Source organism: Heteronotia binoei, chromosome 21, assembly GCF_032191835.1.
Source record: "Heteronotia binoei isolate CCM8104 ecotype False Entrance Well chromosome 21, APGP_CSIRO_Hbin_v1, whole genome shotgun sequence".
NCBI classification, from domain to species: Eukaryota; Metazoa; Chordata; class Lepidosauria; order Squamata; family Gekkonidae; genus Heteronotia; species Heteronotia binoei.
The window spans coordinates 13,549,130-13,806,459 of record NC_083243.1 but is presented as its reverse complement, the minus strand read 5'-3'; the positions used below and the strand labels follow the sequence as shown (position 1 = coordinate 13,806,459).

General features: G+C 48.0%; 1 protein-coding gene and 1 non-coding gene across 2 annotated transcripts; both read left to right on the top strand.

The window, feature by feature from the left end:
• The first annotated feature begins 14,065 nt into the window (after nucleotides 1–14,065).
• PELI2 (pellino E3 ubiquitin protein ligase family member 2) lies at nucleotides 14,066–172,613 on the top strand. Its single transcript, XM_060263161.1, has 6 exons — nucleotides 14,066–14,559; nucleotides 84,021–84,150; nucleotides 155,824–155,925; nucleotides 162,302–162,499; nucleotides 166,195–166,383; nucleotides 169,291–172,613. Exons 1-6 carry the CDS (start codon nucleotides 14,483–14,485, stop codon nucleotides 169,855–169,857), a joined length of 1,263 nt encoding a protein of 420 aa, XP_060119144.1. The 5' UTR covers nucleotides 14,066–14,482; the 3' UTR covers nucleotides 169,858–172,613.
• Nucleotides 83,283–83,354, top strand: TRNAV-GAC (transfer RNA valine (anticodon GAC)). The gene has a single exon. It is a non-coding gene; the product is annotated as a tRNA-Val (tRNA).
• Nucleotides 172,614–257,330: the final 84,717 nt, after the last annotated feature.

The following is a 257,330-nucleotide window of genomic DNA, read 5'->3' as shown; positions in this document are numbered from 1 at the left end:
GATTATGCATCACTCCTGTGGGATGCAAGGTTGCCAGGTCCAATTCAAGAAATATCTGGGGACTTTGGGGGTGGAGCCAGGAGACTTTGGGGGGTGGAACTAGGGGACTTTGGGGGTGGAGCCAGGAGACATTGGAGTGGAGCCAGGAGCTAGGTTGTGACAAGCAGAATTGAACTCTGAAGGGAGTTCTGGCCATCACATTTAAAGGGATTCCATGCCTTTTAACTGCCTTCCCTCCATTGGAGAGAATGGGTAGAGGCACCTGCTTTTGGGCTCATGGTATCGGACCCCCTGGTAATAATAATAATAATAAATTTATTTTTGTATCCCGCCCTCCCCTGCCAAAGGCAGGCTCAGGGCGGCTCACAGGACATGGTACAATCCTTTCGAAACTTGGAGGGTGTTTTGAGGAGAGGAACCAGATGCTGTGCTGAAAATGTGGTGCTGGTCTGCAATTACTGATAGTCCCATTGAGGAAATCATGGTAAGCGTTGCAGGAAGCCTGGGCCTCTTAGATCTGCTGCTTTGAAGCCACCCCCTGTCCATAGCTGTGTATGCAAGCTGCTCTTGTGCAAGACACGTTGGTTTGCAGCCGTTCCTGCTATTTGGGGGAACACATTTCTGCTATTTGGTTATGCAACCTCAGAATCTTTGCTTAAGGACACTTCGTTTTTCTCCAAAAACTGAGCGTCAAACAACAACAAAAACTCATGCTGGAAGAAACGTCGTTTGTCTTGACGCTAGGTGCTGCTGGATTTCTGTTTTGTGGCTGGGAAGAGGCAAGCTAGAGCAGGGGATCATGCAGAGGGGCAGCAATCAGTCTCCTTTGTAAGGATGCCAGTCCGTAGTTGGGACCTGAGGAGCCCCAGAATTCCAGCTCATCTCTAGAACACAGAAATCAGTTCCCCTGGAGAAAATGAATGCTTTGGAGTGTGGACCCTGCAATACTGTGCCCCGCTGAGGCTCCACCCCCAAATCACCTGGAGTCTCCCAAACTGGAGCAGGCGACCCTTCCACCCACGCCATGCTGGTGGTCAGGGGGGACAGACTGGGTAACCCTACTCCTTTGTCAATCAGTCACAGAGACCAGGGCTCTCTTTTGAGCAGGAATGCACAGGAACACAGTTCCAGCTGGATTTGTGTCGGGGTGTGTGGCCTAATATGCAAATGAGTTCCTGATGGGCTTTTTCTAGATAAAAGCCCTGTGTGGAACTATGGTGATATCAGGGGCTGTGGCCTAATATACAAATGAGTTTCTGGTGGGCTTTTTCTAGATAAAAGCCCTGTGTGAAACTATGGTGATATCAGGGGCTGTGGCCTAATATGCAAATGAGTTTCTGGTGGGCTTTTTCTAGATAAAAGCCCTGTGTGGAACTATGGTGATATCAGGGGCTGTGGCCTAATATACAAATGAGTTTCTGGTGGGCTTTTTCTAGATAAAAGCCCTGTGTGAAACTATGGTGATATCAGGGGCTGTGGCCTAATATGCAAATGAGTTCCTGATGGGCTTTTTCTAGATAAAAGCCCTGTGTGAAACTATGGTGATATCAGGGGCTGTGGCCTAATATGTAAATGAGTTCCTGCTGGCTCTTTTCTACAAAAAAAATCCCTGTGTGAAACAATGGTGACGTCAGGGTGTTTGGCCTAAAATGCAAATGAGTACCTGCTGGGTTTTTTCTGTAAAAAAGCCCTGTGTGAAACAATAGTGACATCAGGGGGTGTGGCCTAATATGCAAATGAGAACCTGCTGGGCTTTTTCTACAAAAAAAATCCCTGTGTGAAACAATGATGACGTCCGGGTGTTTGTTCTAATATGCAAATGAGGACCTGCTGGGCATTTTCTACAAAAAAAGCCCTGTGTGAAACAATGGTGATGACAGGGGTGTGTGGCCTCATATGCAAATGAGTCCCTGCTGGGCATATTCTACAAAAAAGCCCTGTGTGAAACAATGGTGATGTCAGGGGTGTGTGGCCTAATATGCAAATTAGTTCCTGCTGGACTTTTCTTTTTTTAAAAAGGCCTGCAGGAGACTAATGTTTTAAAAATATTTATTTACTTCCTTTACACCCTTGCTGTTCTCACTTCTTGTAGCACATTAATCTGGAAATTACTACCCTGATATAAACTTACCGATCGGAGCTCTGCTTTGTTTGACCACTATTCGATTTACTATTGATCATGGGTGTTTTTTTGTAGCAGGAACTCCTTTGCATATTAGGCCACACACCTCTGAGGTAGCCAATCCTCCTGGAGCTTCCAGTAGGCCCTGTACGAAGAGCCCTGTAAGCTCCAAGATGATTGGCTACATCAGGGGTGTGTGGCCTAATATGCCAAGGAGTTCCTGCTACAAAAAAAGCCCTGCTATTGATCATTATAATTTCATAACGAAAAATCATCTACCGAGAAGGAAAATCCGGCTCCTCTGTTCTTTCAAGACCATCCCTTCCTTGCCTTTTTTTTTTAACTTTTAGAAGACAAGCACACGCTGAATGCCATTCTTTCCTTCTCTTCTCTTCTCTTCTCTTCTCTTCTCTTCTCTTCTCTTCTCTTCTCTTCTCTTCTCTTCTCTTCTCTTCTCTTCTCTTCTCTTCTCTTCTCTTCTCTTCTCTTCTCTTCTCTTCTCTTCTCTTCTCTTCTCTTCTCTTCTCCTCTCCTCTCCTCTCCTCTCCTCTCCTCTCCTCTCCTCTCCTCTCCTCTCCTCTCCTCTCCTCTTCTCTTCTCTCTCCCCTTCCCTTGCCTTTCTCGGGTCAGAAACAGAGAAAATACGATTTCCAGATGAAGAAGCTATTACTGCTGCTCACCCTCTTTGCTGGCCCGGCTCACTTCTCGAGAGAGTTCCGCATAAGTCACTGTCAACACGGCAGACAAACATTTTTCAGAAACAAAAAACGTATTAACCCCTCTGCTCAGCGTCTCTGCCCCTGAGGTTATTTCAAAGCAGAGTCTCACGAAGAATCCCAGGAACACAAGCAGATACTGTTAACTCTTCTTCATTTTTTTTTTGCCCGTTCTGATCCACAAAGAGAGAGTTGCAGATGTTTGGTATTGAAGGACCTGACTGATGCTTTGCAACGTGCGTTTCTACAACTGGTTCTAGGGTGAAGTTGCTTAGAAAGAATCCCAAGTCTGACCTCACCAACTTCTGATCTCCCCGTTCAGAACTTAATAGGGTATGTGCACTCTCCCTCATATGTCTGTGTGTCCACATGTCTGGTGATATGATTTACACCCACACAGGTCATTTCGTAGGAAAAAGCAGTGCTGGAGTTCATTAGCACAGCTGATTTGCATTGGGGAGGGACAGTGGCTCAGTGGTAGAGCATCTGCTTGGTAAGCAGAAGGTCCCAGGTTCAATCCCCGGCATCTCCAGCTAAAAAGGGTCCACAGGCAAGTAGGCATGAAAAACCTCAGCTTGAGACCCTGGAGAGCAGGAGGGGACAGTGGCTCAGTGGTAGAGCATCTGCTTGGGAAGCAGAAGGTCCCAGGTTCAATCCCCGGCATCTCCAGCTAAAAAGGGTCCAGGCAAATAGGCATGAAAAACCTCAGCTTGAGACCCTGGAGAGCAGGGGAGGGACGGTGGCTCAGTGGCAGAGCATCTGCTTGGTAAGCAGAAGGTCCCAGGTTCAATCCCTGACATCTCTAACTAAAAAAGGTCCAGGCAAGTAGGCGTGAAAAACCTCCGCTTGAGACCCTGGAGAGCAGGGGAGGGACGGTGGCTCAGTAGCAGAGCATCTGCTTGGTAAGCAGAAGGTCCCAGGTTCAATCCCAACATCTCCAACTAAAAAGGGTCCAGACAAGTAGGCGTGAAAAACCTCAGCTTGAGACCCTGAAGAGCCACTGCCAGTCTGAGTAGACAATATTGACTTCGATGGACTGAGGGTCTGATTCAGTATAAGGCAGCTTCATATGTTCAAGCCACGCACCTCTGACATCACCGGTCAAGGTAGTCCCCCGTGCAAGCATCAGTTGTTTCTGACTCTGGGGTGATTGTTGCTTTCACAGTGCTTTCACGGCCAGACTTTTAACGGGGTGGTTTGCCATTGCCTTCCCCAGTCATCTATGCTTTCCCACCAGCAAGCTGGGGACTCATTTGACTGACCTCGGAAGGATGGAAGGCTGAGTCAACCTCGAGCCGGCTACCTGAACCCAGTGTCTGCCAGCAGTGCCAGATTAAACCAGGCCCATAGCCAGAAAATTTTGGGTGGAGGGGCCCAGGTGAAAAAAAAAATTGGTAGTGGGGGGGGGGGGGCGCAGAGCTTGGCTGCTTCTTCTCGGTTCTGCTTTCCACCTCCGCTTGCCCCCAGGCGAGGATCACTTTCCCCTACTACTCAAGGGAAAGCCCATGCCTGCCTGAGCAGCCTGCAGCAGGCCAGAGTCCGACCATGGGGTGGGGGGAAACGGGGGGGGGGAAATGCTAACAGGGAAGAAGCCCCCCCCAAACCTTGTCTCACTTAGTATGCGCATTTGCAGCGCTCCTACAAAACCAGTTACATTGAAGGATCACAAGTGACTAATTTTCAGTCTGCTACGGCAGGCAGCTAAAATCCTTGTACTGAAAAATGATGCTTTCCCCCCCATGAATCGCTTGGCAGTCCCCGGAACAGTCGGCCGCTTAGAGAAGTGGGATGGACCATTGATGGGCGGGGTTTAGGCTCCTAGCGACCCTCTCGGTCTCCCCCTCTGCTCAGGCAGTAACATTTGTTACCGCTCTCAGCCCTCTAAGAAGCAGGGTTGCCAATCCCCAGGGGAGGGCAGGGGATCCCCCGGTTTAGAGACCCTACCCCCCGCTTCAGGGTCGTCAGAAAGCGGGGGGAGGGGAGGGAAATGTCTGCTGGGAACTCTATTATTGCCTATGGAGATTTATTCCCATAGAAAATCATGGAGAATTGATCCGCGGGTATCTGGGGCTCTGGGGGAGCTGTTTTTTGGGGTAGAGGCACCAAATTTTCAGTATAGCATCTAGTGCCTCTCCCCCAAAATACCCCCCCCCCAAGTTTCAAAAAGATTGGACCAGGGGGTCCAATTCTATGAGCCCCAAAAGGTGCCCCTATCCTTCATTATTTCCTATGGAAGGAAGGCATTGAAAAGGTGTGCCGTCCCTTTAAATGTGATGGCCAGAACTCCCTTTGGAGTTCAATTGTGCTTGTCACAGCCTTGATCTTGGCTCCACCCCTAATGTCTCCTGGCTCCACCCCAAAGTCTCCTGGCTCCTCCCCCAAAGTCCCCAGATATTTCTTGAATTGGACTTGGCAACCCTACTAAGAAAGTCAGGTTGGAACGTGGTATTATAACAGGGAGGAGCAAGATATCGCGGTGTGTTTCTGCCTTCGGCAAAGTCGTTGTCGTTTTAACTAAGCCGCCAGTGCTGAATGACAGCCACAGAGGACAGTTTGGGAAAGGGCCTGTGGAAGCACGGAGCCCCAGTTCACGTGGGCCCCAAGATGTCTGTGGTGTTTGCAGCCCCCAGGTGTTGTCACTCTCTCTCTCACTCTCCCCCTTGCTCTCTCTCGCTGTCCGACTTTCTCTCGCTTCCCCCCTCAAGCGCTGTTGCTCTCTCTCCCTTTCTTGCTTACTCTCTCACTGTTCCCCCCACCTTTTAACTCGGCTTCACCACCTCCGCTCAGCAGACCCTGCTTGGAAAGAAAGTGCGTTGGGTTCCTAGAGGGCGGCTCCAATGGAGGGGCCCTATAAAGGGAAGGGGGGTTTAAACAGAGGGGCCGTGCCCCCCCTGCCCCTAATGTAGGTATGGGATTAAACCCTGTAGAGGCCCCTAGCCAGTCAGAATCTCAGGGGAGGGGGCCCTGCAAATTATGGTAATGATGATGATATTGGATTTATATCCTGCCCTCCACTCCAAATCTCAGAGTCTCAGAGCGGCTTACAATCTCCTTTATCTTCCTCCCCCACAACAGGCACCCTGTGAGGTAGGTGGGGCTGAGAGAGCTCTCCCGGAAGCTCCTCTTTCAAGGACAACTCTGCCAGAGCTATGGCTGACCCAAGGCCATTCCAGCTGCTGCAAGTGGAGGAGTGGGGACTCAAACCAGGTTCTCCCAGATAAGAGTCTGCGCACTTCACCACTACACCAAACTGGCTCTCAAAGTCAGAGATTATCTCAGAGTCAGAGCACCCACCATGCTGCCATGGCCCCTGCTGCAGCTTGCAGGCACCTTCTCAAAAGCCCCTTTGACAAAGCTGTGGGGAAGAGGCAGAGAGAGGCAAACTTGGCGATGACGCCAGCAGCAGCCGCACCAGGCAAGTCAGGCAAAGAGCGGCTCAATAGATGGCTGTGCGTGGAGGCTGGGAGGGCTGCAAGCAGGGGGGAAACAGGGCAGGAAAGCCAGCCCGGGGCCCCTAAAGGCATGGGGGCCCATAGGCCAGTGCTTACTTGGCCTAGTTGTTAATCCAGGCCTGTCCAGCGGGATCGAACTCAGGTTGTGAGCAGAGCTTGGACTGCAGTATTGCAGCTTACCTCTCTGTGCCACAGGTCTGTAACCTCATCGGAAGGTCTCCTAAATTATATCAGCTCAGCATTTACCTTAAAATGCTACTCGGATTATAATTTTCATAATTATGACAACATGATGAAGATTTCCATCTGTCTGCTTTGTATGTTTTGGTTATTTCCCTTTTTTTGTGGGGACAAATATTTGAAAGTTCGTCAGACCTTAGAGTTCTGCAAAATTTTCACGGGTGGGGATAGGCTTGCCAATCCCCAGGTCCCAGCAGGGGTTCTTCCGCTTTCCCAGGCTCCTTCCCGCCCTCAGCCAGCTGGCCCGCGGGGAGAAGCCCCGCCCCAGAGGACCATGTGCCTTTCCACATCCGAAGGCTTCAGACTCCAATTGAAAACCTTCCTCTTGGGATGGTGCGTCTGTGTTACTTTGAAGAAGCTGGCAGCAACTTGTGAGTAGAGAGGCCAATCCCTCACTTCAGAGTTGCCAGAAACGGGGGGAGGGGAGGGAAATGTCTGCTGAGCACTTCATTATTCTCATAGGGTATAATGGGGAATTGATCTGGAGGTTTCAGGGACTCTAGGGGAGCTGTTGTTTGAGGTAGAGGCACCAAATTTTCAGTATGGTATCTAGTGCCTCTCCCCAAAATACCCCCCCCCAAGTTTCAAAATGCTTGGACCTGGGGGTCCAATTCTATGAGCCCCAAAAGAAGGTGCCCCATCCTTCATTATTTCCTATGGAAGGAAGACATTTTAAAATGTGTGCTGTCCCTTTAAATGTGATGGCCAGAACTCCCTTGGAGTTCAATTCTGCTTGTCACACCCTTGTTCCTGGCTCCGCCCCCAATATCTCCTGGCTCCACCCCCAAGGTCTCCTGGCTCCACCCCCAAAGTCCCCAGATATTTCTTGAATTGGACTTGGCAACCCTACGGTGGGGGGAGGTGCTGAACTATGGAGCCCAGACGCAAGTATTGGTGGGTGTGTGTGTGTGTGGGGGGGAGTTAAGAAAGAAACAGCAGAATAAAATTTAGAGGTTCCGGAGCTCCTCTCCTGTGAGCTCCTGCCCAAAATGAGGCCTGTTCCTATTAGATTTGGAAGAAAAGATGCTCAGAAGACCAAACAGTCTTCTATTAGATTTGGAAGAAAAGATGCTCAGAAGACCAAACAGTGACGTTTGTGCAACAATAAACCTTCTCAAGCATCACAGGGCTCCTTTCTCTTTTCTTTCACTCGTTTCTACTCCACTTTAATCCCACATGAGGACCGAGTGGCTCACAACCTTCTCCCCTCTTCCTTCCTTGAAAGCTCATAACTGACCCAAGAGCACCCAGCAAGCTTCCACACCAGGGCATGCATTCGAACCTGACACTCCCAGATCCTAGTCTGCCTCTCCAGCATGCTGGCTTTGAAGATTTACGCTTCCATTGGGATGTTCAGACCAGCGGATACCCGGCAAGCGAGCCGTGGATTGGCTGGTGTCGCCGAAGGTCTTCTAGCTTTGCTCTGCCTGGAATGATTTCCAGCCATTCATTTCCTTGGTGTTGATACGCCCCTGTCATTTTCTTGTGATAAGGGTGAAATGGTGGGGGTTGCGGGGGGGGCACAGCTAATCTCCAACCACCAAGGGTTTTCCTATCTGCTTTAGGGGAGAAAGAAAGAAGGATGAGATTTTATTAAAAACCGAGAGCTGAATTATTGCAGATTTATCTTTTTTATTAGGCCGAGGCAGCCGCTCCAAAGACCCAGCCGTAAGTCTCTGTCAGAGTAAACAAACACATTTTTGGTAAAACGTGTGAGGACTAAAGCGAAACCCGTCAGCCATCCTTCATCTGGCTTGCCCATATTTTCTGCCTTTTGCTCCCAAATGCAACTGGTGTCGGGTCTGTGTTCTAGTCTTTTGCCCCTTCTCAATCAAACTCACCTTCTGTTCCGATCAGTGCGCCAATAAATTTTGGAGAAACCCAAACCTCTAGGGCAGGGCTGGCCAAATTGTGGCTTGGAAGCCACATGTGTCATAAGAACATAAGAGAAGCCATATTGGATCAGGCCAATGGCCCATCCAGTCCAACACTCTGTGTCACACAGTGGCCAAATACACACACACACACACACTGTGGTTAATAGCCACTGATGGACCTCTGCTCCATATTTTTATCTAACCCCCTCTTGCAGTGAATTCCACATGTTAATCACCCTTTGGGTGAAGAATTACTTCCTTCTATCCGTTTTAACCTGACTGCTCAGCAATTTCATTGAATGCTCACGAGTTCTTGTCTTGTGAGAAAGGGAGAAAAGGACTTCTTTCTCTACTTTCTCCATCCCATGCATTATCTTGTCAACCCCTATCATGTCACCCCGCAGTCGACGTTTCTCCAAGCTAAAGAGCCCCAAGCGTTTTAACCTTTCTTCATAGGGAAAGTGTTCCAAACCTTTAATCATTCTAGTTGCCCTTCTCTGCACTTTTTCCGGTGCTATAATATCCTTTTTGAAGTGCGGTGACCAGAATTGTACACAGTATTCCAAATGAGACTGCACCATCGATTTATACAGGGGCATTATGATACTGGCTGATTTGTTTTCAATTCCCTTCTTAATAATTCCCAGCATGGCATTGGCCTTTTTTATTGCAACCGCACACTGTCTTGACATTTTCAGTGAGTTATCTACCACAACCCCAAGATCTTTCTCTTGGTCAGTCTCTGCCAGTTCACATCCCATCAACTTGTATTTGTAGCTGGGATTCTTGGCTCCAGTGCATTACTTTGCACTCTTTCAAATGTGTCTCTTTCAAATGTGTGGCTCTTGAAGCCCCCACTGCCCCATCGGTCAGCTTGGAAAAGGAATTTGTCTCTTTAAATCACTTATCCAAGCCAAGCCAGCTGGTGGCTTGGAGAATGCATTTAAAGTTGTTTTCTTTCCACCTCTCCCTCCCATCTATTTTCCTGCCTTCCTTCCTTCCCTCAAACATCTGACGCTCATGTCTTGAGGCTCTCAATCATCTAATCTCTATTCTGTGTGGCTCTTACGTTAAGCAAGTTTGGCCACCCCTGCTTTAGGGCTTCAACTTGTCCTACAGCATCTTCAGACACTTGGGACAGGGTACCAAAAGGCACATGGTATTGGGAACGTGCATTAACTGGCATCGCAAAATTGCACTGTTGTAGAACCGTGGTAACATGTGCAGTAAACAAACTCTCAGTGAGTATCTTGCAAAAAGATAAAAAAAAAAAATTTAGTTGAGGTAGGTGTGCTTCACATCCATGTTGCAACCAAAGGGAAACAGAGATGCCTAATCTTAATGGATACTGTTCCCTAGAGAGCCAGTTTGGTATAATGATAAAGAGCGGAGAACCGGGTTTGATTCCCCACTCCGCCACACGCAGCTTGGATCAGTCCCAGTTCTGCCACAGCTGTTCTCTCAAGAGCAGTTGGCTCAGAGCTTTCTCCACCCCACCTACCTCACAGGGTGTCAGTTGTGGGGAGAGGAAGGGAAAGGAGATTGTAAGCCACTCTGAGACTCTGAGCAAAGGGCAAGCTACAAATCCAATCTCTCCTCCTCCTCCTCCTATCACAAATACCCTCAAGACACATGAGAAGATTTATTGTAGCAGGAATGTCACCACATAATCTTCTGGGCATCTTTCCTTCAGGCTGCCTGTTTGTGGTTGTGCTGACTACCCTAGGTCAGCATTCCAAAGGTGCCTGCAAGCTCAAATAGACTGGGGACCAATGTCCTAGGCCCCTGAGCAACTGACTGTTATCTGTCTCCTTCTGCATCACAGCTTGCTTTGCAAGGCTTGCTCAGTTGCGCAGGAGCTATAGAGCAAAGCCTCTATTTTCTCCATTGCCTGAGGGAGAGGAAGGGAGGGGGGGGTGAGAGCTTGCTTTGCCAAGCTCTCTCAATTACACAGCAGAGCTACTGAGCCAAGCCTCTCTTCCTTCTATTGGCTGAGGCTCCTCCCCCTTCTGGGCCCCTGGGGAAAGAAGGAAAGAGCCACAGCTTCCTTTGCCCAGTTCCCTGGATCCCATGGGAGAAATACAAAGGAAGCACCTTTAAGACTGAGTGCTAATGTTTTAATCTTGTTTTAAGTTTTTTTTCTACCTAATCTTAAATAGGTACACATATGGCCCAGCCCAACATGGCCTGGCCTGACAAAGTCTCATTTATGTCAGATTTGGTCCGCACAACAAAAGAGTTTGACACCCCTGACCCCGCAGTTTACATTTGTCACCATGTTGCAGTGTTAGGGTTAAGAACATAAGAACATAAGAGAAGCCATGTTAGATCAGGCCAGTGGCCCATCCAGTGCAACATTCTGTGTCACACAGCGGCCAAATATATATATACATACACACACACACACACACACACACACTGTGGCTAATAGCCACTGATGGACCTCTACTTCATATTTTTATCTAACCCCCTCTTGAAGGTGGCTATGCTTGTGGCCGCCACCACCTCCTGTGGCAGTGAATTCCACATGTTCATCACCCTTTGGGTGAAAAAGTACTTCCTTTTATTGCTTGCCAGGTCTGTGTTGGAAAATATTGGGGCAACAGTGGGAGGGCTTCTAGTGTCCTGGCCCCACTGATGGACCTCCTGATGGCACCTGGTTTTTTTGGCCACTGTGCGACCCAGAGTGTTGGACTAGATGGGCCATTGGCCTGACCCAACATGGCTTCTCTTATGTTCTTACATCTGGAGCAGTGATGCTCTGTATTCTTGGTGCTTGGAGGGGGCCAACAGTGGGAGGGCTTCTAGTGTCCTGGCCCCACTGGTGGACCTCCTGATGGCACCTGGGTTTTTTGGCCACTGTGTCCCAGAGTGTTGGACTGGATGGGCCATTGGCCTGATCCAACATGGCTTCTCTTATGTTCTTACATCTGGGGCAGTGATGCTCTGCATTCTTGGTGCTTGGAGGGGGGCAACAGTGGGAGGGCTTCTAGTGTCCTGGCCCCACTGATAGACCTCCTTATGGCACCTGGGTTTTTTGGCCGCTGTGTGACCCAGAGTGCTGGACTGAATGGGCCATTGCCTTGATCCAACATAGCTTCTCTTATGTTCTTATGACTGGGGCAGTGATGCTCTGTATTTTTGGTGCTTGGGAGGGGCAACAGTGGGAGGGCTTCTGGAGTTCTGGCCCTGCTGATGGACCTCCTGATAACTCCTGGTTTTTGGCCACTGTGTGACAGAGCATTGGACTGGATGGGCCATTGGCTTGATCCAACAGGGCTTCTCTTATGTTGTTATGTGTGATACAGTGTGTTGGACTGGACGGGCCATTGGCCTGATCCAACAGGGCTTCTCTTATGTTCTTATGTGTGACACAGAGTGTTGGACTGGATGGGCCATTGGCTTGATCCAAAATGGCTTCTCTTATGTTCTTATGTGACACAGAGTGTTGGACTGGATGGGCCATTGGCCTGATCCAACATGGCTTCTCTTATATTCTTATGTGTGACACAGAGTGTTGGACTGGATGGGCCACTGGCCTGATCCAACATGGCTTCTCTTATATTCTTATGTGTGACACAGAGTGTTGGACTGGATGGGCCACTGGCCTGATCCAACATGGCTTCTCTTATGTTCTTATGTGTGACACAGAGAGTTGGACTGGATGGGCCATTGGCCTGATCCAGCAGGGCTTCTCTTATGTTCTTATGTGTGACACAGTGTTGGACTGGATGGGCCATTGGCCTGATCCAACATGGCTTCTCTTATATTCTTATGTGTGACACAGAGTGTTGGACTGGATGGGCCACTGGCCTGATCCAACATGGCTTCTCTTATGTTCTTATGTGACACAGAGTGTTGGACTGGATGGGCCATTGGCCTGATCCAACATGGCTTCTCTTATATTCTTATGTGTGACACAGAGTGTTGGACTGGATGGGCCACTGGCCTGATCCAACATGGCTTCTCTTATATTCTTATGTGTGACACAGAGTGTTGGACTGGATGGGCCATTGGCCTGATCCAAAATGGCTTCTCTTATGTTCTTATGTGACACAGAGTGTTGGACTGGATGGGCCATTGGCCTGATCCAACATGGCTTCTCTTATATTCTTATGTGTGACACAGAGTGTTGGACTGGATGGGCCACTGGCCTGATCCAACATGGCTTCTCTTATATTCTTATGTGTGACACAGAGTGTTGGACTGGATGGGCCACTGGCCTGATCCAACATGGCTTCTCTTATGTTCTTATGTGTGACACAGAGAGTTGGACTGGATGGGCCATTGGCCTGATCCAGCAGGGCTTCTCTTATGTTCTTATGTGTGACACAGTGTTGGACTGGATGGCCATTGGCCTGATCCAACATGGCTTCTCTCTTATATTCTTATGTGTGACACAGAGTGTTGCTGGATGGGCCATTGGCCTGATCCAGCAGGGCTTCTCTTATGTTCTTATGTGACACAGAGTGTTGGACTGGATGGGCCATTGGCCTGATCCAACATGGCTTCTCTTATATTCTTATGTGTGACACAGAGTGTTGGACTGGATGGGCCACTGGCCTGATCCAACATGGCTTCTCTTATATTCTTATGTGTGACACAGAGTGTTGGACTGGATGGGCCATTGGCCTGATCCAAAATGGCTTCTCTTATGTTCTTATGTGACACAGAGTGTTGGACTGGATGGGCCATTGGCCTGATCCAACATGGCTTCTCTTATATTCTTATGTGTGACACAGAGTGTTGGACTGGATGGGCCACTGGCCTGATCCAACATGGCTTCTCTTATATTCTTATGTGTGACACAGAGTGTTGGACTGGATGGGCCACTGGCCTGATCCAACATGGCTTCTCTTATGTTCTTATGTGTGACACAGAGAGTTGGACTGGATGGGCCATTGGCCTGATCCAGCAGGGCTTCTCTTATGTTCTTATGTGTGACACAGTGTTGGACTGGATGGGCCATTGGCCTGATCCAACATGGCTTCTCTTATATTCTTATGTGTGACACAGAGTGTTGGACTGGATGGGCCATTGGCCTGATCCAGCAGGGCTTCTCTTATGTTCTTATGTGACACAGAGTGTTGGACTGGATGGGCCATTGGCCTGATCCAACATGGCTTCTCTTATATTCTTATGTGTGACACAGAGTGTTGGACTGGATGGGCCATTGGCCTGACCCAACATGGCTTCTCTTATGTTCTTATGTGTGACACAGAGTGTTGGACTGGATGGGCCATTGGCCTGATCCAACATGGCTTCTCTTATGTTCTTAAGTGACACAGAGTGTTGGACTGGATGGGCCACTGGCCTGATCCAACATGGCTTCTCTTATGTTCCTCCACTGTGTGCAACAACCCTAGTCTTATTTCCAACACGCCAGTAGGCAGGCCACGCAAATTTATGCGGAAGTGTTTGAAATATTTTAATCCTTAAAAAAAAAAAACAACCCACGACTCTTCATGACAGGCGGCAGCGGCCTCCATTCCCTAAAAGGGCGCCGAGCCCTTTAAGGGCCGTCCCTTCCTCGTCTCCCCTCTTACTCCGATGTTTACATAACAGCCTGGGCCGTACCATCGCTCCGTTCCCCCGCAGGGAGGGTGGCGGTTGCGAGGACGCCGGGGAAGGGACGGCGAGGGAGGGGTGCACGTGGGCGGAGCTTCCCCGCCTCCCCTATTATCCCCATCCCTCCTCGCGTCGGAGGCGCTCTATTGGTTCCTTCCTTCCTCCGGCGGTTGCCGTCGACGGAGCGCTCGCGCGGCGGCGGTTGCGGGAGAAGCAGCAGCAGCAGCAGCAGCGGCAGGAGGGAGAAAGAAGACTCCGCGCCGGCGGGCGCAGGAAGCCGAAAAGGCGCATTTCCTCGTTGCGGAAACAACAAGAAAGAAGGATATCGGCCCGCCCGCTCGGTGACGAGCGACGCGGCGACGTGCGGCGCGCGGACTTATTTTTTTTAAATTTTTTCTCTTTTGTTGACCGTTTGTCGACCCCCCCCCCCCACCCCGGGCTCGTTTCCTCCCCCCCCCCCCAGTCGTCTCCTTATGGGATTATAGCGGCGTTGGCGGCGGCGGCCCCATGTTTTCGCCCAGCCAGGAGGAGCACTGCGCGCCCAACAAGGAGCCCGTCAAATACGGCGAGCTGGTGGTGCTGGGGTGAGTGAGCTGCTGTAGGTCGTGGGGACCCCGGAGGCGGAGAAGACTTTTGCTGCAGGGTGGCGTTGCCAATCCCCCGCTGGGGGCGGGGGATCCCCCGCTTTGGAGCCCCCCTCCCCGCTTCAGAGTCATCAGAAAGCGACGGGAGGGAGGAAATATCTGCTGCGCACCTCGTTATTCCCTATGGAGAACGATTCCCGTAGGGTAGAATGGGAAAGTTGATCCACGGGTTTGAACGTATGAAGCTGCCTTCTACTGAATCAGACCCTTTGGTCCATCAAAGTCAGTATTGTCTTCTCAGTATTGCCTTCTCAGGGGAGGGACGGTGGCTCAGTGGTAGAGCATCTGCTTGGGAAGCAGAAGGTCCCAGGTTCAATCCCTGGCATCTCCAAAAAAGGGTCCAGGCAAATAGGTGTGAAAAACCTCCGCTTGGGACCCTGGAGAGCCGCTGCCGGTCTGAGTAGACAATACTGACTTTGATGGACCCAGGAGGGTCTGATTCAGTATAAGGCAGCTTCATATGTTCATATGTTAAGACTGGCAGCGGCTCTCCAGGGTCTCAAGCTGAGGTTTTTCACACCTATTTGCCTGGACCCTTTTAGTTGGAGATGCCAGGGATTGAACCTGAGACCTTCTCTGCTTCCCAAGCAGATGCTCTACCACTGAGCCACCGTCCCTCCCCTGCTTTCCAGGGTCTCAAGCTGAGGTTTTTCATGCTTACTAGCCTGGACCCTTTTTTGTTGGAAATGCCAGGGATTGAACCTGGGACCTTCTGCTTCCCAAGCAGATGCTCTACCACTGAGCCACCGTCCCTCCCCTGCTCTCCAGGGTCTCAAGCTGAGGTTTTTCATGCTTACTAGCCTGGACCCTTTTTTGTTGGAAATGCCAGGGATTGAACCTGGGACCTTCTGCTTCCCAAGCAGATGCTCTACCACTGAGCCACTGTCCCTCCCCTGCTCTCCAGGGTCTCAAGCTCAGGTTTTTCACGCCTACTTGCCTGGACCTTTTTTAGTGGAGATGCCGGGGATTGAACCTGGAACCTTCTGCTTCCCAAGCAGATGCTCTACCACTGAGCCACCGTCCCTCCCTAATCTGGGTCTCTGGAGGGGCGAGGGGCTGTTTTTTGAGTTAGGGGCACCAAATTTTCAGCACAGCGTCTGATGGCTCTCCTCAAAATGCTCTCCGAGTTTCAAAAATGTTGGTTCAGGGGGTGCAATTCTATAAGCCGCAAAAGAAGGTGCCCCTCTCCTTCGTCATTTCCAATGGAGGGAAGGCGTTTAAAAGGTGTGCGGTCCCTTTAAACGTGATGGCCTGCGCTCCCTTCGGTGTTCGATTATGCGATTATGCTCGTCACAACTTTGCTTCTGGCGCCATCCCCAAAGTCACCCGGCTCCACCCCCCAAATTCTCCAGATATTTCTTGAATTGGACTTGGCAACCCTATAACCGGAGGGAGGGGCTGGTAGAGAAAGGTTTTGTTGGAGGTGGGGGTTGCTGCTAGGGTTGCCAATCCCCAGGTGGGGGCAGGGGATCCCCCGGTTTGGAGGCCCCTCCTCCCGCTTCAGGGTCATCAGAAAGCAAGGGGGGGGATGTCTGCTGAGCACTCCATTATTCCCTATGGAGAGTGATTCCCTTAGGGTATAATGGAGAATTGATCCGCGGGTATCTGGAGCTCTGGGGAGAACTGTTTTTTGAGGTAGAGGCGCCAAATTTTCAGCATAGTATCTGATGACTTACCTCAAAATGCTTTCCGAGTTTCAAAAGGATTGGACCAGGGGTTCCAATTCTATGAGCCCCCAATGAAGGTGCCCCTATCCTTCATTATTTCCAATGGAGGGAAGGCATTTACAAGGTGTGCAGTCCCTTTAAATGTGATGGCCAGAACTCCCTACAGAGTTCAATTGTGCTTGTCACAACCTTGCTCCTGGCACCACCCCCAAAGTCTCCTAGCTCCACCCCCAAAGGCCCCAGGTATTTCTTGAATTGGACTTGGCAACCCTAGTTGTTGCTTTTTTATTTTTTTTTAATTTTTACTTGATTAATAGAGATTCTGCTTGGAAAGCGGGGGTGGGGTCGAAGGAGGGTTCCCCCCCTTTGCAAAAAAGGGGGACCCCGAATTCAGGGTCCTGGATCAGAAGGGGAATGGGGAGAGATCCCTAAATTAGGGCCCTGCAGGGGAGACAGGGAATTCCTGGGGTAAGTGAGTGAATGGAGGGAGGGGGGCTGCTTTTTCCAGGAGGGGCCTCAACGTGTAGGTCTGTGGGGGGGGGGGAGAAGGTGGTGTTGAGGGCGCCTGAGGGGGGGGAGAACCTCTCCAGGACGGAGGCATCAATGGAGGGGGGGCTCTGGAACATTAAGATTTTGTTGGGGGGGTTGTTGCTTTTTAAGTTTGGCTTCATTAGAAGGGGTCCTGCTTGGAAAGCGGGGAGAAGGGGTCGATGGGGAGGGGTTTCCCCTTTGCAAAGGGGGGATTCCCCTTTTGCAAGAAAGGGGGTCTCTGAATTCGGGGTCATGCAGCAGGAGAATGGCGGGGTGTCCCTAAATTAGGGCCCTCCTGCAGGAGAGGCGGGGAATCCCCGGGCGCTCCCCTCCCCTTTGCAAAATATCCTTCTGGAATTAGCCCCCTTACTAAGAAAAAAAGAGGGGATTCCCCCGCATTCCAAAGTCCCCCCCAAATAAATGTAGAGATATTTGCTTTGCAATTGAAACAAAAGAAATGCACGCCTCCCCCTCCCGCAGTGGTATCTGGAAGCTGGCAACGTTTGTCTCTCCCGGAGGTGCTTTCCTGAGTCACACTGCTCACTTCTTTTGCACGCTCCGGGTTGGAGGGGGGGGGGTGTTTTGGCGACTTGGGGTGATGTTGCAAAAAAAGGAGAGAGCCCCCTTTGAGGGGGTGGGGTGGGCGATCATTCGCAAAGGGGGGACCTTTCTGGGCGACAGGGCACGGGATGGTTTTGCAAGGGAATCTCTGTCTGGAGTGATAATTTGAGAAGGGGGACACCTTTTGGGGGAGAGGGGATGACCGGTGGTAGAGGAGGGTTTCTTTGGGGGCTGAGAATATTAGAAGAGGACCCCGTTTTGGTGGGTGAGGAGGGAGATGGAAACTAAGCGAAGGGGGGGTGGAACTCTTTTTGGGGGTGGGGAGGTGTCTGATGATTTGGAAAAAGAGATTTCTTCTTGGAGTTGTAATTTGAGAAGAAGACCCCCCCCCTTTTGCAGGGGGGGTGCTACTTTGCAAAGGGAGACTAACTTGAGGGCCAATAATTTGAGAAGGGGGACCTCATTTTATGGGGGGAGGGATGGGGGGTTGATTACCGAAGGGGTTGAACTTCTTTTGGTGACAGACCCTGATGAGCTGGGAAGAGGGACCCAGTTCTGGAGGGATAATTTGTGAGGGGACCCCATTTTGGGGGTGGGGGCTGGTAATTAGTGAAGGGGACAGGGTGCGATGGTTTGCAAAGGGGGGGTGGACCTAGTTTGGGAGGGAGCGGGAGTGGTTTGGGAAGAACCCTTTCTGGCACAGGGGAGGAGATCTTAGGGGTATGGTTCAAGAAGGGGGGGAGGCCCTTGGGAATAGGAAGGGTAAACTGGGGCAAGCGAGGAAGGGATCGGCGGGGCACGGGGGGGGGGGGCAGGAGTAACCAGGGCTTGGGAAGCAGAGAGAGATCAGGGACTGAGGCTAGCGGTGGGGAGGAAATTAAACAGAATTGAATGTTTTTGGCCTGGTGCATGAAGGCAGTGGCATGGGGTTTTTCTGGGGGGGGGGGAGGAGAAGGATTGCCCCCCTGGCGGGTGCCTTTTGAGAACTCTGGACTAGGAAAGAGATGGGGGGGGGGTGCGTGGTGGCCCTGGGTGGGGGGGGGGGTGACTTGGGCAAAGCCCCTGAAGAGGGTGGGGAGAAATGGGATGCCTTGCTTGTTGTTTCCCAGGAGGAATGGTGGGGGTGGTTGAGAGCGAAGAATTTCTTGTTTGGGGGGGGGGCGGGGGGAGGTGATGGAGAGAATCGAGGGTTGTTGGGCAAGCGGAGTGGAGTTGGCCAGAAGGGCTTTGTATGGGAAGGAGATGGCTTTAGAAGACAGGAAAGCAAGGCGGGTGGGCTTGGCTGAGAAAGGCATCTGGCAGGCAGGCGGGCGGGGGTGGGGGGGGGTGGGGGGGGAGGAGAACCTGGAGGGTCAGCCCGAGAGGAGGAGAGGTCTCTGAGGTGTTGGCAGGGGAGGGCTCTGCAAGAGAGGCGGAGAGGCTTCGATGGGAGGGATGCATGGGCCCAGCAGAGTTTGGGTCCCCCCCCCACTGCACAATCAGTGGATTGTGCTGTTGGGGAAGGAGCGCATTTGTGTTGGGAGAGGTCGGTGGGAGGGAAGGGCAGACGAGCAGCTGCCGGCTGGTGTGCCTTGACTTGCCAGTGCACAAACCTAGATTGATTTGCTCCCTTGGAACCTTGGTTCACGCTTAGTTGGGAAGAGGAGTCCCCATTCACAAGCCCCGAGTACTTTTCTGCTCTTCGCTTCCCCCCAGTCTTCTCTTTGTGGTTGACCCTTTGGGGGGAAATTAGAGGAAAGAGGAATGTGTGGGGTGGGGGAAGTGCAAGGAACTTTTAAAACCCGGGACACCCAGGGGAAGTAGTGGTGTTGTAGGATCAGGGACTGGCTGTGTGGCCCTGCAGTTGTCTGGGTGTCTTGCTTTTCCCAGATGTCGGGCACAGCTTGGAGGACACGTGCTTGGGCTAATCCCTGCACTCTAGCTGAGCCAGTTTCCTTGGAGCCTGGTGTTTGCCTGCAGCCTAATACATATCTCGGGGCTGGATTTCCTCCTCCTATCTTGGCTGATGTTGCAGGATTACCAGGGGAAATAGTTATGTGTGTTATACGGGGTCACTCCAGAGAGCGGAGGGATGTGCGCCGAGCTCTGAGCCGCTCACGTCTGGCTGGGGTGAGCCATCCGGTGGAGTCCTTCAAAAACAGGCGTGGCTTCCCGTTGAGCTAGCTCAGGGGAGGCCAAACTGCGGCTCGGGAGCCACATGTGGCTCTTTCACGCGTGTTGTGTGGCTTTTGAAGCCTCCGCCACTCCATCAGCCAGCTTGGAGAAGGCATTTGTGGCTTTAAATCACTTCGCCAAGCCAGCTGGCAACTTGGGAGAATGCATTTAAAGTTAAAGCTGCTTTATTTCCACCTCTCCCTCCCTCCCTCCCACCATCTATTTGCCTTCCTTCCTGCTCTCAAACATCTGACATTCATGTCTTGTGGCTCTCAGACATCTGATGCTTATTCTATGTGGCTCTTATGTGAAGCGAGTTTGGCCACATCCTGAGCCAGCTCTTCTATAATCACGGCCACAGAGTCTCCCAGTTCCACAGCGTACCAGCAGCAAAGATGCACCCAAACTCTTCTTCTAACTTCCATCACATTCAAAGGCATGTGGGAGGAGATGACCCTTCTCTGCGCACATCTCAGTCTGCAGATGGCTACAGCCTGCCTTTGTGGTGCTCTTCTATTTAAAGACTTTGTGCGGTTCCCTTCCCAATTTCCCTGGCAGCAAATTATTCCCTGTGAGAGATTCCCCATTCCCCCAGATGTCAAGGGGTGGGGGTGGGGTGACTGCTGGGTGGGGGTGGGAGATGTGCAGGCGGGAAGACCCGCTCAGTTCAGTGCCTGTTCCTCGCAGAGTGGTTAGCTCTGTAATCGGCTTGGTGTTGCGCGCCCGCCCTGCTGTTCTCGCTTGAAGCCTCTCTGCGGAGTGCCAGAGAAGCCGATGATGAACGTAAGGCATTTAAGCTCTTGTTCACCAAGCCCCAGCAAGACCCACAAACTTGTTTAATCTTGATAGTCGAACGTGCTCAAAACGTACAGCCGAAAGTGCTTGATCAGATAAACGGAGCGTGGAAAACTAGCTGCGGAGCAGCGTCGGCTTCGTTGGAAACCCATCTCCCTCGCGGGCCGCTCTCTATGTTCCAGTAGGCATTAGCTGTTTGGGGACATATCAGTAAGGACAGAAGATCAGTGCCTTTGAAACAAAGCCACCAGAAGAAAACTGCTCTTAATTTAGCTTTCCGTTCTTGGGAAACCTTTGTAGCCCGCGGTGTGGATGACGCAGTGTTTGGCAGCGAGACAGATCTGTCAAAATCTGGTTACTTGAGAATGGATTATTTTAGCAGTCGCTGTGAGAATGTAACATGACTTCAGACGCTTGAAAGGCTCGAGTTTTGGCAAAGCTGTTTATCTCAGCACTTTCAGGTGGGGAAAAAAAAATCCATGTTGAGTTGCTAACAGCAGAGAGTGGTTTGGAGTGGTGGCATGCTGGAAACCGGGGGACCTCAGCTGCGCTGCTCAGGCTGTATGATTGGTTGACCCCCTCCCCATTTAACGTTTAATTTCATTAGGTGAGAGGAATTCATTTTGGGCTGCGGCTGCTAGCTTTACTTGGAACGGGAATCTCATTCCTTTTTGTACTGTTGTGTTGGTTTTTAATAGCAGCAGTGAAATGCTCTGACTGCTCCTAATGCTTGCTGAGTTTTTAAATATTTGTTTTGGGAAGTCCTTATTGATTGCCTTGCGCAAGTCCAAATGCCCTTTCTTTTCTTTCTTTCTTTTTTTTCCTCTTCAGAGGCTCAGCTCCTTGTGATTTCCCCCTCCCTTTCCTCCCGGTAGCCTGCAGTATCTTTGGGATTTTGCTTTGTTCTGCATCTGCTTATGACCTTTGACTTTGCCCAAGTGAATAAAGCGTGTTTCATGGAAGCACATGAGACTTTTCATACTGCGTCTTTATAATGGTTTATTTTAAGACAGTTTAGAGCAAGGGTGTCGAACACATTTGTTAGGAGGGCTGAATCTGACATAAATGAGCCCTTGTCGGGCCCGGCCAATGTGTGTACCTATTTCAGATTAGGTAGCAGAAATATAAACCTTATAAAGGACTCAGGCAAACACACAAAGATTTTTTTTTGAAAATCCTAAAAAATAAAACATGCTTAAAACATGAGCACTCATGGGTCTTAAGGGTACGTTCCTTGTATCTCTCCAATGGGATGCAGGGAATTGGGCTAAGGAAGCTCTGTCTCTTTCCTTCCTTCCTCGGGACCAGAAGGGAGAGGAGCCTCAGCCAACAGAAGGAACAGAGGCTTGGCTCAATCACTCTGCTGTGCGATTGAGAGAGCCTGGCAAAGCCAGTCCTCCCTCCCCCCCTTCCTTGCCAAGGGAGGAGCCTCAGCCAATAGAGAAAATAGAGGTTTTGCTCTGTATTTCCTGTGCAGTTGAGCAAGCCTGGCAAAGCAAGTTGTGATGCAGAAGGAAGCAAGCGAGAGGGAGAAGGAAGCAGATGACAGCCAGTTAACATAATCTATTTTTTCCTCCAGAACTGGATCATTATTAGGAAATCATCACGCAGCAGCTTGAGCATCTGTTTTGCATTCTTAAAAAAAATCAATGGAATAAGTCATCTTAGTGTAATATTATGCTATTACCAGTGTATGGAAATGAAGATCTCCAGGTAACAAGGTTTTGAATGAGATAATCACATCCTTGGAGGATTAGAAACAAGTTGAATGGTTTGAAGTTTGGAAGTGTTAATGTATCATAACAGTGCATCTTCTCGTCACAATTGCTGAATTATGGGCCTAGTAAAATGACCCGTTTAGTCATTTTTGATTAGCTAATTTCCCTTCTGTTGAGAGCTTTTGCAGGATTGCCTCACAAGGCTTAAACAGCAGATATTTGGTGTGCATCAATAACAAAACTGTAGAACTGAGCAGTTGAATACTGATGCTGAAGGAAATTGTTCTAGATGTAATATATGGGTGAATTTCGCTTTTCTTTTGTTAGCTTATTCAGAGTGTTTTGATGTGTCCATTTGTGGGCACATGTGCATTCAACTCTATATGCATTCAAGTCTGAGGGAAAAACTATTTGTGCTGAAGATAATATCATTTACAAAAGAGATTAATCTTAATGCATCCATGATTGTCTTTGGGGAAGGACGGTGGCTCAGTGGTAGAGCATCTGCTTGGTAAGCAGAAGGTCCCAGGTTCAATCCCTGGCATCTTCAACTAAAAAGGGGCCAAGCAAGTAGGCATGAAAAACCTCCGCTTGAGACCCTGGAGAGCAGGGGAGGGACAGTGGCTCAGTGGTAGAGCATCTGCTTGGTAAGCAGAAGGTCCCAGGTTCAATCCCCGGCATCTCCAACTAAAAAGGGTCCAGGCAAGTAGGTGTGAAAAACCTCAGCTTGAGACCCTGGAGAGCTGCTGCCAGTCTGAGTCGACAATACTGACTTTGATGGACCGAGGGTCTGATTCAGTAGAAGGCGGCTTCATATGTCCATAGATTCTGTGTTGGGTCTTCTCATGACCAGTGTCTAAAAGCACTGTGATTCTGTTACTGCTGCAAATGTGTCTTAATTATCTTTCACCAGTAGTCCAAGTTATATTCTTCGTGCCACTTCATGTTTGGGGAAGGTTTTCTTTTGTACATTTATGTGGCTGCCATTGCAGTGAACAAAATGCAGGTTTCTACAAAGCGAGAAAGGCAGGTCAAAGTGACTAACTCAGAAAGATGGTCTTTGTGATCAGAGGGCTCTTTTTGTAGCAGGAACTCCTTTGCATATTAGGCCACACACTCCTGATGTAGCCAATCCTCCAAGAGCTTAGAGGGCTCTTAGTACAGGGCCTACTGTAAGCTCCCGGAGGATTGGCTACATCAGGGTGGTGTGGCCTAATATGCAAAGGAGGTCCTGCTAGAATTCCTTACAGGGCTCTCAGTACAGGGCCTACTGGAAGCTCCAGGAGGATTGGCTACATCAGGGTGGTGTGGCCTAATATGCAAAGGAGGTCCTGCTAGAATTCCTTACAGGGCTCTCAGTACAGGGCCTACTGGAAGCTCCAGGAGGATTGGCTACTTCAGGGGGTGTGGCCTAATATGCAAAGGAGGTCCTGCTAGAATTCCTTACAGGGCTCTCAGTACAGGGCCTACTGGAAGCTCCAGGAGGATTGGCTACATCAGGGTGGTGTGGCCTAATATGCAAAGGAGGTCCTGCTAGAATTCCTTACAGGGCTCTCAGTACAGGGCCTACTGGAAGCTCCAGGAGGATTGGCTACTTCAGGGGGTGTGGCCTAATATGCAAAGGAGGTCCTGCTAGAATTCCTTACAGGGCTCTCAGTACAGGGCCTACTGGAAGCTCCAGGAGGATTGGCTGCATCAGGGGTGTGTGGCCTAATATGCAAAGGAGGTCCTGCTAGAATTCCTTACAGGGCTCTCAGTACAGGGCCTACTGGAAGCTCCAGGAGGATTGGCTGCATCAGGGGTGTGTGGCCTAATATGCAAAGGAGGTCCTGCTAGAATTCCTTACAGGGCTCTCAGTACAGGGCCTACTGGAAGCTCCAGGAGGATTGGCTACATCAGGGTGGCGTGGCCTAATATGCAGAGGAGCTCCTGCTACAAAAAATGGCCTGTGAAGGGCAGCTGTAAGCCAAATTGCCCTCAGTGAGAGGTTGGGGAATTTAAAAGGTGGGCAACTATGGCTCACTTAAGCAGGATCAAACCTTTGTATACAGGAGGTGGTCTTCCAAGAATTTTCTTTTAAATAATGAGATTTTGAGATTACTAAAAGATATTTATTAAGAAATCACACATTCAAACAAAGTAAATGATTCCTACAACACTCACACAGTTCCTAAGAAAAATAGAGATTAAATTGATAGGGGGTAACGCAAGGGTAAAACATTGACAAGGTGATACTACCTGTTCCAGATTTGCTTAGGGTCCAGTTACAACTTGAAGATGTAGACATGCCCTGCCATGTCTGAGGGCCGCCTTATTTAGAGTATGGGGGGGGGGGGGGACAATCTGGTGACATTTGCTCAGCTTGAAGAGAGAGAGAGAGAGAGAGAGAGAGAGATGAAGCTTTCTCTCATGTTTTGTCATCTTTGGAGGGGATGAGGTCCTCCCAGAAAAGGGGTTGGCTTGTGGTGGGCAGTGATGGCCTTTTCTGGGTACCTGATTGGGTGCTCACCTCAAGCCAATGAGCAGAGCTGAATGGATCTCCAGGTAACCATAGTGTTTGCACAGTAATTACTAGAAGAATGGGTAGTTGATGGGTTTAAGCTGGCTCGGTTTGACACCCAAGAAGGAAATCAGTGTAGTAGACAAAGACCTTGAGCACCTTGGTAGGCATTAGCATAGAAGTAAATAGAAAAGCTGAGTGGAAGTAGTTGGCCTGAGGGATGGGCCATCAATCAGTAGCTGAGGATTAAGTCATGAGTACCAATACTTACTGGCAGGCCCCATTGTCCTTAGGCCTTCTGTTTGGGCGAGGGAGAGGGCCATGCTGAGTGGGTGCCTTAAGGTGGTGACCAGAACAAGCTCTCTACTGGGTCTGCTTCATTTTGAATGAAATATTTTCTTGGCCTGTTTCTGATCAGAATCCCTTTTGTTTCCAGGAATACGAGCCCCACTTTCTCTCTAGCTATTGGGGCGTTTCGTATGAACAAGCAGTGCCTCTCGGCCAGATAGCGCCAGCAGCCTTTCTTCTTTGTGGCGCTTGAGGCGGCGTACAAACATAGATAAAACGCCGCAAATAAAATGCGTTTAAAATCATAAAACCAAAATTTAAAACCAGTATTAAGGGCTCCTATTAAATTTAATGAAACACTGTCCTAAATCGTCCAACTTCCTTTTTAGCCAGAGGTTGCCTGAGCGAGGTTGGAAAAGGACCTGGAAAACATCTTCAGAGCTCCTGATAAATGAACAATCAGTATTGTATAAAACATGCCATTCCAACCCCTGACAGACAAGCAGGCCTTGCAGCATCTCCTGAAGATGTCCATGGATGGGACAGCTTCAAGAGGGGATTGGATAAGCATATGGAGCAGAGGTCCATCAGTGGCTATTAGCCACAGCATATTGATGGAGCTCTCTGTCTGGGATAGTGATGCTCTGTATTCTTGGTGCTTGGGGGTGGGGCTGAGAGGGCTTCTAGTGTCACGGCTCCATTGCTGGACCTCCTGATGGCACTTGGATTTTTTGGCCACTGTGTGACACGGAGTGTTGGACAGGATGGGACATTGGCCTGATCCAATGTGGCTTCTCTTATGCTCTTATGTGTGACACAAGAGTGTTGGACTGGATGGGCCACTGGCCTGACCCAACATGGCTCCTCTTATGTTCTTAAGTGTGACACAGAGTGTTGGACTGGATGGGCCACTGGCCTGACCCAACATGGCTTCTCTTATGTTCTTATGTGTGACACAGAATGTTGGACTGGATGGGACATTGGCCTGATCCAACGTGGCTTCTCTTATGTTCTTATGACTCCCTCATCTCTTCAAAGGGCCCATTCTACAGAGTGGGAGCCATGTTGGCAAAGGCCTGGACTCAGGTCAATGCCAGATGGGCCACCTTAAGTGGCGAGGTAGCCAACAAATTGCTGCATGATGACTGTGGTTGGTGCTCAGGGACACATGGAAGGAGACCATCCTTCTTTTATGTGGATCCCAGGCCATGAAAGGCTTTAAAGGTCACAACCAGCACCTCAAATTGAACCCAGAAACAGCCTGGCAGTCAATGAAGCTGTTACAGAATGGGCAATGTATGTTCCTGGCAGCTAGCCTCTGACATCAGCTGGGCTGCCTCATTGTGGGACCAGTTGCATCCCTGTTTTCAAATGCAGTCCTATGCAGAGCATGTTGTAGTAATCCAACCGTGAGGTTACAGAATTGTGGCCAGTGTAGCCATATTAGCTGAGTCCAAGTAATGAGGAAGTTGGCGAATCAAATGCAGCTAATAGAAAGGCACCTAGCCATCATGGGGAGGGACGGTGGCTCAGTGGTAGAGCATCTGCTTGGTAAGCAGAAGGTCCCAGGTTCAGTCCCTGGCATCTCCAAATAAGGTCCCATGCAAATAGGTGTGAAAAACCTCGGCTTGAGACCCTGGAGAGCCGCTGCCAGTTTGAGTAGACAATACTGACTTTGATGGACCAAGGCTCTGATTCAGTATAAGGCAGCTTCATATGTTCATATGCCAGCCTGCTTTTCAAACAGCAAGGTATAGTTGCTGAACACCCCCAAGCTTTTAACCTGCTCTGAAAAAGCCAGCCTTACTCCGTCTAGGACATGTGGATTGGGTCCCTCTGCAGTTAGCAGCCTTCCCAGCTAGCAATACTTTTGTCTTGTCTGGATTCAGCTTCAGTTTATTCTGCCTTACTCACTCAACTGCAGCATCAAAGCAGTTTGGTGTAGTGGCTAAGTGTGCGGACTCTTATCTGGGAGAATTGGGTTTGATTCCCCACTCCTACACTTGCAGCTGCTGGAATGGCCTTCGGTCAGCCATAGCTCTCACAGGAGTTGTCCTTGAAAAGGGCAGCTTCTGTGAGAGTTCTCCCAGCCCTACCCACCTCACAGGGTGTCTGTTGTGGGGGAAGAAGATAAATAAGATTGTAAGTCGCTCTGAGACTTTGATGCAGAGAGAAGGGCAGGGTATAAATCTACAGTTGTCTTCTCTGGTTCAGAACCACAGTAGATGTGTCTAGAGACTTACATAATGAAATATAGAGCTGGGTGTCATCTGCAGTTGGTGACACCCAACCCCAGAGCTCTGGGCAGCCTCATTCAGCAACCGCATATAAATATTAAAGAGCACGGATGAGAGAATTAAAGCCCTATGGTACTCTACAACACAAATTCCACCCAGCTGAGTCTGCACCTCTGTTGAAGACTCTCCTGAGTGTAGTCAGACAGAAACGAGCAAAACCACCAAAGGGCGATGCCCTTGATACCAACTCCATATTCAAATTGGTGGATGAGAATGGAGTGGTCAGGGGTATCAGAGGCCACTAAGAAGTGCAACAGGATCAACGGGGGAGATTGTCCCCTGGCCAGCTTTAAACAAAGACTGTCGGCCAGTGCAATTAAACATGTCTTGGTGCCATATCATGGCCGGAAACCAGATTGAAATGGGTCAAGGGCAGCTGTGCCATTCAGGAAGCCGCCCGGGCACCACACGCTCTGTCCTCCCCTAGGAAAGGTAGATTGGGGACTGGCCTGTAATTGGCTACTCATCTCTAGCTGATGAATGTTGTTGGAGGTATCCTTTGAAAGCCTAGGGAGAGCCCCCCTCAGTCAGGGAGGAGTTGATGGTTTCCGGTAACTGCACCAGTGTTTCCCCCCCCAGCAGGATTTTAATAGCCACGACCGACATGGATGCATAGCTCGTCACACTCCCAGGACCCTGTCAGCCTCTATAGGCAAGATCAGTCTGAAACTGTCCCATAGTAAAAGGACAAGCAGGCGCTTCTGGCCTCCCAGGTACTGGATCTTTCTAGACTCAACTTAGCCTTCACTAGTCAATACCTCGCCCATAGAGTGAGTAAGTAAATTTTTATAAAGGTAAAGGTGGTCCCCTGTGCAAGCACCAGTTGTTTCCGACTCTGGGTGACGTTGCTTGCACAACGTTTTCACGGCAGACTTTTTACGGGGTGGTTTGCCATTGCCTTCCCCGGTCATCTACACTTTCCCCCCAGCCAGCTGGGGACTCATTTTACCAACCTCGGAAGGACGGAAGGCTGAGTCAACCTGAGCCGGCTACCTGAAACCAGCTTCCGCCGGGATCGAACTCAGGTCGTGAGCAGAGGGCTCCGACTGCAGTACTGCAGCTTTACCACTCTGCGCCACGGGGCTCTTATTTTTACAGTAGACAGTATTTCCTGATACGGCTTTGGGTGATGTTTTATTTAAAGCTAAAATATTGACAGTGGCCTGCTGCCCTGAAATAATTTCCCTCCTTTGGGGGCTACTTAAATATTTAGGTGACAGCTTCTTGGTAGAGAAGAAGGGCTTGCGCTTGCAGCGTTTGCGGGCCCTTCTGAGTTGCTTTGTCTTCCAAGCATCTGTTGTTTCTGAAGATGCAGCATGCTAAATGGGCACTGCAGAAGCTTATCCTTTGGCGTGACTCGGTTCCTCAGGCATAATACTTTGATGCGGAGCCCATAACCTTCAAAGGGATTTAAAATCCGGCAGTCAGATTCTACGGCCCTGCTAAAAGGGCAACTGTTATGGCTGCGCTTTCGGCAGTTCAGTCTAATTATTATCACATGCTCAGCCAGCAGCAGCATACCAGCGGAAGTAGCGGCTACACTTAGGGCTGTAGCCTGCCCCCTAGAGGCCATCACAGTGTCAGTTGTCTGGGGGGGGTTCATGCGCACGGATGCTTCAAAGCATGGCTTCTCTCAGGCAAAGTCCTGTTATGGGCTCAAGGGTGGGGGGAGGGGAGAGGAAATCTAGCTGTGTTCTGCTCATGAAGAGAAGAAAAAGATGATATTGGATTTATAACCCGCCCTCCACTCCGAAGAGCCTCAGAGCGGCTCACAATCTCCTCTCCCTTCCTCCCCCAAAACAGACCCCTGTGAGGCAGGTGGGGCTGAGAGGGCTCTCTCAGCAGCTGCCCTTTCAAGGACGAGAGTCTCAGAGCGGCCTACAATCTCCTTTCCCTTCCTCCCCCACAACAGACACCCTGTGAGGTAGGTGGGGCTGAGAGGGCTCTCACAGCAGCTGCCCTTTCAAGGACAGAGTCTCAGAGCGGCCTACAATCTCCTTTCCCTTCCTCCCCCACAACAGACACCCTGTGAGGTGGGTGGGGCTGGAGAGGGCTCTCACAGCAGCTGCCCTTCCAAGGACAGAGTCTCAGAGCGGCCTACAATCTCCTTTACCTTCCTCCCCCACAACAGACACCCTGTGAGGTGGGTGGGGCTGGAGAGGGCTCTCACAGCAGCTGCCCTTTTCAAGGACAACCTCTGCCACAGCTCTGGCTGACCCAAGGCAATTCCAGCAGGTGCAAGTGGAGGAGTGGGGAATCAAACCCGGTTCTCCCAGATAAGAGTCCGCACACTTAACCACTACACCAAACTGGCTTGCCAAAACTTGACAGCCAAAAAAGGGAAACAAAGTAGTGTCCGAAACACCTTTTCCAAGTCATGCCGCAAATACAATACGCATACACCTCAAGTGCAAATAGGTGTGTATTCAAGTTGCTTCTGCATACAGGTTCTTTCCTTAGAGTCCGCTATATGCACGGCACCTTGACCTGGATAGCCCAGGCTAGTCCAATCTTATCAGATCACAAGAGCTAAGCAGGGTTGGCCCTATTAGTATTTGGGTGAGAGGCCGCCAAGGAATAGCACTAAGGAACACCAGGGCTCCTATGCAGAGGCAGGCAATGGCAAACCACCTCTCGACGTCTCTTGTCTTGAAAACTTTACAGAAGTTGGCTGGGACTTGACAGCAAAGAGAGAGGGAGGGGCCGAGAGAGACACGGCAATTCCCATCACCTACCTTCAGGCTCCTGCAGATGTATCCCGTTTTGTTCATCAATAAACTCCACAGAGCTCTTTCCTAACACCCTCAGACAAAGAGAAATGGAAAGGGGAAGTTGCTCGACATATTTGAAAATAAAAGGGCATTTTAAAGCTTGATAAAAAGGCTTCTTTTCTAGCGAGCCTTCAAACATACTTTCTCTCTCTCTCTCTTGCCCCTACACTCTCGCTCTCTGTGCGTGTGTTTGTGTGTTTTTAACATCTAACTGGATTAATAGTTCTAGGAAACTCAAAAGCTTTCATTATTTGTGGGTGAGAGTGTGATCAAAGAAGGTGCTACCATCGTTTCTGGTATTTTCCCACAGACCAACATAAAGTTTTTAACAAACCTTAAGGCAGGGGTGTCAAACATGCAATTTAAGGGCCGAATCAGGCCCCCCAGAGGGTTCCTATCAGGTGCCCAAGCAACTGGCTGTCATCTGCGTCCTTCTCCCTCTCTTGCTTCCTTCTGCACAACAGCCTGCTTTGCAAGGCTTGCTCAATCGCACAGGAGCTACAGAGCAAAACCTCTATTTTCTCCATTGGCTGAGGCCTGGGGAGGAGGGGGAGAGGCAGAACTTGCTTTGCCAGGCTCTCTCGATCACACAGCAGAGCTACTGAGCCAAGCCTCTCTTCCTTCTATTGGCCTAGGCTCCCCCTCCCAATCCCCTGGGGAAGGAAAGAAAGAGCCAGGGCTTCCTTTGCCCTGTTCCCTGGATCCCATGGGAGAAATACAAAGAAAGCATCTTTAAAACCAATGAGTGCTAACGTTTTAAGCACGTTTTTAAGTTTTTAAAAAACATATATTTGTGTTTTTGTTCTTTATAAAATTTATATCTGCTATCTAATCTTAAATAGGTACACACATGGCCCGGCCTGGCATGGTTCGGCCCAACCCAACATGGCCTGGCCCAACAAGGTCTCATTTATGTCAAATCCGGCCCTCCTAACAAATGAGTTTGACACCCTTGCCTTAAGGTACAAATGGAGGAGCCCCGTGGCACAGAGTGTTAAAGCTGCAGTACTGCAGTCGGAGCCCTCTGCTCACGACCCGAGTTCAATCCCAGCGGAAGCTGGTTTAAGGTAGCTGGCTCAGGTTGACTCAGCCTTCCATCCTTCCGGGGTTGGTAAAACGAGTCCCCAGCTTGCTGGGGGGAAAGTGTAGATGACTGGGGAAGGCAATGGCAAACCACCCCATAAAAAGTCTGCCGTGAAAAAGTTGTGAAAGCAACATCACCCCAGAGTTGAAAACGACTGGTGCTTGCACAGGGGACTACCTTTACCTTTTAGGTATAAATAACTCTGAAGCGTCAATTCCACAAGCACCCTCCAACACTTTTATGACTTGGGGAGGGGCCAAAGCTCAGTGACAGAGCACCTTCAGTTAAAATGATCAGGCAGCAGGTGATGTGAGACCCAGAGAGCCGCTGCCAGTCTGAGTAGACAATACTGACTTTGATGGACCACGAGTCTTTCAGGATAAGGAAAGTTTGATGTGTTCACCATGTGGTCAAAAGCGGCTAATGAGTAAACGGTCCCATCTCTATGAAAAAAGCTGGACTGGATGAACTCTGCTCCTCCCAGTTTGATGAATCAGATTCACAGACTCAAAGAAGAGATGCACTGTACCGAGGAACAAAGGAAATGACCGCCTACAATCCTGAAGGAATGCACCCAATGAGGCAGCAAATAAAACGCACATTCAGTCCTGAGTATTCCTCTGAATGCTTCTGAGGGCAGCCCCCACTGTAGAGAGGGGAGGCAGAAACCTCTCCGTCATCCCAATCCAAATCAGGCTTCTGAGCCACTGCGGGCCAAAGCGGACTCGCAGCTAGGATCCCACCCCAAGTCCCCAAGGCAATCACGCAGCAGTAACGTGCAGTTTGGTCGTCTTCTTCTTCTTCTTCTTCTTCTTCTTCTTCTTCTTCTTCTCCTTCTTCTCCTTCTTCTCCTTCTTCTCCTTCTTCTCCTTCTTCTCCTTCTTCTCCTTCTCCTTCTCCTTCTCCTTCTCCTTCTCCTCACAGCTAACTTACGGTGGTCCCAGAAGGTTTTCAAGGCAAGAGATGTTCAGAGGGCGTTTGCCATTGCCCGCCTCTGCGTAGCGACCTTGGACTTCCTTGGGTGGTACCCATTCAAAATGTGAGAAGTGACCTTGTGCAGTCTAGAGTGGAAGGCTGAACTTTTTGCAAGTGAATCGATTTGTCTTTATTTCCCCCCTTTGGTAGACCATGTAAGGATTTTGTTTTAACCTCTTTCCTTCCTCTCCATCTTCTGCACTATTCTGTAAAGCAAGTTGTATTCATGGGGTAGCAACATCACCATGTTTGTGCGAAGCGATTCGAGATTCTGAGGATGATTCCGGACATAATCTGTGACCTGCCTTTGCTCCCTCGTTCTTTGAAGTTAAATGGGGAGTTTTTAACCCTGCTGACCTGTCTGTGCTGGGCAAAAGAAATATCAAATGAACTAGAGGCTTTTAAATATTATTGCAGCAGCTCAGTCTTCTTGAACCGCGAGTCAGAGTTTGGAAAAGATCGAAGTATGAAGTGAAGGATTTGACGGTGTATCTTTTGCCTCTGGGCAGAAAACCACCGTGCTGTTTTTACATATTCTTGGCTCTTGAGCAATTTTGTACAAGTTTTGTAGCCCTGAGGCTGGAATTTGAGTACGCAGAATCCTCAGGCTTCTGCATCACTTGGATTTCTGCGCGTCTCTGCCCTTCTGAAGAAGCCCGTATAGGGCAGTTACAGTTAGATGGAGTCACAGATTTGCGAATGTCTGGGCAGTGTTGGAATGTTTGTTTCGTTCCTGTTAAATAAGAATGGTGCACACACAAAGCTGGCGTACTTAATCGGATCGCTGGTCCATCAAGGTCAGTTTTGTCTACTCAGACTGGCAGCAGCTCTTACAAGGGGAGGACTTTCACATCACCCATTGCCTTGTCCTTTGAACTGGAAGTGCCAAGGTTGAACGTGGCGCTTTCTGCATGCAGCACAGATAAAATACCACTGAACCAAAGCCCCATCATAGCAAGATGAGGCAGAACAGCCCCACTGACCCATAGGCCCTGTTCCATCTTGTCCTCTGAGGCAAATCTCTGCCTGTTGATGTGCCACTCTCCGGGCTTTCTCGATCCCCTGAGCATTTTTTCTCCCTCTTTGGCTACATCCACTGCCACCACGTGGTAGGGATTCCCCACTGAGTAGACCAAGGGCTCCCGCCTTCCGTCCTTTGCATTGCTTTTCTAAGACCCCGTCTCATGCTGGCCTGCAGCTCTCGCTACCGAGAGTCTGGTTCCCACGGGAACACCTTCGCTGCACTTGTGCATCGCTGAAAGATCAGCAGCTTGCCAGTGAATTGACTGCTCCCCTTCTCCTTGTGCCCCTGGCAGCATTAGAGATGATAAAACATTTACTAAAAAGGATACATTCTGTCAGGATGGAAGCAGATTGAGCAAGGGATCTGAAAGGAGAGTGGAAACACTCAGGGCGTTTTCGCACTGACCTTCAAGTAGCGTGACCACCCTCTTCACACCGGAGGATCTGCCCGGATTTCGCACAAGAAGCGCTGGCGCACCCAAAAGAGCCGGCGACTTCCGTCGCGAAACCCGCTCAAACGGAAACCGCCAAGAAGCAGGAAAACGTTTGAGCGGGTTTCGCGACAGAAGTAGCCGGCTCTTTTGGGTGCGCCGGCGCTTCTTGTGCGAAATCCGGGCAGATCCTCCGGTGTGAAGAGGGTGGTCGCGCCACTTGAAGGTCAGTGCGAAAACGCCCTCAGTGTTTTGTCCCTCGCTGTTAGGATAGCGGTAGCAGTGGGTCAAACACTACAGTAGTAGGGAGGTACTGAGAAGAGTTAATTTACTTACAAAGTTATTTAGTAGATGGGGGTGGTGATGTTGCCTAGCCACTAATCGGGGCCTAGAAGTTTCTTCTAGTGTCGGTTTTGCTTGTTCCTTCCTTTGGTGCTTTCTGGAGCTGCTGCAGGCGGGGAGAGAGGTCTGTGCCTTTACCTGCATTGTATCTATTTTGTGTGCTTCAAAGTTCAGTAAAGGATTTTACTTCCTGAAAGAATCTTACAAGCCTAGACTCGTTCTCATTTGCAAAACTGCAGCATCACTCACTGTTCATGTGCCCTACCTGATCTTATTCTAAGGCGGGCTTTTTAACGTTGATGTTACAGTGAAAAATTTCCCATTGTCTTTGTTCAAGGCAGGCCTACGGCTCTCCACATGGCCGTGGCAGCCAGAACGAGCTATTGTTACCTGGGAGTCATGGCAGCGTGTTCAGGAGGCCTGCTGCATCAGATGCCTATAGGCTTTAAGGCAGGTGATTGGACGGGACTTGCAAAAGTGGGGGCGGGGAGAGATGAGATCCCCCCATTGGTTTTGCAGGCCCCCACCTGTGATAGACTACAAAGGGCTGATTGAATATGGTCAAGACCTTTGTGGACTATTTCACAAATCTGGTTATTAGAAGAAGAGGAAGAAGATACTGGATTTATATCCCGCCCTCCACTCCGAAGAGTCTCAGAGCGGCTCACAATCTCCTTTACCTTCCTCCCCCCCACAACAGACACCCTGTGAGGTAGATGAAGATATTGGATTTATATCCCGCCCTCCACTCCGAAGAGTCTCAGAGCGGCTCACAATCTCCTTTACCTTCCTCCCCCCCCACAACAGACACCCTGTGAGGTAGATGAAGATATTGGATTTATATCCCGCCCTCCACTCCGAAGAGTCTCAGAGCGGCTCACAATATCCTTTCCCTTCCTTCCCCACAACAGACACCCTGTGACGTAGATGAAGATATTGGATTTATATCCCGCCCTCCACTCCGAAGAATCTCAGAGCGGCTCACAATATCCTTTCCCTTCCTCCCCCCCACAACAGACACCCTGTGAGGTAGATGAAGATATTGGATTTATATCCCGCCCTCCACTCCGAAGAGTCTCAGATCGGCTCACAATCTCCTTTACCTTCCTCCCCCCCACAACAGACACCCTGTGAGGTAGATGAAGATATTGGATTTATATCCCGCCCTCCACACCGAAGAGTCTCAGAGCGGCTCACAATCTCCTTTACTTTCCTCCCCCACAACAGACACCCTGTGAGGTAGATGAAGATATTGGATTTATATCCCGCCCTCCACTCCGAAGAGTCTCAGAGCAGCTCACAATCTCCTTTACCTTCCTCCCCCACAACAGACACCCTGTGAGGTAGATGAAGATATTGGATTTATATCCCGCCCTCCACTCCGAAGAGTCTCAGAGCGGCTCACAATCTCCTTTACCTTCCTCCGCCACAACAAACACCCTGTGTCGTCAACTCAGTATCGTCAACCCAGGTCCTCAAATGTCTTAGTCCAATTCTCCATCCACAGCTGCATGCTAGCTGCAGGAATGATAACTTGTATTAAGATCTAAGGTATTACATCTAAGAACATGATGCATGTTGGGAACGCAAAGTATATGTGCTGTATACGCTGGTAAGGATTTTTATGACACGCTTTCTTGTATTTCTATATTACTAAAATATGATTTTAATTTTTTTTTGTCTAGCATATTTATGCATAATAAAAGCTGGGGTCTTCACCAAGTGGTGTATGCTCCCACATTTCTTCTTCCTGCTCTATTATTGCTGTCCAATTAAATCGCTAGGCAGTACATTCAAGAACAGATAAAGTGTCTTGGAGCTGCGAACTCTCTGCATCTGCACCAATAAAAAAAAAATGCAAAATAAGCAAATTCAAACATGCATACATTTCCTGATTTAAAACTACTTTGTGGGGAAGACCAACAGACATTTAAACTGTCTCCTGTTCAGCTGAAAACCTTCAGGTGCCTCTATTTGAATTCATGGATTTTATCAAATTTCCCTATATACAATGCTTTCTCAGGAGGTGGTGGGCTCTCCTTCTTTGGAGGTTTTTAAACAGAGGCTAGGTGGCCATCTGACAGCAATGAAGATCCTATGAATTTAGGGGGAGGTGTTTGTGAGTTTCCTGCATTGTGCCGGGGGTTGGACTAGATGACTCTGGTGGTCCCGTCCAGCTCTATGATTCTAAGGCTGATTTTTGCAGCAATAGAGGCTATACAGTTATTTTAAAATAGAGAAGCTAAGTTTGTTTAGTACGTTGCATTCTGTGCCTAGTGCCACAGGGTTTTTTGCACAGAAGAACAAAATACAAAGTCACGGTTATGTTCTGTGCCACATGAAGGGTGTGGGGGTTTAATTTCAGAGTTTTGAAATGATCAGTTAAGCCCAAAACAAAAGCAGAGGACTTGGAAATCATGAGTCTAGGCTGTTACTGAGAAATATAAATTATGGGCATGCAAAAGAAAACTTCTGAGCACAGCTGTTTGGTTTGGGTTGGGGTTTTTTTGTGTGTGTCACTTCTTTGATTTCAAAGGGCAAAAACGTCTTTCGAGGCCTCTAATCAGAGTTTATCTCTGCTTTCTGATCCGCAAGGGAGCTGATGATGCAACGCACCCCTAAGCGAAGAGGGCCGTGCTCAGTTTAATGCTTCCGTGGCGTACCGTCACCTTATTAAGAGAGCTTTAGGAATGAGAACCGGATTACAGAGATTGAAGGATGGGGGAAAAAACCATCCTCTGCTGCAATTTTTGCCTCTTGAAGTCTGCACAGAGAAGCCATCAATGCTAACCTTAAGGCGTCTTTGTCATTCTCGCTGAATAGTCGCGGCAGTCTGTTGCAGAAGGTTAACAAGAGGGCACAGGCTATTTATACTCCCCGCTGACCCTTCTCCTCCCTCCCATCCGTTGCATGGCAGCGAAAGGCTGTTGTGGGCAGGGCTAGCATGGAGCACACCCCAAAGCTTTTAGTGCAATAGGCGAGACCACCTGGGCATTCTCTGTGGTTTGGACGTCCCCAGGAAAGGAGCCTCAGCGCTGTTGCGTAGCTTAGACGGGGCAGGAGCCATAGCTCCAGCGGCTAGATTTTGGGAGAGCCTGTTAAAATAACGCAGCAAGCAGTTTAGAGCTCTTTGGATGCCATGTTAGTGCTGCAAAGAGGGTAGTCGCAAGTGCTTCCTTTGACTCCGCTAGCTAGCAAGTCTTGTTGTGACCATAAGAGGAGCCCCACTGAGTCAGACTTTTGTGGTCTCCCTAGTCCAGCATCTTGCTTTGCACAGTGGCCGGCCAGTTCATCTGGAGGTCCAGAAACAGGGCACAGAGGCCAAGCCCTTCCCCCCCAGTGTTGCCTCCTGGGACCTGATTTTGAATACAAAGAAGAAAGATTTCCATATTTGCTCACCTTGAACATACACCTGTTTGGCAAAATCCCTGAAAAGATTGTGGGAGATTGCCTGTATTTAGGAATATAATGAAATACAAGCCTGTAAAATATTGATTTATGGGCTGACTTTCACATTGGCTGCGAATTTCTTGTTTGATCCTTCCTGCCTAGTCCTGGCAATCTCTCCTGCTTACCCCTTCCACGCCTTGAGAGCCAGTTTGGTGTAGTGGTTAAGTGCGCGGACTCTTACCTGGGAGAACCGGGTTCGATTCCCATCTCCTCCACTTGCAGCTGCTGGAATGGCCTTGGGTCAGCCGTAGCTCTCGTAGGAGTTGTCCTTGAAAGGGCAGCTGCTGTAAGAGTTCTCTCAGCCCCACCTACCTCACAGGGTGTCTGTTGTGGGGGAGGAAGGTAAAAGGAGATTGTGAGCTGCTCTGAGACTCTGAGATTCAGAGTATAGGGCAGGATATAAATCCAATATCATCACGATGGTTATGAATGGTTATTTGTTTTTAGATGCATTTTAAATGGTCTATGTGTATGTCCTTTTGTGGGTGTTGATGTGTTGGTATGTTTGTGGAAGAGCACCTCATTTCGTTGCTCTCATTTTCTTTCTTTCTATCTATCTATCTATCTATCTATCTATCTATCTATCTATCTATCTATCTATCTATCTATCTATCTATCAATATCATCATCATCATCTTCTCATTTTCTCCCTTGGGTGATGTGTGGGTAAGCTGCTTTGGCCAGCAGTGGGGTGGTTCAGGAAGCACGGACATGAACTGAGGAGTGCAGGTTATTTATGTATATATGTTATTTATAGCCCGCCTTTCTCACAGGGTCTCAAGGTGAGTTACACATGAGTCAGTACAGTCAACAGAATGGGACATTCAGTAACCCATGTGTTAGGACTGTGGAAGTCTGAAACCAACCAGAGAGAACTGAAGCACAGCATAAACCATTTGCGTGATACGTTGAGCAGTACAGAAATTGGGTAACAGTACCCTGCTTAAAATAAGCCATGCATAGCAGTATACACCACGGTCCCAGTCATTTATCCTGGTGATTTTAAAACTGTTTTGTTCAGTGCAGCCGTATTACCTGTGCAGAAAAGCACTCCTGAATAGATCCATTTTGCATCGTTTGTGGAAAGCCAGGAGTTTTCCTGACCTCCTCAAGCAGACCATTCCACAAGGAGAAACCCGTAGTGGGCAAGGGTAGAGGCGAGGTAGAAAGCAGTGGTTGCTGAAGTGCCAGGTTGAAGAAATGGAGTAACTGTGACTGGGTGAGAGGTGGTGGCAGCAGAACCCAGGGAGCTTAAGGACAGACAGCATGGTTAATGCCATGCTGCTCAAGGTGCATGCAGTGTGGACCTTGGATTGTGGCTTCCGTCAGTGCAGCGAGCTGAGCAATGAATGAAGCCACGTGAAGTGAAGGAGAAGCCCCTGCTCTCGGAGCACTGTCTACTTAACACTGAATTCTGCCCAGTCCATCCTCAGACTTCTGCTGGCTGTCCCTTTCAGAAATTACAAGCGCGTGAGAGGAGAAGCAAGCAGCTTGTCTTGAGAGAGTAGGTAGCGAGCTGTGCTGTTACTGGGGAAGTGAGCCGAAGTGTGCAGCAGACCTAAGTAGTAACTGGGCTCCCCCCTTCCTTCCACAACTGATTTCCCTGGGCGTGGCAGGTCCTGGGAACCACATGAGCTGCTGCCGCCACAACCATTCTTCCTCCTCCTCCTCCACTGCTTCCATGTTTGGTTGAATCTCCCCCAGGAGAGAAAGATCTTTGCACGCAGCCCCTAATACTGGGGTGCCCAGGCTGCATTAAGGGAAATGGGTACGGAAACACCACCAGAGCCAGGTAACGATCGCCCAGCTGTGGAAAAGTGGGTGCGTGAGAGTCCTGCCCTGCAAGTCCTCCACAGTCCGCTCTCGCTGGTGTTCTCCTGAGTGCCTGCCTGTTTGTTTCTCTCTCCTCAGTTCTTCCAGTTTAACCGCTTTTAAAATAGAGAGGTTTTTTTTTTCCTCCCATGGCCACTTTGTCTTGCTATTTAACGGCTGCTGTTATAACAAAAGGAAAACAAAGAAGGGAAAGAAACTTAACCCAAAAACTGGAGTAAGAAACTTAAAAGGTTGATACGCAATTAAAGGGCCGAACATTAAAAACAAAGTGTTAAAAAAAATCATAAATCAACATACATGTATTGTTGAAAGCTAAAACCATTTAAGGGCCCCCATCATAAGCCTCTATCCCAGGGGTCCTCAAACTACGGCCCGCGGGCCAGATGCGGCCCGCTGAGGATGTTTATGCGGTCTGCCGGGTTATGGCAAAATCAGACCGGAAGTGACGTTTGACCTAAACTCGCGTTAGTAATGCACACTTCCGGCACTGGGCTGAGGCGGCAGAGACAGAGTGTGAGGCGATACTGAGGTGAGGTGAGTTCCCAGGCTGGGGTGTGTGGTGTGGGGAAGGGAGAGAGATGCAGAAGACGGAGAACTGACGGCCCGCGGCCTTGTACAGTAACGGCAGCCACCACAACAGTCCGGCCCTCCAACAGTCTGAGGGACAGTGAACTGGCCCCCTATTTAAAAAGTTTGAGGACCCCTGCTCTATCCTATGTAAAATCATAAAACCTCAATAGGAACCCACTCAACTTGACCTGACGCGTTTCGACCTAAATTGGTCGTCTTCAGAGGTCAGAAAGGTAAGTACACATATTGGCTCATAATACAGAACGGAATAAAACAACAGAACAATGCTGAGCCACAAGGAAATTTAGTGAAGTGACAAAGGCTTAGAGATAGTCTTGAGGCCTCTTGTTCTATAGCCTTATGTCTTAAGAGCATACCTATAGCATTCTTTTTTGTGTGTGTGTGCCACGTGGTCCAGAATTGATCAAGTAAAGTCAGAGCCTATGTGCCACAAAAAACTATGTGCATACTTCTGACCTCTGAAGAAGACCAATTTAGGTCGAAACACGTCAGGTCAAGTTGAGCGGGTTCCCATTGAGGTTTTATGATTTTACATAGGATAGAGGCTTATGATGGGCCCTTAAATGGTTTTAGCTTTCAACAATAAATACATGTATGTTGATTTATGATTTTTTTACACTTTGTTTTTAATGTCCGGCCCTTTAATTGCATATTAACCTTTTAAGTCTCTTCCTGTTATAACAACCATCCACCTAATAGGGTTTAAAATGAAAGGATTCCCATAGTTGTTAATGGCACGCAAGACCCGTGGAGTTACTTGCAGGGTTTAAAAACTTAAGGCAGAAAGATCAGCTGATAGAACACACGGGGACTTCGTAAACCGCCCTTTTCATTTGTGTTTATGCATTGGTTTCTTAGAAATCAGAAGAGGCAGGGTTCCCGCATCGGGGAACGGATTGAAGAAGAGAAGTGCTGGGAACACAGTCTGAGGAGCTTTGTACGAATGCCTTTAATTATTGGCCAGATAGCACCTATGTGTGCACACCTTAGATTCTCTAAAACTCCAGTTGGTGTCCACTGTCATACTGGTAGTGCCATTAGGAAGGTGTTGTTTATTGATGTAACCATTCAGCGACTACAGGGCATTGCACTGTAAGACCTGATCTCCAGCTTTACCATTACGGATATTTCGCTTGGATCAGCAGCCATATGCTTTTTGTCCTGCGTCTGTTACCAGCATAAGGGAAAGCTGTGGAAATACATATTTATACCCTCCTTTCTGTTGTTAATCATGGCTGCAAAGGCTGCTCTTGGTTCACAGCCTGAGGTCTGCAGTAGGCCACTCAGTGGTTCAGGACCAGCCCAGATGTATAGTTTTCTTTATCTTAATTATTTAAGATCATGTCAAACTCATTTGTTGTGAGGGCCGGACCTGACTTAAATGAGACCTTGTTGGGCTGGGCCATGTTTGTCATAAAATATAATGCCAGCTAGCAGAGATATAAACTTTATAAAGGACACAAACACAATTAAAGATTTTTTTTAAAAAAAAACTTAAAATATACTTAAAATATTTTGTTTATTTAACAGTTTCTGATAACTTACAGCTCTTGCTCTGAATTATTGCATCAAAATTGGGAGACAATGTCTGTGCTGTAGCAATCCTGAGTATGCTGTTCAGGTGTTGTTCCGCTGTATGTAAGTTGCAAACCTACCTTTGATTTATTGACATTCATTACAGAAATCTCATGGTCAATGCTTTGAGCCTAAGACCTAGGGGGAAACATGAAATGGCTGAGCATTGCAAGCTTTTGTACATAAGTTGCTTCATGTGTTGGTCAGCAAATGGAGAAAATAGAGGCTTTGCTCTGTAGCTCCAGTGCGACTTGAGCAAGCCTGACAAAGCAAGAAGGAAGCAAGAGAGAGAGAAGGAAGCAGATGACAGTGAGTGGCTCGCGAGCCTGAGAGGAGCTCTCTGGGGGCCTGATTCGGCCCTCGGGCCACACATTTGACACCCCTGATTTAGACACTTATTTGGGTTCCTTTGGACAGAAAAGCAGCACAGAAATGCTGCTTCAGTAAACCGATAAAATAGCAGGACCAAAAAAGTATTATTGTGAAAACTTGAACTCTGCACAGCTCAGCCACTGTTGGCCCTGCTTTTAGGTGTCCTCACCCTCTGAGACTAGGTGAGTGTCAACCCAGGAAGAGTGTCTTTCCAGTCATGGCACCCACACTCTGGAAATCTCTCCCCAGGGAGACTCCCCTGTCCCCTCCTGTTGCTGTCTTCTGTCAGCAGGTGAAGCTTTTTTTGTTTCCCTTGGTGTTCCCTCTGTGGTTCCTCCTCCTTCCTGGTTGATGTTTTAATTGGTTTTGATGCTTTTGAATGCAATTTAGTCCTGGTTTTAGTTGCTTTAATGGTGTGTGTTTTGGATTGGTTTTAATGGTTTTTAAGATGCATTTTTATTATGGATGCCTTGATTTGTTAGCCGCCTTGAACAGAAAGGCAGAATAAAATAAATGTTAGCTCTTGAGGTGTACAGAATAGAACTTAAACATTGGATACGTGTCAGTTACAGGGGTTGTGTAATTGAGACATCCTAAAAATATGCAGAAGAACAGTAAAAAAAAAAAATTACAAGAATTAAATCATAACGCAACCAGTGTTCTCTCTAAGCTGAGTTAGCGTGAGTTGGCTCACAGATTTTCAGCTCACACATTTTTGTCTTTGCTCAGGGAGGATGGCCCCAGAGCACACTAATTTATGCAGTAGCTCACCACTTTAATGCCAGTAGCTCACAAAGTAGAATTTCTGCTCATAAGACTGCAGCTTAGAGGGAACATAAAATCAGAGTGATGAGAACAGATTAAAAAGTGTGAGATGCGCAGCAGCAGCAACAGCATTTGTATAAGCGCATGCATCCAGCAGACTGGTTAGAATAGCATAACGTTTAAAAGCCCAACAGAAATAGCAACATGCAAATATAAAACAAATTTCCTAAGGCCAACAAGAAACATGCATTCCCCTCCCACCAAAAAGAGACAAGAATACAACTTTATATTTTAAAAGGAGGTCTGTGTGCCCTGACCAGGACAGCCCAGGCAAGCCCGATCTCGTCAGAACTCAGAGGCCACACAGAGTTGACTCTGGGAAGTACTTGAATGGGAGAGACTTCCTTGAAATACCAGAGCTGGGAGGCAGGGGCAGGCTTGAGTCAGCCACCTCCCTGAATATCTTTCATGCCCCCAGTAGGAGTTAGTCTCCAGAGGTTGCCATGACTTCCAGGTGCACGCGCACACACTCACACATGCACATAAAAATAGAATAATACAAAAAAAAAGGTCTGGGTGAGAATTAATTGGGGTCCCTGTAATTGACACATCCTAAAAATATGCAAAGAGCAGCAAAAATTTTTTACAAGAATTAATAACATATGTTATATAATGAGCAATGTATCATTTTACTTGGGCATTTTTGGATCTGCACTGCAGTGTCTTTTCATTGGGTGAGGAAGCCAAAATTTTGTCGCCGATAAGTGAAGCGTAAGCAGAACCTGAGATGGTGCGGGAACAGAAGTGTGGATCTCAGCCAATGCAAAGACAGATACAGAGGTTGAAATCCTTTTTTTTTTTTTTTAAGTTTCTCAGTGCTAAAGTCAAGTCAGTGTTACAAAATCCTGCTTGCCTGAGGCAAGCAAATACTTCTGTAGAAAGCGGCTGTGAAATCAAAGGTGCTGTCAGTGAACGTTAAGCTCGATTGACAAAGATGAGTGAAGAATTGCTGCATCTCATGCGCAGGCTAAAATCGGTATGTCAACAGTTTTCAATATTCCAGCTTTTTCTTAAAATGTAAAGGTAGCACACACACCAGTCAGTTTTCCTGAACGTTCAAGCCAAATTAAGGGTGCGTGGTTAATTTATGTCATCTGCAAGTATCAAATGCTGAGTGAAGGAGGGGGCCAAAGGGGCCAGATCACTCCCATCCTGCTCCACCTATTCTGGCTCCCAGTTTGCTTCTGAGCCCAGTTCATTGTGCTGGCATTGACCTTTAAAGCCCTCAGGACCAGCATACCTTATAGACTGTCTATTCATGAACCCATCCAACCATTACAGTCATCTCGAGGACCCAGCTTTGGGTGCCCCCGCCCCCACTATCTAAGACAGGGGTGGCCAAACTTGTTTAACATAAGAGCCACAGAGAATAAATGTCAAATGTTTGAGAGCAGTAAGACATGAATGTCACATGTTGGAGGGAGGGAGGAAAATAGATGGGGGAGGGAGGAGAGAGGTGGAAATAAAGCAACTTTAACTTGAAATGCATTCTCCAGTCTGCCAGCTGGCTTGGCTTGGAGAAGTGATTTAAAGAGAGAAATGCCTTTTCCATGGGGGTGGTGGGGGCTTCAAGAGCCACACAATTTGCGTGAAAGAACCACATGTGGCTCCCAAGCCACAATTTGGCCATCCCTGATCTAAGACAACCTGGGGGAAGGGCCTTCCCAGTGGTGGCACAAGAATATGAAATTCCCTCCCTAGGAAGTTCACCCTCTATCATTGTCTCCTGTCAGTGGGTGTAGATCTTTCTCTATTGTCTAGGGTTCCCTCAGCATCCTGCCTTATCTTTTTTTAATTTGGGGTATTTTTAACTGTTTTTAATTGAAATATATTTTTATTATACCTGTTTTAATTGTTAGCTCCCTCGCTGACTCTGAGGACCAGAGTTGGTGAATGTCGGCTAGTGAATGAAAATTTGGAAATTATATATTGATTTACAAATCCTTGCAAGGTTATGAGTATTGCTACATAAATTGGGAGCCGTGGACTGATACCAAATCTTTGCAGAGGTTCCAGTAGGAAGAAGTGAAATACAAAACAGGTTCTTAATTGGCTTCTTGTTCAGGATACTTTTTGGAAGGGATTTTGGTACCCTAAGAAGTGAAGACTGAACTTTACTGGACATTGTGATTTTTTTTTTTTCTCCTTTTGGTGGCATTCATGTTTATACTGGAATAGAGACTTTTGGACTTAGGAAGGTCTTGCCTTCTGGTGTAACTTTGTAAGACATACAATTCACATATACAGAACGTTTGGATAAGCAGTATATTGAGTTTATTATTAATAATAATTTTTGCAGTTTGGATCTTTGTATTTCGTTATATGGGGCTATGATAGTCGTCGTATTGCTTCGGTGGACTCTGATTGGTCAGCAAGGCAGAATATCAAGCGTTGTTGATAAATCAGTTTCAGAGAGGGTAGTCTTGTCAGCCGGCAGTTAGATCAGCTAGATTCGAGTCCAGAAACACCTTAGAGACCCACAAGGGTTTTAGGATATAAGGGGAGGGACGGTGGCTCAGTGGTAGAGCATCTGCTTGGGAAGTAGAAGGTCCCAGGTTCAATCCCCGGCATCTCCAAAAAAGGGTCCAGGCAAATAGGTGTGGAAAACCTCAGCTTGAGGCCCTGGAGAGCCGCTGCCAGTCTGAGTAGACAATAATGACTCTGATGGACTGAGGGTCTGATTCAGTATAAGGCAGCTTCATATGTTCATAAGCTTTGGTGAGGCAAAGCTCCCTTCATCAGAGAGGAGCAAAAATGCCCCCAAGCATTTCCCCTCTGTTCTAATCAAGCTGATTATAATACGCTTTGAACCTTGGCATCCTTTCCAAGCACTTTTTACAACACTGGGATGAAAAGACTCCAAGAGCTCCTTTTCCCGCTCATGTCTGAGGGAGCTTTGGCAGTTGAAAGCTTATACCCTGAAACTCTTGTTGGTCTCTGAGGCGCTGCTGGACTTGACTCCAGCTATAAATAAATCAGTTACACTTTTTGTTATCCCATGGCTTTAGTAAGCCTTTTGCGTCTTCTTGTGAACTTCCGTTGTCATGCGTGCTCCTGTGGGGAAATGGTTGTACGTAGGGGCAGGCATTCACAATACTAACAGAGACAAGCTGGAACGAGTCCAGAGGAGGACGATGAAGATGGTGAGGGGGTCTGGAGATCAAGAATGGTTGAAGGAGCTGGGCATGTTTAGCCTAGAGAGGAGGCGGCTGAGAGGTGATACGATCACCATCTTCAAGTACGAAGGGCTGTCATATAGAGGATGGGGTGGAATTGTTTTCTGTGGCCCCAGAAGGTAGGACCAGAACCAACAGGTTGAAATTAAATCAAAAGAGTTTCCAGCTCAACATTAGGAAGAACTTCCTGACTGCTAGAGCAGTTCCTCAGTGGAACAGGCTTCCTCGGGAGGTGGGGGGCTCTCCTTCCTTGGAGGTTTTTAAACAGAGGCTAGATGGCCACCTGACAGCAATGAAGATCCTGTGAATTTAGGGGGAGGTGTTTGTGAGTTTAGAGCGGTTTCTCAGTGGAACAGGCTTCCTCAGGAGGTGGTGGGCTCTCCTTCCTTGGAGGTTTTTAAACAGAGGCTAGATGGCCATCTGACAGCAATGAAGATCCTGTGAATTTAGGGGGAGGTGTTTGTGAGTTTAGAGCGGTTTCTCAGTGGAACAGGCTTCCTCGGGAGGTGGTGGGCTCTCCTTCCTTGGAGGTTTTGAAACAGGCTAGAGGACCTTCTGACAGCAATGAAGATCCTGTGAATTTAGGGGGAGGTGTTTGTGAGTTTAGAGCGGTTTCTCAGTGGAACAGGCTTCCTCGGGAGGTGGTGGGCTCTCCTTCCTTGGAGGTTTTTAAACAGAGGCTAGATGGCCCTCTGACAGCAATGAAGATCCTGTGAATTTAGGGGGAGGTATTTGTGAGTTTCCTGCATTGTGCAGGGGGTTGGGCTAGATGACCCTGGAGGTCCCTTCCAACTCTATGAAAATCATTTGGCTTGCTCACTGCAAGATTCTCCTCACTGCGCTCACTGGTTTTGTGCTGGCCTTCAGTTTTACTATCAAAGACCTTCAGTGCTGTAGTTCTTTCAGTAGTTCCTTGCATGCATACATGAGAACCAGACCTTTGGTCTTAACTTTCTACCCTTTGCCCTAAAGCGTCTCCTTCAGCCTTTCTCTATTTGGTCCAGTTCTGTGTATTAACTTCGTTGTGGTTTTGAAAATGCCTTATATATGCCATAAATAAGTACTGTGGAATTCCAGAGACAGTTAATTTTGGGGTTTGGGGCTTCTGAAAAAGAGTCACGTGGCAGAAAGCATAAGTATTTATTTAAAAAAAAAATGGTATCCCACGATTTTGAACATACCTGCCCCCATGGCTGCTGCCAACAGTCAGTTCTGGTATCTAAAACGAGGAGAACAAACATTGGGAAAAACCAGCAGAAGATCAGATGAACAATAACAGCATCCAGAGGCGTCACTAGGGTGGGTTGCACCCTGGGGCCAAGTGCGTGGGTTGCACCCTGGGGCCAAGTGCGCGAGAGGTGCATCTTGCAACCCAGTGGTGGGTAAGTAGCCCCTGGCTGCGCCTTTTGGTTCCAAGTTCTGCACGCCCTCCTTTGCAACAGGCTGCTGTTCCGCGACGTGCGTCTGCCTGTCTGTCTCTCTCTCCAGCTTCGCTTGGTGCGCCCCTTGGCAGAGAGAATGGTTGTTTTCGGGGCCGGGTGCTGCAAAACCCGGCGGGGTGGGATCCTTTTAAAAACCTGGATCCGATACTAGGGACGCCAAGCTGCCGAGCAATACAGGGCTCTGCGGCAAAGCGGGAGAAAAAAATACCGGGGGGGGGGTAGTGGGCTTTGAGGCCAGCAGCTTCGTAAATAAATAAGCATGTCTTGGTAGATCCGGGTGGGCAGCCGTGTTGGTCTGAAGCAGAGACTCAGCCGCGTCCCAGCGCCATCCCCCTCTCCTCCGACTCCATGGGTGACTCACTGCTCCAGGCGCGGGCTCCGGGCGGGCAGCAACTAGAGGCGGCCGTCGACGCTTGCGCAAGGCAGAGAGGGGGGCCAATGAGAATGCTCTGGAGGAGGGCCAATGGCCCCCTTGGCCCCGCCCCAGTGACGCCGCTGACAGCATCAGAAGGAATCAATAGAGGATACAAAATCTAGTCAAGGAATGATAATAGAAGAGCCCAGCTGGATTAGACCAGGCCATAGAGGCTGAGGACTTCCCTGGTTATTGCCTCCTGGCTTTGGGGTTCAGTGGGTTAGTGCCTCTGAATGTGGAGGTTCCCTTTATTCAGGGCTTTTCCTGAGCAGGAACGCACAGCAACACAGTTCCGGCTGGCATGGTGTCAGGGGGTGTGGCTTAGTATGCAAATAGTTTCTGCTGGGCTTTTTCTACAAAAAAAACCCTATGTGAAACAACGTTGGTGTCAGGGCTAATATGCAAATAAGTTCCTGCTGGGCTTTTTCTGACCCCCCCCCCCGCCTTTATTCACCATATAGCTAGTAGCCACGGATATAAAGTATGCTGCATGAATCTATATATAAGAATGTAAGAAGAGGATGTAAAAATGTAACATGAAGTTTGTGTGTGTGTGTGTTGATCTCATCTGGTTTCGTATCCGTGCCACATCAGAAAAGATTGAGTCTGGTTCTGTCATCTTGTTTCCGAAGGGGGGGTGTTTGCGGTAAACAGTGCAGAGCGTCTGATGCTGGCCTCAGCTGATGGGCAGGGTTATGCGGTTAAATGGGGGCCTCGTAACCGATCAACATGTTGAAATTTTCCGGAAAGCAGTTTTGGGAACATGGGTCGTTTCTTCAGGACTGGTGAAGTGTGGTTCCTCATAATTTGTGCTTGCAAGCATTCTTGTGGCTGGTTTTCTGCACTCTTTGAAGCTTCCCAGTTGTCTTCAGAAGCAAACCCTTGTCCAATCCCATAGAGCAATTTAACCCCTGGGTGCAATCACAGCATGGGAACCTGTAGCCAAATTATGCTCTTAAGGAAGGACTGCAGTCAATGATGCATTAGTGAAAGAGCAGAGAATCAAATGAAACACCCCCTCCCCTCCCCCTTTTAACTTAGTAGCAGCTTTAGTTCTTTTAACATGTCAGTTAGGGGTCTCCGGCCATGTTGAGCCTGCAGGCACATTGGAATTCTGACGCAGCACAGTGGATGCAGCTACAGAATGATCAGCACAAAATGACCATTGGCACTTACCGCGAAGGGGCCTTCTCCTCTGAGGTCAGGAGGCCATCTCTGGGGGTGATTCCCATCCATCCTTCAGGGAGGCAGGAAATACTTTTTTTCTACTTCCTGTTGGCGCCTTTGGAATGACCCTGCCTTCAGTTCTTTTCCTTCCTCTTCAGGGTGAGCAGCTATTACCTATGTGTTTTGATAGTATAGTTTCACCCTGACATTTTTTCAATTATAGTTTTTCTTAAGCTCAGGGAGCCTCTCTTTTTCTCTACCGGGTGAGCAGCTTAGATCAGGCCTTGCCTTTATAAAACTCTTAAGCGCTAGATTTTTCTTACTTATTTCCCCTCATAACTACTTCCTTTAATTACTTCACTGTTCTTCCTTATATTCTTACGCATACCTTAGATTTCATTTCATAAAACGTATTACCATGCTTCGTGTGTAGTGAAAAAAATCCCCCTATCAGAAGCAGAGGGAGCAAAGCAGCTGTTGCAGGAGTTGGAGCCAGGCATGAAGCGGCTGCCACAGCTTACTTTCACTCACACGGTAAAGAGCTGCTGTGATGGCAGATGCTGCTCAAGCGCTGCTTTTAAAAATCTGCACAGCCAATCAAATCTTTAAAAAGGTAAAGGTAGTCCCCTGTGCAAGCACCGGTCGTTTTCGACTCTGGGGTGACGTTGCTTTCACAACGTTTTCACGGCAGACTTTTTACGGGGTGGTTTGCCACGGCCTTCCCCAGTCATCTACACTTCCCCCCCAGCAAGCTGGGCACTCATCTTACCGACCTCGGAAGGATGGAAGGCTGAGTCAACCTCAAGCCGGCTACCTGAACTTAAGGAAAAAGAAAGGTCCCCGGTGCAAGCACCATTCGTTTCCGACTCTGGGGTGACGTTGCTTTCACAACGTTTTCACGGGAGACTTTTTACAGGGTGGTTTGCCACTGCCTTCCCCAGTCATCTACACTCCCCCCCGCCCCAGCAAGCTGGGTACTCAGATCTTTAGTGACCAATTAAAGGCCCTCTGGGCAAAAGTCCCACCAGCTTTCTAAAAATGCTTTGTGGGTGCCAGGAAAGGTGGCATCGGGTACCGTGGTGCTTGGAGACCCCTGCTGTCAGTTGTTGCATGCTCAGGAGGATCCTGTAACTTGAAGCTTTAGCCTTATAAATCAGAGGTGTCAAACTCATTATGAGGGCCGGATATGACATAAATGAGACCTTGTCGGGCGGGCCATGTCGGGCTGGGCCATGTGTATACCTATTTAAGATTAGGTAGCAGAGACATAAACTTTATAAAGGACACAGACAAACATAAAGAATATTTTTTTTGAAACCTTAAAATAAAACATGCTTAAAACATTAGCACTCGTTAGTCTTCAAGGTGCTTTCTTTGTATTTCTCCCATGGGATCCAGGAAACTGGGCAAAGGAAGCTCCGGCTCTTTCCCTCCCTCCCCAGGGGACCAGGAGGGGAAGGAGCCTCAGCCAATAGAAGGAGGAGACGCGTGACTCAATAGCTTTGCTGTGCGATTGAGAGAGCCTGGCAAAGCACGCTCTGCCTCCCCCCTTCCACCCCAAGGGAGGAGCTTCAGCCAATGGAGAAAATAGAAGTTTTGCTCTGTAGCTCCTGTGCAATTGAGCCAAGTCTTGCAAAGCAAGCTGTTACGCGGAAGGAAGCAAGAGAGAGGGAGAAGGAAGCAGATGACAGCCAGTCGCTCAGGGGCCTGATAGGAGCCCTTTGAGGGCCCGGAATGCATGTTTGACACCCCTGTTATTAATGGTTTTACATTTAATCAGCCACTTAAGAGATTGATTTAAAATATCCTTAATCAATTGGCAGCCCTCACTTGATACAGCAGTGGAAACGTCAGACTATTTTAATTTGACCGTTAGCATTTCACTGTGTACTTGGTCATAGTGTCAAAGCGTACGTATCTTAGCCCTGAGCCCATAGCGGAAGCTTGCCTGCCACCTTTTTCTTCAGTCTTCTACTACAATTTGAAACCGGGGGAGATGTCTACTTCTAGCCAGGGACACGTTCAGGGCCAGCCGGCCCTTATGGCAGTCAAGAAGACACCTTTCCTCCAGAGGAGTAGCTTTAAAATTTATATGCCACCCCACCTGACAAGCTGTTTGGAGCCCCTCCCCAGCAGAGCAGGCAGCGCACCTGAAGCGTGGCGCAAGAGGTGTAGAAGTAATCAGCATTCCGTTTGCAGATTGTAGATATGTTGTTTGAAGGGTGCTAAGGGTAGAGTGCGGTGAATCTGCACCTGCTCCCATTTTCACCCTGTTTGTAAGGTGTGGACACCTTAGGTTTCAGTTCATAAAACATATTAAAGGTAAAGGTAGTCCCCTGTGCAAGCAGCAGTTGTTTCTGATTCTGGGGTGAACTCGCATCACAATGTTTTCACAGCAGACTTTTTACGGGGTGGTTTGCCATTGCCTTCCTCGGTCATCTACACTTTCCCCCCAGCAAGCTGGGGACTCATTTTACCGACCTCGGAAGGATGGAAGGCTGAGTCAACCTTGAGCCAGCTACCTGAACCCAGCTTCTGCCGGGATCGAACTCAGGCCATGAGCAGAAAGCTTGGACTGCAGTACTGCAGCTTTACCACTCTGCACCACAGGGCTCTTGCATGCCATGCTTCATGAGTAGTGAAAAACATTCCTCCAGATTTCCCAGTTACGTTTCTATCAGGATAACCATCTTGTGCTTGCTACAAGGACCTCCTTAAAACACTGTGCTCTTCAAACTGCCTGCATTTGGCTAAAGTGGAGTGTACAGCTGTTTTTGGTTTCCCTGTGTCCCCCCCCCCCCCCCCCGCATATTTGTGAGTAAAGAGCTAGCGTTAGAAACCAGGTTTTCTTGCACAAAAGCTGAGATCTAAAAACATAAGTCTGTTTCACTCAGATGCCTTTGTCTTGTTAATGCCTTGGTTTGTAAAATGCCTTGGTTTGTAAAATGCATCTTGTGCAAATTAAATGTGTCTTATTTCCTGTGCTCCTGCCTGGAAAGTGAGATTTGGTGTTTGTGACTGGCATTATTGTGAAATAGAGCCCATAGTATAAATATTACGTGACCTGTAAAAGTTCAACAGTGTGTGTAAAGCACGCGCAGGCATGCATCAAAAACAAAGACCAGTTGTTGTGTTGCACTAATAAAGGTTATTGTTAAGGGAGATTTCCATAAATGGGTAAGGTATTTCCCCCTCCTCCTTAGGCATTCATCTTCAGTTTGTGGCATAGTGGGCTTGTTACCTTCAGGCAAAATAAAGCACTTATTTGAAGTAATGCAGCCTCTGCCCCCCACTCCCCCCCCCCCCGTACTCTTCCATTGTTGTTAACTTGTTATCACTGTTGAAACAAGGAAGTAGGTGACAGTGCTGAATACCCCAGTTGAGAACTGTTTTTCTCCTGGTATCTCAATTTTTGGGGTAGAATTTATTTAGTTTATTGATTTTATATCCCAGCACACCCCACAAGCGGACTGGGGGCAGTCACAGCATATAAAACATAACAGTTAAAAACCTGTAATCTAAAACCAGATTGAAAACAATACAAAAGATGGTGGCTTTAACAACCAACATTCAGATAGCCCATAATGTCTCCTTCAAGATGTTAATCTTGGCACTAGGGCCGGTGTTGGATGTCTGCTGGATGTCATCTGAAAGCCTAGCGGAACAGTTCAGTCTTACAGGCCCTGTGGAATGGTAACAAGTCCTACAGAGCCCTGATCGTGGCTGAAAGTGTATTTCACCAGGCCGGGGCCAGAGCAGAAAAAGCCCTTAAGAATATAAGAGAAGCCATGTTGGATCAGGCCAGTCAGGGCCGGCACATGGGAGTGGGCCAAGTAGGCCGCTGCCTCGGGCGCCACCTCTCCCAGCGCCTGCTGCCTCCCCGCCCCGTCGGCCTCTCTACGCTTGCCCCCGCCTCCGCTCGCCTGCCTCTTCCCCATGCTGCCGCCTCCCTGTGCCTGCCGCCACATGCCTCCCCACTCCCTTCACCCGCCTCCCCATGCCCTACGCTGCTGACCATTACCTCCCCTCCCCTCGCCCGCCCCTACCTCCCTCGTCCGCCTTCCTGCGGCTGCGGGCCGCCCACCCATGCTTCAAAGGGAACCGGCTGGCTCCCTTTGAAGCAGGGGAGGGTGGGGAGCCACGTGTGATGCGCAGCCTAATGACGTCACTTCTAGTGACGTCATCTGGTCACGCGTGCAAGAAAGACTGGGGGGGGGCAGGGGGAAGGGACCTGGCCTAGAGGAGCCAGACCCCCTAGTGCCAGGGCTTCATCCCGTCCAACACTCCGTGTCACACAGTGGCCAAAAAACCCAGGGGCCATCAGGAGGTCCATCAGTGGGGCCAGGACACCAGAAGCCCTCCCACGGTTGCCCCTCCCAGGTACCAAGAATACAGAACATCACTTGCCCTAGACAGAGTTTCAACAGTACGCTGTGGCTAAGAGCCACTGATGGACCTTTGCTCCATATGTTGATCCAATCCCTTGTCCTAGTCAAGGCTAAGCAGATGTCTCTCGGGCCGGGAACTACCAGGAGATGTTGATCAATAGAGCACAAGGCTCCCTGGGGCGCATACGGAGAGAGATGGTCCCATTGGTATGCTAGTCCCTGGCTGCAAAGGGCTTTAAAGGTCATCGCCATTTTTGTAGTGTCAAGGAGGGAAAATATGCTGGTGTTTCCCCCAGTCGCATTACTTCCTATTCAGAAGCAGTGTGAGCGATAGCATCTTAAGTACTTTCAGGAATATATATAACAGCTGCTATTTCTCAAACACCATGTCTTGTTTTCTGCACTTTGCATGGGCACTTACTAGCGAGGTTTAGACTTCTCTCCTACTCCTTTCTAGAACGAGCCCCGTGGCACAGAATGTTAAAGCTGCAGCACTGTGGTCCTAAGCTCTGCTCACGACCTGAGTTCGATCCCCGGTGGAGGCTGGGTTTTCAGGTAGCCGGCTCCAGGTTGACTCAGCCTTCCATCCTTCCGAGGTCGGTCAAATGAGTCCCCAGCTTGCTGAGGGGAAAGTGTAGATGACTGGGGAAGACAATGGCAAACCACCCCGTCAAAAGTCTGCCGTGAAAACGTTGTGAAAGCAACATCACCCCAGAGTCAGAAACGACTGGTGCTTGCACAGGGGACCTTTCCTTTTCCTACTCCTTCCTAGCTGACAAGACTCCAGTTACAAAGATAATTTGGCAAATAAAACTTGCTCCCGTTTTAGGTTGTGTGGGTTTCACTGCACAACCAAGTCAACCACTGGTTAATCTAACCACTGTTGACTCTGGGTCTCCAGGATACTTCTGGAGCCTTCTACCTGGGGTGGAAGAGGGGCTGTCAAATATAACTGTGGATACCCACTGTTACATAGATACATATATTGCGGGTGGAGATGTATTTTATTTATACCCTGCCTTTCTCCACAGTAGGGACTCAGAGTGGCTTATATCATTCTCTCCATTTTATCCTCACCGCAACCCTGTGAGTTAAGTTAGGCTGAAAGTGTGTGACTGGCCCTAAGTCACCTAGCATCTTCCGTGGCAGGATTTGAAACTGGTCTTCTGGATCCTAGTCTGATACTCTAACACCTACACCAGACTGTCAGCGAAGGTTCATTGAAGTTCCCAAATGAACAGACTTGTTGTTTGAAACAAAGTTGCATTTATTGTATACGCCAATGATAGGTATTGGAACTGATGGTAAGCAGTTCACATCATTGGTATTTAACATCTAACATCAAAGCAATAGCATCTACACCCCAATTCCCATAACAAAGGCTGCTTTTGCATGTGAGAGTTTCACATGGCTTCCCCCTTATCTTTTCAGTTGGTGGTTACAATTCCCAGCGGCAATGTCCTTGCTGCCTCTAGGGAGGAGGTGAGAGTTTGGCAGACACTCTCTACTTCAAAGCAGGCCTAACAACCTTTGATATTCCTGGGAAGCTACTCTCTACATTGTCCCCCCCCCCCTTCTACTGTTCTATGGCTATAGGTTAGTGGGCATATATGCGTATTGATCAATATGGTAAGTATTCAGCAATTAGCAATAACATCAATGAACAGAGCCTGACATACTGCCCCCCCTAAGCTCTTGCTCGGGGCTTGTCTGGGTGCAGTAGGTAAAATTGCTTAAGCAGTTGCGGAGCGTTGAGATCAGAAGCTTTAACCCACTCATCACAGCTAGGTGGAAAATAGTCCCAGCGTACTAGCTAGTATAGCACCCCCCTTTGGATCTTAGAGTCCAGGATTTCCTTGACTTCGTGGTGCTTCTGCCCCTTCACCAAGATGGGTTTGGGCTCCGGATCTCGAGGATGCCACCTTGACCTACCCGGATCTCGACGAAGAAGGCTGCAATGGAAAACAGGGTGCACTTTATTAAACAGTTTGGGCAAGTCCAGCTCTACAGTCACTTGGTGGATCACTCTCTTTATTTTAAAAGGTCCCAGGAACTTGTAGGACAACTTCCTGGAGGTCTGTGGTAAAGGCAAGTTCTTAGTCGATAGGAACACCGTCTCTCCCACTTTGAAGTCCCAGCTTGGGCTATGCTTTTTGTCAAAGTGGTTTTTGTAATCCCTTTTTGCCACCTCGAGATTCTCCTGTATTATCTTCCAAGTTTTTTCCAGGCGGCCCCACCATTGTTGACAGTCTGTGGGCTTGGAATCGCCTTCCCCTCCTGGCAGCGAAGGGAACGGCTTCCCCTTGTAGCTGTTCACCACCCGAAAGGGAGTCATTTTGGTGGAGCTGTGAAGGCTGTTGTTATACCCGTACTCGGCAAACGGCAGCAGCTCCACCCAGTTAGATTGTTGGAAATTTATGTAGCACCTCAAATATTGTTCCGGAAGCCCGTTCACCCGCTCACTCTGTCCATCTGTTTGCGGGTGGTAGGCGGAACTTAGCCCCTGCTCCATCCCCCCCAATTTGCAAAACTCCCGCCAGAAGTTGGCAACGAACTGCGGCCCGCGGTCGCTAATGACCTTATTGGGGAACGAGTGGACCCGGACCACGTGCAAGAAGAATAAGTACGCTAGTTTCTTAGCCGTGGGCAATTTTTGGCAAGGGACAAAGTGGGCTTGCTTAGAAAAAGTATCTACCAAAACTAAGATCACTGTCCGCCCCTGTGAGGGCAGCAATTCTACAATAAAGTCCATTGACGCCACCGACCAGGGCCTCTCGGCCGTCGGGAGGGGTTACAGCTGCCCTAGCACTTCGCCCCCCCTCCTTTTGGCCATGAGGCAAGTCGGACATGTTTGCACAAAGTCAGAAATGTCTTTCTTCATCTGGGGCCACCAAAATTGCCGGTTCGCTAGGTGGAGAGTCTTTACATAACCGAAGTGGCCGGACAGTTTATTAGTGTGGCAATGCTGCAAAACTTCCAACCGCAAAGTCTTTGGGACATAGAGTCTCCCCTCGTAGTACCAGAAGCCTCCCTCTCCTTTTAACAGTCCATCTAGCCGGTCCTCTCCCTCCTTTTCGCTCTCCACTATTAGTCTATTCCCCCCCCCCCCAAGGATCCGGCCTCTTGGGGTTCGCTTTTGACCGGGTCTGCACTGCCCCTGCCATCGCCTCGGGGGGTATCAGGGAGTCTATTATTTCCTCTCGTTGGCTCTCATGCCGAGGGAGCCTCGAGAGGGCGTCTGCTAGAAAGTTCTTAGAGCCAGGGATGTGTTGCAGGGTGAAGTTGAATTTGGCAAAGAAGCCCACCCATCAGATCTGCTTCCCCGTTAGCTTACGGCGCCCCATGAGCGCTTCCAAATTTTTATAGTCTGTACAAATTTCGAACGGCACCCGTGCCCCCTCCAACCAAGATCGCCAGGTCTTTAAGGCGAAAGTCACTGCAAACGCTTCCTTGTCCCACACTGACCAGTTGTGTTGCTTGTGGGAAAATTTTTTGGAGATGTAGGCGCATGGCTGCAGTTGGCCCCTCTCGTCTTTCTGCATTAATATGGCTCCTACGGCCACGTCGGAGGCGTCACATTGAACCCGAAGGGCTTAAGCTCGTCAAGGTGCACTAGCACTGGTTTGCTCGTGAACAGTCTCTTAAGAGTGTCGAACGCCTTCTGGCACTCCCGGGTCCATATTAGCTTGGCGCCTGGGCTCTTGGCATCTGGCCCCCTCCCCTTGGTCTTTAGGAGGTCTGTGAGGGGTAGGGCCACCTTGGTGAACCCCTGAATGAACAACCTATAGAAATTTGCGAACCCGAGAAATGATTGTAGCTGTCTACGTGTCCTCAGGGTTTCCCAGTCTAGCACTGCCTGTATTTTCGCTGGGTCCATGGCTAAGCCTTTCCCGGACACTCTAAACCCCAGTTAGTCCAGTTCCTCTTTGTGGAACTCGCATTTGGATAATTTAGCATACAGTTTGTTCTGGTACAGAGTGGTTAGGACCTTCCGCACGAGCTTCACATGCGAGGGGAGGTCCTTGGAATAAATAATGATGTCATCCAGATACACCCCCCCCCCCCCCTTGTACAGGTATTCTCTCAGCACTTCGTTGATAAAGTTCATGAACACCCCTGGGGCCCCTTGTAGTCCGAAGGGCATCACTAGGTACTCGAACTGGCCCATGGGAGTATTGAACACTGTCTTCCATTCGTCCCCTTCCTTAATCTTTACTCGGAAGTAAGCGTCTCGCAGGTCCAGTTTGGTAAAGATGGACCCCATCCGAGACGGTGCTTAACAAGTCCTTAATTAGGGGGATCGGGTATGCATTAGACATAGAGATCCCATTTATCCCACGAAAGTCAGTACAAAGTCTAAGGCTCCCATCCTTTTTCTTTCGGAAGAGCACTGGGGCGGTGTGAGGCGCCGTGGCGGGGCGGATGAAGCCCCGCTTGAGATTTTTGTCCAGGAACTTCCTTAGTTCCGCCTTCTCCGTCCACCCCATGGAGTATAGCTTCGCTTTGGGGAGAGACTAGCCGGGGATTAGTTCGATGGCACAGTCTGTGTCCCGGTGTGGGGCAATTCATCGGCCTCAACCTTGCTAAACGCCCCCTGCAGGTCCCGGTACTCACGGGGGATGGTGACGGCTACAAGCATAGTCAGCTTCAAGAGGGGGTTAGATAAAAATATGGAGCAGAGGTCCATCAGTGGCTATTAGCCACAGTGTGTGTGTGTGTGTGTGTATAATTTGGCCGCTGTGTGACACAGAGTGTTGGACTGGATGGGCCATTGGCTTGATCCAACATGGCTTCTCTTATGTTCTTATGTGACACAGAGTGTTAGGCTGGATGGGCCATTGGCCTGATCCAACATGGCTTCTCGTATGTTCTTATGTGACACAGAGTGTTAGGCTGGATGGGCCATTGGCCTGATCCAACATGGCTTCTCGTATGTTCTTATGTGACACAGAGTGTTGGACTGGATGGGCCATTGGCCTGATCCAACATGGCTTCTCTTATGTTCTTAAGTGTGACACAGAGTGTTGGACTGGATGGGCCATTGGCCTGATCCAACATGGCTTCTCGTATGTTCTTATGTGACACAGAGTGTTAGGCTGGATGGGCCATTGGCCTGATCCAACATGGCTTCTCTTATGTTCTTATGGGTGATTCCTGCATATATTGTTGCTTTGTTTATGCTCTAACCCAGGGGTGGCCAAACTTGCTTAACGTAAGAGCCACATAAAATAAATGTCAGATGTTTGAGAGCCACAAGACGTGAGTGTCAGATGTTTGAGAGCTGGAAGACGGGAGGAAGGGAGGTGGAAAGAAAGCAATTTTAAATTTAAATGCATTCTCCAAGGCACCACCTTTAAAGAAAGAAACGCCTTCTCCAATCCAGCAGACCAGGTGAAGGGGGCTTCGGGAGCCGCACAATATGTGTGAAAGAGCCACATGTGGCTCCCCAGCTGCAGTTTGCTCTAACCAGTAGAATCTCTTCATTGGAAGTGCATCCTTGCCAGTGGATTCTTCGCTGGTCTTGACTTCCTCAGGTGCTGTTTCCAATCTCTGATCTTGGCCGTACTGGAAAGAAAGCTGGCAGTCCATGCGGTGAGACAGTGGGGAAGGGGCTTGCACACGGTTCAAGCTGGTCCACAGTACCGCAGGCTGGAGGGGTCTTCCACGCCTGGGAGCATGGCTTCTTTGGAGAGCTCCGAGGGAGGGGGGGTGAAGCCATGTGCCATAACTGCGTGCCCCCTCCGGCACAGCCATCTGTGCGAGGTTTTCTGCTTGTTATAGATTTTCTGTGCTTGATTCCCCTCTGCCTTAATTGAAGGCAGCGAGAATATACAAAAGCAGCTTATTGCAAGGTATCCATTTGAATGCTGACTTGGGGATGTTGAATTTCAGCTTCTAAAGATGTGTGTGGAGAGGGGAGTGGGAGGCTTGCTTTATGTCAAAATTGGCAGGTCTTATTCTGAATATACAAGTACCCCAAGGTGATGGTGAGTAAGGCATTGGTTGTGCACCGTCACATAAGAACATAAGAGAAGCCATGTTAGATCGGGCCAATGGCCCATCCAGTCCAACACTGTGTCACACAGTGGCCAAAAAATTTTATATATACACACACACTGTGGCTAATAGCCACTGATGGACCTCTGCTCCATATTTTTATCTAAACCCCACTTGAAGGTGGCTATGCTTGTGGCCGCCACCACCTCCTGTGGCAGTGAATTCCACATGTTAATCACCCTTTGGGTGAAGAAGTACTTCCTTTTATCCGTTTTAACCTGTCTGCTCAGCAATTTCATTGAATGCCCACGAGTTCTTGTATTGTGAGAAAGGGAGAAAAGTACTTCTTTCTCTACTTTCTCCATCCCATGCATTATCTTGTAAACCTCTATCATGTCACCCCGCAGTCGACGTTTCTCCAAGCTAAAGCGTCCCAAGCGTTTCAACCTTTCTTCATAGGGAAAGTGTTCCAGCCCTTCCACCCCCCCCCCCTCCCCCGGGCACATACAAGCTTGTGAAAGGGCAAAAAATAATGTGGTTTTCAGTACCAACCCAGCTTGCTAAATTGGATGTGCAAACTTCAAGATGGATAATATCATCTCCTGAACCTTAAAAAAAAAAAACCTTTGAAGGCACCAGAAGCCGCCGCCGTTTAGTCTGTTCTCTTTCAAGTGTCACTGAAATGAATGGAGAGCGCTTAGCCGCGGCACTTGGCAAATGATTAGCTGTGTGTTTAAATCCAGAGAAGCGTTCGCCGTGGCATGCAAAATGGAACTGTTGCTTCCTTTAATAGTCATGGCTGCGCACTGTATTTACTTTCAGCTGTGGCACTAAATCGTTCTAAAACATACATGGGAGTTGTATAAGTGAACATCCGCAGGGAACCTGCCCTGCCCTAACTTTCCACTCCTCATCATAAGACTTCAGCCTTCCATGTCTGACTTTGGTTCCTCTCTGGATGTGATACTGTGATGGATGGGAATCATTATCCTGCAAACCGGCCGATGGAATGTAGAGACTGCGTGTGCCACACCGTGGCATACTCTTGGCATCGAAGTTGTACTTTTCCATGCACTGCTTAAAAGCATTCCCTTTTTGACTCTGTTATTTTGCACGGTCATGCTGGGGGAGTAGATTGTTGACAGGAAAAACTGAGTGGATCCTCTGTACTTTCTCTGAGAGATGTGACCATGGACTCCTTGTTTGAAAATACCAGGTGCCACAATGACATTTCTAAGCACTGTGGTGGCTGGGCGCTCAGCATTTGTCAGTCCCTGGTGTGTGTGTACGCAAGTGGTTATAATGTTGTTTTAACCGTTCGCTGCTTTTAGAACCCTAATTGGAGTGACAGGCATGATAAAAATGGCTTTAAATAAATAAATAGCTTGCAGATATAGCCATCCTTTTAAGGATGAGGTTAAAAGAACACAGATCCTCACACTTTTCTGTTTGACGCATTCTGCTTTGAGGAATCTTCTTGAGTGAGGACACGCAAACTTAACTTCAGTTATCAAAGATTTCAGGTTTTCACGGCTGGTAACATCATTAGGGTTTGTAGAATCTTTCGGGATCAAGTGCCGCGTTCTACTGGAGAAAGTTTTCCTTCCAGACGTTTCGTTCTCAGCTGCGGAGAACATCCTCAGTGGCGTTGCAGCCGGAGCAGGCGCTCTGACCTTCTCGGCTGCTGTGCATTGTGCAGCCAAGAAGGTCAGAGCGCCTGCTCCGGCTGCAACGCCACTGAGGATGTTCCCCGCAGCTGAGAACGAAACGTCTGGAAGGAAAACTTTCTCCAGTAGAACGCGGCACTTGATCCCGAAAGATTCTACAAACCCTAATTAACTTCAGTTTTTTAAAAAATCCTCTCATGTTTTCAGGCCTTGAATTCCGCAGGAGCTCACGGGAGCACAGCTCTTGAACCTTTCTGAGGGTTCTCCCTCCTCCTCCCCACCTGCCTAGCTTGCCTATTGAATAGTAGATGTAGCTGCATAACAATCCCTGGATCAGGAGAGCGGGCAGCCAGCCAGCCACCAGGGGCTTTGCCACACGCCCAGCAGCCCTCATTAACCCCTGGAGAAGCTCGCGCCACCCTTTCTCCACTTCTTATGTGATTTTGGGTGGCGGGTGGCTTGCTGGCCTTTTGATGCGGGGGGGGGGGAGCAGTTAAGAAGAGCCCCAAGTGAGCAAGGCCTGCTTGCGCTGGCTGGATCTCTCGCCAGCCCAAGCAGGCCTCGCTCGCCTGGGGCTCTCCTTTCTTGCGTCGGGTTGCTTTTGGCCTGTGGGGGGTGGTAGCATATGCTAACGAGTTATGCTAATGAGCACCACCTATTTTTCTACAAAACGCCCCCTGCATGTTTTCAAATTCCTAGTAAACTTTTTCAGTTTTCCTTCCCCCCCCCCCCGCCCCCGTATGTATGTCCTGTCCCAGTCTTGGCTTGGCACAGGCAATAATGTTTCTAAATATTTGCGGCAGGAGGGGAATACAAACGCAACAGGAATCAGGCCATATGGATTCTTGGCAGCCGCGTACGTTGCTCATCATCTTATATTGCTGCTGGACTGAAATCAGGCTCAGGTTCAACAGAGCTTTGGAAGAACAGTTCTAGGGTTGGCAGGGGGAGGAGGGAAACGAGCGCTGAGTCTGTCGTCATGTGTGGGCATCATTTATATGTGGGGCAGAGACCCTGTCGAGAGATTGCCATCAGACTGCTGCTCATCTTACATTTTAATGAGGCAGTGTAACCTACGGAAATATACCCCGTGTTCGAAGCCCTCGGAAAATGTAACGCGAGGCACTGAATATAAGCCGTCTGACTTGTCACACCTTTGCTCCGAGGCACCCGGAAGCAGGTCTCTCCGCCGCCCTCCTCCGAATTCAAGACCTGGAGAACAGTCACACCCTTGGATTGGAATATAACTTTTGCCCCCCCGGTGCTTAAGTGACGGGACAACCTTAAGCTATTAAAGAGATGGAAAAAGTTGTAAGCAGCCATACTGGCCCCACACAAAACCCAGAGCAGGAAAGAAAATCCACATGCAGATGGCCTTTTTGGTATTTGTGGCTTAAGTTTTTATATCCAAAACCATGACCTAAATAGTAGTGCAGAAGCTTAAAGGAGGTTAGATAAAAATAGGGAGCAGAGGTCCATCAGTGGCAATTAGCCACAGTGTGTGTGTGTGTGCATCATCTCCTCAGATGCCAAGATCGACAAGGAGATTGACAACAGGCTGGCAAAGGCAAACCGTGCATTTGGCCGACTGCACAAAAGAGTGTGGAGCAACAAGCATCTGAAAAAAGGCACAAAGATCAATGTTTACAAAGCGGTTGTGATGACAACCCTCATCTACGGCTCCGAATCGTGGGTTTTATACCGTCATCACCTGCGACTCCTTGAGCGCTTTCATCAGCGCTGCCTTCGCACCATCCTCAACATCCACTGGAGTGACTTTGTGACCAACACTGAAGTCCTCAAGAGGGCGGAGTTTACAAGCATCGAAGCACTGCTGTTGAAGACGCAGCTGCGCTGGGCAGGGCATATTTCTAGGATGGAAAACCACCGCCTTCCCAAGATTGCTCTGTATGGCAAACTTTCCACTGGCCACCGAAATAGAGGGGCACCAAAGAAGAGGTACAAGGACTCCTTGAAGAAATCCCTTGGCACCTGTCGCATCAACCATCACCAGTGGTCTGACCTAGCCTCAGATCGCAAAGCATGGAGGCACACCATCCACCAGGCTGTCTCTTCCTTTGAGAACGCACGCATAGCTGGTCTTGAGGACAAAAGGAGATTGAGGAAGAATCGCACTGCTACAGCACCAACCCCAAATCAGACTTTTCCCTGCAGCCACTGTGGCCGGATCTGCCTGTCCCGCATTGGTCTTGTCAGCCACCAGCGAGCCTGCAGCAGACGTGGACTACTGCACCCTTCTTAAATCTTCGTTCGCGAAGTCAAGCCGAGAGAGAGAGAGAGAGAGAGAGTGTGTGTGTGTGTGTATTTTTTGGCCACTGTGTGACACAGAGTGTTGGACTGGATGGGCCATTGGCCTGATCCAACATGGCTTCTCTTATGTGACACAGAGTGTTGGACTGGATGGGCCATTGGCCTGATCCAACATGGCTTCTCTTATGTGACACAGAGTGTTGGACTGGATGGGCCATTGGCCTGATCCAACATGGCTTCTCTTATGTTCTTATGTGACACAGAGTGTTGGACTGGATGGGCTATTGGCCTGATCCAACATGGCTTCTCTTAGGTTCTTATGTGACACAGAGTGTTGGACTGGATGGGCCATGGGTCTGATCCAACATGGCTTCTCTTATGTTCTTATGTGTGACACAGAGTGTTGGACTGGATGGGCCATTGGCCTGTTCCAACATGGCTTCTCTTATGTTCTTAAGAAGCCAGTTCAAGTCAGGTGCAGTTGTTTGCTTGCTTTTATTTAAAAGTGCCAAGTTACAGCTGGCTTCTGGTGGCCCCCGTGGGATTTTCAAGGCAAGAGATTACGTTTTAAAAACATTTTTATGCTGCCTCTCCACTTGATCAGGGGTCGCCACAGTGGTGAACATTAAAACACTTACACAATTTAAAACAATACATAAAATGATGAAAGTTCACTGAAAACACACGATAACACCAGAATCAGGGAGGAGGGCCAATAGCAGCTATTTTGAGGTATGCCAAATGAAACTGTTTGTTTATTTTATTCAATTTATAGCCCACCCTCCCCACGAAAGCAGGCTCAGGGCAGCTTACACGCTCACGTAAATACACGGAACCTAAAACCACATTAAGATATAAAAACATAAAGATCAAGTGCTATAATCTTTGAATTTTTCTGTTCGTAGTTCCAGCTGGGTGTTCTATAGAAAGACCGATCTTAGCTTCATGTTCAAAGTGGTCCAGTTGTTTCGGAGTCTGTTGTAGCCTGTGATCTTAATTTACGAATGCCTGGGTGGAAGAGCGCCATCTTACAGGCCCTGTGGAACTGTGCTGTCAAGCATGGCTAATTCTGATCAATAACTGATGGGTTTCTGGCCTGATACAAGCAGGCCTGGGTAAGATCATATAGAACCAAATGCTGCTAGTTTATTATCCTTTCCTCCCCCCTCTTTGTTTTATGATTGCTAATTACAGGGAACAAAGCAATAGGCACCTTTCCATGAATCCTCCTGCGGGAGGAAGCGCCATCTGGGCAATGCAAGGCCAAATGCCTGATAACGCCCTGAAAATGTGTAGTTTTGATACTTTATGTGTGAATGCTCCCCTGCTTCCCCTCCCCGTAGGAATCCCTTTGAAGAGTATCTTAAAACTGTGTATCGATGTATTGGTTTCATTCTTCTCAAACCAAGGCTTGAGCCAAAGTAGCAGTCTATCAATAAACGTCTTTGCATCAACTTTGACTCGTCATTGAATCCGCCTGCTTGACATGGGCGAGATCTCGCAGGGTCCTAACCTCCTCAGGGAGCTCATTTTTTATGTTTATGTTTATTTCAATTTATACTCCGCCATTCCCGCCAAGCATGGGGCTACAACAGAAAAGGCCCTGTCATGAGCCTACCCTCTTTAAAGCCAGAATTGAGAGTAGAAAGAAACAAAGTCTTTCCTCTCTGGCAGAAGACACTGATAGAGGGAGACTAACAAATCTCCCTGGGAAGGGAGACACGACCGAGTGTCAAGCGCGCTCATTTCTATAACATGATTTTTTTTTCAGACAAAGAGCAGGTCACCAGCTCTTTTCTGCTCCCCCCTTAATTACAATCATTGGGCAAGTAATAAATCCGTCTGGCCCAAGGATGTTTATGCTACACCCTGGCCGGTAGTACTTTCAAGTCGCCTCTCCCACAGGTTCACACAGACAACTCTTATCTGCTTCCAGAATAGTGTGAGAATGGGAGATGTTTCTAATAGCCTAAATTCCTTAGTAATGAAATAGATAGTTGTTTAGCAGCCTTTGAACCCGTGACTCAATTATGCATCTTTATGGTAACCTTTGAAGATACCCTCTATAGCAACTGTGTAACCATGTATATATCATTACTCCCAAGGCTTGTGTCCTTGGTATAGCTTCTGAGTTTCTAACATTAAAACAGCTTTGATTTAAAACAAAAGACTGCTTATTTAGAAATATCGGTGCTTGACCCCGAGAAAGTTCTTTCTTGGGTTGCCACCCATCCGTCTGTCCTCTGATGGCAGGGCCAACTAAAGCAGTGCCACCAAAGAAGACTGGAGTGTGTGTGTGTGGGGGGGGGGGGTGTAGGTTTGTATGGGAGAAGGCAGTTCTTAGCGGTGTGTCGGTCCCAAACCATGCAGGGCTTTAATGTTGATACCAGCACCTTGAATTGAGCCTGGTGGTTTGATGAGGTGGTGTGCCGTTGCTTTCCCCTGTTTTTAGGCTTTTTCAAAACAGTGCGAGCTAAAAATAAAGCCGTCTAAGAACATGTCAATTATCGCAGCTGTGTGCACAGATACGGACCTACCTAGAATGGTGATCAGGCACTTGCTGGTTTAAGAAGAAGAAGAAGATGATGATGATATTGGATTTATATCCTGCCCTATACTCTGAATCTCAGAGTCTCAGAGCAGCGCACAATGTGCTTTACCTTCCCTCCCCCCCCCCCGCCCAGAACAGACACCCTATGAGGTAGGTGAGGCTGAGAGAGCTCTTGCATCAGCTGCCCTTTCAAGGACAACTCCTGCGAGAGCTATGGCTTACCCACGGCCGTTCCAGCAGCTGCAAGCGGAGGAGTGGGGAATCAAACCCGGTTCTCCCAGATAAGAGTCCACGCACTTAACCACTACACCAGACTGGCTCTCTTGTAAGAGAGAGAGACTGGTTGTTCATTTCATCTTGAATGCTGTTGAGACAGAAGGTCTCATAAAGTCTTAGCTTTGACTTTTTGGCCCTTGGTAGTGCCAGTTCCTGGGAACTGAGCAAAAGGAAACAATGTCAATCCACCTGCTCCAGCACACGACACTCACCAGCACTTCCTCTGATGCCTGCCGTGTGTTCCATGGAAATGGGTAGGAGTCTTCGTGAAGGCAGGACTAGTGGTTGATGGCCTTTGTACAAATAAAAGGGCTTTTTGCCTGGATGCTTCCTGACACTCACTGGAGAAGGATCTAGGACAGGGATGTCAAACTCATTTGTCATGAGGGCCGAATCTGACATAAATGAGACCTTGTTGGACCAGGCCATGTCAGGTTGGACCGGGCCATGTGCATACTTATTTATGATTAGGATACAGACAAACACAAAGATTCTTTTAAAAAACTTAAAACATCCTTAAAGTATTAGCACTCGTTGGTCTTAAAGGTGCTTTCTTTGTAGTTCTCCCATTGCCTCCAGGGAACTGGGCAAAGGAAGCTCTGGCTCTTTCCTCTCTTCCCCAGGGGACCAGGAGGGGGAGGAACCTCGGCCAGTAGAGGGAAAGGAGGCTCGGCTCAGTAGCTCTGCGATGCCTGGCAAAGCAAGCTCTCCCTTTCCCCTTCCTCCCCAAGGGAGGAGCCTCATCCAATTGAGAAAATACAGGTTTTGTTCTGTAGTTCCTGCGCTATTGAGCAAGCCTGGTTGGCAAAGCAAGCTGTGATGTAGAAGCAAGAGAGAGGGAGAAGGAAGCAGATGATAGCCAGTTCCTCAGGGGCCTGACAGGAGCCCTCTGGGAGCCTGATTTGGCCCCCGGGCTGCATGTTTGACACCCCTGGCCTAGGATCCTGTAAACAAGCCCACCAATCAGCTGTGAGGGAGAGGGATGGTGACCAGGGCACATTCTGATCTGCTGTTCAGTGGGGGGACCAGGGAGTACCAGGACAGCAGCAGTGGTGGTGTTCCAGTCAGCTGTCTGGTTGGAAGAGAAGGGAGGCACCTTCCCTGTGACAGAGAGTAAACCAAGTGTTTTCCTCCTTGCTCTGGTATCCGACTGTCTCGCTGTTCCCGGCAGCCAGTTGGACGCAGCCGAAGCAAGTCGAGTGTTTCTCTGCTTTGCTTCTTGCCCCAGATTTGCGAGGAGTGTGACTTTCTCCCGCTGTGCCTCTTCAGCTGCTGATACTTTCCCTGAACCCACCCTTGGGCTGCTCGTGGCGTTACGTGTGTGTGGTTTTTATCCTTTCGCACACACCCCTCTTGGTAATACTGTACTATGTGTGTTTTATCCCTATTTGGACAGCTTCTCCCTCTCTGTCTCTCCTTCCTTGTTTATTTATTCATTTTTGAATTCTTTGCTTTTCTCCACAGAATGTGAACTTAAAGCAGCTCACAGTATAAGAAAGTAACAGGCCATTACATACATACGTACGTACGTACAAAAATACCACAAATATGTAGGGTGCGTTCACATGACTAAGTAATGCATTCTGCAACTAGATTTTTGCTGTTCTCATACAATAAGAATCCAGTTCTCATGCTGTTCTCATACAATAAAAATCCAAACAATGGGTACATTCACAAACCAATTGCCCTCTCACCACACCCCCTCCAGCCTAGAAATAGCAGCTCTCCAGCAGCCCTGGCCTCACTCAATGCACAGCAGCCAAGAAGGTCTGAGCACCTGCTCCAGCTGCAACGCCACTGAGGATGTTCTCCGCAGCTGAGAACGAAACGTCTGGAAGAAAAACTTTCTCCAGTAGAACACGGCACTTGAGCCCGAAAGATTCTACAAACCCTAATGATGATGCCAGCTGTGAAAACCTGAAATCTTTGCAAAATGCATTATTTAGTATAGTGTGAAAGCACCCACATTTCACACACCCCGTGTGTGTGTGTGCTTGGCTTCATTTCCTGCAGCGCAAGTCCTATGCATAATCATTTTGTGGTATCACCTACCACCCTCTTGCAGAAATCCAAAGGTTGCCCTCAGATGAAGTAAGGTTAAAGAGCCATTCTCTTCCTGGGGCTGCAAATCCAGCATTGAGCTAAATACCATTATTTCTTAACTCACTTAGATGTCAGTCCAACTCATGCTGGTCAGCCTGTTCTGCCTTGAGGTGCCATCTTTGAAGCATGATGCTAATGATATCGTTCTATCGTGTCCGCATTTTGCCTTCCTATGTTGCCATCACTAGAACATGGTTTCTCCTCTCATATATAAGTGCTGGGAGAATTATTGGTGGAAAAGATAAGATGACTCACGTACACTTCAGGATCATCTGTTTTTGCACAGACATCTGGGATCTCACTCTGAATGATACGTCCATGAGCATGGAGGACCGTTGAAGTGATTACTTTAATCTGAATAATGAAAAGGGACTGTTTAATTTCTTCATAGTTGCCTTTTTCACTGCGACCCCGGGCAGTTTACACAGTGGAAGCGGATGCACTCAAGAGGATGACGTATCTAATAAGCAACGCGATAGGGCTAAGATTGTAAGAAATCTGAAACAAAGCATGAAACATTAAACAATGCAGAAGACGGTATTACATAACACACGTCTGATGTCTGTAAAAACGATGCAGTGAGAGCAGAGATCTTCAACTAATTGGGGCGATGCTCAGCTTTCGTTCTAAAAGCGTAGCTGTTTTCACTTCTGAACGAATTTGTCGGCAGTTTTGTTTCACCCACCTTTGGAGGATGGTCCGCGTCTTTCCGCGTATCCTGGTTAAATGCTTTTTCAAGGGACTCATGTTTTGGTTGCCCATTGCATATCCTGAGTTGAATCCTACCTTTGATCCTAAATGAACTGATAGCTTGCAGTGAATTTGCTGCCTGCAATATATGTCTGCTGTCTTCCACGCCTTAGTAGATGTTACCTTTGCGAGAAGGTCCCCAGCAAATGATGCGCCTTATGTTCTGGTCCGCCGTAGCTCTGTTTTTCACTGGGCTATTCCGAAAGGGTCTCGGTCTCTTCCTTTGTTACGGTGGCCCCCAAGAAAGATTATCTCCTCCCGGTAGCTGTCATGCTGGATTGTTTCCGCACTCAAGTTGAGGCCTCTTGACACTTCGGGGAGGCAGCCTCACGCATGGAGGAGCCTTCTGTCTTTTCCACGGGCATTGTGTCCTTCAAGAACACTACACTTTGGCCATGAGAATGAGTGGAAACAGCCTTTAGTAGAACTCAATGGCTTGTTTTTCTGAGGATGGCAGTCGCTACTTCCCCAGATGTATGCTTTTGGAGAGAGTATGGAAGGAAAAACGGGGGAAAGGCCGCTGCTCTTTAACTGCGTGAATTTTTCTCCCCCTCCCCAAAATATTAGAATTCAAGGGCGTCCAATAAAGCTGTCAATTTGGGACAGACAAAAGGCAATATTTCTTTACCCAGCTAGTGATTAAAATACGGAATTTGCAGATAGAGGATGGAGTGACGGCTGCAGGCATAGACATCTTTAATAGGGAATTAGTCAGATTCGTGGGGGGACAGGTCTAGCAGTGGCTGCTAGCCATGGTGCCTAAGGGGAACTTCCACAGTCAGAGGCAGTCTGAATCCCAGTGCCAAGAGGCAATATAAGGGAAGGTCGCGACTTCTCTGTTGTTTCACCTGCAGAGGGACGGTGGTAGAGCATCTGCTTGGGAAGCAGAAGGTCCCAGGTTCAATCCCTGGCATCTCCAAAAAAAGGATCCAAGCAAATAGGTGTGAAAAACCTCAGCTTGAGACCCTGGAGAGCCGCTGCCAGTCTGAGTAGACAATACTGACTTGGATGGACCAAGGGTCTGATTCAGTATAAGGCAGCTTCATATGTTCAGAGGAAGCGCTTGGCTGCTGTGTGAAACAGGAGGATAGACTAGATCAGGGGTGTCGAATTCATTTGTTATGAGGGCCGGATCTTCACCTTGTTGGGCTGGGCCAGGCCATGTGTGTCATAAAATGTAATTCCAGGTAGGGGAGATAAAAATTTTGTAAAGAACACAGGCAAGCACAGACACTCAGCTTAATCCACCTCACAAGCTTGTTGAGCCTCAGCCAACAGAACGGAGAGAGGCTTGGCTCAGTAGCTCTGCTGTGCAACTGAGAGAGCCTGGCAAAGCTACTCTCCTTCCCCCACTTCCTCCCCAAGGGAGGAGCTTTGCTCTGTAGCTCCTGTGTGATTGAGCAAGCCTGGCAAAGGAAGTTGTGTTGCAGAAGGAAGCAAGAGAGGAAGAAGGAAGCAGACAACAGTGAGTTGCTCGAGGTCCTGAAAGGAGCTCTCCGGAGGCCTGATTCGGCCCCTGGGCTGCGTGTTTTAACACCCCTGAACTGATCCAGCAGGGCTCGTCTTATGAACTATCAGCGTAGTTACACTGCCTACTTAAAACCCTGCCTTTTTTCTCACTTCTGTTGTCTCCTGTATTCCTGTGGCAGTGAAAGCACACAGCTTTTGTTCATGATTCATGATTAAAACAGAGACCCCCTGAAGAATTACACAGGTGACCCCTCCCCCCAGAACAAGAACATCAATGCCAAAGAATCAGTTCAGCCTTCTGCAGACTCTTAGGCTAGCATTCCACTGATTGAAACTTCAATTAGAAGAAAATTCTGAATTAGTTACATAATAAATTATCTGGCAGTATATCTGATTAGTACTGGGGAACTCCTCTCCTAGGAGTTTCCCTAGCATTAGTGGGTTTTTTAATAAATGTAGGCTTTTGATGGTAACACAGCGGCCGACAGGATGCATTTAGATTGATCTAATATGCAAATGGACTGCATCTTGGGATTTGCTAAATGACCCGTGCGTGCTTCAGGAGCCGGCTCAGAAGTAGAGAGGGGAGACCATAAAGTGCCTTTTCTTTGGATACAGGTACTCATCCACATGACTTAGTGGAATACAATGTTCCCTCTAATCCCCTACCCACCCTAGTGAAGCAGTTCATGCCCTGAGCAGACAACGATGACTGTAATCTTAAAATGGGCAATAGTCAGTGGGAGACCCTAGAATCATAGAGTTGGAAGGGACCTCCAGGGTCATCTCGTTCAACCCCCTGCACAATGCAGGAAACTCACAAATACCTCCCCCTAAATTCACAGGATCCTCATTGCTGTCAGATGGCCATCTAGCCTCTGTTTAAAAACCTCCAAGGAAGGAGAGCCCACCACCTCCCGAGGAAGCCTGTTCCACTGAGGAACCGCTTTAACAGTCAGGAAGTTCTTCCTAATGTTGAGCCTGAAACTCTTTTGATTTAATTTCAACCCACTGGTTCTGGTCCTACCTTCCGGGGCCACAGAAAACAATTCCACACCATCCTCTCTATGACATTCCTTCAAGTACTTGAAGATGGTGATCCTGTCACCTCCCAGCTGCCTCCTCTCCAAGCTAAACATGCCCAGCTCCTTCCGCCTTTCTTCATAGGACTTGTTCTCCAGACCCTGTGCATCTCCAGACTGCTGCTGAGCAGGGCTTCCTGTGTTAATGAGTGGCCACTCTCACACACACCTGAGAGGGAACACTGATTGATATTTGTCCACTTGTATCTGTCTTTCATAGCTCCTTCGATGTCAGGGTAGATTACGGATTTGGAAGAGTGTTGTGATTTTCTGTCACTTTATTTGCTTACTAAGTAGGATTTATCTTCATAAGAACGTAAGAGAAGCCATGTTGGATCAGGCCAATGGCCCATCCAGTCCAACACTCTGTGTTACACAGTGGCCAAAAAACCCCAGGTGCCATCAGTGGGGCCAGGACACTAGAAGTCCTCCCACTGTGCCCCTCCCCCCCTGGCACCAGGAATACAGAGCACCACTGCCCCAGGCAGAGAGTTCCAACGAAATGCTGAACTGGGCATCATCTTGCTATGATGACAAATAGCTGGGCGTTGCTTCCTATAGTAGGGAATTTATAAAAAGCTTTGCATAATTGAGCTGCAGTAAAATTAGTAATATTTTTAAACCACAGACTAGATGCCATTCTAGTGTTAACAGCATATTGAAAGTTAGCATGAGGGGGTGGATTGTTGTTCTGTTTTTTGTTTATCTTTTAATCCATCCCTAAAAGGAACAAGTGTTTCAAGCTTTCTAGGCGCTACAGACTTTGCTGGGCAACCAGTTTCTGAAGTACCAATATAAAGCAACAAACAGGGATAAAGACTTTTCAAGTAGATTCTAGAGCCTAATGGGGAGTGATAGGAATTCCACAGGGAGCAGTGATGAATGACATTGGAGAATCATAACATTTTTGTTTGGTTACTTAATACAAAGGATGCTTGTCCGCAAAGCAGAGTAGTCTTAGAATGCATTGCTGTGGGATTTTTAGAATGTTTTTCTTGAACCTCCGTATTGTGCCTGAAACTTCGCAAAAACTCTGCCCTAGTATGTGGAGCAAGCGGAATTCAGTGAGACAGGGGAGTGATACCATATCTGGATTATGTTATGATAAAGAAATGGAGGCGGTCACCTTTCCAGGAAAAATCTGTCCTTGCCCTTTAATGAACTGAATAACTGCCACGGAATTACTCTTCATAAGGTCATTAAGGGCCTGATTCTGCTTGGTGCCATGAAGAAGAGAAGATTGGATTTCTACCCTGCCCTTCACTTTGGAGTCTCAGAGTGGCTTACAATCTCTTTTTCCTTCTCCCCACAGCAGACACTCTGTGCGGCAGGTGAGGCTGAGAGACCTCTAACAGAAACTGCTCTTGAGAGAACAGCTCTGAGAGAATTTGTGGCTGACCCAAGGTCACATCAGAAGGTGCATGTGGAGAAGTGGGGAATCCAACCCACTTCTCCAAGATTAGAGTCTGTACACTTAACCACTAACTAAACATGGCATGGGAGGGAGGGGCACTTGCTATTTTCCTGATCCGAAATTTCCTTGTGTGGGTGTGTTCATGCTTAGATGCGCTTTGGAGTTTCACGTTCAGTGTCCTGTGCATGTACTTCTCCAAAATGGAGCAGAATACTTAAGGAAGTGTTGGATGTTGTAGCAAAACTAATTTGGACTGCCGTTCTGAGATGTCTTTCTGCAAGCTGCTGAAAGTGAATTGTGTGTGTGTGCTACAGTGAAGATTGTGTTGTATTATATGCTGGTCCAGGAAAAGTGCTGAGATGTCTCAGCATTGTATTTTGATACTTGCAAGGTGGTACTGGGATGTGAGAGGTGTGGAGGGACATAGCCTATGGGCAGTGTACGGTTAAGACTGATGGGCGGCAGGCCCTCCTTACAATGGAGAACTGCAAACGGGATGTTTATCATACAGGATATTTCCCAGGGTCCTGCCGGTGACAAGGGGCAAGCCCCTTCGCTCATGCCCTTCAGTGGAACTGATGGTCCATGTGGACTCACCAAGTGCCTTCCCTCAGGCACTGCCAGTTTGCGGGAGAAGCCAGTGCCCATTGTGGGCACCGCTGAGCTGAGTGGCCCTGCAACAATGCAGCAAGGGCCACTTCCCTGTCTGCTGCTGGTACAGAATGATGCTGTCATATTAATGCATTGCGGGCAGAAGGTTAGCTTCCGACTTTTAAATGTTGGCGTAAAGGTAATTCTCCCTCTGAGTCGGAGGCCATCTTGGGTGCTTGCCACCATCTTGTCAGCGAGGCAGGAAATAGAATAATTCTTCTTCCTCTTCCTTGACCCTGGAGCGCCCAGATCTCCTCAGTTTCTTTCCTGCCTCTGAAGGGAGAGCAACTCGTTAGCTGAGCGCCTATTAAAACAGGAAGCAGCTTAGTCTTTATTCTTTATTTCCTTACCTAAGTCTTATCTGTCAGCCTTTACTCCTCTTTAACTTTAAACCTGGTTTAGGCTTACCTGTTTTCTTCAGTCAAATCTCTTTAAGCAAGGAGGGAGCACTTTCTGCGGCTGCTGCAAAGCGGCTGACTTTCCTCCCACCCCCCTTCTCACCTCTCTGCGGAGCGCTGCAAGGAGCGGCGGATGGAAGCCTTCAGGGAGGAGTTCCTGGAGGACGCGGCTTCACTCGGCTCTCATGCCGACGCCGTGGGAAGGGACCCCGGGACCAGTATGACTTCTCAGCTTGCTGCGGTTCCCGGCAACGTTTCCCGACATGGTGACTCTAGTCACCGCAGGCTAAAGTGCGCAGGAGCGGCAACGGATGGGCTCCATGTTCCTCCCCAGCAGAAGCTTGCAACGGACGGCAGCAATCTTGGGGAAGGCTTTTTGGTGCGCTTTTCTGCTGATGGTCGCCATGAGCCCCTTGCTTTGCCCCATGGGACGGTTGCCAACCTCCCGCCGGGAGCCACTTCAGGAGGCCAGCCCCTGTCGGATCAAGCCTCCACAACTGACCCAGCCCTACTTCAACTGTGTGGTAATGCACTTCACCCCATGGGGCCCTTTTCTCAAGAATTTATGTCTGTGCTCCATCAAACGATTAGGGCAGAGCTGTTCAACGCTTGTCCATCAGGGGCGATGGGCATGGGGTCAGTGGGGTCCAGATCTCCCTTTCCTTCTCCTTCCTCCTCACGCCTCCCAGAACAAAATCTGCCCAGAGAGCGCACTTGGCCAACTAAAGCAGCCAGAAAAGAGATTAAACATTCTAGATTTATAGAGGAGGATTCAGAAGAGACTCATTCGGATGTGGAGTCTCAATCTAAAGATCAAGAGAGTTTTATTTCAGATGAGGAGGTGGAGGATGTGTGTGTCCCGGAACAGTCAGTTCGTTGCTTTAAAGCTGATGGTTTTCAGCCTTTATTAACCAGGGTTATGGCAGCACTAGCGCTGCAGGATCCTTCCCCTGAGGAGGGGAATACCAGTACCGATACCAGCCCCAGGAACAAAACTACTGGGGATAGGGAGTTTTTTCCAGGGCTACACACAATTTCTAAGGTTTTTCCCATTCCCACAATTTTTTGAGAGGCAACTCAAAAGCTGAATGGGGAAAACCTAACTCTAATCACCAGTTTCCTGGTTTTGTAAAAAAATTATATGATTTGCCTGTTTTTGTAAATGAGATGTTACAGGTGCCAGTGGTGGATGCGCCAGTGACGGCACTTCAGAACCCGGGCTTGGTGTCAGAAGACGGTCATGGTTCCATCAGAGAATATTGGGACAAGAAGATCGATCTGACTCTAAAAAGATCCCACGAGGCAACCATGGCAATAAAGGCATATACAGCGTCCCCCATTGTATCCAGAGCAGCTATAGTCTGGGCTAGGAGGCTTTCTCAGCTGTTACCAGAAAACAATAAGAAGTTAATGGAGGGAACCTCTAGGCTGCTTAAAGCAGCGGAATTCATGGCCGACGCTTCCTTAGACGCACTCACCTTTTGTTCCAGAGGTCTGGCCTCAGGGGCAGTAGCCAGAAGAGGCATCTGGCTGAGAGCATGGCCCGCAGACAACCAATCCAAGCAAATCGTGATATCTTACCCGTTTCAAGGAGAAAAACTGTTTGGTAGTGCCTTAGACAAGATTTTAGTGGAAACTAAAGACAAAAAGAAGGCCATGCCAAAGAACCTTCGGAGAACTGATAGAAGAGGTTTTTATTCTCAGCCATTTCGTTCCTCACACACCTTGGCCAGACCAAGACTTTATTCAGATAACAAGAGATCATCTTGGAATCAACCAAGACAACCCTTCAGAAAAGGATTCAACAATCCTAGATTCCCCAAACAGAACTCAGATCGTAGGGACAAACAGGAATGGGAATCAAAGTTTAACAAGGCGTGACGGGACTTCAATTCCGGTAGGGGGAAGACTTCAGTATTTTCAAGACGTCTGGGAGGCTTCCCAGACAGACTGCTGGACATTAGAGATCGTCTCTTGCGGTTATACAATAGAATTCAAAAACACCCCACCAGAACGTTTCCTAGTATCTCCGATCCGAAAGAATTTGGCAAAAAGATCAACAACAAACAAGGCCATCGCACATCTCCTAGAAATCCATGCTATAGAATACGTGCCAACAGATCAGGTGGGTCGAGGCGTATACTCAGTATTCTTCACGGTCCCCAAGAAGAACGGGGATTGGAGAGCAATACTCGACCTAAAGTTTCTCAACAGATTCATTTGACTTTGGCACTTTCGCATGGAGACCCTGAAGTCAATCACAGAGGCCCTACAACCAGGAGAGTTCCTCACATCATTGGATCTTACGGAAGCTTAGCTCCACATTCCAATCCTACTATCTCATCGGCGGTTCCTTCGATTCTGCGTGGGACACAGACATTTCCAATTCAGAGCACTTCCCTTAAGCCTAGCCACAGCCCCCAGAGTCTTCACGAAAGTGATGGTGAACGTGGTGGCTCATCTCAGGCAACAGGGGATTCATGTTCATCCATATCTAGACGACCTTTTGATCAGGTCAGTGTCCAATCAGAAAACTCTGTCAGACGTCCAAACAACCATCCGGTGTCTACAGGAACATGGTTTCCTCATAAACCTAGTCAAGAGTTCCCTAGAGCCTACACAACGGCTAGAACTTCTGGGGATGATCATAGACATACGAAAGAACTCTCTCTTTCTCCCGAGCAACAAGATCCAAAAAACCAAACAGCTCGTGAATCGGGTCATTCAGAATGCTCACACTCCATTATTGACATTAGCCAAATTAATGGGCCTACTTATTTCAAACATAGACGCAGTTCAATGGGGCAGACTACATACGAGACTTTTACAAAGCTTGCTCCGTCCCCATCAGTACCAGATCATGGAAAAACAGAATCTACAGATCAAGGTCACATTAGAGGTCAAGAAGTCCTTGATGTGGTGGTCCAAGGACTCCAGTCTTCGACAAGGGAAAGTTTACTACCTTCCCAGAGAAGTACAACTGTTCATGGATGCCAGTCTGTCAGGATGGGGAGCGACGCTAGACAACATCCCAACACAGGGTTGCTGGTCAATGTCAGAGGTTCAACTCCTGATCAGTGTTTTAGAGTTACGAGCAATCCGTCTAGCCCTACTATTCTTCAGCGATCTAGTGCGGAAACAACATGTTCTAATACGAACAGACAACGTGGCTGCAAAGTCCTACCTGAACCACCAGGGGGGATCGAGATCCTCAGCTCTATTCAACTGGGCAGAACATCACCTGTCCATCAGGGCAGAACACATCAAGGGCATTGCCAACATCCAAGCGGACTGGCTCAGTCGAACGACCATACAACCTGGAGAATGGAGATTGAAGACGTCAGTGTTCCAACAGATAGTCGAACAGTTTGGTCAACCGGTCGTGGATCTGTTTGCTTCTCACGTCAATAATCAAGTACCAACATTTTACACAAGGTTTTTTCATCCGTCCGCAGCGGCAGTGGATGCTCCGACAGGGATTTGGCCTCAGGGACTTCTGTATGCCTTCCCTCCGATTCCGGTGCTATCAAGATTCCTTCGTCAGGTACAACACCAGAGAGCACAAGTTATCCTGGTAGTTCCGTGGTGGCCACGACGCCCATGGTTCTCTTCTATTCAAAAGTTATCGACCACTCAACCCCTGCGGTTGGAGATCCTTCCAGACACGTTGACACAGGGCCCAATCTGTCATCCACACCCAGAATGGCTGCAGTTGACCATGTGGAAATTGAATGGTCTACATTCCTGAAGTTAGGTTACTCTTCAGAGATTACTAATACATTATTGGCCTCCAGAAAGGAGTCCACCACCAGGATTTTCAATGCTACTTGGAAAGCATTTCATAGGTGGTGCCGAAGGAAAGCAAGGGATCCACTAAACCCTTCAATTCAATGCATTTTGGAATTCTTGCAAGATGGGCTACAATCTGGTCTGAAACCAGCCTCTTTACGTAGGCAAGTAGCAGCATTATCCTCTGTATTGGGACTGATACAGGGCAAAGATGTTTCCAGACACGCACACGTACAAAGATTCTTACCACACTCAAGTGTCCTCCACAAACACACAGGTTCCCAATGTGGCGGATACACACTATCTTGTCCGCACTCACAAAATCACCCTTCGAGCCTTTACAGGACATTTCGCTAAGATGGCTACGTTTGAAGACCATTTTCTTGATAGCGATCACATCAGCAAGAAGGGTTTCGGAGATTAATGCTTTGTCTGTAAAGAAGGAACTCTGTATTTTTCACAAAGACAAAGTGGTTCTTCATATAGATCCTAACTTTCAGCCCAAGGTTGTATCTAAATTTCAGAAATCACAGGAACTACATTTGCCATCATTCTGTCCAGACCCTAAACACCCTAGGGAATGAATGTGGCACAATTTAGATGTTAGACGTTGCCTGAAGGCATACTTAGTCTGGATAGAACCAATTCGGAGGACGGGTGCTATGTTTATCAACATTACGCAACCAAGGTTGGGCCAGAAGATGTCAACCTCTGCCGTCAGTTATGCGATTAAGCAGTGCATCACGGAAGCTTATAGAGCAATGAAATTGGAAGTACCCAAAGGGATTACAGCACATTCAGCCAGAAGCGCGGCAACTAATGCGGCCTTTATCAAATATGCCTCAGTGGACGAAGTGTGCAGGGCTGCGACATGGTCTTCCATTTCAACATTTGTTCGACATTACAAATTAAACACTTATAGTTCAGCAGAAGCAGCATTTGGCAGAAAAGTGTTACAACATGTATTACTAGAAGAGAGCGATGCCCCACTCAGTCATTAATCTACTGCTATAGGAGTACCCAAGATGGCCTCCGACTCAGAGGGAGAACGACCATTGGTACTTACCGTGAGGCGTCATTCGCCTCTGAGTACAGGAGGACATCTTGCCCGCCACATCGCATCGCTCATGCTAGGGTCTGTTCTGCCATTTCTATATCTATTTCACTTTTTCTTGCTGCTTCACAGTTCCTTTTCTGTTATGCCTTTAGCATATTAACTGGCTGTTATTAACGTTATTACTGTTTCATTTTTCTGAGTATTTATTTATTTATTACTTTCCATTTATATCCCGCCCTCTCCGCAAGCGGACTCAGGGCGGCTTACAACATCATAAAATACAATCAATCCAATAAAACATATAAAACCATAATTTACATATATCCACTTTAAAACCCTTCTATGGCGCTATTTCAGTACAGTATAGGCGGTATCAAATTCTCGATTGTGATTGCCAGCATTCTGTAAGATGTCCGATGGCAGCCCTTTTTCAAACCGCAAAAGCCTGTTTAAACAATTCGGTCTTACAGGCCCTGCGGAACGCCGACAAATCCCGCAAGGCCCTTATGGCTTCTGGAAGGGTGTTCCAAAGTTCTGGTGCTGCCATCGAAAAAGCCCTGGATCTCGTCACACACAGCCTGGCTTCTTGGTTGATAGTTTAGAAACTGCTTCTTGGAGTATCCCAACTGAGGAGATCTGGGTGCTCCAGGGTCAAGGAAGAGGAAGAAGAATTATTCTATTTCCTGCCTCCCTGACAAGATGGTGGAAAGCACCCAAGATGTCCTCCTGTACTCAGAGGAGAATGACCCCTCACGCTAAGTACCAATGGTCGATCCAAGAGCTGGGTTAAGGTCTGGTGCCAACTCCCATTATACTTATAATTTGCAGATGATATTAAACTGGGAGGGGTAGCAAGTACAGTAGAAGACAGTCAGGATACAGGATGATCTTGACAGGCTGGAAAACTGGGCTAAAACGCATAAAATGAATGTTAATAGTGTTTAGTGTAAAGTTCTGCATTTAGGTGGGAAAAATCAAATGCATAATTATAGGATCGGGGAGACTTGTCTTGGCAGTAGTTTGTGCAAAAAGGGATCTAGGGGTCTTAGTGGACCATTCACTGAACATGAGTCAGCAGTGTGATGCAGTAGTTAAAAAGGCTACTGAACAGATAGATAGTGTCCAGATCACATGAAGTGATGGTATCACTTTGCTCTGCTCTGGTTAGACCTCACCTAGAGTATTGTGTTCAGTTTTGGGCACCATATTTTAAGAAGGATATCTAGAAGCTGGAACATGTCCCCTTCAACCTTTCCTCATAGGACTTGATTTCTAGATCCCTCACCATCTTCACTGCCATCACAGTGACGATGGTGAGGGGTCTAGAGACCAAGTCCTATGAGGAAAGGTTGAAGGGGCTGGGTTTGTTTAGTTTGGCGAGATATGGCTGAGAGGTGATATGATCACCATCTTCAAGTCCTTGAAGGGCTGTCATATAGAGGATGGTGTGGAATTGTTTTCTGTGGTCCCAGAAGGTAGGACCAGGACCAGCGGGTTGAAATTAAATCAAAAGAGTTTCCAGCTCAACATTAGGAAGGACTTCCTGCCAGAGCGGTTCCTTGGAACAAGCCTTTTCCTTGGAAGGTCGTGGGCTCTCCTTCTTTGGAGGTTTTTAAGCCGAGTCTAGATGGCCATCTGACAGCAATGTTGATTCTCTGAACTTCAGCAGATCATGAGAAGGAAGGCAGGATGGGTTGCATCAGTGCTTAGTTGTCATGACCTTTCTTGCACGCCCAGGAAAATGCTAATTGCCACCTTAGGTTCAGGCAGCAAAATTTTCTCCAGGCCAGTTTGGCCAGGGATTCTGGAGGTTTTGTGGGGTTTGGGTTGTTGTTTTTTTTTATGATGTCTTCTGGGCATGGTCACTGGGAGTGGGGTGGGGGGAGGAGGTATATGTGTGTTTCCTGCATTGTGCAAGAGGTTGGAGCAGGTCCTTTCCAACTCTGTGCTTCTGTGATTCTGTTTCTCCTGCGATTGCTGCCAAATTTTTGTGTGTGTGGAACATGGTCATTGGCTTTTTTACTTAAGAGTCAAAAACAGGATTTTTGTGCTCAGGGATGACTTTCCAGAACCATTGCTAGAATGCAGTAATTTCTGCAGCTGTGTTTTCAGTTGGTGATTACAGCTGATTTTAATGTGAGCATTACTAATGAAAGCGACTTCACCATGGCAGCGCCTATGCTTGCTTACAGCAGCTCCTGTATTCGTCTCCGTAACAAGCACAGAAGATACTGTAATAGTTGAGGAAATGCGTAGCTTTAAAAGCTCTGGTAGAGTTTCAGATCCTGTGAGAATGATCTTGAGCACAAGGCAACTCGAGTAGATTCTCCGCTGTGAATGTTCTTTGGACAGTCCCCATACTGCTCAGCCTCTTTTCTTGTCCTCCCTGCTCCTTCGGCGTCTGTCATGTCACATAGGTTGGAATGATGCAAAGTGCCCTGAATTTCCAGCAGTCACTGGTTTGCCACATAATGTATCATGAAAACTGCCTTACAATGCAATGTGCTCTTTGGTAGATTAGCTATTAAGGCACTGTGGTGCATGTTTGCCAGTTAATAAGAATTTGATAATTTTGATGATGATGATGATGAAGATATTGGATTTATATCCCGCCCTCCACTCCGAAGAGTCTCAGAGCGGCTCACAATCTCCTTTCCCTTCCTCCCCCACAACAGACACCCTGTGAGGTAGATGAAGATATTGGATTTATATCCCGCCCTCCACTCCGAAGAGTCTCAGAGCGGCTCACCATCTCCTTCCCCTTCCTCCCCCAGAAAAGACACCCTGTGAGGTAGATGAAGATACTGGATTTATATCCCGCCCTCCACTCTGAAGAGTCTCAGAGCGGCTCAAAATCTCATTTCCCTTCCTCCCCACAACAGACACCCTGTGAGGTGGGTGGGGCTGGAGAGGGCTCTCACAGCAGCTGCCCTTTCAAGGACAACCTCAGCCAGAGCTATGGCTGACTCAAGGCCATGCCAGCAGGTGCAAGTGGAGGAGTGGGGAATCAAACCCGGTTCTCCCAGATAAGAGTCCGCACACTTAACCACTACACCAAACTGGCTCTCTAATTTTCTGGATTATCCTGAAAAGAGCAGGAACTGATTTAGCATGCTTTTTGATATATGCAGTCAATTTTAAAAGCGCCTCGTGTTAATTTTTGTGTTCTGGTAATCTCAGCTTGTTGGGGGGAAAGTGTAGATGTCTGGGGAAGGCAATGGCAAACCACCCCGTAAAAAGTCTGCCGTGAAAACGTTGTAAAAGCAACGTCACCCCAGAGTTGCATAGGTGACTACCTTTACCTTTAATTTCAAATACAAGAGCCCCATGGCGCAGAGTGGTAAAGTTGCAGTACTGCAGTCGGAACCCATTGCTGATGACCTGAGTTTGATCCCAGTGGAAGCTGGTTCAGGTAGCCGGCTCCAGGTTGACTCAGCCTTCCATCCTTCTGAGGGCGGTAAAATGAGTACCCAGCTTGCTGGGGGGGAAGTGTAGATGACTGGGGAAGGCAATGGCAAACCACCCTGTAAAAAGTCTGCCGTGAAAACGTGAAAGCAATGTCACCCCAGAGTCAAAAAAACGACTGGTGCTTGCACAGGGGGATTACCTTTTTAATCTCAGATATTTGAATAGAAGTATTTGATAAGCAAAATAATCAAGCAGATCAATGATCTGCTGAAGTTCAAAATAATCAATCAGCTGTAGTGTAGAATGTTATACTTAAAACTGAGGAAATTATTTTGATGGAGTAATGTTTGCAAAAACTTAGGGAAACTATGGCATGTACATTGTTTAAACTCACTGAAAATGTCAAGACAGTGTGCGTTTGCAATAAAAAAGGCCAACGCCATGCTGGGAATTATTAGGAAGGGAATTGAAAACAAATCAGCCAGTATCATAATGCCCCTGTATAAATCGATGGTGCGGTCTCATTTGGAGTACTGTGTGCAGTTCTGGTCGCCGCATCTCAAAAAGGATATTATAGCATTGGAGAAAGTCCAGAAAAGGGCAACTAGAATGATTAAAGGGCTGGAACACTTTCCCTATGAAGAAAGGTTGAAACGCTTGGGACTCTTTAGCTTGGAGAAACGTCGACTGCGGGGTGACATGATTGAGGTTTACAAGATAATGCATGGGATGGAGAAAGTAGAGAAAGAAGTACTTTTCTCCCTTTCTCACAATACAAGAACTCGTGGGCATTCGATGAAATTGCTGAGCAGACAGGTTAAAACGGATAAAAGGAAGTCCTTCTTCACCCAAAGGGTGATTAACATGTGGAATTCACTGCCACAGGAGGTGGTGGCGGCCACAAGCATAGTCACTTTCAAGAGGGCTTTAGATAAAAATATGGAGCAGAGGTCCATCAGTGGCTGTTAGCCACAGTGTGTGTGTGTGTGTGTGTGTATATATATATATATATATATTATTTTTTGCCACTGTGTGACACAGAGTGTTGGACTGGATGGGCCATTGGCCTGATCTAACATGGCTTCTCTTATGTTCTTAAACTTCAGATGAGTTTCTGGCTCAGGATAAACTTCCTGACAGTGAGAGCGGTTCCTCAGTGGAACAGGCTTCCTCAGGAAATGGTGGGCTCTCCTACTTTGGAGGTTTTTAAACAGAGACTAGATGGCCATCTGACAGCAATGCCGATCCTGTGAACTAAGGGCGGGAGGTATTTGTGAGTTTCCTGCATTGTGCAGGGGGTTGGACTTGATGACCCTGAGGGTCCCTGGCAGTTCTATGATTCTATGATCATGGCAGCCGACACAATTTCAGTATAAAATGATATTTGAAGGTGAATCAAAGTGTGTGAGGGGCTGTGGCTCAGTGGTAGAGCATCTGCTTGACGTGCAGAAGGTCCCAGGTTCAATCCCCGGTATCTCCAGTTAAAAGGCCCAGGCAGTAGGCGATGTGAAGACCTCTGAGACCTTGGAGAGCCGCTACCAGTCTGAGTAGACAATACTGACTTTGATGGACCAAGTCATATCATAGTTCTTGTATAAACCAAATAAAAAACTTTCTTGTTCACATAGTACTATCAATTGTTAGCACTGGCTGGCTTCAAGATGGCTTCTTGTGGGATGGGAGCTATCACGACCACCTCTTTGAAAGTGAAAGGTGAAGTATAAATAAAGCAAAGGAATAACTAAAATATGACCTCCTTTTTCAGTCAGTTCACTACACCTTGGACCCAGCTAGAAAAATCCCCTTTGCCTAGCTTGCTTGCTTCTCTTGGACTTGCAGAAATTCTGGGTATAGCGCTTGGAAAGTACACAGAATATGGTTGCTATACCGTCAGGAAGTTTGCTGAAGAGTAACCTACAGAGCCCTGAATTGCAGCCAGTTCTTCACATGATTTGGAATTTGTTTCTTCGCACTCTTTGGAATTATTATTTGTTGGCTAGGTCTCAGAAGTGAGCACTTTTTTTTTGCCGCAGGACATAAAGCTTTGTGCAGGCTTTACAGCTGCTTGACAGATCCACTTCCAACTCTTTCTCCCACTTTCCCCAAACAGCTTGAAAAAAAGCTTCTGTGTTTGCTCTTCTCCTAGATACAATGGCTCCCTTCCTAATGGTGACAGAGGGCGGCGGAAAAGCAGGTTTGCTCTCTATAAGCGACCCAAAGCCAACGGCGTCAAACCCAGCACTGTTCATGTGATTTCAACACCTCAAGCATCCAAGGTATGTGGCTGGCTCTCTGGGTTGGGAAGAGAATGCTGACCTTGCAGGTGGTGACTTGGCTACGTTTGTTGGTTTGCCATCTGCTTGTTCTTCTGTGATCCTGAAAGACGTGCCTGAAGATGTTCTTGGCTTGTCAGTTACGCGGGTGGTAGTAGTTATAAGGTGGGAGCCTGCAAAGAAATGAGGATGGGGGTGGTGCGGAGGCTGGTTTTTATTTATGTTTTTATATTTAAAAAAAAAGTCCTGCTTGAGGCAAAGGAGACCCCCCCTCCCCTCCCCACCCCAAACTACTTCTTCAGTAAGATTCAGTTTGGGGGTGTCAGCATAAGCTTGCTAGTAAGACTTCAGGCTGGAGTCGGATGCAAATGACAGTTTATGATCTGAGACAGTTCTTGACAGCTTCCCTCAGCAGGTGCGTACCGGTTCTGTCCAGAGCACTTGCGCCTATGCAGGATGACTCAGCGCTGTGTGCTGATTGGTGCTTGCGTATATGCGTATATAACTGGGAAGAGCTTGCACAGTGTATGCTCTGCTCTCAACCGTGGTGTCCGGCGAAGCACTTTGTTAAAGTGTATACCAGAACAACTATAAACTTGTAAATCTGTCAATAAATGTAAATAGTTAGCACAAGTCAGTGGGCTCTCTATTCTTAATCCTCACAAATACAGAGCATACCAGCGAATACGCCAACAGTGGGGACCTGAGCAGGCCAGTTTCTTCATCTGCCTGTCACTCCACTCCACCCATTCAAAGATAAGGAGCATACTCAGTCCTGGTTCAGCTGTTTTTATGAACATATATGAACATATGAAGCTGCCTTCTACTGAATCAGACCTTCGGTCCATCAAAGTCAGTATTGTCTACTCAGACTGGCAGCGGCTCTCCAGGGTTTCAAGCTGAGGTTTTCACACCTACTTGCCTGGACCCTTTTTTGGAGATGCCAGGGATTGAACCTGGGACCTTCTGCTTACCAAGCAGATGCTCTACGGCTGAGCCACTGTCCCTCCCCATTTATTTAACACAAACTGTTTAACCTGCAAGGATATGTTTTTCTGCCTTCTGAGGATGGCTTCTAAATATGTATGAAGCCCTGTCGTAATCTGTTGGAGGCCTGCATTGTGTTTGGGGTGAACCGGGCCTGTAAGACCGAACCATTTAAGCGCGTCTTCAATAGTTAAAAGAGCCCTGTGGTGCAGAGTGTTAAAGCTGCAGTACTGAAGTCCTAAGCTCTGCTCATGACCTGAGTTTGATCCCCGGCAGAAGCTGGGTTTTCAGGTAGCTGGTTCGAGGTTGACTCGGCCTTCCATCCTGCCGAGGTCGGTAAAACGAGTACCCAGCTTGCTGGGGGGAAAGTGTAGATAACAGGGGGAGGCAATGGCAAGCCACCCCGTAAGAAGTCTGCCATGAAAATGTTGTGAAAGCAATGTCATCCCAGAGTCGGAAACGACTGGCGCTTGCACAGGGGACCTTTCCTTTCCTTCAGTAGTTTAGGGGAGGTAGCACATGTCCCACAGCACTGACAATCCCACTGGACAAATACAGATATTCAGAAACATCAACCTGCATCTTGGATTTTATGGTTAAAATGTGTGGATTGATTTTATTGTATATTGTTTTAATATTCTATGTGGTTTTTAACTGTTGTTAGCCGCCCTGAGCCCATTAGGGGAGGGCGGGATATAAATTTGATAAAATAAACCTCACGGGTCACTTTAGAGTTTTTTATTGTTTGTTAATTTTTCTGCATGCTTCGGGAGTCCCCAGAGCATGCTGAAATTTCAGGTTCATTTGTAGGTGGGTTTCCTTTGCTGCATTGTTTTCATACACTCAGTCATAAAACTGGCGATTGGAGCATGTCTTGACATCTCCTAAGTTCTGAGTTGCCTAGGAGTTTCATTATGGTGCCTAGCATTTTTTTTTTTTTGTGGTAGCAAAAATGTGGTAGCGATAATTAGAAAATATGATCATACCTAACCCTGAAATAGGAATCTGGATCCTAAATTTTTAGATTGGCCTCTTGAATTCAAGAAAATATGTCCAGGGACCTATGAAGAATTGCAGCGTGTGTGTGTGTGTGTGTGTGTGTGTGCGTGTGCACGTGTGTGCAAAGTGCCATTAAGCCACTTCCTGTGAATTAATGTCTTCAAAATATCCTATGGTTAAAAGCCTTGCTCAAGTCTTGCAAACTGAGGGCCATGGCTTCCTTTATTGGGTCAATCCATCTCGTGTTGGGTCTTCCTCTTTTCTTGCTGCCTTCTGCTTTTCCTAGCATTATTGTCTTTTTCCCATTGACTCTTGTCTTCTCAAAATGTGACCAAAGTACAATAGCCTCAGTTTCATCATGCTAGCTTCTAGGGAGAGTCCAGGCTTGATTTGATGGAGAACACACTGGTTTGTCTTTCCGGCAGTCCAGAGTGCCTGTAAAACTTTTCCCCGTCACCTTGCAGTCAATTATCTTCCTGCAAGGTTTCTTCATTGTCCAGCTTTTGCACCCATCCATAGTAATGGGGAATACTTGGAATGAATTAAGTCGATCTGGGTCAACAGTGACACATCCCTACACTTGAGAATCTTTTTTTGCACAAATGCTCAGATCTCCCTCTCCCTCTTCTGTACCTTGTCAGTTTTGAGCAGGCCTGTTTCTCCATCGCTTCCTAGCCTTTCTGCCCTCCACCCTCCCACCCCAGTAAACCTTTGGTGTTTTCTGTCCTGGAGCATGTTCAGGCTTCATAAGCTGTTTTTGTTTAACACAAGCTGTTTAACCTACAAGGTGATGTTTTTCTGTCTGCTTAGGATGTCCCCTAAATATGTGTAAAGCCCCGTCTTTATCTGTTGGTGGCCTATTTTGTGATTGGTGTGAACCTCTCAGATTACTGCTGGAAATAATAATAATAATAATAATAATAATAATAATAGTAGTAGTAGTAATAATAGTAGTAATAATAATAATAATTGAAATGAAATGGGATTCAGAGGGTTCTTGTCACAGAACCTGTTTACACTGAACAGAACAGAAAATTCTGTTTATAGCTATTTTTTCTTTGGCAAATTTTGTGTGTATTTTCCCCTCTCTTATTGCCTACTTGAGCAGTTTTCTTCCTATTTATTTAACTCCCTAGAACAGGGGTGTCAAACATGTTGCCCAAGGGCAGAATCAGGCCCTCAGAGGGCTCCAGTCAGGCCCCTGAGTAACTGGCTGTCATCTGCTTCCTTCTCCCTCTCTCTTGCTTTCTTCTGCATAACAGTTTGCTTTGCCAGGCTTGCTCAGTTACACAGAAGCTACGGAGCAAAACCTCTGTTTTCTCTGTTGGCTGAGGCTCCTCCCTTGGGAAGGAAGGGGGGGGGAGGAGAGCTTGCTTTGCCAGGCTCTCTCAATTGCACAGCCCAGCTACTGAGCCAAGCTACTCTTCCTTCTATTGGCTGAGGCTCCTCCCTCTTCTGGTCCCCTGGGGAAAGAAGGAAAGAGCCAGAGCTTCCTTTGCCCAGTTCCCTGGATCTCATGGGAGAAATACCAAGAAAGCACCTTTAAGACTGAGCGCTAATGTTTTAAGGATGTTTTAAGGTTTTTTAAAAAATCTTTGTGTTTAACCGTGTCTTTTATAAAGTTTATAACTCTGCTACCTAATCATAAATAGGTACACACATGGCCTGGCCCAACCCAACATGATGGCCCGAGAAGGTCTTATTTATGTCTGATTTTGGCCCTCATAACAAATGAGTTGGACACCCCTGCCCTAGAAGCTAAAATGACTAAACTGAAGCTCTCATGCTTTGACCACATCATGGGAAGACAAGAGTCACTGGGAAAGACAACAATGCCAGGAATAGTTGAAGGGAGCAGGAAAAGAGGGAGACTCCACATGAGATGGATTGACTTCGTAAAGGCCCTGTTTGCAAGAGCTGAGCAAGGCTGTTTTCGATAGGGCATTTTGGAGGTCGTTAATTCATAGTGCCACCGTAAGTAGGGAGCAAGTTGACAGCATTTAACATACAACGCATTTGCTATAAGACAAGGATTGCCTGTGCCCTCTTCCAGAATTTTCTCTTGTAAATAGAACAGTTATTGGTACAGTGCCTGCCCTTCCACAGTTGTGACAAGCGCAGTCTCTTTATATCCAGAGCTAAAAGCCAGAAAACTTGGCTTGTCTGGTGACATCATCAAATTTGACATTGCCGGTTCAGATTACTAATTTGTCTAGCATGATTTGCTCTGATATATTAGGAATAAAGCAACATCTCTCCCCACCCCCACCCCCCCGCCGGTAATTTCCAATTCAGACTGTAAAACAAGATTCTGCACATACCGCTCAGTGATCAGGTTGCTGGGTAGGAACAGATGCAAAAGTTTGTTCAACTGCAGGGAACCTTTACTGAACAACACATTTTTAAATGTTTTGGATTTTTCCTTGCTTTTAGTCTATATTTCTGTCCTAGATACTAATTGCAGCTCTGGCAGAGCTCCGCAGTTCCCCAAGGCTGTTTTTTTTTCCTTTAAAAGCTCCAGGGTACTGTATTGTATAAGATATCAAGATATCATGTGTGTTTTCTCAGTATTTCTTTGGAAAAAAAAATAGGCTTCTTTGCTTTCCTTCAATATAATAAGACTTTCAAAGAGCTCAAATAATGGCAAAGGAATTACGTGATATTGAAAATAAAGGGCTGTGCTGTGTATGTGAAGAACACGCCAATAATTCCTGCCTAGAAAGAAAAGAGCTACTGGTGGTCTAAAGTCTGCCAGAATTTCATGAATTCAGGTGGAAGGGTAGCCAAATTTTCACAACCAGCAGAGCATTCTTTGTAGAAAACAAGTCTTTGTGGCATAATAGGAAATGATAGGGTATTTTTTAGTACTTCTGATGCAAGGAGAGCCGTTCCGGAAAAGCTCTTTTAACGTTTCAAGGACAGTAATAGAAACTTCAACTTTGATAGAAGAGAGAACAAAGTCAGCAGTGGGAAATTAACAGTCTTTCCTGACAATGTCTTTGGATAGTGCCCCTCTCTCCCTGGTCTGTGGACTGAGATTAGGCATGTATCTGGGTCTTATGTGAGAGCCAGTTTGGTGTTGTGGTTAAGTGTGCGGACTCTTATCTGGGAGAACCAGGTTTGATTCCCCACTCCCACACAGCTGCTGGAATGACCTTGGGTCAGCCATAGCTCTGGCAGAGGTTGTCCTTGAAAGGGCAGCTGCTGTGAGAGCCCTCTCAGCCCCACCCACCTCACAGGGTGTCTGTTGTGGGGGAGGACGGGAAAGGAGATTGTAGGCCACTCTGAGACTCTGTCCTTGGAAGGGCAGCTGCTGGGAGAGCCCTCTCAATCCCACCCACCTCACAGGGTGCCTGTTGTAGGGGGAGAAGATGTAGGAGATTGTAGCCGCTCTGAGTCTCTGATTCAGAGAGAAGGGCGGGTTATGAATCTGCAGTTGTGGTCGTCTTCCTCCTTCTTCTTTCTTCTCCTTTCTTCTTCCTCTCCTTTCTTCTTCTCTCTTTTTCTCTCTTCTTCTTCTTCCTCTTTCTCAATGGTGTTTAGGGCATCTGCAATGGATCTTTTGTTATCTCCCCCCCCCCCCCCGCAAAGTTCTTGTAACATTTCCTATAGGGTGAGTAGTGACTGGCCCCAGGACACTCAGTGAACTTCACAGCTGAGCTTTATGTGATTCAAGCACAGGTTTGCCTTGCAGTCAGCATTCTAACTACAACGTCACACTGTCATGTCAATACAAAGTGACAGGTGTATCGGGAAATCTTTCCCTCCATTGAGTTGTGGGATCTCCTTGGCTTTCTGTTTACTGAATTCGTTAGACCAATGTACACACTTCTTCTTGCTGTGTGCTGTGAGCGAAGTCGTATCACTACATGCCATAAAAGGGAATGTTGTCGAGAGGAAAGAGTGAAATGACAGTTAAAAGCAAAATGAAAGAAGATTAAAAACAGTCAAATCCGTAAGGCCGGGTTGCCCAGCGTGGTACCTATGGGTGCCATGTTGCCATCTAGTACTTCCCTTGGCATCCACCAAGCTTTCCAGAAAGGTGGCGAAGCTGTTGTAAGGCAGGACTTGTTACTGGCTGTCCTCATTCAAATGAAAGAGTTTTCTACTGGATAATCAGAATGACTGGCAACCACCTGGGCTGTCCTTAGACTGTGGTTCCATCTGCCCTTCAGGCTTTCATTCTTTACAGAAGGTGTGAGGAGGGAAGTTTTCCATTCAGCTCAGCCATTTGGGGATTGGCTCAGTCTCCTGTGTCAGCCATTTTGGGGGTGATACTACCCTCTCTTAAAATTCCCACAGGCTGGAAAAGCTTGGGGACCCCTGCTTAATGAAGTATTAAAATTGAATGAATATGTGGAAGTCGCTCTGTTCAGAAAGCCAGACTTTAACTTGAAAGGTCTGTATGTGTTAATGCAGAGGTGGGGAACCTCCGTCCCGAGGGCCATATACGGCCCGTGAGGTCACTTGGTGTGGCCCTCGGGGATTGCTGGACGGAACCGAGCCATGTGGCAGCCTCCTTGGGGCCTGGCTGGCCAGCGAGGATCATGGGGCCCAGCCGCACTGTGCAACAGCCTCCAAAGGGCCAACCAGGGATCCCAGGGCCCAGATGTACTGTGCGGCAGCCTCCCTGGGGCCTGGCTGGCCAGCCAGAATTGCTGCAGGGCTTGGAGAAGTTACTGTCACAGTTCAGTTTGCACTTGATTATCCCAGATGGTGTGGCCTAATATGCAAATGAGTGTGTGGCCTAATATGCTAATATTAGGGGATGTGGTCTAATATGCTACTGAGTTCCTGCTGGGCTTTTTCTACAAAAAAGCCCTGGACCTGTGCATTTGCCTAGGGTGGCAGGCCAGATGTGTGTGTGTGTGTGTGTGTGCCAGATTAGGCTCTCCCCACACTTCAAACAGAAAAACAATTATTTGCATTAATTTTGCTGGGCTGAATCATTCTCCCTTGGCAGAGCACTGTTGATAATTTTTTATGGCCCACGAATGATGTTATAAATATCCATTTGGCCCTTGGCAGAAAAAAAAGGTTCCCCACCCCTGTGTTAATGCCTTTGTTCCAGGAAAAAGTAGGAAGCTGTAGTGGGTAGAACAATACTTTGTAAATGATTTGTCAGATAAACATGTATAGCAGTTGTCTAAACAAATAAAAATGAACAAAATGCTGCAAACAGTGACTTCCAGACAAGTCCAAGATCCCTGTGAAACACCTGTGAGAATCCAATGATTTCTAGTTAAACCAGATTAGTGCGTAAATAACGGGAACACTGCTACATAATACATGTTTTGAACGTCCATTCGTTTTATTTGCATATCCGAATATTATCTGCCTTTTTTTGCAAAGCTAATATTATGCCAAATGGCAAAAACTTACCAAAACAATCAGAGAATATAAATACTTCAACTATCAGAAGAAGTATGAATAAAGAACACTTTTTTTCATCTCATAAGAACATAAGAGAAGCCATGTTGGATCAGGGCAATGGCCCATCCAGTCCAACACTCTGTGTCACACAGTGGCCAAAATTTTTTATATATATATATATACACACGCAGACACTGTGGCTAATAGCCACTGATGGACCTCTGCTCCATATTTTTATCTAAACCCCTCTTGAAGGTGGCTATACTTGTGGCCGCCACCACCTCCTGTGGCAGTGAATTCCACATGTTAATCACCCTTTGGGTGAAGAAGGACTTCCTTTTATCAGTTTTAACCTGTCTGCTCAGCAATTTCATCGAATGCCCACAAGTTCTTGTATTGTGAGAAAGGGAGAAAAGTACCTCTTTTTCTACTTTCTCCATCCCATGCATTATCTTGTAAACCTCTATCATGTCACCCCGCAGTTGACGTTTCTCCAAGCTAAAGAGTCCCAAGCGTTTCAACCTTTCTTCATAGGGAAAGTGGTTCCAGCCCTTTAATCATTCTAGTTGCCCTTTTCTGGACTTTCTCCAATGCTATAATATCCTTTTTGAGGTGCGGCGACCAGAACTGCACACAGTACTCCAAATGAGACCGCACCATCGATTTATACAGGGGCATTATGATACTGGCTGATTTGTTTTCAATCCCCTTCCTAATAATTCCCAGCATGGCGTTGGCCTTTTTTATTGCAAACGCACACTGTCTTGACATTTTCAGTGAGTCATCTACCACGACCCCAAGATCTCTCTCTTGGTCAGTCTCTGCCAGTTCACACCCCATCAACTTGTATTCTCCAGTGATGTCCACAGAAAAATTCCCAAAACATTTTGCAGATAGGCGTTGCCGTTGCCCTCTGGACCTCCTCTTTGGTGGAGGAAAGTGCTGTTGAGTCCCAGCCGACTTACGGTGGCCCCATCGGATTTTCAAGGCAAGGGACATTCTGAGGTGGTTTGTCATTGCCTGCCTCTGGACTCCCTCGCTAGTCTCCCATCCAAGTATTAACCAGGCCTGACCCTGCTTAGCTTCCAAGATCTGATGAGATCAGGGTAGTCCGGGCCATCCAGGTCAGGACTCACATCCTCCTTAGGAGTCATTAATTCTAGCTGTTGCGTCTCTGTCAGAAGGGTTAGGGTTAGGGGTGGCCAAACTTGCTTAACACAAGAGTCACGTAGAATAAATGTCAGAGGTATGAGAGCAACAAAACATGAACGTCAGATGTTTGAGAGCAGGAAGGAAGGAAGGAAAATAGATGGGGGAGGAGGGAGGAATGGAGAGATGGAAAGAAAACAACTTTACACACATTCTCTTGGCTTAGAGAAGTGGTTTAAAGAGACAAATGCCCTTTCCAAGCCAGCCAACAGGGCAGTGGGGGCTTTGAGAGCCACACAGTACGTGTGAAAGAGCCGCATGTGGTTCCTGAGCCACAGTCTGGGCACCCCTGGACTAGTAGGTGTCACTCCCAACAAAGTGTTGTTGCAGGGTTGGCGGAAGAACTTGGAAACAACAAAGGAGAGATGCACAGGTCTGTGAGAGGGCAATTTCCATAAGTGTGTCACTGAGGGATGGCGTGCCCTCTCAGGGACCTGAGAAACAAAAAACCAATCTGTGTTCTGATATGTATGTATGTATGTATGTATGGCAGCCCTGTGGCGCAGAGTGGTAAAGCAGCATACTGCAGTACTGTGGTCTGAACTCTCTGCTCACGACCTGAGTTCGATTCCGGCAGAAGCTGGATTCAGGTAGCCGGCCCAAGGTTGACTCAGCCTTCCATCCTTCTGAGGTCAGTCAAATGAGTCCCCAGCTTGCTGGGGGGAAAGTGTAAAAGACTGGGGAAGGCAATGGCAAATCACCCCGTAAAAAGTCTGCCATGAAAACATTGTGAAAGCAACGTCACCCCAGAGTCGGAAACGACTGGTGCTTGCACAGGGGACCTTTCCTTTCCATACACACACTATTTATAATCCCATTTCTCATCACCACATTCCTGATCAGACCAAATGGAAATATACTAAGACTCCTCCTCTTATATATAAAGTGAAAGTCCAAGCAGTAAATCAAAGTAGCTTGTGAAATGGAGGGTTCGTTCCAGGAAGAAAGTTGTAGAACGAACTGTAACAATCTAGCAAACAATGCGACTTCCAGGTAAATCCAACATTTCAGGATTAAACCCTTTTTCAGGAATTAATATCAATCCAAAATTCTAATATTACTCATCGAGGACCCAATTACAAAATTCCAACTCGAAAAGCTCACAGTGCTCAAAGTTTGGGTGATACCTGGGCATCTCTGTTCTTCATATGACTCTTTGGAGCCAGTTTGGTGTAGTGGTTAAGTGTGTGGACTGTTATCTGGGAGAACCAGGTTTGATTCCGCACTCCTCCACTTGCAGCTGCTGGAATGGCCTTGGATCAGCCATAGCTCTCGTAGGAGTTATCCTTGAAAGGGCAGCTGCTGTAAGAGCTCTCTCAGCCCCCCCCCCCACACCTCACAGGGTGTCTGTTGTGGGGGGCGGGGAATAAAGGAGATTGTGACCACTCTGAGATTCGGAGTAAAGGGCGGTAAATCCAATATCCTCCTCCTCCTCCTTGCAACTTTTCACTTTAGGTTGTGTGACACTGTCGATTCAGCTTTTTGAGCTTCACATATAACATTTTGAGGCTTTTGTATATCTGTATTCTCATATCAGCTGCCAGAGCTTAGAAATAAAGGCTGAATTTTACATTTCTAGATCCATTTCTTACTTGTACACGGGTTTTTTTCCTCATGTTACAAGGGGGAAATAGTGGAAATGCATCCAGTACAATATTTTCTGATAGCTGGATTTTGTAATGCCTTGATACTTGGCCGAAGGCCTATTGGCTTGCCTAAGGCACCTTGTTGCCTAAAAGAACGGCTTCGTCCTCATCACGTTTAGTACACCTTGAATTTAATATGCAGCATATTGGCTTTTGTTTTTAGACAATAAAAGCAAAACGTGAGATGGCAATTAAAATCCTTTACTGTTTTGCATTTCAGAACGTGGAACGAGATGCCAGGTTCAACGTAGCTCTTTTGCACTTTCTTTGAACCCTTATGAAAGAGCTTTTGTGCTTTTTAAATCGCTATGTAAGGTACTGCATCTGGACGTCTGCCCAGAGAGCAGCGATGAAATGGGTTGCAGCTAGTGCTCTTTCCTACATTGAAAGGATTTTAAAAACCTTTTTGGACTGCTTTTCTGGGAGCTTAAGCAGCCTGAAACAAAATGGTGACGGCTAGGAATGATTTTTGCATGTACCGGAGTAACATGGCTTCCTAACTCCCGCTGGAAAAGTGTGAGGATTCTTGCTTTGTACCAGCTTGACATTAAACCACCCCCACCCCTCAAAACACCCTTGGTTCTGCTACAATATTAGGCTTCGGAATACATAAAATCTTGAGATACAGTGACATTCTGTCCTTGCAGCCCATCTGGTCTCAGGGCACACGATGCGGCACCCTTGGTGAAGCTAAGCAGACCTGGTCAGTGCCTGGATGGAAAAACTCTTGAAGCACAACACTGCCGAATTGAATTCCATGATGGAAGGAATTATAGAATCATAGAGCTGGAAGGGACCTCCAGGGTCATCTAGTCCAATCCCCTGCACAGTGCAGGAAACTCACAAACACCTCCCCCTAAATTCACAGGATCCTTGCTGCTGTCAGATGGCCCTCTAGCCTCTGTTTCAAAACCTCCAAGGAAGGAGAGCCCACCATCTCCTGAGGAGGCCTGTTCCACTGAGGAACTGCTCTAAACTCACAAAGACCTCCCCCTAACTTCACAGGATCTTCATTGCTGTCAGATGGCCCTCTAGCCTCTGTTTAAGAACCTCCAAGGAAGGAGAGCCCACCACCTCACGAGGAGGAAGCCTGTTCCACTGAAGAACTGCTCTAAACTCACAGTTACCACCCCCTAACTTCACAGGATCTTCATTGCTGTCAGATGGCCCTCTAGCCTCTGTTTCTAAACCTCCAAGGAAGGAGAGCCCACCATCTCCTGAGGAGGCCTGTTCCACTGAGGAACTGCTCTAAACTCACAGACACCTCCCCCTAAATTCACAGGATCTTCATTGCTGTCAGGTGGCCATCTAGCCTCTGTTTCTAAACCTCCAAGGAAGGAGAGCCCACCATCTCCTGAGGAGGCCTGTTCCACTGAGGAACTGCTCTAAACTCACAGACACCTCCCCCTAAATTCACAGGATCTTCATTGCTGTCAGGTGGCCATCTAGCCTCTGTTTCTAAACCTCCAAGGAAGGAGAGCCCACCATCTCCTGAGGAGGCCTGTTCCACTGAGGAACTGCTCTAAAGGTCAGGAAGTTCTTCCTAATGGAAGGCTGGATACAAATGTAACCAGGATGTTGTGCACAGAATGCCAGTAAAGTCGTGTTTTTCTAAATATCTTTGTGATGCTAATTTTTAAAAATATATTTTATTTATGTTATTTATCATCAGCCATTCTCACTTGGAACTCAAGGCAGATTTACACCAAGAGAGCCGGTTTGGTGTAGTGGTTAAGTGTGGGGACTCTTATCTGGGAGAACTGGGTTTGATTCCCCACCCCTCCACTTGCAGCTGCTGGAATGGCCTTGGGTTAGCCATAGCTCTGGCAGAGGTTGTCCTTGAAAGGGCAGCTGCTGTGAGAGCCCTCTCAGCCCCACCCACCTCACAGGGGGGAGAAGCTATAGGAGATTGTGACCACTCTGAGTCTCTGATTCAGAGAGAACAGTGGGGTATAAATCAGCAGTCTTCTTCTTCCTCTTTGCAGTCAACAGGATGCGGACGTTCAGTAAACAAAGCAATAGGTTAGGGCTGTAGAACAAACCTGAAGTCTAAAAACAGGACTGAAGCAAAGCATAAATATTAGCACGACTCATTAAGATGTGCAGAATTCCCCAGCAGGAGCCTAGTTTCAGCAAGCTACACACAGTAGTGTGTAGACCACAGTTGCCAGTAATGTTTTCCAAGTGACTTTCGTGAATCATCTAGTACAGTGCAACTCTATTGCCTGTGTAGAAAAGCCCTCTTGAATAATTCAGTTGTGCATAGTTTGTGGGAAGTCAAGAGAACGTTCCTGACCTCCTCAGGCGAGCCATTCGTTAAGCTGGGGCCACAGCAAAGAAGATATGTGAACTGTTCGTCTGTTAAGCTGGTTTTTTTAAAAGTGTGACTGTTACACATCAGTTGCACATCAGTAAGCGAGCGTTTCAATTCCCAGTCAGGAGTTTTAAGTTGAAAGCTGGTTTCCTTCTTCCTTTTAAACAATTTTATTGATAACATATGGTTACAATGTTTAATTATGTCCTTACTATCTCTAACCCATATGATATTTTCAGTCCCCCCTCCCTCCATTACTAGACTTCTGCCGAGGTTATATACTTAAGTTCAAATATAAAGGTACCCTTAACCAATCAAAGTTCAATGTCTTTCTTTTCTCAAATTCATATTAAGAAATTGTCCGATGTCTTTTTACATTCCACTCTTGCTCTATATATTCTCTAAATTTCTTCCACTCCTTTTTAAACACGTCCAAATCATAGTCTCTTAAAGTTCTTGTTAACTTGTCCATCTCACGCCACGATAAAACTTTCACGATCCAGTCCCATTTCTCTGGTATTTTTTCTTGCTTCCACAACTGCGCATACAATGTCCTAGCAGCTGAGAGCAAATACCAAATTAAAGTCCTATCTTCTTTTAAAAAATTTTCTATTTGTAATCCTAGCAGAAAAGTCTCTGCAACTTTCTTAAAGTCATATCCCAAAATTTTAGAAATTTCTTGTTGTAAAAGCTGGTTTCGTTCTTTATGTCAGTTGGTTGGTTCAAATAAAAAGAAATTCGTTCATGCTGTTCTGATTTCCACAAAACTTTACATTCCAATCAAGGGAGACCCATTTCTGTGTTTCATGTGGCACCCCGCTGTGCAAATTTTCTGGACAATTCCACTTCAGACCCATACCTGAAAACAGAGATAGATTAAATGTTCAGAAGTCTGTGATCTAATCTGAAACAATAGTGAACCTAGGTCATCTACCAAGTAGCTCTGGAACTTTTTAATATAGGATCTGTGGAATTGTTCTAGAACAGGGGTGTCAAACTCATTTCTTATGAGGGCCAAATCTGACATAAATGAGGCCGGGCCGTGTCGGGCCGGGCCCATGCGCGTACCTATTCAAAATTAATTAGCAGAGATATAAATGTTGTAAAGGACACAGACAAACACAATTAAAGACTTTAAAAAAAATAAAAATAAAACTTGCGTAAAACATTAGCACTCGTTGGTCTTAAAGATACATTCTTTGTATTTCTCCCATTGGACCCAGGGAAGTGGGCAAAGGAAACTCTGGCTCTTTCTCTCCCTCCCCAGGGGACCAGGAGGGGGAGGAGCCTCAATCAATGGAGAAAATAGAGGTTTTGCTCTGTAGTTCCTGTGCGATTGAGCAAGCCTTGCAAAGCAGAGCGGGAGAAGGAAGCAGACTAGAGCCAGTTGCTTGGGGGCCTGATTTGGCCCCCAGGCTGCATGTTTGACACCCCTGATATGGAAGAGATTATACCATTTACAATCCAGCCATTTTATGTTGCTTAAAACCTTGCACTGACATTGCCCAAGGAGCAGAGCACAGTTAATTGCTTATCTTGTAAATAGCCTTTCGTCTGCATCTACCAGGCTGGTAATCTGGTGGAAGTTGGACGAGTGTTCCTTACAGGCCACAAATAGGCCACAGATGACTTACATGGGATGTCCAGCAAGCTGGCTGGTGATTTCTGCAGGCTTCCTTTAAGGCCGTTACAAAATACTGTCAAACGGGAGAAGAGAGGCTAAAAGAGCTATCCTGCCTTGAGTCCTTTTAAGTTGACCACCCCCCTCCAAAAAAAAAGATTACTGAAACCCAGCCATCATTTGTGTAAGAGGAGGAAATGACTCCCAGCTGTTGGATTCAAATGTTCACAGTCCCTGTGGACTTGGGTTGCTTTAAGAACGTAAGAGAAGCCATGTTGGATCAGGCCAATGGCCCATCCAGTCCAACACTCTGTATCACACAGTGATACATATATATATATATATATATATATATATATATATATATATATATATATATATATATATATATATATATAAATTTTTGGCCACTGTGTGATATAGAGTGTTGGACTGGATGGGCCATTGGCCTGATCCAACATGGCTTCTCTTATGTTCTTATGTGTGACACAGAGTGTTGGACTGGATGGGCCATTGGCCTGACCCAACATGGCTTCTCTTATGTTCTTATGTGTGACACAGAGTGTTGGACTGGATGGGCCATTGGCCTGACCCAACATGGCTTCTCTTATGTTCTTATGTGTGACACAGAGTGTTGGACTGGATGGGCCATTGGCCTGATCCAACATGGCTTCTCTTATGTTCTTAAAGCAACCCAAAGTCCACAGGGACTGTGAACATTTGAATCCAACAGCTGGGATTCACACACACACACACACACACACACACATATATATATATATACACACACACACTGTGGCTAATAGCCACTGATGGACCTCTGCTCCATATTTTTATCTAACCCCCTCTTGAAGCTGGCTATTCTTGTTTGCATAGCTTTGCATATGCTTTGCATTATGACTTGGACGCTTTTATTTAAAGCAATGGTAAAGCCTTAAATAGCCCAGATGTGCTGGTTGCAGCCGCTCTGCAAAAGCAAATGCAGTCCGGAATATTTATAAATTTATAAATAGTTAATGATAAATGGCGAGCGAAATAGTGGGTGGTGTTTCATAATAGGTTATGTAAAAGCTTTATAGTTGCTGAGCGGAGAGCGGCTTGTCATGCACCGACGAAGGAGGCGCAGGCTCGCTCTTCAGAGTACCTAATTCTTTTCTTTATCTTCCTCGGAAAGATCTTGTTGTACAAGCGGCTGCTGCAGGTGACGCCGTATTTGGTTAACATGGCTTTTTTAATCCTCTGCTTTGCCAAGCAATCTGCGAAGGAACTTTGCCTTCGTTTCTTTCTCCGCTTTGAAAAAGAAAAGCAGTTTGGCTTCTCCGGTTACTTTTTTTAGTTAGTCGCTGGTCCCTCACTCCTCTTTCTAAGCAGCTTCTGGTAAGTTAGCCGAGGAAGCACCTGTTGTCCTGATCCAGTTTCATGCTGATATAGGGCAGCACCGAGTGCAGGTATGATTATCTCCGCAAGGCTACTGAGAGTGCAGTCACGTGGCAGTCTCTCCTGTTGTGCTTGGCCAGGTCAGAGGAGGAGGAGAGTAGGTTTTTATACCCCACTTTCCTCTGCTTTAAATCTCAAAGCGGTTTACAACAAGATTCTCTTCCTCACCCCACAGCAGGGACCTTGTACATAGGTGGGGCTGAGAGAGTTCTGAGAGAACAGTGACTGGCCCAAGGTCTCCCAGCAGGCTTCATGTGAAAGAGGGATTCAAACCTGATTCTCCAGATCAGAGTCTGCCACATCGGAGGGAGCAAAGGGGTAGCAAAATTCCTCTTTATAGGTACAGTTATGCCACCCCCTTACCCCTTTTTAGTACGGAGGGGGAAATCTGGGTCTTTGTGGACACATTTGCCACGCTCCAGAGGTGATTTAGAGGGGGTTTTTGTTCAGTAACGCTTAGGGTTGGTAATCTCCAATCATGGTCTGAAGATTTCCCAGAATTACAACTGATCTCCAAATAACCGATCGTTAAAAAAAGATAAGTAGTCCCCTGTGCAAACACCAGTTGTTTCCGACTCTGGGGTGACGTCGCATCACGGCATTTTCACGGCAGACTTTTTACAGGGTGGTTTGCCACTGCCTTCCCCAGTCATATACACTTTCCCCCCCAGCAAGCTGGGGACTCATTTGACCGACCTCGGAAGGATGAAAGGCTGAGTCAACCTTAATACGGCTACCTGAACCCAGCTTCCGCCGGGATCAAACTCAGGTTGTGAGCAAAGAGCTCGGACTGCAGGGCTGCAGCTTTACCAATCTGCGCCACGGGGCTCCTGTTTTCATTACCCCTACAGAAAATGGCTCCTTCGGAGGGCGGACTCTGTGACATTTTACCCCGCTGAGGTCCCTCCTCTCCTTCAACTCCACCATCCCTAGACTCCACCTCCAAGTTTTCAGAAATTTTCCCACCTGGAGATGGAAATCCTAGTAATACCCTGGTCCATTCCTTTAATCTTCCACATTGGTAGGCAGATATCCTACCATTCCCGTTGCATATCCTAAGTATGACTTAACAAAATCATGGTTGCACAGTGGGCTGGGGAGGCAAGCGAGTTCATTTGTTCCATTTTTCATACTGCCTGACACATACTTCCGTTTGAGGTCCCTAACCCCGTGTGTGTGTGTGTACCTCTGCTTGGCGGAAACTTCTCTTGTTGCCTGGTGTTGATAGCTAACAGGCCAAATTCCAGGAAGGCAGGGCAGTTCAGCTTTCTATTTAAGCTGCTGCAAAGCTGGCGATGGAAGCCGCTTGTGGACTGTATTATCTGCAAGTGTCAACCGGGCCCTGTTCAGTGGATTGACAGTAAATCATGAATGTTCCTTGTTTGCATTAGTGAGTCTCCTCAGATTGCAATCTGGAGGAAATGAGACAGGGAGCAGGAACCAAGGAAACAAGATGCAAGATTAGCCTTCTTTTATTCTTCTCCCCTGCCACGAGGTTTTGCGGCAAGCTGCGGTTGGGTTGAACGCATGGAGTTGCCTTATACTGAGCCATCCCATTGGTCCATCGGGGTCAATATTTTCTCCTCTGCCTGTCAGGGTCTCTCGCATCACTGTCTGCGTGACCCTTCTAGCTGGAAGTGCTGGGGATGGAACCTGCGTGCAGAACTGATGCTCTACAGCTCAATTCCCATCAGTGCTGGATGAAACCCTGCGGAGGCCCCTATGCAGTCAAAGTCTCAGGGGCCCCCGTGCAAATTATCTCCGTCTCAGAATGCCCACTCCTCCACCTGCAGCCTACAGGCATCCTCTCAAAAGCCCCTTTGACAAAGCTGCGGGGGAGAGGCAGAGGCAAACTCGGCGATGACGCCAGCACCAGCCACACTAGGCAAGCTGGGCAAAGAGCGGCTCAGTTGCTGGCTGCATGTGCAGGCTGGGAGGGCTGCAAGCAGGAAGGTAACCAGGGAGAAAAGCCAGCCTGGGGCTCCTAAAGGCGTGGGGGCCCATAGGCCCGTGCCTACTTGGCCTAAACGTTAATCTGGCCCCGATTCCCATGTCTTATTTGCGCAAGTCTGCTAAGCCCAGGACTCTGTTGCCGTTGATCTGTGTACATATAAGGTAAAGGAATTGCACAAAACAAAAAAAAAAACACAAGAACTTGTGGTTCTGTATGAAGTATTTTTATGTGTCATCTCTCTGCTCTGGCCTGATCAAGAAATAGAATGCAGAATTAGAGTATATAGATAGGAGTTATAATCTATCCTCTTTAAAAAGCGATGCATGGTGGTTAACGTGCCGGAGTGGGATCTGGGACACCCAGCTTTGAAACCCCCCGCATTGCTGCAGAAGTTTACAGGGCTTGGGCCAGTTGCATGCGCTCAGCCTAACCTTCCACATAGAGCGTGACAATGGAAATGGAAGAAAAGGACGATGGAAGCAAATGGCCGATGGAAGAAAAGGACGATGGAAGCAAATGGCCGATGGAAGCCCCTTTGGCTTCCCACTGAGGAAAACGGAAGGCCGGAAATGAAGTCCATTCATCTTGAATGACTGGGCTCACGGGCTGTGGAGCTGTGTCCCTTGGGTACATGCTTCTGTCCCCCACATCCATGGTCATAACATAGCCATGCTGTACTTGGTCGTTACACTGTAGGGAAAAACGAGTCCCGTCTTGCACTTCACGGGCTGGCTGGCATCGCTAATGGGGACTTCTACAGGAGTGAGTGTGTGAGAGGACATGCTTGTGCAGAGGAGAGCGCCACCTCCCCAGCTCATCCTTACACAGACTGCTTGTCTTCCCTACATGCCCCAACTCTCACGGTTGAGTGCACAGTAAAATTTTCATTATAAAAATGTTTCACATGTTGAATAAAAAGAGTTTTTCAAGTATATTAGAACGGTCAAGGTTAAGCAGCGTCTCCTGCCTGCAACAGGGTGTGACTCAGTCGTGTGAGGCAGAAAAAAGACGACTTCGGGACGATTACCAGTAAATTGAACAGTTAGATGCGAGTCCAGTAGCCGCTTAAAGGCCGACAAGATTTTCAGGTATAAGCTTTGAAGAGTCATCTGGCAAAGGGAGCTTTGGTTCTTGAGAATTTATAACCCCAAAGACTAGTTGGTCTCTAAGGCACTGCTGGATTCTACTGCAGACCCATTGAGCCCCAGAGAGCGCTGAGGTCAGCAGGGAAGAACCAGCTGAATGTCTCCGGGCCAAGGGAGGCCAGATTGAAGACCACCCGGGATCAGGCCTTCTCAATTGCAGCCCCACTATTATGGAATCAACTCCCGGAAGAGGTACGGGCCCTGCGATGCTTAGATCAATTCCGCAGGGCCTGTTGTAAGACTTACCGCTTTAAAACAGCCTTCACCTAATGCTGAGCTAAGGAAATGCTGCTGGATATGTTTTTAGCCACAGAATGTATTAAAGATCGAAGTTATAGCACCACAATTAATTAATTTTAATACAATTTGTAAATGGTTTTATGTCGATTTTATAACTATAAATGTAAGTACTATGTATAATTTTATAATTTTATTGTACTGGATTCATATGTTGTGAGCCGCCCTGAGCCTGCTCTTGCGGGGAGGGCGGGATACAAATAAAAAGTATTATTATTATTATAGACCTACCCTCTGAAATCCAAAATAGTAATAAAAATTGCTACAACAGCGCCAATTGGAATTCAGTAAGAATTATGTGTTTAAGCAAATGCTATGTTCTTACACCTGTGTAATACAGAAAACATTCACACAATCATACAATTAATTTAGAATAATTCAATGACTACAAGAGAGTTCAAAGTTCTTAAGACTCACAAAATCCACACAGCGGCATAAAATATCCTGAATTCCACAGATCATTGCAGCTCATTAATCACCTACTGCTTCCAGAAAGGGTAAGATGTGATTCCTATATGGAGACAGAGTAAAAATGTGAATTTCATAGTGCATAGTAATTAATATTTTTAATATGTTTCAGTTCACTGAAAAAAAGTGTACTGGAATGAGATTATTATCCGGAAATCTCATGTGAACTTTGTGAATGAACTTTGTTGATCTTTGTGAATCAATTTTGTGAACGTTGTGGATTTTATGAATTTATGATATTGTGAATCACTTTAACTTGTATGGATTTTGTGAATCTTACGACTTTTGAACTCTCTTGCGATTATTGAATTATTCTGCATTAAGAACATAGGAGAAGCCATGTTGGATCAGGCCAATGGCCCATCCAGTCCAACGCTCTGTGTCACACATAAGAACATAAGAGAAGCCATGTTGGATCAGGCCAATGGCCCATCCAGTCCAACGCTCTGTGTCACACAGTGGCCAAAAAACTCAGGTACCATCAGGAAGTCCATTATTGGGGCCGGGACACTAGAAACCCTCCCACTGTCCCCCCCGCCCCAGGCACCAAGAATACATAGCATCACTTTCCCAGACAGAGCGTTCCAACAATACACTGAATGTTTTCTGTATTATATGGATGTAAGAACATATTATAGTATTTGTAATTGTAATTGAATTATAGAATTCCAATTGATGCTATTGCAGCAATTTGTATTAATATTTTGCTCTATGTGCTGTAATTTTCAATACTTATTACCTTCTAAAATTAGCAAATTGAAACATTCTAGACGAGTCTTTCTACAACATTCTGCCGAACTTACCTACCAAGTTTCATTGTAATGCCTTGATGAGAGTCTATGTAGTGTATTTATTTATTTTATTCATTTATTTACTTTCCATTTATATCCCGCCCATTTCAAATGGACTCAGTTGGCCCCTTTCCTGGAGCGCGACAACTTAGCAAAGGCTAAGGGGCCTGGATTCCTGCCGATTTGCAGGAGGGCCGACCTGGGGCGTCTTCGGAGTGGAGCCAACAAGACCTGTAGCTGGCTTGTGTGGATCTCCCTATCACAGCCGCCATATCGCGTCTTTGAGGAAAGCGCACCAAAGCGGCTAGTGGATTGGATGACAGTGCACTTGTGAAGGAGAGGCTTCCAGAGCCTGGAAGGTCATGCCACTTCGTCTGGTATTTCCTGGGTGGTGAGCTGTGCAGCCGACAGGCTTATTTTCAGTGTATTTATTATGGCTGCCACTGCGGCCTTGGCTCCCTCTGCGCCCACCTCGCAAGGAGACCAAATGCCCATTGCTCCTGTCCCATTGCAAGGCAATACAGCCCCAGTGACCCTTAGATAGACAGATCCTCAGCCATATAGGACTTTAAAGGTTAATACCAGAACTTTGAAATGGACTTGGAGCACAATAGGCAGCCAGTGCAGCTCTTTCAGCACTGGTTGAATGTGCTCCCATCTCGGGAATCCCTTTAACAACCGTGCTGCAGCATTCTGCACTAGGTGTAGTCTCCGAGTCAGAGTCAAGGGCAGCCCCATGTAGAGGGCATTACAGTAGTCTATTCTCGAGGTGACCATAGCATGGATCACCATTGCTAAGTCGCAGTGCTCCAGAAAAGGGGTCAACTGTCGTAACTGCTGCAGATGGAAAAAGGCAGACTTGGCAGTGGTTGCTACCTGGGCCTCCATAGACAAGGAGGACTCCAGGAGCACTCCCAGGCTCTTGACCTTGGGGGCCGAAATTAGTGGCACCCCATCAAAAGCCGGCAAGGGGATCTCCCTTCCTGGGCCACCGCAGGCTCAGATAGAGAACATCCGTCTTTGTCCAATTCAACTTCAGTCGACTCGGCCTGAGCCAAGATGCCACGGCTTGTAATGCCAGGTCTAAGTTGTCTGGGACGCAGCCAGATCGGCCACCCATCAATAGATAGAGCTGGATGTCATCCGCATATTGGTGACACCCCAGCCCATATCTCCTGGCAATCTGGTCAAGGGGGCTCATGTAGATGTTAAATAACCTCGGGGCCAGAACTGCCCCTTGCGGCACACCACATATGAGTGGGTGCCTCCGGGACGATTCTTCCCCTATCACCACCCGTTGTCCCCAACCTTGGAGGAAAGAGGCCAGCCGTTGCAAGGCAGACTCCCGAATCCCCACCTCGGCGAGGCGGCTAGACCGTAGCTGGTGGTCAAGCGTGTCAAATGCGGCTGACGGATCTAACAACAGCAGCACCGCATGAGCAGTGTAGCAGTTAAAAGTATCAAGCTAGGATATGAGCAAGATTAACTGGACCAAGGTCGCTTTGCTGTGGAAGCCTGCCCAGGGAGCCTGGTCCAGTTACTCTCTCTCAGCCAAAATGTCCTCAGAAGGTGGTTATTGAGAAGATACAGTGGGGGAGAGGACAGTGTTGCGATCTGCTTTTGGTCCCCATTGGGCGGGGGTAAATAATAAACGGGGTGTCAAAATAGTTATCTGCTCTAAATCTTTCCTGGTTTGCTTGATAAGAAGGTAGGGATGAGCTAGCAAGCATACTGGAAACATGAGGTTTGTATCATGAGCGGGCATTAGTTTTCATTCCAGTATCTTAATGGCACAATTAACTCACCCATTTGGCATGCGCTGTAAGCGAAACAGAAGGCTTCCATTCGCACAGCCAAATGCACCCATAACACCTCCTTTTGCATGTGCTTTATTTTGTATAAACTTGCTTCATTTGGACAAGTTTCTCTGAACCAGATATTCAGATGCGGCAGCTGAAGAAGGGAGTGTGTTTTGCTGCTCCCTGACCAAGGTAATAGAACGGTAGGCATGAAAGCCGGCGTGGTGACTTCCGTTTCAAAAGAGAATTGGCTACAGATGATTTGACTCATGACTAGGACAGGAGCTGTGGGAATGACTTGACCGGAGTAACGCTGAGAGTTAAAAGCGGGATGTGTTCTTCTCTAAGATGCTAGGCAGTCTATTGCTGTTCATTCATTCGATGAGCTGCCACTCCCCGGAGGCAGAACTCCCAGCCGTGCAGCCTCTTTAGAAGCTTATGAGGTCCTGTGCAGTTCCAGAAGGATCCTTTTACATTTATCTCTGTATCGGGTCGGGCTGACAGGCCTCCCACTGTGGCAGCCCCAGCTGCCCCCAGCTGTGCAGCAGAATTATTTTTTTTTTTTAAAGTCAGTCCCCTGCATCGCCACATCACTTTCAGGGGAAAGTTGAAAGTGACACACAGGGTTTTACCATAGCGTTTCTAGTGCTTCCTAGAGCTACCCAGCATCACTGCAGGGTTTCCTCCTAAATGACGTTGCAGCAGAGAGGATGTTGTGTACTTTTCTCCCCTTCTCACAGAACGAGAACTCGTGGGCCCTCAATAAAATTGCTGAGCGGTCGGGTTAGAATGGATGGAAGGAAATACTTTTTCATCCAAAGGGTGATTAACACATGGCATTCACTGCCACAGGAGGTGGCGGCAGCTACAAGCATAGCCAGCTTCAGGAGGGGGTTGGATAAACATATGGAGCAGAGGTCCATCAGTGGCTTTAGCCACAGCGTATTGTTGGAACTCTCTGAACTTTTTCACACAGCCTATGTATTCTGGTATGGAAGCTGGTCAGTTACTGAACAGTAACGGGTTTCTGCTGGCATTTCAGACAGACCCGACTCAGTAACTGGCTGCTACCGGAATTCTGTCACCTTTTCACACAGTCCCGCGGCTGTCCCGGTAGTGAGCCATCCCTGAGTCGTTACTAACAAAGAGCAGCTTCTTCCAGTTTTCAACCCCTCCTTCCCGGGTTGAAATCTGTATAGGGCACTGTGTGAAATGTCCAGTATCTAATCCGGGAGCAGTTTTCGTGCCCTTTTCCGGGCACGCGATCTCCGTCTTTTTTTTTTTTTTTTTTGGAACGTCGGGCTAAGATCACTATAGCGCTGTAGCGCTATAGCGACGTATCAAAACAGCATCACCATAGGGATGCCTGGGTTCCATTAAGATGCCAGAGATCGCCGCCCGCTGAAACTTGGTAACTTATCTCAATGGAGCCTAGCCATCTCTATGGTGGTGCTGTTGTGATATGTCGCTATAGCGCTACAGCGCTATAGCAATCTTAGCCCGACGTTCCCCCCCCCCCAAAAAAAGACGGAGATCGCGTGCCAGCAGGGGAAAACGGCTGGCATTGGTGGAAGCGAGATAAAAGCGGAACAGTGTGAAATGGCTTGCTTCAATCACGGAACCCTACTGGGAAAAAAAAACGTGTCTGAAAAACTCCCATCCCTGTCTCGGATTACTGCAAGGCAGCACAATACCGACTCCCTTCCAGTTTCCACCGGTAAGTGTGAAAAGGCCTTCTGTCTGGGGCAGTGATGCTCTGTCTTCTTGGTGCTTGGGAGGGGCAACAGTGGGAGGACTTCTAGTGTCCTGGCCCCACTGATGGACCTCCTGATGGTGCCTGGGTTTTTTTGGCCACTGTGTGACACAGACTGCTGGAGGTGGGTGGGCTGTTGGCCTGATCCAACATGGCTTCTCTTATGTTCTCCCCGTGTCCACACCTGCAGCCCTTCCACCAGATGTCAGGCTGTGCCTGGCGACCCTAATATCAGTGGCTAGCACGAATTTGGGGCATCAAAAAAAGAGGTTTGGCTCCAGGATGTAGGGTTAGCTCATACACAGTTTGCCAGTTCCATGTCAGGAATGTCGACTGCTTTTAGCCCTGGTGGGGAGAATTAGAGGCAGCAAAATGTATGCAGAGTTAATATTGTATTTCTTTGTTTTGGCCATTTAACCTCTCAGATTAATGGGGTGGGTCTGGGAACCTTTCTGTGTTGGCGTGACCAGATCCCCACTTCTTGACAAGTTGTGCAGAAGAGGGAATGGGGGCAGATGCAGCTGACCTTGCGGCAATATGAAAAGCTGCCCCAGTTGAAATACAGTCTCCCACACAGCTGTCAAAGGTTTGGGAGCTCTGTTCTCCTTCTGAGGTCTCCTTGTTTTCTAAAATGTGGAAAGGACAAGTGAAATACCTTATGTGAAATCAGAACTTCAAAAGAAACCATGTACTTTTTCTTTTGTCCACATCTGAATGCCATGTTTTCTTAAAGGCGTTTTGGACAAATTATGGCTTTTCTTATGTTGTCAGTGGAGAGATGACAGGTGCTGGATATGGTAATACTGGGGGTCTTTGTAGTTTTTTATTGTCTGCTTTAGTGTTCTTATAAAATTACAATTCTCGGAAAATGTTGTGAAGAAGATGAATAATAAACTCTTTTCTCTTCCTACTCCTATTGCTGTTCCATTCTTTATTTCCTTTTACCCAAATAGCACTCAACAAATTTGTAACGTTTATCATCTTTCATAGAACATAAGAACATAAGAGAAGCCATGTTGGATCAGGCCAATGGCCCATCCATTCCAACACTCTGTGGCCAATATATCTGTGTGTGTGTATATATATACACACACACACTGTGGCTAATAGCCACTGATGGACCTCTGCTCCATATTTTTATCCCTCTTAAAGCTGGCTATGCTTGTAGCCGCCACCACCTCCTGTGGCAGTGAATTCCACATGTTAATCACCCTTTGGGTGAAGAAGTACTTCCTTTTATTCATTTTAACCTGCCTGCTCAGCAATTTCATTGAATGCCCACGAGTTCTTGTATTGTGAGAAAAGTACTTCTTTCTCTACTTTCTCCATCCCATGCATAATCTTGTCAACCTCTATCATGTCACCTCGCAGTCGACGTTTCTCCAAGCTAAAGAGCCCCAAGCGTTTTAACCTTTCTTCATAGGAAAGGTGTTCCAAACCTTTAATCATTCTAGTTGCCCTTTTCTGGACTTTTTCCAATGCTATAATATCCTTTTTGAGGTGCGGTGACCAGAATTGTACACAGTATTCCAAACGAGACCGCACCATCGATCTATACAGGGGCATTATGATACTCGCTGATTGGTTTTCAACTCCCTTCCTAATAGATGAGAAGTGCAGTTACTCATTTGCAGATATTCATTCCACATGATGTAGTACCAAAACAGTCTAGACCAAGGGTGTCGAACTCATTTGTTATGAGGGCCGGATTTGACATAAATGAGACCTTGTCGAGCCAGGCCATGTGTGTCATGAAATGTAATGCCAGGTAGTGGACATATAAATTATAAAGGAGGCGCAGACAAACGCAATTTTTTTTAATTAAAACATTAGCAGTCTTGCAATATTTTGTTTTACAATCTGATAAATGTCATCTCCTGCTATGGATTATTGCATCAAAAACGGCAGACAATGTCTGTGCTGTACCAATCTTGAATATGCTGTTCAAGTGTTGTTCAAGTGTGCACATCTATAAATAAGTTGGAAACCTACTTTTGATTTATTGACATTCATTACAGAGATCTCATAGTCAATGCTTTGAGCCTCAGACCCAGAGGAAAACATGAAGCAGCTGGGCATTATGAGTTTTTGTACATAAATTGCATCATATGCTGGTCAAGATTATGTGAAGGTGCCATGGCATAGACTGAGGGCTATGTGCTTGTCTGCAAAACTATAGTTTTCTCCAGAAAAATAACTACAGCTCCTTTGTGGCAGTGGAAGAACAGAGACAGCCATGTACAATAATTAGTATCCGGCTACTATCTGGGAAGTCTAAATTCAAGATCCCCAATCAAAGAAAATGTGAAAGAAAAATCAATGGAAATTTCCTGGGTAAACCTGGTCTAGACACACACACACTCAGCCTAATGCTAGCTTGCTGTTATTTCTCTTCTAAATAGTTCACATAGTTTTCTACTGAGAAAGACTAGAGGGCATGAATACAGTGAAAAAGATGAGGGGGACCCAGCTGCACCCATAAGCCCAACAAATCTCCCTCCCTCTTTCTCTCTCTGTAGCAAGGCAAAAAGCTCATGCCTTCAATAAAACATTGCTAGTCTTAAAAGTGCTGATTGTATTTCTTCCGATGGTGAGGACTGGGCAAAGGAAGCTGGAGCTCTTTCCTTCCTTCCCCCAGGCCACAAGGAGAGGGAGGAGCCTCAGCCAGAAGAAAGGCTTGTCTCAGTAGCTGTGCAGGGTGATTAGTTGAGTTTGGCGAACAATCACCCAGCAGAGCTATAGAGCCAGGCTCTTTCATTGGCTAAGGCTCCTCCTCTCTCCTCCTCCCTTTGGGAAAAGGGAGGGAGGGAGAGAAGGAGCAAATAATGGCTGCTTTGCTGGCAGGCTGATCGCTGGGGAGGAACACAAAATGGCGATTGAACACAGCAGGGAAGGGAGAATGAAGCAGACAACAGCCAGTTGCTGAAGGGCCTGATTGGAGCCCTCTGCGGACTGGACCCAGCCCGCGGGCCGCAGGTTTGACACCCCTGGTCTAGATGGCCTTCAATATTTCCCCCCGTTTTGAGTGGCCCTCCAGAAGCAGTAGTTGCTGATTAGGGCTTGTAATCAAATCATACCGTTCCAGATACTTAAAGGAACATCCATCTTTTGAAGGGAAGGAGCAGTGATTTACCTGATTGCCTTCTCCCACTTCAGACCCCTACTAGGTCCCTTAGTGCAGGGGCGTTGAACTCATTGAGGGCTGGATCTGACATAAATGAGACCTTGTTGGGTCAGGCCATGGAAGGTTGAGCCGGCCATGTTGGGCTGGGCCATGTGTACATCTATTTAATATTAGGTGGCAGAGATATAAACTTTATAAAGAACACAGACAAACACACTTAAAAAAAAAGCTTAAAACATTAGCATTTGTTGGTCTTAAAGGTGTTTTCTTTGTATCTCTCCCAGGGGATCCAGGGAACTGGGCAAAGGAAGCTCTCGCTCTTTCCTGCCTTCCCCAGGGGATGGGGGGAGTCTCAGCCAATAGAAGGAAGAAAGGCTTGGCTCAGTAGCTCTGCTGTGCAATTGAGAGAGACTGGAAAAACAAGCTTTGCCTTCCCCCCTTCCTCCCCAAGGGAGGAGCCTCAGCCAACGGAGAAAATAGAGTTTTTGCTCTGTAGCTCCTGAGCAGTTGAGCAAGCCTTGCAAAGCAAGGTGTGATGCAGAAGGAAGCAAGAGACAGGGAGAAGGAAGCAGATGACAGCCAGTTGCTCGGAGACCTGATAGGAGCCCTCTGGGGGTCTCATTTGGCCTCCGGGCCGCATGTCTGACACTCCTGCCTTAGTGCTATTCTGGAACATTCACTCACTCACACACACACGCACACGTGCTTGTGCTTGTGTGAAAAAAGCCCAGCGTGCCCACCAAAGCTGGCAAAGCAGGGTGGTACAGCAGAAGTATGCTGGGCCCATAACTCAGAGGTCAGTGGATTGAAAGTATCTTCTGCTAGGTTTGTTTTGCTGGAGCAAGGCTGTGACTTAGTGGTAGAGCCTCCCTTTTGCAAGCAGAGGGTCTCGGGTTCAATCCCCAGAACCAGATGATGTGAAAGTCCTGTACCTCTGAAGCCCCGGAGAGCTGCAGGCAGTCTGAGTAGACAGTGCAGAACTTGACGAACCAATAATGCAGCTCCGTGCATAAGTTTGCAGTGGGAGGGAGAAAATCCGACTTGGCAAGGCCTTCTTTGGACTGGTCTTGTTGGATACAGGATAGAGTCTAAATGAAAATGGGCTGAAACTTGAAAAATGCTATCGTCTAGTTAGGCTGAGGGAAAATCAGTCAAGCCGAGATGTTTCAGGATTAACGTGTGCCGGATTTACAAGCTGAAATCTTGTGTCCTGCCCTTTTGAAAAAGAGAACATTAGGCCTAATGGAGAATACGGTTCCGGAAGAGATTATGAAAAAATAGCTTGATGAAGCAAGCTCCAAGGAAAAGAATGAAAGACCTCAGGGGTAGCTGTGCCAGGGTGTTCATATAAGATCTCTGTGCAAACGATACAATGGAGGTGGTGGGAATGTGTAGCTAAGTGGTTCTTAACCTTTAATCCACTTCTGCTTACCCAGTGAACAACATCATCATCAAATGTTTCCCAAGCTGCGTGTTAAAAAAAAAAAGGGGGGGGACTTCAGAAAGGGCAATTTGTTTTCTATAATGCAGAAGTCCAGTGGTGCCTCAGAGATTAACAGAATTTGGTAGACTTTAAGGGTGGCACCTGACTCCTGTTTTATTTTGCTGCTAACTCCTCAATGTTTGGTTGTTATTCCTGTTTGCTGTGCCAGTTTTTTGTGGGTTTAGGAAGAAATTGGGGTGGGGGTGGGGTTAACCTCAGGATGGGGTGAGCAAATCTAAAAGAACTCTCCAGCCTTTGCTGAAGAGAGAAAGGATTGTCTAAAATCCTCAATTTTTGTTCCTCAAAGTTCAGAATGCCCCCTTCCGTCCACTTTATAAATTTTCCCCAGGTATCTGAGTGAACCTGGTTAAAAATTACTGTGAAGAATGTCTTACCCTCTTAGCAATTTGCTGTAAACTTGGGAAAGAAGAAGAATTCCATTGGCCATCGCTAGATGTCACAGCAAACACAGTACCCTGGTAGGGTTGTCAGCTCTGGGGTTGGAAATACCTGGAGTTTTGGAGGGTGGGGCCTGGGGAGGGGGGGACCCAGCAGGGTATAATTTCCAGCCTTCTAAGCAGCCATTTTCTCCAGGGGAACTGGCCTTGGTTGTTTGGAGATTTCTAGGTGTCACCTGGAGGTTGGCAACTTAGCCTTGAGGTGGGAGGGCCTTGGTCTCCTGAACATTGTTTTAATACAATTCATGAAGTATGTGCTCAAAACATCATGCTCAGGGCACCTGTTTCCTTCCTGACGGTATTTCAAATGCGTTAAGAAAAGCCAGTAAAGGATGAGGTGTAGTTGCTGTTCAGTTTGGTGTCGTGGTTGAGTGCACGGACTCTAACCTGGGAGAACCGGGTTTGATTTCCCGCTCGTCCACATGCGGCTGCTGGAATGGCCACAAGTTCTCTCAGGACAAACCACAAGTTCAGCCACAAGTTCTCTCAGTACTGTTCTGCTCAAAAGCAGTTCTGGGAGAGCTCTTTCAGCCCCACCTACCTCACAGGGTGTCTGTTGTGGGGAAGGGAAGGAAAAGGAGATTTGTAAGCTGCTCTGAGACTCCTTTGGCTAGCAAAGGGTGGAGTATAAATCCAATCTCTTCTTTTTCAGCAACCCCATCCATGTTTGCTGTTTCGCCAGGCATGAGCGGGATTTGACTTGTTTCAGTGTTTGAGGCTCAGGGACTTAGCAGATCCTGGAATCCCATACCCCCCCCCCCCTTGCATTTTAACAGCTTTAAAAGGTGGAGATAAACAAAACAGGAAATTCCAGCAGCATCCATGGGATCTTTTCCATTTGTTTTCTCGTACTAAGGAAGCAGTCATCAACTAGATGAAGTCAGTGGTAGAACTCCTGTTGTGAAAATTATATCCAGCACATTGTTCATGCCATTGTTTCCTTTCTGCTGGCATCTACAATGCTGTGAGAAGAGTTGCTTTTCATACTGGCTGCTTTTTGTGTGTCTGTCTACATGTAGGCATTCTGCATTCTCTCGTAGGGATCTACGCAACCCGTGGAGTTGCTCTCATTTTAAATAAAGGTGCTGGGGAGGGATGGTGGCGCAGTGGCAGAGCATCTGCTTGGTAAGCAGAAGGTCCCAGGTTCAATCCCCAGCATCTCCTCTAAAAAGGATCCAGGCAAGTAGGCGTGAAAAACCTCAGCTTGAGACCCTGGAGAGCAGGGGAGGGACAGTGGCTCAGTGGTAGAGCATCTGCTTGGTAAGCAGAAGGCCCCAGGTTCAATCCCCGGCATCTCCACTAAAAAGGGTCCAGGTAAGTAGGCATGAAAAACCTCAGCTTGAGACCCTGGAGAGCAGGGAATGGACGGTGGCTCAGTGGCAGAGCATCTGCTTGGTAAACAGAAGGTCCCAGGTTCAATCCCCGGCATCTCCACTAAAAAGGGTCCAGGCAAGTAGGCATGAAAAACCTCAGCTTGAGACCCTGGAGAGCAGGGGAGGGACGGTGGCTCAGTGGTAGAGCATCTGCTTGGTAAGCAGAAGGTCCCAGGTTCAATCCCCGGCATCTCCACTAAAAAAGGGTCCAATCAAATAGGCATGAAAAACCTCAGCTTGAGGCTGGAGAGCTGCTGCCAGTCCGAGTAGATAATACTGATTTTGATGGACTGAGGGTCTGATTCAGAATAAGGCAGCTCCATATGTTCATATATATGTGTTCAATATTTAGGCATTTGCAGATTTCTTTCTTTCCTTTGCTCTGTTTGACTTCGCCAAAGATAGAGTCTCTTTTTTTAAAAAAAAGTCTGAAGTTGCTCTGGGCGGAACAGGGAAGAGACCAAGATTGCAGAAGTGAAGTTGCAAAGTATGCTAAGAAAATCACCGTAAAATGTGTGGTGTGGATGTGCCTGCTCGTCAGGTGGAACGGGGCTCACCAGGTGCTGTGCTAATAATGCATTGTGCTTTAGGAAGTGCCGGAAACAGGACGATCAAAGCCAGAATCAAATACCAGCCATGCAAAATGATATTCCTGGCTTTTGAATTTTATATATATTCCACTTTGGTATGAATAACAAGAAGAGGTGCCGAAAAGTCCAGACCAACAAAGTTTTATTCAAGGTATGAGCTTTTAAAGAGTAGGCCTTTTATATACCTCGCTTTTCTCAACCTGTGGAATCTCAAAGTAGACATAAGAACATAAGAGAAGCCATGTCAGATTAAATAAATTAAATAATTAATAAATAAATGTAATAACTTTAATTTAAAAAGAATAAAAAGCAAGTCACTGACAACTTATAGCGGTGGATAAGAACATAAGAGAAGCCATGTTGGATCAGGCCAATAGCCCATCCAGTCCAACACTCTGTGTCACATAAGAACATAAGAGAAGCCATGTCGGATCAGGCCAGTGGCCCATCCAGTCCAACACTCTGTGTCACACATAAGAACATAAGAGAAGCCATGTTGGATCAGGCCAATGGCCCATCCAGTCCAACACTCTGTGTCACATAAGAACATAAGAGAAGCCATGTCGGATCAGGCCAATGGCCCATCCAGTCCAACACTCTATGTCACACATAAGAACATAAGAGAAGCCATGTTGGATCAGGCCAATGGCCCATCCAGTCCTACACTCTGTGTCACATAAAAGAAGCCATGTTGGATCAGGCCAATGGCCCATCCAGTCCAACACTCTGTGTCACATAAGAACATAAGAGAAGCCATGTTGGATCAGGCCAATGGCCCATCCAGTCCAACACTCTGTGTCACACATAAGAGCATAAGAGAAGCCATGTTGGATCAGGCCAATGGCCAATCCAGTCCAACACTCTGTTTCACATACGAACATAAGAGAAGCCATGTTGGATCAGGCCAGTGGCCCATCCAGTCCAACACTCTGTGTCACATAAGAGAAGCCATGTTGGATCAGGCCAATGGCCCATCCAGTCCAACACTCTGTGTCACATAAGAACATAAGAGAAGCCATGTTGGATCAGGCCAGTGGCCCATCCAGTCCAACACTCTGTGTCACATAAGAACATAAGAGAAGCCATGTCGGATCAGGCCAATGGCCCATCCAGTCCAACACTCTGTGTCACATAAGAACATAAGAGAAGCCATGTTGGATCAGGCCAGTGGCCCATCCAGTCCAACACTCTGTGTCACATAAGAGAAGCCATGCTGGATCAGGCCAATGGCCCATCCAGTCCGACACTCTGTGTCACACTTAAGAACATAAGAGAAGCCATGTTGGATCAGACCAATGGCCCATCCCGTCCAACACTCTGAGTCACACTTAAGAACATAAGAGAAGCCATGCTGGATCAGGCCAATGGCCCATCCAGTCCAACACTGTGTCACACAGTGGCCAAAAAAACCCAAGTGCCACCAGGAGATCCACCAATGGGGCTAGAAGCCCTCTCACTGTGCCCCCCCCCAGCACCAAGAATACAGAGCATTACTGGCCCAGACAGAGAGTTTCAATAAAATGCTGTTCCAACAAGTGGTTTACAATCACTTTCCCTTCCTCTCCCCACAGCAGATAGATCCAAGTGAGCAGCCGTGTTGGTCTGAAGCAATAGAACAAAGCAGTGCACATGTGGTACCTTTAAGACCAACTAAGTTTTATTCAGAATGTCAGCTTTCGTATGGTCTGAGCAGACCTCATCCTACTATATTTTAAGGTACCTTTTTTTTCTAATGGCAAACGAGAATGTATTTCTCTTTTAGAACAGTGTATCGGAATATTTTGGTTTTTTGTATTGACATACTCAAATAGGGATATTGGCTGTTTATCTTATGATATATACCAACCCATCTTCCACAATATTTTAATGTATTCTTTTTTTCTAATGCCAAACTATGTGATGTTATAACCTCTTGAGACACTATGCCCTCCATTTAAACTCACAACTAAGGAAGCCAGAATGACACCCAGATTTATGGCTCTTCACACCTATGACATGTCTGCTTTTTTCACCCTCCACTGTTGTTACAGCCCAGTTAACAATACTAACAAACAAACACAGACCCCAATTTGTGATTCGTTTAATCTGCTAAAAACATTCCCATGACTCTACATACCAACTCACTGCTCACTTTCTCTATATTTAAAGATGGCTTGCCATTCCCATTTTGTCTGATGAAGTCTGCTCAGAGCATCCGAAAGCTTACATTCTGAATAAAACTTAGTTGGTCTTAAAGGTGCAACTTGTCTACTGCTTTGTTCTCCCCACAGCGGGCACCTTGTGAGGCAGGTAGGGCTGAGAGACTTCCGAGAGAACTGGGACTGACCCAAGGTCACCCAACAGGCTGCACAAGAAGGAGGAGTGGGGGAATCAAACCCGGCTCTCCGGAATAGAAGAACTGGTTTTTATATCCCTCTTTTATCTACCTTAGAGAGTCGTAAACTTTAGGAAAGGTTGCGCTTTTTGAATATGTACTCGAGGCAATTGCAGTTTAATGTGTAAACTTCCTGTTTTAGACAAAGAAGCCAAGGACCATTGTGGGACAGTGCTTAATATTAGCCTGCAAAGACTTTGGTTCCCCTACTCTGTTGTGAAGATTACTGGGTAACCGAGAGCCAGTCGCTCTTTCAGTTTAACCCTCCTAGCAGGGTTGTTGCCAAAGAAAATGAGGAAGGGGGAGAATGGGGTAAGCTGCCTCGAGTTCCTTGGGTGAAAAGTGAGAATTAGAATCCCACAGCTGACTGTCAGACTGTCAGAGGCGTGTCAGTGTCCAGCTTAATTGTTGATACTTGTCTTTTCCTGTGTTCAGCACTAACATAAGAGGTAACGCTTTCCCGAGGCATGTGATGACTCAGAGGACATTCCTCTGTGGGCCGTACTTTGTTGACAGTTGCCATTACTCCCTGAAGTTTGTTGATCCGCAAATACGGCATTAGAGAGCCGTAGGCAGAATGCGTGCGTGTCTAATGAAATCATTTTGTTCCAAGAGCGTTTCTTGGATTAAACTGCTTTTCAGCAATACCCGTTCTATCCTTTGCTGCGCCTGCTTGTGTCAACACAGCACAGTACTCGAGAGCTTTAAATCCCAGACAGCTATAGGGGCAGCCATGCTGGTCTGAAGCGGGAGAACAAAGCAAGCGTCAAGTGGCACCTTTAAGACCAACAAAGTTTTATTCAGAACGTTAGCTTTTGTGAGTTGCAGTCCGCGTAAAAAAGTATTTCTAGCAAACGAAAGCGGTCTCATTTGGAGTACTGTGTGCAGTTCTGGTCGCCGCACCTCAAAAAGGATATTATAGCATTGGAGAAAGTTCAGAAAAGGGCGACTAGAATGATTAAAGGGCTGGAACACCTTCCCTATGAAGAAAGGTTGAAACGCTTAGGGCTCTTTAGCTTGGAGAAACGTCGACTGAGGGGTGACATGATAGAGGTTTACAAGATAATGCATGGGATGGAGAAAAGAGAGAAAGAAGTACTTTTCTCCCTTTCTCACAATACAAGAACTCGTGGGCATTCGATGAAATTGCTGAGCAGACAGGTTAAAACGGATCAAAGGTAGTCCTTCTTCACCCAAAGGGTGATTAACATGTGGAATTCACTGCCACAGGAGGTGGTGGCGGCCACAAGCATGGCCACCTTCAAGAGGGGTTTAGATAAAAATATGGAGCAGAGGTCCATCAGTGGCTATTAGCCACAGTGTGCGTGTGTATATAAAATTTTTTGCCACTGTGTGACACAGAGTGTTGGACTGGATGGGCCATTGGCCTGATCCAACATGGCTTCTCTTATGTTCTTAAATAAAGCTATAGGGACAATGTGAGACATAAATCTGTCTGACTTCAGTTTTCCATCAGGCGATTCAATTTCGGGGGTGACTGGGATCTAAAGAGCTATCGGCTGCTGGCAGGCATACTGTGCTGCTGTCTGTGGCTGTATTCAAGATATCGCATACAAACCTGTGATTGGAATGACAAAAGGGAAAGGCTGATCCCTTTTTACTACTCTCGATACTGGAAACCCAGAGACCATGAACTGTTATCCACTGTCCGCAGCCAAAGTACAGCCTCACCCGCACCACCCCCTTTAGACTGCAGCAGAGACCTGAGATTGACCTGGATAGCCCAGGCTAGGCTGATCTCATCAGAGCTCAGAAGCTAAGCAGGGTCGGCCCAGGCTATGGTTTGGGTGGGAGACCTCCAAGGAATACCAGAGGCATGACGTGGAGACAAACCACCTTGGAAGTCTCTTGCCTTGGAAACCCTATGGAGCAGCCATAAGGTAGCTGTGGCTTGACTGCACTTTCCGCCGCCACCATTCCTAAATCTACAATACTCACCTGGATTCACGAAGACAGAGATTAACACACCAAGATGAAATAGCCAAGGACCCTCCTCCTAAGGACAAGCCCAGCAGGAAAGAAACTGGGAGCCTATGGTTGTCACCACTGTTCCCTCGAAGCTGAGTTAGTGTGAGCTAGCTCACAGTTTTTTTAGCTTCCAGTTCACACATTTTTGTCTCAGCTCAGGCAAAATGGCCCTAGGAGAAGAAGATGATTATATTGGATTTATATCCTGCCCTCCACTCCGAAGAGTCTCAGAGCGGCTCACAATCTCCTTTACCTTTCTCCCCCACAACAGACACCCTGTGAGGTAGATGAAGATATTGGATTTATGTCCCGCCCTCCACTCCAAAGAGTCTCAGAGCGGCTCACAATCTCCTTTCCCTTCCTCCCGCACAACAGACACCCTGTGAGGTGGGTGGGGCTGGAGAAGGCTCTTCATGAGTAGACCACTAGTGATAGCTCTTGGTTGCAGCCACCTCAATCAAAAGTACGGACCACTCAGTGGAAACACACACTCACTGGGGTTATTAACTGCAACAAACTCTGGTGCCAGCTCCGTCCCCAGTCACCCAAGCGATGCTATCGGAGGACCCAGCATCTACAGCCGTACCATCGAGGGACCACTCAGCTGCTTCTCCTGTGGCACATAATATGCTGTCGTGGACCAGTTGCCCCCTTAACGCTGGCCCTCCTGGATAGTCTGCATGGATGAGAATAAGCAGACACAAATTTGACATGAAAAATGGAAGCACTCAAACCAGTGTGTCGAGCTTTGCTGTCTCTTTGGACATTTAGGACTGAACTTCAGCGTAGCAGTGCTTCAGCTGGGAAATGTCAGCCTCCAATGAGAAACTGCCGAGTTTCAGCCCATATAAAGAAGCATTTAGTACTATTGATGTTGGATTTGAGTGGACTAGGAATCGTTGCTTTACTACAGACAGTCATTGCCCTTGCTTACAAGGTTGTGGATGCTTTTCAGATTCATCTTTCTCTGCTAATTCATCGGTGGTTAGGAGGAATGGTCCACAACCAAACCACAAGTGGATCTTTTGAGCCGGATCTTGTTTCCACCTGTGCTTGTTAATGTTATGCAATGCAGTCACGTCCCAGCTTACGAAAACTGTCTTCAGAGCGGGGCCTTGCTGTGGAAACTGACAGGGTGATTTCAGACCAGTCACAGACTTCCAGCCTGGCCTGCCTCCCACGGTGGTGGTTCAGAACAAAGGGGGAGAGAACAAAATGATGTAAGCTGCTTTGGTCCCCCTGCCACTGTAAAGAAAGACTGTCATTTTTCTATGTAGATGGTGCAGGGAAGGGGAAGTCGATGGAAAGCTGAAGTCAGAGGGACAGATAAAGGGAAGGGGATGGGGTTGTCAACTCCAGGTTAGGAAATTTCTGGCAATTTAAGGGATGGGGCCTGAAGAGGGTGGGGTTTGAGAAGGGGTGGGACCTCACATGGGTACAATGCAATTTCCTCATGGAGAACCAGTGTTGTCAGTCTCCCGGTGAGGGCTGGTGATCACTCAGAATTACAACTGCTCTCCAGATGGCAGAGATCAGCTCTCCTTGAGGTGTGGGGGGGGAATGAATGCCTTCACTTGGGTGGGTGGGAAGACAGCAGGGGTGGGGGGGACACTCATCCAGAGCCTCTTTCTAGAGCCCGTTGTATTTTTCTTCACAACAAGCCTTATTCCTAATAGATAGATACATCAAGTGCTTTGACAGATTTCCCCGGTTGAATTTCAGTATTGTCCAGCAGCAAGCTGATCAAATTGACCTGCACAGTTCTTCAGTAAAATCACGGGGTTAGCTTCCACAACTGCATAATACTTCTTCCATCAGGCCTTTCCCAGTTAAGTGCTTCCCAGTTAAACAGCTTCAAGAGTGGGATTGGGTGAGCATCTGGAGCAGAGGTCCATCAGTGGCTATTAGCCACAGCATATCGTTGAAACTCTCTGTCTGGGGCAAGTGATTCTCCGTATTCTTGGTGCTTGGGAGGGGCAACAGTGTGATGACTTCTAGCGTTCTGGCCCCACTGGTGGACCTCCTGATGGCACCTGGTTTTTTTATTTTGTTTTTTTTTTCCACTGTGTGACCCAGAGTGTTGGACTGGATGAGCCATTGGTCTGATCCAACATGGCTTCTCTTATGTTCTTATGTGTGACCCAGAGTGTTGGACTGGATGGGCCATTGGCCTGATCCAACATGGCTTCTCTTATGTTCTTAAGTGTGACACAGAGTGTTGGACTGGATGGACCATTGGTCTGATCCAACATGGCTTCTCTTATGTTCTTATGTGTGACACAGAGTGTTGGACTGGATGGGCCATTGGCCTGATCCAACATGGCTTCTCTTATGTTCTTAAGTGTGACACAGAGTGTTGGACTGGATGGACCATTGGTCTGATCCAACATGGCTTCTCTTATGTTCTTATGTGTGACACAGAGTGTTGGACTGGATGGGCCATTGGCCTGATCCAACATGGCTTCTCTTATGTTCTTAAATGTGACACAGAGTGTTGGACTGGATGGGCCATTGGCCTGATCCAACATGGCTTCTCTTATGTTCTTATCCACCGCTATAAGTTGTCAGTGACTTGCTTTTTATTCTTTTTAAATTAAAGTTATTACATTTATTTATTAATTATTTAATTTATACCCCACCCTCTCTGCCAGTGGGCTTTTACACTGTTTTATAGTTTTAACTATATTTATCTGTTTTAATTATATTTTTTGCAAACTGCTCCGAGCCCCACTTTGAGGTGGAGGAGGAGCGGTATATATATTGAAATATAAATAAATAGTGTAGCTGTGTGTGTACACCTACACAACCAGAATGATCAGTGCTCTCTTGCATCACATCATGCAAGAAGAACACGCTGGCACTTCAAGGTGGCGCTGATTTAGCAGGCGTCTGCCATTTTACAGTCTCTCTGCTGTCAATCTCCTTGCGGTCCTTGGTATAATAGATGCATTTTGGGAACACAGACTAAAAAACTTCCCCGCTCCCCGACTTCAGCAATTTCAAAATTTAGCTTAATTGTCAGCCTTCACCTCACATTTCTGGTCTCTGGAAAGGTTAAGCGCTACTTGCCAAGTTCAGCACTTGGTAACATCTCGTGTGTAATTAGATTATAAATTAATCTGCTTAAATGTACGGGTGTACCATATGTTTTCACATGGCCTTGACTATTCCAAAGAGTCAAATAAGAGCAGATAAAATATAAAAATGAACACTTACATTTCAGGCACAGCCATTTAAAACGAGCCCAGTGGGCCTTGAAGTTTGTACAGATCTGCTGAAGAACAGCAATTACCGTTCCTTGCAAATTCACATCTCAGGCCTGAGTCTGCAATTATGTTCTTGGTACACAGAATCATAGAATCATAGAGTTGGAAGGGCCCTCTAGGGTCATCTAGTCCAACCCCCTGCACAGTGCAGGAAACTCACAAACACTTCCCCCTAAATTCACAGGATCTTCATTGCTGTCAGATGGCCATCTAGCTTCTGTAGCTCCCACCTTGTTGGTGGGTTTCCTGCACAAATTTGCGGGCGGGGAGGCATTTTTAGAACCTTTCATTAGGTGCTTCAAGGGCTGTAAACTGAAGGTAACTTTGGAAGGGAGGGAGGTCTTTTAAGGGTAATATTTTGTTGGTATTAAACTGTGGTGTTTTAAAATTATGATCTGTAAGACTCTGATGCCCACTGACTTGGAAATAAATCAGGTGGAACTTCTTTCTGAGAGAACGTGCTTTGGATTGGGGTTAAATTTAAACGTAAAGGAACCATACATTGGAAGCAATCTCAGGCGCTCCCCTCCCCCTTATCGTCTCCTGTTTTTGCTAAGATTGTTTAGATTTGGATTTTGCTTCACTTAAGGAGAAAAGTGTAGGCTGCATGCTGTGTGTTATAGCTGCCATGGCTCAAAGTTATCATTTTCTCTGTCACTTTTTCTTCTAATAATAGCTTCCAGCCAGATAAGTCATCTGTGTGACAAATGGTGGAACGCTCTCCTTGCTGATCCACATTGCTACAAATAAACGGATCTGTTCTTGGAGCCAGACAAAATCCTACCCATTATTTACACTGCAGTTTTACCGATGCTGTAAAATGTCTTTGGCCTAGTCCCCGGCTATCTTTTTATGGGGCTGTTGGGTTGTTTTGCTTTGGTTTGCTCCTTTAGCGCTTCAGAAGCCTTTCCAAACAAAGTCCAATGGGTGAAGGCAAATATTGAGGTCTGCATTTATTTATATATAGCCTGCTTTTGTTGGACCCCAAGACATTTTATAATTGCCTGGTAGAGTTTAGGGTATTGTAGAACAGAGTTAGAGCCCGATGCTAGTAAAGTCTCTCGTTATAGCTATGGGGGAAATCTTGAGAAAGTGGAAAGAGAGCAGAGAAAGAAGCGGGGGTCGGGGGAGAAGTTGTTTATTCTTGTTTATTGTTTTGGGGAGGGGGTGAACTGGCATCAAGTTGCTTCAAACGTATGGCGACCCTATGGACTAGAATCATAGAATCAGAGTTGGAAGGGACCTCCAGGGTCATCTAGTCCAACCCCCTGCACAATGCAGGAAACTCACAAATACCTCTCCCTAAATTCACAGGATCTTCATTGCTGTCAGATGGCCATCTAGCCTCTGTTTAAAAACCTCCAAGGAAGGAGAGCCCACCACCTCCTGAGGAAGCCAGTTCCACTGAGGAACTGCTCTAACTGCCAGGAAGTTCTTCCTGATGTTGAACCGGAAACTCTTTTGATTTAATTTCAACCCATTGGTTCTGGTCCTACCTTCTGGGGCCACAGAAAACAATTCGACACCATCCTCTATATGACAGCCCTTCAAGTACTTGAAGATGGTGATCATATCACCTCTCAGCTGCCTCCTCTCCAGGCTAAACATGCCCAGCTCCTTCAACCTTTCTTCATAGGACTTGGTCTCCAGACCCCTCACCATCTTTGGTTGGGAGCAACTCTCTCTCTCTCGGCTTGACTTCGCGAACGAAGATTTAAGAAAGGTGCAGTAGTCCACGTCTGCTGCAGGCTCGCTGGTGGCTGACAAGACCAATGCGGGACAGGCAGGTCCGGCCACAGTGGCTGTAGGGAAAAGTCTGATTTGGGGTTGGTGCTGTAGCAGTGCGATTCTTCCTCAATCTCCTTTTGTCCTCAAGACCAGCTATGCGTGCGTTCTCAAAGGAAGAGACAGCCTGGTGGATGGTGTGCCTCCATGCTTTGCGATCTGAGGCTAGGTCATACCACTGGTGATGGTTGATGTGACAGGTGCCAAGGGATTTCTTCAAGGAGTCCTTGTACCTCTTCTTTGGTGCTCTTCTATTTCGATGGCCGGTGGAAAGTTCGCCATACAGGGCAATCTTGGGAAGGCGGTGGTTTTCCATCCTGGAAATATGCCCTGCCCAGTGCAGCTGCGTCTTAATGTGCTCCCAAACATCCTTTCATTAACAGCCATGCTCTGGTGTTGGAAACTGGAGGGTAGTGACTTCTTTCTGCTGCCTCCAACTTTTCCTAGCATTATTGTCTTTTCCAGTGATTCTTGCCTTCTCATTTTAGCTTCTAGGGAAAGTTCAGGCTGGATGTGACCTAGAATCACTTACGTGTGTTTTTGGTGATCCACGGTGATCCATAAAATTCTCCCCAAACACCACATTCCCAAAGAACTGTTTTTAGAAGCTGCTAATGTCTAATGAAGAAAACTAGAAACATGCTTTTAAAAGCAAAGAGTAATCATTCTTTATATAACCTTGTTTCAGAAGTTATATTGGGTGCTGTCAGTACTTGAAAAACTTTTAAAACTGGAAGCAATACCTTGAGAAGGAATCCAGGGTGGGGAACTGCCATTTCCCTGCTAATTGGGGAAGGGAATGGTGCCGCAGTTGCTGGTTTTCTTAGAGGAGTAAGTAGCAAAAACGACCGCAAAATTTTAGTTATTTTAAAGATTGCTGATTATATATGACTTTGTGGGAAGTGGGTAGATGAAAACTTAACAATTGCTACAGACCAAAAATGGTTTGATACTCTGAGAATATTTGAGGCTGGGTCTGTAAAGTTTTTTTTTTGTGGAAATTGTTCTCAAGAGTTCTTCATTTAACGTATTGAACAGGGCTATATAAGGGCTTAAGGAAAAGGCAGGTGACTTGAACACAGTTGCAGCACAGTACCTCAGCAAAGGGCGCCAGTATTTCTTCTGGCATTCATTTGCAAAGGCTCTAAAAGTCTGTGAGGAAGCAGAAGTACAATGCAGACCTGGATTCGAGTCCAGTGGTACCTTCAGCAGGGTTTCTAGGATGTAAGCTTTCAAGCGTCGAAACTCCCTTCATCAGATACAAACAGGAATGAAGATCTGTATCTGACGAAGGGAGCTTTGGCTCTAGAGGGCTTCCACCTGAGAAAACTGGTTGGTCTTTAAGGTGCTGTTGGAGCTGAGTCTTGCTCTTTCACTGCAGACTGACCCAGCTACCCACCTGACTTGCAGGCTTAGAATTTTACATCCGAGCTGATGCAGAATGTATAATCATAGAATCGTAGAGTTGGAAGGGGCCATACAGGCCATCTAGTCCAACCCCCCCTCAGTAGCTAAGACTACTTTTGATTTCACCCATTTTGCTTGTCATCTGAACACGAAGAATGGCATAAGAGTACTGCTCAGTCATTAGGGGGAGAGCCAGTTTGGTGTAGTGGTTAAGTATGCAGACTCTTATCTGGGAGAACCGGGTTTGATTCCCCACTCCTCCACTTGCAGCTGCTGGAATGGCCTTGGGTCAGCCATCGCTCTCGTAGGAGTTGTCCTGCTGTCTCAGCCCCACCTACATCACAAGGTGTCTGTTGTATGTGTGGTGGGGGGGAGAAGGTAAAAGGAGATTGTGACCATTCTGAGACTCTGAGATTCAGAGTTATTGGGCAGGATATAAATCCAATATCATCATCATCTTCTTCTTCTTCTTCTACATGACCTTCTGCTAGCAAAGCAACTACAGTTCAGTATGAGAACAGAGCTAGGAAGTTGCCAAGAACATAAGAACATAAGAGAAGCCATGTTGGATCAGGCCAACGGCCCATCAAGTCCAACACTCTGTGTCACACAGTGGCAAAAAATTTTATATACACACATACACTGTGGCTAATAGCCACTGATGGACCTGTGCTCCATATTTTTATCTAAACCCCTCTTGAAGGTGGCTATACTTGTGGCCGCCACCACCTCCTGTGGCAGTGAATTCCACATGTTAATCACCCTTTGGGTGAAGAAGTACTTCCTTTTATCCGTTTTAACCTGTCTGCTCAGCAATTTCATCGAATGCCCACAAGTTCTTGTATTGTGAGAAAGGGAGAAAAGTACTTCTGGGCAGACACCAGTGGCTTATTTACTCCCCACAAATGCTGGTCAGAACAGTTGCTATGGCTTTAAATCTCTCCTTTATCCCCCGTAGCTGACCTAGGTTAATATTCACTGTGGGACTTCGAGAATGCAAAGAAGCAGAGTTGGTCGTGTTCAAACCCTTTTTGGAAAGCTGTTGTGCATGATGTTCTCAAGCAGGCGTCTCTTCCAGAGCTCTCTGGGTAAATCGGTTGTGGTTAAAACAGCGATTGTGATGACTAGGCTGTTGCTCAGAGGTCAGCCCACTGCGTTCATCCTTCAGCTGCCCTTTCTGCTTTCAGCACCCATCCCTCAGCGGCCACTGCCTGGCACAACCCCCTGCTCATTTCATGACAAACAGGACCTAATCTTTCAGAGAGGCTTATTTCTGAAGGACTTCAAGTTTACAAACCTTAATCCACCTCTCTGCAACATTAGAGCAGATGTCTTTATAATGTGACGGCAACGTGACTGTACTGCTACTAAATCGGTTTGCGGCTACACGACTGGGGTTTTGTTAATCCGGAAGGCACTCTGGTTTGTATGCAAATACTTTGGTTTCTTGAGAATATTGCCTGCTCCACGTCCGCTGTGTTCCATTGCCCCACAATTAAATGTGTCGTGTGGACAAAGATAAGGATCCAGTTCTGTCTTCTCCTTTGGCATGCGGTAGCTTTAGGGTTGCCAACTCCAGTTTGGGAAATGCCGGGAGATTTGGAGATGGAGCGTGGGGGGGGACCTCAGCAAAGTATAATGACAGAGTGCTCTCCAAAGTCGGGAATTCAGTCTCCGACTGCCCCCTTGACTATCGCTAAGAGCACGCTGCTTTCAGTGTTCCCATGATCATTCTGTATCTATCCCACTCCTCCTCCATGTTCCACAGGGCAGTTCAAACAATAAAAAAAATAATCTGTGTCCTTGTCCTGGTCACGTCTGGTTATTCCAGTGTGGCGAAGCGGTTAGAGTCAGGGGTGTTGGAACTCATTGGTTATGAGGACCAGATCTGACATAAATGAGACCTTTTTGGGCGAAGCCAGGCTTGTCATAAAATGTAATGCCAGGCAGTGGGGATATAAGCTTTATAAAGGACACAAACTCAATTAAAGATTTTTTTTAGAACTTTTAAAAATGCATAAAACTTTAGCACTTGTTGGTCTTAAAAGTGCTTTCTTTGTATCTCTCCCGTGCAATCCAGGGCATTGGGTAAAGGAAGCTCTGGCTCTTTCTTTTCTTCCTCAGGGGACCAGGAGATGAGAGAGCCTCAGCCAATAGAAGGAAAGAGGGGCTTGGCTCAGTAGCTCTGCTGTTCAATTGAGAGAGCCTGGCAAAGCAAGTTATTCCTCCCTCCCCAAGGGAGGAGCCTCAGCCAATGGAGAAAATCGAGGCTTTGCCCTGTAGCTCCTGTGTGATTGAGCAAGCCTGGCAAAGCAAGCTGTGATGCAGAAGGAAACGAGAGAGGGAGAAAGAAGCAGACTCGGGGGCCTGATAGGAGCCCTCTGGGGGCCTGATTCAGCCCCTGGGCCACATGTTTGACATCCCTGGGATAGAGTGTCAGACTAAACGTAGAATCTGAGAGACCCAGACTCAAATCCCCACTTTGCCATGGAAGCTCGCCAGGTGACCTTGGCTCAGTCACATCCTCTTCAGTTTAGTCTACCTCATGGGGTTATTGCAGGGATGAAAGGGAGGAGAAGGGAATGATGTAAACTGCTTTGGTTCCCCAGCACGGATATAAATGTACATAATTTCTGGGGCAACTGGGGGCTGGTTCATATGTGCTTCAGCACCTGTGTTTGCAGACAAAAAGATCGCCTGGAGGCTGGAAATCTATGCAGCATGGTGGGCCCTTCAGATGCTCGTACAACATGTGACAGTCTAAACGCCAGTAAGTTCCGCAGAACCCCACTGGCATGCGCTTGGAATGACTCATGCAGTAAAAACACTACAGGAGTCTGCGGCGCAGGGAAGGACTTCTCCTGGAAGCCCCTAAGGGTAGGACACTTGTCAGCCACCTCACTGCGTGGGTGGCCTGAAGGGGAGATGCTGAGAGAGGCTCAGGCAGCAGGGCTTGTGGGTGGGGAGCAGCTATAACATAGTTTGGCTTGGAGTCCTGCCTCCTTTGCGTGCTCCGTAGCTCATGAAACTGCAGGTGAAGCTACGCCGGTGGTTAAATGCGTACAGTCAGTGGCTCTGCCTTATCCTTGCACTGTGGTACATATTGGTAAAAAGTTGTCTGCCACTATGTGTTCCTTCTCCCCACCTCCCATCCATTGTCAATGTTCCAAGACAGTGGAGGTACAGAAAATACTGTGACGGGTTGAGAGAAGAAGAAGTGATTGGATTTATACCCCGCCCTTCACTTGGAGTCTCAGAGCGGCTTACAATCTCCTTTCCCTTCCTCTCCCCACAACAGACACCCTGGGAGGTGGGTGGGGCTGAGAGAGCTCTAACAGAAACTGCTCCTGAGAGAACAGCTCTTAAGAGAATTTGTCAGTATATTAGTAATAATGAAAACAACTGGAACCGGTGTAATCAATGAACTTTGTAAGGAAATCACCAGAGACACTAGAACATAACATAAGAACATAAGAGAAGCCATGTTGGATCAGGCCAATGGCCCATCCAGTCCAACACTCTGTGTCACACAGTGGCAAAAATTTTTATACATACACACACACTGTGGCTAATAGCCACTGATGGACCTCTGCTCCATATTTTTATCTAAACCCCTCTTGAAGGTGGCTATGCTTGTGGCCGCCACCACCTCCTGAGGCAGTGAATTCCACATGTTAATCACCCTTTGGGTGAAGAAGTACTTCCTTTTATCCTTTTTAACCTGTCTGCTCAGCAATTTCATCGAATGCCCATGAGTTCTTGTATTGTGAGAAAGGGAGAAAAGTACTTCTTTCTCTACTTTCTCCATCCCATGCATTATATTGTAAACCTCTATCATGTCACCCCGCAGTCGACGTTTTCTTACAAAGTTCTAAGAGAATTTGTGGCTGACCCAAGGTCACATCAGCAGGTGCATGTGGAGGAATGCGGAATCCAACCCAGTTCTCCCAGATTAGAGCCCACTTAACCACTAACTAAACATGGCATGGGATATATTTATTGATACGTGCTTGCAGCACAAAGATCTCAGGCACACATTGGATGAGACCAGCTCTCAGCCAACTCTTTGATGTTAAGTTTGATTCCTCTCTGCTATTTTCTAAGGGCCTGTGGAAGGAACTGAGGCTCTGCACTTTTTATCCTCCTTAACAGGCTTAGCAAAATAAAACAGCACTTCTTCACTCATTCCTGTGAAGCCATTGCAGCTGGGGAAGAGGGGACTGTTTAAAATCAGGAATGTCTCTCCCCCCCCCCCCCCCCCCGCTGTCATAAGTTCATAAGACACCCAAGATCTTGCCCACCCCGTTAAGATTCACTGGCCTTGGAAAATATTCCAATTGTACCGTAATTCCCCTTGTTTTTCTCTCCACCATGCACCTGTCTTGCAAAAAAAAAACCAAGAAACAGAACTGGGGGCTGCAGAATACTTGTGGTCAGTGATGACACCAACTTGTGTGAATGTGCCTGTTTTACGTTTTGATGTTTCCTTGTGATTCTGCGAAACCTTAAGTTTAATTGAAAATGCAAGGGGTTATCTACAAGGGGTTTAGTACCTGGTTTTGATGTGTGTTGCCAATGAGATCTTTGTTTGCAGAAGCTATCTAAATTGGGGAGGGGGAAACTTACACAGGTGAAACTTTGGAGCAAATGTTTTTGGTGGAATAAGACTGCAAGATATGAAAATAGAATGTAAATAGAAATTAGGATGCCAGTTCATGAAGCAGTGATTGATGTGTCGTCTTTCTGGAATCTGACTGGTTCCGGATACCTTTAAGATGCTTTCTTAACTTTTCCTACTGACCATAACTGGCTTTTATCTCTACCTGGTTACACACAGGTGTGGCTCCAAAACAGATGCTTGTGATGAGTTATGTGCTGGAAATTTTTGAACTGGTTGGATTTAAGCATGTTCAGTTTCTTAAATTTGAAAACATGAGCCGTATGCTGTATGTGTCATAGAAACATTTTTAATATTTTTGTAATTAAAAGGCAGGTTGAATTTTATTTAGTTTTTATTTAAAACCTTTATTTAAAAGGTTTTAAATGAATAAGGACTGCCCTTCCACTCAAGTTAGACTCCCCGAGGCAGCTGAAAATCGAAATATTAAGGAGCCTTTGTGTTTATATACAGAAACAGATACATGCAGACGTAATTAAAACCAGCTATTAAATGGGAAGAAGAGTCAGTGAGGGAATACCAAGCGAAACAGAAAAGTCTTCTCCCTACTGGTGGAAAGCAATGGTATATGGTGACAGATGTATCTTCCCATGGAGCAGATTCCATCATTTCAGTTCCACAACTGAGAAGGTTGTCTCAGTTGTCCCAGGTTGTCCCAGGTTCCCAGGTTGTCTCAGACTGCAGGGACACCCAGAGCAGTGTCTCCGTAGATTACTGTAATGGTCAGGTAGGTTCATGTGGAAGTAGCTGCTTCTTAGCAGTGTTCCCTCTGAGTTAGGGTGAGCTAGCTCACAGATTTTTTTGCCTCCAGCTCACACATTTTTGTCTTTGCTCAGGAAGGATGACCGCGGAGCACAATAATTTATGCAGTAGCTCACAACTTTAATATCAGCAGCTCACAAAGCAGAATTTTTGCTCACAAGAGTGCAGCTTAGAGGGAACGTTGTTCTTAAGATATGCTGGTCTCAAGTGGTATAGGGCTTTAAAGGTCAATGGCAGCACCTTGAACATTGAGCCTAGAAGCCAACTGTGAACCAGTGTAGGTGGAACAAGACTGAAGTGATATGGCCCCCGCCCATCATTTGATATCTAGGGACTAAAAATTTAATCAACCACTTTTTTTTTTTGTTTGAATGCTCAGGAAAATTCAGCTTTAGTGATAACTATTACATCCTTCCTTTACACTGTTCCCGTTTCAAGAAAAAATAAATGAGAGACTGAAAACTGACAAACGTACTAATTTTAGCCTGTGCACGAGATGCAGCAGTTGTTCACTCATCTATTCCAGCAGAGCTTTAACATTCATTTGACAGTCCCTCAGATTAGTGGTCACTTTCTGTAGAAGTGCTTCCAATATAGGCCGGTTCCAGTTCAGACTGAAGCGAGTCCGGTTCGGAACCGCTCGAGTCATATTCTCGATCGCTGAACGATGGTTCTGTCTTCAGGGAGTCCGCGGGCCACTCGTCGCATCTCATGAGCTTTGCTGGCGGTGTGTAAGACAGATACTCTGAGGACAGCGAAAGATTCTGAGAAATGCAAAGCAGCTTAGCGGTGTGGCTGTTGGTTAGCCCGTTCCACTTCTGTGCATTGACCGAGCTGAAAGCCTTCCAGTTGGGTTCGTGCAAAATGACTGGTGGAATACTTAGGATCCTTACTGCAATTGTGGACAGCTGTCGGGTGTTACAGTATCCCTTCCACCATGTGACGGGAGACACGTTCTCTGCCACTTGCCAAAGGATGTCTTTGCTCCAAAGTTTTTCTTTTGCCCGGTACTCTGCAAGGTCCGTCATCACTGTTATCTCGTTGAGGTCAGGGATGCTCTTTGCTACTTCCGTAATTGTATCGAGAGCCGTAGATAATTCATCTTCTGATAAATGCTGTGCCCTTTGTCGAGGATCCAGCAGGTTCGCTGCCAGGTGAACCGGATGAGAGCAAAATGCAGACCTTTCAGAAAACCTTTGTTTCACTGCTGCCGCCTCGTTTTTTGACAGAGGCGAAGAAGGCAAAAGTCGGATCAAGTCTGCGTTCAGCTTTTTTAATATCCCTGTGACGCTGGAAAGGCTCGTTTCTCTGTCAAGTTCCTGGAGAGCGGCTGAAATGGGGAGCAGCAAGCCGAACGCTCCTTCCACTTGAACCCAGAACACGTCGTTGTCAAGAATCTGCTTACGAATATTCACAGGAATTACGTGGAATAAAGTGTCTCCCGTTGAAATGCTCTGTAAACAGTCCTTGGCATGCAGCAAGCTCTCTAAGCACTTGGCAGCTGAGCCCCACCTAATTTCAGCAGGCAAGGCAAGTGAACTTTCCTTCTCTTGCTTCTCCCTCCGCAGTATTCTCAGCGTCTGATTTGCGACGTGATTGTTGAACACCTTCACAACGGCGTTGCAGTTTGTCACTATCGCTTTCATCGTGTCCATCCTTAGTATGTCTTCTGCCAGGAGGTTCAGCCCGTGAGCCACGCAGCCAAAAACAATTAATTGAGGGTACCTTGCCTTTAATAGTTGCCACGCCGCCCTCATGTTAGTCGCACCGTCCGTTAGAAGGGCCAGCACCTTGGAGGGACCGGCGCTTTGAATCTCTTCACTTAATAGATTGACTATGTAATCGCTTGTATGACAAGAGGGCTTGCTAGCGATGGCTTTCAGAAACACTGGCTTGGGGGTTGCAAACATAATATTCAGTAAAGACTTTCCCTGTGTGTTGGCCCATCCATCTGACATGAGCGTCAGCGATTCTGCTTGACCGAGTCTTTGAATGACCATCGTTTGGACTCTGCCGTGCTCGCGGTCTAAAAGAGAATGCGATAAGCGAAAGCGGGATGGCAGTTTGTACAGCGGACAAATTAGTTTGTAGTGCTCCCTCCAGTACGGGTTTTCAGTTATGGAAAGCGGGGCGCCGCTTGCGAAGATAGCGCGAGCCAATGTCTCATCTGCTTTTTCTTTATCTTCTTTTGACATTTTGTCCACACGGTTTGAGAAGATGCCTGATGGTCTTGGCAGATCTTCTTCTGAGGCTAATCTTGAAAAGGAAGGCCCCGCTTGTCTTTCCCTGGGCCCCGGAGGCTCAACGCTTCCAACTTGCATCTGTGGCAGATCTGCTGTTTGGCTGGATGTATTAAGTTCCTGCATTAAAAGAGAGGGGAGAGGCCTTAAATGCTTGCTAGAATTATATTATTGTTGTTGTTAGCATCCTTTATAGTCCGCCTTTCTCACTGGGACACAAGGCAAAGGACAGCGATCGTATTTATTTATGTTATCTATTTCATTTGATTTTTATCCTGCCTCTTCCCAGCAGTTGGGGCTCAGGGCAGTTAACATAAAAGCAAGACATAAGTAAAAAGACAAATATTTTGTAAAACAGTTTAACACACTGGCACATGACAATCAGAGAAGCTGATAGGAGGCCCGCCCAGTAAGGTTGCCTCTGCCTCAGTGGAATGCCTGGAGAAATAATTCTATTTTACGGGCACTACAGAACCTAGGCAGGTCGTGCAAGGCATGAGTCTCTTCAGATAGAGCAGGGGTGTTAAACATGCATCCCAGGGGCCAAATCAGGCCCTCAGTGGGCTCCTATCTTGCTCCTGAGCAACTGGCTGTCATCTGCTTCCTTCTCCCTCTCTCTTGCTTCCTTCTGCATGGCAGCTTGCTTTGCAAGACTTGCTCAATTGCACAGGAACTACAGAGTAAAACCTCTATTTTCTCCACTGATTGAGGCTCCTCTCTTGGGGAGGAAGGGGGGGGAATAACGTGCTGTGCCAGGCTCTCTCAATTGCACAGCAGAGCTACTGAGCCAAGCCTCTCATCCTTCTGTTGACTGAGGCTCCTCCCCCTCCTGGTCCCCTGGGGAAAGAAGGAAAGAGCCAGAGCTTCCTTTAACCAATTCCCTGGATCTCATGGGAGCGATACAAAGAAAGCACCTTTAAGACCAACAAGTGCTAATGTTTGAAGCATGTTTGAAGTTTTTTTAAAAAAAGAAAAATATTTAATTGTGTTTGTCTGTGTCCTTTATAAAATTTATATCTCTGCTTTCTAATCTTAAATAGGGACACACATGGCCTGGCCCAGCAAAGTCTCATTTGTGTCAGATCCGTCCCTCATAACGAGTGAGTGTGACACCCCTGACACAGTGCATCCCACCGGGTCAGGGCCATGTTCAGAGACTGACCAAGAGAGAGATCTTGGGGTCGTGGTAGACAACTCACTGAAAATGTCAAGACAGTGTCCGTTTGCAATAAAAAAGGCCAACGCCATGCTGGGAATTATTAGGAAGGGAATTAAAAACAAAACAGCCAGTATCATAATGCCCCTGTATAAATCCATGGTGCGTTCTCATGTGGAGTACGGTGTGCAGTTCTGGTCACCGCACCTCAAAAAGGATATTATAGCATTGGAGAAAGTCCAGAGAAGGGCAACTAGAATGATAAAAGGGTTGGAACACTTTCCCTATGAAGAAAGGTTGAAACGCTTGGGGCTCTTTAGCTTGGAGAAACGTCGACTGCGGGGTGACATGATAGAGGTTTACAAGATAACGCATGGGATGGAGAAAGTAGAGAAAGAAGTACTTTTCTCCCTTTCTCACAATACAAGAACTTGTGGGCATTCGATGAAATTGCTCAGCAGTTGGGTTAGAATGGATAAAAGGAGGTACATCTTCACCCAAAGGGTGATTAACATGTGGAATTCACTGCCACAGGAGGTGGTAGCGGCTACAAGCATAGCCAGCTTCAAGAGGGGGTTAGATAAAAATATGGAGCAGAGGTCCATCAGTGGCTATTAGCCACAGTGTGTGTGTGTGTGTAATTTTTTGTGACACAGAGTGTTGGACTGGATGGGCCATTGGCTTGATCCAAGATGGCTTCTCTTATGTTCTTAAAGCCCTTGTTCTGGCCAAAATCACAGACTAGCTACCTGAGGGCCATACATCTCCCAGACATTTGTATGAAGCAGAAAACAGGCACTGGGAGAGGCAATCCTTAACAACTGTTCAGTCAGTCAGCAAGTGAATTGCAAAGTATGAATTTTTTTTTTAAAAAATCAAATCTTAGCAGCAAAAGTTCCTGGCCAAAAATAACGGAGTGGGGCAAGGCAGACAACAGGTATGAGAAAAGACTGTTTAGTCAATCAGTGAGTAGAGTACAAGATACGGTAAAATGTTTAGGTCTTTGTCCGGAATTCTTAACAGAGGCAAACTGTTGTTGTGGGGCTGAGGCAGAAGAACTGTTGTCTAAGGCAACGAAACAATTGACGTAGAAGCCTCCGCCTGAGCCGACCCAACTCCTGCTCTCTTTCTAAAGAGAGCCCTCCTCAACAGTTTAATTGTGCATGTTCTGTGAAAGGATACAAGTGTGCAGGGCCTTCCTAGTCGCCTCAGGCCGGACTTTCCCCTGTTGTGGGAGCCACCATGCCTGTCCCCTTTAATATATTAATGTGTTTACTTACTTGTGACTGCTGAAATAGCCTCTTGGCAGCTATTTTGTCTCCGTTCGGCAGCAGCTTCCTGTACAGGGACCGGATTTCTTCGGGACAGTTTCTGCAAGTTGTCAAATGCTTCTTCATCCTCGTCGCATTATTTGCATACGTCTGTCCGCAGTACTTACATATGCCGACGATCTTCCGCCCCTCTGTGATTTCGGTGTAGTGATGCCACACAAAACTTTTCTGATTTGGCATTGGGACGGCTTTGAAATAATGCCCCCCGCCCCCCGCTCCTCCAAGAAAAAGCACAGTATTTCCTCCAAAACCCCAGCCAAGGCTTCAGTGCTGACGCTCTGTAGTTCTAAAACAGAAATGAGAGGCTTCTTTGTCTGTGTTAGCTTTTGGCTCCACGGTGATGAAGGATGGAAAACTTTCCATGGAAAAATATAGTAATGGAAAATTTCCCACTGCACAAAAATTTCCACCCCCCACCCTTCCCGCTGCTGGTTCCGCATGGCAGCCTGAGCATCTGTGTAGGTGCGCTTTCAAAAGGCGTTCAAGAGCCTTCCCAGCGCTGTTGTGTTACATAAGCAGCCTGTAATTAGCACATTGACACGAGCAGCAGTGCGAAACAGCTGCACCATACGTTCAAGGAACCCAAAGCAGACACCGTTTTCTCGAGAAACGTGTTTAAGGTTGATAATCTCCCCTCAAATTCAATAAGATTTTTGATTGTCGTGCATCTTTAAATATATATATATATTCCCCACATAGCTGTGCTACCAGTTCATTAGTACACAGCGGGCAAATTACTTACCCGATAGCAGCTTGTCGAGTTACATACTTGCCCAGAGTGCTGAAGCAGCTTTGGAAGAGTGTTAATTAAACCTGTTTGCTTAGGTTCACCTGTTTGCCGACTGCTTAGATCTCCCCGTATGCATGCCTTTGACGCTCCTCGTCGTTTCTGTCGTGTTGCATAGTGCTTTGCAAACCCCAAGCCCTTCTGCCTTCTCAAACCGGCATATCAAACAAGGGGGGAAATTTGGTGGGATGTGTCTACTTAACACGAGCGCCTTTTAAGTGCCGTCGCCAAGTCACTTCGGCCTTATCGTCACCCTGTGAATTAGCGTAGCCCTCCCCAGGGTAGCCCAGGCTTGCCTGATTTCGTCAGATCTCAGGAGCCTAAGTAGGGTCGGCCCTGGCTCGTATTTGGATTGGAGACCATCAAGGAATGCCAGGGCAGAATGAGGCAACAGCAGGCCATCTCTGAGCATCTCTTTGCCTTGAAAACCCTACAGCAGAGGTGTCAGACTCATTTGTTATGAGGGCCGGATCTGATATAAATGAGACCTTGTCGGGCTGGGCCATGTCCGACTGGACTGTGTGTGTTCCTATTTAAGATTCGGTAGCAGAGATATAAACTTTATAAAGGACACAAACAAATGCAATTAAAGATTTCTTAAAAAAGAAAACTTAAAATAAAACTTGCTTTAAAACATTTGCGCTTGTTGGTCTTAAAGGTGCTTCCCTTATATTTCTCCCAAGGGATCCAGGGAACTGGGCAAAGGAAGCTCTGGCTCCTTCCTTCCTTCCTTCCTGGACATTCAATGAAATTGCTGAGCAGTCAGGTTAGAATGGATAAAAGGAAGTACTTCTTCACCCAAAAGGTGATTAACATGTGGAATTCACTGCCACAGGAGGTAGCAGCGGCTACAAGCATAGACAGCTTCAAGAGGGGAATGGACAAGCATATGGAGCAAAGGTTCATCAGTGGCTGTTAGCCACAGCTTATTGTTGGAACTCTCTGGCTGGGGCAGTGATGCTCTGTATTCTTGTGCTGGGGGGGTGGGGGGACACAGTAGAAGGGCTTCTGGCCCGACTTGTGAACCCCTTGATGACACTTAGTTTTTTTGGCCCCTGTGTGACCCAGAGTGTTGGACTGGATGGGCCATTGGCCTGATCCAACATGGCTTCTCTTATGTGTGACACAGAATGTTGGACTGGATGGGCCATTGGCCTGATTCAACATGGCTTCTCTTATGTTCTTATGTGTGACACAGAGTGTTGGACTGGATGGGCCATTGTCCTGATCCAACATGGCTTCTCTTATGTTCTTAAGTGTGACACAGAGTGTTGGACTGGATGGGTCATTGGCCTGATCCAACTTGGCTTCTCTTATGTTCTTATGTGTGACACAGAGTGTTGGACTGGATGGGCCATTGGCCTGATCCAACATGGCTTCTCTTATGTTCTTATGTGTGACACAGAGCGTTGGACTGGATGGGTCATTGGCCTGATCCAACATGGCTTCTCTTATGTTCTTATGTGTGACACAGAGTGTTGGACTGGATGGGCCATTGGCCTGATCCAACATGGCTTCTCTTATGTTCTTATGTCACACAGAGTGTTGGACTGGATGGGTCATTGGCCTGATCCAACATGGCTTCTCTTATGTTCTTATGTGTGACACAGAGTGTTGGACTGGATGGGCCATTGGCCTGATCCAACATGGCTTCTCTTATGTTCTTATGTACTTTGGGCCCATCATGAGAAGACAAGACTTGCAAGAAAAAAATGACAATGCGAGGAAAAGTTGACAGCAGTAGGGAAAGAGGAAGAGCCAAATGTGGAGGACTGACTCAGTCAAGGAATCCATGAACTTCTATTTACAAGATCTGAGCAGAGCCGTCTAAGACGGGACAGTTTGGAGGTCATTAATTCATAGGGTTGCCATAAGTTGGAAATGACTTGATGGCATTTCACACATATGCATGCACAACCCCACCCCCCTGAACATTTGATGAGAACTTGCCTCTGAGAATTTCTCAAAACTAGCCCAACATTTTTTGGGCTTAGCAGGAGTTTTATTTAAAATATATATTTATGCCGCCTTTCTCCTGTCAATCTCTCCCCTCCGCCAGTTCACTCCAAACAACGCCAGTGCTAAAACTCTCCTGATCATAATGGGGTCAAAGGCACAGGGGAGGGCAGTGCTGGATAGTTGGTGGCCCTCTGACCTGCTGGGCACATTCTCTCTTCCCCTGGCTGGCTCAGTGGTAGGCAGAAGGTCCCAGGTTCAATCCCCGGCATCTCCCAACTAAAAAGGGTCCAGGCAAATAGGTATGAAAAACCTCAGCTTGAGACCGGGAGAGCCACTGCTAGTCTGAGTAGACAATACTGACTTTGATGGACCAAAGGTCTGATTCAGTATAAGGCAGCTTCATATTTCAGTAGAGAGCCAGTTTGGTGTAGTGGCTAAGTGTGCAGACTCTTATCTAGGAGAACCGGGTTTGATTCCCCACTCCTCTACTTGCAGCTACTGGAATGGCCTTCGGTCAGCCATAGATATTGCAGGAGTTGCCCTTGAAAGGGCAGCTGCTGTGAGAGCCCTCTCAGTCCCACCCACCTCACAGGGAAGGGAAGAAGATACAGGAGATTGGAAGCCGCTCTGAGTCTCTGTTTCAGAGAGAAGGGCAGGGTATAAATCTGCAGTCTACTTCTATTTGCAGTGACTTGCCTTTTTCTGGTCCCCAGTATTGAGCCCATATAATAAATACAGTCCGTAGCTGCCAGCACTGTGTTTTTAATACTTGCCATCAAAAGGCAGATATTATTTTCCCATGCTAATATTTTTTCTGTTCCAAGGCATAAGTGATGCTAGTTCTGTAAGCAATCGATAGGGACAATTTTTTTTGGCAAGGAGTTACTTTCTTGTCCTCCTTCACTTCTCTTGAGAGATTTTCGGGGGAGGGAGGGGGGAGGCTGTTCAAAGATTTCTCTCAAGGAAGCTATCTTGAGAGTCTTTGGCCATCAGTACAAAATCAATTTGTGTCAGATTCAATTTATAGTGTCTGGAAATTGTACAGTTATCTGATGGGTCTCATCTCATTAGTATCCTGTGCCAACGCCGGTGTGTGCTGTTCATCTGCTGGAACTCAACATTGCTTGCATTTGAAAACAGCTACCTTGTTGGGTTGATTCGGAGGCTGGCTCTCTTGTGGAACTTAGGGCGTTTTCGCACTGACCTTAATCGGTAGCGACACCCCTCTTCAGCGCGCAGGATCTGCCCGGATTTCGCACCAATTGCCGCGGAGCACCCGGAAGAGCCGGAAAGTCCCGCGGCGCAAATGGAAACCGCCAAAATCCAGTTTCCATTTGCGCCACAAAAGCCGCGGGACTTCCCGGCTCTTCCGGGTGCTCCGCGGCAGTTGGTGCGAAATCCAGGCTGATCCTGCGCGCTGAAGAGGGGCGTCACTGCCGATTAAGGTCAGTGCGAAAACGCCCTTAGTCTATTGCTCCGCTTTCCCAGCTTACCGGTAGGATCCAGCAATACGTGAGCTCAAGATCAAGACATTTCCTGCCTCCTCCCAGCCCTTCCAACCCCAGGAAATAGATCCAAGGAAATAGAGCCGTGTTGGTCTGAATCAATAGAACAAAGTGGCACCTTCAAGACCAACAAAGTTTTATTCAGAATGTAAGCTTTCGTGTGCTAGAAGCACACTTCATCAGACAATAGGATGGAATGGCAAACCATCCTGTTGTCTGACGAAGTGTGCTTCTAACACACGAAAGCTTACATTCCGAATAAAACTTTATTGAAGGTGCAACTTGACTGCTACTTTGTTCAACCTCAGGAAAGTTTATTTCCAGGAAGGAGTTACTTGCATGTACTAATAGCTGCATGGGCAGGTGAGCTGGCTGCCCCCCTCCCTTGCCCCGCAGCAGCCTGACTCATGCAGCTGTTAGCACATGCAAGTTCCTCTGCTCCAGGAATAAAATTTTCCAGAGTTAGAAAAAGCTCTGGGGGTGGAGTGGGAAAGATCTCAGACCACGATAATCTCCCCCTGGCAGTTTTGTTGGGAAGTGTCATTTTCCAGTATTGCAGATTGTCTTGCATTTAAAAGGCAGGGGGGGATTATGAACATATGAAGCTGCCTTCTACTGAATCAGACCCTGGGTCCATCCAAGTCAGTATTGTCCACTCAGACTGGCAGCGGCTCTCCAGGGTCTTGAGCTGAGGTTTTCCACACCTATTTGCCTGGACCCTTTTTTAGTGGAGATGCCAGGGATTGAACCTGGGACCTTCTGCTTACCAAGCAGATGCTCTACCACTGAGCCACCCTCTCCCCTTTCATAAGAGGGTATTTCCTAGGAGATTTCCCCCCACCCCTCCTCCACTGTACCTTCCCCCCATCTTGCTGGGCTCCGCTGTGTGTGTCAGGTACCGCTGCTTTCGTGCTCCTTAGTTCACCTGCTGGTTTTTGTCATTGTATGCTTGATCCCACCCAGCCACTAGGAAAGTAAATAAGGCCAGTGCCGGATTAAACCCTGTGGGGGCCCCTAGGCAGTCAGTCTCGGGGCCCCCTTGGAAATTATCTCAGGGTTGGAGTGCCCAGCCCACGGCCCCCACTGCAGCTTCCTTCTCAAAAGCCCCTTTGACAAAGCTGCGAGGGAGAGGCAGAGAGAGGCAGATTTGGCAATGATGCCAGCAGCAGCCGCACCAGGCAAGTCAGCCAAAGAGCGGCTCAGTTGAACGTATATGTAATGTAATGTAATGTAAAATTTTATTTATATCCCGCCCTCCCCCGCCGAAGCAGGCTCAGGGCGGCTAACAGCATTTCAAGTAAACAATACAGTAATAAAAACATTAAATTCACATTAAAATTCACATTAAAATCAGTCAATAATCAATAATTAATTAAAAATTCCTAGATCAACACTGGCGGTAAACGTTATTTATCTGGCGGTAAACATTAATTCAGTTATTGGTGAACGCCTGTTTGGAGAGGGCGGTCTTGCAGGCCCTGCGGAACTGGTCTAAGTTCCGCAGGGCCCGCACCTCCTCTGGGAGTTGATTCCAGAGTTGTGGGGCCGCAACGGAAAAGGCCCGAGTGCGGGTGCTTTGAAGTTTAACTTCTTTTGGCCCAGGGATATTCAGTCTGCTTTTCCCCACTGACCTCAGTGCTCTCTGGGGCTCATATGGGGAGAGACGGTCCCTCAGGTAGGTCGGTCCTTGGCCATATGAACATATGAAGCTGCCTTCTACTGAATCAGACCCCTCGGTCCATCAAAGTCAGTATTGTCTGCTCAGACTGGCAGCGGCTCTCAAGGGTCTCAAGCTAAGGTTTTTCACACCTATTTGCCTGGACCCTTTTTTGGAGATGCCAGGGATTGAACCTGGGACCTTCTGCTTACCAAGCAGATGCTCTGCCACTGAGCCACCATCCCTCCCCTGCTTTCCAGGGTCTCAAGCGGAGGTTTTTCACGCCTACTTGCCTGGACCCTTTTTAGTTGGAGATGCCGGGGATTGAACCTGGGACCTTCTGCTTACCAAGCAGATGCTCTGCCACTGAGCCACCATCCCCCCCCTGCTCTCCAGGGTCTCAAGCGGAGGTTTTTCACGCCTACTTGCCTGGACCCTTTTTAGTTGGAGATGCTGGGGATTGAACCTGGGACCTTCTGCTTACCAAGCAGATGCTCTGCCACTGAGCCACCATCCCCCCCCTGCTCTCCAGGGTCTCAAGCGGAGGTTTTTCACACCTACTTCCCTGGACCCTTTTTAGTTGGAGATGCCGAGGATTGAACCTGGGACCTTCTGCTTACCAAGCAGATGCTCTGCCACTGAGCCACCATCCCTCCCCTGCTCTCCAGGGTCTCAAGCGGAGGTTTTTCACGCCTACTTGCCTGGACCCTTTTTAGTTGGAGATGCCGGGGATTGAACCTGGGACCTTCTGCTTACCAAGCAGATGCTCTGCCACTGAGCCACCGTCCCTCCCCTTGCTGGCTGCACGTGGAGGTTGAGAGGGCTGCAAGCAAGGGGAAAACTGGGAGGAAGCTGGCCCGGGGCCCCTAAAGGCATGGGGGCCCATAGGTTAGTGCCTACTTGGCCTAATTGTTAATCCAACCCTGAATCAGGTGATGTAGCTAATCAGATCTGGTTGCTCAAGGATAGCACTGAAGTCAGGTGTGGGCAATTGAAGCAAAACAAAGCGAACTTTTTCATGTATCTGAACAGGGAGACTTTAAAAAAAAATGTTTGGCATTGCCAGAAAGTTCACAGAATCGAGTCTGAGTAGGCTTGTCTTAGCCGGGCTTCACAGTAATTACTGACTCTTCTTGTTCTGCAAAGTGAAATTAGCTGTGGGTTGGAAGAGGGCCAAAGTGGCTGAGAAGCATGCACACTCAACTCAGATTTTGTTGCAGACCTCATCTTGCTCATATAAGTCATCTGTTTGCCGCGGGCAACCAAGATCAAGCTAATGCATGCCATAGCATGCCTCCATTACTTATGCATGGGTGTCAAAAGTTGGAAGGTGAAGAAAGCCGACAGGAAGAAAATCAAAATACGGCGTTGGAGGAGATCTTTACGGATACGTGGACCACCAAAAAGACAAATCAGTGGGTTCTAGATAGAATGAAGCCTGAACTCCCCCTAGAAGCTAACACGACTAAACTGAGGCCATTGTACTTCAGTCACATTGTGTGAGTACAAGACTTACTGGGGAAGGCAATTGTTCTAAGAAAAGCTGAAGGCAGCAAGAAATGAGGAAGACCCAACATGAGATGGATTGGATGGTATTTGTGAGTTTCCTGCATTGTGCAGGGGATTGGACTAGATGACCCTGGAGGTCCCTTCCAACTCTGTGATTCTATGACTCACTAAAGGCCCTGTTTGCAAGAACTGAGCAAGGCTGCTAATGACATTTGGAGGTCATAAATTGATAGGGTTGCTACAAGTCAGCAGTGACTTGACGGCACTTAACACAGGTACACACCGGAGAAGTACTGAAGAGGGCTTAGATATGTGATTAAACTGAGCATTGACGAGGAAACCTGAGGTTTTTTCAAAACTAAACTGCTTCTTCTCTTCAGCTTGAGAAGGGGCTACCTTCTCCCTCTGAGGTAGGAGGACACCTTGTGGGTGATTCCTAACGTTCTTGCAGGGAGGCAGGAAATGAAGTTTGTTCTTCCTGTTCCGTTAGGGGTCACTCACTTCTCAGTTCTTTTCCTGCCTCAGAAGGGAGAGCATCTCGGTCAGGTTTCGCCTTCAACTCGACTATACTTTTCTTGTTCTACTTTCCTTCTACACACTTTCTTCTTTCTCTAATCACCACCAATCTCCCCCTGGTCCCCTTTCAAGGCGGATAGCCTTCTTAGCCTGTCAGGCATTTTTTTTTTTTGAGCGTGCTTTCAAAAGCTGCGGCCAAAAAGGGGGGGGGGCATTCGCTTAGCAGGCGTGTATGCCTCACAGTGACAAAGATGGCTTCCTTTCTGAGGCCGATCAGGAGCCGTTTGGTCTCGTCGGGGGAGCCAGCGGAGCCAGCAAGACCCATAGTTGGCTTGCACAGACCTCCACAGCACCGCTGCCATTTTGTGCTTCCACAGAAAAGGGCATCAAACATGGCAGGCTTCCTAGCAGCACTTCAGGGCACGCCAGAACCACGTCTGCGAGAACGGAGGAGACAAGAGGCTACAAAATGGCGTCCCAGCAGGGTGGTGAGCAAAGTGACTCGGTTAGACAGTCCCTGTGGGGGAGGGGGGGAATGACAAAAATAGCCGTGTTGCTGCGCATTCCTCCGGGACTTGCTCGCGAGGAGGACGTTCTGAATTAAATGCCGGCCCCACTCAAGTAGCTCTGCCTCCAGAGTTTTTTACTCAGTTATCTGAGCAGATATTGGAAGGTTTTTCAAAGTGCTGTGAAAAAAGGGGTAGAAGATATTGAAGATATTGGATTTATATCCCGCCCTCCACTCCGAAGAGTCTCAGAGCGGCTCACAATCTCCTTTACCTTCCTCCCCCACAACAGACACCCTGTGACAACCTCTTTCAAGGACAACCTCTGCCAGAGGTATGGCTGACCCAAGGCCATTCCAGCAGGTGCAAGTGGAGGAGTGGGGAATCAAACCCGGTTCTCCCAGATAAGAGTCTGCACACTTAACCACTACACCAAACTGACTCTCCAGTTTGGTGTAGGAGAAGGCGCAGGTCACCTCGGTCCTCTTCTTCCTCTCCCCCCCCCCATCTCTCCGTTCTAGACAGAGACGTTCTGGGGGATCCCATTGGCCAACTAAGGCTGCACAAAAACAGACAGCTAGCCACGACAACAGAGATTTCTCCATGGGGACAGCAAGCTCGGGGGGGTGGGGGGGAGGAGCATAGTGCAAGAGAAGAAGGTGAATTCTCTTCAGAGGAAGAGTCAAACACAGAGGTTCCAGAACCTTCAGTCAGGTTCTTTAAGGCAGAGGATCATTCCTACTTGCTATCTAAGACATTGATGCCACTAGACTTGCATGATGATCCCGATGTAGATGAGGATCAGGAACATCAGTCTAAAAAGAGACACAAACAAGGGGATGCAGAATTTTTCCCTAAGCAGACCTCTACAGGGAAAGCCTTTCCCTTCCCACAATATTTTGAGAGACCAATGAGAACCGAGCGGCAAAAACCCCTTGCAAACAAGCAATATCCGGGTTTTCTCAAAAAGTTATACCACCTATATTCCTTTACAGAGCAAATTCTTAAGGTCCCTTTGGTAGACGTACCAGTCACGGCGCTGCAAAGTTGTGGTCTAGTATCAGAAGATGACCAAGATTTTCTAAAGGATAGCCTGGACAAAAAAGCAGACTTCGCTCTGCGTAAAACTCATGAGGGTGCAGCAATGGTTCTGAAGGCTTCTGCTGTGGGGTCTATGGTAGCCAGAGCGAGCATAGTGTGGATGAGAAAGTTAATTTAGATGTTATCTCAGGAAAATTCAAAGGCTCTTGATGGGGCAAACATAATTTTAAAGGCTGTATCTTTTCTCACTGATTCAACACTGGATTCTTTGGTCTTCGCGTCACATGTAATCTCTTCTGCCTCAGCTGCCAGGCGTTCGGTGTGGCTTTGGACCTGGTCGGCCAACTCTCACTCCAAAAACATTGTCATAGCTTATCCTTTCCATGATGGGCGTCTTTTCGGTGAAGAACTGGATAAGATTCCAGTAGAAACCAAGGATAAAAAGAAAGCAATGCCAAAGTTTCTACGCAAACAAGACAGAAGACGACCCTTTTCTTCTTTCTTTCGGACTCAGCACACCTCGCCGAGGTCAAATCAGGATTTTCGCAGATCCTCCTGGAATCAAAAGCCTTCCTTTCGTAGACAAAACTTTTCAGGCAGATTCGGAAAAGCAGGCAGCAAGCAGTCAGGTAGAGCTGACAGAGACTCCAAGCAAACCAAGGCATGACTATACCCTCCTTCCAGTCGGAGCCCGTCTCTTACACTTCGCGGACCAATGGAGTCGTTCTCCTATGGACAAGTGGTGTCAAGAGATCGTCTCCGAGGGTTACAAAATAGAGTTCCACTCTATTCCTCATTCTAGTTTCCTTCTTTCTCCGTCACACAGAAACCCAAAGAAGACAGAAAGAACCATGGAAGCAATTCAACACCTCCTCGACATCAGAGCCATAGAGAGGGTCCCAATTCAGGAACATCAACAAGGAGTATACTAAATCTTTTTCACGGTCCTGGAAATGTCGGGAGGCTGGCGCTCTAAATTGGATCTAAAATATATGAACAAATCTGTAGTCTCAAAACATTTCAGAATGGAAACCCTCAGGACTATCACAGAGGCCCTACAACCATAGGAGCTGTTAACATTGTTAGATCTCATAGAAGCTTACCTGCATGTACCAATTTTTCCAGGCCACAGGAAGTTTCTACGTTTGTTACCAGGATCAACATTTTCAGTTTTGAGCCCTTCCATCCGACCTAGCGTCGGCACCAAGAGTATTCACAAAGATTTTAGTAACTCCAATTATTATGCTCAGAGAGAAGGGCATTCGGATCCACCCTTATCTAGACAATGCCCTAATCTGGGCACATTTGATGGAGAGAGCCAACACAGACACTCAAGACAGCAATCAACTGCCTCCAGTCTCTAGGATTCATGGTGAACATTCAGAAGAGTTCTCTAACCCCAAGCCATCATTTGGAACATCTGGGAGTGATATTGGATACAACATCGACTTGTCTCTACCTTCCAACTTCAAAAGTCATCAGGATCAGAGAGGCGCCAATTGCTGTGGTCAAGAACAAGTTTTCCAACCTGATGAACCTGGCCAGGCTACAGGGTCTGTTGATCTCCACAATTGACAGTTCAGTGGGGAAGGTTTCATGTGAGAGGACTCCAGGAGTTTCTCTTACCCTATCAAATCGAAATATCGCAAAAAGTGGATATTCATATCAGGGTTCCCCTTGCAGTCAAATCCAGCCTGCTTTGGTGGACGAAGACTTATAACCTGTCCAGGGGGATAATCTTCTGGATTCCAAAATGCCTTCAGATATTCACAGATGCAAGCTTGTCGGGCTTGGGAGCCATCCTACAGAACTCCCCCATTCAGGGAAGATGGTCTCAAGAGGAGTCACGACTAACTATCAGCATTCTAGAACTGCAAGCAGTGCAACGGGCATTGATTCACTTTTCCCCTGTGTTGCGCAAGACTCATGTACTAGTCAGGACAGACACTATTGCGGCAAAAACCTACATAAACAAGCAGGGGGGGGATCCAGATCGAAGAATCTTCACAGGGAAGCTTGTCAGTTATTCAGTTGGGCTCAAACATGTCTCTTATCGATCAGAGTGGAGCATGTGAAGGGAACGGACAACATCAGTGCGGACTGGCTGAGCCGCCAGGAGATAAGGCAAGGAGAATGGTCCCTATTTTTAGGGCTAAACCGAGAAGTGTTTCTTCAGATTTTTAGACCTTTCGGCCATCTTCAAGTGGATCTTTTTGCTTCCAACACAAACTATCAGCTGAAACGCTTCTTCACCCACTACCTCTGCAAAACGGCAGAGGCAACAGATACCCTAACAGCTCCATGGCCGCATTCCCTCCCATGCCACTCATACCCAGACTAATTGGGAGAATCGGGGAGATGAGAGCCGAGATGATCTTAATAGCTCCCTACTGGCCTCGTCGTCCCTGGTTCGCAGACCTAAGGGAACTGTCCCTAGAACCTCCCCTGACTCTGCCTTTGCAGGAGGATCTTCTACAGAAGGGTGCAATAGTTCATCCACATCCGGGGTGGTTACGTTTGACCGCGTGGCGTTTGAGAGGGACAGCCTATTACGATTAGGCTATTCACAGTCTGTGACTAACACCATGATAGCGTCTAGAAGGCCATCTTCACAGAGGATATATAACATCACTTGGAAAGCTTTCGTTAGATGGGGACGAAGAAAAGGTGTCAACTACCTAAAACCAAAACTGCAAAGTTTTGGCTTTTCTTCAAGAAGGGTTATCCTTAGGGCTACGTGCAACAACCTTAAGAAGGCAAGTGGCAGCCTTAACTACGGTCCTTCCTAGAGTAGACAAAGTTCCGCTGTCTAAACATCCTCAGTTTGGTGTAGTGGTTTGGTGTAGTGGTTAAGTGTGCGGACTCTTATCTGGGAGAACCGGGTTTGATTCCCCACTCCTCCACTTGCACCTGCCGGCATGGCCTTGGGTCAGCCATAGCTCTGGCAGAGGTTGTCCTTGAAAGGGCAGCTGCTGTGAGAGCCCTCTCCAGCCCCACCCACCTCACAGGGTGTCTGTTGTGGGGGAGGAAGGTAAAGGAGATTGTGAGCCGCTCTGAGACTCTTCGGAGTGGAGGGCAGGATATAAATCCAATATCTTCTTCTTCTTCTTCTTCACATTTCACATTTTCTTAGGGGTGCGACGTCTCAACCTCAAGTTCATAGGTTTTCCACTTGGCGCCTAAATACAGTTCTTTCAGCGCTAACTAAGTCACCTTTTGAGCCCATCACAGATTCGTCAGTGATACATCTCAGGATGAAAACCCTGTTTCTAGTGGCAATAACATCAGCATGTTGGGTTTCAGAACTTGGGGCTCTGTCAATGAAGTCAGAGTTTTGTGTGTTCCACAAAGGTAAGGTGGTGTTAAGGACAGATCCTACTTTCAGACCCAGGGTTTCATCATCTTTCCATCTGGAACAAGAAATCTACTTGCCTACTTTTTGTCCTCAACCATCCCATCCAAGGGAAAAAATCTGGCATACCTTGGACGTGAGACGTGCCCTGAAGTGTTACATCCTTCGTACAGAAAAAATGCGCAAAACAGGCACACTCTTTATTAATTTTTCTCCACCTTACGTGGGAAAAAAGATGTCTACAGCTGCAATTAGTAAAACTCTCAGGCTTTGCATTGCCGAGGCCTACAAGTTTCAAAAGGTTCCTGTTCCTACAGGGATTACGGCACATTCTGTGCACAGTGCAACTACCAGCACGGCCCTGGCTAAAAGAGCATCGGTTGCGGAGGTTTGCTGGGCTGCCACTTGGTCGTCTGTCTCTACTTTCATAAGACACTATAAGATTAATGCTTACTCTTCGGTGGTGGAGGAGGAGGACAACATTTCCTCACCCTAATTGGGACACTGCTTTGGGATGTCCCACAAGGTGTCCTCCTACCTCAGAGGGAGAATGACCATTGGATACTTACCGTGAGGGGTCCTTCTCCTCTGAGGACAGGAGGACACCTTGGCCCGCCCAGGGTTGTTTTTGCTCCTCCACCACACCTCTTTTTTCCTTTTGTTTAGAAAGTCCCCATAGCTCAGAGGGTTAAATAGTACCTTAGCAGGTTTTTTCAGTCAGATGCTGTCTCATACTACAACACAAATAGGATATCACACTATTCTTTGTATTAGTTCTCATCCTAGTGTCATACTTTCTCCATGAATACTGTCAAAGTTATTTCTTCCTGTTTTTTTTCTCTCGATGTTACGGGGGTTAGTTGATTGTTACTGTATATTGAGGTATTAAGGAGTTACTGCTTATCGGAGTTCCGAACTGAGAAGTGGGTGACCCCTAACGGAACAGGAAGAACAAAATTCATTTTCTGCCTCCCTGCAAGAAGGTTAGGAATCACCCACAAGGTGTCCTCCTGTCCTCAGAGGAGAAGGACCCCTCACGGTGAGTATCCAGTGGTCATTCTCAGCACTCAAGAAGTCCCTGAGGTTTCCATGGTGATGTTCTTTTTGCTAACAGTTCCTAGAAGATTTCGCATAATAGCTGTATTGGCGACACAGATCAATTTCACTTCCCAGGTCTACTGAAGTCATGTAATGTGGCGGTAATCTGGTAAATTAATTTTAGACATGAGAGCCTGCGTGATCAAATGAAATCAAGCCTGAATTCTCCCTAGAAGCTAAAATGACTAAATTCAGGCTGTTGTACTTTGGACATAACATGCGAAGACAGAACACACCAGAAAGGACAGTAGCGGTAGGAAAAGTTGAAGGCAGCGGCAAAAGGGGAAGACCTGACCTGAGATGGATCGACTCGATAAAGGAAGTCACAGTTTGCGAGACCTGCAATCTCTCTCTCTCTGACCAATTCCCCACTAGCCTTATGCCGCTCTCACGCTCCTCTTCTCCGCGGGGCTTCCATCGGATTTCGCACTGTCTGTCCCGGGTCTGCAACTCGCTTTGCCTTTTTCACGCGGCAAACAGAAACTGGTTTTTAGAGGATCTTGTTTGCTACGCGAAAGAGGCAGAGCGAATTGCAGCCCCGGGGCAGATAGTGTGAAATCTGACGGAAGCCCCGCAGAGAAGAGGAGAGTGAGAACGGCATAAGGCCAGTGGGAAATCAATATAGCTCTCTCTCTCTCTACGCCAATCCGGTGTAGTGGCTAAGTGCGTGGACTCTTATCTGGGAGAACTGGGTTTGATTCTCCACTCCTCCACTTGCAGCTGCTGGAATGGCCTTGGGTCAGCCATAGCTCTGGCAGGGGTTGTCCTTGAAAGGGCAGCTGCTGTGAGAGCCCTCTCAGCCCCACCCACCTCACAGGGTGTCTGTTGTGGGGGAGGACGGTAAAGGAGATTGTGAGCCGCTCTGAGACTCTGTCCTTGGAAGGGCAGCTTCTGAGAGAGCCCTTTCAGCCCCACCCAACTCACAGGGTGTCTGTTGTGGGGGAAGGAGATATAGGAGATTGTAGGCCACTCTGAGACTCTGTCCTTGAAAGGGCAGCTGCTGAGGGAGCCCTCTCCAGCCCCACCCACCTCACAGGGTGTCTGTTGTGGGGGAGGAAAGGAAAAGAGATTGTAGGCTGCTCTGAGACTCTGTCCTTGGAAGGGCAGCTGCTGTGAGAGCCCTCTCCAGCCCCACCCACCTCACAGGGTGTCTGTTGTGGGGGAGGAAGGTAGAGGAGATTGTAGGCCGCTCTGAGACTCTGTCCTTGGAAGGGCAGCTGCTGTGAGAGCCCTCTCCAGCCCCACCCACCTCACAGGGTGTCTGTTGTGGGGGAGGAAGGGAAAGGATATTGTAGGCCGCTCTGAGACTCTGTCCTTGGAAGGGCAGCTGCTGTGAGAGCCCTCTCAGCCCCACCCACCTCACAGGGTGTCTGTTGTGGGGGACAAAGATAAAGGAGATTGTGAGCCACTCTGAGATTCAGAGTGGAGGGTGGGATATGTTTCTCACAGACGAGATTTGCAAACATCAGTTGCAGCCTTCCTTGGAGACTTCCGATGTTTGGAGAGCATTTCAAAATATCTGAGGAAACTGGGACAAAGCTCTGTAGCGCAAGGGTCCCCAATCTTTTTGAGACTGCAGGCACATTTGGAACCCTGACATGGCATGGGGGGGGGGGGGGAGCAACAAAATGGCTGGCGCAAGTTGGCCCCTGCAGGAGGTGGAGCTGGCCACAAAATGGTTGCCACTGCATAACTTCCGTAGCATTGTGTCAATCCTTGTGCTGCGGTGGGAGTTGCTGCCAAAGCGACATTTTAGAAAATCTGCACAGCCAATCAGAAGCCTTGGTTGCCAAAAAAGCCCCTCTTAGCCCCGCCTACTTCCTAAAAACACTTGGGTGCTGCAAAAGGTGTCGATGGGTGCATTTGGGGACCCCTGCTGTATAGTCTGCCTTTTTAGGATTTGTCTTGGGAGTCAGAGAACTGACTTTTGGAAACAAAAGAGTTTGCTATAATTGCCTGTTTACTGAAACTTTGATAGAGACTCAAGAAAAACTTAAATCAGGAGTGTGGCCAACTTTGCACATGCAAAGCATGACACTATATCTAATATCTGGGTACCGGATAAAATTATACGTTAACAATATGCCTAGGTGCAAGCTGCTATTTTGAATTTTTTTTTTAAAGCCAGAATTTACAAAGGTTTTATCAGCTGGATTTATGTTTAAGGCGGCCATGGAATCCTCACAAACGAATTCAAATGAAACCCCATACTAAGCAAAGCTGAAAATAACTTATTAGGAAATATCCTGCTCGAGTTTGTTCCCCTGGGAAAAAATGGGCCGAATTTGCTTGTACAATAACCATTTGTGCTAGTGATCCCAAATTACTCTTTTATTAGGTGAGTAGGATTACATGGAAGTGGTCAAGTATTAGGAAACCAAAAGGCACTTATTAGCTGAACTTGTTTGAGGCTCATGCACAATATGTTATTATTTTCTAGTCTGGCGTCATAGAGTCACAGAACCACACAGTTGGAAGGGTCCCCCAGGGCCATCTAGTCCAACCCCCATGTATGTTTGATTACAGGCGTGACTGAAGTGGCTTCACCACAGAGCCCGGAATGTGTCATGATCACGGCACCTGATTCAGACCCTCTCTTTTAGCCCCGGCTGTGCAAAGTTGCTAAACTCACGCAGGTGTGCTCAATTCTACCTGCAATTTGCATTTCTCTTTCTGCTCAGCAAGGCTGCTACCGACTGTTTGCAAATTTGTCCTAAGGGCAAATCCCCTTTGCTCCCAACAAGCTTATTTGTTGCTTTTGTTACTTTCTCCTGCTTCCCCGCTGCTCTCTGGCCATATGCTTTGGACACTCTTACCCTACCTGTCCACTAAGTCATCTCTAAATCCTTCATCAAAGTAGATTCCTTTTTTTATCTACAAAGGTAGCAAACCTTTGCTGTTCCTAAAGTATAATTGCGGCAGCGATCAACAAGCGCAGACTTGAGGTAGGGAATCCTTTTCACGTTGAAGTCTGCTGTTATAGCGTCTTGCGATGCACGTTTATCAGCAACAATGAGTTCTTGAGGAAAAGGGCATCTTGAGATAGGTGATAAGGATGAAGGGATCTTTGACTTCTGAAAGCTTATACCCTGGAAATGTCGTCGGTCTTTAAGGTGCTGTTGGACTCCAGTCTTGCTTGCACTCGCAAGTAAGACTGCAAGTCTTGAGGGATTACCCCCCAAGTAAATGATCACATAAACCAATAAGGCCGCCTTATCTTATAATGGGGTGTCCTGGGCAGGGGTGGAATTCTAGCAGGAGCTCCTTTGCATATTAGGCCACACACCCTGGATGTAGCCAATTCTCTTTGAGCTTACAGTAGGCCCTGTACTAAGAACCCTATAAGCTCTTGGAGGATTGGCTACATCAGGGGTGTGTGGCCTAATATGCAAAGGAGCTCCTGCTAGAATTTCGCCCCTGGTCCCGAAGACTGAATCACCCTTATCTCCCCTCCCCCTCTCCTTTGCATCCTTCTCTTATTATGAAAAGTCGTTATCACCTGTCTCGGCCCATTGATCACATTAGCTGCCTCTGAGTAACTAGCTCTGGGATGAAGGCATACTGTAAAAGTTAATTGAAATAAAAATCCTTTGCATGCCGGGCATTCAGCGCTCATACCCTAGCATCTCTGTTGAAGGTTTCAAACTCGGCGGGCTGGGCAGAAGACCTCTGTCTGATACTTTGTGAGGCTGCTACCCAATCGGATGCACAAGCGTTTGTCTACGTGAAGTTAGATCCGGGTGGGCAGCTAATGTTGGTCTGAAGCAGTAGAACGAAGCAAGAGTCAGGTTGCACCTTGAAGACCAACTAAGTTTTATTCAGAATGTAAACTCCTAGCACATGAGAGCTTACATTCTGAATAAAACTTTGTTGGTCTTCAAGGTGTAACTTGACTCTTGCTTTGTCTACGTAAACCAGCTGTCAGGCTCTGTATATGACAACTTTTGTGTGTTCTTCCACACACACACACACCCCGTCTCCCATTTAATGATGTCAGAGAGTTACTTGAGTCACTTGCATGGCTGGATTGAAAATTCGTCTCTTTCCCGTCTTGTCTCTTTTCTGATATAGCCTGCAGTGGTTTAGATGGAGCTTACAAAGGGGATAGATGGCAGGGAAGAAGCCAACTATCCTTCAGGTGCAGGAGTATATTAACTGTGCTGCATGATTACAGTGTAAAGAATGTGGAGATGAACAGCTTTCCGTTTGTGTGAGGATCCCTATATGAAATGCTACTGATATTTTAGAGGGAGGTTTTCAGAGAACTTTGCGGTGGGACAGTGATTGGAGCAAAGCTGTTGCTCTAACAGAACCAAAACATAAAATTTCTCTTTGTAAACAAAATAATCTGTTCCCTGTAAGTTAAGAACCGCTGTGCTAGGAGGACCATCCCACTGTGTTCCAGAGGACTCGGAACAAATAATTCCTGGGGGGGCAGGCATTTTAGCATGTTGCAGCACAAATAAACAGAAGTCTTGTGGCACCTAAACGACTTTCTTTTAAGAAGAGGACTGCAGATTTATACCCTGCCATTGTCTCTGAATCAGAGTAGCAGAGTGGCTCACAATCTCCTTTATCTCCTTCCCCCACAACAGACACCCTGTGAGGTGGGTGGGGCTAAGAGGACTCTCACAGCAGCTGCCCTTTCAAGGACAGAGTCTCAAAGTGGCCTTCAATCTCCTATATCTTCTCCCCCCACAACAGACACCCTGTGAGGTCGGTGGGGCTGAGAGACCTCTCCCAGCAGCTGCCTTTCCAAGGACAGAGTCTCAGAGTGGCTCACGATCTCCTTTATCTCCTTCCCCCACAACAGACACCATGTGAGGTGGGTGGGGCACAGAGAGCTCTCACAGAAACTGCCCTTTCAAGGACAACTCCCACGAGAGCTATGGCTGACCCAAGGCCATTCCAGCAGCTGCGAGTGGAGGAGTGGGGAATCAAACCCAGTTCTCTTAGATAAGAGTCCGCACACTTAACCACTACACCAAGCTGGCTTTCTTTTAGCGCAGGGGTCCCTGGGCCATGGACCGATCCTGATCTGTTGCCTCTTAGTAACCAGGCCACACAGCCTTGGAGCGAGGCAGAAGTGCCACGCCACACCGCCTGGGACCCAGGCAGACAAAAGAGGCAGCAGGGGAGGCAGCCTCAGAGCAAGGCAGAGCAGCCCCACCACCGCTTTCGCCTGCTTGGAACGCAGGTGGATGAAAGAGGCAGCGTGACCTAGTCCCGAGGCTGCCTCCATTTGCAGGGGAGGCAGTCTCCAAGCAAGGCAGAGAAGCCCTGCCACCCCTTTCGCCCCCCTGAGACCCAGCTGGATGAAAGAGGAAGTGCGGCCCAGCTCCGAGGCTGCCTTGACTTGCAGGGGAGGCAGCCTCAGAGCGAGGCCACACCGCCTCCTTTGTCTGCCTGGTCCCGGCAGAAAGGGCAGCTTGGCAGTGATCTTCCCCCACCTCTCATTTAAAGGGCCCCGCCAATCAGCTGATTGGCAGAAGTCTTTAAATGGGAGGGGGAGACAGATTGGCTGCTTCTGCCCCTTGCCGTCTAGCGGGAAGCCGCAGAAGCAGCCCCAGTCTCCCCCCTCCATTTATGGACCCCCATGGGGGGGCAGGGATGGGGGGGCGCGGTCTGGGTCGGTTAAAACCCCAGCACTGCCCCCCCCTTGTCCGTGGAAAAAAGGTCTTCCAGGAAACTGGTCCCTGGTGCAAAAAAAGGTTGGGAACTTCTGCTTTAGTGCAAGCTGTTTCTAGCGTCCCTGAAATAGGAGTTCACCTTCTTTTAGGCACTTGCTGTAAAATGGAATAATCACATCTGAAGCGTCCTCTGGGAGGACTTTGTAACGGAGTAACATTTGCAAATGCTGCAAGAATAATAATAATAATGTGCTTTCCCCTGGCTAATGCATTGTTGAAATAAAACAGGAACTGTTTTATTCCCCAGGCCATCAGCTGTAAAGGGCAGCACAGCATCTCCTACACACTCTCCAGAAACCAGACAGTCATTGTGGAATATACCCATGACAAAGAGACAGATATGTTTCAGGTAAGTGCGTCGATTGTACCTAAAAGTTGCAGTGATTTCAGCTGGAAACCCTGTGTTTTAAATGGGTTTTATACTGTTTTGTTGATGTTCAATTGCTATCGATATTGATTTTTATATATTTTTTTATTTTTATGCTGTGATCGGCCCTGAGCCTGCTCGTGGACAGGGTGGAATGTAAATTTGAACAATAACATAAAATAATAAGTACTACTTTGTAGGAGTGTTTTCGCTATAGCAGTAGAAAGTGCCGTCAGGTCACAGCCAACTTGAATGGAGACCCTGTGAAGTTTTCATGGCCAGAGATGTTCAGAGGTGGTTTGCCGTTGCCTGCCTCTGCGTCCCGACCTTGGACTTCCTTGGTGGTCTCCGATCTCAATACTAGCCAGCAGTGTTCCCTCTAAGCTGAACTAGCGTCATCAAGGGCTTTTTTTTTTTTTTGGTAGAAAAAGCCCAGCAAGAACTCGTTTGCATATTAGGCCACACCCCCTGATGCCAAGCCAGCCGGAACTGTGTTCCTGTGTATTCCTGCTCCAAAAAAGCCCAGGTGTCAGCTAGCTCACAGCTTTTTCGCCTTCAGCTCACACATTTTTTGTCTCAACGGAGGACAAACGGCCCCCTGAGCAAACTCAGCTATGCAGCAGCTCACAACTTTAATACCAGAAGCTCACGAAGTAGAATTTTTGCTCACAAGACTTTGAGGGAGCACTGCTATCCAGGAATGACTCCGCTTTGCTTCCGAGATGTGTCAGTATCAGACTAGCCAGGCCTTCTGCTGTGTATGTGGCTGGATTATATGGGTTGCTCACTCCAACACTATAGCTATGTGCAGAGAAATAATGTCCTCGATATCTAATTTACTCCTAGGCGTTGTTAGTTTAATTCTTTAGGAATAGTCAAACTGTGACTCTGGAGCCACATGTGGCTCTTTCACACACATTGTGTGGCTCTCAAAGCCCCATCATTGCTTTCTTTACAGCTCTCCCTCCCCATCTATTTCCTTCCTTCCTTCCTTCCTTCCTTCCTTCCTTCCTTCCTTCCTTCCTTCCTTCCTTCCTTCCTTCCTTCCTTCCTTCCTTCCTCCCTCCCTCCCTCCCTCCCTCCCTCCCTCCCTCCCTCCCTCCCTCCCTTCTGGCTTTCAAATATCTGACGTTCACATCTTGCATGCGGCTCTCAAACCTCTGATATATATTCTATTTGGCTCTTACATTAAGCAAGTTTGGCCACCCGTGGTTTAATTGTACAGCTTATTTCACACACAAGGGTCAGTATGCTCTGTAAGCGCGAATCCTTTTTTATGGGTTTGCTGGAGTTTTTGACTCCAGTGTAAGAAAAAGCATACAATTCCTGTCTAGATTACAACATGGGCCCTTTTGCGGCGTTTAACAGTGTTATGTGCCTGCTAGGAAGTGCGGTGCAGCTGGCCTCCTGGTTCACATTCCTGCTACAAAGCATGAATGCCACAAAGCAGAAGTGTGCGTAGTTGTCACAAGTGAGAATATGCATTCCGTTAGAGCGCTTTTTCCCCCAGTAGGAGATTTGAAGCATTCCTCGTGTTACAGGTGTTCTGAATAATGAATGCCGCTTTCTCTTACAGAATCTGCCCCTTTGAGCTGTTACACCCCTTTTTCATTAAGGCGGTCAGGCTTTGGAAATTCAACACTGGGTTTTGTTGTTGATGAAAGAGCTAAAGACATTCCGTGGACCAATAAAAAATGATCTCCTGCCTAGACCTGCCCCATTCGTGCTCTTTTTGAAAGCACTCCCAGAGGGATCTAGCGGGGACTGCATTATTTATACCTTTTGTTTAGGAATACATGTTTTCTAGGTCTTGTTCAATAGCAAGTTAATTCACCAGTAAATATATGGAGTCACAGGAGACACACACGTAGATTATTGTTCCCCCACCCCACAGGAACCACCAACAAATAGGTTAATTCAGTATCCTGTTTTAGATCTCCATTCACAAAGTTGTTGGTTTTGTGTACGGTTGCCAAATCTGACTCAGGAAATATCTGGGGGCTTTGGGGGTGGAGCCAGGAAGCTTTGGGGGGTGGAGCCAGGAGCAAACACAATTGAAATCCAATGGGAGTTATGGCCATTACATTTAAAGGGACTGTACTCCTTTCAAACGCCTTCCTTCCATTGGAAATAATGAAGGATAGGGGCACCTTATTTTAGGGCTCATAGAATTGGAACCCTTGGGCCAATCTTTTTGAAACCTTTTTTTGAGGGGTGGGTTGAGGAGAGGCACAAGATGCTATATGGAAAATTTGGTGCCTCTGCCTCAAACCACAGCCCCTCCAGAACCCCAGATACCCATAGATTGATTCTCCATTACACCCTATGGAGACCAGCGGAATAATGGAGTACCCAGCGGACATTCCCCTTCCCCTCCCCCCCCCCCCCCCGCTTTCTGATAACTCTGAATTGGGTGAGGGCCTCCAAACGGGGGGGGATCCCCTGCCCCCGCCTCAAAAGTGTGAGCACCTGACAAATTCTACAGGGAAGACTCTATAGCCAAGGATGTCCTGTCTCCAGTAGTCACCCACCCACCTTCCTTCTGAAGGTTGGGCACAGAGCAGGGTCTCCGCAGAAGGGTCATATAAAAGCCAACCTAACCCTTCAGGTACCTGATTCTCTGTAGCTCTTTAAAGATAAGACACAGCAATTTAAATTGTGCCCCAAAACAAATTGGTAGCTGGGAAGGTTTCTCAGTATCGGTGAGAGGTGTTCCTTTTTGCCTTTTACCAGTCAGGAGTCTTATGACTGCATTCTGAGCCATCGATATTTCCAGACAGTCTTTGTGGGGAAGCCCCATGGTAGACTATACTGCGGTAATCAAGTCTGGACGTGACCAGAACATCAATAAGTGTGGTCAGATCCCGCTTCTTGTGGAAGCTGATGAACCATCCAGAGCTGATGAAAAAGCACCATGTGCCAAAGGTTACGTCTGCAAGATAGCAGTAGATTTATTCCCTTTTTGAAATAGCAGTAGACTTATTCCCGCTATTAAAATGGCAAAGGGCTCATTTATTTTAGTTTCAGCAGGTTAGCTGTGTTGGCTCGCATTAGAACAGCTAAATTTGAGTCCAGGAGTGCCTTAGAGACCGAGAGTTTTGGGATATAAGCTTTCAAGAGTCTGGTGAAGGGAGCTTTGGCTTTTGAAAACTCCGTTATTTTAAACTCTTCTATCTTCCTCAGATTCCTTTCCAGTTCCTGTCTCTTACAAACACGCAGAATCCAAAGCCTCTCGGTTTCCTTATTCTCTAGGAAGCTCATAATATCGTGTTGACTGATGTTGGGTTCTGGCACCGCTCCCAGAAGTAAACATTTCTTTCTTCAAGGGCAGAGTGAACGTATATATCATTTAGTAAAAGTTAAGCGCCGTGAGAGAAGCTCAGCGCTTGCCATCTTATTTGTTCCGCTCTCTAGCCGTCATGATCTTTCTCCCAGCTGAATCGCTGATAATAGTGTTTATGCAATAGCATGCCTCCAATACTGCTAGTTTTATAAGAGAACCTTTTAAGTGCAACTTTGACTTCTCCTTGTGCCAGCGTGCCAAGCTGCGCTGTTCAGAGGGAAAACATTTCACAGATGGCTGGCTCCTTGGATATACTGTGCGGCCGTATTTCTGTGGATATGTCCATCGTTGTGTGATGTAGATACATATATTTCTTAGCATTTATTAAAGGTCAGATCATAGAACCATAGAGTTGGAAGGTACCTCCAGGGTCATCTAGTCCAACCCCCTGCACAATGCAGGAAACTCACAAATACCTCCCTCCAAATTCACAGGATCTTCATTGCTGTCAGATGGCCATCTGGCCTCTGTTTAAGAACCTCCAAGGAAGGAGAGCCCACCACCTCCCGAGGAAGCCTGTTCCACTGAGGAACCGCTCTAAACTCAAAAACACCTCCCCCTAAATTCACAGGATCCTCATTGCTGTCAGAAGGCCCTCTAGCCTCTGTTTAAGAACCTCCAAGGAAGGAGAGCCCACCACCTCCCGAGGAAGCCTCTTCCACTGAGGAACCGCTCTAAACTCACAAACACCTCCCCCTAAATTCACAGGATCCTCATTGCTATCAGATGGCCACCTAACCTCTGTTTAAGAACCTCCAAGGAAGGAGAGCCCACCACCTCCCGAGGAAGCCTGTTCCACTGAGCAACCGCTCTAACGGTCAGGAAGTTCTTCTTAATGTTGAGCCGGAAACCGCCATTGTTTCTCGCAGGACTTTGTTGTGGGGAAAGCCCAGCAGAAAGTTATTTGCATATTAGGCCACACACACACCCCGACACCAAGCCAGCCTGTGTTCCTGCTTTTTAAAAAGCCCTGGTTTTGTGCAATCTGACTGGGCAGAGTTGGTGCCCAAAGTTTCCCCACTCTCATGGAGGAATTATACGCTTGCATGGTTATTCCTCACATGAATTTGGATAATGGATTAAACTTACACCATCTGCTGAAACTGACTCATGAAATAGATCCAAGTGGGCAGCTGTGTCGGTCTGAAGCAGCAGAACAAAGTCGGAGTCAAGGTGCACCTTTAAGTCCAACTAAGTTTTATTCAGAATGTAAGCTTTCGTGTGTGCGCGCACATTTCTTCAGACGAGGAATGAGGTGCAGTGAGCAGAGCATGCTCGTCTGAAGAAGTGTGCATGCTCTGCTCACTGTACCTCATTCCTCGTCTGAAGAAGTGTGCTCTCCAGTTTGAGCCCTGGAAAAGGTAGATGATTGGAAGCCCTGAGTCTTGCTGTCTCTTGTGCCTGGAGTTCAGTGATTCTCTGTGCAACAACTGAAGCAGCACAATGACGAACTGGAAAGATTCAAGGGAGCTGTGGAGATAATAAAGGTTGAAAGTAGCAAGATGAGATTTTAGTTTGAGCAAAGAAAACAAAGACATGGTCATCCTGAAAAGGATCGTATCAGAGGATCTTGGCTTGGTTCGGGGAACACCAAACAGTGGCACTAAGATGAACAAATGTTCAGGGTTGTTAGGATTACTCCTTAAATTTCATTTTCGCAGCAGAACTTAGTTAAATGTTGCATCCAAACTCTCAAACAGAGGTCCATCAGTGGCTATTAGCCACAGCGTATTGTTGGAACTCTGTCTGGGGCAAGTGATGCTCTGTATTCTTGGTGCTTTGGAGGGGCAACAGGGTGAGGTCCACTAGTGGACCTCCTGATAGCACCTGGGTTTTTTTTGAGAGCCAGTTTGGTGTAGTGGTTAAGTGTGCAGACTTACCTGGGAGAACCGGGTTTGATTCCCCACTCCTCCACTTGCAGCTGCTGGAATGGCCTTGGATTAGCCATAGCTATCGCAGGAGTTGTTCTTGTAAGGGCAGCTGCTGTGAGAGCCCTCTCAGCCCCACCCACCTCACAGGGCGTCTGTTGTGGGTGGGGGGAGAGAAGATATTGGAGATTGTAAGCCGCTCTGAGTCTCTGATTCAGAAAGAAGGGCAGGATATAAATCTGCGGTCATCGTCGTCTTTGCCACTGTGTGACACAGTGTTGGACTGGATGGGCCATTGGCCTGATCCAACATGGCTTTTCTTAGGTTCAGACACTGGCTTGCTGCAAATCCGGATTCCAAATAATGGCTTGTTCTCAGAGATGTGAAGGCTTGGGGAAAAGAGCCCCAAAAATTGGGGGAAAGCACTCCCCCCACCCCCCTGAACTTCTCAGTTTTCCTCAGTGGAAAAACGTGGACATTTTTAGGGAGATCTTTTTTTAAAAAATTATGAGATATTTTTCCCCTCTTCTATAATGAAGAAGAGATGGTTTTTATACTCTGTTTTTCTCTAAAGAGTCTCAAAGCAGCTTATAATTACCTTCCCTTCCTCCACCTACCTTGTGAGGTAGCTGGGGCTGAGAGAGTTGCCAAAGTCACCCCGGAGGCTGTGCATGGAGGAGTGGGGAAAATAACCCGGCTCTCCAGATTAGAGTCTGCTGCTCTTAACTGCTAAACCATGTTGGCTTTCATGGAATGATTGAAATGCCTTTTAAAACAAAATTTTACACCCTCAAAATGTGTAGACTGTAAGATGGACCCACAGTAATTGAGAAAGAGCTCTCCAAATTGAGTAAGAGGGCCATATGCAGGTGCTGTTAAGAGCTTTCCACTTTGGATTAGAGCTAGCAAGTGCTGATTTTCTCCATGTACTCAAAGAATTGCAGAAAGCTTGTGACGCGTCCACTGTTGCTTGTGTAAGAGAGATTTGTAAATAATCGCCTAACCTGAATATGGAGTTTTCCCATGGATCTTAAAACCTAGCTTATGTCTTTAACGTTACAGATTTTCCTTGCTTGCCTATTTCTGCCGCAGTCGTTTCAAAGGGCCTAAGACCTTCCTCTAAGAGGCCTGCTTTTCATGCTTTCAGGTTGGCAGATCAACGGAGAGCCCGATCGACTTTGTCGTCACGGATACGATTTCCGGCAGCCTCAACAGCGATGAAACGCAGATCACCCAAAGCACGATCTCCAGGTTTGCCTGCCGAATCGTCTGTGACAGGAACGCGCCATACACAGCCAGAATCTTCGCAGCAGGATTTGACTCTTCGAAAAACATATTCCTTGGGGTACGTATGTGACCCATCCACAACCAGCTGGGGGGGGCAATATGCGTGACGTTAGGGCAGAGGGCTGCTTCACAGAATTATGTATCCCAAAGTGATGAATGGTTTCCTGTGTTCAGTCCGGGATATTTTTTCAGGGGGCGTTAATGTGCGATGGGAGGGACGGTGGCTCAGTGGTAGAGCATCTGCTTGGTAAGCAGAAGGTCCCAGGTTCAATCCCCGCCATCTCCTACTAAAAAGGGTCCAGGCAAGTAGGCGTGAAAAACCTCAGCTTGAGACCGTGGAGAGCCTCTGCCAGTCTGAGTAGACAATACTGACTTTGATGGACCGAGGATCTGATTCAGTAGAAGGCAGCTTCATATGCTAAAGGGGAGGGACGGTGGCTCAGTGGTAGAGCATCTACTTGGTAAGCAGAAGGTCCCAGGTTCAATCCTCGGAATCTCCAACTAAAAAGGGTCCAGGCAGGTAGGCGTGAAAAACCTCAGCTTGAGACCGTGGAGAGCCTCTGTCAGACTGAGTAGACAAGACTGACTTTGATGGACCGAGGGCCTGATTCAGTAGAAGGCAGCTCCATATGTTTATATGATGGATCCATGGTAGAAACCAATTGGAGGCTGAAAAAATAAGGAAATCGGCTGCCATCCTAAATGTAAGCTATAGCTGAAGTGTTCGTGACAGATTATTGGGCCTCCTTTCCAGTTTACGCATGCAGTAGTTACCACAAGCAGGCAGGCAGAGATAAAAGAAGCCGCTTCTCTGGGGCAAAAACAAGAACGCACACGAGAAGCCGCAACCACTCACGAGCAGCCCATAAAAACTATTACCATTTTTTGCAACACACTCGTATTTAAAGTCCTCTTCAGGTTTCTTATACATACGAACAACCCTGTCATACAGTTGACATTAGACAGTCCTACACAAGGTCCCAGTGTTCCTGTGGTTCATTTCAGCACAGTCAAGGTGGGTGCATCCGTCCAGAGTAAGTCGCAATAGTCCAGCAGTCTTTTTAAATGAGCAAAATAGTTTCAGTGCCAGGTCACCCAGCCTTACATCAATTAAAGAGCCAAGCAATTCCAGTGCCAGAAGACAGCTGCGATGCCAGGAACGTCCTCGGCATCAATGGCCTTCTTCAGCTGGCTATTTGAAGTTACTTCATAGACGCAGCCGTATTTTCATACCTGAAGGAGTTGCATAAGTTCAGCACACCAATCAAGCGACCAGGCCCCGTGTCTCTGGGGCAGGCGCTGTGGCTCGCTGGCAGAGCTTGTGCTTGGCATACAGGTTCAATACCGGGCATCTCCAGTTTAAAGGATTGGGCAGTAACTGTCGTGAAAGACCTCAGCCTGAGACCCTGGAGAGCGACTGCCAACCTGAGTAGCCACTACGGACTTTGATAGATGAAGGGTCTGATTCAGTATAAGGCAGTTTTGTCTGTGTGTGTAGTGGTGTACTATATAGTGTGTGGACTCTTATCCCCACTCCACTTGCAGCTGCGGGAATGGCCTTGGGACAGCCATAGCTCTCGCAGAGCTGCTCTTGAGAGCCCCACCTACCTCACAGGGTGTCTGTTGTAGGGGAGAAAGGTAAAGGAGGCTGGAGGCCACTCTGAGACTCTGTCCTTGGAAGGGCAGCTGCTGGGAGAGCCCTCTCCAGCCCCATCCACCTCACCAGGGTGTCTGTTGTGGGGGAGAAAGGTAAAGGAGGTTGTAGGCCACCCTGAGACTCTGTTCTTGGAAGGGCAGCTGCTGGAAGAGCCCTCTCCAGCCCCACCCACCTCACAGGGTGTCTGTTGTGGGGGAGGAAGGGAAAGGAGATTGTAGGCCACTCTGAGGCTCTGTCCTTGGAAGAGCAGCTGCTGTGAGAGCCCTCTTCAGCCCCACCCACCTCACAGGGTGTCTGTTGTGAGGGAGGAAGGGAAAGGAGATTGTAGGCCACTCTGAGACTCTGTCCTTGGAAGGGCAGCTGCTGGGAGAGCCCTCTCCAGCCCCACCCACCTCACAGGGTGTCTGTTGGGAAGAAAGGTAAAGAAGGTTGTAGGCCACTCTGAGACTCTGTCCTTGGAAGGGCAGCTGCTGGGAGAGCCCTCTCAGCCCCACCCACCTCACAGGGTGTCTGTTGTGGGGGAGAAAGGTAAAGGAGGTTGTAGGCCACTCTGAGACTGTCCTTGGAAGGGCAGCTTCTGAGAGAGCCCTCTCCAGCCCCACCCACCTCACAGGGTGTCTGTTGTGGGGGAGAAAGGAAAAGGAGGTTGTAGGCCACTCTGAGACTCTGTTCTTCAAAGGGCTGCTGGTGTGAGAGCCCTCTCCAGCCCCACCCACCTCACAGGGTGTCTGTTGTGAGGGAGGAAGGGAAAGGAGATTGTAGGCCGCTCTGAGGCTCTGTCCTTGGAAGGGCAACTGCTGGGAGAGCCCTCTCCAGCCCCACCCACCTCACAGGGTGTCTGTTGTGGGGGGGAAAGGTAAAGGAGGTTGTAGGCCACTTTGAGACTTGAGATTCAGGGTAAAGGGTAGGGTAGAAATCCAATATCATCATCATCTTTCTTCTAACATATTCAGGGGAAAGTGACTTATGAAGGGTGGGAGTGGGAGAGATGACAGTTGATCATTTCTTAAATTACTAACATGAGAGACTCCTAAGCTACACTTACCTACAAATCATTCTCCCCAACTCTGAAATTTCTCTCAATAGCGGGTAGAAACGTGTGGTGACTGTGCAGTAATGGACAAGCTAGCTGCCCACTTCTGGGATGGACCCAGGAATAAAGTAGTGCCATTCAGTTCAGTTCAGTTCAGACCTTTATTGGCTTAAAAGCAATCATGATTCACAATCAAAAGTAGGTACAAAGGCCTGAAGTATAGTAAGAACAATACATAAAGCAATCAATTAAAATGGCAGCCAATAATAGTAATCAAGAGTAGACACCCAGCAATTAAAATACAGTCATATGCCTAGATTTAATTTGATAGGCCTCTACTAAGAAATTCGCAGAATTGGCCTCCAAAAATACTTGAAACCTTTCACCAATACTGTAGATTGAATCGACTGGTAATTAATGATGAAAAATCAAAAATCCTGGTCTTTTCAAAGATCTGGCACCTGTTTAAACGGCGCATTGGTACAGAAGAAATCAAACAAGGGAAGGCTTACAAGTATCTGGGAATTACCTTTAACTGCAACCCTAGATGGCCAACGCATCGTAATAGATCTGGAAGTTTAGTAAAATGTTCTCTGGCGCAAGTTAAAAAGTTCTATTTCTTAGGAGGTGACCAGTTCATTCCAGCAACTCTGAAAATTTACAATGCCGAAATCCTTCCTCAGTTGCTATATGGAATACCCTTGTGAATTGGAGCCTTTAGTCCCTGCGTGGAGACGCAGCATTCCTCCGTCAGATTTTAGGTGCTCCCAAATGTGTCCCCTCCTCATCCATTTGTGCAGAGCTAGGTGTACATCTTCTAGTACTGCCATTCATTGGTGATGTCACACGCCCTCTCAGCCCCCCCCCCCCCCCCCAGTCTTTCCTCCAGTTGCCAGACTTGGCCCGTCAACCCAACTGAATAGCGTAGCAAGCTAGGACCACTCTTTCTTTGGAAAACTAACCAGCGTGGCTCGGGGCTTGGCCATTATTTCTCACCGACTTTTTCCAGCATCACAAAGCTGATCTTTTCCGGGTGGGTTTTTCGCCATGTTCTTGCATCCAGGAAAAAGCAGCCAAGTGGAAGAACCCCGACGGGCACATGGATGGATTAACAACCAATGGCGTTCTAGTCATGCATCCAAGAGGGGGATTCACGGAAGAGTCTAAACCCGGAGTCTGGCGGGAGATCTCCGTCTGCGGCGACGTCTACACTCTCCGCGAAACGAGATCGGCTCAGCAAAGAGGCAAGCTAGTAAGTTTGGAGGGGGGGAGGCTCATTGTAAATTAGCCTCTTTCCCCTGGAGGACAAAAGCTTCATCTGGGCTCTCGGTCATTGACATTTCAGTTTCTTACAAGCCGGGCGATGGTGATTTAATACTCCCTTCCTTTTCTGCAGCCAGAAAAGGGTGTGTGTGACTCTTATCTAACCAGTTTGGTGTAGTGGTTAAGTGTGCGGACTCTTACCTGGGAGAACCGGGTTTGATTCCTTACTTCTCCGCTTGCAGTTGCTGGAATGGCCTTGAGTCAGCCATAGCTCTCGTAGGAGTTGTCCTTGAAGGGGCAGCTGCTATCAGAGCCCTCTCCAGCCCCACCCACTTCACAGGGTGTCTATTGTGGGGGAGGAAGGGAAAGGAGATTGTAGGCCGCTCTGAGACTCTGTCCTTGAAAGGGCAGCTGCTGTGGGAGCCCTCTCCAGCCCCACCCACCTCACAGGGTGTCTGTTGTGGGGGAAGAAGATAAAGGAAAAAGAAGAAGAAGATATTGGATTTATATTCCGCCCTCCACTCCAAAGAGTGTCAAAGGAGATTGTAAGCCGTTCTGAACCTCTGGTTCAGAGAGAAGGGCAGGGTATAAATCTGCAGTCGTTTTCTTCTTCTTCTTGTATTTAAAAAAAATTGAGTGTCCTCATGTACACTTAGGCAGATAATGCTGCTTTGCATTCTTCCCAAGCCCCTTCAAGTTTCTCTGATTGATGGTTCTGATGATGTCTGGCGTTTGACCTTGCGGTTCCATTTAAACCCTATCACGTTGCTGAAGAATTGCCTGCCCAAGTGCCTGAAGTTTCAGAACAGCTTTGTTTTGAACATGAAATGCATGCAACGTGAAGAAATTCTGGCCTAGTGCATGAAGCGCAGGTGCGAAAGATGAGCGTCGCTGAACTTTTCGCCTCCTGATCCTCGCTTGTGCCCAGACCCGGGTGGACCAGGCTAGCCTGATCCCATCGGATCTCGGAACTTGGTCCTGGGATGGGAGACCAAGGTTGTGACTTGGAGGCAGGCAACGGCACACTGCCTCTGAACGACTCATGCTTCGAGAACCCCACAGAAGGTTGACATAAGTCAACTTCTGTTTTGCCTGAGTAAACTGAAGTGTGTTCTTATTGGTTGTCTCCCTCACTCTGTAAACTTAAGAAAATACTGGGAATCTGCCAATACAATGGACAGCAAGGCCTCATTGCTGAGACGCAGGGTGCCGTTTTTCCACGGTCGCAGTCCAGTCAACAGAAAGTAAAGTAGGACGTGGGAGGAACCAACAAAAGCTCAGAAAACGTTTCACGCGGGAGCAGACACAACTCAAATTCCGTCACTAGGAAACGATCGGGGCAAAAATGATTTCCAAAGAATTGTGAAACTCCCCGGCAAACTTGTGAAGGAAAAAAAAAACAAATGGCTCCAGAGGACGTGCAGAGGATGCAATAAAAACTGGAGCAGGGTGGGGCCAGAAATGATGCAGTGCAAAAAAACCCCACTGTGTCATTTGGATTGAGAGTCCCCAACGTGGTGCCCGCCAAATGTTTTTAGAAAGTGGGCGGAACCAGCAGAGGCTGTTGCTGAGCCAAGGCTTCTGATAGGTCGAGATTTGATTGGCTGTGCAGATTGTTAAACAGCATCGCTTTGGCAGCAGCTGCCACCGCAGCAGAAGGATCTTCGCTTTGTGACTGCAAGTAAGCTGCAGCAGCTATTTGGGAACTTACTCTGGCTCTTTGGGCAGCTATGTTGTGGCTGTGCCCGCCGTGCCGTATCAGAATTCCCGAGGTATCCATAGGCTCGGGTTGGGCAGCTTGGGACTCTCTGATTTTGCAGGACAAGAGGCTAGTGGTAAAGGGGGTTGACAAATATCTTGCTTTGGTTGGGATAAGGTAGGATGGGGAAGGGTGACCAGACTGAATCAGCTACCAAATCTAATGAAATGAAATCAGAAGAGTTTCTGGCTCAACATTAGGAAGAACTTCCTGACAGTTAGAGAGGTTCCTCAGTGGAACAGGCTTCCTTGGGAGGTGGTGGGCTCTCCTTCCTTGCAGGTTTTTAAATAGGCTAGATGGCCATCTGACAGCAATGAAGATCCTGTGAATTTAGGGGGAGGTGTTTGTGAGTTTAGAGCGGTTCCTCAATTGAACAGGCTTCCTCAGGAGGTGGTGGGCTCTCCTTCCTTGGAGGTTTTTAAACAGAGGCTAGGGGGCCATCTGACAGCGATGAAGATTCTGTGAATTTAGGGGGAGGTGTTTGTGAGTTTAGAGCGGTTCCTCAATTGAACAGGCTTCCTCAGGAGGTGGTGGGCTCTCCTTCCTTGGAGGTTTTTAAACAGAGGCTAGAGGGCCATCTGACAGCAATGCGGATCCTGTGAATTTAGGGGGAGGTGTTTGTGAGTTTAGAGCAGTTCCTCAGCGGAAACAGGCTTCCTTCTCAGGAAGTGGTGGTCTCCTTCCTTGGAGGTTTTTAAACAGAGGCTAGATGGCCACCTGACAGCAATGAAAATCCTGTGAATTTAGGGGGAGGTATCTGTGAGTTTAGAGCGATTCCTCAGGGGAACAGGCTTCCTCCTCAGGAGAAGGTGGGCTGTCCTTCCTTGGAGGTTTTGAACCAGAGGCTAGATGGCCACCTGACAGCAATGAAGATCCTGTGAATTTAGGGGGAGGTGTTTGTGAGTTTAGAGTGGTTCCTCAGTGGAACAGGCTTCCTCAGAAGGTGGTGGGCTCTCCTTCCTTGGAGGTTTTGAACCAGAGGCTAGATGGCCACCTGACAGCAATGAAGATCCTGTGAATTTGGGGGGGGGGTGGTATTTGTTAATTTTCTGCATTGTGCAAGGGGTTGGACTAGATAACCCTGGAGGTCCCTTCCAACTCTTATGATTCTAATGCTTCCCGCTTACCTTTTTAAAGGTAGAAAACGAAACCAACGTCCTGCAAGACGGCTCTCTCATCGACCTGTGCGGCGCCACGCTCCTGTGGAGAACAGCGGACGGCTTGTTCCACACGCCCACCCAGAAACACATCGAGGCCCTGCGGCAAGAGATCAACGCCGCGCGGCCCCAGTGCCCGGTGGGGCTGAACACGCTGGCCTTCCCCAGCATCAACCGCAAGGAAGTGGTGGAAGAGAAGCAGCCCTGGGCTTACCTCAGCTGCGGCCATGTCCACGGCTACCACAACTGGGGCCACCGCAGCGACACGGAAGCCAACGAACGCGAGTGTCCCATGTGCAGGACCGTCGGTCCTTATGTGCCTCTCTGGCTGGGCTGCGAGGCTGGCTTCTATGTCGACGCCGGCCCCCCGACTTACGCTTTCACTCCCTGCGGGCACGTGTGCTCGGAGAAGTCTGCCAAATACTGGTCCCAGATCCCCCTGCCCCACGGCACTCACGCGTTCCACGCCGCCTGCCCTTTCTGCGCTATCCAGCTCTCCGGAGAGCAGAACTGCGTCAAGCTTATTTTTCAGGGTCCGATCGACTGACGCCGTCTTACGGACGAACGCCGACAAAGCTCGCTTTGTTAACAGTTTACTGTGAAGATAAAGAAAATTTGCCACTAATGCTAGATTTTACCCTTTTTTATAGGATTGTTATTAATGAGGGACTAGGGGGGGGATGGCAACCGGGGGGGGGGGGGGAACGGGTAACATGGGATGCGGAGGTACACTGATACCAGGAACCAAACCAATATCGGTGGCATCCCGTGCTCAGTAGAGGCATGGTCACAACGACGTCTTCTCGGTCAAATTGTAGTATATTTGTAATATTTTTTCTTAGTACCCTCGATCAGGAGAAGAAGAAGAAGAAAAAAAACGCCGATGTCTTAAAACGATTTTTTTAATCTTGGATTTTTTAACAGAAACAGTTTTTCTTCTAAACTTTTGGCAAGCCTTTAAGACGCGTATTTTTTCAAACCGAAAAGGAAAACGTACAGAATGTAATTTTGTCTCTTTCTTTTCCTCCTCCTTTTAATTTGCAATGTAATTAACTTGAATAGCTTGTTCTCGTGGAGGATGTACCCGAATGGGAGGGCGAACCTGGGTAAATGCTCGGTTGAAGGCGTGCGTTTCAAAGAAGCCGTGAGCAAGAAGGGGGTTGGCTTCAGGAACAAGAGCACAAAAAAAAAAACAAAATTAGATAACTCTCCTGTGTAGTCTAACGCAGCTGTTCAACAAACGAAAAGATTCAAAATTACTTGAAATTTAGGGAATCGTTATCTGAGGGCCACTTCCAGTGTTACGTTCTTGTGGTACCATAGTTACCCTTGCATGTCACTCCGGTCTTTAAAAATATATGGGAAGGGTTAAAATACGGGTTCTCTGGTCCCACCAATGCACAGAACGTGTTTCTTGGTGTATGAAAACGGTAGTTCATGAATTTTGACTCTGGGAATTTTCTGAAGCAGCTCAGCTGTCCACCGTTCTCCCTGCCTTTTTATTAACTCCACACATCCCAAAATCAATCCCAGAAATCCTAGCGTTGGGCTTTTTCACTGCTAACTTTAGACCCCGTAATAGGTTAACTGCTGGTGGAGCAGGAGCTCTTCCTCTGTGGCTTTATCCCAGGCCTCCGCAGCATGCTAGAAAAGCCAGAACTCTAGGAGCAAGAGCTGGCGCGGCAGAGTCTTATACCTGCTCGTGCGGTTCCATCCTGTCAGACATTTCCGTCGCAGCCTGTCCGTAAATCCACGGAACGGCTGCTCCCACAGCCAGCGTGGCAGTGTCTGGAGGATTCTTGTGTGATGTGCAAAAGCCACCTTTTAATTGAAATCCGGTGCCAGCAAGAGACCAGTCAGCTTTTCCCAGTTTTGAATTCCTTTTTACACATATCCAATCATGGTCAGCGCTGGGGTTTTTGCTGCCCCAGGCCGCCCCGACAACCATGCCCCCCCCATGGGGATCGGAGTGAGGCTGCGCGGCCCCTTTCGCCTGCCCTGTTACAGGCCGCGGGGCTGCTGTGCCTCGCTCCGAAACTGCCTCCCTTGCAAGAGGAGACTGCCTCAGAGTGAGGCCGTTCTCCTCCAAACCCAGCTAGAAAGCCGAGCTTGGAGGAGAGCACACATTGGCCCGCAATGGTGGGAGTGGTGGGAGAGGGCGCCTGAAGGCACCCTATGGCGAGGTGGTGCCCAAGGCAACTGTCTACCTTGCGTACTCCCGCCCGCCAGCCATGTATCCAATCGTCTTCAACAGTGTTCTCCTTGTCTTCTCCCGCCCCCTGGCCAGTTCTTCCGTTCAGCTTTCCCTCCGCTTGGCGTAGTCACACGCGTGTGCGTTGGGCCAGTGGGCGAAATTGGGAATGTCGCAGTTCCTGTATGAATCCCGCTGAAGCGGCTGCACTGCCGGGCGAGGGAGAAGCCTTGGGTCTGTCTCTGCAGAACGGGCGTATGCTGCCCTCGATCCCATTGTTAGCGCAGGCCGCTCACGAGTCTTAATCGCCTGCAGGATTCCTAGCGGCGCATCGTATTTTTAAGCATTTTGGTAGTTATTTTGAAATCACCGATTTAAAAAAGCACGCTATTTTCGTAAGCTTAACGTCCGTGACACAAAACTTTCACGTGTGTGCGCTCTCCCATAGTCGTAACGTTATTGGTTTGTTAACTTCTCCCTCTCTCACTTTTTCCTCACAGCCTGTGTAGAGCCCTGTTGTATTTCAGTTTGTTTTTAAAAACAAAACAAAAAAAAGCGTCACCTACTACTATTAAACACACAAGAGGAGTGATTCATACGGTTTGAAATCCCAGATTAGTTGAGGGAGGGGGAAAAAGCCCTACTCAGCCTTCAAATTAGTAAATTGGGATTTGTGTGTGCTTTAACTCTACCCTTATTAGCGTTTTCATTTGTGTTAGTGGCATTTTGTATGTTCTCTTTCTGTACATGTGGTATCAGAGGTATTTTTTTTCCTGGGGAGTGGTGTCAGGGAAAGACCCCTTGGCGAGGAATTTATGCCCCCAACGGAGCCGCCCAGCCGAAGTCTCTTTTTACGCTCAGTTCACAGCAATTCCTACTATCTTTGTGCCCTTTGTATAAATATATAATTTATATGATTTTAATATATTGTGTATATACTTGAATTGGCCTGTTCATATTTTGGATGTAATATTGTTTTATAGTTAACCTTTTAAACATTTTTTAAAAAGATGTCCGCCGCCCGTTTCGGCGATGGGGCATGGTGTTTTTATCTGCTGCTGTTTAATACAATTTTGCTGTATAAAAAAAAAATAAGCATTTTAAATTGAAAAGGCCTTTTACTCCAATGTCTTTTTGCGTTGAAAAGGTTTCCCTCGCTCTGCAGTGTTTTGCAGCGTTCAGGTTCCGTCCACCGTAGCTCATTTTATCCCTCACCAGGTTGGGAAATGGGATTGATAGTTTTCGGAACGCTTCTTCTTAGTGTCTTTTTAAAATTAGGCGGCTCTTAGCCTTGGATCCCACCAGACAAACGCGTAGCCTCAGTACCAGTTATTTGGGATCACTGTTTTAAGGAACTCAAGCTCATCCCCATCTTTTTTTAGGACAGATGCTTTGGGTCCTTTCTGTATCCTTCTGTCAATCCCTCTCATCCAGACTCACTCATCTAGAGACCCACTGTAGAAATACCATAAGATTTAAAAACATAAGAACATAAGAGAAGCCACGTTGGATCAGGCCAGTGGCCCATCCATTCCAACACTCTGTGTCACACAGTGGCCAAAAAACCCAGGCACCATCAGGAGGTCCATCAGTGGGGCCAGGACACTAGAAGACCTCCCACTGTGCCCCCCCCCAGCACCAAGAATACAGAGCATCACTGCCCCAGACAGAGTTCCAACAATACGCTGTGCATAATAGCCACTAATGGACCTCTGCTCCATATTTTTATCCAATCCCCTCTTGAAGTTGTCTGTGGTTGCAGCCGCCACCACCTCCTGTGGCAGTGAATTCCACGTGTCAATCATCCTTTGGGTGAAGAAGTCCTTTTATCCGTTCTAACCCGACTCCTCAGCAATTTCATTGAATGCCCACGAGTTCTCGTATTGTGAGAAAGGGGGGAAAGTACTTCTTTCTCTGCTTTCTCTATCCCACGCATAATCTTGTCAGCCTCGATCACGTCAACCCTCAGTCAACGTTTCTCCACGCTAAAGAGCCCCAAGCGTTTTAACCTTTCTTTGTAGGGAAAGTGTTCCAACCCTTGAATCCGTCTAGTTGTCCTTTTCTGCACTTTTTCCAATGCAGTAATATCTTTTTTGAGGTGCAGTGACCAGAATTGTACACAGTACTCCAAATGAGGCCGCACCATTTTTCACAGCTTTCACTATCCCCTTCAAGGGCAGAGAAACCTGGAAGCAAAGGCTCGTTGAGGTGTAAAACGTTTCTGCCATTTTGGTTTCCTTCCTCATGCGAAGGGGCCATCGTGGCTCAGTGGGGAGAGCCTCTGCTCGGCATGCAGAAGGTCCCAGGTCCATTCCCCAGCATCTCCAGGTAAAAGGACCAGGTTGGCCGATGATGCGGAAGATTTTTGAGACTCTGGAGAGTCATCAGTCTGAGTAGAGAGTCCTGACCTTGAGGGACCAGTGGTCTGATTCAGCAGAAGACGGCTTCATGCATGCGCTCATGTGAAAAATACATCTAGGCATTTCCTTCCAGCATTCTAAATTACACAGAGCCTTCTCCACACTTTGAGAGAAGGATCCGTCGGGTCTCTATGCAATGGGGATGGTGAAGGGCAGGGGTGGAATTCTAGCAGGGGCTCCTTTGCATATTAAGCCACACACCTCTGAGGTAGCCAATCCTCCTGGAGCTTACAAGGCTCTTTTTTGTAAGCTCTTGGAGGATTGGCTACCTCAGGGGTGTGTGGCCTAATACGCAAAGGAGCGCCTGCTAGAATTCCACCCCTGGTGAAGGGTTTCATGAAATCCAAGGACAAGGGGGATATGTTTAGAGCAGGGGTCCCCAGTGCAGAGCCCGTGGGCGCCACAGACCTGTTGATGCTTTTTGTGGTGCCCACCGTATGTTTTTAGAAAGTGGGTGGAGCTTTTGCGCAGTGAGGTCTCTGGTTGGCCATTGGAGTTGATTGGTTCTGTTGACTTAAACAACAACCACGACGTAGTTTTGGCAGCAGCTGCCTCACCACAGCACAAGAATCTTCACGGTGTGACTAAAAAGAACTTGTGGCAGCCATTTTGTGGCTGTGCCCACCACACGGTGTCAGAATTCCAGAGGTGCCCGCAGGCCAGGTAAGATCAAGGACCCTGGGGGGGGGCGGGGGGACGAAGTGTCTCACTTTATCAATGACAAATGTTTGACTTCGTACTTGCCGAAAGCGATCGCACCCTCTTCTCACTTTCTCACTTGAGATTTTCCTCAGGGGAGGGAACCAGGAACGACTGCCGGGACAGGCTGTGACAATTTAATAATATTTTTTTTTTTACAAAAGCGATTTCCCAGGTTTCACAGTGCTTGGACAGCGCTCTTAAACCTTGAAACAGCTCAGCCTGCCAGAAGAACTTAATATCTCATTCTCCCCCTCTGTGCGTCGCATATCTGAAGACCGGTTTTTGCTGTAGAAGCTGGACTCCTTGTAAAAAACTGCTCCCATGCTGAGGAAAGAACAAGAAATGCAATCGGGGGGGGGGATAAAATCTGTCTGACGGGTTCAGCTGCAGGCCTTCGTTGTAGAGAAAGTCCCTGGGAAGGTCTGTTTTATTCTGGAACGTCCCTAAATTTGAGATCCTCCCCCGGAGTAGACTAGATTTGGTCTTTATTAGGGTTCCTCGATGTAGAGCCTGTTAGGGACCCTTAATGTAGTGGCCACCCACACCACTCCTTGTGCCCGCCGAGTATTTTGAGAAAATGGGCGGGGCCAGGTGGCACTTCTGTTTAGCGCGGCTTCAGTTCGACCGTGCGGATTTTTTTAAAAAAAATGTTGCGTTAGCAGCAGCTGCCCCCATGGCACAAAGATCTTTCCAGTGTGGTCGAAGGTAAGCGGCTGCAGCCATTTTGCGATTGGCTCTGCCTCTTGCAGCAGCCGTTTTGCGGCTGTGCCCAGCGCGCCGTGTCAGATTTCTCAAGGTGTCTGGGATCAGCCTGTACTCTCACGCGTGCATCTTTGCATGCTTGTTGCAGTGAGAAGGCTGGGGGGGGGGGGCGTGATTGTTCTCCTGAACCAATCAGCAACAACGTATTCCCTACATGAGGCTCCTGCAACGACCATGAAGTCCATTTCATTTGAGCAGATGGCCCCTAAAGGGTAACATATGAACATATGAAGCTGCCTTATACTGAATCAGACCTTTGGTCCATCAAAGTCAGTATTGTCTTCTCAGACTGGCAGCGGCTCTCCAGGGTCTCAAGCTGAGGTTTTTCACACCTACTTGCCTGGACCCTTTTTGGTTGGAGATGCTGGGGATTGAACCTGGGACCTTCTGCTTACCAAGCAGATGCTCTACCACTGAGCCACCGCCCCTCCCCTGCTCTCCAGGGTCTCAAGCTGAGGTTTTTCACGCCTACTTGCCTAGACCCTTTTTAGTTGGAGATGCTGGGGATTGAACCTGGGACCTTCTGCTTACCAAGCAGATGCTCTACCACTTGACCACCGCCCCTCCCCTGCTCTCCAGGGTCTCAAGCTGAGGTTTTTCACGCCTACTTGCCTGGACCCTTTTTAGTTGGAGATGCTGGGGATTGAACCTGGGACCTTCTGCTTACCAAGCAGATGCTCTACCACTGAGCCACCGCCCCTCCCCTGCTCTCCAGGGTCTCAAGCTGAGGTTTTCCACACCTATTTGCCTGGACCCTTTTTTTGGAGATGCCAGGGATTGAACCTGGGACCTTCTGCTTCCCAAGCAGATGCTCTAGACTCCAGACTCAAAGTGTGTTTTCTCTTCCCATTTATTTTTTCCAAATCTCTGTTTGTTAGTTTCCATCTTGCGCAGCTTCGTGCAACCGAATTAGTGCGTTTTCTCCTCTTCCAGGAGAAAACGGAGGCTATGGCCTATGCGGGCTGTCCATATTCTGCCCTTGAACTGTGCTCTTGATTTAAGCCAAATACGTTTGAGTCCAGTAATGTACATTGATTCCGCCTGTTGTTAATCATGAAGCGATAGTACCTTAGTGCCTCAGGATAGCCTGATACAGGGAACCGACTGAGTTGGGAAATAACTAGCAAGTTTCCAGTGGAGTAGCGAGCAAATCGTAATGCAAAATGGGGGGAGGAAAGGCAACAGCATTGTAGCCGTAACATCTAGTTTTACGTTTAACTTTATCAGGAACACCCTGCAATTTTTCCCCATTAAACCACCCCATCCTGTCTAACGCTGATGAATCTTAGTAGTAGCATGTGCCAAAAGGATATAGGACAGGGGTGTTGAACTCATTTGTTATGAGGGCCGCATTTGACATAAACGAGACCTTGTCGGGCCGGGCCATGTGTCATAAAATGTAATGCCAGGTAGCACACATATAAACTGTATAAAGGGGGCGCAGACAAACAATTTTTTCTTACTTAAAACATTAGCACTCTTGCAATGTTTTGTTTTACAGTCTGATGTCATCTCTTGCTATGAATTATTGCATCAAAAACGGCAGACAATGTCTGTGCTGTACCAATCTTGAATATGCTGTTCAAGTGTTGTTCAAGTGTGCACATCTATCAGTTGCAAACCTACTTTTGATTTATTGACATTCATTACAAAGATCTCATCGTCAATGCTTTGAGCCTCAGACCCTGAGGAAAACATGAAGCGACTGGGCATTGTGAGCTTTTGTACATAAGTTGCTTCATGTGCTGGTCAAGATTATGGGAAGGTACCATGACACAGACTGAAGGCTATGTGCTTGTCTGTAAAGTTATAGTTTTCTCCAGAAAAATAACTACAACTCCTATGTGGCAGTACAAGAACAAAGACAGCCATGTGCAATGATTAGTATCAGCCTACTATCTGGGAAGTCTAAATTCAAGGTCCCCAATTAAAGAAAATGTGAAAGAAAAATCAATGGAAATTTCCTGGGTAAACCTGGGCTAGACACACACACACTCAGCCTAATGCTACCTTGTTATTTCTTTCTAAATAGTTCACATACTTTCCTATTGAGAAAGACTGGCGGGCATGAATACAATGAAAAAGATGAGGGGAATCCAGCTGCACCCATAACAACCCCAACAAATCTCCCTTCCCCTCTCTCTGTAGCTAGGCAAAAAGCTCATACCTTCAATAAAACCTCACTAGTCTTAAAAGTGCTCTTTGTATTTCTCCTTATGGCGAGGACTGGGCAAAGGTAGCTCTGTCTCTATCCTTCCTTCCCCAGGGCACAAGGAGAGGGAGGAGCCTCAGCCAGAAAGGAAGAGGGGCTGGGCTCAGTAGCTCTGCAGTGTGATTAGTTGAGTCTGGCAAACTTAATCACCCAGCAGAGCTATAGAGCTAGGCTCTTTCATTGGCTGAGGTTCCTCCTCCCTTTGGGAAAAGGGAGGGGGAGAGAGAAGGAGCCATGAAAGGCTGCTTTGGGGCTGACTGATTGCTGGAGAGAAACACAAAATGGCGAGAAAAAGGGAGAATGAAGGAGACCACAGCCAGTTGCTGGAGGGCCTTATTGGAGCCCTCTGCGGGGCGGATCCAGCCCGCGGCCCACATGTTTGACACCCCTGATCTAGGGGTCTTAGTGGATCATATGCTGAACATGAGTCAACAGTGTGATGCGGTGGCTAAAAAGGTAAATGCAATTTTGGGCTGTATCAATAGAACTATAGTGTCCAGATCATGTGATGTGATGGTATCGCTTTACTCTGCTCTGGTAAGAACTCACCTGGAGTATTGTGTTCAGTTTTGGGCACCACATTTTAAGAAGGATATAGACAAGCTGGAACGGGTCCAGAGGAGGGCGACGAAGATGGTGAGGGGTCTGGAGACCAAGTCCTATGAGGAAAGGTCGAAGGAGCTGGGGATGTTTAGCCTGGAGAGGAGGCAGCTAAGAGGTGACAGGATCACCATCTTCAAGTACTTGAAGGGCTGTCATGTAGATGATGGTGCAGAATTGTTTTCTGTGGCCCCAGAAGGTAGGACCAGAACCAATGGGTTGAAATTAAATCAAAAGAGTTTCCAGCTCAACATTAGGAAGAACTTCCTGACCGTTAGAATGGTTCGTCAGTGGAACAGGCTTCCTTGGGAGGTGGTGGGTTCTTGTTTCTTGGAGGTTTTTAAACAGAGGCTGGCAGCAAGAAGATCCTGTGAATTTAGGGGGAGGTGTTTGTGAGTTTCCTGCATTGTGCAGGGGGTTGGACTAGATGACCCTGGAGGTCCCTTCCAACTCTATGATTCTATGAATTTGAACCTAGGGCATTTGGATGTTTGCTATTTCCCTACCGGAAAGCTGCTGTGACTCAAAACATAGCGGCAGCATTTTTCCTGGTTCAGTAAACCTTATGTGGACCTTCCAGATTCTTTTTGATCGCGGCGCTTGGTGAAATCAGCCCCATTTGTGGCTTCCTGATACCATATTGAAAAGTGCTTTCTCTTTTTCGGCTCTGTGTGCGTTTTCGATACTCGACGTGCCATATGCTTTTTGCAGAAAAGAGCCGCTCAGCTCCACTGTGCACATCTCATGGGTGAAGCCGCGCATAGCCTTTCTGTTTTGGCGTCACGCAGATCGATGCAGAGAACAGCAAACATCTATCTGCGGCTTTTGGTGTCTTTAATTTCCTCTGCTTGAATTCGGCCGTTCACCCCAACACTCAAGATTGCTAGTTACATGCAGGCCTTGAATTCAACTTTTCTGAGGGTTCCCCCTCCTCCTCACCTACCTAGCTTTCCCATTGAATAGTAGGTGCAGCTGCATAACAATCCCTGGATTAGGAGAGCGGCCAGCCAGCCGGCCACCAGGGGCTTTGCCACGCCTCCATCAGCCCTCATTAACCCCTGGAGAAGCTCACACCACCCTTTCTCCACTTCTTATGTGATTTTGGGCGGCGGGTGGCTTGCTGGCCTTTTGACTGTGTGTGTGTTGGGGGGAAAGCCCACCCCAAGCAGGTCTCGCTCGCCAGGGGCTCTCCTTTTTTTGTGTCAAGTTGCTTTTGGCTGAGGTGGTGATGGTGGAATATGCTAATAGTTATGCTAATGAGCTCCACCGCCTTTTTTTCTACAAAACAACTCCTGGTTATGTGTCAAGCAGGCAGGCTTTGTGCTCTTTGAAATAAGTGTGTTTTATCCACGATCACTTCTCCTCTTGCCCTCGGGTTGCTAACTCTGGGTTGGAAAAAACCTGGAGATTTTGGAGGTGGGGCCTAAATAGGTTTTGGGGAGGGCAGGGGAGGCATAGCACCCACCCTCCAAAGCAGCCATTGTCTCCAGGAGAACGAATCTCTGATCTGGGGATGAGCTGTAATAGCAGGAGCTCTCCAGGCCCCACCTGGAGGTTGGCAGCTCCATCCTGCCCCCACCAGCAGCTGAGATGCTTGCACCGGTTGGTATCTGGGCTCCCCCAACCCAACTCTGATCATTGTACAGCAGGGGTGGGGAACCTTTTTTCTCCCAAGAGCCATATGGATATTTATAACATCATTCACAGGCCATAAAAAATTATCTACTTAAAAAACAGTGCTCCGCTGAGGGAGAACGATTCAGGCCAGCAAAATTAATGCAAATAATTGTTTTTCTATTTGAAGTCATGTGGAGAGAGCCTAACCTGGCGCACACACACACACACCCACACCCAGCCCGCCACCCTAGGCAAATGCATAGGGGCTTTTTTGTAGAAAAAGCCCAGCAGGAACTCAGTAGCATATTAGACTACATCCCCTAATATTAGCATATTAGGCCACGCACTCATTAGCATGTTAGGCCACAACATCTGGGATAATCAAGTGCAAACTGAACAGTGACCGCACTTTTCCAGACCCTGCAGCAATTCTGGCCAGCCAGCCAGGCCTCAGGGAGGCTGCTGCATGATCTAGGCCCCAGGGAGGCTGCCACATGGCTCGGTTCGGCCCAGCAATCCCCAAGGGCCACACCAAGTGACCTCGAGGGCCATATATGGCCCTCGGGATGGAGGTTCCCCACCCCTGTTGTACAGTCACAGGACCACTGCTGGGGCTAAGTTCCTAATGGACTGGGGCTTGGTTTGAATCAGCCTTCTCCCATGCCATTTTCCTGTCCTAAAATGTCCTGGGTGGGGGGTGGTCTTTTCCCCACTGGGGGCCTACACCTGTAGCTGTGTAAGCAGTGGCTTCCCTTGCTGTGTGCCTGGGCTCCCCAGTGGGTGGTGGAGGCAGCAACTGTGGGAGGGGCAGACTGGTACCTGAATCTGGTTTGGGGTGGGAAATGAGCTTCCCAGTCTCATTGATGCTCCAGTGCTGATCTGCCTCCCCATCTTATCAGGGATGCTCTAGAGCAGGGATGTCAAACATGCAATTCGGGGGCTGAATCAGGCCCCCGAACAACTGGCTTCCTTCCCCCTCTCTCTTGCTTCCTTCTGCATATCAGCTTGCTTTTCGGAGAGCCAGTTTGGTGTAGTGGTTAAGTGTGCGGACTCTTATCTGGGAGAACCGGGTTTGATTCCCCACTTCTCCGCTTGCAGCTGCTGGAATGGCCTTGGGTCAGCCATAGCTCTGGCAGAGGTTGTCCTTGAAAGGGCAGCTGCTGTGAGAGCCCTCTCAGTCCCACCCACCTCACAGGGTGTCTGTTGTGGGGGGAGGAAGGGAAAGGAGATTGCAGGCCGCTCTGAGACTCTGTCCTTGGAAGGGCAGCTGCTGTGAGAGCCCTCTCCCACCCACCTCACAGGGTGTCTGTTGTGGGGGAGGAAGGGAAAGGAAATTGTAGGCCGCTCTGAGACTGTCCTTGGAAGAGCAGCTGCTGTGAGAGCCCTCTCCAGCCCCACCCACCTCACAGGGTGTCTGTTGTGGGGGAGGAAGGGAAAGGAGATTGTAGGCCGCTCTGAGACTGTCCTTGGAAGAGCAGCTGCTGTGAGAGCCCTCTCAGCCCCACCCACCTCACAAGGTGTCTGTTGTGGGGGAGGAAGGGAAAGGAGATTGTAGGCCGCTCTGAGACTGTCCTTGGAAGAGCAGCTGCTGTGAGAGCCCTCTCCAGCCCCACCCACCTCACAGGGTGTTTGTTGTGGGGGAGGAAGGGAAAGGAGATTGTAGGCCGCTCTGAGACTGTCCTTGGAAGAGCAGCTGCTGTGAGAGCCCTCTCAGCCCCACCCACCTCACAGGGTGTCTGTTGTGGGGGAGGAAGGGAAAGGAGATTGTGATCTGCTCTGAGACTCTTCGGAGTGGACGGTGGGATATAAATCCAATATCATCTTATTATTCTATGTGGCTCGGACCAACATGGCTTGGCCCAACCCGACATGGCCCGGCTTAACAAGGTCTCATTTATGTCATATCTGGCCCTCATAACAAATGAGTTCGACACCCCTGCTCTAGAGGTTGAGAGGGGGTGGGGTTGGATTAGATGGGCTGTCTGGCCCCTTCGAACGCTGGGATTCTAGGATTCTGTTGTGCTTTCATCCGTGATCTGCTTGGCTCTCCTAGCCCCAGCCGTTCCAGCAGCTCTGCTCCCCCTACCTTCTGTTCCTGTGGCGGCACTCTTCTTCCTGCCTTAGGGTTGCCAACATCCTGATTGGGACCTGGAGACCTCCCAGAATCGTATCGTCTCTGGCCAACCAGAGAGCCCGTTTGGTGTTGTGGTTAAGTGTGCCTGCTTGCCTGTGGTCAATATTGCAGCTGGGATGCTGGCAGGTGTTTTTTTGAGGGACAACGGCCAGTGGCCACCCAGTGTTCTCTCTGGACAGGAGGAGAGGAATCCTCTTTAGTACATTTTTATTCCTTGATTTAAATGTAAAAGAAGCTCACTTTGGGGAGAAAGGCAGGGTGGAAATGAAGCAAGAATGGAATTATGGTGTGTGGGGGGGGGGTACAAACCAGGGCCCAATCAGACAAGATCAGGCTAGCCTGGGCCATCCACGGCAAGGCATAATAAAATGGTGCACTACCAAGTCACAGTTGAACTACGGGGACCCTGTAAGGCAGGGGTGGCCAAACTCTGGCTTCGGAGCCACATGTGACTCTTTCACACACATTGTTCGGCTCTCAAAGCCCCCACTGGCCAGCTTGGAGAAGGCATTTCTCTCTTTAAATCGCTTTGCCAAGCCAAGCCAGCTGGTGGCTTGGCGAATGCATTTTAAAGTTGCTTTTTTTCTATCCCTTCCTTCCTTCCAACCAACCAACCAACCATGTGATGGTTGCAGCTTTGAAACATCTTGACATTTATTCTATTACTGTTAAGCAAGTTTGGCCACCCCCGCTGTAAGGTTTTCTAAGGCGAGAGACGAACAGAGGCAGTTTGCTGTTCCCCGTCTCTGTGTAGCGACCCAAGTGGATCTCCTTGGTGGTCTCCCGTCCAAATACTGATCAGATTATAGAAAGAAGAAGAAGAATTGCAGATTTATACCCCGCCCTTCTCCCTGAATCAGAGACTCAGAGCGGCTTACAATCTCCCGTGTCTTCTCCCTCCACAACAGACACCCTGTGAGGTGGGTGGGCCTGGAGAGGGCTCTCCCAGCAGCTGCCCTTTCAAGGACAGAGTCTCAGAGCGGCCTGCAATCTCCTTTACCTTCCTCCCCCACAACAGACAATCTGTGAGGTGGGTGGGGCTGAGAGGGCTCTCACAGCAGCTGCCCTTTCAAGGACAACCTCTGCCAGAGCGATGGCTGACCCAAGGCCATTCCAGCAGGTGCAAGTGGAGGAGTGGGGAATCAAACCCGGTTCTCCCAGATAAGAGTCCGCACACTTCACCACTACACCAAACCGGCTCTCCAAACTGGCCGAATCCCTCCATACAAAAAATCATTCATGGTTTTTTGTCTTGTCAAACAGGGACATCCTTTTTTTGAATTTTCCCTACCTCCAATAGATATATGATCAAGAAAGCTAATTTTAAAGAAGGGGGTCCAAAGCAGGGCCTAAAAATGCACTCTGCTCTTCAACTCTGCATCTCATTCCAGCAAGCCCACGGGAGGGCAGGGTGGCGGAAAGTTCCTTGAAAGTGTTACCAGCCGTTAAACGTTCCAGGTTATGTATGTGAAAGTTGGTCTGCTGTACGCCACTGTGATGGACATGAACGCCATTTATCCGTTGTACGTTTTGGAAGTACAAGCCATTTTACAACGGAGAGGAAAAAATTAAAAAGGTATTCCTGTATTATCTTTTGATTCTTTTTTTTTCTCCTTTAAATCCACCAGCGAACCTGTTGAGTAAATGGTTAACAGTATTTTGTGACAAGAGATGATGCTGTTCTTTCATGAGTTACCTGTTCAAAAGAGCCCTGCCAGATGAGACCAGTGGTCCATCTAGTCCAGCCTCCTGTCTCACACAGTGGCCGACCAGTTCCTCTGGAGGGTCAACAACAGGGCAGAGAGGCCAAGGCCTTCATAAGAACATCAGAAGAGCCCTGCTGGATCAGACCAGTGGTCCATCTAGTCCAGCATCCTGTCTCACACAAGGGCCAACCAGTTCCTCTGGAGGGCTAACAACAGGGCAGAGAGGCCAAGGCCTTCATAAGAACATCGGAGGAGCCCTGCTGGATCAGACCAGTGAGGGTCCATCTAGTCCAGCCTCCTGTCACACAGTGGCCAACCAGTTCCTCTGGAGGGTCAACAACAGGGCAGAGAGGCCAAGGCCTTCATAAGAACATCAGAAGAGCCCTGCTGGATCAGACCAGTGGTCCATCTAGTCCAGCATCCTGTCTCACACAAGCGCCAACCAGTTCCTCTGGAGGGCTAACAACAGGGCAGAGAGGCCAAGGCCTTCATAAGAACATCGGAGTAGCCCTGCTGGATCAGACCAGTGAGGGTCCATCTAGTCCAGCCTCCTGTCTCACACAGTGGCCAACCAGTTCCTCTGGAGGGTCAACAACAGGGCAGAGAGGCCAAGGCCTTCATAAGAACATCAGAAGAGCCCTGCTGGATCAGACCAGTGGTCCATCTAGTCCAGCATCCTGTCTCACACAAGCGCCAACCAGTTCCTCTGGAGGGCTAACAACAGGGCAGAGAGGCCAAGGCCTTCATAAGAACATCGGAGGAGCCCTGCTGGATCAGACCAGTGAGGGTCCATCTAGTCCAGCCTTCTGTCTCACACAGTGGCCAACCAGTTCCTCTGGAGGGTCAACAACAGGGCAGAGAGGCCAAGGCCTTCATAAGAACATCAGAAGAGCCCTGCTGGATCAGACCAGTAAGGGTCCATCTAGTCCAGCCTCCTGTCTCACACAGTGGCCAGCCAGTTCCTCTAGAGGACCAACAACAGGGCATAGAGGCCAAGGCCTTCATTAGAACATCAGAAGAGCCCTGCTGGATCAGACCAGTGAGGGTCCATCTAGTCCAGCCTCCTGTCACACAGTGGCCAACCAGTTCCTCTGGAGGGTCAACAACAGGGCAGAGAGGCCAAGGCCTTCATAAGAACATCAGAAGAGCCCTGCTGGATCAGACCAGTGGTCCATCTAGTCCAGCATTCTGTCTCACACAAGGGCCAACCAGTTCCTCTGGAGGGCTAACAACAGGGCAGAGAGGCCAAGGCCTTCATAAGAACATCGGAGGAGCCCTGCTGGATCAGACCAGTGAGGGTCCATCTAGTCCAGCCTCCTGTCTCACACAGTGGCCAACCAGTTCCTCTGGAGGGTCAACAACAGGGCAGAGAGGCCAAGGCCTTCATAAGAACATCAGAAGAGCCCTGCTGGATCAGACCAGTGGTCCATCTAGTCCAGCATCCTGTCTCACACAGTGGCCAGCCAGTTCCTCTGGACAGCCAACAACAGGGTAGAGAGGCCTAGGCCTTCATAAGAACATCAGAAGAGCCCTGCTGGTTCAGACCAGTGGTCCATCTAGTCCAGCCTCCTGTCACACACAGTGGCCAGCCAGTTCCTCTGCAGGGCCAACAACAGGGCAGAGAGGCTGAGGCCTTCATAAGAACATCAGAAGAGCCCTGCTGGATCAGGCCAGTGAGAGTCCATCTAGTCCAGCATCCTCCTCACACAGTGGCCAACCAGTTCCTCTGGAGGGCCAACACCAGGGCACAGAGGCCGAGGCCTTCATAAGAACATCAGAAGAGCCCTGCTGGATCAGACCAGTGATTTGTCTAGTCCAGCATCCTGTCTCACACAGTGGCCAACCAGTTCCTCTGGAGGGCCAACAACAGCACAGAGAGACTGAGGCCTTCATAAGAACATCAGAAGAGCCCTGCTGGATCAGACCAGTGGTCCATCAAGTCCAGCATCCTGTCTCGCACAGTGGCCAGCCAGTTCCTCTAGAGGGCCAACAACAGGGCAGAGAGGCCTTCATAGAACATGAAGAGCCCTGCTGGATCAGACCAGTGGTCCATCTAGTCCAACATCCTGTCTCACACAAGGGCCAACCAGTTCCTCTGGAGGGCTAACAACAGGGCAGAGAGGCCAAGGCCTTCATAAGAACATCGGAGGAGCCCTGCTGGATCAGACCAGTGAGGGTCCATCTAGTCCTGCCTCCTGTCTCACACAGTGGCCAACCAGTTCCTCTGGAGGGCCAACAACAGGGCAGAGAGGTCGAGGCCTTCATTAGAACATCAGAAGAGCCCTGCTGGATCAGACCAGTGAGGGTCCATCTAGTCCAGCCTCCTGCCTCACACAGTGGCCAGCCAGTTCCTCTGGAGGGACAACAACTGGACAGAGAGGCTGAGGCCTTCATAAGAACATCAGAAGAGCCCTGCTGGATCAGACCAGTGAAGGTCCATCGGGTCCAGCCTCCTCCAGTTCCTCTGGAGGGCCAACAACAGGGCAGTCTTTCCTAACTAGCTGCAAATGACCTCATTCATTCAGCTGTGCTTCCATAAGAAGGCCTTGCCATGAAACCAGAATAAGATTATAGGGTTTCCACTCCACAAGTGGGGCCAAGAGACCTTCCGAAATTTCAGCTAACCTCCATATGACAGAGGTCAGTTCCCCTGAAGAAAATGGCTGCCTTTGAAGGTGGACTTTGGGGTACTGTGCCCCATTCAGGTTGTTCTCCAATCTCGAGGAACTTCCCACTCTAAAGTTAGAAACCCCAAACGCGAAGGGGAATGCGTCAGCGAGTTAACTCTAAGCTAAAATGTAAAATGGCTTGATAGCTAAGGTGAACATAAGAACATAAGAGAAGCCAATGGCCCATCCAGTCCAACACTCTGTGTCACGCATAAGAACATAAGAGAAGCCATGTTGGGTCAGGCCAATGGTCCATCCAGTCCAACACTCTGTGTCACACATAAAAACATAAGAGAAGCCATGTTGGATCAGGCCAATGGCCCATCCAGTCCAACATTCTATGTCACACATAAGAACATAAGAGAAGCCATGTTGGATCAGGCCAAAGGCCCATCCAGTCCAACACTCTGTGTCACAGAAGAACATAAGAGAAGCCATGTTGGATAAGGCCAATGGCCCATCCAGTCCAACACTCTGTGTCACAGAAGAACATAAGAGAAGCCATGTTGGATCAGGCCAATGGCCCATCCAGTCCGACACTCTATGTCCCAGAAGAACATAAGGGAAGCCATGTTGGAGCAGGCCAATGGCCCATCCAGCCCAACACTCTGTGTCACACATAAGAACATAAGAGAAGCCATGTTGGAGCAGGCCAATGGCCCATCCAGCCCAACACTCTGTGTCACACATAAGAACATAAGAGAAGCCATGTTGGATCAGGCCAATGGCCCATCCAGTCCAACACTCTGTGTCACACAATGGCCAAAAAACCCCAAGTGCCATCAAGAGGTCCACCAGTGGGGGTAGAAGGCTTTCTACTGTGCCCCCCCCCGCCCACCAAGTACAAGAATTCAGAGCATTACAGCCCCAGACAGAGTTCTAACAATAAACTGTGGCTAATAGCCACTGATGGACCTCTGCTCCAGATGCTTATCCAAAAAAACCCAGAAGAGCCTTGCCAATTGAAAAGATGTTTTAAAAACAGGAAAAAAGACAGTATGAAGAAGAATATTTTATTAAAAATTCCCTACATTTTTCACTATAAAGCTTCTCCAGGGGTATCTGCGAGAATCTATTTGAAGAATGGAACGGAGACTCAGAGCGCTGTTTCTTAACGACAGCTTTCTCCATTTTGCAGCTTGGATCTAGCCCCCTTCTTGCCCCTGAAGAACTCATCCAGGCAAACAGAGCGACACAAGGTGGATCAGCCCCGAAGGGACTTGGATTCACCTGCCAGAAGGTGACCTGCTCTCCCAGGGAGAAAAATTAAAATTATACGTGCCAACATCCAATAGAGCTACTTTTGTAATGTAATGTAATGTAAACATTTATTTATATCCCGCCCTCCCCCGCCGGAGCAGGCTCAGAGCGGCTTACAACATTTAAATGAACAATACAATGATAAAACATTAAAATCACATTTAAAAACCAATCAGTAATTAAAACATTCCTAAACTAACAGTGGCGGTAAGTATTATTAATCTGGCCGTAAACATTAGTACAATCATTAGTAAACGCCTGTCTGAAGAGGGCGGTCTTGCAGGCCCTGCGGAACTGGTCTAAGTTCCGCAGGGCCCGCACCTCCTCTGGGAGCTGGTTCCAGAGTTGTGGGGCCGCGGCTGAAAAGGCCCGAGTGCGGGTGCTTTGCAGTTTTACTTCTTTTGGCCCAGGGATATTCAGTCTGTTTTTGCCTACTGACCTCAGTGCTCTCTGGGGCTCATATGGGGAGAGACGGTCCCTCAGGTAGGTCGGTCCTTGGCCATATAGGGCTTTAAAGGTTATGACCAGCACTTTGTACTGGATCCGGTATACGATTGGCAGCCAGTACAGTCCGCGCAGCCCCGGCCGTATATGCTCCCATCTTGGGAGACCAAGTAACAGCCTGGCCGCCGCGTTCTGCACTAGCTGCAGCTCCCGGGTCCGGTACAGAGGCAGCCCCATGTAGAGAGCGTTACAGTAGTCCAGTCTTGAGGTGACCGTCGCATGGATCACCATTGCTAGGTCCTGCCGCTCTAGGAAAGGGGCCAACTGCCTCGCCCGCCTCAGATGGAAGAATGCTGACTTGGCAGTGGCAGTTATCTGAGCCTCCATTGATAATGAAGGCTCCAGTAAAACACCCAGGCTCTTTACCCGTTGCGCCGTCTTCAGTGGCGCCCCGTCAAAGGCCGGGAGAGATATTTCCTTCCCCAGAGTGCCACGACCCACGTGGAGAACCTCTGTCTTCGCTGGATTCAACTTCAGCCCGTTCAGTCTGAGCCACGTTGCAACAGCCTGCAAAGCCCGGTCCAGGTTCCCCGGGGCGGAGGCGGGCCGGCCATCCATTAGTAGATAGAGCTGGGTGTCATCTGCATATTGATGGCAACCCAGCCCAAATCTCCGGGCAATCTGGGCGAGGGGGCGCATATAGATGTTAAATAATAATAATATAATAATAATAATATTTTATTTTTATCCCGCCCTCCCCACCTCGGCAGACTCAGGGCGGCTGACAACATTTCATAAAAACATACAATAATAATCAAAACAGTTAAATTTAACAATATAAAACATTGAACTTAACAATTTTAAAAACCAGTCAATACAAGTGATACAGTTAATAACTTCATCTGTTATTGATACAGTTAATAACATCGGGGAGAGAACTGCTCCCTGGGGCACCCACAATCTAGTGTGCGCCTCTGGATCGCTCACCCCCAATCGCCACCAATTGTCAGAGAGGACTACTGGGTTTCCCACTGGGATAAACTCGTTGAGCGACAACTACAGCACCGCAATCTTTCCTTCAACACCCATTATTCAGTTTAACAGGCAGGAAGCCATAAGAACGATTAAGAAATTTCTCTGTGTGATTGTAATAGCACATATCTGTAGGGCATGACGTGTTTGTTCTACTCAATCTGTTGATATTTTTCCACCTGGAGAGCTCCCCAATTACTTATATTTGTCTGTTCTTCGCTATAGACCTGCCTTTCTGTTGATGCACCTTAAACACCCTACCACCTAGAGCAGGGGTGGGAACCTTTTTTCTGCCAAGGGCCATATGGATATTTATAGCACCATTCGGCGGCCATACAAAATTATCGACTTAAAAAACAGTGCTCCGCCGAGGAGAACGATTCAGGCCAGTAAAATTAATGCAAATCATTGTTTTTCTGTTTGCAGTCATGTGGGAGAGACTAATCTGGCACACGCACACATACACGACCTGCTGCCCTAGGCAAATGCATAGGTCCAGGGCTTTTTTTGTCGAAAAAGCCCAGCAGGAACTCAGCCTCTTAGACCACATCCCCTAATATTAGCATATTAGGCCACGCACTCATTAGCATATTAGGCCACGCCATCTGGATAATCAATAGAGAAAGAAAGGGAATAAAGGGAACAAAGAAAAGGAAATCAAGAAATGAGGGGGAAACTTACCTGAACTGTGACAGTAACTGTTCCAGGCCCTGCAGCAATTCTGGCCAGCAACCAGGCCCCAGGGAGGCTGCCACATGGCTCGGTTCAGCCCAGCAATCCCCGAGGTAGGGGTTGCCAATCCCCAGGTGGGGGCAGGGGATCCCCCCGGTTTGGAGGCCTCCCCCCGCTTCAGGATCATCAGAAAGCGGGGGGGAGGGGAGGGACATGCCTGCTGGGAACTCCATTATTCCCTATGGTGACCGATTCCCATAGGGAATGGAGAATTGATCGGAAAGTATCTGGGGCTGGCGGGGGAAGGCTGCTTTTTTGAAGTAGAGGCACCACATTTTCAGTACGGACCTCTCCCAAAATACCCTCCAAATTTCAAAACGATTGGACCAGGGGGTCCAATTCTATGAGCCCCAAAAGAAGGTGCCCCTATCCTTCATTATTTCCTATGGAAGGAAGGCATTTAAAAAGGTGTGCTGTCCCTTTAAATGTGATGGCCAGAACTCCCTTTGGAGTTCAATTATGCTTGTCACACCTTGCTCCTGGCTCCGCCCCAATGTCTCCTGGCTTCACCCCCAAAGTCTCCTGGCTCCACCCCCAAAGCCCCCAGGTATTTCTTAAATTGGACTTGGCAACCCTACCCCGAGGGCCACATATGGCCCTCGGGACGGAGGTTCCCCACCCCTGACTTAGAGTTTTGCAAGGGAGGTATCTTAAGATTCCCTACTCAGACTATGGTGCAGGTAGTGCAGACACTCTGTGTCACGTGACCCTTGAATGTAATTGCTTTTCTGAGCCTAGGAATCTTTTAATTCTTCCTTTGCTTCTGAAAGACTGATCATACAGAGACATTACTTCTTTTATTAAAAGATAGTAGCAGACCTATCACTCTTTTAGCTGCAAAATGTTATGCATCTGTGATAGATTTTTGCAGCCGTTCAGTTGGCATCTAGCTTTTTTCTATATTTTTGGCAATCTGCTAGGAAAAGAAGTCCCAGAGATAGATGCGGAGACAGACGGGGGGGGGGGGGGAATGGCAGGTTCAAAAAAGGAAACAGAGAAAGAGTGAGAGATGTTGGGGTGGGGAGTTGTATAAATCCTCCATGCCTATCACTGGAAAGCCCTCTGTGTTAAGATTTCCAGGGGAAAAGAAATTCCTGTCTTAAAACACACACACAAATTTTGCAAAAAGTTTTAATAGCATTGGAGAAAGTCCAGAAAAGGGCAACTAGAATGATTAAAGGGCTGGAGCACTTTCCCTATGAAGAAAGGTTGAAACGCTTGGGGCTCTTTAGCTTGGAGAAACGTCGACTTGGGGTGACATGAGAGAGGTTGACAAGATAATGCATGGGATGGAGAAAGTAGAGAAAGAAGTCCTTTTCTCCCTTTCTCACAATACAAGAACTCGTGGGCATTCGATGAAATTGCTGAGCAGACAGGTTAGAACGGATAAAAGGGAGTACTTCTTCACCCAAAGGGTGATTAACATGTGAATTCACTGCCACAGGAGGTGGTGGCGGCCACAAGTATAGCCACCTTCAAGAGGGGTTTAGATAAAAATATGGAGCACAGGTACATCAGTGGCTATTAGCCACAGTGTGTGTGTATATATAATTTTTTTTGCCACTGTGTGACACAGAGTGTTGGACTGGATGGGCTGTTGGCCTGATCCAACATGGCTTCTCTTATGTTCTTAATATTTGCAATACATATTGTCATCAAACCTAAACTCATTTTATTACTTTACCAACATAGTACATCCTTCATAACTGGATTAGCATGTAGAATTGCCATATTTGACTTTATATTAGGTATCCTTCTAGTCGCAGAAATACATCTTGGATTTCAGAGCTGCCTATATATATAGCCCATGGCACAGAGTGTTAAAACTGCAGTACTGCATTCCTCTGCTCATGACCTGAGTTCGATCCCCGGCGGAAGCTGGGTTTTCAGGTAGCGAGCTCGAGGTTGACTCAGCCTTCCATCCTTCTGAGGTCGGTCAATGAGTCCCCAGCTTGCTGGGGGGGGGGGGAGTGTAGATGACAGGGGAAGGCAATGGCAAACCACCCCGTAAAAAGTCTGCTGTGAAAACGTTTTGAAAGCAACGTCACTCCCAGAGTCGGAAATGACTGGTGCTTGCACAGGGGACCTTTCCCATACACACAGCGTTGTACACATATGGCAGGGGACCTTTCCTTTTTCCTTTCCTATATATAGCAGGCCTGTCTTGTCTTTTAAAACATTTCACTCATTCTAAAAAGAAAGTATTTCATAAGAGTTTGTTTCAGTACTGCACCCCAAGTTGAGAGGTGGGGAATGAAAGGCCTCAGAACAAGGGGGGAACCTTACCCCCCCCAAAGTTTCTCTTTTCCTCCCTCCCTTTGTGAAAATTGTTGCATTAAAAGTCCAATTACTGCTTATTTAATTTTATAGCAGATCAGTCCATATATGCATGCTCACTCCAATTTATTCCATTGAATAATAATTATTATAAGTTGGTTCTTTTAAGTTTGAAAGCTGATTGTCTGTGGGGAGGGGGTTCAAGCCCTCCCCCCTTCTTTCTGAATAGTCAAGTTTGGTATTGTAGTAAAAAATTAGCTGATGGGTAACATTTCAAAATAGACTTACTTGCAAGGTATACCTTCACCGATCGTTGTAGAGAAACGCTTAAAATCAAGTTATTTTATTGCCGGTTGTCACAGCTGGGTGCTAATCAAAATGGCAGGTGAGGCTCCAGGGCAGACATAAGAACATAAGAGAAGCCATGTTGGATCAGGCCAATGGCCCATCCAGTCCAACACTCTGTGTCACACAGTGGCAAATTTTTTATATATACACACACACTGTGGCTAATAGCCACTGATGGACCTCTGCTCCATATTTTTATCTAAACCCCTCTTGAAGGTGGCCATGCTTGTGGCCGCCACCACCTCCTGTGGCAGTGAATTCCACATGTTAATCACCCTTTGGGTGAAGAAGGACTTCCTTTTATCCGTTTTAACCTGACTGCTCAGCAATTTCATTGAATTCCCACGAGTTCTCATATTGTGAGAAAGGGAGAAAAGGACTTCTTTCTCTACTTTCTCCATCCATGCATAATCTTGTCAACCTCTATCATGTCACCCCCGCAGGCGACGTTTCTCCAAGCTAAAAAGCCCCAAACGTTTTAACCTTTCTTCATAGGGAAAGTGTTCCAACCCTTTAATCATTCTAGTTGCCCTTCTCTGGACTTTCTCCAATGCTATAATATCCTTTTTGAGGTGCGGCGAACAGAACTGCACACAGTACTCCAAATGAGACCGCACCATTGATTTATACAGGGGCATTATGATACTGCCTGATTTGTTTTCAATTCCCTTCCTAATTATCCCCAGCATGGCGTGGCCTTTTTTATTGTAGTTGCACACTGTCTTGACATTTTCAGTGAGTTATCTACCACGACCCCAAGTTCTCTCTCTTGGTCAGTTTGCCGTGGTCTCTCTCTTGGTCAGACAAAGAGTTTCAGGGTTTAATTGCCAGTGAGATCCCTGGATCTTGTTGCTCCTCATGCTTCAAAGACTCCTCTTCTGGGGCCGCTTAGGTATCCGGACCCCCTAAAGCCATGCAATTGGGGGGGGGGGTTGCAGGAGCTTTGATTCCTCCCAGATCTTGCTCTGCTGAAGCTGGAACAGGAAGTTCACCTTTGTGAAATTGTTGACATTTAAATTGTTGACATTTGTTAGGGATTATTAGGAAAGAGAAAGGAAAGGTCCCCTGTGCAAGCACCAGTCATTTCCAATTCTGGGGTGACTTTGCTTTCACATCGTTTTCATGGCAGACTTTTTATGGGGTGGTTTGCCATTGCTTTCCCCAGTCATCTACACTTTCCCCCTCCCAGCAAGCTGGGTACTCATTTTACCAACCTCGGAAGGATGGAAGGCTGAGTCAACCTGGAGCCGGCTACCTGAACCAGCTTCTGCTGGGATCGAACTCGGGTCGTGAGCAGAGCTTAGGACTGCGGTACTGCAGCTTTACCACTCTGCGCCACGGGCCTCTTCATTAGGAAAGGGACTGAGAGTAAAACGGCTGATATTTCAATGCCCCTGTATAGATTTACGATGCGGCCTCCTTTGGAATACTGTAGTCCCGAAAGGACACTGCAGAGTTGGAAAAAGCACAGGAGGAGGGCAACCAAGATGATTAGGAAGTTGGAGCACCTTCCCTATGAGGAACGGCTGAAGAGTCTGAGATTTTTCAGTTTAGAAAAGAGATTTCTAATGGGACACATGATTTGTTGAGTCGAGTCCGACTCTTTGCGACCCCATGGACCAAGTCACGCCAGGTCCTCCTGTCTTCCACCATCCTGTAAAGTCTGCTCAAATTTGTGTTTGTTACATCAGTAACGCTGTCCAGCCATCTCATCTTTTGCCGTCCCCTTCTTCTTTTGCCTTCTGTCTTTCCCAGCGTCAGGGTCTTCTCCAGTGAGGGCTCCCTTCTCATGCGGTGGCCAAAGTATTTGAGCTTCAGCTTCAGCATCTGACCTTCCAGGGAACAGTCTGGGTTAATTTCCCTTAGGACTGACTGATTGGATCTTCTTGCAGTCTGAGGGACTCTCAAGAGTCTTCTCCAGGGAGTTGTCCCTTCTCATTGGGTGGCCAAAATATTTGAGCTTCAGCTTCAGCATCTGACCTTCCAGGGAACAGTCTGGGTTAATTTCCCTTAGGACTGACTGATTGGATCTTCTTGCAGTCCGAGGGACTCTCAAGAGTCTTCTCCAGGGAGTTCTCCCTTCTCATTGGGTGGCCAAAATATTTGAGCTTCAGCTTCAGCATCTGACTTTCCATGGGAACAGTCGGGGTTGATTTCCCTTAGGACTGACTGATTTTCTTGCAGTCCAAGGGACTCTCAAGAGTCTTCTCCAGCACCACAGTACGAAAGCATCTGTTTCGGCCTTCCTTATGGTCCAACTTTCACAGTCATACATTACTACTGGGAACACTATCACTTTGACTATATGGACTTTTGTTGTCAAGGCTGGAGAGAGTGACAAATTTTCCTACCTGTCCCAAAATAGTAGGACTCAAGGGCATCAAATGACGTTGGTGGGTGGTAGGTTCAGGACAGACAAAAGGAAATATGATTTTACCCAGAGAGTGATTAAGATGTAGAATTCACTGTTGATGGATCTATCGATAGCCACAGGAATAAATAAATGGAAAGGGGGATTAGATAGATCAGTGGAGTATAAGTCTATCAATGGCTACTAGCCATGCTACTTGAGGGGAACCTCCACATTCAGAGGCAATGAGCCTCTGAATCCCAGAGCCAGGAGGCAACATTAGAGGGAGGCCTCAGCCTCTATTGTTGGCTGTCCAGAAGAACTGGTTGGCCTCTGTGTGAGACAAGATGGACCACTGGTCTGATCCAGCAGGGCTCTTCTGATGTTATCAGGATAATGCCTCGGCCTCTCTGCCCTGAGGTTGACCCTTCAGAGGAACTGGTTGACCATTGTGTGAGGCAGGATGCTGGACTAGATGGACCCTCACTGGTCTGATTCAGCAGGGCCTCTTATTACGTTCTCATGAAGGCCTCAACCTCTATACGCTGTTGTGGGCCCTCCAGAAGAACTGGTTGGCCAGTATGTGAGACAGGAGGCTGGACTAGATGGACCCTCACTGGTCTGATCCAGAAGGCTCTTCTGATGTTTTAATGAAGGCCTCAGTCTCTCTGCCCTGTTGTTGGCCCTCCAGATGAACTGGTTGGCCACTGTGTGAGACAGGACGCTGGACTAGATGGACCCCTGGTCTGATCCAGCAGGGCTCTTCTTATGAAGGCCTCAGCCTCTCTGCCCTGTTGTTGGCCCTCTGGAGGAACTGGTTGGCCACTGTGTGAGACAAGATGCTGGACTAGATGGACCACTGGTCTGATCCAGCAGGGCTCTTCTGATGATCTCATGAAGGCCTCGGCCTCTCTTCCCTGTTGTTGGCCCTCCAGAGGAACTGGTTGGCCACTGTGTGAGACAGGAGGCTGAACTAGAGGGACCCTCACTGGTCTGATCCAGCAGGGCTCTTCTTATGAAGGCCCCAACCTCTCTGCCCTGTTGTTGGCCCTCTGGAGGAACTGGCTGGCCACTGTGTGAGACAAGATGCTGGACTAGATGGACCACTGATCTGACCCAGCAGGGCTCTTCTGATGATCTCATGAAGGCCTCGGCCTCTCTGCCCTGTTGTTGGCCCTCTGGAGGTACTGGCTGGCCACTGTGTGAGACAAGATGCTGGACTAGATGGATCTTCACTGGTCTGATCCAGCAGGGCTCTTCTGATGTTCTAATCTTAGGGAATGATAGTTGCCCTGAGCAACCCTGGCTTCAAATTTCTCCTTAGGCCCTTGCTGCTCCATGTTGTCCCAGCTTAAAAACAGAGGCGACAAACCTGGGTTTTTCCTCTGAGACCACTCAGGGTGGTGAATTCTGTGTCAGGTCCCCTATTTGTAGGTCTTTGGGGTGCGCATAGCCCCTCTCCACCTGCTGTTTAAACTACTCCCAGACAATTCGATAACTAGTCCCAACTGTCTCTGGATGGATCATAATCTGTTTATCTATTTAATTTGCATCCCACCTTTCTGCCCAAGGGGAACCAAAGCAGCTTGCATGGATCCCCCCTCCTCTGTTTTACCCTCGCCACAACCCTGCAAAGTAGCTTAGGCTGAGAGTGTGTGACTGGCCCAAGGTCACCCACAGCAATCTACCAGTGGGGATTTGAACCTGGGTCTCCCAGATCCTAGTCCAGCACTTTAGCCACCGTACCACACTTAGGGTTGCCAACATCCCGGTGATGGCTGGACTTCTGGAATTACAACTGACCCCCAGGTGAAAGAGATCAGTTCCCCTGAAGAAAATGCTGCCAAAAACACCACACCGGAAGCAATAATACTATCACACTGTACGTGTGTAAATTCGTTCTTGTTTAGTGCAAAATAAAATAAGACAAGAGAACACGTATTGTTTGAAAAACCCCAAAGATTCACTGCATCAGTCTCTCACTGGCAACTGCCTCTTCAAAATAGACTGTAGATGTGAGTGGATGTGAGTAGATGTGAGTGGATGTGAGTAGATGTGAGTCTTTCGGTGTTCCGTTTGTGAGTCTTTCGGTGTTCCGTTCGTGATTTAGACAGAGAGAATAAGGAACCACTTATTAAAGTTCTTCTTCTTCTTCTTCAAGAAGAAGATATCGGATTTATATCCCCCCCTCCACTCCGAAGAGTCTCAGAGCGGCTCACAATCTCCTTTCCCTTCCTCCCCCACAACAGACACCCTGTGAGGTAGATGAAGATATTGGATTTATATCCCGCCCTCCACTCCGAAGAGTCTCAGAGTGGCTCACAATCTCCTTTATCTTCCTTCCCCACAACAGACACCCTGTGAGGTGGGTGGGGCTGGAGAGGGCTCTCACAGCAGCTGCCCTTTCAAGGACAACCTCTGCCAGAGCTATTGCTGACCCAAGGCCATTCCAGCAGGTGCAAGTGGAGGAGTGGGGAATCAAACCCGGTTCTCCCAGATAAAAGTCCGCAGACATAACCACTACACCAAACTGGCTCTCAGCCTTTTCTCCCGACGTTACACAGAGTCACAGTACTTTTTTCCTATAACACAGATCAACACATGCTCTCAACATCTGCTATCGGCCGATGCAGTGACTTCCCTTGTCTTATTTTATTTTGCACGAAACAAGAACGCATTTACACACGTACAGTGTGATAGCATTATTGCTTCCGCTGTGTTTTGCAGCTCTTTCTATATACACCGGTCCCAGTTGTTCTGATTCCCTGAAGAAAATGGCTGCTTTGGAGAGTGGACTCTATGGCCGTTTTCGCACTCACGTTTTACTGGCGCCACGACCCTCCTGACGCCGGCGAATCTGCATGGATTTTGCACCAGAAGCGCCGGCGCTCCCAGAAGCGCCGGCTACTTCCGTCGCTAAGCCAGCGCAAACGGAAATCGCAAAGATGCAGGAAAACGTTTGCGCTGGCTTAGCGACGGAAGTAGCCGGCGCTTCTGGGAGCGCCGGCGCTTCTGGTGCGAAATCCATGCAGATTCGCCGGCGTCAAAAGGGTCGTGGCGCCAGTAAAACGTGAGTGCGAAAACACCCTATGACATTATACTCTGTTGAGGTTTCTCCTGTCTCCAAACCCTCCTTTCCCCAGGATCCACCAGCAAAGCAGCAGGGATTTCCTAACCTAACTACACTCATCCCAATCCTAACTACACTCATAAGAACATAAGAGAAGCCATGTTGGATCAGGCCAATGGCCCATCCAGTCCAACACTCTGTGTCACACATAAGAACATAAGAGAAGCCATGTTGGATCAGGCCAATGGCCCCTCCAGTCCAGCACTCTGTGTCACACATAAGAACATAAGAGAAGCCATGTTGGATCAGGCCAATGGCCCATCCAGTCCAACACTCTGTGTCACATAAGAACATAAGAGAAGCCATGTTGGATCAGGCCAATGGCCCATCCAGTCCAACACTCTGTGTCACACATAAGAACATAAGAGAAGCCATGTTGGCTCAGGCCAATGGCCCATCCAGTCCAACACTCTGTGTTACACAGTGGCCAAAAAATATATATTTAAAATTATATATATGAATTCCACATGTTAATCACCCTTTGGTTGAACAAGTACTTCCTTTTATCCGTTTTAACCCGACTGCTCAGCAATTTCATCGAATGCCCACGAGTTCTTGTATTGTGAGAAAGGGAGAAAAGTACTTCTTTCTCTGCTTTCTCCATCCCATGCGTTATCTTATAAACCTCTATCATGTCACCCCGCAGTCGCCGTTTCTCCAAGCTAATGAGCCCCAAGCGTTTTAACCTTTCTTCATAGGGAAAGTGTTTTAAAAATGCTCGGATAAGAGAGGAATTTGCTACATTTTATCAACAACTATTCAATTCGGGAGAAAACCAAAGATTCGAGGAACAACTAGATAATAAATTAACGATAGAACAGAGAGAGAGCCTGAATAAAGAAATTACCCGGCAGGAAATAATAGAGGTATTAAAAAGGTTAAAAAAATAGGAAATCCCCTGGTTTGGATGGTTTTACGGCAGAATATTATAAAGAAATGGCAGAGTTAATAATACCAGAAATGCAAAGTTTATTTAATTATATTTTAAAGGGGGGAAAATACCAGATTCATGGAAAAAAGCTGAAATTTTACCAATTTTGAAGCCTCAGAAGGATCCCCTAGAAATAAATTCATATAGGCCAATTAGCCTGATGAATCAAGACTATAAAATATTTACAAAAATTCTAGCTAATAGACTAGAAAAATATTTACCAAACTTGATTAAGGAAGATCAATATGGTTTTGTTAGAGGTAGATTTATTGCAGATCCATTGAGAAATATATTGAATGTTTTGTTCTGTAAGGATAAGAAAACTTTGGCCTTGTTAAAATTAGATGTGTATAAGGCGTTTGATACGGTAAATCACAATTATTTAATGCAGGTATTGGAAAACTTTGGTTTTGATGGGCCCTTTTTAAATGTTGTAAGGGAAATCTATAGGGGGGGCAAAGCAGTAATTAGAATAAATGATGGGCACTCTAGAGAAATTTCGATACAGAGAGGAGTAAAGCAAGGTTGCCCATTATCTCCTCTGTTATTTGCATTAGCAATTGAACCCCTAGCAGATAGGATACGAAATAGTGGTAGAATTCAGGGATTTCAAATAGGTAAGGAAGAATTGAAATTAAACCTTTTTGCGGATGATATTTTGTTGACAATAAGTAATCCACTGCAGGCAATACGAGAATTGTTAGTTATTTTAGAAGATTTTAAGTTATGTTCGGGACTTGGAATAAACATTAAGAAATCAGAAATAATGTTTATTAATGTAGGTGGGGAAACCAAGAAGGCAATATTAGCCTTAACGGGGATGAAATCAGGAGTAAGCAAAATTAAATATTTAGGAGTTTATCTTAATAAAAATATAGAGAGGCTACAAAAAATGAATTATAATAAGGTGTGGTTAAAGATTTTAAAGAAATTGAAGGAATGGAAGAACAAAAATCTGAGTATCTTAGGGAAAATTAGAGCAATAAAAATGTTTATACTCCCAAAGCTGCTATATTTATTTCAAGTACTTCCTATAAGATTAGATCAGGAAACGATAAGGAAATGGGATGAACATATTAAAAATTGGGTCTTTGGTCGGAAAAAAGCAAGAATACAAAAAAAAGTTGATATATATGCCCCAAGATGAATTAGGATGGGGAGTTCCATATTTACAAGCTTATTATGATGCAGTTCAGTTGAAAGCATTGATGGAGTTAGAATGGAGGAAAGGGGATAAATGGGTAAGACTTGAATCTGCAGTCAATAAGGGAGCAGGTAGTAGTGGAATTTATACGAGAGAGATAAAAAAGGTAATGATACAAACCGAAGGTCCAAGAAAAATAGCTTTAATTGTGTGGAAGAGGTGGAAAAAGATCTTAATGCCTTTAACCTCGAAATGGACCCCACTTAAGGATATCTGGGAAAAAGAGATGAACCCAAAATTCTATGAAGAGCTGCAAAGGGAAGACATAATAAGAGTCAAGGATTTGTACAATAGCCAAGGGGCCTTATTACCACTTCAGGAGTTGAACTGTAAGATAGGGAAACAATATTGGTTAAATCTAATGGGATTATATCAAACAATCCGACAAGAAAAGTATAAAGATGCTATTAAAAGAGATGACAATTTTATAGAAAAGGCACTATATGTGGATGAAAGGAAGAAAGGACTGTCAGGGATTATTTACCTTGAATTGGTAAAAGATAAGGAGTTCATGTATAGAACCTTAAAGAACAAATGGAATAAAGAAAAACAAATAACTGATGAGGAGGTGAATAAGTTAATGATGAATTTGAAGAAAATTAAGATAGAGAAATATAGAGAACTTGAAAGGAAGATAATCTTGAAATGGTATAGGACGCCGGCTCAATTGGCATATATGATTAAAGGGATGAAACCAAATTGTTGGCACTGTAATGCAAAAGAAGGGTGGTACTCCCACTTATGGTGGGAGTGCCCCAAGGTGATAGAGTTTTGGGGGAAAATTCGGGGAAAAATAGTGGAGGCATGTAAGTTTAATATTGATATAGATGGGGAGTTGTTATTTATGGGGGTACTGGAAAACAATAACATTGAGAAACAAAACCAGAGCATTTTCAAAGCAATGATATTAGCAGCACATGCAGTGATAGCATATGGTTGGAAGGAGAGCTTAAAATGGACCCTGGAAAGATGGAACAATTATTTGTATGAATATATACAATCAGACATATTAGAATGTTTAAAACAAGATAAGATATGGGATAGAAAAATTGAAGAGATAAAAGAGAAATGGGATATATACTTCTCATGGGTATTTAAGGGGGAAGCCAACAAAGCTATATTTGAAAAATTGGGAAAAGTGTGCTCATGGTTAAAAATTTAATTGTAACTTTAGTATGGTCACTTGGTGGGGGGGAGGGATATAAATAGGGGTAAAAATGGTGTCATAAGAGAATTGGAAATGTATTCTATGTAATGTAATATTTGAGACACAATAAAATAAAATAAAAAAAAAGAATGCCCACGAGTTCTTGTATTGTGAGAAAGGGAGAAAAGTACTTCTTTCTCTGCTTTCTCCATCCCATGCGTTATCTTATAAACCTCTATCATGTCACCCCGCAGTCGCCGTTTCTCCAAGCTAATGAGCCGCAAGCGTTTTAACCTTTCTTCATAGGGAAAGTGTTCCAAACCTTTAATCATTCTAGTTGCCTTTTTCTGCACTTTTTCCAATGCTATAATATCCTTTTTGAGGTGCGAAGACCAGAATTGTACACAGTACTCCAAATGAGACCTCACCATCGATCTATACAGGGGCATTATGATACTGGCTGATTTGTTTTCAGTTCCCTTCCTAATAATTCCCAGCATGGCGTTGGCCTTTTCTTATTGCAATCGCAATAAGAAATGTCTTGACATTTTCAGTGAGTTATCTACCATGACCCCAAGATCTTTCTCTTGGTCAGTCTCTGCCAGTTCACACCCCATCAACTTGTATTTGTAGCTGGGATTCTTGGCCCCAATGTGCATTACTTTGCACTTGGACACATTGAACCTCATCTGCCACGTTGATGCCCATTCGCCCAGCCTCATCAGATCCCTCGCTCTGTTGGCTTTCCTCCTATAAAGTATTCCTGGCTTGAACAGGTAAAGAGTGTTTAGAATACGGTAGATCTGTCCTCTCTGATCAAAATCCGCCTTTTCTTTCTGCTGGAGATCAGCTAATGCTGCTCTCACGCTCTCTGCAATGTTGGCCTCACACTGTGTTAAGCTGCCAATCACTTCTATTAATAGGATTATTATGTAAAATGCTCAATAATGCCCCAAAGAGATCCAATAAAGAGCACAGAGGGGAGAAATTATACTCGCTTGCTTGGCTGCTTTAATTTCCATCAGCCTATGAGGAAAAGCGAGCGAATCTGAGGCAAGAAAGGGTGCCCTTGTGTGAGGGAATAGAGACACACACACAAGGGTTGCCAATTCCCAGGTGGGGGCAGGAGATTCCCTGGTTTGGAGGCCCTCCCTCTGCTTCGGGTTCATCAGAAAGGGGGGAGGAGGGAAATGTCTGCTGGACACTCCATTATTCCCTATGGAGACCAATTCCTATAGGGTATAATGGAGAATTGATCCACGGGCATCTGAGGCTCGGGGGGGGGGGGCGCTGTTTTTTGTTAGAGGCACCAAATTTTCAGCATAGCATCCAATGCCTCTCCTCAAAATACCCCCCCCCCCCAAGTTTCAAAAAGACTGGACTGGGAGGTCCAATTCTATGAGAAAAGAAGGTACCTCTATCCCTCATTTCTAACAGAGGGAAGGCATTTAAAAGGTGTGCGGTCCCTTTAAATGTGATGGCCAGAACTCCCTTTGGAGTTCAATTATGCTTGTCACACCCTGGCCCCACCCCTAAAGTCTCCTGGCTCCACCCCCAAAGTCTCCAGATATTTCTTGAATTGGACTTGGTGGTCCTACCACACACATTTACCTAAAGCTCTGTCTGCTGAGTCAGTTCCTGGTCTGTCAAGCTCAGTATTCCCTACTCAGACTGGCAGCTGCTCTGGAGGAGGTCTTGCATATCTTCTGCCACTTGGTCTGTTTAACTGGAGATGCCGGGGACTTTCTGCACGCCAAGCAGATGCTCTACCACCGAGCCACGGCCCTTCCGGTAACACAGGAAGCTGTTTTATACTGAATCAGACCCTTGGTTCATCATGGTCAGTATTGTTTTCTCAGATGGGCAGCTACTCTCCAGGGTCTCAGGCTGAGGTCTTTCCCATCATCTCCTACCTGGTCCTTTCCAACTGGAGATGCTGGGATTGAACTGGAGACCTTCTGCATGCCAAGCAGACAATCCGCCACTGAGCTACAGCCTGAGTCTATGGCTCTCCAGAGTTTCAAGCAGAGGTCTTTCCCATCACCTCCTATCTGGTCCTTTCCAACTGGAGATGCCGGGGATTGAACCGGGGACCTTCTGCATGCCAAGCAGAGGCTCTACCACTGTGAGCCATGAGTCCTCTAAAGGCTCTCCAGGGTCTCAGGCAGAGGTCTTTCCCATCACCTCCTACCTGGTCCTTTCCAACTGGAGATGCCGGGGATTGAACCGGGGACCTTCTGCATGCCAAGCAGAGGCTCTACCACTGTGAGCCATGAGTCCTCTAAAGGCTCTCCAGGGTCTCAGGCAGAGGTCTTTCCCATCACCTCCTACCTGGTCCTTTCCAACTGGAGATGCCGGGGATTGAACCGGGGACCTTCTGCATGCCAAGCAGAGGCTCTACCACTGTGAGCCATGAGTCCTCTAAAGGCTCTCCAGGGTCTCAGGCTGAGGTCTTTCCCATCACCTCCTACCTGGTCCTTTCCAACTGGAGATGCCGGGGATTGAACCGGGGACCTTCTGCATGCCAAGCAGAGGCTCTACCACTGTGAGCCATGAGTCCTCTAAAGGCTCTCCAGGGTCTCAGGCAGAGGTCTTTCCCATCACCTCCTACCTGGTCCTTTCCAACTGGAGATGCCGGGGATTGAACCGGGGGACTTCTGCGTGCCAAGCAGAGGCTCTGCCACTGAGCTACAGCCCCACTAAATGATTATCCAGCGTCTCAGGCTGAAGTCTTTCCCATCACCTCCTACCTGGTCCTTTCCAACTGGAGATGCTGGGGATTGAACCTGGGACCTTCTGCATGCCAAGCAGAGGCTCTGCCATTGAGCTACAGCCCCACTAAATGATTATCCAGGGTCTCAAGCTGAAGTCTTTCCCATCACCTCCTACCTGGACCTTTCCAACTGGAGATGCCGGGGATTGAACCAGGGACCTTCTGCGTGCCAAGCATACAGAGCATCACTGCCTCGGACAGAGTGTTCTACTCTCCAATGTACAATGCTGGTCACCATACCTCAAAAAAGACGCTACAACATTGGAACTCAAGGCAGCTTACAATGCCGAGGGCCACCAAATTGGATGCCCCCCCACGGCCTCCCCAAACAACAAATCCTGCTTTTTTATGTTGTTCAGTCGCACAGTCGAATCCGACTCTTTGCGACCCCGTGGACCAAGTCACGCCAAGCCCTTCCATCGTCTTCCAAAGTCCGCTCAAATTCATGTCGGCTATATCAGGAACGCTGTCCAGCCATCTCATCTTTTGCCATCCCCTTCTTCTTTTGCCTTCTGTCTTTTCTGCACTTTTTCCAATGTTTTAGTGTCTTTTTTGAGGTATGGTGACCAGCATTGTACATTGGAGATTAGAACACTCTGTCCGAGGCAGTGATGCTCTGTATGCTTGGTGCTTGGGGCGGGGGGGGGGACAAAATGGGAGGGCTTCTAGTATCCTGGCCGCACTGATGGACGTCCTGATGGCACCTGGTTTATTTGGCCACTGTATGACACAGAGTGTTGGACTGGATGGGCCACTGGCCTGATCCAACATGGCTTCTCATGTCTGTGACAGTGATGCTCTTTATTCTTGGTATTTGGGGGGTACACAGTGGGAGGGCTTCTAGTATCCTGGCCGCACTGATGGACCTCCTGATGGCACCTGGTTTATTTGGCCACTGTGTGACGCAGAGTGTTGGACTGGATGGGCCACTGACCTGATCCAACATGACTTCTCATGTCTATGACAGTTATGCTCTGTATTCTTGGTGTTTGGGGGGGTACAGAGTGGGAGGGCTTCTAGTGTCCTGGCCGCACTGATGGACCTCCTGATGGCGCCTGGTTTATTTGGCCACTCTGTAACACAGAGTGTTGGACTGGATGGGCCATTGGCCTGATCCAACATGGCTTCTCTTATGTTCTTATGTGTGACACAGAGTGTTGGTCTGGGTGGGCCATTGGCCTGATCCAACATGGCTTCTTTTATGTTCTTATGTGACACAGAGGGTTGGAGTGTATGGGCCATTGGCCTAATCCAACGTGGCTTCTCTTATGTTCTTATGTGTGACACAGAGTGTTGGACTGGATGGGCCATTGGCCTGATCCAACATGGCTTCTCTTATGTTCTTATGTGACACAGAGGATTGGACTGGATGGGCCATTGGCCTGATCCAACATGGCTTCTCTTATGTTCTTATGTGACACAGAGTGTTGGACTGGATGGGCCATTGGCCTGATCCAACATGGCTTCTCTTATGTTCTTATGTGTGACACAGAGGGTTAGAGTGTATGGGCCATTGGCCTGATCCAACATGGCTTCTCTTATGTTCTCTTATGTCCAGGTATTTCCCAACCCAGAGCTGGCAATTCTGAAGTCATAAATTTCTCCATAGCCTGCTTATGCCCAAAAAATAGATAACATCTGGCTTGGGGAAAGAAACAACATACTGACCTTTATTAGTAAGACTCTCCAAGCCAAGGAAAAATCAATCTGTATGTATGGTATTGGCTGTTTTGTTTGGAGAGAGTAAATATACCCTGCTTTTATAGGGAAAGGAGGGGGGGGTGTCACTGCTGTTAGCATGTGGTTTGTGATTTACACATCTGAAAAAGCTTCATAAAATAAGCCTGCTCTGGCATCATTACACAGGAACCGTCTTCAGGAATGTAGGGAGGCGTCTCAGGAGTTGGCACATTCAGATGTATGTGTTTTATTAATACAATGGGTTGGATTCTTTCTTCCCAGAGAAGGGCACTGGCTTTATCTTGTTTGATTTGCAGCATGAAGATGGGCTGCAGATGGGAGACGGTGGGCTCGGTCAGGGTTTGGGGCACATAGAAGAAGAAGAAGACTGCAGATTTATACCCCGCCCTTCCCTCTGAATCAGAGACTCAAGAATGGCTTACAATCTCCTGTATCTTCTCCCCCAACAACAGACACCCTGTGAGGTGGGTGGGGCTGGAGAGGGCTCTCCCAGCAGCTGCCCTTTCAAGGACAACCTCTGCCAGAGCTATGGTTGACCCAAGGCCATTCCAGCAGCTGCAAGTGGAGGAGTGGGGGATCAAACCTGGTTCTCCCAGATAAGAAGAAGACTGCAGATTTATACCCTGCCCTTCTCTCTGAATCAGTCTCAGAGCGGCTTTCAATCTCCTCTATCTTCTCCCCACACAGCAGATGCCCTGCGAGGGGGGGGGGGGCTGAGAGAACTTTCACAGAAGCTGCCCTTTCAAGGACAACTCCTGCTGGAGCTATGGCTTAACCCAAGGCCATTCCCTCAGCTGCAAGTGGAGGAGTGGGGAATCAAACAGGGTTCTCCCAGATAAGAGTCTGCACTCTTCACCACGACACCAAACTGGCTCTCAGCGGAGGGTAGGGTTGCCAAGTCCAACTCAAGAAATATCTGGGGACTTTGGGTGTGGAGCCAAGAGACTCTGCAGGCGGAGGCAGGATGAAGGATGTGACAAGTATGATTGAACTTCAGAGAGAGTTCTGGCCATCACGTTGAAAGGGACCGCACACCTTTTAAATGCCTTCTCTTCATTTGGAATAATGAAGGATAGGGGCACCTTCTTTTGGGGCTCATAGAATTGGACCCCCTGGTCCAATCTTTTTGAAACTTGGGGTGTGTGTGTGTTGAGGAAAGGCACCGGATGCTATGCTGAAATTTTGGTGCCTCTACCTATTTTGAGGCCTGTACTTACTGTGTGTAAGTATACAGTGCACGTTTTTTTGCTGCCTTTGCCCCCAAAATTCTGACCGTGTATTCCCTGTTGCGTTAAGTCCCCAGGTGGGGGCAGAGGATCCCCTGGTTTGCAGGCCCTCCCCCTTCTTCAAGGTCATCAGAGAGTGGAGGGGGGGAGAAGGAAATGTCTGCTGGGCACTATTCCCTATGGAGACCAATTCCCATAGGATTTAATGGAGAATTGATCCGTGAGGCTCTGGGGATGACTGTTTTTTGCGATAGAGGTGCAAATTTTGCTACATAGCATCCAGTGCCTCTCCTCAAAACACCCGTCAAGTTTCAAAAAGATTGGACCAGGGGGTCCAATTCTATGAGCCCCTAAAGAAGTTGCCCCTATCCATTATTTCCAATGGAAGGAAGGCATTGAAAAGTTGTACAGTCCCTTTGAATGTGATGGCCAGAACTCCCTTCAGAGTGCAATTGTGCTTGTCACAGCCTTGCTCCAGACTCCACTCCCAAAGTCTCCTGGCTCCACCCCCAAAGCCCACAGGTATTTCTTGAATCGGACTTGGAAACTCTAGCCTGTTTGGTGTAGTGGTGAAGTGTGCGGACTCTTATCTGGGAGAACCGGGTTTGATTCCCCACTCCTCCACTTGCAGCTGCTGGAATGGCCTTGGGTCAGATGTTTATCCTTGAAATGGCAGCTGCTGTGAGAGCCCTCTCAGCCCCACCCACCTCACAATGTGTCCGTTGTGGGAGGAGAAGATATAGGAGATTGTAAGCTGTGCTGAGTCTCTGACTCAGGGAGAAGGGTGGGATATAAATCATAAGAACATAAGAGAAGCCATGTTGGATCAGGCCAATGGACCATCCAGTCAAACACTCTGTGTCACACAGTGGCCCAAAAAAACAAAACCCAAGTGCCATCAGGAGGTTCACAAATGGGACTAGAAGCCCTTCCACTTTGCCCCCCCACACAAGCGCCAAGAATACAGAGCATCACTGTCCCAGACAGTTCCAATAATATACTTTGGCTAATAGCCACTGATGGACCTCCACCCCATATTTTTATCCAATCCCCTCTTGAAGCTGCCTATACTTGTAGCCGCTGTCACCTCCTGTGGCACTGAATTCCACGTGTTAATCACCCTTTGGGTGAAGAAGGACTTCCTTTTATCTGTTTTAACCAGACTGCATTCATTTCATAGAATGCCCATGAGTTCTTGTAGTGTGAGAAACGGAGAAAAGTACTACTTTCTCTACCTTCTCTATCCCATGCATGATCTTGTAAACCTCTATCCTGTCAACCCGCAGTCAACGTTTCTCCAAGCTAAAGAGCCCCAAATGTTTTAACCTTTCTTCATAGGGAAAGTGTTCCAACCCTTTAATCATTCTAGTTGCCCTTTTCTGGACTTTTTCTAATACTATAATATCCTTTTTAGAGGTGCAGTGACCAGAATTGTACACAGTATTCCAAATGAGACCGCACCATCAATTTATACAGGGGCATTATGATACTGGCTGATATGTTTTCAGTTCCCTTCCTAATAATTCCCAGCATGGCGTTGGCCTTTTTTATTGCAATTGCACACTGTCTCGACATTTTCAGTGAGTTATCTACCACGACCCCAAGATCTCTCTCTTGGTCAGTCTCTGCCAGTTCACACCCCATCAACTTGTATTTGTAGCTGGGATTCTTGGCCCCAATGTGCATTACCTTGCACTTGGCCACATTGAACCTCATCTACCACGTTGACGCCCATTCGCCCAGCCTCAACAGATCCCTTTGGAGTTCCTCACAATCCTCTCTGGTTCTCACCACCCTGAACAATTTAGTGTCATCTGCAAACTTGGCCACTTCACTGCTTACTCTAAACTCCAAATCATTAACGAACAAGTTAAAGAGCATGGGACTCAGTACTGAGCCCTTTGGCACCCCGCTGCTTACTGTCCTCCACTGCGAAGACTGCCCATTTATACTCACTCTCTGCTTTCTATTAATTAGCCAGTTTTTGATCCACAAGAGGACCTGTCCTTTTACTCCATGACTCTCAAGCTTACTAAGGAGCCTTTGATGAGGAACTTTATCAAAAGCTTTCTGGAAGTCAAGGTAAACAACATCTATTGGGTCCTCTTTGTCCACATGTTTGTTCACCCCCTCAAAGAACTGTAACAGGTTAGTAAGGCAAGATCTTCCCTTACAGAACTCATGCTGAGTCTTCCTCAATAACTTGTGTTCATCAGTGTGCCTACTCTTTCTGTCCTTGATAATGGTTTCTACCAACTTTCCCGGTATTGAAGTCAGACTGACTGGCCTGTAATTTCCCGGATCTCCTCTGGAACCCTTTTTAAAGATGGGGGTGACATTTGCTTCCTTCCAGTTTTCAGGAACGGAGGCAGATTTCAATGAAAGATTACATATTTTTGTCAGGAGATCCACAAGTTCACCTTTGAGTTCTTTCAGAACTCTTGGATGTATGCCATCCGAACCTGGTGACTTATTAGTTTTTAATTTATCAATCAGTTGTAGGACCTCCTCTTTTGTCACCTCAGTCTGACTCAGGTCTTTCAACACCCCTTCCAAAATTAGTGGTTCTGGAGCAGGCAAACACTTCTCATCTTCCACAGTGAAGACGGAGGCAAAAAATGCATTCAGCTTCTCAGCCATTTCCCTATCCTCCTCCAGTAATCCTTTTACCCCTTACTGCCTCCCTGGCTGGTTTTCTGTTTCTAATATATTTGAAGAAATTTTTATTGTTGGTTTTTATGTTTTTTGCCATATGCTCTTCATAGTCCCTTTTTGTCTGCCTGATCACAGTCTTGCATTTGATTTGTCACAGCCTGTGTTCCCTTTTATTAATCTCACTTGGACTAGCTTTCCACCGCTTAAAGGAATCCTTCTTACTTTTTACAGCTTCCATTACTTTGTTTGTTAACCATGCAGGCCTTTTCTTATACCTGTTTGTGCCTTTCCTAACTTGTGGTATATATTTTATCTGAGCTTCTAGGATTGTAGTTTTAAATAGCCTCCAAGCTTCCCAAAGGATTTTGACCGTATTTACCTTTCCTTTCAGTTTCCTCTTCACATGCCTCCTCACCTTAGAGAATTTACCCCTTTTAAAGTTAAATGTGGTTGTGTTGGTCTTTTGGAGCAACTCCCTATTTATACAAATGGTGAAATCAATAACGTTATGGTCACTGCTCCCAAGCGGTGTGATCACTTTTACATCTCTCACCAAGTCTTGGGCATTACTTAGGACCAAATCCAGGATCGCCCCATCCCTGGTAGGTTCTGAGACCATCTGCTCCATAGCACAGTCATTGAGAGTGTCTAGAAACTCACTCTCTTTCTCTGGACCAGAATACATATTGACCCAATCAATCTGCGGGTAGTTAAAATCACTTATTATGACACAGTTTTAACGTTTAGCCGCTATCTTTAATCCTTCCATCATATTATAATCATCTATCTTTTGATTTGATGGGCGATAACAAACTCCCATCGTTCAATTTCCTTTTGGGCCCTCTATTTCGACGCAAAGCATTTCTAGAAGGGAATCTAATTCTCTGACCTTAGTCTTACTGGACTGTATACCCCCTCTGTCATACAGAGCCACTCCACCTTCAACCCTTCCCTCCCTATCCTTCCAATATAACTTATATCCAGGAATCACTGTGTCCCACTGATTCTCCTCATTCCACCAAGTTTCTGAAATTCCCACAATGTCTATGTTTTTCCTCAACACTAAACATTCCAACTCACCAATTTTACTTTGAACACTTCTAGCATTTGTATATACAAACATCTATAATTTTCCAGGCAAGTTAGGCCCGCAACCTTCCTCCTGCTGCCTTGAGACTTTGGCAGACAGTCCATACTGTTTGTCACCATCTCAGTGGAAAACTCTGATCCATTACCCGGTAGAAAAGTAACAGCTAACCCTTCATCTCTTTGAGATGAGTCCTCCCAAACCAGAGACATTTAATCTCCTGTCAGCTTCCCCCAAGATCTAGTTTAAAAACTGCTCTGCCACCTTTTTGATTTTAAGTGCCAGCAGCCTGGTTCCCTCTGGGGACAAGTGGAAACCATCTCTTTTGTACAGCTCCCGCTTGTTCCAGAAAGCATCCCAGTGCCTAACAAACTTAAACCCTTCCTCTCTACACCATCGTTTCATCCACACATTGAGACTTCTAATTTGTGCCTGTCTCTCCAGCCCTAAATGTGGAACAGGTAGCACTTCTGAGAAGGCCACCTTGGAGGTCCTGGCCTTAAGTCTCCCGCCTAGCAGCCTAAATTTCTCCTCCAGGACCTCACAACTACATTTCCCCACATCCTTGCCAACATGTACCACGACCACTGGCTCCTCCCCAGCACTGTCTATCAGCCTATCTACAATAAGCGTAATGTCCGCTACCTTCACACCAGGCAGGCAAGTCACCATATGGTCAGTACGCGGTTTTGCCACCCAGCTGTCTACTTGCCTAAGGATCGAATAACCAGCTACCAAGACCCCCCCTCTTTCCCTGCCCAGGGATGGTTCCTTGGCACGAAAGGATACCCGCTCACCAACTGAAGAAGAGGTCCCTTCTGAGGGCTCATTCCCCTTATCCTCAGCCCAGTGTCCTGTTCCCTCTTGAAACCTCATGCTCCCTGGCAGCAATGGGGCTGCCATGTTCAGAGTGGAGCTCATCTAACACATTCCCGAGAGTCTTCTCCGAGTGCCTAACTGACTGTCTCTGTCTCTCCAGGTCAGTTACATCGGCCTCAAGGGTACGAACTCGTTCCCTGAGGACCAGGAGCTCCTTGCATCGAGCACACACCCAAGACTTCTGTCCTGTGGGCAGATAGTCATACATGTGACGCTCAGTGCAAAACACTGGAAAAACCCCATCCCCCTGCTGGCATTCTACCTTCATGATCGCTTTTTTAAAATATACAGTCCCCTTTTAAATCCTGTTTGTTTATGTAGCTCTCCTTCTGGAGGGTCTACTTACCTTATTGGGAACACAAGGAAAATAGGGATCTGGGTTCCTGGTTCTTAACACAGCTCCCAGGCCAAGAGCCACAGGCCAAGAGCCCTTTAGCTCTTGCCCTTTGGCTCATGCCAAAGGCTCGCGCCTCTGGCAAGGCCCAGCTTAATAATGCAAAGAGGGTGGGGCCTCAGTCTGCCCCAGGAACACAGCCACTCCTAATCAATCAGCAACAATCACCACTCAAACAAACAGCAGTTCCCCAGCAACCACAAACTCAGAATTTTCAGCAATCACACAGTCACACAAACACAGAAATTCTCAGCAACTTCCCCAGCTGTTTAGAAAGCCAAACCTCACCCTTATAGCACTTCTTATCCGCTCTTTCTCAGAGCTCTCTGAAATGAGAATCTGCGGTTCTTCAGTTCTAGCCCCGGTCCTGTTTGCAAGAGCCAAGCAAGGCTGCTACCGGTTGGTAGGACATTTGGAGGTCGCTAATTCGTAGGGTCACCATGAGCCAGAAGCGACTTGATGGCACTACACACACAACACGCACACACGGAGAGAATGGTTTCAATTATCACCTGGAGTGTTGCCACCTGCCACGGTCACCACGTACTAGTTGACTGCTGGGCCTCACTGAAGCGTGAAGGACAAGGCCTCCTAACGGAAGGCAAGCTGGAGCCATCCATAGCCAACATTTCCTGTAGCATCTTGCAGTTTTGTTGAGAGAGGGAGGCGAGTCCTTAGCTATCACTCTTTCCCCCTTACATGTATTTGTCCAGCGTACTGGCAGAGAGGGCAGCAAGACCACACTCGCCTCACGGCTCCTCCCTCCCTTCTGTCATGAATTCTGTCGGCTTGCCCAAAAGCAGAGGTCTAGAAGAAGAAGAAAATATTGGATTTATATCCCACCCTCCACTCCAAATCTCAGAGTCTCAGAGCAGCTTACAATCTCTTTTATCTCTCTCCCCCACAACAGGCACCCTGTGAGGTGGGTGGGGCTGAGAGGGCTCTCACAGCAGCTGCCCTTTCAAGGACACCTCTGCGAGAGCTATGGCTGACCCAAGGCCATTCCAGCAGCTGCAAGGGGAGGAGTGGGGAATCTAATCTGGTTCTCCCAGATAAGAGTCTGTGCACTTAACCACTACACCAAACTGGCTCACTAGACATGGCTCAGGCTGGTCCGATCTCTTCAGAGCTTGGAAGCTAAACGTGAAGGTAATTTCAAAGGGTAGCTGTGTTGGCCAGCAGTCAAAGAGCTAGATTCAAGTCCACCTGGACCTTAGAGATCAACAAGAGTTCGGGGGGGGGGGGGGGGAATGAGCTTTTGAGAGCTTTTACTCTTGAAAGCTTAACTCCTCGGGGGGGGGGGGGGAGTTTATTGGTCTTTAACGTGCTACTGGACTCAAATCTGAAGCTAAGAACATAAGAAAAGCCATGTTGGATCAGGCCAATGGCCCATCCAGTCCAACACTCTGTTTCACACAGTGGCCAAAAAAACTAGGCGCCATCAGGAGGTCCATCAGTGGGGCCAGGACAATAGATGCCCTCCCACTGTTGTCCCCCCAAGCACCAAGAATACAGAGCATCACTTGCCCCAGACATAAGAACATAAGAGAAGCCATGTTGGATCAGGCCAGTGGGCCCTCCAGTCCAACACTCTGTGTCACACAGTGGCCAAAAAAACCCCAGGCGCCATCAAGAGGTCCATCAGTGAGGCCAGGACCTTAGAAGCCCTCCCACTGTGCCCCCCAAGCATCAAGAATACAGAGCATCATTTGCCCCAGGCAGAGAGTTCCAATAATACCCTGCGGCTAATAGCCATTGATATTTATCCAATCCATATGTTTATCCAGGTCAGTACTTGGATGGAAGACCATCATGGAAGACTGGGGCTGCTAGGCAGGGGAAGGCTCTGTATTCTTTGTGCTTGGGGAGCCACAGTGGGAGGTCTTCTGGAGTTCTGGCCCCACTGGTGGACCTCCTGATGGCCCCTCAGCTTTGGCCACTGTGTGATAGAGTGTTGGACTGGATGGGCCATTGGCCTGATCCAACAGGGTTTCACTTATTATGTTCTTGTGCTCTGTATTCTTGGTGCTGGGAGAAGCCCTGTGGAGTTCTGGCTCTGTTGGTGGACCTCCTGGTGGCCCCTGGTTCTTGGGCACTGTGCGACACAGAGTGTTGGACTGGATGAGCCACTGGCCTGACCCAACGTGGTTTCACTTATGTTCTAATGGCAAACCACCTCTGCTCACCCCCTGAAAACCTCATGAGATAGAGGTTCATGGGGTTGCCCAAAGTCAGTTATGACTAAGGTTGCTAGCCCTGGGTTGGGAAATACCTGGAGACTTTGGGGTGGAGGCTGGGGAGGCTGAGATTTAGGGAGAGAAGGAACCTCAGCAGGGTATAATGGCGCAGAGCCCACCCTCCAAGGCAGCCATTTTCTCACAGGGGAACCGATCTTGGTCATCTGCAGGACTACCGTTAGGTTAGAATTGCTGAGGTGGGATCTTGCAGGAATGCTCCTTGTCCATCTTCGTGGCTTTTGTGGAGTTCCACATGGGGCTGTGCTTTCATGGGCCAGCCATGGAGACCAGCTGGCAAGCTTTGAAGAGAAGTTTCTAGAGCCTAAGTGATATCTAAAGGGTCACTTGATGGAGGAGGGGCGAGCATTCTTCCCTCAGTTCTTGCCGCCATGAGGAGAGAACATAGTCTCCTTACTGTGAACGATGTCCCTCAGTGTTTCTGACTGACTGGATTTCCATGTGTCTTCTTCAAAAGAAAGGGTAGGATGGTGTTTTTTAAGAAGTGGGAGGAATGTGGGAAATGGTGCAAAATTATGAGCACAAATCATGCCTCATGTTTGGGTGAAGGTCACAATACTCCCTCAAGAGAGCCAGTTGGGTGTAGTGGTGAAGTGTGCGGACTTTTATCTGGGAGAACTGGGTTTGATTCCCCCACTCCTCCCCTTGCAGCTGCTGGAATGGCCTTGGGTCAGCCATAGCTCTGGCAGGAGTTGTCCTTGAAAGGGCAGCTTCTGGGAGAGCTCTCTCAGCCCCACCCACCTCACAGGGTGTCTGTTGTGAGGGGAGAAGATATGGGAGATTGTAGGCCGCTCTGAGACTCTGTCCTTGAAAGGGCAGCTGCTGTGAGAGCCCTCTCCAGCCCCACCCACCTCACAGGGTGTCTGTTGTGAGGGGAGAAGATATGGGAGATTGTAGGCCGCTGTGAGACTCTGTCCTTGAAAGGGCAGCTGCTGTGAGAGCCCCCTCCAGCCCCACCCACCTCACAGCGTGTCTGTTGTGGGGGAGGAAGGGAAAGGAGATTGTAGGCCACTCTGAGACTCTGTCCTTGAAAGGGCAGCTGCTGGGAGAGCTCTCTCAGCCCCACCTGCCTCACAGGGTGTCTGTTGTGGAGGGAGAAGATATAGGAGATTGTGACCGCTTTGAGAACTCTGAGATTCAGAGTATAGGGCAGGATATAAATCCAAATCCAATACCAATGCCTGGCCTGTCACCACCTCACATCGAAGGCTGGAGAAGGGAGAAAGGCTAGACTCAGAGCGTCCTTGTGGGGAAAAGCTTCAGGAGCCCCAACCCTGAATTTGGATGAGCTCCAGGGCTTAGAAAAGATATCAAGGCTGCCGTCGGAAGGCTTGGTACTGACCCCCTTGATGCCCCGACCGGCTGAAAAAATCGACCGTAGTTTGGTCAGCCTCAGAGCTGCTGGCAGAAAAATCGAAGAGAAAAGGTGAAATGTACGCCCCGTGCCTTGCTGTTCACTGTCTAATTGGAAGAGAAGAAGGGCCGCCCCACCCCCAGTCAAAAGGCCAGTAAGCCATCTGCTGCCCAAAAACACATAAGCAGTGGAGAAAGGGTGGTGCAGGCTTCTCCAGGGGTTAATGAGGGCTGCTGGGGGTGTGGCAAAGCCCCTGGTGGCCGGCTGGCCGGCCGCTCTCCTAATCTAGGGATTGTTATGCAGCTGCACCTACTGTTCAATGGACAAAGTAGGGAGGTAAGTGAGGAGGAGGAGGGGGAGCCATCAGAAAGGAGCTTTGCTCCTGTGAGCTCCTGCTGAATCTGAGACCTGGCTACATCACTAGGCTCCCTCTCTTCTCCTTACACGGGAAACCTCTCTTTGTCTTAACCTGGGACTTCCCGAGGTGCTCCTGAGTTCTAGTGTTCTGTCCATTTTCTTTGGTGGTGGGAAGTGCCGTCAAGTTGCATCGGACTTAGGGCAACCCCGTTGGGTTTTCAAGGCAAGAGATGTTCAGAGGTGGTTTGCCATTGCCTGCCTCTCCACGGTGACCCCTCGTCTTCCTTGGTGGTCTCCCGTCGAAATACCAACCAGGGACGACCCTCTTTAGCTTCTAAGATGGGATGAGATGGAGCTAGCTTGTCCCATCCAGGTCAAGGCAAGAGATGTTCACAGGTGGTTTGCCATTGCCTGCATAGCAACCTTGTACCACTGGCTAATGGGTCGTTTTACATAACAACAAACAGGACAGTTCAAAGGAAGGGAAAGAGGTGGATTCCCGTCCCCCCCCCTCCCCCAGTTTCCCCGTGAAATGAGGCTTCAAAAAAATAAAGATCAACTTTGAGCATTGGCAACAATTTGAATTAGACTGAATATAGATACTCAAATCGACCCGGATTATAATTGAATATGTGTTAATGAGACTATTATCTAGCTATTCAACCATCACCAGTGGTCTGACCTAGCCTCAGATCGCAAAGCATGGAGGCGCACCATCCACCAGGCTGTCTCTTGCTTTGAGAACGCACGCATAGCTGGTCTTGAGGACAAAAGGAGATCGAGGAAGAATCGCACTGCTACAGCACCAACCCCAAATCAGACTTTTCCCTGCAGCCACTGTGGCCGGATCTGCCTGTCCCGCGTTGGTCTTGTCAGCCACCAGCGAGCCTGCAGCAGACGTGGACTACTGCACCCTTCTTAAATCTTCGTTCGCGAAGTCAAGCCGAGAGATCTGGCTATAATATGGTCTGAACAAAAACGAGATATATTTTAGAGAGATTTGTTTTTGCCATCTGAATGCAACTGAAATGGCAGCAATCAAAATACACGGCTGGAGAAGATTTGGAGAGACAGACTAACTGGGTCTTTGAGTTGCTTTTCAACTTGGATTAATAGACTGAGTTATTTGGTAGAGAAAAACGGCATTACCAAGCGAAATGTTTTATTAAAAAGATATAATGGTTACCATAACTTCTCTAAAGGAAGATCCTGGTTCATTAACAGAGTTGATTAAAAAGCACATGGGAGCTTTTATGTCTACAGGAGCAGAGTGTCAAAAAGATCGCGGTGACGTCTGTGGAATTGGAAATGGAGAGTGATCCGCTGGGAAACGAACGGAAGAAAACCAAAATGGAACCTTATTGCACAGTTAAAAAGAAGGACCGGAAATCGAGACTGATTGAAGTTTTTTTCGAGAGGAACAAGTGGCGTGCGATGCTTACTATTCTTACTGAGAGGGATGACTGCATTAGAGAGAGAGAAGGTACATCTCAGGAAAAAAATTAAGACGTGGAAATCTTTCAGGAAGAAGGGTCTTTGAACTGTTTCTCTCCCTGTAGGTAATTGGATATGGAATTCTCAACAAGAACTGACATGCGATTTTAAAAGGCCAAGTTAGATTTTTGGGTCATATTAAGTTGTTCCTCCTAGAGAAATATGGATATAAGAGTTAAAGGACTGAAAAGTTTTGAAAAGAATTTAATATAAATAAATAGTTAACTTGGATCAATTTTTAAGAAGGCAGACAATTATTCTGTAATCCGGTAGATCTGCTCTTAATGTGTTTGTTTGGAGAAATTGTTTATACGGAGACAGATAAATTACTATTTTTTTCCCTGCTTGTTACTTTTTTCTCTCTCTACATTTTATGATATTTTAAATCTGATTTTTTCCCTTCCATTTGAAATAAGTAAGTTAGAAGGATAAAGATATTTGTTTCTTATGCTCATTTTAATTACGACATTGTTAAAATAACAAGTTAGTCTGTATTTTTAATATCGTTAAGCTTAGCCAGTTATTTTTGTGTTGAGACTTCTCTGACTTTTTTCTACTTATATGTGCTGAAGAAGAATAGTTTAGACTTGTATTTTAAGTAATAGTTTAGTAAAACATCTATAATGAAAGATAAAGATGGTAAAATATAAGGGGAAAACTTAATACTTGCAGGTAGAAAGAATTGGGTATTTCATTTGGAGGTAGAAATGTAACTGATATATTTGCATTTTTCTTAGGAGAGCCAGTTTGGTGTAGTGGTTAAGTGTGCGAACTCTTATCTGATAGAACCGGGTTCGATTCCCCACTCCTCCACTTGCACCTGCTAGCATGGCCTTGGGTCAGCCATAGCTCTGGCAGAGGTTGTCCTTGAAAGGGCAGCTGCTGTGAGAGCCCTCTCCAGCCCCACCCACCTCACAGGGTGTCTGTTGTGGGGGAGGAAGGGAAAGGAGATTGTGGGCCGCTCTGAGACTCTGTACTTGAAAGGGCAGCTGCTGGGAGAGCCCTCTCCAGCCCCACCCACCTCACAGGGTGTCTGTTGTGGGGGAGGAAGGTAAAGGAGATTGTGAGCCGCTCTGAGACTCTTTGGAGTGGAGGGCGGGATATAAATCCAATATCTTCTTCTTCTTTGTTTCTGGTTTCCCATTTTGTATCCACCCCTCCCCCTCTTTAATGCCTCTGTATCTATGCTTATGCTTTTTCTTTTTATAGTTAAAATCAATGCAAATTATAAAATGCATAGCAACCTTGATCTTCCTTGGTGGTCTCCCATCCAAATACTAACCAGGGCCGACCCCGCTTAGCTTCTGAGATCTAACAAGATCTGACAGAGCCATGGACAAGTCAGGGCCCATTGTCTCTATTCAGTGCATAATTTTATAAGCTTCTATCATACCCACTAAGAGCCCCGTGGCGCAGAGCGTTAAAGCTGCAGTACTGCAGTCCGAGCCCTGCTCACGACCTGAGTTCGATCCCAGCGGAAGCTGGTTCAGGTAGCCGGCTCCAGGTTGACTCAGCCTTCCATCCTTCTGAGGTTGGTAAAATGAGTACCCAGGCTAACGTCTGGTGTCCCCCCCCCCCTCGCGCTGATAACAGCACTGAGTCACACGGGGCCTCCCAATTCGGCGCTTCCAAAAAGCTGGCACTCTAGGCAATAATAATAATAATAATAATAAATTTTATTTCTATCCCGCCCTCCCCACCTCAGCAGGCTCAGGGCGGCTAACAACATTTTATAAAAACATACAATAATAATAATAAAACCTTTAAGTTTAACAATATAAAACATCAACAATAAACTTAATAACATTAAAAACCAGTTCAATAAATACAGTTATTCTGCGGTATAGTTCTTCAACCGCGTTGGCGGCTCCTTAATTTCTGATCTTCCTAACAGTCCGGGTGTGCAAATTTGAAAAGGACGGTCTTGCAGGCCCTGCGGAACTGCTCAAGGTTCCGCAGGGCCCGCACCTCCTCGGGGAGTCGGTTCCACAGAGTAGGAGCCGCAATCGAGAATGCCCGTGCTCTGGTGCTCTGATATTTTATCTCCTTCGGCCCGGGGATGGTCATTAGATTTTTCCCGACTGACCTCAGTGCTCTCTGGGGTTCGTATGGGGAAAGACGGTCCCTCAGGTAGGCAGGTCCTCGGCCATATAAGGCTTTAAAGGTAACGACCAACACTTTGTACTGGACTCGGTATACAATCGGCAGCCAGTGCAGTTCACGCAGCCCCGGCTGTATATGCTCCCGTTTTGGGAGCCCCAGCAACAGCCTGGCTGCCGCGTTCTGCACTAGCTGCAGTCTCCGGGTCCGGCACAGAGGTAGCCCCAAGTAGAGGGCATTACAGTAGTCTAATCTTGAGGTGACCGTTGCGTGGATCACTGTTGCGAGGTCCCGGCGCTCGAGGAAAGGGGCCAACTGCCTTGCCCGCTTCAGATGGAAGAATGCTGACTTGGCTGACTCACCTAGTTAGAGTCGTCCCTGAATACTGGACAAGCTGACCATGTGTGACAGGGAAAAGACTCTTTAGATTAGGCGTCTCTCTCTTCTTTTGAGGAGCCACGTGGCACAGAGTGTTAAAGCTGCAGTACTGCAGTCCTAAGCTCTGCTCACGGCTTGAGTTCGATCCCCGGCGGAAGCTGGGTTTTCAGGTAGACAGCTCCAGGTTGACTCAGCCTTCCATCTTTCCAAGCTCAGTCAAATGAGTCCCCAGCATGCTGGGAGGAAAGTGTAAAAGACTGGGGAAGGCAATGGCAAACCACCCCGTAAAAAGTCTGCCGTGAAAACGTGAAAGCGACGTCACCCCAGAGTCGGAAACGACTGGTGCTTGCACGGGGGACCTTTCCTTTCCTTTCCTCTTCTTTTGACTGCAACTTGAACGTGAACTGGATCTACTGCAATAAATGTAATTTTACTGGTTTTGCAATTTACGTCTTGGGAGATTTATTTACTGCACTCCCTTATCACGTTTCTAGGACTAGGCAAAACTCTGCTATATTAACCAAAGACCCCAATAGTTTCAGCGTCACGTAGACGGGCGTGTGTGAGGGAAGGTGTGCCTTGGCTTATCGCCCCGCTAGTCTCTCCTGGCAAAGAGGCTAAAACACAGCATGTCGCATAGGGTTGCCAAGTCCAATTCAAGAAATATCTGGGGACTTTGGGGGTGGAGCCAGGAGCCAGGATGTCACAAGCATAATTGATCTCCAAAGGGAGTTCCGGCCATCACATTTCAAGGGACTGCACACCTTTTAAATGCCTTCCCTCCATTGGAAATAATGAAGGATAGGGGCACCTTCTTTGGGGGCTCATAGAATTGGAGCCCCGGGTCGAATCCTTTTGGAACTTGGAGGGTGTTTTGAGGAGAGGCACTGGAGGCTATGCTGCTCATTTGGTGCTTCTACCTAAAAAAACCCCAGCACCCTCAGAGCCCCAGATACCCAAGGATTAATTCTCCATTATACCCTATGGGAATTGGTCTCCACAGAGAATAATGGGGTGCCCAGCAGACATTTCCCTCCCTCCCCCCTGCTTTCTGATGATCCTGAAGCGAGGGGAGGGCCTCCAAACCGGGGGATCCCCAGCCCCCACCTGGGGATTGGCAACCCTGATGCCACACCTTCCAAGACTGCAAGGAGAGAGGGGAGGGGAAACTCTTAAGTTACTAACAGATAACCAGAGGCCTGCTCCTTCAGTCAGGACAGAGAACACTCATCCCCACCCCCACCCTCACCCCGGGGCCCAAAACAGCTGCTCAAGTTCTTCAAGTCCTTGAAGGGCTGTCATATACAGGAGGGTGTGGAATTGTTTTCTGTGGCCCAGGAAGGCAGGACCAGAACCAATGGGTTGAAATTAAATCAAAAGAGTTTCCTACTCAGCATTAGGAAGAACCTCCTGACTGTTAGAGCGGTTCCTCAGTGGAACAGGCTTCCTCGGGAGGTGGTGGGCTCTCCTTCCTTGGAGGTTTTTAAACAGAGGCTAGAGGGCCATCTGACAGCAATGAGGATCCTGTGAATTTAGGGGGAGGTGTTTGTGAGTTTAAAGCAGTTCCTCAGTGGAACAGGCTTCCTTGGGAGGTGGTGGGCTCTCCTTACTTCAATGTTTTGAAACAGAGGTTAGATGGCCATCTGACAGCAATGAGGATCCTGTGAATTTAGGGGGCGGTATTTGTGAGTTTAGAGTGGTTCCTCAGGGGAACAGGCTTCCTCGGGAGGTGGTGGGCTCTCCTTCCTTGGAGGTTCTTAAACAGAGGCTAAATGGCCATCCGACAGCAATGAAGATCCTGTGAATTTAGCGGGAGGTGTTTGTGAGTTTCCTGTATTGTGCATAGGGTTGGACTAGAGGACCCTAGAGATCCCTTCCAACTCTATGATTCTAAGGTTTCCCTACTTCTGGAGCACTGATTGGAGAGAAACAAAGGGTTCTGGGGCTGAAACCCCATCAGTGGGGCCTGAGATGGAAAATGTAAGTGGACAAACGATTGGGACATTTGATTAATATTGCAGGGTTTTCCCCAATCATAGAAGTGTGATACTGAGTGTGGTAAAAAATCTCTTGAGAATAATATGTGTAGGGGGGAGGGAGAAATGTCAACTGAGGGGTGACATGATAGAGGTTTACAAGATGATGCATGGGACAGAGAAGGTAGAGAAAGAAGTCCTTTTCTCCCTTTCTCACAAGACATGAATTTGTGGGCCCTCAATTAAATTGCTGAGCAGTCAGGTTGGAATGGATAAAAGGAAGTCCTTCTTCACCCAAAGGGTGATTAACATGTGGAATTCACTGCCACAGGAGGTGGTGGCGTCTACAGGCATAGACAGCTTCAAGAGGGGATTGGATAAACATATGGAGCAGAGGTCCATCAGTGGCTTTTAGACCCAGGGAATTGATGGAACTCTCTGTCTGGGGCAGTGATGCTCTGTATTCTGGGTGCTTGGGGGGGGCACAGTGGGAGAGCTTCTGGTGTCCTGGTCCCACTGATGCACCTCCTGATGGCGCCTGGTTTTTTTTTGGCCACTGTGTGACACAGAGTATTGGACTGGATGGGCCATTGGCCTGATCCAACATGGCTTCTCTTATGTTCTTATGTGACACAGAGTGTTGGACTGGGTGGGCCATTGGCCTGATCCAACATGGCTTCCCTTATGTTCTTATGTGACACAGAGTGTTGGACTGGGTGGGCCATTGGCCTGATCCAACATGGCTTCCCTTATGTTCTTATGTGACACAGAGTGTTGGACTGGGTGGGCCATTGGCCTGATCCAACATGGCTTCTCTTATGTGGGACACAGAGTGTTGGACTAGATGGGCCACTGGCCTGATCCAACATGGCTTCTCTTATGTTCTTACGTGACACAGAGTGTTGGACTGGGTGGGCCATCGGCCTGATCCAACATGGCTTCTCTTATGTGTGACACAGAGTGTTGGACTGGATGGGCCATTGGCCTGATCCAACATGGCTTCTCTTATGTTCTTACGTGACACAGAGTGTTGGACTGGGTGGGCTATCGGCCTGATCCAACATGGCTTCTCTTATGTGTGACACAAGAGTGTTGGACTCGATGGGCCATTGGCCTGATCCAACATGGCTTCTCTTATGTTCTTATGTGTGACACAGAGTGTTGGACTGGATGGGCCATTGGCCTGATCCAACATGGCTTCTCGTATGTTCTTATGAACAATGAAGCTGCCTTATACTGAATCAGACCCTTGGTCCATCAAAGTCAGTATTGTCTTCTCAGACTGGCAGCGGCTCTCCAGGGTCTCAAGCTGAGGTTTTTCACACCTATTTGTCTGGATCCTTTTTCGGACACCTATTTTGTCTGGACCCTGCTCTGCCACTGAGCCACCGTCCCTCCCTTATGTGACACAGAGTGTTGGACTGGATGGGCCACTGGCCTGATCCAACATGGCTTCTCTTATGTTCTTATGTGTGACACAGAGTGTTGGGCTGGATGGGCCACTGGCCTGATCCAACATGGCTTCTCTTATGTTCTTAAGGGTAAATTTACATTTATTCAAGTAGATCCAACTCACATTCAGGTTGCAGTCGAAAGAAGAGAAAGAAGCCTACCTAAAGAGCAGTTTCCCTATCACAAATGGCCGCCTTGCCTGACATCATGTGTGTGGGGAAGTATGAGGGCATTCTGTTTGCAGGAATGATCCGCAGAGACATGTCTCCCTGGAAGGCCATGTGATCAAGGGAGACAGCAAAAGGAATCAGAAAGAGAGATCCTAGCATTTATCAGTGTGAGGCTGGAAATCCCTCTGGATCTGACACAGCTCCACTGAGGCTCTTCTGATAGTGGCCCTACCTTGACTGAAGTTCTCTTTTGGGGTTGCCATGGAAATAGTTTGTGCTTAATAATAAAGATCTTCATCATTCCTATACTTGGGACAATTTACGTCTTGGAGAGCCCGAACACAGCTCCGGTATTTTGATTATTCTTAACTTTGTTGCTCTGCTTATCACTGGGGAAACTGTCCTTTAAAATGCTCCACACTCGATGGAATCTTTATTAGTCATTTTTTATGGCGGCTAAACTGGCCAGACGTTTGCTTAATAGCTTACTTAACAGCATTGGGTCCCCGAATAGCCCGTGTGATGAATGAAGCTGTCAACGTTCACTCCAGCCAGAAGGGGGACTTACCGTCTCCTAACCGTCGGCCCAATAAATCAAAGGCATGAAAACCAGCAGGTGGACAAAGGGGAACTCCTCATTAAACAACTTCCATGCATATGCATCGGCTGTCTTCACAAAACGACCCAACACCACCCAGCCTTCCTTCGCGTTGCAAGAAGCATTTAATAGCAGGTATAATGAAACAGAATAACAGAATCATAGAGTTGGAAGGGACCTCCAGGGCCATCTAGTCCAACCCCCTGTACAATGTAGGAAACTCACAGATACCTCCCCCTAAATTCACAGGATCTTCACTGCTGTCAAATGGCCATCTAGCCTCTGTTTAAAAACCTCCAAGGAAGGAGAGCCCACCACCTCCTGAGGAAGCCAGTTCCACGGAGGAACCGCTCTAAACTCACAAACACCTCCCCCTAAATTCACAAGATCTTCATTGGTGTCTGATGGCCATCTAGCCTCTGTTTCAAAACCTCCAAGGAAGGAGAGCCCACCACCTCCCGAGGAGGAAGCCTGTTCCACTGAGGAACCGCTCTAAACTCACAGATACCTCCCCCTAAATTCACAGGATCTTCATTGCTGTCAGATGGCCCTCTAGCCTCTGTTTAAAAACCTCCAAGGAAGGAGAGCCCACCACCTCCCGAGGAGGAAGCCTGTTCCACTGAGGAACCGCTCTAAACGCACAAATACCTCCCCCTAAATTCACAGGATCTTCACTGCTGTCAGATGGCCCTCTAGCCTCTGTTAAAAAACCTACAAGGAAGGAGAGCCCACCACCTTCCGAGGAGGAAGCCTGTTCCACTGAGGAACCACTCTAAACTCACAAATACCTCCCCCTAAATTCACAGGATCTTCACTGCTGTCAGATGGCCCTCTAGCCTCTGTTTAAAAACCTCCAAGGAAGGAGAGCCCACCACCTCCCAAGGAGGAAGCCTGTTCCACTGAGGAACGGCTCTCATGGTCAGGAAGTTCTTCCTAATGTTGAGGAAGAGTTTCATAATCCTTGTATGCTCTAATCCACAAAGGGGCCATGCTACTTCTGCCACAGCGGAGTTAGAGAGAGGGACAGATATTGAGAGGGATGTTGTAAATATGCTGGAAACAAAAAGAAGACAGATGTTTCACCGCGCTCTCTACTGCCACCACGTTGTCCGTTTTGACTGCAGGGAAAGTTTTACAGCAGCATCTAGCCAGAACAATCATCACCCAAGAAGAGACCTGCTGGATCAGACCACTGGTCCTTCTCACACACGTTCTGTGATGTGATGGATAAATAAATATATGGAGCAGAGGTCCAAGAGTGGCTATTAGCTACAAAGTCTAAATGGAACACTCTGTCTGGGACAATGGGGGTCTGTATCCTTTGTGCTTGGGGGGGGGGGCAAGAGTGGGAAGGCTTCTGGAGTTCTTGTGCTGCTGGTGGACCTCCTGAGGGTGCCTGGTTTTTGGCCCCTGTGTGATACAGAGTGTTGGACTGGATGGGCCATTGGCCCCAACATGGCTTCTCTTCTGTTCTTATGTGACACAGAGTGTTGGACTGGATGGGCCATTGGCCTGATCCAACATGGCTTCTCTTCTGTTCTTATGTGACACAGAGTGTTGGACTGGATGGGCCATTGGCCTGATCCAACATGGCTTCTCTTATGTTCTTATGTGACACAGAGTGTTGGACTGGATGAGCCACTGGCCTGATCCAACATGGCTTCTCTTATGTTCTTAAGTGACACAGAGTGTTGGACTGGATGGGCCATTGGCCTGATCCAACATGGCTTCTCTTATGTTCTTAAGTGACACAGAGTGTTGGACTGGATGGGCCATTGGCCTGATCCAACATGGCTTCTCTTATGTTCTTAAGTGACACAGAGTGTTGGACTGGATGGGCCATTGGCCTGACCCAACATGGCTTCTCTTATGTTCTTATGTGTGACACAGAGTGTTGGACTGGAGGGGCCACTGGGCTGATCCAACATGGCTTCTCTTATGTTCTTAAGTGACACAGAGTGTTGGACTGGATGGGCCATTGGCCTGATCCAACATGGCTTCTCTTATGTTCTTAAGTGTGATGCAGAGTGTTGGACTGGATGGGCCTGATCCAACATGGCCTCTCTTATGTTCTTAAGTGTGATACAGAGTGTTGGACTGGATGGGCCATTGGCCTGACCCAACATGGCTTCTCTTATGTTCTTCTGTGTGACACAGAGGGTTGGACTGGATGGGCCTGATCCAACATGGCCTCTCTTATGTTCTTAAGTGTGATGCAGAGTGTTGGACTGGATGGGCCATTAGCCTGGTCCAACATGGCTTCTCTTATGTTCTTATGTCTGGAGCAGTGATGCTCTGTATTCTTGGTGCTTTGGGGGGCAACAGTGGGAAAGCTTCTGGAATTCTGGCCCTGCTGATGGACCTCCTGATGGTGCCTGGGGTTTTTTTGGCCACTGTGTGACACAGAGTGTTGGATTTGATGAGATGACCTCTCTCATGTTCTTATGAAGGAGGACACGCCACCAGCAGATTCCATTTATTAAGCAGACTAATCCTGTCAGTGGGAGCTCCTGGATAGCAAATGGTTTCCTGATACAGTGGGATCAAGAGGTATGGATGAGACCTGTCAGAATGTGGGGAAGCTGATGGCCTTTCAGCTGGAGAGCAGAGAGGTAGCAAGGAAAGCACGTGGTCGCTGCCTGTGTCCTGCCCAGCAGCTCTGCTCTCAGTTCAGAGCCAGTTTGGTGTAGTGGTTAAGTGTGCAGACTCTTATCTGGGAGAACCGGGTTTGATTCCTCACTCCTCCACTTGCACCTGCTGGAATGGCCTTGGGTCAGCCACAAGTTCTCTCAAAGCTATTCTGCTCAAGAGCCGTTCTGGGAGAGCTCTCTCAGCCCCACCTACCTCACAGGGTGTCTGTTGTGGGGAGGGGAAGGGAAGGGAGATTTGTAAGCCACTCTGAGACTCCTTTGGGTAGCGAAGGGCGGGGTATAAATCTAACCTCTCCTGCTTTTCTTCTGCCCTGCAAACTGACAACATCAACAGCTGCCCATGTGGTTGCTTTCTTGGTGGTGGCCCCAAGCCTTGTGGGAATGGCCTTCCTGAGGAGGCCATGAAGGCTACCATGCTTCTGTCATTCTGCAAGTTATGTCAAGCAATTGTTCAGGGGAGGTTTTTTTAAAGAAAGGTATTCGGGCTATGCCCTGACTTGGATGGCCCAAGCTAGCCCCATTTCATCAACTCTCAGAAGCTAAGCAGGGGGTCAGGCCTGGCTAGTATTCGGATGGGAGACCCATCGACTTGGACGTCCAAAGGTGGGAAACTACCTTGAAATCTATATAGGGTTCCCGTAAGTCAGCTCTGACTCCACAGCACTTTCCACCAACAGGGCTCAATCGTAACACAACAGTGCAAGCGGGTGCTTTATAAGGGGACTGTGGCAGTGGCCCCAACCTTTTTGGCCCCAGTGCCAGCAGGATGGGGGCACCCAATTTGATCTCCTCCTCCCCCCATTTCCTCCTCCCTCCTCCGCAGCCTCGCCCCCCGCAGCCTCACAGCCCCCCCTTTCACCATTTTAAGGCCTGGGAAGGGGCCGTGAAGTGCTCCCAGGTCAACACCCCCCCACACACTAATCAGCTGAAAGCGCTCCTCCCCTTGTGGGGAGGAGGTAAGGGCAGCACTGCCAGTTTGGTGTAGTGGTTAAGTGTGTGGACTCTTATCTGGGAGAACCGGGTTTGATTCCCCACTCCTCCACTTGCAGCTGCTGGAATGGCCTTGGGTCAGCCATAGCTCTGGCAGAGGTTGTCCTTGAAAGGGCAGCTGCTGTGAGAGCCCTCTCCAGCCCCACCCACCTCACAGGGTGTCTGTTGTGGGGGAGGAAGGGAAAGGAGATTGTGAGCCGCTCTGAGACTCTTCGGAGTGAAGGGCGGAATATAAATCCAATATCTTCATCTATCTCACAGGGGGTCTGCTGTGGGGGAGGAAGGGAAAGGAGATTGTGAGCCGCTCTGAGACTCTTCGGAGTGGAGGGCGGGATATAAATCCAATATCTTCATGTACCTCACAGGGGGTCTGTTGTGGTGGAGGAAGGTAAAGGAGATTGTGAGCCGCTCTGAGACTCTTCGGAGTGAAGGGCGGGATATAAATCCAATATCTTCATCTACCTCACAGTGTGTCTGTTGTGGGGGAGGAAGGGAAAGAAGATTGTGAGCCGCTCTAAGACTCTTCGGAGTGGAGGGTGGGATATAAATCCAATATCTTCATCTACCTCACAGGGTGTCTGTTGTGGGGGAGGAAGGGAAAGGAGATTGTGAGCCGCTCTGAGACTCTTCGGAGTGGAGGGCAGGATATAAATCCAATATCTTCATCTACCTCACAGGGTGTGTTGTGGGGGAGGAAGGGAAAGGAGATTGTGAGTCGCTCTGAGACTCTTCGGAGTGGAGGGCGGGATATAAATCCAATATCTTCATCTACCTCACAGGGTGTCTGTTGTGGGGGAGAAAGGGAAAGGAGATTGTGAGCCGCTCTGAGACTCTTCGGAGTGGAGGGCGGGATATAAATCCAATATCTTCATCTACCTCACAGGGTGTGTTGTGGGGGAGGAAGGGAAAGGAGATTGTGAGCCGCTTTGAGACTCTTCGGAGTGGAGGGCGGGATATAAATCCAATATCTTCATCTACCTCACAGGGTGTCTGTTGTGGGGGAGGAAGGGAAAGGAGATTGTGAGCCGCTCTGAGACTCTTTGGAGTGGTGGGCAGGATATAAATCCAATATCTTCATCTACCTCACAGGGTGTGTTGTGGGGGAGGAAGGGAAAGGAGATTGTGAGCCGCTCTGAGACTCTTCGGAGTGGAGGGCGGGCTATAAATCCAATATCTTCTTCTACCTCACAGGGTGCCTGTTGTGGGGGAGGAAGGGAAAGGAGATTGTGAGCCGCTCTGAGACTCTTCCGAGTGGAGGGTGGGATATAAATCCAATTTCTTCTTCTTCTTTCAGCAGGTCACTGGCCGTTGCTGCTATGATTTTCCCCGTCGATCAGCTGATTGCCGGGGGGGGTCCACCTGGGAGGCGCTTTACAGCCCCTTCCCCAGCCTTAAAATGGTTAAAAGGGGGAGGAGGAGGGTGGCTGTGGGAGGAGGGTGGTGAGGCTGTGCGGTCCGATTGGAAACAGGTCGTGGCCCGGTACTGGGGACCCCTGGGGGTTGGGGACACCTGGATTATGCCACAGTATATAGGACCTGGATGGCCCAGGATGGCACAGTATATAGGACTTGATGGCCCTGATCTTCCTCTGTGCTCACGTGTACCTGGAGATCTCCCAGAATTTCAGCTGATTCCCAGACTACAGAGATCAGCTCTCTTGGAGAAAATGGTTACTTTGGAAGGTGGAGTCTCAGTATATAGGACCTGGATGGCCCTGATCTCATCAGGAGAGCCGGTTTGGTGTAGTGGTTAAGTGTGCGGATTCTTATCTGGGAGAACCGGGTTTGATTCCCCACTCCTCCACTTGCACCTGCTGGAACGGCCTTGGGTCAGCCATAGCTCTGGCAGAGGTTGTCCTTGAAAGGGCAGCTGCTGGGAGAGCCCTCTACAGCCCCACCCACCTCACAGGGTGTATGTTGTGGGGGAGGAAGGGAAAAGAGATTGTGAGCCACTCTGAGACTCTTTGGAGTGGAGGGCGGGATATAAATCCAATATCTTCTTCTACCTCACAGGGTGTCTGTTGTGGGGGAGGAAGGTAAAGGAGATTGTGAGCCGCTCTGAGACTCTTTGGAGTGGAGGGCGGGATATAAATCCAATATCTTCTTCTACCTCACAGGGTGTCTGTTGTGGGGGAGGAAGGTAAAGGAGATTGTGAGCCACTCTGAGACTCTTTGGAGTGGAGGGCGGGATATAAATCCAATATCTTCTTCTACCTCACAGGGTGTCTGTTGTGGGGGAGGAAGGGAAAGGAGATTGTGAGCCGCTCTGAGACTCTTTGGAGTGGAGGGCGGGATATAAATCCAATATCTTCTTCTACCTCACAGGGTGTCTGTTGTGGGGGAGGAAGGTAAAGGAGATTGTGAGCCGCTCTGAGACTCTTCGGAGTGGAGGGCGGGATATAAATCCAATATCTTCATCTTCTTCATCAGCTCTTGGAAGCTCAGGAGGGTCAGCTCTGGTTACTATTTGGATGGGAGACCACCAAGGAAGCCCAGGGTAGTTGCACAGAGGCAGGCAATGGCAAACCACCTCCGAACTTCTTTTGCCTTGAAAACCATATGGGGTGGCTATAAGTTGCGTGGATCTGGATGGCACTTTCCACTGCATTAACAGTCAGCTGCACGTATCAGTAGAGACCAAGCCCTGTAAGGAAAGGCTGAGGGACTTGGGGAATGTTCAGTCTGGAGAAGAGGAGGTTGAAGAAGAAGAAGACCGCAGATTTATACCCCGCCCTTCTCTCTGAATCAGAGTCTCAGAGCGGCTTACAATCTTTTATATCTTCTCCCCCCACAACAGGCACCCTGTGAGGTGGGTGGGGCTGAGAGAGCTCTGACAGAAGCTGCTCTTTCAAGGACAGCTCTGGGAGAGTTACGGCTGACCCAAGGCCATCGCAGCAGGTGCATTTGAAGGAGTGGGGAATCAAACCCAGTTCTCCCAGGTAAGAGTCTGCGCACTTCACCACTACACCAAACTGGCTCTCTGAGGGGGGACATGACAGCTGTTTGAAGGGCTGTCACTTAGAGGACGGCAGGGAGCGTTGGCAGCGGATGAGAGGACTTGCAAAAATGGGTTTAAATTAAGGGTGGGAAGGCACAGGCTGGATATTAGGAAATACTTCTTTACATTTTGTCCAGCAGTGGACTCAGCGCCCTAGGGAGGTGTTGAGCTCTCCTTCACTGGTGGACTTGAAGCAGTAGCTCAATGAACCCGTCAGGGATGCTCTAAGCTGATCCTGCATTGAGCAGGGGGTTGGACTAGATGGCCCCTTCTGTGATTCTATCCTCCTCACTTTTGTTTCATGGTTTCTACTGAAGTGACACCGTTTTTGTCTTTGTTATATCCAGACTCTCTAGAGCCAGTTTGGTGTAGTGGTTAAGTGTGCGGAGTCTTATCTGGGAGAACCGGGTTTGATTCCCCACTCCTCCACTTGCACCTGCTGGAATGGCCTTGGGTCAGCCATAGCTCTGGCAGAGGTTGTCCTTGAAAGGGCAGCTGCTGTGAGAGCCCTCTCCAGCCTCACTCACCTCATAGGGTGTCTGTTGTGGGGGAGGGAAAGGTAAAGGAGATTGTGAGCCGCTCTGAGACTCTTTGAAGTGGAGGGCGGGATATAAACCCAATATCTTCATCTACCTCACAGGGTGTCTGTTGTGAGGGAGGAAGGTAAAGGAGATTGTGAGCCACTCTGAGACTCTTCGGAGTGGAGGGCGGGATATAAATCCAATATCTTCATCTACCTCACAGGGTATCTGTTGTGGGGGAGGAAGGTAAAGGAAAGTGTGAGCTGCTCTGGGACTCTTCAGAGTGGAGGGTGGGATATAAATCCAATATCTTCATCTACCTCACAGGGTGTCTGTTGTGGGGGAGGAAGGTAAAGGAGATTGTGAGCTGCTCTGAGACTCTGTCCTTGAAAGGGCAGCTGCTGGGAGAGCCCTCTCAAGCCCCACCCACCTCACAGGGTGTCTGTTGTGGGGGACAAAGGTAAAGGAGATTGTGAGCCGCTCTGAGACTCTTCGGAGTGGAGGGCGGGATATAAATCCAATATCTTCTTCTTCTATCGTGCCTACGCCGATTCAGGTTCCAGCAGTCCTCGTCCATCCAGCAGTCCTCGTCCATCGCTCGTTTTATATCTCCTCGTATTGATCGAATTGACCTACGCTGTGCTTATTAGAGGTCTCTTCGTAGGGACGGTTATCGACTGACACTGTGTAATCTCTTTGAGACTCAGTGAGAAAGACGGACGAGAAATACGATAGGTAAATAAACAAAAAGGCGAGCAGAGAAAACCTGGAGGAGACTTCAAGCCCAGCTGAGCTGTGCAATCTGGTTAGGGATGTCGACTGGAGGGAGGGAGGGTGGGCCTGTGGCCCCGTGGAAAGGGACTCTGCTTTGGACGCAGAAGGTCCCAGGTTCAGTCCCCGCTATGGATCAGGCAGTAGCTGATCTGAAAGAGCTTAAGACCCTGGAGAGTCGCTGCCAGTCTGAGTAGACAATACTGGCCACTATGGACCAAGGGGTCTAAGTATAAGGCAGCTTCATGTATTAACGGTCATCATGGAAGGGGCCATGACTCAGTGGCAGAGCATCTGCCTGGCATGCAGAAGGTCCTAGGTTCAATCCCTGCTATCTCCAGTTAAAAAGGACCAGGCAGTAGGTGATGCGAAAGAGCTTGACCTAAGACCCTGGAGAGCCGCTGCCAGTCTGAGTAGGCAATACTGGCCACTATGGACCAAGGGTCTGACTCAGTATATGGCAGCCTCATGTATCATCATGGAAGGGGCCATGGCGCAGTGGGAGCACAGAGGAAGCTACTTTCTACTGAATCTGACCCTTGGCCCATCGAGGTCAGTATTGTCTATTCGGCAAGGAAACAGCAGGCCGGGCTCGGGCGCAACCTGGCGCATTACAGGCAGAGAAGGCGACAGAGTTGCTCGACTCCAAGTAGCTAGATCCCAGTCGGCAGCCATGTTGGTCTGAGGCAATAGAACAAAGCGGTAGACAAGTGCACCTTGAAGACTAAGTTTTATTCAGAATGTCAGCTTTCGTATGCTCTTAAGCAGTTCTGCTGAAGAGCATACGAAAGCTTACTTTCTGAATAAAACTTAGTTGGTCTTAAAGGTGCACTTGTCTACTGCTTTGTTCTATTGCCTCAGACCAACATGGCTGCCGACTGGGATCCAGCTACTTGGAGTCGAGCAACTCTGTCGCCTTCTCTGCCTGTAATGCGCCAGGTTATGCCCGAGCCCGGCCCGCTGTTTCCTTCCCTCCCTCGGCTCTCTTTTCTGAGCTGGTCCACCCCCCGCAGAGTTGGCCTGGAGCCCGTTCACAAGCCATAAAATTATTCTCTCGGGGAGGCTGAAGAGCGTCCTGATTCTGCTGCCTTAAAAGCTCTCCCCCCTCCCCCTTATCGCTACGGCTGCCCCATCCTTTATGCTTCATATAAATATTTTCAGCAATAAAAAGGCGGCGGAAAGAATATTAAAGGGCCGCGGAGGCATTTGAGAGAGATTTGTGTGTCTTTGGGCGCCTCTGGGCAGCGACCTACAAGCCGATATGTGCGTGGGGGGGGGCTTTGCAAACCTTCAGGCCATTTGCTGATGTAAGCACACGGGGAAAGGTTGCCAGCTTCCAGGCGGGGCCTGGAGATCTCCTGGAATCACAACCGACTTTGAGACTACAGAGATTATTTCTGCTAGTGAGAAAGCAGGGTTGCCAATCCCCAGGTGGGGGCAGGGAAATCCCCTGGTTTGGAGACCCTCCCCTTGCTTCAGGGTCATCAGAAAGCAGGGCAGGGGAGGGAAATGTCTGCTGGGCACTCCATTATTCTCTATGGAGACCGATTCCTATAGGGTATAATGGAGAACTGATCTGCAGGTATCTGGGACTCGGGGGGGGGTGCTGTTTTTTGAGATAAAAGCATAAAATTTCCAGCATAGCATCTGATGCCTCTCCTCAACACACCCTCCAGGTTTCAAGAAGATTGGACCAGGGGGTCCAACTCTATGAGCCCCCAAAGAGGGTACCCCTATGCTTCATTATTTCCAATGGAGGGAAGGCATTTAAAAGGTGTGCTGTCCCTTAAGAACATAAGAGAAGCCATGTTAGATCAGGCCAATGGCCCATCCAGTCCAACACTCTATGTCACACAGTGGCAATTTTTTTTTGTGGCTAATAGCCACTGATGGACCTCTGCTCCATATTTTTATCTAAACCCCTCTTGAAGGTGGCTATGCTTGTGGCCGCCACCACCTCCTGTGGCAGTGAATTCCACATGTTAATCACCCTTTGGGTGAAGAAGGACTTCCTTTTATCCGTTTTAACCTGTCTGCTCAGCAATTCCATCGAATGCTCACGAGTTCTTGTATTGTGAGAAAGGGAGAAAAGTACCTCTTTCTCTTCTTTCTCCATCCCATGCATTATCTTGTCAACCTCTATCATGTCACCCCGCAGTCGACGTTTCTCCAAGCTAAAGAGCCCCAAGCGTTTCAACCTTTCTTCATAGGGAAAGTGTTCCAGTCCCTTGAAATGTGATGGCCAGAACTCCCTTTGGAGTTCAGTTATGCTTGGTCCTGGCTCCTACACAAATAATCTGGGTTAATCTGGGTTAGGTCCCCCTAGTTCAGTACGCTCTTTTGGCATTAGATGCTTCTGAGAATCTGGTAGTCAGAGCTACACTGCCTCTGTATGCAGGGCTGGGCCTAGACCATCTGGCAACCTAGGCAAGGTTAACTTCTGGTATCCCCCCCCCCCCGCACTGATGACATCACCAAGTCACATGGTTGACACCCAATTCACGGCACCCAAAGGGCCAGCGCCCTAGGTAGGGTTGCCAAGTCCAATTCAAGAAATATCTGGGGACTTTGGGGGTGGAGCCAGGAGACATTAGGGGTGGAGCCAAGATCGAGGCTGTGACAAGCATAATTGAACTCCAAAGGGAGTTCTGGCCATCACATTTAAAGCGACGGCACACCTTTTCAATTCCTTCCTTCCATAGGGGCACCTTCTTTTGGGGCTCATAGAATTGGACCCCCTGGTCCAATCTTTTTGAAACTTGGAGGGTATTTTGGGGAGAGGCACTAGATGCTATGCTGAAAATTTGGTGCCTCTTCCCCAAAAAGCAGCCCCCCCAGATACCCGCAGATCAATTCTCCGTGATTTCCTATGGGAATAAATCTCCCTAGGGAATAACAGAGTTCCCAGCAGACATTTCCCTCCCCTCCCCCCGCTTTCTGACGACCCTGAAGTGGGGGGAGGGCCTCCAAACTGGGGGATCCCCTGCCCCCACCTGGGGATTGGCAACCCTAGCCCTAGGCAATAGCTTTGTTTGCCTAATGGCAAAGCCAATCCTGTCTGTATGTGGAGGCTCCATTTGAACCGTGACGGCTAGCGGTCGTGAAGAGACCTATCCCCCCAGAAGCCTTTTAAAGGGAGTAATCGCCCTGCCGCACGTCTGTGAATTTCATATCTTAGTTACTTTGCAGTGCTATTGGGGGGATAGGGTTGCTAACCTCCAGGTGATAGGAGTCTGGAGACCTTCTGGAATTACAATTGGTCTGCAGGTGACAGAGATCAGTTCCCCTGGACAAAATGGCTGTTGGAGAGTGGACGCTATGGCACAGTGCCCTGAAGCCCCTCCCCTCCCCAAACCCCATTCTCAGGGCCAGCCCTAAACTATCTGGCACCCTAGACAAGGCTGGCATCCTCCCACCCCCCCGCACTGATAACCAATTTTCAAAAAAAGATGAATTGTGGGAGGAATTGAAAATCACAAAGAAGAAGATATTGGATTTATATCCCGCTCTCCACTCAGAGTCTCAAAGTAGCTCACAATCTCCTTTACCTTCCTCCCCCACAACAGACACCCTGTGAGGTAGATGAAGATATTGGATTTATATCCCGCCCTCCACTCCGAAGAGTCTCAGAGCAGGTCACAATCTCCTTTACCTTCCCCTCCCCCACAACAGACACCCTGTGAGGTAGATGAAGATATTGGATTTATATCCCACCCTCCACTCCGAAGAGTCTCAGAGCGGCTCACAATCTCCTTTCCCTTCCTCCCCCACAACAGACACCCTGTGAGGTAGATGAAGATATTGGATTTATATCCCGCCCTCCACTCCGAAGAGTCTCAGAGCAGCTCACAATCTCCTTTACCTTCCCCTCCCCCACAACAGACACCCTGTGAGGTAGATGAAGATATTGGATTTATATCCCGCCCTCCACTCCGAAGAGTCTCAGAGCAGCTCACAATCTCCTTTACCTTCCCCTCCCCCACAACAGACACCCTGTGAGGTAGATGAAGATATTGGATTTATATCCCACCCTCCACTCCGAAGAGTCTCAGAGCGGCTCACAATCTCCTTTCCCTTCCTCCCCCACAATAGACACCCTGTGAGGTGGGTGGGGCTGGAGAGGGCTCTCACAGCAGCTGCCCTTTCAAGGACAGAGACTCAGAGCGGCCTACAATCTCCTTTCCCTTCCTCCCCCACAACAGACACCCTGTGAGGTGGGTGGGGCTAGAGAGGGCTCTCACAGCAGCTGCCCTTTCAAGGACAACCTCTGCCAGAGCTATGGCTGACCCAAGGCCATTCCAGCAGGTGCAAGCAGAGTGGGGAATCAAACCCGGTTCTCCCAGATAAGAGTCCGCACACTTAACCACTACACCAGGCTGGCCCTCACCAAAACTCGGAATTGTTCCCTGACTTGGATAGCCCAGGTCACTGAGTTACGTGGGGGTGCCCAATTCTTCACCCTCAGAAAGCTGGCGCTCTAGACAATTGCCTAGTTTGTCTGCTGGCAGAGCTGGCCCTGCTCCACAGGCCCCACCCCTGCTCCACAGGCCCCACCCCTGCTCCACAGGCCCCACCCCTGCTCCACAGGCCCCACCCCTGCTCCACAGGCCCCACCCCTGCTCCACAGGCCCCACCCCTGCTCCACAGGCCGCACCCCTAAAATCTCCAGGTATTTCCCTACCTACAGCTGGCAACTCAAAAGCCCTGGGCGCTTTACTCAGTGGAGGAAGAACAGGAAACAAATTCAATGAATGTATATATCTTCCTTAAAGTTTAAGGTTGCCAGGTCCAATTCAAGAAATACCTGGGGGCTTTGGGGTTGGAGCCAGGAGAGTTTGGGGTTGGAGCCAGGAGCAAGGTTGTGACAAGCATAATTGAATGCCAAAGGGAGTTCTGGCCATCACATTTAAAGGGACCGCACACCTTTTAAATGCCTCCCCTCCACTGGAAGGATAGAGGCACCTTCTTTGGGGGCTCATAGAATTGTACCCCCAGGTCCAATCCTTTTGAAACTCGGAGGGTGTTCTGAGGAGAGGCACTGGATGCTATGCTGCAAATGTGGTGCCTCTACCTCAACAAACAGCCCCCTCCCAGAGCCCCAGATACCCGCAGATCAATTTTCCATTATACCCTATGGGAATCGGTCTTCATAGGGAATAATGGGAGTGCCCAGCAGACATCCCCCCCCCCCCGCTTTCTGATGATCCTGAAGTGAGGGGAGGGCCTCCAAACCGGGGGATCTCCTGCCCCCACCTGGGGATTGGCAACCCTACTTGAAGCACATGAAAGGAACGGCCTCTTTTGTGGCATCAGTTGGCTCCAGTTTGTCTCGCTTAAGATTTTTCCGAATGCCGCTTTTAGGGGTTTTGTGCTTTCCTAGAATCATGGGCCCCTTTGAGTCACAGCACGAGGACTCCGTTTCAGGTGGGAGAGAAATCCAAATGTTTTCCTTCACGGCCTCTGCAATCAGAAGACAGCAAACAAAGTAATCATTCGAACTTCCCGAATCCGTCATCGTCACGTCCCAGATAAGCGATGAAATCGGTCGGTTTTGGAGGTCTGATGTTCCTGTGCCAAATAATTTGCGGGGATGGGGGGGGATGCCCAATGATTATCGCCTTTCGCACGTGCGCCAAAGGAGCAGTGTGGGACGAGCGAGAACTGTGGCGGGTGTGACCTTGCGAGCACGATTGTTTGCATCGATCGGAGCATTAGATAAGCGATTGACTTTCTGGCCTGGGCGATTGTAAGTTTCCATCCGCCGAGTCGTGTTACATGCGGCGGTAGAATTGGGGGCAGTGAATAATTAATTGGTGTCACCGAAGAAGTTGGAGACGCAACAACAGGCATACGGTTCAACGTTTTCTTTTGTGGGTATGGAAATAGCCCCGGCGCTGATAATAAACAAATGGCGATGTGTGGCGAGGAAATTGTCATACTTTTGATAACAGTTCTTGGGAATTTGTACAATGTAGTGAGAGACCCCAGTGTAGTGTCATGATTAGAGGGTTGGACTAGGGCAGGGGTGTCAAACGTGCAGCCCGGGGGCCGAATCAGGTTCCCAAAGGGCACCTATCAGGCCCCTGAGCAACTAGCTGTCATCTGCTTCCTCCCTCTCTTGCTTCCTTCTGCTTCGCAGCTTTGTCAGGCTTGCAAAGATGGACCCTCACTGGTCTGATCCAGCAGGGCTCTTCTGATGTTCTTATGAAGGCCTTGGCCTCTCTGTCCTGTTGTTGGCCCTCCAGAGGAACTGACTGGCCACTGTGTGAGACAGGAGGCTGGACTAGATGGACCCTCACTGGTCTGATCCAGCAGGGCTCTTCTGATGTTCTAATTAAGGCCTCAGCCTCTATGCCATGTTGTTGGCCCTCCAGAGGAACTGGTTGGCCTCTGTGTGAGACAGGATGCTGGACTAGCTGGACGGTCTGATCCAGCAGGGCTCTTCTTGTGTTCTTATGAAGGCCTCGGCCTCTCTGCCCTGTTGTTGGCCCTCCAGAGGAGCTGATTGACCTCTGGGTGAGACAGGATGCTGGACTAGATGGACCACTGGTCTCAACCAGCAGGGCTCTTCTGATGTTCTTATGAAGACCTCAGCCTCTGCCCTGTTGTTGGCCCTCCAGAGGAGCTGATTGACCTCTGGGTGAGACAGGATGCTGGACTAGATGGACCACTGGTCTCATCCAGTGGAGCTCTTCTTATATTCTAGTGAAGACCTTGGTCTCTCTGCCCTGTTGTTGGCCCTCCAGAGGAACTGGTTGGCCCCTGGGTGAGTCAGGATGCTGGGCTAGATGAACCACTGGACTGATCCAGCAGGGCTCTTCTGATGTTCTTATGTTTCCACCAGCCAAGCGAGGAATTGTACCTGCATAAGAGTTACCCTGAAGAGTAAGGTCCTGGCCAGAAGCTGGCTTTGCTCTGTGCCGTCATGTGCACTGAAGGAGAGAGGTTCCAGCAAGCTGCAATTTCCACTTCTCTTCGCCCTTGACTGATGAGAAGAGGGTTAGATCAAACACTTTCAAGAGAGAGAAGAGATTTTATATGTAAATGTGAGGCAGCAGCTTGAGCAAGGACACTCGTGTGGCAGGTCATAGAGAGCCACATTTTATCAGTTTCTCAAAGCGACGTTGGCAATTACTGTCAACCGAAAGAGCCAACATAACCTCCATCCCTAGCACAAGGCCTTGCCTCCAGAAGACTCACAGATGTTCTGTTCCACTGGCAGCAGCTATTTCAGTACGAGAAACAGCTGCCAATGGTTTCCAGCTCTGGGTGGGGAAATACCTGGAGATTTGGGCGGGGGAGTAGAGCTGGGTCACCAATCTCCAGGTAGCGGATACAAGAGATGTCACTAAAGGAGTATTGGTAACACAGCCTCTATTTTCTCCATTGGCTGAGCCTCCTCCCTTGGGAGGTTATAGTGACAAAAATTAGTATAAACTTGTAACAATAAGTTCTACGTTGCAATTTTATATTTATCAATTAACAATCTCACAAAAACAATATATTATATAGAGGTTCAATAACAATTAGAAAATCTGAATAACATTTAAGCATACAATGATTATTAAATCCGAATAAATGGAATCCCATGCACAGAAAGTCAATTTGATGTTCCCGTTTTGAATTGTCTTCAAGCAATGGACACTCCACACATACAAGTCCACGTATGCCAGTTTGGTGTAGTGGTTAAGTGCGCGGACTCTTAACCGGGAGAACCAGGTTTGATTCCCCATTCCTCCACTTGCAGCTGCTGGAATGGCCTTGGGTCAGCCATAGCTCTGGCAGAGGTTGTCCTTGAAAGGGCAGCTGCTGTGAGACCCCTCTCAGCCCCACCTACCTCACAGGGTATCTGTTGTGGGGAAGGAAGGAGATTGTAAGCCACTTTGAGACTTGAGTGTAGGGCGGGGTATAAATCCAATATCATCATCATCTTCTTCCTTCAAATGCTTCAGTGAGCTAAATTCCCAACATTCAGTATTACAAAACATTTAGAAAAGGTTAAGTACATCTTAAGTACGGCTCTACCACTATCTTCAAAGCAGGCACTTGCTCAAAATGGCTCAGCTGGAACTGGCAGAGACTGACCAAGAGAGAGATCTTGGGGTCGTGGTAGACAACTCACCGAAAATGTCGAGACAGTGTATGACGGCAATTAAAAAAGGCCAACTCCATGCTGGGAATTATTAGGAAGGGAATTGAAAACAAATCAGCCAGTATCATAATGCCCCTGTATAAATCGATGGTGTGACCTCATTTGGAGTCCTGTGTACAATTCTGGTCACCGCACCTCAAAAAAGATACTACAGCTTTGGAAAAAGTACAGCTAAGGGCAACTAGAGTGATTAAAGGGTTAAAACACTTTCCCTACGAAGAACGGTTAAAGCGCTTGGGACCCTTTAGCTTGGAGAAACATCGACTGAGGGGTGACATGATAGATGTTTACAAGATTATGCGTGGGATAGAGAAGGTGGAGGAAGAAGTCCTTTTCTCCCTTTCTCACAATACAAGAACTCGTGGGAACTCAATGAAATTGCTGAGCAGTCGGGTTAGAACGGATAAAAGGAAGTCCTTCTTCACCCAAAGGGTGATTAACACATGGAATTCACTGCCAAAGGAGGTGGCGGCGGCTGCAAGCATAGAGGGTTTCAAGAGGGGATTGGATAAGCATATGGAGCAGAGGTCCATCAGTGGCTTTTAGCCACAGCTTATCGTTGGAACTCTCTGTCTGGGGCAGTGATGCTCTGTATTCTTGGTGCTTGGGAGGGGCAACAGGGTGAGAGCTTCTGGTGTCCTGGCCCCACTGGTGGACTTCCTGATGGCACCTGTTTTTTTGGCTACTGTGTGACACAGAGTGTTGGACTGGATGGGCCTGATCCAACATGGCTTCTCTTATGTTCTTAAGGCTCGGAAAGACTCTTTCGTGGCCCTCGTCACCAGAATTGCTTGCCTTTAGTTGGCAACGGGCAGGAATCTCACGGGTGGAGAGAGGTTGAAATGGCCAGCCAGCCAGTTAAGATCTGCTATCCCTTTTCTCCAGGAGAACAGATGTGTGTCATCTGTGGTTCCAGGGGATCTCCAGGTCTCACCTGGAGGATGGCAACCCAGGTCTGTTTTAGTTTGGCTGGACTGGTCAGGCAGCCCTTCTTATCTTCACTTAGCAGAGTCCCTTTCTGAGCTTCAGCACAGCGGTGTAGCCTAGTCGAATGGTTACCACACTCTCTCACCAACTGCACAGGGAGCCTTTGTTTTAAATTAAGAAACCAACACTGGTGGATTTATTTAAACAAACATAACATATAACTGTAGTGAAGAGAAAGCGTGTCTAAACCATTCTAGCTAACTGGATGGCTTTGGATTGTAGTAGGCCATCTGCTTAGTTCAGTTCAGAAGGAGAGAAACCATGCTGTTTCTCCTGATGCATTCAGGGAAGAAGAAGAAACAGGATGAGATCAGGAAGAAGGGAGTTCCCTTAGCTACATTCTACTGGGTTAGAGAAGGTGAGTGATAGCAGAACAAACAGGAAGACGAGTATCAACCTATCTATCTGTCTAGCTCTATGGTGTTTGTAGTCTTGGAGGACTAACAAGAGACATGTCAGCATGTTTCTCTAACAGAAACTGGCCAGAGGTCAGGGATGTCAAACATGCAGTTTAGGAGCCGAATCAGGCCACTGGATAGGGTTGCCAATCCCCAGGTGGGGGCAGGGGATCCCCCGGTTTGGCGGCACTCCCCCCACTTCAGGGTCATCAGAAAGCAGGGGGAGGGGAGGGAAATGTCTGCTGGGAACTTTATTATTTCCTATGGAGATGTATTCCCATAAGAAATAATGGAGAATGGATCCGCGGGTATCTGGGGCTCTGGGGGGCTGTTTTTTGAGGTAGAGGCCCCAAATTTGCAGCATAGCATCTGGTGCCTCTCCCCAAAATACCCTCCAAGTTTCAAAAAGATTGGACAAGGGGGTCCAATTCTATGTGCCCCAAAAGAAGGTGCCCCTATCCTTCATTATTTCCTATGGAAGGAAGGCATTTAAAAAGTGTTCAGTCCCTTGAAATGTGATGGCCAGAACTCCCTTTGGAGTTCAACGATGCTTGTCACAGCCTTGCTCTTGGCTCCGCCCCCAATGTCTCCTGGCTCCACCCCCAAAGTCCCCAGATATTTCTTGAATTGGACTTGGCAACCCTACCCCTGGAGGACTCCTATCAGGCCCCCAAGCAACTGCCTGCCATCTACTTCCTTCTCCCTCCGTCTTGCTTTCTTCTGCATCACAGCTTGCTTTGCAAGGCTTGCTTAATAGCACAGGAGCTACAGAGCAAAACCTCTATTTTCTACATTGGGTGAGGCTCCTCCCTTGGGGAGAAAGGGGGAGGAAGAGCTTGCTTTGCCAGGCTCTCTCAATTGCACAGCAGAGCTACTGAGCCAAGTCTCTCTCTCTCTTCTATTGGCTGAGACTCTTCCCTCCCAGTCCCCTGGGGAAGGAAGGAAAGAGCCAGAATTTCCTTTGCCCAGTTCCCTAGGATCCCATGGGAGAAATACAAAGAAAGCTACAATCCAGGCTACAATAAAATTTGTCAGTCTTAAAAAGGTGCTACCGGTCTCTTTTATCATTTCGCAGCAACAGACTAACACAGCTAACTCCTCTTGGTTTTTAAAAACATAACTGTGGAGTTCCTGACAAAAACACACCATCGGCTTCCTCAGCGTGCATTCTTTCCAAACGAACATCTGTGGGATTCATCAAGAGGCCAGTTCTGCAGTGGAGATGTGACATTAGACACAGCTGGAATCACAAATTACCAGGGAGTGTCTCCATTCCAGGCACGGCACATACTGGAAGGCACCCAAAGGTCATTCAGACCACCCAGTGCAGGCCGCTTCACAAATGAAGGCATTCGGCCCGTGGGAGCGAGTGTGAATCGGGAGCTTAGATCATCGAGTGTAATCCCACGCCCGTGTAATCCGTTGCATACGCAAATGGAACATGCACGCCAAAAAATATTCATCAACGGCAGCTTCCTGGTATCCATGTACACAGCTAGTTACACGTGCGTAATATCACTGCATATTTTTGCAAGGATGCTCAGACACCTGACAGTTCCGTCCACTTACTGTGTACAATTCTGGTCACCGCACCTCAAAAAAAAATACTATAGCTTTGGAAAAAGTGCAGCAAAGGGCAACTAAAATGATTCAAAGGCTGGAACACTTTCCATATGAAGAAAGGTTAAAACTCTTAGGGCTCTTTAGCTTGGAGAAACGTCGACTGATTATGCATGGGAGAGAGAAGGTAGAGAAAGAAGGACTTTTCTCCCTTTCTCACAATACAAGAACTCACGGACACTCAATGAAATGGCTGAGCAGTCGGGTTAAAATGGATAGAAGGAAGTCCTTCTTCACCCAAAGGGTGATTAACATGTGGAATTCACTGCCACAGGAGGTGGCGGCGGCTGCCAGCATAGACAGTTTCAAGAGGCGATTGGGGAAACATATGGAGCAGACGTCCCATCAGTGGCTTTTAGCCACAGTGTATTGTTGGAACTCTGTCTGGGGCAGTGACGCTCTGTATTCTTGGTGCTTTAGGGGCAACAGTAGGAGGGCTTCTAGTGTCCTGGCCCCACTGATGGACCTCCTGATGGTATCTGGGATTTTTGGCCACTGTGTGACACAGAGTGTTGGACTGGATGGGCCATTGGCCTGATCCAATATGTCTTCTCTTACGCTCTTATGTTCTTAATCCTCCAAGAGCTTACAGGTAGGGTTGCCAAGTCCAATTCAAGAAATATCTGGGGACTTTGGGGGTGGAGCCAGGAGACTTTGGGGGTGGAGCCAGGAGACACTGGGGGCGGAGCCAGGAGCAAGGGTGTGACAAGCATAATTGAACTCCAAGGGAGTTCTGGCCATCACATTTAAAGGGACAGCAAACCTTTTAGAATGCCTTCCTTCCATAGAAAATAATGAAGGCTAGGGGCACCTTCTTTTGGGGCTCATAGAATTGGACCCCTTGGTCCAATCTTTTTGAAACTTGGGAGGTATTTTGGGGAGAGGCACTAGATGCTATACTGAAAATTTGGTGGCTCTACCTCAAAAGACAGCCCCCTGACACCCGCGGATCAATTCCCCATCATTCCCTATGGGAATCGTTCCTGGAGGTGCATAATAGCTATGGGGGTGGAGCTTTCCCCGCCGGCCAGCTGGCTGGGGGAGGGGGGAAGCCTGTAAAACCAGGGGATCCCCCGCTGGGACCTGGGGATTGGGAAGCCTACTTACAGGGCTCTTCTGTAGGGTTGCCAAGTCCCCTGCAACCTCCGGCAGGGGACTGTTTTCGTGTGCACTGAGCGATGACATCACTCTAGAAGTTTCTGCGGAAACTCTATATTTTCCCCGGATGCTCTAGCACTTTGGGAGAGAAAACTCTATGATACCATAGAGTTTTCCCAGAAGCTCCTAGAGCGGCTGGTTCACAATTTCGCTGTGAGTGATGTCATCGTGCCAGCAATGCTGGGGAAGGATCCCCCCCGCCGGCCCAAAGGGGGCCAGCAGGTTGGGAATCTCCGGGGTGGGGGAGCCCCAGCCCGGCTTGGGAACTTGGCAGCCCTACTCTTCTAATAGGGCCTACTGGAAGCTCCAGGAGAATTGGCTACATCAGGGGGTGTGGCCTAATATGCAAAGGAGGTCCTGCTAGAATTCCTTACAGGGCTCTTCTCACAGGGCCTACTGGAAGCTCCAGGATTGGCTGCATCAGGGGGGTGGGGCCTAATATGCAAAGGAGGTCCTGCTAGAATTCCTTACAGGGCTCTCAGTACAGGGCCTACTGGAAGCTCCAGGAGGATTGGCTACATCAGGGGGCGTGGCCTAATATGCAAAGGAGGTCCTGCTAGAATTCCTTACAGGGCTCTCAGTACAGGGCCTACTGGAAGCTCCAGGAGAATTGGCTACATCAGGGGGTGTGGCCTAATATGCAAAGGAGGTCCTGCTAGAATTCCTTACAGGGCTCTTCTCACAGGGCCTACTGGAAGCTCCAGGATTGGCTGCATCAGGGGTGTGTGGCCTAATATGCAAAGGAGGTCCTGCTAGAATTCCTGACAGGGCTCTCAGTACAGGGCCTACTGGAAGCTCCAGGAGGATTGGCTACATCAGGGGGCGTGGCCTAATATGCAAAGGAGGTCCTGCTAGAATTCCTTACAGGGCTCTCAGTACAGGGCCTACTGGAAGCTCCAGGAGGATTGGCTGCATCAGGGGGTGTGGCCTAATATGCAAAGGAGGTCCTGCTAGAATTCCTTACAGGGCTCTCAATACAGGGCCTATTGGAAGCTCCAGGAGGACTGGCTGCATCAGGGGTGTGTGGCCTAATATGCAAAGGAGGTCCTGCTAGAATTCCTTACAGGGCTCTTCGTCCAGGGCCTACTGGAAGCTCCAAGAGGATTGGCTACATCAGGGGTGTGTGGCCTAATATGCAAAGGAGGTCCTGCTAGAATTCCTTACAGGGCTCTTCGTACAGGGCCTGCTGGAAGCTCCAGGAGGATTGGCTACATCAGGGGTGGGTGTGGCCTAATATGCAAAGGAGGTCCTGCTAGAATTCCTTACAGGGCTCTCAGTACAGGGCCTACTGGAAGCTCCAGGAGGATTGGCTACATCAGGGGGTGTGGCCTAATATGCAAAGGAGGTCCTGCTAGAATTCCTTACAGGGCTCTCAGTACAGGGCCTACTGGAGGCTCCAGGAGGATTGGCTACATCAGGGGTGGGTGTGGCCTAATATGCAAAGGAGGTCCTGCTAGAATTCCTTACAGGGCTCTCAGTACAGGGCCTACTGGAAGCTCCAGGAGAATTGGCTACATCAGGGGGCGTGGCCTAATATGCAAAGGAGGTCCTGCTAGAATTCCTTACAGGGCTCTCAGTACAGGGCCTACTGGAAGCTCCAGGAGGATTGGCTGCATTAGGGGGTGTGGCCTAATATGCAAAGGAGGTCCTGCTAGAATTCCTTACAGGGCTCTAAGTACAGGGCCTACTGGAAGCTCCAGGAGAATTGGCTACATCAGGGGGCGTGGCCTAATATGCAAAGGAGGTCCTGCTAGAATTCCTTACAGGGCTCTCAGTACAGGGCCTACTGGAAGCTCCAGGAGGATTGGCTGCATTAGGGGGTGTGGCCTAATATGCAAAGGAGGTCCTGCTAGAATTCCTTACAGGGCTCTAAGTACAGGGCCTACTGGAAGCTCCAGGAGGATTGGCTGCATTAGGGGGTGTGGCCTAATATGCAAAGGAGGTCCTGCTAGAATTCCTTACAGGGCTCTCAGTACAGGGCCTACTGGAAGCTCCAGGAGGATTGGCTACATCAGTGGGGTGTGGCCTAATATGCAAAGGAGTTCCTGCTACAGAAAAAGCCCTGCATAAAGGGAGTCCAGGGTCAGGCACCATCAAACAACCACTGTGGGCCGCTTGCCATTAAAGCCCGTGGGGTCCGTAGAGAGGAACAGAGTGTCTAGTGTACAGACATCTTCTCCCCCGGACAAAATGGCTGCTTTAGAGGGTGGGCTCTACGGCATTGTACCATGCTAATGTCCTGCTGTCTCCCAAATTCAGCCTTCCCCAGGCTCCATTCCCAGAGCCTCTGAATCTTCCCAATCCAGAAAGGGTTGCCAGGTCCAACTGAAGAAATATCTGGGGACTTTGGGGGTGGAGCCAGGAGATTTTGGGGATAGAGCTACGAGGAAGCTTGTGACAAGCATGCCTGAACTCCAAAGGGTGTGCTGCCCATTACATTACTCCTTTTATATGCCTTCCCTTCGTTGGGAAGAGTGGATGATGGGATCATCTTCTTTTGGGGCTTTTGGTCCAATCTTTTTGAAATTCGGGGGGTTTTTTTGATGACAGGCACTGGATGCTATGCGGAAAATTTGGTGCCTCTAACAAAAATAAAAACCAGCCCCCCCCCCCAGATTGATTCTCCATTATACCTTATGGGGACTGGTTTTCCTATGGTATAAGGCAGGGGTGGCCAATGTTAGCTCTCCAGATGTTTTTTGCCTACAATTCCCATCAGCCCCAGCCATTGGCCATGCTGGCTGGGGCTGATGGGAGTTGTAGGCAAAAAAACATCTGGAGAGCTACCGTTGGCCACCCCTGGTATAAGGGAATGCCCAGGGGACATTTCCCCTCCCCTCCGCTTTCTGATGACCCTGAAGTGGAGAGAGGGCCTCCAAACTGGGGGATCCTCTGCCCCCACCTGGGGATTGGCAACCCTAGCTTTCTGGAGTGCGAAGGAAGGAGAGGAAAAAGTAGTATGTGTGAAAAGGATCTTGGGGTCTTAGTGGACCATACACTGAACGTGAGTCAACAGTGTGAAGTGGTGGCTGAAAAGTCAAATGCAATTTTGGGCTGTATCCACAGAAGTCTAGCGTTCAGATCATTGATGTGATGGTATCGCTTTAATCTGCTCTGGTAAGACCTCACCTGGAGTATTGTGTTCAGTTTTGAGCACCACATTTTAAGAAGGATATAGACAAGCTGGAACGGGTCCAGAGGAGGGCGACGAAGATGGAGTTTCCGGCTCAACATTAGGAAGAACTCCCTGACGGTTAGAGTGGTTCCTCAGTGGAACAGGCTTCCTCGGGAGGTGGTGGGCTCTCCTTCCTTGGAGGTTTTGAAACAGAGGCTAGAGGGCCATCTGACAGCAATGAAGATCCTGTGAATTTAGGGGGAGGTATCCGTGAGTTTAGAGCGGTCCCTCAGTGGAACAGGCTTCCTCGGGAGGTGGTGGGCTCTCCTTCCTTGGAGGTTTTTAAGCAGAGGCTAGAGGGCCATCTGACAGCAATGAAGATCCTGTGAATTTAGGGGGATGTATCTGTGAGTTTAGAGCGGTTCCTCAGTGGAACAGGCTTCCTCGGGAGGTGGTGGGCTCTCCCTCCTTGGAGGTTTTTAAGCAGAGGCTAGATGGCCATCTGACAGCAATACGGATCCTGTGAATTTAGGGGGAGGTGTTTGTGAGTTTCCTGCATTGTGCAGAGGGTTGGACTAGATGAACCTGGAGGTGCCTTCCAACTCTATGATTCTATGAAAATGGGCTGGGAATGCCTCCCACATTTCTCTGGGGGAAAGGCATGAAGTCGAAAAGCTCTTTTACAGCTTCCCCCACCCCCACCCCAAGTAAGATATCATTAATAAATCAATGACAGGGAGATGAAGTCGGGAGCCGGCTGGGGTCACAGATGAAAGAGCACCCCATCAGCTGCTCCTCTCAGCCCATTAACGGATAAGACCCCTGGATCAGGCGAGCTAATGCACAGAATAATGAAGCCCCCAGACCGATTAAAGCATCAATCAATGCTTCAAATGGATTCGCTTCCCCCTTCTGCGAAATGTCAGGAGAGACGCACGTCTCTTCCTTTGCTGGCCGCTGCCGCAGCTGCTCCAGGCTGGAGGTGGAATGACTGTGGGGTTGCCACCCCTCCAGGCAGCAGCTGGAGCTCCTTCACTATTACAGTTGATTCACCCAATGAGTAATCGACACATGGAATTCAATTCTGCAGGAAGCGGCGGCGGCTACAAGCGTAGACCGCTTCAAGAGGAGACTGGAAAAACATGGGGCAGAGGTCCCTGATTGTGTATTAGGCATGAAGTCGGGGGTAGAATTCTAGCAGGAGCTCCTTTGCATATTAGGCCACACACCCCTGATGTAGCCAATTCTCCAAGAGCTTACAGGGCTCTTTTTTGTAAGCTCCAAGAGGGTTGGCTACATCAGGGGTGTGTGGTCCAATATGCAAAGGAGCTCCTGATATAATTCCACCCCTCCATGAAGTATAGATGGTACACTCTAAGGCAGTGATGCTGTGTCTTCTTGGTCCTTGGGGGGGGGGGGGGGCACAGTGGGAAGGCTTCTGGAGTTCTGGCCCCGCTGGTGGACCTCCTGATGGCCCCTGGGTTTTGGCCACTGTGTGACACAGAGTGTTGGATTGAATGGGCTATTGGCCTGATCCAACATGGTGTCTCTTATGTTCTTATGTCTGGGGTGGTAGTGCTCTGTCTTCTTGGTGCTTGGGGGGGCAACAATGGGTGGGCTTCTGAAGTTCTAGCCCCACTGGTGGGCCCCCCTGATGGCCCCTGGGTTTTGGCCACTGTGTAGACTGGATGGGCCACTGGCCTGATCCAACATAGCTTCTCTCATGTTCTTATGTACAATTGATGTCCAGACGACCAAGATTATTTCCCCTGTAGAAAATGCTGCTTTGAGGGGTGGACTCTATGGCATTGTCTAGCACACCAAATATAATTCTAAAAGAGCTAGAGCTTCAGAGTGCCAGACAATCTTAGGATCTCCTGGTTATACTACACACTACACAATAAAATAGTTATGATTCTATTGCATCGTATGCTGCTGAAATACTTCCTCTCCCCAGCCCCCACCCTCCCTGGATCCCCCCCCCCCCACATCTTCAGTTCCTAATCCAGGGCTGGCAACTCCAAGATGGGGACAGCAAGTACATTTATCACCATGCCTGGTAGCGTTGCGAACTTTGTCTTGGGAAATTCCTGGAGATTTGGGGGTGAGGTCTTGGGAGGACAGAGTTTGGGGAGGTAGCTTAGCCCTTTCTTCAGGGCAGGGGTGGAATTTTAGCAGGAACTCCTTTGCATATTATGCCACACACCCCTGATGTAGCCAATCCTCCAAGAGCTTACATGGCTCTTTTTTTGTAAGCTCTTGGAAGATCGGGGGGGGGGTGGCCTAATATGCAAAGGAGCTCCTGCTAGAATTCCACCCCTGCTTCAGTTGGGAGATCATTTACCATCAGAACCCCAGAAGGGGCCTGCTGGATCAGGCCAGTGGTCATCTAGTCCAGCATCTTGTCTCACAAAGTGGCCAGCCAGTTCCTCTGGAGAACCAACAACAGGGCATAGAGGCTGAATTCTTCTTAGGAACATCTGAAGATCCCTGCTGGATCAGACCAGTGAGGGTTCATCTAGTCCAGCCTGCTGTCTCACACAGTGGCCAGCCAGTTCCTCTGAAGGGCCAACAACAGGGCAGATAGGCTGAGGCCTTCATAAGAACATCAGAAGTGCCCTGCTGGGTCAGATCAGGGGTCCATCTAGTCCAGCCTCCTGTCTCACACAGTGGCCAACCAGTTCCTCTGGAGGTCCAACAACAGGGCAGAGAGGCTGAGGCCTTCATAGGAACATCTGAAGAGCCCTGCTGGATCAGAGCAGTGAAGGTCCCCCTAGTCCAGCCTGCTGTCTCACACAGTGGCCAGCCAGTTCCTCTGAAGGGCCAACAACAGGGCAGATAGGCTGAGGCCTTCATAAGAACATCAGAAGTGCCCTGCTGGGTCAGACCAGGGGTCCATCTAGTCCAGCCTGCTGTCTCACACAGTGGCCAACCAGTTCCTCTGGAGGGCCAACAACAGGGCAGAGAGGCTGAGGCCTTCATAGGAACATCTGAAGAGCCCTGCTGGATCAGAGCAGGGGTCCATCTAGTCCAGCCTCCTGTCTCACACAGTGGCCAACCAGTTCCTCTGGAGGTCGAACAACAGGGCACAGAGGCTGAGGCCTTCATAAGAACATCAGGAGAGCCCTGCTGGATCAGACCAATGGTCCATCCAGTCCAGCATCCTGTCTCACACAAGGGCCAACCAGTTCCTCTGGAGAGCCAACAAGAAGACTTTATCACTTCAAACCACAAGGAGGCTCTGTGGAAGATGAGCTGCAGTCTGGATTTGACAGATGGGCTGGAAAGAACCGGTCCTACCTTCCCACATGGATGAGACGCAAAGCATTTGGCAGATCTGCAGAGTTCCCAACATGCACGCAAAAATAAACAAACACTTCCTGTGAGTTTATGTAGCATCCATAAGATCTTTAGCCTCCAACTCACACATTTTTTGTCTTAGTTCAGGAAGGATGACCTCAGAGCACACTGATTTATGCAGCAGCTCACAACTTTAATGCCAGTAGCACACAACTTTTATGGCAGTAGCTCACAAAGTAGAATTTTTGCTCACAAGACTCTGCAGCTTAGAGGGAACATTGCGTGGCCATTCTAAATTTTTTCTCCCCCTTCTGCTCCAAGCAGAGAGAAGCATGGGCTTCCTCACACCATCCAGCAACCTTATATCAGTGCATGTTCATAGAATCATAGAGTCGGAAGGGACCTCCAGGTCATCTAGTCCAACCCCCTGCACAATGCAGGAAACTCACAAAATACTTCCCCCTAAATGTTCAGCATCTGTATTGCTGTCAGATGGCCATCTAGCCTCTGTTTAAAAACCTCCAAGGAAGGAGAGCCCACCACCTCCCAAGGAAGCCTGTTCCACTGAGGAACCGCTCTAAACTCACAGATACCTCCCCCTAAATTCACAGGATCTTTATTGCTGTCAGATGGCCATCTAGCCTCTGTTTAAAAACCTCCAAGGAAGGAGAGCCCACCACCTCCCGAGGAAGCCTGTTCCACTGAGGAACCACTTTTACTATCAGGAAGTTCCTCATATTGTTGAGCCAAGAACTCTTCTGATTTAATTTCAACCCACTGGTTCTAGTCCTACCTTCTGAGGCCACAGAAAACAATTCCACACCATCCTCTATAGGACAGCCCTTCAAGTACTTGAAGATGGTGATCCTATCACTCTCAGCCACCTCCTCTCCAGGCTAAACATGCCCAGCTCCTTCAGCCTTTCCTCATAGGACTTGGTCCCCAGACCCCTCACCATCTTCGCCGCTCTCCTCTGGACCCGTTCCAGCTAGTCTGTATCCTTCTTAAAATGTGGTGCCCAAAACTGAACACAATGAGGCCTACCAGAAATGTCAAACTCATTTGTCATGAGGGTCGAATCTGACATAAACGAGACCTTGTCAGGCTGGCCATGTCAGGTTGGGCTGGGCCATGTGTGTACCTATTTATGATTAGGAAGCAGAGATATAAAACTTATAAAGGACACAGACAAACACAAAGATTTTTTTTTAAAAAACCCTTAATATTACCTTGGTCTTAATACTGGTCTTAAAGGTGCTTTCTTTGTATTTCTCCCATGAGGCCCAGGGAACTGGGTAAAGGAAGCTCTGGCTCTTTTCTTCCTTCCCCAGGGGACCAGGAGGGAGAGGAGCCTCAGCCAATAGAAGGAAGAGAGGCTTGGCTCAGTAGCTCTGCTGTGCGATTGAGAGAGCCTGGCAAAGCAAGTTCTCCCTCCCCCCCAAGGGAGGAGCCTCAGCCAATGAAGAAAATAGAGGTTCTGCTCCTTAGCTCCTGTGCTATTGAACAAGCCTGGCAAAGCAAGCTGCGATGCAGAAGGAAGCAAGACGGAAGAAGAAAGAAGCAGATGACAGCCAGTTGCTCAGGGACCTGATAGGAGCCCTCCAGGGGCCTGATTTGGCCCCCAGGCCGCATGTTTGACGCCCTTGGTCTAACCAGAGCAAAGTGATACCATCACTTCGACAGTTGGGCGTATAAGGCAGCCACCTTTTCTTCTATAAAAAACACAATAGTCCCACTACAGCTTTTTCAATATTATGGTGATCATAGCATGACTGCTGAAACATGACACTTAAGTATTTATACAAGGGAACCTGTTCGATTGGTTTCCCATCCAACCTCCAGTTATAGTATTTAAGTCTACGAGCAAATACCATAATCTTAGTTTTGTCATAATTTACATGCAAAAGATTATCCTTGCAGTATTGACTAAAGCGTCTCGACAGTCTTCTCAGGCCAATTTGGGTATGAGAAATTAAGAGCCCGAGATCCTTTTCACGCCTACTACTGCCAAGATGTGTTTCCTCCATCCTATACCTATGCATTGGATTTTTCCTACCTAAACACAGAACTTTAAATTTATCCCTGTTTAAACTCGTTTTATTGATTTACCCCTGTTTTCCAGCCTGTTTGTAGCAAGTGTAAAAAAAAAAAAGTTTCCTCCGGAAATGCCAGGAACGGTGCTCAGGACTCTCTGCACACAAAGTGTGCACTCCGCATTACTCAGCTGACTTTTAGAACAATATCACTGTTCTCAGGGGTGGAATTCTAGCGGGACCTCCTTTGCATATTAGGCCACACCCCTCCTGATGTAGCCAAGCCTCCAAGAGCTTACAAAAAAGAGCCCCGTGAGCTCTTGGAGGATTGGCTACATCAAGGAGGTGTGACCTAATATGCAAAGCAGCTCCTGCTAGAATTCCACCCCGGACTGTTCTCAGTTAGAGAAAGCATGTGCCTGTTTTATGTGCGGCTCCCAAACACGGGCGGTCTTTTAATCACTGAGCCGCCTGCGCCTCGTTTTCACATAGCCGTGCTTCAGATCGTAAGGCGACGCACACCTTGGAACGGCGAATTCATTTCACCTGCCAGCCTCTCCCTCTCCCATCTCAAAGACACGTCTCAGGTGGGAAACGAAGGTTTATATTATTAGCTGTGCAAGGCAGCGTGCAGGTAATTCTCACATGGCCTGCTTATCAACGCAACCTTCCCTCGCACACATGCACTCCCCAACAACACACCACCAGTCTGATTAAAGAAGCTTGCCCATTAAACCATCCAGACGTTTCTCTGCAAGGGAACAAAACAGGGGAAGTCGCAAGAACACACGGAGCCACTCTGCGGACTGCCAGGACCGGTATTGTCTACTCTGACCAGAATCAGGAGCTCAAGATAGGACTGCCAGTTTCCAGGTGGTCTGGCAACAAAAGTGAGAATCACGGAGACAGAGGGAGATAAGGAAGGCGTGCGCCCTGTGAAAATCGTCCTGTAGCTCAACTCAAGGAGAAAGAGGAGGAGGAGGAGACGAAGAAATTAGATTTATATCCCACCCTTCACTCTGAATCTCAGAGCGGTCACAATCTCATTTACCTCCCTCCGCCCCCAGAACAGACACCCTGTGAGGTGGGTAGGGCTGAGAGAGCTCTGACAGCAGCTGCCCCTTCAAGGACAACTCCTACGAGAGCTATGGCTGACTCAAAGCCATTCCAGCAGCTGCAAGCAGAGAAGTGGGGAATCAAACCCAGTTCTCCCAGACAAGAGTCCACACACAACCACCACACCAAACTGGCTCAACACTTCAGACATACTCAGAATGCTTAGAGCATAAACTTACTAATATTCATTCTTGTATGAACAGCAGAATAATTAATAAACAATCCACGGAACAACCATAAGGCGGAACATGTAAAGTGTCAGACATATTTCATGAAGTCCTTAACAGGAGCTAACAGACAAGTCCATTCATGCTTTTTCCTCTGTCCACAACAAAACAGATCCATCTACTCAGAAGACAACATTGGATTTATACCCCACCCTTCGCTAGCCAAAGGAGCCTCAGAGTGGGTTACAATCTCCTTTCCCTTCCCCTCCTCACAACAGACACCCTGTGAGGTAGGTGGGGCTGAGAGACCCCTGACAGAAACTGCTCTTGAGAGAACTTGTGGCTGACCCAAGATTCCACCAACAGCTGCAAGTGGAGGCCAGGGATCCTATAAGTCGTTGCCATCTTCTGGGCATGGAGCAGGGGTCGTTGGGGATGTATGTCTGTGGGGGAGGAATCTGTGAATTTCCTGCATTGTGCAGGGGGTTGGACTAGATGACCCCGGAGGTCCCTTCCCACTCTAGGATTCTATGAATTCTGAGTCCACTGAGGAGAGCTTGTCAAACCCACCAGACAGGTTCTCCCTTCTGCTTCTCGCTCCTCCTGCCCCTTGGGTTTCTGCTCCCCTGAGCCAAAAGCTGATTTTTTCGAGTCACATTTTTCTATCTCTTTGGGAGCTCCCTGCCTTTTACAATCATCTGTGAAACAGGGACAGAAGCGCCCCGCCGTCCCCTTACGGTAGCGGAAGAAAGAAGAGGTGGTGAGGGGGGGAAGAACTGCAGATATGCCTGTTTGGGTTGAGATTACCTGTTCGAGAGTGATATTAATTGCTGGAGCAAAAACTAATTATTTGGTTCGCTTGCCGTGCCTTTACCCTCCGAGCCGGAGGCTCACGCAATTACCTCAGGAAAATGCAAAGGCCTCAGAACACAGAGCCATCGGAGGGCAGGGGCTTCCTTCACAGCGAGAATGTGCTATGGTTTTGGGGTTTTTTTGCGGGGGGGGGGAGGCTTCCACTGTTCAAAATGGAGACAACACAGTAATGGGAAAATCCACTGAGTCACAGCCCTTCCGCAGTGCAGGAGTGGAAAAAAGGAAGTCTAGAGGCAAGCTCTGAGGCAAATCTGTATCAAAGCATCTGCCTTAAAATGCTCTTGAATTATCATTGTCATAGCAAAACCTTCCGCCCATCATATTGGCAAGATCTCTTTCTCCTGGGTGGCCCCAGTGGCATGAGGAAGATTTCCATCTGTCTGTTTTCTTTGGTTTGGTTATTTCCCTATTTTTTTGCGGGGGGAAATATTAGAAAGTTTGTCCAGTCTTAGAGTTCAGCCAAAATCTCACAGGAGGTTTAAACAATGGAGCCCGGAAGCAAGTTTTTTTGGGGGGGAGAGGCAGGTTAGAAAGAAAGAACATAATAAAATTTAAAGGTTCCGGAGCACCACTGGGGTGAACTCCTGCCCAAAATGAGGCCTGACTTTGTAGCTGAAAAAGAAGACTGCAGATTTATACCCCGCCCTTCTCTCTGAATCAGAGACTCAGAGCGGCTTACAATCTCCTATATCTTCTCCCCCCACAACAGATACCCTGTGAGGTGGGTGGGGCTGAGAGGGCTCTCAAAGAAACTGCCCTTTCAAGGACAACCTTGAAGTTAGGGCCTTGCGGGACCTTGCCCAGTTCCGCAAAGCCTGTAAGACAACTCTTTCCGGCAGGCCTTTAATTTGACATTGAAGGACTGATACGGGGTGACTGAGATACATCGAATAGAGACCGAACGGCATCTGAAGCGAGAAAACATCAAATATAATCAGCACCAGACTGTTCAAATTGTTCTGAACTGTTTTAATTGTTTAACATGTTTTTATTGCTTTATTGTTAAATTGTTCTTATTTTGCTGGTTGTAAGCCATCCTGAGCCTGCTTCGGTGGGGAGGGCAGTTAATAAATCCAATAAACCTTAAACCTCTGAGAGCTATGGCTGACCCAAGGCCATTCCAGCAGGTGCAAGTGGAGGAGTAGGGAATCAAACCCGGTTCTCCCAGATAAGTAGGCTTACCAATCCCCAGGTCCCAGCGGGAGTTCTTCCGCTTTGCCAGGCTCCTTCTCGCCCCCAGTCAGCTGGTCAGCGGGGGGAAGCCCCGCCCCAGAGGACCATGTGCCTTTCCACCTCCAGAGGCTTCAGTCTCCGATTGAAAGGCTTCCTCTTGGGATGGTGTGTCTGTGTTGCTGTGAAGACGTTGGCAGCAACTCGTGAGTAGAGAGGCCAATCCCTTGCTTCAGACTTGCCAGAAACGGGTGGTGGTGGAGGGAAACGTCTGCTGAGCACTTCATTATTCCCTATGTGAAGATCGATTCTCATAGGGTATAATGGGGAATTGATCTGGAGGTTTCGGGGCTATGGGGGAGCTGTTTTTTGAGGTAGAGGCAACAAATTTTCAGTATAGCATCTAGTGCCTCTTCCCAAAGAAACCCCCAAGTTTTATAACGATTGGACCAGGGGGTCCAATTCTATGAGCCCCAAAAGAAGGTGCCCCTATCCTTCATCATTTCCCATAGAAGGAAAACATTTAAAAAGGTGTGCTGTCCTTTTAAATGTGATGGCCAGAACTCCCTTGGAGTTCAATTATGCTTGTCACACCCTTGTTCCTGGCTCCGCCCCAATGTCTCCTGGCTCCACCCCCAAAGTCTCCTGGCTCCAGCCCCAAAGTCCCCAGATATTTCTTGAATTGGACTTGGCAATCCTTCAGATCAGACTCCGCACGCTTAACCACTACACCAAACTGGCTCTAACTACACCAAACAAAGCCCTTTTCAGTCAGCCAGAGAGGCCGGGCTTTCTCCATTCAGCTACACCTGCCTTCTCTGAAAGCAGAACTGGAGGGGAGGAATGCTCATTTCATACTGCCTTACCCCCAGGAGAAATCAGGGGCTGCCTGCTGTCGTCTCCCCCCCACCTCCCACTTCTTCCTGCTAGCAATGGCACTTTGGGGACAGGGCGGGGGGAAGGAGGTTTGCATTATGCCTGAAATATGCCTTCAATTTGGCTGCCAGAAGCTGCTGGGATTCTTCCCAGCGAAAAGCGTGCCATCTGATTGCGAAAAGATCACAATATTGATCATGCAGATTTGGAAGGGATACAGCGACTTAATTCGGGCGCTCTGTGTCTGTGTGTGTGTGTATCTCTCTCTGTGTGTCTGTCGGTTTCCTTTGCAGTCTGGTTTAGGAAGGAAGCTTGTAAACTATAGCATGGAGGGAAAGAGAGGGAGGAAGGAAGGAAGTTGGTGGTGTCAAAACGAATTTGCAGGGCAGTCACGGCCTCAGCTGGCC

Excerpts from the sequence above, each read along its gene's own strand:
- PELI2 (XM_060263161.1), top strand. The coding sequence starts at position 14,483 with ATGTTTTCGCCCAGCCAGGAGGAGCACTGCGCGCCCAACAAGGAGCCC. Across the intron at positions 14,560-84,020 it reads GGCGAGCTGGTGGTGCTGGG|ATACAATGGCTCCCTTCCTA; the intron begins GTGAGTGAGCTG and ends CTCTTCTCCTAG. Across the intron at positions 162,500-166,194 it reads CGAAAAACATATTCCTTGGG|GAAAAAGCAGCCAAGTGGAA; the intron begins GTACGTATGTGA and ends TCTTGCATCCAG.